Below are 288358 nucleotides of genomic sequence, written 5' to 3' on the forward strand. Positions count from 1 at the left end.
AGACTTTCAGATGCCCGCCCCCCCGCCCAATCCTGTGACCATTCCGCGTGGGTATTTCTTCTCAGGTGTGTGGTTGCCTCATACTCTTAGGAAGTTCACTCAAGATGACCTGAGAATGCCATCAAGACTGCAACCCATAATACTCACACGTGAATACCAATGGCCAGTAGAGACCTCTGTCCTGTTCTATTCTGAGTATGTTATCTGTAGTCTGCATATACTGTACCATGTTCATTGACAGCATCCAAACATTAACAGATTCATCATATCCGGAGATGTCCCCCAATAACCCCCGTGTTAGTACCAGGCAACCACGTCTTTGCTGAATGGGTGGATGTGATGATAGAACTTGGCTTGATTATGAAATAGGAAAAGCCTGTCTTTCATCCATTGTGGAACTATCTCTTTCAGCATGGAACCTCCCCCTCCCACCTTCCCAGGAAGTCCCCTGAGAAGCCACCCTCAAAGAGAGGGAGAGAGGAACATTACAAAACACAAGGAAGGAGTTGTCTTGCTCAGTGAACCAGGCCACTCCTTCATTTGCAAGATTTAAAGCAAAACCCTCAAGAAAGCACAATTGAAGATTCCGAGTTCAGTTTTGGGTTATTCAAGTGAGGAAGTCTAAGCTGAAACTGAAGATTTCCTAGACAAATAAGCTGTAAATTGGGTTTCCCGGGTGGCGCTGGTGGTAAAGAACCCACCTGTCAACGCAGGAGACGTGTGAGATCCCTGGGTTGGGAAGATCCCTTGATCGAGGGCACCACAACCCACTCCAGTATTGTTGCCTGGAGAATCTCATGGACAGAGGAGCCTGATAGTCTATGGTCCATAGAGTCTCAAAGAATCAAACATGACTGAAGCACCTCAGCAAGGAACCAAGCAGGCACGGAAGCTATAAACTAGCACCAGTGAAATGAAATTCACTTGTGTATCTGAATTCTGCATGGTGTTTTCACACATGGTGTTTTCACACATGACTTAGGCCCTCAGAAAGGGACAGATAATCAGGTTCAGATCTACAAGAAATAGAATCCAACCTACTAAACTGTGGAAAATTCTGAAAGAGATGGGAATACCAGGCTACATGACCTGCCTCTTGAGAAACTGGCATGCAAGTCAGGAAGCAACAGTTAGAACTGGACATGAAACAACAGACTGGTTCCAAATAGGAAAAGGAGTACGTCAAGGCTGTATATTGTCACCCTGCTTATTTAACTTACATGCAGAGTACATCATGAGAAATGCTGTGCTGGATGAAGCACAAGCTGGAATCAAGATTGCCAGGAGAAATATCAATAACCTCAGATATGTATATGACACCACCCTTATGGCAGAAAGTGAAGAGGAACTAAAAAGCCTCTTGATGAAAGTGAAAGAGGAGAGTGAACAAGTTGGCTTAAAGCTCAACATTCAGCAAACAAAGATCATGGTATCTGGTCCTATCACTTCATGGGAAATAGATGGGGAAACAGTGGAAACAGTGTCAGACTTTATTTTTCTGGGTTCCAAAATCACTGCAGATGGTGACTGCAGCCATGAAATTAAAAGACGCTTACTCCTTGGAAGGAAAGCTATGACCAACCTAGATAGCATATTGAAAAGCAGAGACATTACTTTGTCAACAAAGGTCCGTCTAGTCAAAGCTATGGTTTTACCAGTGGTCATGTTTGGATGTGAGAGTTCAACTATAAATAAAGCTGATCGCCGAAGAATTGATGCTTTTGAACTGTGGTGCTGGAGAAGACTCTTGACAGTCCCTTGGATTGCAAGGAGATCCAACCAGTCCATCCTAAAGGAGATCAGTCCTAGGTGTTCATTGGTAGGACTGATGTTGAAGCTGAAACTTCAGTACTTTGGCCACCTGATGTGAAGAGCTGACTCATTTGAAAATACACTGATGCTGGGAAAGATTGTAGGCAGGAGGAGAAGGCGACGACAGAGGATGAGATGGCTGGATGGCATCACCGACTCAGTGGACATGGGTTCGGGTGGACTCCAGGAGTTAGTGATGGACAGGGAGGCCTGGTGTGCTGCAGTTCATGGGGTCACAAAGAGTCGGACACGACTGGGCGACTGAAGTGATTGAGTACTAACTTAATCAGAGGTAAAAATTACTACAGGCTTTTGCAAATTCACACAATATCCACCAGGGATAAGAACTAGGATTGAAAGCCATGTCCATCAACAGGAAAAATATATCTGAAATCGTGCCTCCAAGCTAGGCTTCTGAGGATGCCCTTGCTACTTCCGCTGGCCACACCTGCTCTAGACCTTGGACCTCGTTGTTAGAACCGTGACCCTCACAGCTCTGGAAACTGCCTGTAGTAGTACTACCCAAGCCAGGTGGATTCCATCTAGTAGTTCCTAGGTCCGGAGAAGGCAATGGCAAGCCACTCCAGTACTCTTGCCTAGAAAATTGCATGGACAGGGGAGCCTGGTGGGCTGCAGTCCATGGGGTCGCTACTAGTCGGACACGACTGAGCGACTTCACTTTCACTTTTCACTTTCACACATTGGAGAAGGAAATGGCAACCCACTCCAGTGTTCTTGCCTGGAGAATCCCAGGGACGGGGAAGCCTGGTGGGCTTCCGTCTATGGGGTCGCACAGAGTCGGACACGACTGAAGTGACTTAGCAGCAGCAGCAGCAGCAGTTCCTAGGTCAAACTCTTGTGTGGGTAAGTTCAACTGACAGAGATCAGGTAGGTATCTGGCCAAGTGGGTAGGAGAGAGGGCATTGCTGGGCATGACCCCTTTCCCCTTCTAACCCAGACCAAATTTTGTTCTGATGTCTATACTCCATGCCGTCCTGTGATTCAGAAAAGATGAATTCAACCACCTCAGGAGTTGAATCTAGACCTTTTAGGAATTCCATTGCCTTGCCCGTGGACTTGCGATCCAATTTTAACCAGTAAGATGTGAGGATAAGTCTGTTACAGGTAATATAGATACCAAGACACTCAGTTCTAACTTTAGGTGAACAAGACAAAACAAGGCTAAATGTCCTCTATACCAAAGAGAACTTCATAATCTCATGTGTTTGTCAGTGCCCTTTACTCTCTGTGTGAGGTATCATGAGAGAGCTGGCCTCCTCTCACAAGGGGACATGAATAGGGGTGGGATCAGAATAGGGGTGGGATCTTTAGCACCATTTCCCCCCATTAAGTTCTTTAGTCATAGTACATGGAGTCTTGAGTGTTTCTGGGACACATGCCAATATCTGGGTCTAAAAAACAGTCATCAGCTTCAAAACATCAAAAGAAAACTATAATATTGAGACAGTTATTTAATGAAATATTCATACAACACAACTAATGACAACTCCTTTCATTGCCAATTTTAATGTTTATAAAAATGTTAGTGAAAGTGATTTGAAAGTCCTGATTTTCTCACCACCCAGGAATTTCTAAACATATACACTGTTTGTAAGGATAACTATGGATAGAGATATTAGAGTCAATCAAGGAAATGTTTTGCTTGTAGCCACAAAACTTCACTTCCCTGGTGGCTTAGATGGTAAAGAATCTGTCTGCAATGCGGGAGACCTGGATTCGATTCCTGGATTAGGAAGATCCCCTGGAGGGGGAAATGGCAATCCACTCCAGTATTCTTGTCTGAAGAATCCCAAGGACAGAGGAGCCTGGCGGGCTACAGTCCGTGGGGTCGCGAAGAATCAGGCATGACTGAGCAGCTTTCTCGTACATACAAAATTTCAAAGCAAAATCCTTTCCCAAGTGATTCCAACATTAAATACCTTCTGCAGGATGTGAGTGCATTTTGACATGGAAACGAATGTGGGGTGGGACTTAAAAATGTTCGGAGGCCAGGCCAGTTCGTGGCCATGCAACCAGGGCATTAGCACAGGGCCCCTATGTTTAGAAGGTGTTTCCCAGGTGGCACTAGTGGTAAAGAATCCACCTGTCAAAGTAGGAGACTCAAGAGACTTGGGTTCGATCCCTGGGTCAGGAAGATCCCTTGGAGTGGGAAATAGCAACCCACTCCAATATTCTTGCCTGGAAAATCCCATGGACAGAGGAGCCTGGTGGGCTACAATCCTTGGGACTGCAAAGAGTCAGACCTGACTGAGCACACCTATTTAGAAGGGCCCTGAGATTGGTTTAACCATTTGCGGTTGTTATCTTGAAAGTTTTGATAATTAAAAAAAAATTAACCTAGCATTTTCACTTGTCACTGGGCCCTATAAATTGTATAGCTGGTCCAGTCAACTTAATAAGATTTCAAAACAGAATGAGCTATGCATCATTCTAAAACAATAAGGCTATTGCTTCCTTTGCTTGCTGTTTTTAAATACTGTAATTCATTTGAAAAACGTATGAGATTTTATAGATTTTAAAGGTTGGGAAAATATTAAACTACATGAAAAGACAAAACTCCCATTAACCAGAGACATGGACCAACATCAGAAGGCATACAAACAGCGCCAAGAATTTACAAAAAAATAACAGGTGCCTCAAAATTAAATTCAGACTAAGCACTTCAAAAGGGATTGGCGGTCAAATTGCATCCAGGCTGGGAACCAAGGGTGAACAAACATTTACCTCCACAGATTAAATTTTAAGTTGGCTGCAGGACATTTTCAGCTAGTTCAGATAAAGTTGTGATATAGTTGTGTTCACAGTCCATCAAAGTGCTGTCTAGACAGAGGATGGCATTTTCTGTTTGGGGAAATCAGGGGAGGAAAAACCTCAGGGCCACATCCTGCTGATAGTCAAGGGGACTCAATGGCAGGATAAGGCCCTGAGCATTCACTTCACCCTCCCCTTTCCTCCCACGCCCTGAGGAGTCAAGGGCCAGGTGAGGACACTGCCATTTGTAGACATAAAAGGGAAACTCAATCCAGAGCCTGGTGAGTGGAGACACACACTCCCTAGGGGTCCCCAGGGCTCTGCAGACAGGATGAGGGGAGGAGAACTGGCGAGAATGGAGTGGTTCATCAGCTTCCTCGTCAGTCTTATTCATTAAATAAAATTTATATTAATTTGCTGGCCAATTTTTTTACCCTAAAAATAATATCTTCTCATCATGCAACATTTAAAAAACATAGAAAAAAATAGAAGAGACCAGCTATAATTTCACTTCTTTAAGACAAACTATTGTATCATTAATACTTAGATATCTTTCTTTCTGGTCTCCCAAAATAATGTATATTTTTACATTTACTGTTTAAAATTTATGTTCATATTGTACATATATAATTTTGTTTCCTTTTTCCTCTTAAATGGCACAACACAATCAGGATAAAATAAAAACTAAGATGATTCAAATTAAGTCCAAATATATCAGTTATTATAGTAACTAATAATAATTAATTTTACTAAATAAGAGAAAGAAAATATCATGTTGGAGGAATAACAAAAGCCAGACCTATACTGTTTACCAAAAATGAAACTAAACCAGAATATCTATCAAGTTAAAAGAAAAAAAAAAAGATCATTATCAGATACCAGGTAATACTAGCTAAAAGAAAGTGGTAGCCATAGTCATATTATACAAAATATCTTTTATCCATAGCATAAGATCTGACTAAAAATGAAAATATTGCCTATTAAATCTCACAGGATGCAGATAAACTGTACTTATCAAGAGTTATATGTTATCTGTATCTGGGGCACCTGTATTTGGTTATCTGTGTCTATTTTACGACATAGTTGTTCCAAGCTCCTTTGTTTTCTTGGCATATAGTTTGTTGGGTTTTTTTTACATTTTAAAATTTCAAACATTTTTATTGAAGTATAGTTGATGTACAGTGATATTATATGTTACAGGTGTGCAATATACTTTAAAGGTTATACTTTATTTACAGTTATCATAAAATATTAATAGGATATAAAATAAGGATAGGATACCCACTCCAGTGTTCTTGGGCTCCCCTGGTGGCTCAGACAGTAGGAGTCTGCCTGCAATATGGGAGACGTGGGTTCCATCCCTGGGTTGGGAAGATCCCCTGAAGGAGGGCATGGCAACCCACTCCAGTATTCCTGTCTGGAGAATCCCCATGGACAGAGGAGCCTGGTGGGCTACGGTCCATGGGGTCGCAAAGAGTTGGAAGCAACTGAGCAACTAAGCACAGCACAGCTTAGTTTTTACCTGGTAGTTTGTACCTCTTAACTTCTCATTCCTCTGCCCCTATGTTGCCCCCTTTCCCTCTCACCACCGGTAACCACCAGTTTGTTCTCCATGTCTGTCTGCTTTTGTTGTCGTTATTATTGTTGTATTCACTAGTTCGTTGCATTTTTTAGGTTCCACATATAGGTGATATCATGCAGTATTTGTCTTTGTCTAATTTCACTTAGCATAACTGGGCATATGTTCTTTTTTGGGGGGCGTGGAGGAGCATATGCTCTTACTGGATCCCATCTCACTGGCCCTAGCCCCCTCCACACACATATTTTTGATACAGACAGGCATGATCAAAAGACTTATATTTAGGTAGTTGCTACAAGATGGTTTCAGAAAAACATATCCCCATTTTTTTTCTAGATTAAAGAGATTATTCACTTTAGGCCCTTTGTGTGCATCAAAAGACATTATTGAAGGAAAGGTAAGTTTCCCATCATCCTAGACTCCTTGATAACCCTCTCCAGAGTGGAAACTATTAAGTATCTGCACACACGCAGGGATAATGTATGCTACTGTTTGAGGTTTTCCGCAAAGTGGACATATAACAGGACTCTTTTCTGTCCTGCACTTTTCATCTCAGGATATATTTTGGAGAATCTTTGATATTAGATCGAGCAGATAGAGCTCTACCTCATTCTTTTTGTTTCCCTGGTATTCCACTGTATTAATATAACCAGTCCTCCACTGATAAGCACACCTATTGTTGCAGCCCTTGCTTTTACAATCAATTTTGTGATAACATCTTTCTTCAGAGATGTCAACACACAGGCGTGATCGTATCTTTAGCATACGTCCCTGAAATACATGGCTGTGTTGAAACACCCATCTGTCAAAATTTTTACAGATTTCCTTTTTCATAAAATATTACCGAGATGTGTAAAGATGCCTGTTTTGACACTCTAGCCAACACATTTTTAAAAATCTTTTGCACTCTGTAAGGTGAAAAATTGCATCTTATTGTTATGAGTTTCCCTAATTCTGAGCAAAATATTGAGCATCTTATCTGTGGTTCATAAGAAATTTGCATTGTTCCCCTATGATCAGTCTTGATCTTTTGTTCAATATCCAGTTGGGCTGTGAGTATTCTTCTTACTGGTTTATCCGCTATCATTGTAAATGAAAGGAACAATCCCCTTTATCTCTAGCATAGTGATTGCAATTATCTTGTTTTTCTAGCTTGTCATTTTCATTTATGTGATTTTCGCCATATGACAAACTTCTATTTTTAATAAATCCATTTTAACAGTCTTGTTCTTCACGGTGTCTTGGTGTCTGTGCTTATGACTTTCTTTTTTTAAAAACTAATTATTTTTATTTATTTATTTGGCTGCTCTGGGTCTTAGCTGTGGCATGCAGATACTTTTATTTGTAGCTTGTGGGATCTAGTTGCCTGAGTAGGGATTGAACCAGGCCCCCTGAGTTGGGAGTATGGATTCTTAGCCACTGGATCACCAGGGAAGTCCCTGAGTTTTTGACTTTTAAAGAAAAGTTTTCTCTGAGTCAAGATTATTAGAAAGAGATCACCTATGTTTATTTGTATAACCTTTATAGATTCTGTTTTTAAAATATCTAAATCTTTGACTCATATATATTATATATATACGGTATAACGTATGACATATGTACCAAATTTTATCTTTTCCAAGTAGCTTATTACTTTTATACTACGTATTATTGCTTCTTTTTTTATTCTTTTTAAAAATTAAAAAAAATATATTTTTGGCCTTGCCTTGTGGAATCTTAGTTCCCTAACTAGGGATTGAACCCAGATCCTCAGCAGTGAAAGCACTGAGTCCTATCCACTGGACTGCCAGGGAATTCCAATTTAATGCTATTTATTCAGTCCAGTTTGTTGTATTTTATTACTGTGCTGGTGCTAAACTTTAATTATTTTGCATTTATTTTCTAAGTTGTCATTTCATGTTTTTTTTTTGTTTTGTTTTTTAACATTTATTTATTTATTTGGCTGTGCTGGGTCTTAGTTGTGGCATGTGGGATCTAGTTCCCTGACCAGGGATCGGACTCAGGCCCCCTTCATTGGGAGTGTGGAGTCTTAGCCACTGGACCACTAGGGAAGTCCTTCAACTTGTATTTAGTTCCTTTCTACCACATTTATCCTTATCCTTATGTACATTTATTCCTTAAGTCCTTAGATTTCTTCTTGGGGCTTTTGTTTCAGACAAGTCAGAGTTGTTTTAATGGATTAGTATTTCCCCAGTATTTCTTTTCGGATTCCTGACATGTGCTGTTAGAGATTTCTGATGGAAACTTGGCTCTGCAGGGCAAGCCTACTGCTTAGGTAAACAGGTAGGCTCCATTGTCCAGAGGGAAAGATTATTTACCTTGGAATTATCTCCACTGTTTGTGGGAGACTCACAATTATGTCAGTGTATGGTGAGTAGGCCTCCTGTAACATGAGTTGTCTTGCTGTAACCTTGACTGTTTCGTTTGGAGCCATATAAATTGCTATGTAATGTGACTAGTCCCATTTGAGGGAATAAGTTCTAACTGGACCTTCTCTTTTGAGTGGTTGCAGACCTCTGTTGTGAAGGAAATGGGGGAAGGTGGGTCTGGTCTAAGAGGCAAGAGACACGGACATATCAGACATGGTCCTTCAGAAGCTGGACAGTGTTATGGAAAGTGATGGGGGACTTTCCTGGTGGTACAGTGGATGGGAATCTGCCTGCCAATGCAGGGACACTGGTTTGATCCCTGGCTTAGGAAGACCCCTCTTGCTGTGGAGCAGCTAAATCAGCTAAGCCACAACTACTGAGTCTATGAGCTTCAATTACTGAGTCCCCGTGCCTTCAGTCTTTCCCAGCATCAGGGTCTTTTCCAACGAGTCAGTTCTTGGCATCAGGGGCCAAAGTATTGGAGCTTCAGCTTCAGCATCAGTCCTTCCAATGAATATTCAGGACTCATTTCCTTTAGAATTGACTAGTTTGATCTCCTTGCAGTCCAAGGGACTCTCAGGAGTCTTCTCCAACACCACAGTTCAAAAACATCAATTCTTCAGTGCTCAGCTTTCTTTATGGTCCAACTCTCACATCCATGACCATTGGAAAAATCATAGCTTTGACTAGACGGACCTTTGTCAGTAAAGTAATGTCTCTGCTTTTTAATACGCTGTCTGGGTTGATCATAGCTTTTCTTCCAAGGAGCAAGTGTCTTTTAAATTCATGGCTGCAGTCACCATCTGCAGTGATTTTGGAGCCCAAGAAAATAAAATCTGTCACTATTTCCATTGTTCCCCCATCTATTTGCCATGAAGTGATGGGACCGGATGCCATGATCTTTGTTTTTTGAATGCTGAGTTTTAAGCCAGCTTTTTCACTCTCCTCTTTCACTTTCATCAAGAGGCTCTTGAGTCTTCTTCGCCATAAGGGTGGTGTCATTTGCATATCTGAGGTTATTGATATTTCTCCTGGCAATCTTGATTCCAGCTTGTGCTTCATGCAGCCCAGCATTTCTCATGATGTATTCTGCATATAAGTTACATAAGCAGGGTGACAGTATACAGCCTTGTCATAATCCTTTCCCAATCTGGAACCAGTCTGTTGTTCCATGTCTAGTTCTAACTGTTGCTTCTTCACCTGCACACAGGTTTCTCAGGAGGTAGGTAAGGTGGTCTGGTATTCCCATCTCTTGAAGAATTTTCCACAGCTTGTTGTGATTCCCCACAGTTAAAAGCTTTAGTGCAGTCAATGAAGCAGAAATAGATGTTTTTCTGGAACTCTCTTGCTTTTCCTTTGATCCAGTGGATGTTGGCAACTTGATCTCTGGTTCCTTTGCCTTTTCTAAATCCATCTCCCAGTAATTTCTCCAATGTATTTAGCTCCCCACAGTTTGCATTTCTGGAAAAAAAAAAAAACCTAACCTCCTCTTCCTTTGTCTTATAACTTCTCCGTGAATCTACCTTTCTTTGTTAAGATGCTATACTTACCCTAAGTACTGAGGACCCATTTGAGTTAACACTGCATTTCTCTCACATGCATGCATGCTGCACATTTCATTAAAACTGTCTTTCTCCTGTTCATCTGTCTTCTATGAGTTGACCTTCCAGGGTCCCAGTATTCTGGAAAGGTAGAAGAAAAAGCAACTTTCCCCTCCTCTAATTGGTAAAATGTAAATAACATTGAAATTTACCTTACCAGTTTTTAAGTGTGCTGTTCTGTGGCATTGAATACATTCACATTGTTGTACAACTGTCATCAACATCCATCTCCAGAACTTTCTCATCTTCCCAGACTGAAACCCTGTACCGATTAAAACAGCTCCCCACCCATCCCCAACCCCCATCCTCTGGCAAATACCATTCTACTTCCTTTTTCAAATACTGGAGTGGGTTGCCATTCCCTTTTCCAGGGGATCTTCCCGACCCAGCGATAGAACCCAGGTCTCCCACATTGCAGGCAGATTCTTTACCATCTGAACCACCAGGGAAGCTCATTCATATACATGAAATTGTTGCCAAAGACAAATTCACATGCCCAACACACAGTGAGGCTAAACAAATGCAAATGTCAGAGTTTAGAGCAGAGAAAGATTTACTGCAGGGCCAAGAAACAAGAAGATGGTTTGTGCTGAAAAAACACAAAGTCCCTGATGCATTTCAGGGAGAAGTTTTTGTAGGCAAAATTTGAGATGAGGGCTGCAGGTGGTATGACTTTCTTCTGATTGGTTGGTGGTGAGGTAACAGGAAGGTGCTCCAGGGATCCTGGGTTCAGCCAGAAGCAGCCATCCTCCATTTGGATGGGGGCCCTAGTTCCCCTAGAAGAACTCAAAGATATTGTTATGTATATTCCTTGAGGAGGAACTGGGCTTCTGCTTTAATCCCTGCATTATAGTTTCTTGATTGTTCCTCCTGTGTTTTTGCAGTCCCTTACTTCCCTGAATAGTAACTTTTGGCACCTGCTCTTTGGTATTGAAGAAGGTCTAGGTGGCTGAAGTCTTCTTCCTGCAAACAAGAAATGAGGGACAGGGAAAGGGCCCCACAGCATCCTGCTCCATTTCAGAGTAGTTGTCACTTTTAATACTTCTGGCCACCAAATGGTGGATTTTTTCCCCATACTAACCAATTCTCCAGAAACCAACAGTGTCCTCCAATTTAACACAGTCTACCTGGAGTTAGTGTCAGAACTGGTAGTTAAGGGCTCGGTCCACAAGTCTGCTCCTTCTTTCCAAATTCTGAAGCCAATCCTAACTCCAGGTTGTTGCTTGTTTCTTATGGACTGGTTATAAATCGGGCTTCCCACAACCCCTCCACGGGTTTTGTAATTTCCTAGAGTGGCTTACATGTGGGCTTCCCTGGTGGCTCAGTGGTAAAGAGTCTGCCTGCCAAAGCAGGAGCTGCAAGAGATGTGGGTATAGTCCCTGGGTCAGGAAGATCCTCTGGAGAAGGAAGTGGCAACTCACTCCAGTATTCCATGGACAGAGGATCCCGGCAGGTTATTAGTCTATGGGGTTGTAAAGAGTCGGACACGACTGAGCACACACACACACACACACACACAGGACTTATAGTCTATGGGGTTGTAAAGAGTTGGACACGACTGAGCGCACACACACACACACACACACAGGACTTATAGTCTATGGGGTTGTAAAGAGTTGGACACGACTGAGCACACACACACACACACACACAGGACTTATAGTCTATGGGGTTGTAAAGAGTTGGACACGACTGAGCACACACACACACACACACACACACACAGGACTTATAGTCTATGGGGTTGTAAAGAGTTGGACACGACTGAGCACACACACACACACACACACACAGGACTTATGGGCAGTTGCTGACAACATCAACTCACTCATGTTATTAAAAGTTGGCTATAGAAGGAAATGGCGACCCACTCCAGTGTTCTTGCCTGGAGAATCCCAGGGACAGGGGAGCCTGGTGGGCTTCCGTCTGTGGGGTCACACAGAGTCGGACACGACTGAAGTGACTTAGCAGCAGTAGCATAGAACAGTCTATAGTGTGGATAAGTGCCTCTCCAAAGGTTGCACTTCCAAAGTTCCTTCTTTTTCTTTTTTTAAGTTTATTTTTTAATTGAAGGATAATTGCTTTACAAAAATGTTGTTGTTTTCTGTCAAACATTAACATGAATCAGCCATAGGTGTACATATGTCCCCTCCCTCTTGAATCTCCCTCCCCATCCCACCCCTCTAGGTTGATACAGAGCCCCTGTTTGAGTTCCCTGAGACATACAGCAAATTCCCATTAGTGATCTATTTTACATCAGTTCAGTCACTCAGTAGTGTCTGACTCTTTGCTACCCCATGGATTGCAGCACGCCAGGCTTCCCTATCAATCACCAACTCCCAGAACTTGCTCAAACTCATGTCCATTGAGTTGGTAATGCCAGTTCAATCATCTCATTCTCTGTCATCCCCTTCTCCTCCTGCTTCAATCTTTCCCAGAATCAGGGTCTCTTACAATAAGCTATTTCTTCAAATCAGGTGGCCAAAGTATTGGAGTTTCAGCTTCAGCATCAGTCCTTCCAATGACTATTCAGGACTGATCTCCTTTGGAACTGACTGGTTTGATCTCCTTGCAGTCCAAGCGATTCTCAAGAGTCTTCTCCAGCACTTTTACATATGGTAATGTAAATTTCCATGTTACTCTCTCCATACATCTCAGCCTCTCCTCCGTCTCCCCATGTCTGTAAGTCTGTAGTTACTTCTTTTTCTATTTTCTGTTCCTCCTTAGAGCAGAATTTCCCACAGGAGCTGTGCACAGCCATTGACTCCACACTTTCACACACCATTCTCTGCTCCACACATTTTGTAGGGTTTCTACCACTCTCTTTTCCAGTGAGTCAACTCGTCGCATGAGGTGGCCAAAGTATTGCAGTTTCAGCTTTAGCATCAGTCCTTCCAATGAACACCCAGGATTGATCTCCCTTAGAATGGACTGGTTGGATCTCCTTGCAGTCCAAGGGACTCTCAAGAGTCTTCTCCAACACCACAGTTCAAAAGCATCAATTCTTCAGCGATCAGCTTTCTTCACAGTCCAACTCTCACATCCATACATGACAAGACTCTGATGCTGGGAAAGGTTGGGGGCGGGAGGAGAAGGGAACGACCGAGAATGAGATGGCTGGATGGCATCACCAACTCTGTGGACATGAGTTTGAGTGAACTCCGGGAGTTGGTGATGGACAGGGAGGCCTGGCGTGCTGTGATTCATGGGGTCGCGGAGAGTCGGACACAACTGAGCGACTGAACTGAACTGAACTGAACTGAACCACTCTCTTTAAAATACTGCTTTTGCTAAGTCAACAAAGACCTCATCTTTGCCAGATGTAATTGTTACTCTTCTTTCTTCAAATTACTAACCTCTCAGAAGCCTCTCTCAAGCCAAAATAAAGATTTTAGAGAGACATATCAGCAATCTCAAATATGCAGATGATACACTCAAATGGCAGAAACTAAAGAGGAACTAAAGAGCCTCTTGATGAGGGTGAAAGAGGAAAGTGAAAAAGCTGGCTCAAAGCTCAATATTAAAAAAATTAAGATCATGTCATCCAGTTCCATCACTTTATGGAAAATAGAAGGGGAAAAGTGCAAGCAGTGACAGATTTTATTTTCTTGGGCTCCAAAATCACTGTGGACAGTGACTGCAGTCATGAAATTAAAAGATGCTTGCTCCTTGAAAGAAAATCTATGATAAACTTGGATAGTGAATTAAAAGGCAGGTATCACTTTGTCAACAACATTTTCTCGTTTTAATATTGGAACACAATGAACTTTATTTCCATTATTTACATTGTAATGAAAGTCTTCACTCAAAGTTTGGACTCTAAGGATGGAAATTGCTCAGTTGTAAGCTCTAATAGCGGAGAAGGCAATGGCAAGCCACTCCAGTACTCTTGCCTAGAAAATCCCATGGATGGAGAAGCCTGGTAGGCTGCAGTCCATGGGGTCGCTAGGGGTCGGACACGACTGAGCGACTTCACATTCACTTTTCACTTTCACACATTGGAGAAGGAAATGGCAACCCACTCTGGTGTTCTTGCCTGGAGAATCCCAGGGACGGGGGAGCCTGGTGGGCTTCTGTCTGTGGGGTCACACAGAGTCAGACACGACTGGAGTGACTTAGCAGCAAGCTCTAATAGAGATTTGGACTATAAAGAAAGCTGAGCACTGAGGAATTGATGCTTTTCAGCTGTGGTGTTGAAGAAGCCTCTTGAGAGTCCCTTGGACTGCAAGATTAAACCAGGCAATCCTAAAGGAAATCAGTCCTGAATATTCATTGGAAGAAATGATGTTGAAGCTGAAACTCCAATATTTTGGCCACCTGATGCGAAGAACTGACTCACTGGAAAAGACCCTGATGCTAGGAAAGGTTGAAGGCAGGAGAAGTGGGTGACAGAGGATGAGATGGTTGGATGGCATCATCAACTCGATGGACATGAGTTTCAGCAAGCTCTGCGAGTTGGTGACGGACAAGGAAGCCTGGCATGCTGCAATCCATGGGGCAGCAAGACTCAGACAAGACTGAACAATTGAACTGACTGACTGAAGCTGTTTGAGGGTATGAAATAGACAATTCTTTTTATTTATTTATTTGGCTGTGGTCAGTCTTCGTTGTGGCATGGGGGATAGTTGCCTGACCAGGGATCAACCTTGGTCCCCTGCACTGGGAGCTCAGAGTCCCAGCCACTGAACTACCAGGGCAGCACCAACATAAATTGCATTTAGATGCTATTTGCTACTTTTACACCTACAGATTCCCTGAGATCTCCTATCTAAAAGGAATGAAAGGAAGTCTGTTCAGAAAACAAACAAACAAAAATTGTTGAGTTTATTATGTTTTGGAAGAGTGCTTCTGCTTTTAAATCCCTGAATGTTATATACCTGTGCTGTGCTCAGTCTCTCAGTTGTGTCTGGTTCTTTGAGACCCCATGGACTGTAGCTGACCAGGTTACTCTGTCCATGGGATTCTCCAGGCAAGAATACTGGAGTGGGTTGCCATGCCCTCCTCCAGGGGATCTTCCCGACCCAGGGATGGAAACCAGGTCTTCTGCATTGCAGGCAGATTCTTTACTGTCTGAGCCTATCTATGACTATCGAAAACAAAGATTAAACATTAACACTATGCAATACCAATTAATTTTATAAATATCTTTCTTACCTCAAGTTGTATTTATTTTGGCTTAATATTTAATAAACCAAATAATTTTTAGTGAAGGAAAAATGGAACTGATGATGATAATTTTAAAGGGATGGAAAGCAGATTATGATGATAACTTTGGTAATGTTATATACTGTATTTTAAAAAGTTGACATGAGAAAAGCTAAGTCTGCCCTTCTAATTTTCTTGATTGGTTTCGGAAAAATATATAATGACACTTTCATCATTATTGAATGATCCAAGGTATTTTTATTGTCCCCAAATCCTCTGTGCGCCACCATTCTTCCCTCATTCCCATCTCCAACCTTTGGCAACCACTGATCTTTTCATTATCTCCGTGGTTTGCTTTTTTGTCATATAGCTAGCATCACACAGTATGTAGCCTTTTCAGACTGAATTTTCACTTAACAACTCGATTCAGTCATGTCTTACCCTTTGGGCCCAATGGACTATAACCCACCAGGTTCCTCTGTCCATGGCAAGAATTCTCCTGACAAGAATACTGTAGTGGGTTGCCTTGCTGTCCTCCAGGGGATCTTCCTGATCCAGGGATCGAACTCACATCTCTTATGTCTCCTGCATTGACAGCTGGGTTATTTGCCACTTGTGCTTCTTTCACTTAGTAGTAAGCATTGTTTCCTCCCTTGCATTCATGGTTTGGTGCATGCATTTCCTTCTTGTGCCAAATAATATTCCATTGTCTGGCTGGACCAATTTACTTATCCATTCATTTACTGAAGGGCTTCTTGGTTATTTCCAAATTTTGGGAGTTATGAATAAAGCTGTTATAGACAATTCACAGATTCAAAAAAATTCCTTTTTCGTTTAAAATTATATAATGAACCAGCTCACTTCCACTATGCATCCAAACCAGACTGAAGAGGCATCTCCTTTGTTCTACTTCATGCTATCTCCATGTTTGCATTAATTGCATTGTTAATGTTAGCATACTATTTTCTCCATTTTCCATTCATTTAGACAATGCAGGAAAATGCAATAAAAACTCCAAATGGATCAAGAAGTATCATTATGGTAGACAGATGGTTGTTTAATGAAAACCGAAAAATTGACTTATAGGCAGAGATGGATGGCTCGCACTCAAAACCCCCAAACTCCCAGATGGTTTTGGGGTTGACATTTCTATAGGCAAAATTTGGGGTGAGGGCTGCAGGGTGAGTGACTTTCTTCTGATTGGTTGCTGGTGACTTAACAGAGCAGTGCTCCAGGAATCCTTTGCTCAGCCTAAAGTAACCATCTTCAACGTGGGTGGGGGGGCCTTAGTTCTTGTGGAAGAACTCAAAGATATTGTTATGTTTATTCCTTGAGGAGGAACCAGGATCCGGCTTTAATCACTGCACTTTGGTTTCCTCCTTTGTTTCTATTAGCAACTATTTGAATTTGCTTTTCAGGGAGGTTTAGAAGTCTGAAGTTTGTATCCAACAAATTAGAAATGGGGGATAAAAAAAGAAAGGCTTTTGTGCTCAGGAGGCCCCTGCAGAGTTTTGCTTGGTTACAAACTTATTCATCCTGAATAACTGAATCTAAAAGCTGTGTTTTTTTTTTTTTTTTTATTGAAGTATGGGACCCAACTGAAGTGACTTAGCACACATGCACACATTGTTGATTTACAAAGTTGTGTTAAGTCATTATTAATAACAAACATGATTTTAGTCAAGGTACACGGGAAATTATCAAAGTGATCCTGTTATAAGCACCAAGAACTTTGATCTTTCTTCATTTAGGGTGGAAGGGACCAGAAACTGCTGAGCTGGAAAGAAGGCCATACAAATAACAACACTTAGTGGGAGTCAAAGTTTTTGTTCATTCAGTCCAAGTTATTCATTCAATGTACTCTAGACACCCGTCCACACACACTGTCCATCCACCAGACCAGGCTACACGCTGCATCCAAATCAGAATTCATCATTTATTGATTTTTAAGACCTTGGACAAGTTCTGTCCTTAAGCCTTATCTGTGAAATAGGGATGATAATACGTACTTAATTAGGGCATCGTTATAGTTCGAAGTTGACTTTCCAGGTGACTCAGTGGTAAAGAATTGGCCTGTCAACGCAGGAGACCTGGATCCTGACGATTCCCTGAAGGGAATGGCAACTCACTCCAGTAATCTTGCCTGGGTAAAGCCCATTGACAGAGGAGCCTGGAGGGCTGGCTGCAGTCTAGGAAGCACAGAGTCAGACCCCACTTTGCGACTAAACGACAACATAATTAAAAGTCAGGTCAGGTACCCAGAAATGCAAACCAACTTGATGTTTCATAACATGCTGCTAAATCACTTCAGTCGTGTCCGACCCTGTGCGACCCCAGAGACGGCAGCCCACCAGGCTCCCCCATCCCTGGGATTCTCCAGGCAAGAACACTGGAGTGGGTTGCCATTTCCTTCTCCAGTGCATGAAAGTGAAAAGTGAAAGTGAAGTCGGTCAGTCGTGTCCAACTCTTCGCGACCCCATGGTCTGCAGCCTACCAGGCCCCTCCATCCATGGGATTTTCCAGGCAAGAGAACTGGAGTGGGTTGCCATTGCCTTCTCCGTCTCATGACATATGTCGCTGTTAATCTACTAAGAAATCATAAGTGAGTCTCTCTCTCTCTGCAGATTCCCTTTTCCCAATCTAAGCTTGTCCTTCAGTCCTGTGCGACCATGTACGACGGTAAGGACTGTCCGTGGGGATTCTCCAGGCAAGAAAACTGGCGAATTGGGAGCAACTGGGCTGCTATGCCCTTCTCCAGAGGATCTCCCCCACCCATGGATCGGCAGGCGGGTTCTTTACCAACAGCGCCACCTGGGAATCCCTCCCAATCTAAAAGGGCAGCAAAACGCTCGCAGAGGTCCCTATACACTGCAGCAACACGATGCCAACAGCCTGTCCCCAGTGGCAACATTCACTCATCTTCCAAAATCATTTTGTGTTCTAATCCTGTTACTTTTCTTTGGCTCTTGACGCTCTGCAAACATAACCTGTGCTAAACCCCGCTGTTGCCCGACGTCAAAGGTTTGGCCGCAGGTTGGAGGACTTCTCAGAGGGCCGTACTTTGGTACCAACAGGACAGGGTGCCTGGAGCGCCAAATGTTCTCGCCTTCCGCCAGCTTTTTCGGGATTATTTGCAAAACCGCAGGCGAGGGGGCGTTTCCGAGCAGCCGGGGGCGGGCAGATTGGGCGCCCCGTCTCCACGTTCTGGCGGGGGGCGGTGCCGGGCCGGGAGCGATAACTAAGGCCGCGTTCGCAGCCGGCTGCGAGCACGTGGACGCCCGGGTGCTGAGCCCCGAGTGCCGGCCGGTCCGTTTACCCTCCGCCTCGCACCTTCGGCCGCCTCCGGGCAGCCTCAGCCCCGGCCGACCTTTAGCGCCGCCGCCGCCCCCGCTCGTGGCCTGCGGCTCTGGGCTCCCGGCGATCCGGCCGCGGAGCGTTGCCGGCGTCCTCCGGGCGGGCCCGGGAGGCGGCGCGGCCTTGGGAGGCGGGGACCCGGCGGGCCGCAGGCGCTCGGCTTCCGGAAGCCGGCGGCTCTCCGGCTCCCGCGGCGGCCTGAAGTCCAGCATCCCGGCCCGCACCTCGCAGCGCAGCGGGCGGCAGCGACGCCCCAGCGGCCGGATCCCAAACCGCGCTCGGCCCGGCCGGCGAGATGCAGCCGGTGTACGCGGAGGTGAAGCCCAACCCGCTGAGGACCGCGAACCTCTGCTCGCGCGTGTTCTTCTGGTGAGCGCCGCGCCCGGGCTGGGACACCCCTGCCGCCGTGGGGCGGGTGCCTGCTGTCGCCTTCGCCTTTCGGGGGTAGAGGCGCTTGCCGCTCTCCCCCGGGCCGCCCGGCTTCTTGCCGCCGCCGGGGCAGCCCCGCGCCGGCCGCGTGGTCCCCGCCGGCTTGCGGGGGTGGGGGCAGCAGGCCGAGGAGGGGGACGTGGTCGCGGGGTCGCCGGCTGTCCCAGGATATTTGCTCGCCGCTCCGGCAGCCTCCGGTTCCCGGAGCAGGGGCAGCAGCTGGAGCCGGAGGCGGGGAGGCGGAAAACGGAGGCTGCCCAGCGGGAGTCACCGCCCAGCCGCAGAATGGACCGGACCCCCCCGACCCCGCTGCCCACCCCACCCTACCCTTAGCCGGCTTCTCCAGTGCTGCTCGGGGAATTCGCTCTTCTGAGCTAGAGCTGCACTTTTTTTTCGTTTCCCCCCTCCTAAGCAAGCAGCTTCTGAGCAGCTTCCTTTATGTAATTAGCGTCCTGGACCAATTGCCGTCTTCCGATAATGTCCCCACCTTTAACCATATTGCTTATGTGACATCTGCAGGCCAGTTGCACACGGCTCTCTGTGTGCGTCTGGTACCTAATTAAGGAAAATTTCTAATGGGTAAAGGAACAGTTTTTATGTAATGAATGGGGACATTATTCTTGAACATGTTTTGCTTTTACCTGAGACACACAGCGACGACTGGAGTATGTAATTTGACCAACCGTTTTCCCTATTGTGAATATTTATTTTACCCATCCGCCTTTGAGGACCTTTCTGGCCTTGGGGTCCCTGAAGCCTGTAGGGTCTTGTCCAGATCGCTAGCCTTGAGAGAAGTGATTTGTGGTGGTTCCTATAACTTCAGGCAGGGCAAGGAACTCTCCAAGACCGTTTTTGTGGATTTTAAAAATGTATGCATGGAAATGGAAAGTGAGGACCTCATTGATTGTGGTAGGCACCCGTTTCCAGTTTTCCTGGGGGAGCAGATGGAGCTATTATCTTTTATAGCTGAAGGTACTGAAGCACAGAGGTTGAGGAAGTTGCCTACATCACATGCTGAGTAAGTGGTGGAGTGGGATTCTGAACTAGGCAGTCTGACTTCTCACCCTGTGATTCCTGTGTGTGTAACTGCAGTTCTGTTAACTGCTTAACCTGTAACTGTTGTAACCTGTGTGTAACTGTTTCTGTTGGTATGCTTACTTGTTCCTAAATGCACAAAGAAGGCGATTCTAAACCACACCTTTGTTCTTGTAGACAGTTCAGGTTCTTGCTGTGGGAGATGATATATGTGAAACATCTGCCATCAAGCTTTAGGGCGGCTGTTCTCAAAAGTACAGCTCTCAAACCTGCAGCATCCTCCTCGTCCCTGTCTCCTCCTGCTTTCAATCTCTCCCAGCATCAGGGTTTTTTCTGATGAGTCAGTTCTTCACATCAGGTGGCAGAGTATTGGAACTTCAGCTTCACCATCAGTCCTTCCGTTGAATATTCAGGATTGATCTCCTTTAGGATGGACTGGTTGGATCTCCTTGCAGTCCAAGGGACTCTCAAGAGTCTTCTTCAACACCACAGTTCAAAAGCATCAATTCTTCGGTGCTCACCCTCCCTCATGGTCCAACTCTTACATCCATACACGACTACTGGAAAAACCATAGCTTTGACTATATGGACCTGGGAGCCTGTTAGAAATGCAGTTTTCCTGCAGTCATTCTAGATCAGTTCTGTAAAATTAGAAGCTCTTGGGATGAGGTTTAAAGAAGTGTTCCAGGTGATTCTGGTGGCTGGTTGATGCTGGCAGCTGCTTTTTAAATTTTTTTTTCTGGTAACTGCTTTAAGCCACTCCTCCCACTGGCATTGTTAAAGTATAATCTTTTAAAAAGGGGTCCAGACTTCCCTGTCAGACCAGTGGTTAAGACTCTGCTCTTGTAGTGCTGGGTAGGGGGGGGCGGCCGAGGGGGCGGGTTCCCTCAGTGGTGGAGAATGACGATCCCCAGGAGAGTGGGTTCAGAGTTTGCAGACTTAGTTGTTGACCATAATAGCTGTCTTGTATTCAAAGCCTGAAGTTCCTTAGTGATTTCCTTCTGTACCCAACTTGACTATGAAGAGAATGATGAACTGAGCCCAGCCAGAAAGTTTTGCCCAGAGAGAAGGCTCACCTTGTAGAGAAAAACCAAGTTTTCATGTTCTCATGGGGTATATATTTTGAATCTCATCTGCGGTTTAGTGTTTCACAGCAGTTTGGAGGTAGGATATAAGGATATGGATATTGATGACTTTTACCAATATGGGTGTTGGTAATTGTTGTGGATTTTAGAGAAGAATATACATTTTTTCCTGTTTTTGTAAGAAGTTTAAAACTATAAAGCAAGAAAAGAATAAGGATTTGTTTTTATTAGCCAAGTACACTTACTGATATTTTGATTGTTTCTTAGTCTTTCCCCTAGAAATTTTTATGCACACCTGCTTACCCATATTCATCTTTTGTATAAAACAAAATAGTTTTGAATCTTGAAGGCTTCTTATTTTCTATGATTAACATTTAATACAAATCTTTAAAACATGGTGTTTAATTGTAATTAATGCACTCTTTCACTTTTGCTTAATACGGTTTATTGCTGATTATGATGTGATGAATATCCATGACCTTATATTGTGGTTCATCTTTACTTTTTCTGTAATCTCAGATGTAAAATGACCGGTGAAAGGCCAAATTGTTTTCCATAAGTTCTGGACCAATTTGCCCTCTTCACAGTTAAAGTGTCAACTTTGAATACCTAAATTAATTCTTCTAGATCTAAGATTAATATCAAACAGTCTGATTTTTGGCCCCACCATGAGGCATCTGGGATCTTAGTTCCCTGGCTGGGGATGGAACCTGTGCCCCTTGACAGTGGAAGAGTAGAGTCAACCACTGGATCCACAGGAAGTCCAGAAATATCAAACACTTTTAATTTCAATTTGTTTGATTTGTAAAAATAGAACTTTTTTTGGTGCTTATTGACCATTTATTTTTTTTGAATTGTGTATTAATATTATTATTTTTTTGGAAATAACTTGTAACATCACTTACAATTTTACAAATTTTCATTTCTCTGAATTTAGAGGTTTTAAATTATATGTTATTAAGTATATCAAGCTTTTCTTTTTGGGTTCTCCTGTTGCTTCTATAATATGTCTTTGTAAAATCCAAGCATCATTTAAATCTCTGTAAGAATTTTATTTTAATCTTATTTCATTTCTAACAATAAAGCCAGCTAGAATTTCATTTTTTCCTGGAACAGTCCATTGTCCTGTCATGGTTTATTGAATAATTCTTGCTGATCCCCATTATTGGAAATAAGGCGCACTGTTAATGAACCATGTCCAGCTGGGGACTGGATTGTCCAGTCTGCTGAGACTCTCGCTGGTGATGTCCCTGCTGTCCTGCACTTCAGCCCTCTGGGGTGTGCTCTGCCTTTATCTATCACCTTCGTCCCAGAGGCCAGCAGGTTGAGGGTTAGTACAGGACCTATCCACAGAGATGAGGGTCGAGTAGGATCTTGGACCAGATGCACTTGTCCCATCAGTCGGTCAGTTCAGTTGCTCAGTTGTGTCTGACTCTTTGCGACCCCATGGACTGTAGCACACCAGGCTTCCCTGTCCATCATCATCTCGTGGAGTTTGCTCAAACTCATGTCTGTCGAGTCGGTGATGCCATCCAACCACCTCATCTTCTTTCATCCCCTTCTCCACCTGCCTTCAGTCTTTCCCAGCATCAGGGTCTTTTCTAATGAGTCGGCTCTTCACATCAGTTGGCCAAAGTGTTAGAGCTTCAGCTTCACCATCAGTCCTTTCAATGAATATTCAGGATTGATTTCTTTCTGGATTGACTGTTTGATCTCCTTGCTGTCCGAGGGATTCTGAAGAGTCTTCTCTAATACCACAGTTCAAAAGCATCAGTTCTTTGGTGCTCGGCTTTCTTTATGTTCCAATTCTCACATCCAAACATGTGCTTTTTTGATGATCCAACAGATGTTGGCAACTTTATCTTTGGTTCCTCTGCATTTTCTAAATCCAGCTTGAACACCTGGAAGTTCTCAGTTCATATACTGTTCAAGCCTGGCTTGGAGAATTTTGAGCATTACTTTGCTAGTGGTAGAGATGAGTGCAGTTGTGCGGTAGTTTGAACATTCTTTGGCATTGCCATGAAAACTGACCTTTTCCAGTCCTGTATCCACTACTGAGTTTTCCAAATTTGCTGGCATATTGAGTGCAGCACTTTCATATCATCATCTTTCAGGATTTGAAATAGCTCAGCTGGAATTCCATCATCTCCATTAGCGTTGTTCGTAATGATGCTTCCTAAGGCCCACTTGACTTCACACTCCTGGTTGTGTGGCTTTAGGTGAGTGATCATACCATCATGGTTATCTGGGTCATTAAGATCTTTTTTGTATAGTTCTGCTGTATATTCTTGCCACTTTTTTTTTTTTTTAATATCTTCTATTTCTCTAAGGTCCATACTGTTTTTTTCCTTTATTGTGCCTATATTTGCATGAAATGTTCCCTTAATATCTCTAATTTTCTTGAAGAGATCTCTAGTCTTTCCCAGTCTATTGTTTTTCCTGTTTTTTTGCATTGATCACTTAGGAAGGTTTTCTTATCTCTCCATGATATTCTGTGGAACTCTGCGTTCAGATGGACGTATATCTTTCCTTTTCTCCTTTGCCTTTCGCGTCTCATCTTTTCTCAGCTATTTGTAAGGCATCCTCAGACAACCATTTTGCCTTAAATGTTAATTCCCTGGACACTGGCCACGTCTCAGCCAGTGAACTGTCCCCTTGCAAAGTGAGTGGGGTTGTGGAAACTGCCGTTGGTGTCAAGACAGACTCTCTAGAGACTCTTATCAGAGACGCTGATGTCATGAGGGGGATGTGAACTGGCTGAGTGCTGAGATGGTTTAGGGAGGTTGGTCCTATAAGGCCCTTAGTAACTATAGATTGTGAATACCTAGAAATGTTTAATTTGAAACTAGGATTCTTGGCACCATTTTCAGAATACCACTTGTATGAATTGTTCTTCATTAACAGAAATCCACATATTGTTGATGGAGGCTGGGTGAACTCTCCAGGGCTCTTTATCTGGCTTTGTTCTGTTCCCCTTTTTTAGACACATATCTGCTGCTGCTGCTGCTAGGTTGCTTTAGTCGTGTCCGACTCTGTGCGACCCCATAGACGGCAGCCCACCAGGCTCCGCCATCCCTGGGATTCTCCAGGCAAGAATACTGGAGTGGGTTGCCATTTCCTTCTCCAATGCATCAAAGTGAAAAGTGAAAGTGAAGTCGCTCAGTCATGTCCGACTCTAAGCGACCCCACAGACTGCAGCCCACGAGGCTGCTCCGTCTATGGGATTTTCCAGGCACGAGTACTGGAGTGGGGTCCCATTGCCTTCTCCGAAGACACATATCTATTTTTTAAAATTAATTAATTTGGCTAAGTTGGATCTTAGTTGGGGCATACGAACTCTTAGTTCCGTAGATGGGATCTAATTTCCTGACCAGGGCTTGAACCTGGGTCCCCTGCATTGGGAAGTGTGGAGTCTTAGCCACTGAATCCCATGGAAGACCTCTTAGGCATTTAGTTTGATTACTTTTGGTGATTTTATATGATAAGTCCAGCTCCAAGGAAGATGCAGAGGGATCACCCTAACGGTGTATTAAAGTTTACTACCAAGTCCTTGGGCTTCCCTCATAGCTCAGTCGGTAAAGAGTCTGCCTGCAATGCAGGAGACCCGGGTTCGATTCCTGGGTTGGGAAGATCCCCTGGAGAAGGAAATGGCAACCCATCCCAGTATTAATGCCTGGAGAATCCCATGGTCAGAGGAGCCTGGCAGGCTACAGTCCATGGTGTCGCAAGAGTCAGACACGACTTAGCGACTAAACTAGTAAGTCCTTACAGTGAAATAAACAGTGTAACAGGTTTAACAACTGTAGTTTATTCTTGATATTGGGGTTTTTATACTCCGTATCTGGTCAGCCTGAGAGATGTCGACTAGTGTCCGTTCAGATGTGTCAAGTGATTAATTTGCCTTTCTGAGTCATCCATGGGTCCCCCAATGTGTTGACTCCCTTCCTTTTGTTGACCTGAAACGGACTGTCAAGATATTTCTCCCACAAAGATGGGTTTATGTGGGAACAGCAGAGAATTGCAGTTCAGTGTCTGCAGCCATGGGAAGCCACATCCAAGTGTCCAAAGCGGGAGGAAGGAGAGCTCTTATAGAGGGAAAGGAGACTTGGGAGAGCTATTGTAGTAAACAGCGTCTATGGCTTTTCATTGGCTGAATCCTTGTCAGGAAAGGAAGATTGTTACTTCTTGCCACTGGGCTCTTATATTGTTGCAGGCATGAGAGCTCCCCCTCCTGGTCTCCCAACTATGTAATTGAGATTTCTGTGTGTTAATTTTTTACAGCTGTGTGTCTTTCTCCCAGACTACGTCTCCTCTGTGATGTGTGGAACATTTTCATCCTAAATACGGCCTGTAACATTTTGATGGAGCCAGAGAACACTGTCCTTCTTACCATGAGGCTATTATTGTGGGTTTGAGTAAGATAAACCTCCTTTCAGTTCAGTTCAGTTCAGTCGCTCAGTCGTGTCCGACTCTTTGCGACCCCATGAATCACAGCACACCAGGCCTCCCTGTCCATCACCAACTCCCGGAGTTCACTCAAACCCATGTCCATCGAGTAGGTGATGCCATCCAGCCATCTCATTCTCTGTCATCCCCTTCTCCTTCCCAGCATCAGAGTCTTTTCCAGTGAGTCAACTCGTTGCATGAGGTGGCCAAAATTTCAGTTTTAGCATCAGTCCTTCCAGTGAACACCCAGGATTGATCTCCTCTAGAATGGACTGGTTGGATCTCCTTGCAGTACAAATGACTCTCAAAAGTCTTCTCCAACACCACAGTTCAAAAGCATCAATTCTTCGGCGATCAGCTTTCTTCACAGTCCAACTCTCACGTCCATACATGACCACTGGAAAAACCATAGCCTTGACTATACGGACCTTTGTTGGCAAAGTAATGTCTCTGCTTTTTAATATGCTATCTAGGTTGGTCATAACTTTCCTTCCAAGGAGTAAGCATCTTTTAATTTCATGGCTGCAATCAGCATCCGCAGTGATTTTGTAGCCCCCAAAAATAAAGTCTGACACTGTTTGCACTGTTTCCCCATCTATTTCCCATGAAGTGATGGGACCAGATGCCGTGATCTTTGTTTTCTGAATGTTGAGCTTCAAGCCAACCTTTTCACTCTCCTCTTTCACTTTCATCAAGAGGCTTTTTAGTTCCTCTTCACTTTCTGCCATAAGGGTGGTATCATCTGCATATCTGAAGTTATTGATGTTTCTCCTGGCAATCTTGATTCCAGCTTGTGCTTCTTCCAGCCCAGTGTTCCTCATGATGTATTCTGCATGTAAGTTAAATAAGCAGGATGACAATATACAACCTTGATGTACTCCTTTTCCTATTTGGAACCAGTCTGTTGTTCCATGTCCAGTTCTAACTGTTGCTTCCTGAAGTGCATCCATGTTTCTGAAGAGGCAGGTCAGGTGGTCTGGTATTCCCATCTCTTTCAGAATTTTCCACAGTTTATTGTGATCCACACAGTCAAAAGCTTTGGCATAGTCAATGAAGCAGAAATAGATGTTTTTCTGGAACTCTCTTGCTTTTTCCTTTAGTGTTTTCTGTAATGAGTGTGATTCCCGAGTCAGGAAGATTCCCTGGAGAAGAGAATGTCTATCCACTCTAGTCACTCTTGCCTGGAGAATTTCATGGACAGGGGAGCCTGGCAGGCACCGTCCATGGGATCACCAAGAGTCGGACCCAGCTGAGTAAACTGAGTAAACTTGCCAGTGCTGTTCTTACTAGTAAGTATACAGCAGTTTCTCAGCACTCAATATGATTGACTCACCTTATTGGCCCTAAAATTGGAACACCTGGTCCTCTCACTTTATATTATTTATTTTTTAAATCGATAAAAATATCTTTTTGTTGGAGTTTTCAAAGTCAAACTCTTAAAAATTAATAGAATGAATAGACAGAAAAGTAGAAGGATATAGTAGACCTGAAAAGTTCTGTGAACTAGTTCAACATGGTTAAGATTTATACAGTTTTCACACAGCAGCAGGATGCAAATTCTGCTCAAGTTCCCATAGACGATGAATCTCTCCAGTGTCCAGGAGACACTGATACGTATCCAGGGTCATGAAACAAGGTGCAGAACTTTCATGGTCTAACGGTATTAAAATCATACAGAGTCTGTTCCCGTATTACTGTGGAATTATGTTAGAAACCGATATCAAAAGATCCTTGAAAATAACCTACGTGTTTTCAAAGTCTGCACCCTGTTTTTCAGTTCCTCTCAAAGCATGAGAACAGCTGGCTTGTTCACTGTTGTGACTCAACAAGGTATTGGGAAAGAAGGGGGCTTCCTGTGTGCGGAGATAAATATACTTGGTCCTTGAATCCTTGGATAGTAGATCCTTGTTGCACTTGGTTTTGTCCTCCTTTTACCAAAGTGTCGGACGTTGAGGAGCTCAGAGTTAAGTCAAGGTGACAAATTTTAGAGTATGGGCTGTGGCCTCTGTGTTGCTGTGTGTATTTCCTCACCCAGGGCACACAGAATGCCTGGATTGACTAAGCTTATAAGGGTGATTGAGTGGAAATCTCACATTTGTCAACAGAAAGCTCATGAACATAAAGTTGCTCACCCAATAAATTGCTTTTCTTTTTCAGACCCTTGTTGGTGTGTTTCGTTGGTGAGGATGTGACAGATTATGTGATAAACCCAACTGGCTACTACTGTAAACTTCTACTGAAGGGATTTCTCAACTTGGCAGTGTACATTCTTTTTCTGTTAAGAGAGAAGATTGTCCTGTGTTGTTTTTTTTTATCCTGTTCAGAGAGGAGGTTTAACAATTCCATTTCCAATTACAGTATTTCCCATCAGTTTTAAAAAGCTGATAACAAGAAGCGTTATTAACTACCTTTACTTTTAAATGCATTAAACATTTCTAAATATCTAGAAAGACTAGATATTTCATATAAGAACTTACTTGTCCACTATGTACACAGTACTTTTAAATAAAATTGCACACATGTAACAATGGTTATAATTTGAGGTATCATCTAAATATGACCATTTTGACCAGAACCATTCCCTGCCTCACTTCCTTCTTTCCCACCAACTGTCCTGTTTTTAAACAGATATTCAGTTCAGTTGCTCAGTCATGTCCAACTCTTTGTGACTCCATGGACTGCAGCACGCCACGCTTTCCTGTCTATTACCAACTCCCAGAGTTTGCTCAGAAACTCTGGGAGCTTGCTTAAATAGAAGGGAGATGGCTTAAAACTTCAGCCTGGGCCTGCAGGGGTTGGCGTATCAGTGCACAGATTACACAGGTGGCGTTTATATGAGTTCTGAGTGTTCATTGAGCAACACAGTTTGTTCACCTGTAAAACATAATGCATTTTTAATAGTAGAGGTAAGTGCCTGCTGCATGTCAAGCCCTCAATAAATGGGGACAGTGAGGATTATTGCAAAACCCTCCCACTCTCCCTCTCTCGAGTAGATTTGGTCTTCTCTGCTAGGAGCCACTCAGAAAGTAAGTTGAAGGATTTTGAAGGGAAATTCCTCAGAGCCGCCTTCTCATCAGCCCCATTCCTCAGGAGGGATTCCTTTCCTGTAAAGGGGGAGACCTTCTTAGAAACGCTTCCAGGAAGGATGAAGTGCAGCTGGAAGGAATCCTGCAGAGCCGCCAGCTCACAGACACAAAAAGTGCCTTGGATTTCTGGGAATTGGCCTCTCTCATGAGGGCAGAGCAAAGGGAGGAATAGTACCTGGTGCTGAACGTGTGTGGAAAGGGTGGGCTGGGGGGTGAGTGAGGCTCCTGTGGGTGAGAACTGAGCTCCACCTGCAGCATGCGGGTGGCCCCGAGGCCAGCCTCGCCATTCTGTGACTCCCAGTCATCTCCGGCTGATTCTTCTGGAAAGTCTTGGCTCTGAGAAGTTGGTGGCAGGCAAACAGGAGTTGGGGTGTCCACACACAGGTTGAATTCAGCTGGCCCAGAGCCACACAGACGGCCGGTCTGTGGTTTAAAGCCACAATGTGGTTTCCTCCTGCTGACGTGTTTAGGCTGAGTTCTGGCAAGGATGTCAAGGCAGGTGAACGTGAGCACTGCTGCAGCCCCTGGCTGTGGAAGAACCCACCGGCCTAAGCACAGCGGAGCGTGTGGGCCTGAGTGAGGTCAGGAGCCCCTCCAGGCTGGTGGTGGCCTCCAGGCAGGAAGCAGTCATCCTCCATCCTTCCTGCCGCCTCCGTGCTCACTTCCCCCGGCCTCTTTCTGCCTCCCGCCCCTGCCTTCTGTGTTCTATGCTTTATTTTGTAGCTTATTTTTAAACTTTTAAATTTATTGTGAAATGTTTTTATCTTTTGGCTGCACTGTGGGGAATCTGGAATTTTTAGTCCCCCGGCCAGGGATTGAACCCCTGCCCCCTGCACGGGAAGTGTGGCGTTTCAACCCCTGGACTTCCAGGGAAAGTCTTTCTGTTTTGTTTATGTCTGCTGTCCCTCCCTCCCTCCTCAGGAAGTCGGCCCCACTTAATGGTTGCCACATAAGTCCACGTGCAGTGAGGTTTGGTGATCTTTGAAGATGTGGGTTGAGGATTATCAGTGGAAGGCCTCCCTCCCTCCCCTCCATTTCCTCTCTTAACTCTCCTCCCTCTGAGAGGGTCTCCCCTCATTGTGGGCACAGCCACGCTGAGCACTCCTGGACCCGCTGAGATTTTCTTAAGCAGATTTCTGTACTAGCAGGTGGAATGCTACTGCAACCATGATTAACGTTTGTATCGAAAAAAGACTGGCCAAGTGCAGCCACTTTCTTTGCCTCTAGCTGAAGAAACTGAGGTGCAGAGAAGTTAAAAAAACTTCATGTCCAAAGCAACACAAATTTGTAAATGGGGAGGAGGCTGTTATTTCAGCTTCAGATGTTGAAAACCAAGTGCCAGAGACCCTTGGAAGGCAGAGGAGGATGAGTTACATATAGCTCAAAGAGTGGTGTGAGCCAAGAAGAGAACAGGTGGTGCTTGTTAAAAAAGCTATGTTGTATCTTCATTTGTGCAGAAATTCTCCTAAGAAGTCCATCTCCAAAAGCATATTGCACTACAAATGATGGCTTTATTCCTACATTTAGACAAATTTGGTGTTGATGTTCAGTCTTAAATTTCTGATGAGTCCCCTGGTTCCTAATGGATCTTAGCCTTTGACTTGATTGTAGAGCAAAGCAAAGGGTTTGTGTTCCTTATATCCTGGTCTTTTGACAGGCCAGGATCCTAAGTATTCTTGCACTTGCATCTTTTTATTTTTTTTTAAATTTTTGTTTATTTTGTTTATTTTTGTTTATTTTTGACTGGGCCATGCAGCTTGTAGGATCTTCGTTCCCTGACCAGAGATCAAACCCTGGCTCTCAACGGTGAGAGCATGGAGTTGTAACCGCTGGGTCGCTAGGGAATTCCTGCGTCTTTTTATTTTGGAAGGAAATGATATGGTATGGCACCTTCCCTTCTGCTCCTCTCCCCCTCCAAGAGGGGAAAAAAATACCTTGATTTGATATGAAATCAGACTAATAGTAAAATTTTTGATTGCCTGGGGTGGTAGAGCTGTTCTCACTCTCTGTTTTCTAAAAGTTGCTCCTTTTGGCCTGTTCCAGGTGCCTCAACTCCTGGTTTGCCCAGGACAGTCCCGATTTATACCCCTGAATCACACTGTAATTATTAATAGCACCCTGTTTACTCCTAGCAGTATGTTAGGTTGGATGATAAATAATATGGTCGCTCTAACAGAGCTAAGTTCATATTCCATAAAATATGCTCCTCCCTCTCCAGTGGGTTCAGTCCCTGGGTTGGGAAGATCCCCTGGAGAAGGAAATGGCAACCCACTCCAGTATTCTTGCCTGGAGATCCCATAGGTAGAGGAGCTTGGCAGGCTACAGTCCTTGGGATCCCAAAGAGCTGGACATGACTGAGCAACTAACAAACACACACACACTCCTTGTGGAGTATGGGCAAAAACTATGGACAGAGTTCAGCTAAACTTTGACGTGTTTCAGTAATGACAAGTGAAATCCTGTTATTGTCACCACTTGAGCAGGTATCCTTCTAAGATAATCCCTGTGATTTGTACGTGAGAGTGATGGCTGTGAAAGCTGCAAGGAGAGTGTGTGCTCCTGGAGGTGGCACGTGGGCATCTGGGTTGCTTGGTCCCTCCCAGCCGTGAATGCACAGAGTCGCTGGGGCTGGAGGCAAGTGCCTAAGGGGTCTCCTGAAGTGTATGCAAGTCCAGCCAGTGAAGGTGCTTATCTCCAGCTGAGCCAGCTGAACAGAAAGCCAAGACGAGGACACTTTGAGGAGCCAGGCACCAGGGAAGCCCTGGGTCAGGTGGAGAGGCTGGCAGTTCCCCAGATGACCCGCACCCTCACCGTCCTAGGTAGCTAAGATGATAAGCTGGTTACAGCGCTTTTGCGGTGGGTTGGAGGAAGAATAGGCTGAGGGCTCCAAAGGAGGTGGGGGCTCCCTGGGGCTCTGCCAAGGCTGATGACCCCTCTGCCCTGTTGGAAGGACCCTGTGTCTGAGATGAGGCTCACTCAGTAAGTGACTGAACTCTGTGCTGACTGTCCTGGCTCGTAGCCAGCTGTGTGATCTCGATCTTGGTCCAGATCCAATCTGAGCCAGTTTCTTTATTCGCCCAATTGAACATGTTAGCATGAGCCCCGTGGGTGGATGGAAGGAGATACTAGATGTCAGTCACCTTTGCTGCTTTCCTCGGGGACCTCAAGCCCAGCTAATATCCCTCCCAGGTTCCCTGGTTCACTCCCTTCTACAGGACATTCTTTTATGCTCTCTGTTGCTTAAGAGGCAAACACTTAGCATCTCAGGATTTTTCTGTAAGTGCTCTAGGCCTTTGGGCTTCTGCCCTGCTCTACCTTTGGCTTGGAACACGATGAACTGCTTGTCCTTCGGGTCTTGGTCCACACCTGGCCGCCTTGGTGAGCTGTGCTCTTCACCCCGTCTAAAGTGGCTGCCCCATCCTCAGTCGTGTCTCACTGTTTTATTTTCTGTCTGGTTATTATCATTGTTCTTGACCTATCTCTATAATTTGACTATCATCCCTCTTCCCAAGTGTGAACTGTGTTTTAAAAAAAAAAAAAAAAGACCCTATCTAAAGGTCTAGAACCTAGGAAACTGTCTTACTTAATGGGTGATAAAGATTAATTTGAATTAATGTTTTCATTCTGGTTTCCCTATAATCCTGTGGTTGAGATTCCTAGTGAAAAAAAGCTGTGGGTTGCATCCTTTTTTATTAATAAAGGGGTCATGCATATCCTATGGTTTGAGGGCTACTTCCCAGGGGATTGAGGGAGAAAGGTCTCATCTGGATATGCCTCTCTTGACGATGGCATTCAGCTCACAGGCTGGTTTAGGGCTGGGAGACAGGACGGCCTGGAGCCAAGGTGACACTTCAGTTCCGTCATGTCAACTTTTTGCAAAACTGTGGATTGCGGCACACCAGGCCTCCCCGTCCATCACCAACTCCCGCAGTCTACTCAAATTCATGTCTACTGAGTCACAGGCCATCCGTAAAGAATCTCCTACAGAGCATTCTCCCTGCTAACAAAACCTGTTTCTGTTGTTTTTGGTTGCTTTTTTCCCACCTCTGCAAGCTTTTGTACTTATAGGAAACATAATTATTATTTTTAAAGCAAATGGGAGAACGTACCAAAATTATTAAGGAAGCTGTTTTAGCCTGTCCTCAGATTCACTAGAGAGTTTTCTCTCTCTCTACTTACTTCCAATCAAATAAACCCTTTAATAATAGATCACATACAGAGAGGCTTTTCAAAAGATGTTTTTGTTCTTTCTGAATATGTAGTTAGCTATTCAAGCTGAAGGTTGTTATGTTCATAATTGACCTAATGCTTCAAAGAATGAACTGGTTTAGCTGGAATTTTCCTAAAGTCAGTCCTGTTGACTTTGTATTGCCCGGAGAGAAAGTGTATGATTTATAATTAGCCTTCCCCCTTTAACTCTGAGTAATAGGTAGAAAGGCTATTAAATTTTTAAATTGGCGTTAAATTTTGGACAGCTGTTCTCAATATTGTGTAAAGAATTCCACGTTGTCAGTCTGGAGTCTCGAGACCAGTTGAGAGAGATGAGTTGCCTAGAAGACAGATGGACAGGATAGTCATAAAGAAGGACTGACCTGGTACGGAAGAGTGGTTTTATATTCAAAGCCAGTGCGGGTGCTAGGGTTTTTTCCATCACACCCTCTGCCTCAGGGCTGTTGAGCCTTTTCTGTCTTATGGAGCTTAAGCAATCTTTCAGTTATTAGCTAGTGGTTAATTACCAGAAATATGAACTCAAGTCACTGCTTTTTTTTTTTTTTAACCGTTTGCATTTTCTGCTAATCATGTAGGTTGGTGACATAGAAATTCAGTGAAAAGGTAGGCTCAACTACTTTATTTGTTATTCTGTTTACTTGGAGGAAAACCATAGCTCTGTTATCTATCAGCTGCGCTTCTTTTCAAACCTCATACCATTTGCCACAAAATATTTTGGATTGTAGGACAGTGTTGGCCAGGGGCTGAAGTCCTTGTCACTGTTCCTGTCTTAAATATTAAAAATCAGTTGCAAAAAATATAAATAAATAAAAATTAGTTGCCATGGTGTATGGTTCAGTGGTAAAGGACCTGCCTTCCAATGTAGGAGACATAAGAGATTCAGGTTTGATCCCTGGGTCAGGAAGATCCCCTGGAGGAGGAAATGGCAGACCACTCCAGTATTCTTGCCTAGGAAATCCCATGAACAGAGGAGCCTGGTGGACTAGTCCACGGGGTCTCAGAGAGTCAGCCATGACTGAGTGAACTAGCAGGTCAGCTCATCTTCTAGAAGCATCTAATGGTCATGCCTGAGGAGAAAGAAGCTTGGGCAGAAACATGAAGAGCTGAAGTAGGTTATTAAGAAAAAACCCTGGAGCCAGTTGGAAGAGGCATTGGAGAGAACAAGAGGGTCCATGGTGCTGCACCGTGCACAGATGCTGCCTCGGTGAACCGGGTGCCTTTTACGTCAAACTCCTGTGTTTTCAGTGACTTCCCTCTGGGGAATTGAAGGCACAATGCGAGTCTGATAGGTGGACCTGAAGAGTCATGACCCCAGGGGAAGGGACTAGGAACAAAAAGAAGCAGTAACAGGGTGTTATTCAGGACTTCACGCCTGAGCCAAGCTGACAGCTGCAGAGAGTCTGCACAAGACAGAACTGCACCCTGAAATTCACTCCTGTGTTGAAGGGGGCCCATGTTTGTCCCTTGTGAACGAATCATCAGAGAATGAGAATGTCTAAAAATTAGAACTACGCTGTGTGGAGACTTTGGGGGGAAAAAGTTTGGAAATTTTGGGGAAGCTCCAAATAAGTGTTCTGAATAAATTGTTTTTGAAATAGAGATAATGAATTGGAATCGATGCATCTTCCTGATTTTATTTTTTAATGGCGAAATATCTATTTTTCTTCTCCTTTTTGGGGACATAAGATCAGTGGGGTCACATATGAGATATAGGTTTGTTTTTGTGTTAAGTATTTTGTGCAAGAATTTAGTTCTGCCCAGAATAGACTTTGCAATATGTATTAGGGGATTTGGGGAAATGAAAACAGTAAAGACAGCCTGTGGCCTCGTGGGGCTTGCACCCTCCACTGAAAGTAGAGGGGGTTGATTTAGATTTCTTTTTTGGCTGAAATTTGTGGCAGTTCCAACAGCGGTTGGCTGGAAGGTGCTTTCTTTCCTGGCTATGGACGGTTTTTCCCAAGTACATGAGCAGTGTGAGACGTTGTCTCAGGTCCCTGATATTAAGTAGTCTGCACCTCTTTGAGGTCATCCAGTAATTTAGATTTCTCATGCATCCCAGTTGGGGCTTCCCAGGTAGCTGAGTGAGTGGTAAAGCATCTCTGCCTGCAAATGCAGGAGATTCAGGTTCGATTCCTGGGTCGGGAAGATCCCCTGGAGGAGGACATGGAAACTGACTCCAGTATTCTTGCCCGGAGGATCCAATGGACAGAGGAGTCTGGTGGGCTGCATACATTCCATGGGGTCGCAGAGAGCTGGACCTGACTAAGTAAGTGAGTGTGCGTGTACATACACACCCATGAATGCCAGTTCAGATGGCTTTTTCTTAGACTTCGTGGGCAGAGGCTTGCGGTGAGAGTTGTTGGGGGAAGCTGAGGGGAAGGGTTGGAGCGTCCTGAACGTTATCCAGGCTTTGGTTTAATGGTGATTTTAGGTTGAGGGAATCCTGTTCCCTTCTTCTGGTTTCATGCAAAGCCGTGTCACGCTCTGTGCCTTGTTTCTCTTAGGCCTAATGTCTGTTGTGGTAAGTAGCAAAGGAACATGAAGTTACGTAAGCTTCACCTTAAACCTCAAAGAAGTTCCATTGCAAACTGGAACTATTGTGGGAGTTATTATTGCCAAGTTCTCCTCTGCTTCTTGCAAAGTTTTGGACAAACAGGGTGATATTTATATACAGGTTTTATAAACCCAGGACTGCTAGGATGTCCAGGGCTGAGGGGATGCAAATATTTGCCAAGGTTTTATACAGACAGACAGTCTGTTAATGATAGCTATGGTCTCAGAGAGTAAACAACTTCCACATGGACTTCTGTGCGAGACTGGCCTGGCTGGTGGGGCCTGTGTGTGAACCCAAGGCCCATGTTTGACCCTCTTGTCCTCCACTCCTTGGCCAGCTGTCGGTGTTCTGTGCTTTGGAGGTCTCACTGTTGACAGCCCTGTCCTCTGACTCAGGGTGGCAGATACTGTTTTTAGTAGAACCCAGCCAACTGGTATCACGTTGCACATACTAAAGGAATCTGTCTACAGCTGTCTCTGGATTCATTTGCTAGCTGCACTTTGAGACCAGAGTTAATCATAGGGCTGAGTTAAATTCTGTCATGGGTCAAGAGAGAAAGGCCAGCCGGCTATTTCTGGTTGGGTCTTTTTTGGCGTGTCTTCTACTGCTCATCATTGGACTGCCATCTCTGAGACATCAGAAAGGAGAACCTCTCCGGTGGCTGGCTCTGCAAACCAGCGGTATTGCCATCACTTGGAGCTTGGGCGAAATGTATTCTCAGGTCCTGCCACAGGCTTTGTGAGTCAAAATCTGTATTTGAGCAAGGTCTCCAGGTGATTCAAATCCACGGGGCTAGGCCAGGCTCCTCTTCTGCTTCACTGAAGCAGGTTCTGAGGGAGCAAGAGGAGAGCGTGGAGAAGGTGTGCTCATGGTTTTAAGATCTGGGTCCTGTGTGTGTCACATGACCGTTTATCTCCCACATCACATGGTCTCACCTAGCTGCGGGGGGTCTGGAAAATAGAGTCAAACCATGTGACAGGAGTAAGAAAATGATCAGACTCAGAAATGGGCAAAGCAGTGGATTAGGTGAGCTATGCTGTGGATGGAGTTCAGCTGTAAACCTTACACCCAGCTTTCTTTTTGTTACTCATTGTATCTTTTTCTTAACTCATTATACTAAAAGATTAAAAAAAAATGCTCATTGCTGATTAGAGGAAAAGATTAATTCTATTTCTAAGCTCATATAACACCAATATTATTGTTGGGTGACTCACTTTTATAGAGGAAATAACCCAACATCTACGATTGATGTAAGATGTGGATTTCCCCCTAGTCTTCCCTTCCCTGTCTTGATGGAAAAGGATAGGCATATATACAAAGCAGAGGGAGCACCCATCTGTGAGTGTCAGCAAGTGGACCGCCTCACGGCAAATCTTGATTCAGCTCACTTCTGATTCACTTCCTGTCCTAAATGTGACCTGTCCTTTTTTTTTTTTTTTTTTTGCAAGTCTGATGAGTGAAGAATGCTGTTATGGGTTGCGTTGTGTCCCCATAAAACTCATGTGTTGAAACCCAAGTGCCCAGGACCTCAGAAAGTGACTGTTACTTGGACATGGGGCCCTCAAAGAGGTGATTAAGTGAAAATTAAGATACTAGTGTGGGCGCTAATCCAGTATGACTGGTGTCCTTGTAAGAAGACAAATATTGGACACTAGTGATGAATACACACAGAGGAAAAGGGCCTGTAAAGACACCCAGGAGGTGGCCATCTGTAAACCAAGGGGAGAGACCTCTGAGGACACCAACTCTGCCAGCACCTGCATCGTGAACTTTTAGCCTCCAGAAATGTGAGCAGTTACCATAATTTTAAGTCACATAGTCTGTGGCATTTTGTTGTAGTAGCTCTAGAAAATTATAAACGGTATAGGAATTCAAATGGTACACCTACCGTTGCTGTGTTTCTTTTCCTTTTTAAAGGAAGGACACTGTAACCTACTTTTCGTAATAAGTCTCTGCACATTTGTTTTACAAATCTTTGTAGGAAAGGGTCAATGTGATTATGTACACTCATACAGGCCTGTTAAATTATCTGTTGGAATCACATTGTATATCGTCTCACTTCACTTTTATTTTTTACTGTGTCATACAACAGGGCACAGAATGTTATAAAAACAAAGGTATAGCTTTAGAGAATTATTATAAACTTAACACCTTGTAAGTTAACCAGGTCGTGAAAGAAGGTTCTGCCGGCTTTGCTTTCTACCCTCCTGTATTATGTTCCAGTCACAAGCCCTTCCCTTTCCTCAAAAAGAAAAATCAGCTTCAAACTCTTCAGGGTCTATATTTCTTTTAACTTTTCATCAGTGTACCTGTAATATATTTATTTATTTATTTTGAGTTTTAGTCTGCATACTCTGGGTTCACATTCTCCCTCTTTTTGGAATGCAGTATTATTTAATATAGGCAGCACCTTTTGGTAACTAACACAAATCCTATATTTTTAAAAATAGCTCTAAACTATTCGAGCATGTTAACATTTTAGCAATATATCTGTTTTGGGGCACTTGCAGTTTGGCTACTTTTTCTAAGGAAGTATTTCAAGTATAATCATCATATCGGGACTGACTCTTTAATTCCGAACCATAGAACCCATTCATCCTGAAACTACAGATGAAAATACCTATCTCTGACCCAGGTGCTGGTCTATGCACTGGAGGAGAAAGTGCTGGCCTTCTCTCCCAAGCTTCCGAGCTTAGCTCTGTGGAGTAATATCTAAAAGGTAAATTTATGAGGCAAAGGATACACTGGCTTTGCATTAATAGCTTTCATGAAACTTATCTGGGTGGTTTTACAGAAAAATTGGATCAATTTGAAATATGCCAATCTTGTAATTGGGTCTATGTTGACTTTGGAGGGAAAAATAAAATTGGGTCTGGCATGGTACCTTCGAATTATTCTGATTCCCAACAAGGCTGATGTTTTCCCCAACACCGATTACTGTTGGGTTTCCTAAACAGGTTGACTGTTTCTCTCTCTGTCATGGCCCCTTGGGCTTCCCTGTTGGCTCAGTGATAAAGGATCTGCCTGCCATTGCAGGAGATGATCCCTGGGGATTCAGTCTCTGGGTCAGGAAGATCCCCTGGAGAAGGAAATGACAACCCACTCCAGTATTCTTGCCTGGAGAATCCCATGGGCAGAGGAGCCTGGTGGGCTACAGTCCATGGGGTCACAGTCGGACACGACTGAGCGACTCAGTAACACTGGCTGCTTACCAGTGAGGCAGGTCCCAGTTTTCTCCTTAGAGGTGTCCCTGACTCAAGTCTTACTTTCTTCTTCCTAGTGTGGCCCCAGGTGCTTGCGGTTCGTCCGTCAAGAGCTTTTCTCCTACCTCCTGCTAGTTACTGATATCCGTTTCCACAGTTGTATGGAGGCTTAGACTAGACCTCTTCCACTCCTGAGCTAGCAGTCAGTGGTGGCCAGACTGGTAGGCATGAGGGGTCACCAGTGACAGAGCCCTGTGCATCCCCTTTCAGCAGCTGGTCTGCTAGGCAGTATTTTGAATCCTTTGCCCATCTTTCCCTCAGGTATCCACCACAAGTAGATTCTAAGGTGAGGGAGAGAGCTTTGATTTAACCCATTGTAAGTGAAGCAACAGTCAGAACTGTACATGGAACAACAGACTGGTTTCAAATAGGAAAAGGAGTGCGTCAAGGCTGTATATTGTCACCTTGCTTATTTAACTTATATGCAGAGTACATCATGAGGAACGTTGGGCTGGAAGAAGCACAAGCTGGAATCAAGATTGCTGGGAGAAATATCAATAATCTCAGATATGCAGATGATACCACCCTTATGGCAGAAAGTGAAGAGGAACTCAAAAGCCTCTTGATGAAAGTGAAAGAGGAGAGTGAAAAGGTTGGCTTGAAGCTCAACATTCAGAAAACAAAGATCATGGCATCCGGTCCCATCACTTCATGGGAAATAGATGGAAAAACAGTGGAAACAGTGTCAGACTTTATTTTTTTGGGCTCCAAAATCACTGCAGATGCTGATTGCAGCCATGAAATTAAAAGACTCTTAGTCCTTGGAAGGAAAGTTATGACCAACCTTGATAATATATTAAAAAGCAGAGACATTACTTTGCCAACCAAGGTCCGTCTAGTCAAGGCTATGGTTTTTCCCGTGGTCATGTATGAATGTGAGAGTTGGACTGTGAAGAAAGCTGATCGCCGAAGAATTGATGCTTTTTTGAACTGTGGTGTTGGAGAAGACTCTTGAGAGTCCCTTGTACCGCAAGGAGATCCAACCAGTCCATTCTAAGGGAGATCAATCCTGGGTGTTCACTGGAAGGACTGATGCTAAAGCTGAAACTGCAATACTTTGGCCACCTCATGCGACGAGTTGACTCACTGGAAAAGACTCTGATGCTGCGAAAGGTTGGGCGGGAGGAGAAGGGGACGACGGAGAATGAGATGGCTGGATGGCATCACCGACTCTGTGGACATGAGTTTGAGTGAACTCTGGGAGTTGGTGATGGACAGGGAGGCCTGGCGTGCTGTGATTCATGGGGTCGCGGAGAGTCGGACACGACTGAGCGACTGAACTGAACTGAAGTGTCCTCAGGCCTGGCAGTCAATCATTTAACTGACCTTAGCATCTTAGGCCTGTTTTCCTCCCTGGGGCTCTTGGACTGTACTAGGTTTTTCCAAAGAGAGTTCTAGCTCTCACCTCCTGAGGACACTTCAGTTCAGTTCAGTGATGGAAGTAGGCTAGGACCACAGTTGTGTATCAGCTGAGGGACGGACAGGGAGGTTGTGGAGAAAGAGGTGGTCACAGCAAGGTGAGCCAGTTGGTGAGTGGACCTCTAGGGCAGCAGAATGTTGTCTTAAGGTGTGAGCTGATAATGTGTGATCATTCGCTCTAGGGAAGAGTCTCCCTTACGCTGAAGTCTGGCCCCAACTCCCTGGAGCTGATCGAAGCCTCATAGGTGAAGGGCATGGTCCTCCACAAGACTGCCCTCTCTTCAGAAACCAACTCTCAGTCCCCAAATCCTCAGGCCACCCTCAGTTTTGAACAGCTGGCTACAAATTTAGGGGTTCCCACCACCCCCTCCTGTTCATTAATTCATCGAAACAACTGAACACTGTTTTGTTACGGCAGACAGATTCCAATTGGAAGGCTGAGGTTTGCGAGGGTCCCAGGCTCTAGGCTTCCTGGTCTTACCCCAGTGGAAACAGGTCGTGTCACCCTCCCGGCACGTCAGTGTGTCATGATTCTCAGAGTATGGCCAAGCAGGAGATCTCCCCCAAGATTTGGAATCCAGTGTTTCTATTGGGGATTCATTACGTATGCATCATGAAATGGACCACTGGCTATGGGATTGATCTTATCTTCAGACTCCCTCCATGAAGGTCAGACTGAAAGCATGTGACTCTCAGGCGCAGCCTTCTAATCCCATGGTTGGTCTTCCTGGTATGGCGAGCCCTCATCTTGAGTCATCTGTTAGCATAACCTTTAGGGGCCCAGGCATGAGTCACCTCATTAGCAAAAATCATCAGAGTTCACACAAATGTTACTTGGGAAATTCCATGGATTTAGAGGAATGAGGACAAGTAGCAGCCACAGTCTTTTTTTTTTTTTTTTAATTTATTGAGGTAAATTGACAAAATTGTAAAATAATTTGCTTTACACTTTGAGTTGATATATGTATGCATTGTGGAAAGATTCTATCAAGTTAACTAATATTGATAACATCCATCACACCATGGTCACCTTTTTTGGGTGAAAACATGTTATTTCTACTTTCTTAGTAAATTTCAGTTGTACAATACAGTGTTATCAACTGTATTCACCATGTTTTATGTTAGCCTCTCAGACCTTATTCATCTTAGAACTTGAAAGTATGTATATTTTTACCAGCTTTCCCTTTTTATTCGCAGCCTCCCTCCAAGCCCCTGGCAACCACTTTTCTTTTGTTTCTTTAAGTTTGACTTAAAAAAAAAAAAAGATTCTGCATGTAGTATTTGTCTTTCTCTGACTTATTTCACAAAGAAAACATCATGCCTTCCAGGTCCATCCATGTGGTCACAAATAACAGGATTCCTTTTAAAGGCTGAATCATATTCCATTGTTTTTATGTGTGATGGGGTGAGTGTATGTATGTGTGCATATGCATGCATGCCTGTTCATGTATATTAATATCACAATTTCCTTATCCATTCATTTGTCATTGGACATGTAGGTTGTTTCCTTGCCTTGAGTGTTGTGGGTAATGCTGCAGTGAGCATGGGAGTACAGGTATCTGTTTGAGATAAAGATTTCACTTCCTTAGGACTTTACCCCAAAGTAGAATTGCTGGTCTGTATGGTAGTTCTATTTTGCGGAACCTGCATACTGTTTTCCATAGTGGCTGCACCAGTTTACATTCCCACCAACAGTGTATGAGGGTTCCCTTTTCTTTATATACTCTCTAACATTTATTTCTCGTCTTTTTGGTGACAGCCATTCTAACTGGTGTGAGGTAACATCTCAAAGTAGTTTTGATTTGTATTTTCCTAATGATTGGTGATATTAAGCATCTTTTCATGGGTCTGTTGGCCATCTTTATACTTTCTTTGGACAAATGTCTATTCAGATCCTGTTGAGGTCCTTTAGTGGACCGGAACCTGGTGGTCCGGAGTCGACCGATGAGAATGTAAAGGAGAGAGAAAGAGGCTGATCTTCTTGGTTTACGCAGAAAGCCCATAAAGCCCCTGGCACGGGGCTTGCTCTATTCACGAAGGCCTCAGGCGCCCCCTCGATGGGGTGAAGACACAGAGCACCTTCTCTAGAGGGTCTTAGAAGCCCAGGCAGGAAAGTGAACACAGAGAGCCTCTACACTTCAGGAATTAGCCTAAAAAAGAGAGCAAGAGAAAGCAAGACACGGGGACCAAAGCTCTGATGGAGCAAAGGTGTTTTTTTTTAATCAACATGGTGTGGGCATACTTTAGTTATTCTCAGCAAAGATAAAGATTAAAATTCGAGACTTACAAAGTATAGGCGATCCATATTAAAGAGAGAGAGTTGTAAATAATCACTTTTACCTATGGTTCATAAAAAGGAAAACTAACAATGCCTGGATTCCTCAGCCCCCTGGAGAGGCTTGCCTTTCCTCTTAATTCCTGAATATTCAGGAATTAATAAGGAACAGAGAATTCCTGACAGATCCAAAACAGCACACAGGAAACCTCCTGTTAGATGTTTCCTGACAAGATCCCTTGCCTGTTTTTTAATGAAGTTTTTTGTTTGTTTGATATAAGTATAGCTATATCTGCTTTTTTTGGTTTCTGTTTGCATGAAATATTTTTTTCTTACACTTGTAGGTTGTGTAAGCTGAAGTGACTCTTACAGACAACATAAGGATGGGTCTTGTTTTTTATCCATTCAGCTACTCTGTGTCTTTTGATTGGAGAATTTAGTCTATTTACATTTATAGGAATTATTTATAGATGTGGGCTTACTGTTGCTATTTTGTTAATTGCTTTCTGGTTGTTTATGCTTTGTACCTTATTCTCTTGTCCTCTTGTGATTTGATGCTTTTCTGTAGTATGCCTCTGATTGCACACATAACCGGTTTACCCGTCATAGGCTGTTTTAGGCCCAGGTCCGTGTGTTGTATTTAGTTGTCATATCTCTTTAGTATACCTCAATATGGAATAACTCCAATCGCTCACGTGCTTGACAGTTTTGAAGAATATAGACCATTATGGTGTAGACTGTTCTTCAGTTTGGGTTTGTCTGATATTTCGTCATAGCGGGAATACTGAGAGAATACAGTACTCAGTAAATCTTATGCACCTGCTATCCATTTGCCTCATTTCTGGATGGTAACTTTTGTCACTTGATTAAGATGGTGTTTGCCAGGTTTCTCCTTGTATTAAATTTATTAGCTGAAGCCACTCCCTTCTGCAATATTATTAGAATATAGTAATGCAGTTGATTTTTTTTTTTTTGGTCTATCCTACAAATCTGATATAATAGTATTGTCTTCAGTCATTGAAAAAAAAGTAGAAAGTAAAAAATTGAAAAAGTAGAAAGTTGGACTTTTTACTTTTGTAAAACTGTGTATTTGCTACTTTCTCTGCCTGTGTTTTCCCCCTCTTTTGTTAGCTGTTTGCATCATTACTAATAGTTCAATGAGCCATCTATTTCTTATATTTTGTTTTAATGAGAATGAATGTAATGTGTCTTTTGCTGGTGAGCAGAGTTGCTCATGGATATAGTTTTTTATACATTTTTATATAGAACATATATTACAGAGTTTTTCATATATCACTGGCATGCTGATCTTAAGGAATTTAATTAAGAATTAATTTGAGGACTTCTGGTGGTCCAGCAGTTAAGAATCTGTCTGCCAGTGTCGGGGACACGGGTTCGATCCCTGGTCTGGGAAGATTCCATCTCCATGCCATGGAGCAACGAGGCTCATGTGCCACAACTCTTGAGCCAGCGTGGCAGCTGCTGAAACCCGTGTGCCTGGAACCTGTGCTCTGCCACCGGAGAAGCCCAGGAACACAATGAAAAGTAGCCCCCGCCGGCCACAACTAGGGAAAGCCTGTGGGTAGCAACGCAGACCCACTGCAACCAAATTAATGTTTAAAAAAAAAAATTAACTTGATACAGAGTTACTGTTTCAGTTTATATTCCGTAGGATAATAAATGATTTGAGTTGCAGTGTTTTTTAATTGATTTGACTTTCTAGGGTTAACTAGTAATAGGATGTTGAATTTTAAACTGATTGTTGATTGACCTGGATTGTCTCTACGGTAGTCTGGTAGAGCTCCCGAATTAGGTCCAAGCAGAGGACAACCAAGATTAGTGTTACGAGAGGAGAGTTAAGCTTTAACATCAAGTTGAATCTAATTTATTTCAGTGAAGCTGCATAAATTAATGAAGTAATTGTATTGGTCACATCTACTTAATATTTCAAATTCAATGCCTAAGTACCCTCCTTGCCTTCCACAGTCCATTGTCTACAAAATGGCTTAAAAGATTCCACAGTTTCCTGTTACTTTTCCTTGTGGCTCAGCTGGTAAAGAATCTGCCTGCAATTCAGGAGACCTGGGTTCGATCCCTGGGTTGCAAGATCCTGTGGAGAAGGGAAAGGCTACCCACTCCAGTATTCTGGCCTGGAGAATTCCATGGACTGTATAGTCCATGGAAACATGACGAGTCAGACACGACTGAGCGACTTTCACTTCACTTAAGATAAGTCAACATTTTTTTTCTTATTTAAATAATTCAGTATTTTAAGTTGTAGCTTGATCAGTAATGCAGACGACACCTCTTTAAGTACTGACAACAGAACACAGAATTAGTTAGTGAGGAATGCACAATAGCTCTCAGAAATTATAGGATATCACACTTAAGATTTCAGCTGTCCCTGCAATCAGAGCAATTTGAAATTTGGCTGAAACCGGTACAGAATCTGTCTGCAGTGCAGGAGACCTGGGTTCTATTCTTGGGTAGGGAAGATTTCCTGGAGAAGGGCATGGCAACCCAATCCAGTATTCTTGCCTGGGGAGTCCCATAGACAGAGGAGTCTGGCAGGCTAGAGTGCATAGGGTCACACAGAATCTTAAACAACTGAAGCGATTTAGCATGCATGCACAAAGAGGGGACTTCCCTGGCAGTCCAGGGGTAAGACTCTAAGCTTCAAATGCAGGAGGCAGGGTTTGGTCTCTGGTCAGGGAACTAAACTATCCCAAATGCCATGCAGTGTGGTTAAAAAAATACCCCAGACCCCACAGGACCTCAGGTTTGTTATCGGTTGAAGCCACTTGTCAAAAGAGCAGTAATGACTTCACCTCCCTTCATCCTGTTATACTCCATGCAAATACTTTTTGTTGGTTTTATTTTTCTGGAAAGCTTCTTTCTTTGTCCTCTCGTCTCTTTAGTGAAAGCCAAGTGATTCTTCTGGGCTCGACTCAAGCTTTGTTTTCCTGGAAAGACTCCCTAACCTCCCTCCAGCAAATGGTTCCCAGACCTGGCTGATGACTGGAACTGTCTAGTGGGGTCTTTAAGAAGACCACCCGTTGGGTTCCATCTTGGCTCACTCTGATTCATTCCTTTGAGATGGGGCTCTGAATATACCTGTTGGTCTTTATTGAAAAATAACCCAATCTGAGCTTGTGATTTTGACTTCACTGTTGTTGGAAGTGTTGGTATAAATACCAGAAGTGTGTCAAAGCACACTCTATGGCAGAGTCTCAAACTTGAGCTGGCATTAGCATCACCTGGAAGGGTGGGTATAGATAGTATAGATGGTTGAGCCTTACTCAGCATAGGTCAGAGTTGGGACTGAGAATTTGTTTTTCTAGGGAGGAGTTACAGGATGCTAATCTTGCTCCTCTGGGGACCACAGTTTGAGAACCTGTTCTGAACAGAAGATGTGTAGCCTGGGGGATTGATCCTTTAATCCCTACTGCGAAAGCCAAGAAGCAGATCCTGTGTGCAGAGCTCAAAACCTTACTTGCCACTTCATATCTTAATGATATGTTCACGTTGATCCCTTGTTCCCCAGCCTTAACAGCTGGAGGACAGTTGAAAGGGTTAGTTGCTCAGTCTCTTTGTGTTAGTATCCGTCTCTTTGCAACCCTATGGACTGTAGCCCACCAGGCTCCTCTGTGGAATTTTCCAGGCAAGAATACTGGAGTGGGTTGCCATTTCCTTCTCCAGGGGATTTTCCCTACCCAGGGGTCGAACTCCGGTCTGCTTCATTGCAGGCTGATTCTATCCCATCTGGTACTGCTAAGTTGCTTCAGTCGAGTCTGACTCTGCACGACCCCATCGACGGCAGCCCACCAGGCTCCCCCGTCCCTGGGATTCTCTAGGCAAGAGCACTGGAGTGGGTTGCCATTTCCTTCTCCAGTGTGTGAAAGTGAAAAGTGAAAGTGAAGTTGCTCAGTCGTGTCCAACTCTTTGCGACCCCATGGACTGCAGCCTACCAGGCTCCTCCATCCATGGGATTTTCCAGGCAAGAGTACTGGAGTGGGGTGCCATCCACTAAATAGTGATGTGTTTATATCGTAAACCTAGGTTTGTTGGCTAAGGGCCTCCTGCCAGTATCTTGTGGCTACTCTCTGGGGCCAACTATTGAAAAAAAGTTCTATACCCTTTCCAGAAAGACGAGTTAGGGCAGTCGTTCTGATCCAGGAGGTTTTGCTACCCAGGCATTGTCGCTGTAGGTTGCCCCAGTTTGGGGTGAGGAGATACTACTGGCATCTTGAGTTGAGGAAATAGTCCTGGGATAGGGCTCACCCTCCTACAAAGCACAGAAGCGCCTCCCACAGCAAAGAACCATGCAGCCTGAGGTGTCAGCATTCCTGAGCTGGAGAACTCCTGCCTTAGAGGTTCTAGTGAGGTGCCTTAGAGGAAACGGTTCTTCCACGTCACTAAGAAGCCAAGTAGTGTTTGACTCTTGTGACCCCATGGACTATTGTAGCCCACGAGGCTCCTGTGTCCATGGGATTCAGCAGGCAATAATACTGGGGATCCTCCTCCAGGGGATCTTCCTGACACAGGGATCGAACCAGGGTCTCTTGCATTGCTGATGGATTCTTTACCCCCTGAGCCACCAGGGTCTTACTGTGAGATCTTTGTGCGTGCCTCTCACCTGTCCCTCACTCCAGCCCCTGCTCTTGGACTCTGACTCAGGTCTGTCTATTTCTGTAGCCCCCGCCACACCAGTCCTGCCCAGGCTGGGCCACAAAAGCCTCCAGTAATCAGGCCTGGCAGAAGCTGCAGGAAACATTAACCAGTGGTTAATATTTTGCCACAGCTAAAAGTGATTTAAAATGCATAATTTGTTCAACAATAAATGACTTACTTGAGTGGGTTGAGGGCACTTGAATGATTAACTGGCCTCAGCAGACCTACACATTCCCCTCTCATCAAGAGATGTAGAGAACGTGTGTGAGTGCTCTTCGCCGCTGTTTCTCCACCAGAGGGTCATCCATTCATTTACTCTGCTGAGTTCTGAGACTCACCTGGTGCCCGGCCCAGTGAATTGCCAGGGATCAACTGGGTCCTGCCTTCGTGGAGCTCTTATTCCAGCTGTTGGTCCTTTAATGGACCGGAATCTGGTGGTCTGGAGTCGACCGATGAGAATGTAAAGGAGAGAGAAAGAGGCTGATCTTCCTTGGTTTACGCAGAAAGCCAGTAAAGCCCCTGCACGGGGCTTGCTCTGCTCACGAAGGCCTCAGGCGCCCCCTCGATGGGGTGAAGACACAGAGCGCCTTCTCTAGAGGGTCTTAGAAGCCTGGGCAGGAAAGTGAACACAGAGAGCCTCTACACTTGAGGAATTAGCCTAAAAAACAGAGAGAGAAAGCAAGACATGGGGACCAAAGCTCTGATGGAGCAAAGGTGTTTTTCTTCAACATTGTGTAGGTATTTATACTGTCTTACAAGATAGCTACTTTCAGCAGAGATAAAATCAAAACTTACACTTGTATCAAGGAAACATGAGGTCATCCATATGAAAGAGAGTTGTAAATAGTCACTTTTACCATATAGTTCATAAAATGGAAGAGGGTACTTATCACCATATAGAAAAACTACTGAAGGAAATGCCTGGATTCCTCAGCCCCCTGGAGAGGCTTGCCTGAATATTCAGGAATTAATAAGGAGCAGAATTCCTGACAGATCCAAAACAGCACACAGGAAGCCTCCTGTTATGCTTCCTGACATCCAGCGAGGAGAGAGACAAATAAGTGCATTATTTGTTTCCTCTCAACAAATAGATTGCAGTAAATGGGTTTTAAAAAGAAAGCTGGAAGAAGGAAATGGAAAATCTGGATCTGCTTTTGTAGACAAGGCAGTCCAGGCATTTCTGTGGAGGCAGCAATTGGCTTGAGACCTGGGAGAGAAAAGGTGTCAAGTAACCATGGGGAGAATGAGCAGTAAAAGTCTATTCCCAGGAAAGGGCACAGCAGTCAGGAGCCAGGCGGGCTCTTAGAAACACAACAGGTCAGCGTGGCTGGAACACTGCATGAAGCGGCTGGACACTGAGCAAAGTGGGGTGGTGAAAACCTGTAAAGGTCATAGCATGTCTTTGCTAATTTTTCCTTTCATTCAGTATTGATTTTCTGTTTTATTTTTTTAAAAAATTATTTTAAAATAATTTAAAATAATTCCTTCCCATGCCATCCCTCAGGGTCATCCCAGTGCACCAGCCCTGAGCACCCTGTCTGATTTTCTTTTTTTAAAAATGCTCCACAAGTTACTGTAATTTATGGCAAGATGTGCCAATGTTTCTGGGGCTTTGTGTACTCCTGGGGCATCCGCGAACCCTCCTGAGAGTGTGGGCCCGCCCAGAGGGGCTTTACCCTTTATAGCTTAAGTACTTGGCTTCTTTTACATGTCACTTCCTTCTCTGTGGGAAACAGCTGACCCGGAGTGGCTGCCTAGTGTGAGCTGGGGAGGGACGAAAGCGATTACCATGCGGCTCAGTGTTCACTGAGCTTCTCTGTGTCCCAGGGGCCGTTCTGGTTCTGCGAGGCCGTCCGCCCTCAAGGGAGCCCCAGTCTGTTGTGGAGATGGTGGCCCTGAGGGTGTGCGCAGCGGACAGCTGTCCACACCTGTGTTGTTCAGACAAAACACTGCAACCTGTTAGTGCAGCCGGAAATTAACTTAATTTCAACTGGTTTTTCTTTCTTTTTAAAAACAATTAAAAAAATTTGTGGTAAAATATACAGCATGATATGTACCATTGTAACCATTTTCAAGTGTACCCTTGAGTGGCAGCAATGATGCCTGTGCAACTGTTATCAAAGCCCACAGGATTCTTTTCTTTGGTAACGATGGAATGTACCTATTACTCCAACTACCCATTCCCCTCCCCTGATCCCCTGGTGGTCACCATCCTGCTGTCTCTCTCATTTTGACTTTTTTGGATATGGCATATAAGTTGAATCATATGGTGTTCTCAGTGTGATAACTTATTTCGCTTAGCATAATATCCTCAAGTTTCAATTATGTTGTAGCCTGTGTCAGAATTTCCTTTTTTCAAGGCTCAGGAATGTTACAGTGTGCGCTTCCCTGGTGGCTCAGTGGTAAAGAATCCACACCTGTGTTGCAGGCGACCCGGGTTCGACCCCTGGGTCAGGAAGCTCCCCTGGAGAAGGGAATGGCAACCCACTCCAGTATTCTTAATTGGGAAATCCCATGGACAGAGGAGCCTGGCAGGCTGCAGTCCAGGAGGTAGCAAAGGAGTCAGATACGACTTGGCTACTAAACAACAAAACAATACTCTAATATACGTGTGTGCCACGTACCACAAAATATGTACCACCTTTTGGTACACAAAATGTGTACCAAATGTACAACACATTTTGGTACATTCTTTCATCATTATCCTCTTGGGTCACTTTTACCTTTTGGATACTGTGAGTAATGCTTTTGTCATTATAGGTATACCACGTGGAATTTCTTTTGTAATGAAGTAGGGAAGAATAGAAGATATCAGGGGAAATGTGCCCATAGCATGGGCAGACCCAGAGCACTGCGGAAGCCCGAGGTGCAGCTTCGTGAGCTCAGTGAGCCTACATTAAGCTAAATGCACCAATGTTTGTTTCCCACAAACTGATACACTTTGAGCAATCTGTGAAAAGCATCAAGATGACTCAGTTCTGTAGCTTTGAGTTAGGCGGGTCCTTTTTTAACTAAGAAAATGTGACTTCATGTTCATATATATTTAATTCAGCTTCTGGAATGGTTCTTTGACCTAAGTAAGATAGTTGTGGTTTCTCAAATCCCAATGAAGAGCCATCAAAGGCTTCCTTGGGTAGGCAGTCATACTCCCTACTGTCAGTGGGGATACCTGGAACTTGGAACCAAAGCTCTGTCATTCCTCATGGAAGGAGAAGTTGAATAGTTTGGAAGGAAGCGCTTGATTGGAACAAGCCTGATATTCAGAGGCGAGTCAGCACCAGGCACTCGGGCTCAGGGGGACTTTGGTGATGATGAAGTCCTGTATCTAGTGGTGGCCTTTCATGCTGCGCTAAGTAGATAAGGTTGATCACCTGCTGGGTGTGAGGTCCCTTACTTGTTAGTTCCAACCAGCACTGTTTTAATCCCTTCAAAACCTTGGGAGGTGCCCAGCGTGAGTAATATTTTACTCGTGATTCCTTGTTTTATTCTCAGTGTTAATTGAATTGTGTCCAAATGTGTCAAAATAATTTTTTTTTTTCTTTGAGAAAGGGATTAGGGTAGTTACCCATGCACGATAGCTGTAGATTCTCCACGCTGTAGTGTGGGAAAAAGTGCTGGGAAGCTATGTGGTGATAAGACAAAGGACACCATGAAGATGCGAAAGGCATGGCGTAGCCAGTGGCAGGAAAAGGGAGACAAGAAGGCCAGGGATGAAACAGAAAAGGCCTGGAAGCTGTCAGGCAGGAACGTTTTGCTGGCCTCAGGGGCTGGGAGGACCCTGGTGGGCCCCAGGGCAGAGGGTGTGCAGGGAGCTGCAGAACCTTGGGGATGGAGGGGTATGCAGCCTGCACTACCGCTTAGCTCTGCGCAAGGATGGGAAAACGGATGCTGAGCAAGGTTTAGGAAATGAGGAGAGGTAAAGAGCCTCTTGATGGAAGTGAAAGAGGAGAGTGAAAAAGCTCAACATTCAGAAAACTAAGATCATGGCATCCGGTCCATCACTTCATGGCAAATAGATGGGGAAACAGTGGAAACAGTGACAGACTTTATTTTTTTGGGCTCCAAAATCACTGCAGATGGTGACTACAGCCATGAAATTAAAAGACAGTTACTCCTTGGAAGAAAAATTATAACCTAGACAGCTTATTAAAAAGCAGAGACATTACTTTGCCAACAAAGGTCTGTCTAGTCAAAGCTATGGTTTTTCCAGTAGCCAAGTCTGGATATGAGAGTTGGACTGTAAAGAAAGCTGAGCACCGAAGAATTGATGATTTTGAACTGTGATGTTGGAGAAGACTCTTGAGAGGCCCTTGAACAGCAAGGAGATCCAACCAGTCTATCCTAAAGGAAATCAGTCCTGAGTATTCATTGAAAGGACTGATGTTGAAGCTGAAACTCCAATACTTTGACCACCTGATGTGAAGAACTGACTCATTTGAAAAGACCCTGATTCTGGGAAAGATTGAAGGCGGGGGGAGAAGGGGACGACAGAGGTTGAGATGGTTGGATGGCATCGCTGACTCAACGGACATGAGTTTGGGTAAACTCCGGGAGTTGGTGATGGACAGGGAGGCCTGGCGTGCTGCAGTTGAAGGGCTCACAAAGAGTAGGACACGACTGGCCCACTGAACTGGAGTGAAAGAGGAAAGGAGAGAAGGTTCTAGCTTGAGCATTGCCACTTAAGTATGGCTAATTGGATTTGGCCGAGGGCCACTCGGGGAAAGCCAGGGTGGTGACCCCTTTTGAAGATAGCTCACCAGCAGCGTGGGCATTCTGACGTCGTTCTGGATGGGTTCCAGTGTTGTCTGTGCCAGGCGCCGTGGCACGCGAGGCTCATGGAGAGTCCATGCAGTGTGTGAGTAGTCATTGCCCTGAAGGACCTGTGCCCTCTGGGACAGTGAGGAGGAGATGGTGCTGCTGGATGGAGATGCTGGTGGGAGGGGAGGAATGGGTGTCCTGGTGGGGGAGGGCCACTCTTGCAGGAACTGGCTTGGACGGAGGGCTCACTTGGCAGGGACGGAATTGTTGAGCATCAACGCTGTCAGTGACGAATTAGAGTCAGGGTGTGAACTGACTCAGGTCTCCCTGTCTAACTCCTTTGTTCAGGTGGGGACACATACTTTAGCCTCCTGTCAGTCAGCATGCCATGTGATGGGAGTGAAACCTTCACCCCCTGATGGTACCCAAAGGGCTCGACTTGACTTTCTGAGATATGAGGCGGTGAAGGGCTTGGTGAGGGTCCTTAAATCAAGAACCGTGGGGAAAGAAATCTGCCTAGTTGAGCACCGTCATCTCTTTTGCTGGGGCTTACGCAAGAGTGTTGCCATGGCGACGGCTGTTCTTTGTCTGACCGGACTTGGTTGTGTTCAGAGCATCACTGACCATGTCAGTTGCTCCCTCAGCAGCCCAGGTGAGTGTTGTTATTTCCAGATGTTATCCCCATTTGCTGGAGGCCAGTGTCGAGAAGGTCTGAGGCTAGTTGAAGCTCCTGCAACCAGAACGTGGCACAGTATCATTACATTAAAAAAATTGTGATAAATGCATGCAACATAAAATTTTGCCACCTTGGCTGTTTTAAAACATACGGTTCAGTAGTATGAAATACATTCATATTGTTGTACAGTCAGTTTCCAGAACTCTCTTCATCCTACATTCGGGTGTAATTAAACAATAACTCCCCAGTCCCATCCTGCCCCTGGCAGCCATCGGGCCACTTGGTTTCTCCCTGAATTTAAGTACTTCTTGTAAGTGGAATCCTGCAGTACTTGTCCTTTGTGACCACACTACTTACACTCCCACCAGCAGTGTGCACGGGTTCCAGTTTCTCCACATCCTTCCCAACACTTATTATTTTATTCCACCCTCCTCCCCCCCTTCCCTCCTTTCCTTCTTCTAATAGCCATCCTAATATATGTGAGGTAGCATCTCATTGTAGTTTTCATTTGCATTTCCCTGATTAGTGATATTGACTCTGACCCCGGGCAGGCAGAGTTTTAGAGAGGGCCTCTCAGGGTTACGTCCCAGTGCTAATTCCCTGAGCATTTTCTGTAGGGAATGCTGCTGCTGCTGCTGCTAAGTCGCTTCAGTCGTGTCCGACTCTGTGCGACCCCATAGACGGCAGCCCACCAGACTCCCCCATCCCTGGGATTCTCCAGGTAAGAACACTGGAGTGGGTTGCCATCGCCTTCTCCGTGTAGGGAATGACTGTAGGATAAAGGGCCAAGCATATTTCAAACTTGTGTAGTGGTGATGCTCACAGATCTATACTTTTGCTTTGGAAGGAAATTGAGACCTGTAGATATGAAGGGTTATGGAGATGCTGAACTGGAGGGGATGAAGTGGAGCGAGGCCATAGTTGAGACCTGGGGTCTTCAGGACCACTGCTGGGACTGGAATCCTGGACCGGGGTTCATTAGAGATGCCAGGAGGCCAGGGTGAAGCTCAGTCTCTCTTATGGCTTCTTTGATAATTCAAAGACATTTCATTTATTCAACAAAGAATTCTTGAGCATCTTTTTACCTGTATTATGCTAGGAATAATGCAATAAATAAGAGAAATGTGGTCTCTGCTTTCATGGGTGATATCATCTGGCTTTGGAAATTTCCTTACCCTGTCAAAATCAGTAGATGATATTCATCTTTGGGCTGTCTTTGCATGTTAATCATTATCATTTAAAAATGCATAATTGGTTTGAATAAGGTTTTTTAGTCTTTTGTACAGTTACTGTTTTTTCCATCAATAATAAGTAATTTGTAGAGGGATAATTATTGGAGAAGGAAATGGCAACCCACTCCAGTATTCTTGCCTGGAGAATCCCAGGGATGAAGGAGCCTGTTGGGCTGCCGTCTATGGGGTCGCACAGAGTCGGACACAACTGACGCGACTTAGCAGCAGCAGCAGAGGGATAATTTGAGACTATGTAAATATCATGATTCACATTAAACTTTCACACTAGTTTTAACTTCCGTTGATCATTTTCTGACTATTGTTCCCTCTATATTTGATTCTCTTCTAGAATGCAGGCTTTCCCTTCTTCTATTTATGAAAAGAGTCATGGATTTTTTTCATTATTTCATGGGTATCACTCATTGACACTTATTTAATATCCCAGTACCCCAGATTTGGCTAGCAAGAGTACCTCAAGCTGGCTTCTTTGTCCTTTGGACACATCCTTATGATTCCTTGAGCTGTTTATTTTATGAGGCAAGATGTCCCAGGCTTATCTTACACTTTTGATGCCTGTTGGTCTCAGCCTATCAATAGTGATGCTGTTGCTGGGAATGCCTGGGGCTCTGCTCTCCTGGGCCCATTCTTGTTATAGCAGCCCCCACAGACATTTTCCCCACTGGAGCCCATGCTGTGGCTGGACTGGTCCTTGTGGTTCTTGATTATTGACTATCAGGGAACTTTGAAGTGGCAAAGTTTATTATACACATGTCCTGGAGGGTACACAGCCAGGTCCTAGAGAGAGAGCGAGATGGATCATGAGCAAACCTGGACCTGTGCTTCTGCTTTCTGGGGTCAATGGCTGGGTACCTGGGGTCTCCAGTCACTCTATCTGTTGGTAATTAAAGACATGACTGAGGATTAAAGTACAGGAAGGGAGAAATAAGCAGTCTGTTATCAGAAATAAGATGGTCTGTTAGCAGGTCAATCAGAGCTTTCTGAAAAAGGGAACTTCAGGAGTGGGGTGGCCTAGCTCCTTATCTAGTTATGTAGGTGGCCAGTTGAAGTCTCCAGAGTGCGTGTCTCCAAAGCATGTCAGACGCTTGCATTATGATAAAAAAAAGCTAATTGTCAGCTACTAATACATATTGTCAGCTGCTAATATTTTAGTACTTACCTGGTAGCAGAGTGGTAAAGAATCCGCCTGCCAATGCAAGAGACTCAGGTTTGATCCCTGGGTTGGGAAGATCTCCTGGAGAAGGGAATGACTACCCACTCCAGTATTCTTCCCTGGAGAATCCCATAGACAGAGGAGCCTGGTGGACTACAGTCTTCAGTTCAGTTCAGTTCAGTTGCTCAGTCGTGTCTGACGCTTTGCGACCCCATGAATTACAGCATGCTAGGCTTCCCTGTCCATCACCAACTCCCGGAGTTCAGTCACAAAGATTCAGACACGACTGAGGGACTAACAGTACATATTGCAGCAATATTGGAATCAGCCATTGCTTCAGGGAACCCTGGTTCCTCTTAGAAAGAATATTAAAAAACAAAGGTCTGGGTGAAGGGGGCCAAGAGGCACAAACTTCAGGTGTAAATAAGTCATGGAGACATTCAGCACGGTGACTATTGTTGCTAATAATGTGTCACATATTTGAAAGTTGCTGAGAATTGTCCTTATAAGTTCTTATCAGAAAAGAACAAATTGTAATAATGTATGTTAAAAACCAAAACACCAAGATCTTGGGGCTTGAATGATCTTTGGTACCAATGTGTCATTGCTTCCAGAGTCTCTCACCGTGTAGAGTTAGGGACTATGTGTATGTGTGTCTGTGTTTTTTCCCATATTTCTACATATTTAAAACTGAAAGTGTTAGTGTCTCAATTGTGTCCGACTTTTGTGACCCGCCATGAGCCCATCAGACTCCTCTGTCTGTGGAATTCTCCAGGCAAGAATACTGGAGTGGGTATTCTTTCAGGATTCCCTTCTCCAGGGAATCTTCCCGACCTAGGAATCAAACCTGAGTCTTCCGCATTGCAGGTGGATTCTGAGCCACCTGGGGACCTATTTCTGTAGACCTCTTTTTAAAAACAAACAACAAAGCCTGGCAGAGTGGGATTCTGATTAGACAAAGATGTGTAGTTTGGATATATGTCATTCTCCGTTTCTCTTAACTTTTCACAGGTGGCTAAACCCTTTATTTAAAATTGGTCACAAACGGAGATTAGAAGAAGATGACATGTACTCTGTGCTTCCAGAAGATCGCTCCCAGCACCTTGGAGAAGAGCTGCAAGGGTGAGCACAGGCAGCCGGGAGAAGGGGGGAGAGTTTCCATGGGGGCCTGAAGGTGTCGGTGGGGGGCTTTGCCTTCCTCCGGGTTCTCCTGAGCCTCCTCCCCCTGACACTGGGGGGCTGAAGGTGTCGGTGGGGGGGCTTTTCCTTCCTCTGCGTTCTCCTGAGCCTCCTCCCCCTGGCACTGGGGGGCTGAAGGTGTCGGGTGGGGGGCTTTGCCTTCCTCCGGGTTCTCCTGAGCCTCCTCCCCCAACACTGCATGCTCACCCCCCAGGCTGACCCTGAGCTTAGCCCACTTTGGAGGGCTGACCCCCTGTGTGTTTGTGGATGTGGAGGGAGCCCACAGCATGGCCCTGGAGGCCGATCTCTGTCCCTGGAGGTGGGGCCCCTGGAGGAGGGCGTCTGGTGCTGAGAATCCAGCAAAACTTGGCAGAACTTGTTTCCCGAGACTGGGGCGCTCCCCTCAAGGTGTGATTTTCTCGTGCTTCAGTCTGTACTGCTCATCTTTCAGAGCCCTGTGAGCAATGTGCCCGCATCTGCGGGGCAGCCACAGAGCGCCCTCTGGTAAAGGCTTATCTTCCACTCCGCCCCTCCCCTGCTTTCCCTATGGTGGACACCTGTTCTTTATTGTGTTTTGTTTCTCATCGCAGGTACTGGGATCAAGAGGTTTTGAGAGCTGAGAAAGATGCACGGAAGCCTTCTTTAACAAAAGCAATCATAAAGTGTTACTGGAAATCCTATGTAGTTTTGGGAATTTTCACATTAATTGAGGTAAAAGCTTTTACATAGAGTGCATTGCCTTTCAGTGTGTGTGGTTCAGTACTGAGATGGATGAGCCGTGTGGGGGCAGAGGTCAGAGGATACAGTGTGTCTATGAAAACTTGTCTGTGATGTAGCTCAGTGGTTGATGTATCTTTAGAATAGACAGATGCTTAAAGTACTGGACCTCCGGGGATTATTATTTTCCTTTTAACTGATTAAAACAGTGTTACGGAAGGATGACACTGAAAAGGAGAATTTTATGCCATGTTAGAGCGTTCTTGGTGTTCAATGTGAATGCTAAGAGTGGTCCTTGGTCAAAAGATCCTACAACCTCAAAGCATGTGTGCCCTGTGGTTTTGAGGAAGTAAAGTTGGATCCGAGCCCAGAATGCACGTGTGTGCACTCAGTTGCTGAGTCATGTCTGACTCTTTGGGAAACTTTGGCCTAGTAGCCCGCCAGGCTCCTGTGTCCTTGGAACTCTCCAGGCAAGAATACTAGAGTGAGTTGCCATTTCCCTCTTCAGGGGATCTTCCTGACCCAGGAGTTGAACCCACATCTCTTGCATTACAGGCAGATTCTTTACCACTGAACCACTTGGGAAGACATGAGCCTAGAAGACATTTTACAGGCACTCAGCAATTGATTGTTAACTTGCCCAGGTCACATCTGATAAATGGTTTCTTGAGGGATCGTTGCCTCTCCCCTTCCTATGGAACAGAACCCAGGGCCCTGCATCTGGGCAGGAGCTGCCAGAGCTTCCAAGAGCACACTCTTCCCCAGGAGGGTGCCCCTTCCCCATGGGCCTGGTCACCCAGGTCAGATCCCCGCTGTGGGGAGGAGCTCCAGCTTCACCATGAATTCTGTGCACCCTCCATGCTCTTTTCTGTCCCTGACTGTGGGGCTGGTCTGCTGGTTGAAGGGGGATCCTGGTAGCCTGGCATTGGCAGCGGTTGGAGGAGGGGATGTGCAGGGCAAACCAGAGTAGAAAGCCGTGAGGTCCCTGACCTCCATGACCCTGAAGATCCTGGGTCAAGATCCTCCAGTGAGCCAGTTCACCTGGGGACACAGTGCCGTCAGTCCCCTGTTCTGGCTGAGCTTCTGGGGGTCTGCTGCAGACCCCCCTGGGTGACTCGTGCTCTCCATGGTCCCTTAGCGCTGAGTTAGTGACAAGGGCGGCCTGTGAGTGTGGGAGGGCAGGAGGGATGGAAGATGCGGCTGCTGTGAAAGGGGTGTTTTAGGTGGAGAAGGTGATGAGTTGTCCTCAGTCCATTGTGTTGGGGGTGAGGTGGGTGAGCCAGGTGGCAGGTGGGCGGTGTGACTCTTGTTTAAAGGCTGTGTTGTACTGAAGGGCACTGCGGGCAGTGGGCAGCTGGGTAGGTGAAGTCCACCCCACACAAGTGGAGAGACAGAGAATCTTGTCAGCTCCCAGGTGACTGAGTGGTCCTGGGAGGTTTAATTCTTGATGACAAAGGTGGGTTGGCCTTTGCTACAAGTGAGTGAGGTTGTGACTATTCTGATGACTTGAGTTCTAAACATCTATCCACGCTGTTATGAAACCATTCCAGATTGGCTCCTTGGGACGGACCAGTATCATAGATAGTGGCTATGTTAGGACATTGATAATCTGCACAGAGGTGGAATCTTTTATGTTTTTAGTACATGTGCCAAGTTGCTTGCTGAAAGCTGACATCCCCCTGAATCTGGGAATGCGTCTGTTCAGTGAGAGTGAGAACCACAGGTCAGTTACCGAAGTGCGAAGCAGTTCTGTTCTGGTGTCTGAATACACTTTCCCACGTGCAGGGTGTGTCCCAGGCCTGAGGTCTTAGGGGTGGGAACCAGACGGTCCCTGGGAGGGCTGCAGATTAATCAGCTAGGAGGTGAAACTGGGCTTTCTCCCAGGAGGGAGGTTTCTTGATCTTGCTGTGTTGCGACCTTGGTGGTTTAAAGCATAAAACCAGACAGTGGCCTGTATTCCCTGGGTGACTCTTCCTATATTCCTAGGTGACCGGCATACAGTGCTCACTATAAATTTGTGTCCTTAGGACACTGGTAGAACTGGTAGAACTCTTAGTTCTGATGCATTGGAATTCAGGGACTTCAGGGCCATTAAAGCTCAAGGAGAAATAAGCCTTGAATTTTTTGTTCTTGTTGGCAGTCAAACAAAGTTTGAAATCCAACACAAACATTCCTCTTTTCCTTGACTTGCCTTTTGACACACTGCTGGTTTGGAGAGATTAGAAATCATTTCTTATGACGAAGCTAGTAAGGATCTGATTTTCAAACTCATTTTCAGGTACTCTTTTGGGTTTTCAGTGATTAAAACTACTGAGAAAAGTGTAGTGAACGTTAGTTAAATTATTGATTTTATGAAGCAGCTTTCCATTTTTTGATCTTCTGTCTATGCTGCTTGCTGATCTATGTTAGATACTGGAAGATCTAAACTCAGCCCAGGATTCTCTCAAATGCAAACAAGTTTTCCATGTGACCTACAACCCTCTTTTGGTTCGTCTGGTGCACAGAATGCTGCGTGGATCATGCATGATTCCCGCGCAGTGTGCTCTGATCACTCACAACACAGGCAGGGCCTTCCCTTGAACACCGGCAGCAGCCCCAGTGGGGAGAGGCAGGGTTATGCCAGTCCAGGGCCAGGCATTTAGGGTTAGGATTTCAAAACCATGAAAGTCTCTGTCCTGTGAGTATTAGGAGTGACTTTAAGGGTTCAAGGAGCTCTTGCAGGCTGATGCTAATTAGAATAGAACAGCCAGTGAGTTCCCAGCACTCCTGGCCTCTGTGGGTACCTTCATGGGGACTGCGGGTGGGGAGGACAGGTCTCTGCCTGCCCAGGGCCCTCAGGGTGGAGAGGAGGAGCCTGAAACCTCTGCCTTGGATCAGAGACACAGAGACCACCTCCCCGGGTCATCAGGGCTTCTCTCTGAGAGGTGAGATCTCCACTGCTGGTGTGTAATTGGGGTGACCTCAGAGAGCTAGAGTAGATTCACCCAGGCCCTTCCCCTGAGAGGGGAGGAGTGGCTGGGAGTTGTGTCCTCTTTCTAGAAACCTTAGAAATGGCCTGGCCTTGTCCTGTCGCTTGGTCTTTGTCCAAGGCCGTTTTTGCTGGTTGTCTCTGCTTTAGGTGGAAGCTGTAGGAATATGCACACGTTTGTGTAAATTTTCACTTTGGCGCTCAGCTGACGGGCAGGAAGTAAACAGAATCCTCTGCATCCGACAGTGGGCTTTGTGCCTTGACTCAGGGCTGGTTCCCCAAGAGCCGAGTGGTCTTTGCATTTATTTCCCAACCCTGCTTCCATGTGTCCCTCACTTCTGATCCACCCAGGAGGCTGAGGAGTGGCTGCTGGTGGCAAAGAAACTGTGGGTCTGGAGTAACGCCTGAGGACCACACAGCAAGGGAGAGGAAGAGGAAGTGGGAGAATAGAGCAAAGCAAGACAGGAACTGCAGAGCAGACCTGCTGTGTGCACCCTGCTGATTCTTAAGAGCATAGTGAAAGTTGCACAGTCGTGTCTGACTCTTTGCGACCCCATGGACTATACAGTCCATGGAATTCTCCAGGCCAGAATACTGGAGTGGGTAGCCTTTCCCTACTCCAGGGGATCTTCCCAACCCAGGGATCGAACCCAGGTCTCCCACATTGCAGGTGGATTCTTTCCCAGCTTAGCCTCAAGGGAAGCCCATTAATACTGGAGTGATTAGCCTGTCCCTTCTCCAGTGGATCTTCCTGACCCAGGAATTGAACCAGGGTCTCCTGCATTGCAGGCGGATTCTTTACCAACTGAGCTATGAGGGCAGCCCCTCTTAAGAGCATAGCACTAGCCATTAGGTGTTAGTAATATCCGCAGTGATGACCTTGAGGCCTAAATGAGGGGAATGCTTTTCAATTGTTTTCATTTTTAAAAACATGTTAATTTTTATCATAACAATTAAATTTTTTTTAATTTCAATATGGTAGACTTACAATATTATATTAGTTTCATGTGTCCAACATAGTGATTAGACGTTTCTGTATATTACAAAATGATCACCCTGTTAAGTCTAGTTACCTTCTATCAGCATACAGAGCTATTCCAATATTATTGACTATGTTTCCTATGCTGTACATTACATTTTCTTGCCTTTTTTATTTTACATCTGTAAGATTGTACCTTTTAATCTCCATCACCTATTCCACGCATCCCCTCAATCTGTTTTCTTTTTGAAGTCAGGAAGTAGGTAATTCATTTTTACAAGACTGCAGGTATAATGGATTAGATTTCAAAAATCTGGCTAGAACTGATAGTTCTCATTACTGTCCATAAGAGTTAGCTTTTATGAATGAGTTTTCTCAAGAGTTGTCAAGAGTTCTCGTTCTGTTATGATTGCCTGTGAGCAGTGACGAGTTGTCCAAGCTCTTTGTGAAACCAGCCTCTGCCATTAAGAATACATAGGTCTCTTCCTGGAAGTTCTGTACAGTAAAGTACACTTGTCTCGATGCTGGTTTCAGAGCAGTCTGAGCTGTGGTAGCTCATTTAGTTGTCCCAGGATTCCTCCAAGGGAGGCCAGGCAGGTATGTTTCCATCGATGAGGACTTGGAGGTGCAGGAGCGCACAGGAGGGGCCTGGGGTCATGTGATTTGCAGGCGGCCGACCTGGTTTCTGAAGAAGTGTTTTGATTCTTAGCTCAGGGTTCTCTTTGTTCTATCCTTAGATTTCCTCCCCTTCCACAGCCTCCACTGAAGAGTCACAGGTTTAGTTGCTAAATCGTATTATACTCTTGCAGCCACATGGACTGTAGCCCACTAGGCTCCTCTGTCCATGGAATTTCCCAGGCAAGACTGGAGGGGTTGCCATTTCCTTCTCCAGGGGTTTGAACCCAGGTCTCCTGCATGGCAGGCGGATTCTTTACCGATTGATCCACCGGATCTCAGAGCCAAGACTTTTCTTCTGACAGCAGCTTTGTACTCCTCTTTCTGCTGCTGCCTGCAGTGTGGGGTTTTCTTTTTCCCTAAGGATTTTAAGGAACTTTTCAAAAATAGAAGAATAGAACAAGGTAGCAGAATACATTACCCTAGAATCTGCCATTTTGGAGTAAAGACTATTTTGAGCTGACTGTTTTTTGAGAAGTAGACACAGGAAGGAAATTTCCATTTGTAAGGGCTTCTTCTGCTCTGTACCTGAAAGAATGTTGGCCCTGAAACACAAAAGCGTGGATTTGCATAATGAATCCAACTCTATCTTTCTTGCTTTGTTTACTCTGGGTTGCTTATTAACCTCTCATGAGCCCCCCTTCCTGAGCTCCACCCTTTAGCTGGAATGTCAGGACTTGGGTTCATATGGGTTTTTCTTGGAAGTATGATAGATCTCATGGAATTCTGATTAAAACCCTTTGTGGTCCTTGTAAATCATTCACAGCAGTTCTGTCGTCCCCCGGGGCTCAGATGCCTTGACAGTGTAGGACAGGAGGATAGCAGATGCTTATTTACATGGGGTTAGTTTCTGCATCCAGAATCTTCCAGGGAGAGAGGACTTCAGTCTCCATCCCTAATTTGTTGTGAGTTTTGTGGGGCTTCCCTGAAAGCTCAGTTGGTAAAGAATCAGCCTGCAATGTAGAAGACCCTGGTTCAATTCCTGGGTTGGGAAAATCTGCTGGAGAAAGGGATTCGCTACTCACTCCAGTATTCTTGGGCTTCCCTTGTGGCTCAGCTGGTAAAGAATATGCCTGTAATGAGGGAGACCTGGGTTTGATCCCTAGGTTGGGAAGATCCCCTGGAGAAGGGAACGGCTCTCCCATTCCAGTATCCTGGCCTGGACTCTATAGTCCATGGGGTCGAAAAGAGGCAGACACGACAGTTTGCTCACTCAGTTTCTGGGGGCTGGGCTACAGGCCTCAGTGCTCTCAGCTCCTCTCGAGTGATGCACTCAGGATGAAGTCCACTGTGTTACAGAGGAGTGAAAACTGATAGACTGGAATACTGATGGTTTAATTTCCCCAAATTCACTGCTTTCCCTCTTAGCTCTGGATCTTTCTCAAGTCTAACATTGTCATCTCTTCTCCAGTTTCTAAAGATTAACTGCCTGTTCATTTTCCCATAAGCTCACCTACTTATTTCCTTCTGTGTTAGATGGTTTCTAGTTCCTGTGTTTTCTGTTTTTTTCTTATGAATCAGAGATAACAGAGTTGGGCAAGAAATGTTCAAAGCAGCACATGTGGAGTCATAGATGAGGAACTGTGCCCACTGGGGAATTTCTAGCATCCAGCTGTGTAAGAAGTTCCCCTGAAAACAAGAGACAGGCTCACATGGGAGGTGCTTTCTGGAGGCTGAATACCAAGGACTCCACCAAGAAGTGTCTGCCTCTCGAATCATGGGGTCTTGTGGTATTATATTGGGATCTTGTAAAAATGCTTTTTGGCTTTGCGGTTGTGAAGAATTCTTGTGAAGGAATAGAAACTCTCTTCTCAGTTGGTTTGTGGAGTTGTAGTCTGGGTGTCAAATATGAAGGGATAATAGGAGTAACTTTGACCTTGTTCCTGTTTATCTAGAACGTTTTCTTTTGGCTGCTTTCAACTTCGATACTGAATGCTTTCTCAGTTGTTTATATTTCTCACCCAGTTGAGGGTTAGGGTCAAGAACAGACAGACGTCTGGACACTTTGGGCCATGGACCAGATATACTCCTTAAGGAGACTGTTTGATCAACTGGGTTATTCAAGTTGGCCTCAGTGAAAAAAATCAAGATGCTAAGGCAGTAGTGATCCTTATTTTATAAAACCTCATTTTTGCTGAATTTGTTACTTCTATTGGTATTCTCTTTGGGTTTTCAATTTAGGCTCAAGTGGAGAGCTGAGTCACAGATGACAGTGATTCCAGAGATGATCATGAGTTTTAGGAAAGTTTGGGATGGCGGCTGTTACCTCTGGGCTTCTGGTGGAGAGCCCCAGGTTTGTAGGCAGCAGCTCTGGACTGCTCTGGGTCATACCTGGGCTGGGACTGCCTTTGTGTACAGTTTGACATTCTTGCTTCTCTGTGTAAGCCTTCTTCAGACTTCTATCTCAGTAAACTATAAACAGTGTGTTTTGCAATATACGATGTGAGGGGCTTTTAAAATAAGCTCTTCATGCCCCTTGGGATGAATCATGGGGCTTGCTGGAAATGTAACAACGAGCCTTTGTGTTCTTGGGAAATCTTATTCTCATCTGATCATCTTACTCATAAATATTCAGCTAAACAGAGTTCCCCTTCTTTTCCCTACTAGATGAAACCTTCCATGACCTTGTGGGAGGCAAGACAGTTAGTGAATGTGTGGGTTTGTGTGTGCAGAGCAAGACATGAGTGTTGGGATGGCTTTAGGGATTGCTTAAAAGAAAAAACTGAATTCTGGAAAGATTTCCCAACTTTGGGCATTTTGTCCTTTGAGAATTCTGGAGGAAACGATGTTGAGGGTCGAGGTGTTTACTTTTGGTGACTTGGATTTCTTGAGTGTTTGGTTTTCCTTGGTAAGAGAGAAGGGGACCTTCAAGGGGTGGCGAGGGGGCAGAAGTAGGTTGTGGGGTAGAGTGTCCGTTTGGCAGAGTGGGCAAGTGTTGCAGTTTTTTTGACGTTAGTTTTGGGAAAGAAAATTGTTTTCCCTATGCCATACTTAAGATATAAGTCCCAATGCTTCCCAACTCATTGGTTTAGAATTGTAATTTTTACCTTGGGGAAAAGATGATTGGCAGTATGTATTCTAAACCAGTACATGTAGTGTTTGGCAGATGAATTATGGATGACATAATTTTTTTAGCTTGGCTTCTGCTGTATTTAATTTTTGGCTCCAAGGAATAGCCCAGCTTCTGGGGTGGAAAGACAGTGATACAGTGTACCCTGGGGCTGGGATTCTGGGAACCTCCCAAGCGTGCTTTCTTTGAGAAACTCCTCAGAAGCTGGGCTCCATTCTCTTGATCCCTGTATGTGTAGAGTTCAGGGTTGGAAAGAGGGGTTCTGTGTTTGTGCCAATGTCTCAGTTCATAAAGACTCTTGATGAGTTGTTGTTTTTTTTAATATTTATTTGGCTTCTGCTATAGGTCTCAGTTGTGGTATATAGGATCTTCAGTTGTTCAAACTCTTAGTTGTTACATGTGGAATCTTTGACCAGGGATCAAACCTGAGCCTCCTGCATTGGGAACACGGGGTCTTAGCTACTGGACCACCAGGGTAGTCCCTCTTGATGAGTTTTTGATGTATTTGTGGGGAGGCTGACGATCTCCCTGTCTTACTCCTGTGCCGTCTTCAGCTTCCCCTCCATAAAGGCTCTTAAAGCTGGCAGAGAAAGCAAGAGTGGTCTTCCCGTACGTGAACGACCTTGAATTTCTGTTGGGCTGGGACACTGAGAATACACGGGACCAGGAGCCGGCTGCCAAAAGGGCTTGTTCATATGGAAACAAATTTCTTATCTTTTTCTTCTGCTCATCTGAAGCCAAGACTAACTTGGTATTTTACCAAATGTGTTCTAAAGCACTGGTTGTAATATTTATTGAGCATCCACAATGTACTAACCACGGAGTACTAAGGCTTTATTGTCTTTATCACAATTTTGCTTAGGTTAAAACAGTTGTCTGCTTGTCTTATAGAAGATAGTGGATCTGTGGATTTTTTCTTTAGATTAACTAGGAATGTTGGATTTTGTCAAGATGCCTTTTTAACAAGTAATAATGAAAGTTAAGGTGTGTTAAGAAAACCTGCTTTGTCGCTTCCCAGGCGGTGCTAGTGGTGAAGAACCTGCCTGCCAATGCAGGAGACCTAAGAGACCTGGGTTTGATCCCTGGGTAGGGAAAATCCTCTGGAAAAGGGCATAGCAACCCTTAGCTTGGAGAACCCCATGCACAGAGGAGTCTGGTGGGCTACAGTACATGGGGTCGCAAAGAGTCGGACATGGCTGAAGCGACTTAGCACCCTCGAATCCAATTAGCTTCAATCTCCCAACTAGATTTTATGATTTAAGGTTTTAGGGCTGAATAAAGTCTTTACTCTGTCGACTGGAAAAAACAAAACAAAACACCACCAACAAACCAAAGCCTAAAAGAAAACCTGATTTGGCTTGTATGTCTAATGAAGATTTTTTAAAATTTGTTTTTAGGAAAGTACGAGAGTAGTTCAGCCCATAATTTTGGGGAAAATTATTGGTTATTTTGAAAACTACGATCCCTCTGATTCCGCTGCTTTGTACGAAGCCTATGGCTATGCCGGGGTGCTGAGTGCCGGCACACTTGTCTTGGCCATTCTACACCACTTGTACTTCTACCACGTCCAGTGTGCGGGGATGAGGCTGAGAGTAGCCATGTGCCACATGATTTACCGCAAGGTAAGTGTCACTCGGTAGCAAAGTGTGTACCTCTCATGAAGTACCAGAAGCATTTTGGGAAAGTTCTCTGTCAATTACAAATTTTATGACTAGTAAAAATCGTGAATCACCGTTGTACACGTGTAACATATAATATTGCTTCAGTAAAAAAGTAAGACACATTGTACCCAAGAAAAACATTTTCTTTTAATAATTATTTTCACCATGCTACGGAAGTTTGCTCTTTGCATCCAGCTGATTTTGTTGTTTAAGAAAACGTTACGAAAACATAATGAAGAGATTTGTATTGAGATCAGATCAGAACAGCTTTTGATAATGTTTATTCACAGGCTCTTGCATAATATTCAGTAAATTTATAAAGACGTCTATAAGCATCGGAGATATGACATTGGTTTTTAATGTTTTCATGCCGAAATCGCAGTGGTATTAGTGGAAATTTTGTTGTGGTTCATGAAAACCTTTATTTACACAAAGTTGTATTTATTAGAAAGCTTCTGTAATTGATCTATAATATTAAATCTAGGGGAAAAGAATGTATTTGAGAAAGGGAATGCTTATTTTTTTCGAACATTGCATCTAATCATGTTCATTATAATTATGTTTATTAAAAAATTGGAATCCATGCCACATATAGACTCACTCATTGTGTTATATAGTTGTGATTGTTCATAACAGTCATAAAGAAAATAGATGTTAGGATAAAACTTGAAAATTTTCATTATTTTTAGTAATTTTGGAGAGAATTTATTGGTTGCCAATTCATGTAGTTTTTTTCATAATAGATTTCCTTTTTTTCTGTGGTAAGCATTATAGCAGTTTTAGTGTGACCTGGTTTGATGTTTTTCGTGCTTTTTTGCTGAGAAATACCCATAAAATTATTCCAAAAGGTTACCGTGCCCTTAACTAGTGTGAAGGGAGTGAGGATTTCAGGTGGATTTACAGAGAAATCGCCAGTGTCAGCGGCTGAAGTGCCCTTTACAAACTTGATCCTGGGTATCTCTTCCCTGTTTACTTTTTTAAGAATTTTCATTTGATACTTTGGAATTTACTGAGATAGCAGACACACACAAAAAGGACAACAACATTGTCAATGTGTTAAGTGGCTTTACTATAGTAATTTTTGCCATTGTCTGTATCAGAGTGTCACGTTGTACACCTTAAATATATATAATTTTTATTACAAAACAATTAAAATTGTCATTGAAGTCTAAAGCCAAACAGTTTAAACTGAAATTCTCACTTCTAGTTGCTACTTCTTTAGACTTCTGCTTTCTGGGGGTACATTTGTTGGCAAAATGTGACTTGTCTCCTCATTTTCCTTGAGCGAAGTCTTGTTAATCTCAGGGCTTTGTCATCCCCGAGGGCCTGGCATCTCACTGTCTGTGTTTGGCTGCAGCATCTGAGCCAGTTTCCTCCTGGGTAATGTGGAAATGGCCGTGGTGCCCCTACACTCTGGTCAGGGGTCTTCCTTGTCATTCATCACGTTGTTTGATATTCTATGATACTGTCTACTATTTAGGAGATAGATACTCTGATTCCCAAAATTTAGCTAGATGTTTGTCTTTGCAGATCATGCTTCAGTTCAGTTTAGTCGCTCAGTCGTGTCCGACTCTCCGCGACCCCATGAATCACAGCACGCCAGGCCTCCCTGTCCATCACCAACTCCCGGAGTTCACTCAAACTCATGTCCACAGAGTCGGTGATGCCATCCAGCCATCTCATTCTCTTGTCGTCCCCGTCTCCTCCCACCCCCAGTCCCTCCCAGCATCAGAGTCTTTTCCAGTGAGTCAACTAGCTCCCCTAAATAAATAGGAAATTTCACAAAACCCACATTGTAAAAATCGTTTGTTAGATATGATGGTTCAGTGACATAAAGCTCTCTTTGCTTCACAGGTGAGTCAGGGTCCACCTGTTTTTCTTCCTCTTCGCACTAACACTTTAGAACATTGCCTTTGGGAAATCCAATCTGGCCCTGGCACATTTGCTTCGATGAATGTAAACATCTCCCAAAGCCATTAATTTGCTGGCTTGATTAGGCTAAGAGAATTGTCCCTTTACAAAGTCAGGTATTGTTGGGGTAAACCACAGACATAACCAAAAATTCCAGAAACGTGAGAGAGAACTGTTTCCTCCTGCACAGCCTTGCATCTAGGATCCCACTGGGGTGGAGAAATTCAACACTTCTTTGCAGGTTACCGGCAGACTGATTACTTAGGGCAAAAGCTGGTGCTGCTGAACAGTTCTGAAAGGCCCCTCGGAACGACTGTCAATCGTGCTCAGGCCCCACCTCCTGATCTCTGGTCCTGGAAAGAAATCGGCTTGGGTGTTATAAACGGCTGCTAAGTCACAGTTGTAACTTTGAATGATCCTTGGGATATATCATATATACAGGTGACTTATTTATTTACCTTTTGACTGCTTTGGTAAAATTACTTTTGGTCATTGCTTTTTAAAAAAGTTGTAGTAAAATATACACAACATCAAGTTTACCATTTTAACTTCTTTTTAAAAAATTAATATATTTATTTGGCTGCACCAGGTCTTAGCTGCGGCATGTGGGATCTAGTTTCCTAACCAGGGCTCAAATCCAGGGCCCCTGCATTGTGAGTGCATAGTCTTAGCTACTGCACCACCAGGGACGCCCCCATTTTAACTCTTTAACTGTACCATTTAGTGACATTAGGTCCGTTCACGTTGTTCAGCTGTCAATGTTATTCATCTTCAGGACTTTTTCACCATCCCAGGACATTCTGGTTGTTCCTACATTCTGGCTGTTGCGGATAATGCTGCTGTGAACGTGGGCGTACCAGTATTTGTTCAAGTCTGTGCTTTCAGTTCTTCTGAGTGCGTCTCCAGGAAGTTGAATTTCTATACTATATGCTAATTTTATCTTCAGTATTTTAAGGAACTTCCAGATTCTCTTTTATTGTGATGACATTATTTTACATTCACACTTGATCATTGATTTCTCTGTTTGACTTGAGGACTAAGTGAAAAGTTTTTATGAACATGACATTTTATTTGGATTAGTGACGCCAGTTGGTGGTCTGTTGAAGCAGCTCATGGTGTCTATTCAGATTGCTCAGATCTCTAGGGCATTTGCTTTTTTTGAACTTCTTACCAAATACCGGGATTATGCAACATGGGCTGTGTTTTTTGTGAAGTTGGCTAACTGGCATTAAGAACACGGATCCGTCAAAGGACTAGACTGCAGCACACCAGGCCTCCCTGTCCCTCCCCATCTCCTGAAGTTTGCCCAAGTTCATGTCCATTGCATCAGTGATGCCGTCCAGCCATGTCATCCTCTGACACGCTCTTCTCCTCCTGCCCTCAGTCTTCCCCAGCATCAGACTTTTCCAAGGAGTCAGTTCTTCACATCAGGTGGCCAAAGTATTATTCAGGGTTGATTTCCCTTAAGATTGACTGGTTGGATCTCCTTGCTGTCCAAGGGGCTTTCAGGAGTTTTCTCCAGCACCACAGTTCGATGGCATCAATTCTCTGGCGCTCAGTTTTCTTTATGGTCCAACTCTCACATCCATACATGACTACTGGAAAAACCATAGCCTTGACTATACAGACCTTTGTCGGCAGAGTAATGTCTCTGCTTTTCGACACACTGTCTAGGTTTGTCATCGCTTTCCTTCCAAGAAGCAATCGTCTTCTGATTTCATGGCTGCAGTCACCATCCGTAGTGATTTTAGAGCCCAAGAAGAGGAAACCTGTCACTACGTTGACCTTTTCCCCTTCTATTTGCCATGAAGTAATAGGAGGCAATGGCACCCCACTCCAGTACTCTTGCCTGGAAAATCCCATGGACAGAGGAGCCTGGTAGGCTGCAGTCCGTGGGGTCGCTAAGAGTGGGACACGACCAAGCGACTTCACTTTCATGTTTCACTTTCACACATTGGAGAAGGAAATGGCAACCCACTCCAGTGTTCTTGCCTGGAGAGTCCCAGGGACAGGGGAGCCTGGTGGGCTTCCGTCTATGGGGTTGCACAGAGTCGGACACGACTGAAGTGACTTGGCAGCAACAGCAATGGGGCCAAATGCCATGATCTTAGTTTTTTTTCAGTATTTAGTCTTAAGCTGGCACTCTCCCTCTCCTCCTTCACCCTCATGAAGAGGCTCTTTACTTCCTCTTCTCTTTCTGCCATTAGAGTGGTATCATCTGCATGTCTAAGGTTGTTGATGTTTCTCCCTACTATCTTGATTCCAGCTTGTAACTCATCCAGCCCAGTGTTTCTCATGATGTGCTCAGCATATAGGTTAAATGAACAGGGTTTAAACCTTATAATGTCTGGTTTTAGAAAACCGGGAGTCCCTGGTGATATTCCCAGCATGAGTCACCTATCACCTTTACAGTGAGACCAGTGTTTTAATTCTTTTTCTGTTTATGGTTGGGGCACATGAGAAGAAGTACTGCCCCAGCTTCAAATCTCAAAGGGTAATAACTCCCCAGGCTTAGGGCACGGGAGGTGGACCTGGGATGGGGAAAGATGAAACCTTAAAGCAAGCTGAGCCTGCACTGAGGACAGTTATCAATTTCCAGGTAAAGTCAGTCGTGAGAATGTACCTCCCGTTTGCCAGTCCTGTCCTTTCTCCGTGCCTGAATGCTGTGGATGTTCAGACCTGGGGCAGGCAGCGTGACAGTGTCAGTAATCAGGATGGTCTTGTCATATGGCACAGAGATTTTAAGAAGCATGTTTTCCCATGGTGAGTCTGATAATGGGTTGGTTTGCTCCCAATGCCAGGTAAAGCCAGAGCGGATAGTCAGGGAGGCCACAGAGTGTTCTCTGCTGCCTGTTACCCAGGGCAGATTGACCTGTAGATTCTAATCAGTGTGCCAGATTTCTTAATGTAACTGATGCCTCATCCTAATTCTCTTTAGTGTTTGTAGTTTGCAGGAGAGATTTCGTCATTTGTTGTTTCAGCTTCTAAGATGACTTGATTCCCTGCAAACATCCCAATTTCCCTTTTTCTTTTATTGTAGATCTATAGGGCTTTCCTCGGAGAAGGCAATGGCAAGCCACTCCAGGACTCTTGCCTAGAAAATCCCATGGATGGAGGAGCCTGGTAGGCTGCAGTCCGTGGGGTCGCTAAGGGTCGGACACGACTGAGCGACTTCACTTTCACTTTTCACTTTCACACATTGGAGAAGAAAATGGCAACCCACTCCAGTGTTCTTGCCTGGAGAATCCCAGGGACGGGGGAGCCTGGTGGGCTTCCGTCTATGGGATCACACAGAATCGGACACGACTAAAGTGACTTCGCAGCAGCATAGGGCTTCCCTGGTGGCTCCGTGGTAAAGAACCCACCTACCAGTGCAGGAGACACAGGTTCAGTTCCTGGGTAGGATAGATTCCCTGAAGAAGAAATGAAAGCCCACTCCAGTATTCTTGCCTGGGAAGTCCCCTTGACAGAGGAGCCTGGTGGGCTACAGTCCTTCGGGTACAGTCCATGGGGGTACTTGACGTAGTGTTTGAAAAACAACAGTATTCCTGAATATTCATAGATTCTGTATTTGGGAATTTGCCTACTTGCTAAAATTTATTTGTAATTCTAAAAATCACTACAAAATTTACTTATAATTCTAAAACTAGTTTTAAAAATTGGGATACTTTCCTGGTCTTCTGCCCATGTTCATACAGTCCCTTAAGTTTCTTGTCATCTGACATGCATATTCCCAGTGGGGTGGAACGTATTTCTGCTTTTATACTGTGGAACAGCTGGCTTTTTCATGGTCTACTTGGTGCCTTGCTTTTCGTATTTTTGTTCTTTTCGGGGGCAATTTGCAGCTTAAGCGTGCTGAAGTGTTGTCTCGTCTTCCGAAGCAGAAGACCGCGATGTGTCTTACGGGGAAGTATGTGTGTAGGTGAGCTTGGTTCAGGTAGCGTTCTAGAGCTGCTGGCTGTGTTTGTGTGAGGCCAGTGTTTGTGAATTAACCAATGGCGATTAAATAAGGTTAAATAGAAACACACATAAAAGAAGATCATCTAAGTGTTGTAGCTGATGAAGATGTTTTTACCAAAGACTGGCAGAACCCTAGCCCTGTAGTTCCCTTAGGAACAATTAGTATTCACTTAGGTTCGTGTTGTTGTTGAGTCGCTGAGCCCTGTCCGACTCTTTGTGATCCCGTGGACTGAAGCCTGCCAGGCTCCTCTGTCCATGTGATTGCCCAGGCAAGAATACTGCAGTGGGTTGCCGCTTGTTTCTCCAGGGGATCTTCCTGACCCACGGATCGAAATCTCCTGCGTTGACAGGTGGATTCTTGACTGCTGATTCACCAACGAAGCCCTAATTCACCTTTGTAATGACCATAGAGTATGAGTACTGATATCCATACAGTACCACTCAGGGAGGTTGTTGCTATACATTAGCATCCTCCTTAAAGAAATATTCTTACTTACCTTAGATCCGTTTTCAGTTTTCATCTAAGCAATGTAGTTCTAGTTTCAGAAGTTTGTAATTTGGGGGGACTTACATGCTCCTGTATCCATACCATTTCTATTTCATGGTTTCAGGTAGCCATCATCTGTCTGGGTGAAGGACACTGAGTTTAAACACTGAAGGAGAGGATATGCTTCATGGGGTATTTGGGAGCACTGGTTTTGCAGAACACCTGCTACAGAGTCATGTATTCAGTTTAGGAGGGTGGAGGGTCATACACACAACAAGACTCTGTAGTTTGAGCGCTTTTGTATGAATCACAGTTTTCCTTTGTAGACATTAGCCTTGGGCTAACTGCTCTCAGCCTACATTTCCTCATTTGTAATAGCACCCAGCACTTATGGCTGTAGAGAGGATTAATGAGCCAGTCTGTGTAAAGCATTTAACTTAGTGTCTGGCATTTAGCTAGTGTCCACACATTCCTGTCATCTTCATTACTGTCACTCAGTCCAGAAGGCTAGAATACCTGGGATTAGACCAAATAGAAATATGGATGTTAAAGTGGTACACAGGTGTACAGACTTAATGGTTTAGGAGAGGACCCCTCCGATGGGTGGAGTGATGTGTGCATGTCTGTGATTCTGTGTCAGTGTGTATGCCTGCAGGGGGCCGGTCCATGCATGAAGCAGTGTTGCGGTAGAAAGCCGAAATGATTTGTTCAGAGAATTGTAGAAGCACCGTTGGTATAGCGCGAGGCTCCAGCATACGTCTAGAGAGGAATATTGGGACCAGGGTCTTGATCATGAGCTTAATTAAGGCTGTTGGAGTTACTGAGCTGGTAAAGGGGAACCCTTGGATATTTTGACTAAGGTAGTAAATGATCAGAGTAGTGACTTAGGAAAATGCAATGAAGGCTGTTGTGTGTGGGTATATGTGAAGTTGTGAGTCAGCTGAAAAAATGATTGGAAAGGACATCACGTCTGGCTATTCATTCCTTCATTTCATTCTTACTATTTTGCCCATTTAGTGAAGAGTTTAGTGGGAGTGGTAGGTCATTGAAAGAAAAGAATAATCTCTTATTTCATCTCATATGTGAACTGATGTAGTGCAGTACATGTTAGACAAATAGCAAAATGAATTAGTTGTGGACCTTTTAATGCATTATAATATTCATGAGAGATGGAGAAAAGAAAGGATTCAGCTCGCAGGGGTTTATTATAGAAGGGGAGAAAAGTGTTGGTTAGGAAATCCTAGTTCTGATAGGAATCCACAAAGGCATTCTGCCTTGAAACTTGGGCTATTTCATAAGCATCGCTGGTTTGCTTACCATTATTCCAGAATTTGGAAGGAAATACCCCAAACACCACCATCCTATAATGGCAGGCATCATTTTTGTGGATTCTTTTCCAGTCTTTATCCAGTCACACATATTAGTATATATATGGCTTGTGTTCAGTTTCGTCACTGTATTGACTGACCTTTACTTCCTCAGTAGCTACATTCGTGGTTGAAGGGACTCACTGTTCGCTCGTATTCGGGTGAAAGATGTTTGTGGTCACGGCCTTACATGGAATGTCTTTTTGATCTGTGTTTTTTTTTTTTCCCCTTTGGCTGCATATGCCAAAATTGCTTTCAGATGGGATTTATTTTGTGGCAGTTGTTTGGGAGACCGAGTTTGGTAGCCCACTGTACCACTTGAGCTGTGCCAGTTCTGTAGGGACAATGTACGTACCCCTGGAGGCGGACTGTGCGTAAAGGGCAGTGATAGGTTTTTACCAGGCAACCAGTCTGGAAAGCTAATTGGTAATACCTGCTTTCTTTCAAAAATTCCTCTACAACAACAAAATTCCTATCCCCTCCCATCAAAAGTTAATGTAACTAAAGTCCTAAATTTTGGGTATGTGCTGTGCCGTGTGTAGTCAGCTGTGTCGACTGCAAACCCATGGACTGTAGCTCCCCGGGCTCCTCTGTCCATGGGATTCTCTGGACAAGAATACTGGAGTGGGTTGCCATTTCCTATTGCAGGTGGGGATCTTCCCTACCCAGGGATCAAACCCAGGTCTCCTGCATCTCCTTCATTGTAGTCAGATTCTTCACCACCTGAAAGTGAAAGAAAGTGAAAGTCGCTCAGTCATGTCCGACTCTTTGTGACCCCATGGACTGTATTAGTCCATGGAATTCTCCAGGCCAGAATACTGGAGTGGGTAGCCTTTCCTTTCTCCAGAGGATCTTCCCAACCCAGGGATTGAACCCAGGTCTCCTACATTGCAGGCAGATTCTTTACCACCTGAGCCACAAGGGAAGCCCAAGAATACTGGAGTGGGTAGCCTATCCCTTCTCCAGCAAATCTTCCCGACCCAGGAATTGAACTGGGGTTTCCTGCATTGCAGGTGGATTCTTTTCCAGGACAAGTTTAGAGTATCTCTGTTTTAGAGGCGGGTTTCTAAATCTCAGGCTTCCCTGGTGGCTCAGATGGTAAAGAGTCTGCCTGCAGTGCAGGAGACAGGAGACCTAGGTTCGATCCCTGGGTCGGGAAGATCCCCTGGAGAAGGAAATGGCAACCCACTCCAGTATCCTTGCCTGGAAAATTCCATGGAAGAAGGAGCCTGGCAGGCTACAGTCAGACACAAGTAAAGCGACTTAGCAATGCACCTCCCAGCTGAACATCCCTTCCACCTCCCTCCCTATCCCACCCCTCTGGGTTTGAATTCCCTGAGTCACAAAGCAGATTCCCATTGACTACTTTTTACATGTGGTAATGTAAGTTTCCATGCTGCTCTTTCCATATAGCCCACCTACTCCTCCCCCCAGCCTGCATCAGGTCTTGGTTGGGGCATATGGGATCTTCGTTCCCTGACCAGGGATTGAACCCAGGCCCCCTGCATTGGGAGCATGGAGTCTTAGCCACTGGACCAGGGAAGTCCCTCCCTTAGCATTTTTTAAGCAAGAGGCCTAGAAATCTGTATGGGTTAATCTGTGCCCCAGGGATTCTTAATCATGGAGAAAGTTCAGGAAACTCTGTACTGGAGAATGGTGAAGGGAACAGCAGACCAGGTCGGCCTGGTGGAGATGTGGTGTCTCCCTGGAAAGGGAATGAACAGCATGTATATTTTTTCTCCTTTCCCTGGGGTTTGTGCTACAATCATGACTCATACCTATTTTTAAACATTCTAATTTTTTTGTCTACCTGTGTTTTCACGTCTCCTTCATTCTTTAAAAATATTTCATTGCGTTTACAGTTTTTGATTGGTGGTTATTTTCATTTTGGTCTTCAAAGGTCATTGTTTTTTAAATTGTTTCACAGTCAAAGCATAAAATTGACTAGGTTTGCTGTTTTCAAGTCTACAGTTGAGTCAGTGGTGTTAAGTCCATCCACATTGTTGTGCAGGCATCACCACCATGCATCATCAGGTGTCTACCTTGTGAGTGTCAGCTTTCCATTTTGCTTTCTGTCTGAGTGTATTTGTCTGTTCGAGGAACCTCACATATGGAATCGTATAGGAGTCGTCCTTGGGTGGCTGGCTTATCACTTTGTCCTCAAAGCTAGGTTAGCTTTTTTTGAAAAGGTAGAGGTCATACATGTACTCAGTATTCATTGGAAACAATTTCCTGTGCACCCAGGCCCTCAGCTGTGGTGATGACTTTGAGTTAGTTATGGAGGAAAAGGAAGGCATTTCAGAGAGAACTGCATCCTCTCTAGGTGCCTTTGCGAGCAATCAGCTCTGCCTTGGTTCTGTTTTGAAGTTTTCATCTCCTGCTTCCTCCTCCCTCTGGGGCTTATTAGCTGAACTAACCATGCTGTTTTCTTCACTTGTGACCTCTGGGAATTTACAGCTCTGGATACCATCTGATATTTTATATGCTCCACTCCACTAAGTGGGAGAACGTGGGATTTAGGGACATGGAACTGGGTAAAGAATGTGTAAAGATGGCTTTCTGGGAGGAGCTTGTACTCTTGGCTCTGTGCATTTTTCTTCTAATTCTTTAATTTGCATCAGTAAGAGAAATTAAGGCATCGCTGCTCTCGATATGTTTGGTTGTAAAACTGGGAGCATCTCCTACTTTTGTCATTTTGTTTTTCTTTTCTGCTGCACAGATTTCATTTTCTGAAAGCTTCCAAGATGACGTCTAGGGAAGGGTAATGCAACTAGTTCTGTGACATTATAAGTCAGCACCATTGGTTAATTAGGTTTATTGCTTGTCCTTGTCAATCAGATTCAACACTTAGCTATGTAGAAAACATTAGGAAAAACCCTTACAAAATAGTATCATTTTGACAAATTCTCAGTGAAATTATTTACCCTCAGTGAGTTTAGAGTGGGTATGTTGTTTTCCCCTTGTATTCTTTTGATCTGAAAGGAGGCATACTAACAATAAAATAATTGGAAAAATGGTTCTCAGTTTAGTTGCTTTAAAAGACAGCATATGGCCTCACTTATAAATTCTTACCACTGAGCATTCCATTTGAGAAGATAGATTATTAATCTTTAGATGTAGGGAAACATTCATTAAAGAAAAATGTTGATAGAAGTCTCCCCTTCCTTCTTTTGGGGGCTCGGTTGATTTGTATTCTCATTGAGATTGTCTTCTCTCCCTGAGCCCTAAATGTACATTTATGCATGTTCTTGGATCTCCTTTCTCTCCATCATGGAGTTTTCCACCCTTTCTGTGGATTTCCTCCTTTCTGTTGCCCTAGCTCACTTGATCCTGACCAGGGTTCTTGGTCTTCCCCAAGTCAAGGGAAATTGCCTAGAGGCCCCATAAGAAATTCAGCCAAGGTTGTCCTGGGGCTCTTGCACTGGTTGTAGGAGGTAAAACAGGTTCTCTTGTTCTCTCCCCAAGTGAGGAGGGCAGGTTCATCCCTTGTATGGGGTGAGGGTTGTGGTGGGTCAGGGATGGGGCTGGAGGGGTAGTTTAGGTGGTTTGCCTATCCTTTTGTGGTATTGAGTGCGGGGGAGGGGGACACTCTGTTTTAGCCACACCTTTGGTTTAGGTCCCGGCTCTTCAGAAATGGCAGTTGGTTCTCTTTTGTATCTTTTGGTCCAGAATTTGTCCCAACTGCACATGAGCATGGTTATTTTTAGTCCCATATAGTTTCTTTGTATTTTGTAGCTCTTGGAGAGGTGTATCCAGTTGTGAGCTTTGCCCCATTGCCACAAAAGTTCCCCAGGCTGGGGGCAAGGGAGTTCCCAGGGTATCATCTCAGTGACTTAAAGTCCTTGGAGAGGATGAGGTCTGAGAATTTGCAGAAACTACTCCTGAGGGGTTCACGTGTTTAGCCTGACCTCATGGTGGCACCAGTAGTGCTTAAAGTAAAGTGTTAGTTGCCCAGTTGTGTCCGACTCTTTGCGACCGTGTAGACTGTAGCCCACCAGGCTCCTCTGTCCATGGGATTTTCCAGGCAGGAATACTGGAGTGGCTTGCCATTCCCTTCTACCAGGGGATCTTCCCAGCTCTGGGATGAACCCACGTCTCCTGCATTGCAGGCAGATTCTTTACTCTTTGAGCCACCAGGAGAGCCTGGGTTGCTTGGAGTCCACATTTTGACTCTCACGCTCAGAGGCTCACTTGTCAGCTCTGTATACATGGCGTTCTGGTACCTCCAGTAGGTGCTGTGGTTTTAGACGAAAGCTAATGGTAGTTGCAGGAGTTAACTGCCATATCCTTCAAAACCTGCAGAGAGCTGAGTAGTTGTGCTGCCTTGCGTGCCAGCCATGGAAAATCAGGCCAGAAACAAGAAAAAGGCAGTGGAGTTGTCAGATGAGAGAACAGCAGGTGGTTGATCTTGTGTTGACTTTGTTTTTGATTTCGCGCAGTGAGTTTTTCTCTCTACAGCACCGTAGAGGCAATGTGATTAGTTTTATGGCAATCTCATTAGTTTAATAGTCACCCATTCTGCTCATGCTGGTGGAAGATATTAGGCAGTTTCTGCGTCCGCCCCTCAAAAGCAGAGATGAATGGCTTTAGATTATGCAATCATGAAAGCAGGTATGACAGCATTACTAAGCAACTCTGGGAAAAATACAGCAGAGTTCTATCTCAGGTGAGCTAAACATACTCTCACCCTAGTTGCCTGTTGGAATAATTCCCATTATCTGACATGCTCAATTCTGGGGGGGGCAGGGCTATGAACCAGGAAATAAGCCAAATGCAAAATAAGTGACTAGTGCCTGAGTCTGTTTTCTGTTCTGAGTCCTTTAGGTTCTTACTCGGGGTCTGCTACTCTGATTCACTTATGATATTATGATGCCAGAACTAGTTTAGAAATAGCAGTAGGTAATGGTGAACTAGTCAGTTGAAGGGATTACCTGATGGCAGGGGAAAAGATAGAATTATAATGTATGAAAAACCCAAAAAGCATCTTCATGTGAAGCACTCTGGGACAGAAGCGCTTCTATGCACTGAGGGTCATCAGTGGATATAAGTCTTGCCGGTGATGAGGGGAGTGCAGCATTAAGATGGTGAACTGAGTTCTCGTCTTTGGTTTTAAAGGCTAACTGCAGCAGGGTTTGGGGGAAGATGCAGTTAAAATGAACATTGGATTCTTAAAGGGTTTTTCCTTCTCACTAGTCTGGAAAACTCAATTCATGTGCAAAGAACATTCTTTTCTCCTCTGCTCCTTTGATAGTGATATTTGTGTCTCCATAAGTTATGACCAACCTAGATAGTATATTAAGAAGCAGAGACATTACTTTGCCAAGAAAGGTCTGTCTAGTCAAGGCTATGGTTTTTCCCGTGGTCATGTATGGACGTGAGAGTTGGACTGTGAAGAAAGCTGATCGCCGAAGAATTGATGCTTTTGAACTGTGGTGCTGGAGAAGACTCTTGAGAGTCCCTTGGACTGCAAGGAGATCCAACCAGTCCATTCTAGAGGAGATCAATCCTGCGTGTTCATTGGAAGGACTGATGCTACAAAGCTGAAACTGCAATACTTTGGCCACCTCATGCGACGAGTTGACTCACTGGAAAAGACTCTGATGCTGGGAAAGGTTGGGGGCGGGAGGAGAAGGGGACAACAGAGAATGAGATGGCTGGATGGCATCACCGACTCGATGGACATGAGTTTGAGTGAACTCCGGGAGTTGGTGATGGACAGGGAGGCCTGGCATGCTGCGATTCATGGGGTCACAGAGAGTCGGACACGACTGAGCGACTGAACTGAACTGAACTGAATGTGGGTTATGGAGTTTCACATCTGATTCAAAACAGTTGAGAAAGGAGACATTGTTTACTTTTCAAATGGAATGACTAATATTTCTTGCACTATATTTTTTTAAAAGTTGAATAAAATTTGTTTTGTTCTAGATTCAGTTCAGTTCCGTCACTCAGTTGACAAAGTAATGTCTCTGCTTTTCAATATGCTGTCTAGGTTGGTCATAACTTTCCTTCCAAGGAGTAAGCGTCTTTTAATTTCATGGCTGCAGTCATCATCTGCAGTGATTTTTGAGCCCAGAAAAATAAAGTCTGCCACTGTTTCCACTGTTTCCCCATCTATTTCCCATGAAGTGATGGGACCAGATGCTATGATCTTAGTTTTCAGAATGTTTTCAGAAAGGCCAACTTTTTCACTCTCCTCTTTCACTTTCATCATAGAGTTCTCCTAATTGTCCCATATGTGATTTCTCTGCTCCCTACCTCCATCTCCTCATAAATGGATCCCTCCTTCGATAGAATGAATACTCCACAATTCATAGTATTGTTCTTAATGTCCTTGCGGATTCTAACATAATCAGTAATTAGATCTTTAGATTGTTTTCTAATTTTTAGTAATTTGACATTTAGGTCGTTTCCAGATTTATATATTAACAAATAGCAGTACAAATGAACCAATCAGTAATTAGATCTTTAGATTGTTTTCTAATTTTTAGTAATTTGACATTTAGGTCGTTTCCAGATTTATATATTAACAAATAGCAGTACAAATGAACCTGATTAAAGCCAAACCTTTCGAGATACCCTTAATTTCTCAGGGTGTGTGCATTGGAAAACTTTTGATATGCTACGTTTCCTTCAAGAGTTAACTGCCTATATTCTCTTTGGTGAAATGAGATGGTCCTACACCGCTGCCAAACTTGGATGTCATATTTTGAGTATATTTGATTATTAGCAAATTTTCATTAACATTCTGTGTTTCTTTTGTAGTGAATTTCCTGTACATGTTCATTGTCCCTTAAAAAAATTGGTAGGCTTTTATAATTGTTAATCAATATTTAGAAATTCTTGATTTATTAAAAGTTAATAACTTAGGGTCTGACTTATAGAGCAAATTTGATCTAGTTTGTTTGCCTTTTATTGTTCTCAAGGTAGAACTATTTTGCGTCCACAAGGAAAACAAATTTAACCAAATATTGATAATATCGCATTGTAACATGTTAAGTAAATATAGAACTAAAATAATAGCATTAATTTGTATGTTGTTTAAACTGAATGTGAACTGTTTTTACTATAACCTATAAATGCGGGTTCAACCCCTGGGTCGGAAAGACCCCTGGAGGAGGGAATGGCAACCCACTTCAGTATTCTTGCCTGGAGAATTCCTTGGAAAGAGGAGCCTGACAGGCTACAGTCCATAGGGTCGCAAAGAGTCAGACACAACAGAGTGACTAAAAATCAACAAGCCTTGGATTAGATGGTATTGAGTTTTGTTTTGATGTGGAATTCCTGTTAGATTGGTTCTGTTCGTCTGTCTGGGGCAGTTATTTCCATTTTGAACTTAGTCCAAGTACATGGTTCTTACTCTAGTGTATAAGTCATGTCCTTCCTGACAGCTGAATTGAATGTCTGAGGTGTTTATTAGGAAGATCTCTTTCTTGTTGTTGGGTAGAATCTGCAGTCTCCTGGCACTTAGTGACCTCACCGAGGCCCCATGGAGTCTGCCTCTGTTCACATATAGTGAAGTTCGGGCAAAGTCCCTTGGGAAATCCCCACAAGATGTTCTGGGCTCAACCTCTGCTCTTCCTGCTCACATTACAGCCATTTCTGCAACTTAGAGCCTCCATTTCTTCCTCTTCAGTTCAGTGACACTTTAACTCTGTTTGGGCACAATATACCCCCAGGGAGAAAACAGGCCAGTCACAGGGCACACGTCTTCCTGGGGGTCACAGTTCTGCATTGCTGGTCTTTCACTGCCTGAAAACAGGTACTTTGTATATTTTGTCCAACTTTATAGTTTTGAAATCGAGGGAAAGTCCAGTATCCATTATTCTTTCATGGTTGGAAGCTTAAATCTGGGCAGATTTACTTGTAAGTCATGTCTTCCTCATTAATAATACGACTGTCACATCATGTTCTGTTTTTTTTATTCTGTGTACCATCGTGACCGATTCTTGATTTCTATGTTGGCTGCAGTTTTATAATTGTGTCATGTTAACTTTTGTTCAAAAACCAGCGTTTTGGTCCATCAATTCCAATTAGGTGGATTTTTTTTTTTTTCCATTTGATGATCAGTTTAAAGTCAGAGTTGGTGTGCGTTTCTGCCTTATTTTAGTTGTTAAAATTAGGGATCAAGTATCTACTTCTTCAAAATATGTGTTTTCTGCATGAAAAATTACCATTTATTTGTGTGTAACATTGCCTTTAGAAAGTAAATAGGAACCTTTTAATATATCTGTTTATATTTTGCCCATGTCCAAATTAATCAAAAAAAAAAAACAAAACCAAAAACAAGACAGGGTTGGGGGCTTTGTTTCTGTCTGTTAGCTGTTCTTGTGGACATGGCTGTCACCACATTGAGGGGTTGAAGGACAAATGTGGGTCCCTAGAGTCCCACTGTCAGGGGTCACACTCCTCAACCTGACATAGCTCAGTTCAGTTCAGTTCAGTCTCTCAGTTGTGTCCGACTCTTTGCGACCCCATGAATCACAGCACGCCAGGCCTCCCTGTCCATCACCAACTCCCGGAGTTCACTCAAACTCATGTCCACAGAGTCGGTGATGCCATCTAGCCATCTCATTCTCTGTTGTCCCCGTTTCCTCCCACCTCCAATGCCTCCTAGCATCAGACTCTTTTCCAGTGAGTCAACTCGTCGCATGAGGTGGCCAAAGTATTGCAGTTTCAGCTTTAGCATCAGTCCTTCCAATGAACACCCAGGATTGATCTCCTTTAGTTTAGAATGGACTGGTTGGATCTCCTTGCAGTCCAAGGGACTCTCAAGAGTCTTCTCCAACACCACTGTTCAAAAGCATCAATTCTTCGGCGATCAGCTTTCTTCAGAGTCCGACTCTCATATCTGTACATGACCACGGGAAAAACAATAGCCTTGACTAGATGGACCTTTGTTGGCAAAGTAATGTCTCTGCTTTTTAATATGCTATCTAGGTTGGTCATAATCCCATCAAAACGTTCTCTGTTGAGTTATGCTCCAAGAGTGACTTGGTATCACCACAGGAATCCAATTCTGTCTCTCTTTCATTTCAGGCCCTTCGCTTGAGTAACTCGGCCATGGGGAAGACCACCACAGGCCAGATAGTCAACCTACTGTCCAACGATGTGAACAAGTTTGACCAGGTGAGCTGCCCAAGGGATCCTCTTCCATTTCCCATCCTTCACACTGCGTTCAGCTTATTGGGATGCCAGGTTCTAGGGTTTGGTGTCAGCCAGGGTTCTCATTTCTTCTTTAGTAACAGGCAGGCAGCAGAGTTCTTGCCCAGCTTGGTTAGTGTCCCCCTTGGTTAGGGGTCCTTCTGGCATGGCCCTTCTTGGAACATGATGTCAGTTTGCTGCCTTCACTGTCTTCCTCCTCTTCGAGGTGCTGAAGGCCTAGTGGGCAGGGCTGGTTCTTTCCCCTGTGCCCTGTTCAGTGCCTGCTCCATAGGGAACCTGTGAAGAATAATGCCAATTGGGTAGTCCCTAGCCAGAAGCAACCTGCTCTCCACTGTCCCATTACAATCTTTTTTTACACTTTATGAATAGATCACATTACCCCTGGCATTATAGCTTCTAGTCAAATCTATATTTCATTAGAACTTCTCTTTCAGATATTCATTCATCAAACATGAACAGAGGCCACTTCTCAGTTTCAGGGATGAATAAGATTTAGTTTTTGCCCTGGAGAAGCCACAACCTGTTAGGGAGGTAAATACACAAATAATTACTGGAAAGTGTGGGGGAATTAAGACTTTCCTGGGGTGCCGGGCAGCTGGAGGGGGACAAAAGGACTGAATTCTGAAGTAGACAGAGTTTGGGGAAACCCTGAGCTCACCTCTGGGGTAGACAAAATTGAAATCTTCCCCGGGGCTGCCAGTCAGCTTCTCCCTAGACATTGCTTCAGCTGACTTTGTGCTACCCTGGAACAGCATCATCTCAGGCAGATGCTTAGATTCCTGCTTTAGCAGGCTTAAAACCCACTGTGATCAATTCTGGAGAAGGCAATGGCAAGCCACTCCAGTACTCTTGCCTGGGAAGTCCCATGGACAGAGGAGCCTGGTAGGCTGCAGTCCATGGGTTCGCTAGGAGTCAGACACAACTGAGCGACTTCACTTTCACTTTTCACTTTCACTCATTGGAGAAGGAAATGGCAACCCACTCCAGTGTTCTTGCCTGGAGAATCCCAGGGACGGGGAATCCTGGTGGGCTGTCATCTATGGGGTCGCTCAATGTCGGACACGACGGACGTGACTTAGCAGCAGTAGCAGCAGCAATGATCATTTCTGTTTAGGTCCCCATCTGTTCTTTGACAGTAAATTGTTTTAAATTGTGTCCTTATAGGTTTTGTTTTTGTATAGTCCTAAGAAGGCTTTTCCAGTGAGTCAACTCGTCGCATGAGGTGGCCAAATTATTGCAGTTTCAGCAATACTGAAACTAGCAACTGAAATTAGCAACTGATGCTAAATCAGTCCTTCCAATGAACACCCAGGATTGATCTCCTTTAGAATGGACTGGTTGGATCTCCTTGCAGTACAAGGGACTCTAAAGAGTCTTCTCCAGCACGACAGTTCAAAAGGTTGGGGGCAGGAGGAGAAGGGGATGACAGAGAATGAGATGGCTGGATGGCATCACCGACTCTGTGGACATGAGTTTGAGTGAACTCCGGGAGTTGGTGATGGACAGGGAGGCCTGGCGTGCTGTGATTCATGGGGTCGCAGAGAGTCGGACACGACTGAGCGACTGAACTGAACTGAACTGAACTGAAGAAGGCTTTGTCTTTTTCTTTTAAGGTAACGATATTCTTGCACTTTCTGTGGGCAGGGCCACTGCAGGCTATCGTAGTGACCGCCCTGCTCTGGATGGAAATAGGAATATCATGTCTTGCTGGGATGACGGTTCTCATTATTCTTCTGCCTTTACAAAGCTGCGTCGGGAAGTTGTTTTCATCACTCCGGTAAGACACACACTGGTTTAAAAAATTGCTAATATGTAATTGATTAACATCTACCATCTGGTTGAAGTCATTTGCTGACTCCTCCAGGCACCATACCTGAATAAGTAGAGTGCCCTTAAGCAGCATGTACCTTAAATGATGTTATTCAAGCTTTATTAAATTGTAATAACCTTAGAGGCCCAGTTCCAGATGCATATATTTTTGTTATGCTTGTGTTAGAGCCATTTTCAGGTGTGTGTATGTCTGTTATCTTCTTTTTAATACAACGTTATAAGCACCCAGAGAGCAAGATCAATCTTAAATATGACTTTGTAAAGTGCCCCAGCCCCAGCAGCGTTTGTGATAGAAAAGAGACTGGTGATGAAGGACCTAATGGTGATAAATTAGAGCTGAAACAGGTCCCAGAGGGTTGGAGGTGGGTCACTGTCCAAGTTGTCAGGTGATGGAGATATTGTGCTGTTTTTTTTTGTGTGTATACATTTTCATGTTGTGTTTTTCTCTACTTGGAATTTCTTTTCCTATCTTTGCTGTGGAAATCTGTTCCTTATTCTTTGAGGGTCTGTTCTCGTGCTTCCAGGTTTCTGAAGCTTTTTTTGCTCTCCTTTCCCAGTGCCATTAACAACCCCACCTTTTCTGCTCCCCAGCACTTTACTCCTATTTTATTACATCACTGACACTGCCTTCCTGTTAGATTTGGGTGTCTTTCTGACTTCTCTACCCAACCACAATCTCCTTGTTTGTATCTGTCTCATTTCAGGTCTTCCTTAGCCAATCGTGTAAGTTCTCCAGGTTACTTCTTGAAGTGGGCTGAATGGGTGACTCCCTAATTGAAGTCTTCGTTTGTACTTTGAGTAGGATCTGCCTATGTTGTCAGCTAAGGAGAGCTGTAGGGAATCATTTGATTCTTGGTGCTTGGCTGTGCCCTTGCTGCTGTAAGGAAATTCTTGCTGTGGTCACCAAGGCTCGTCTCTCACATCTGTCCCCTTAGGAGTAAGACCGCAGGCTTCACAGACACCAGGATCAGGACCATGAATGAAGTTATAACCGGCATCAGAATAATAAAAATGTATGCTTGGGAGAAGTCTTTTGCAGACCTTATCACCAATTTGAGGAGGTAAGTTTTTGTACACACACGTATTTTCTGGTTTATTTCATATTTACTGAATAGTTTAGAAGTCTTACCAAGTTTTCAGATTAGGGTAAGCTCAAATACTCTTTAGTTCACCCTTTATACATGTAGCAGGACGGTTAAGTAGAATAGGAGAGACGTCATTTGAGTAAAGGAATAGATATATATGCTTCCTACTTATATAGAAATTAAATAACAAGTATTTCTTGAATACCGTACATCCCAAATGAGCAATGATTTAAGATGTTAGCATTTAAAATGATATTTAAACTGAAACGATAACTTATATAGCACAAATGGGGAGGTTATAGAGGTTGAGTGTACATGTATTAGGCCAGATTTTATGAATCCGTATTTTTCCAAACAGTCATAAAAATAATTTTTATGCTTTGCTCTATGTTTATAGAATTTTTTTTTCTATCTTTCATTTAAGTATCTGATGAGTGTTTGTACTCCAGCACAAGGTGCTGGGAATTCTCTGGCTGCTCCCTGTCCCCTCTCACTTTGCACTTTGTGAGCGCCCCTCCCCCTGCTGTGTCTTCCTTCTTCTCTGGCTGCCTCCAGCCCGTCTTCTCGAGTTCCTCGTCCCTGTGGCCGGCCCTGAAGCCACTGCTCCGAGTTAAGGCGCCTCTGCGCTTTTCTGCTCACTGCCTCCGTCTGTTGTCTTGGTATCCCTCCGTTCTGGGGTTGCTTCCTCTCTTTTCCCCAGTTTCATGAGCTCCTGGAGGGGACGGGCTCTGTCTCTTTGTCATCGGTGAAGAACTCAGCCCAGGACTTGCTATGAATGCTGGTTGAACGAAAGTCCAAACCTTGACCCAAAATGTTTAAGAGTGTGACATCAAGACTCCTATTTAGTTGGAAGAGTGAAGTGGTGATGAAGCGTGTGGTTCTTGTCTCAGGGCAGAGCCCCGGGTATGCAGTGTCTTCAGGACGTGAGGGATGGGTTATCTTAATCTGTGTCCACTCCCTAGAAAGGGGCTCACACAGGGCACTGAATTCATGTCTTGGATGTGGATGCTTCTTTTAAAACCTATTTCCTACGCTCTTTTTTCTAGGAAGGAAATTTCCAAGATTCTGAGAAGTTCCTACCTTAGAGGAATGAATTTGGCATCATTTTTTGTTGCGAGCAAAATCATCGTTTTCGTCACCTTCACCACCTACGTGCTCCTTGGCAACGTGATCACAGCCAGCCGTGTATTTGTGGCAGTGTCGCTGTACGGGGCTGTGCGGTTGACAGTCACCCTCTTCTTCCCTTCGGCTGTTGAGAAGGTGTCAGAGGCAATCGTCAGCATCCGAAGAATCAAGGTTTGCTGACACATAACTTTATTATGTTGTAGGTGGATTTTGTGTCTTTTTAAAATTTTTTTGCCTCTTTTTATTTGGTGTCAATATGTTCCAGTTAGCTGAGGTTTGGTTTTCTTAGTGCCATGGCTGGTAGTCATTCCAAAATGTCTCAGTACTCCCCTACCTTCTGATACAGCTGCTGCTGCTAAGTCACTTCAGTCGTGTCCGACTCTGTGCGACCCCATGGACAGCAGCCCACCAGGAATTCTGTCCACGGAATTCTCCAGGCAAGAGCACTGGAGTGTGTTGCCATTTAGAGCACATTGTAAATATCGTTCAGGTGGTAGTATGAGTCGCAGGGGTACAGGCTCTTGATGACTGCAGGATGATTGCGTTGTTTGAAAGTAGGAGGAGCAAACAGATTGCATCTCCTGTGCTGCCTTGAATGACTGGGTAGTGACTGCTCAGTCCTGGCGTGAATAGGATTCCTCTCTGGGCTGGGAGGGGAGAAACTTGCTGAGAGGTCCCTGCTCCTTGGGCAGGAAGAGTGGCCTCAGATTCAGTTAGTTTTTTCTATCTAAAATAGATTCTTTCCTCCATAGATGTTCCACTTGATTTCTGAGCTTCCCCTTTTGATTGGCCTCTTTGTCTCTGCCCTTTTTCTGTTACTGCTTAATCCTCTCTAGCTGCCCTTTTCCTTTCAAACTTGTGATTCCAGCGTACCTGTGATCTGTCTTGCTCTCTTTTTAAAAAGTGTCTTTAAATTGCTAGAGGTGAATAATTTCCATCACCAAGATAAGACCCTGTAGATATTTAAGGATTTGTGTTTTTTTGAATCAGTCAAAAATGAAGAGGAATTAGCTCTGTGAAGCGGCCTGGGCATGAACTGAAGTGTTTGGGTGTAATAAAACATCTAATTTGTTTTGTTCCATGTCTCCACAGTGACGGTTGGCCAATAATAGATCTGTAGTGAAATTAGCTTTGCTGTGGTTTTGATTTTATTTTTTGGTCTTGCCATAAAAGCTGAGATATTTTATGAAGTTTCCGTAGTATAAAAAAACCTTTGCACCTAAAACAAATCAGTCATATGAGGTCAGTTCTGGTCCCCTGAGTTTATCTTTCTTTCTGATGGGGCTTCTAGCAACACTGTTAAGGAATGGTCTTGCAGTTCAGTAACATTTCTTTCTGCTTCCACATCTTGAAGCAGAACATTTAGGAATGAATTTGGACCATAGTAACGTTCTCAGTGGAAGGAAAGTTATGACCAACCTAGATAGCACATTAAAAAGCAGAGACATTACTTTGCCAACCAAGGTCCGCCTAGTCAAGGCTGTGGTTTTTCCTGTGATCATGTATGGATGTGAGAGTTGGACTGTGAAGAAAGCTGATCGCCAAAGAATTGATGGCTTTTGAACTGTGGTGCTGGAGAAGATTCTTGAGAGTCCCTTGGACTGCAAGGAGATCCAACCAGTCCATTCTAGAGGAGATCAATCCTGGGTGTTCATTGGAAGGACTGATGCTAAAGCTGAAACTGCAATACTTTGGCCACCTCATGCGACGAGTTGACTCACTGGAAAAGAGTCTGATGCTGGGAAAGGTTGGGGGTGGGAGGAGAAGGGGACGACAGAGAATGAGATGGCTGGATGGCATCACCGACTCTATGGACATGAGTTTGAGTGAACTGCGGGAGTTGGTGATGGACAGGGAGGCCTGGCGTGCTGTGATTCATGGGGTCGCAGAGAGTCGGACACGACTGAGCGACTGAACTGAAATGACTGAACTGAACTGCACGTTCTCAGTGACACAGTGACCTGTCCAGATGGAAGCTTCACATGTGTGTTGTGTTGCTGTGGTTTTGTTATCGCTGCTGCCAGGGCTCCCTGTGTGGTTCAGGATCTCCTAAACTCTGTACACATCATGTAATTTTATCTCGACAGCAATTGAATGAGATAAACATTAGTGTTCCTACTTTACAGATAAGGAAGCAAGTGCGTGTGTAACAGGTGAAATAGCTCACCCATCCTCACACAGCTTTCAAATGACAGAACTAGGATTCTGCCCAAAGCCTGATTTCTCTTTTTAAAACCACTGTTACAGTACCTTGTTGGTACCTTCTGGCATGTGGAATGGTGGAATCTCTTGGCTCACTCTGTTGGGCCCCTTGGGTCACCTTCGCCTCTGTGCTTGATTTAAGTAAATGCTGCTGATCCTCCAGCAGCCCCGTGACCCTCTCCCAGCACTTTGATTCACCCTTTGCATGGCCAACCCCGCAGTGCCCAGCATCATGTCAGGCAGAGTGATGCTGACTGCCTGGGAGTGTTCAAAGCCCCGGGCTGCTTTGAGTCTCAGGGCTGGTAAGTCACCTGGAAGGGGAAGAACAGAAACTTGGTCCCTTCTCTTCCTTGTGTCTCACTTGGATGTTTTCATGCTCAATGAGAAGGTGAAAAGGGCAGCAGGAGTGGAAGAAAAGGTCGGCTGAGTTTGCTGACCCAAGTGGTCGGAACTGGGCGAGGTTTGATCACAGGTGGGCTGGAGGCATGGCTATGTAGAGTTTAGAACAAGGTGTGGTATTGAGTCCTGCTGCCCCAGTGCCTCCTGCAGGCTGGGGCTCCGGAGATTGGGTGGTCATCTCCCAGGATTTCCACTCAGGTCATGTTTGGGAGCCCTGGGAAGGAAACCCATCACCCCTGCCCACCTTGGAGCGGGTGCAGTGGTCCCTTTATTTTTCTCTCAATAAAAGGGGACTGAAGGCCTTGGCACTGTGTTACTGCAATAGGATTATAAATACCTTGTCGTAATTTAAAAGTACCAAAAGTCTTCAGTGTCTTTTACATCCAATGAAATGTGTCTCTGAGGTTAATATTATTCAGAAAGCTGTGTAGGTTTTTCCTCTCCAGCCACTGGGAAGTCAGTCTTTTTGGCTGCAGTTCTGACGTTGATACTTTCCTGCATGACCTGTTCTGGGTCTGCACTTCATGGCTCTAATGGCCATTTAATTCCAGCTTTTTCATCAGCCTGAGCCCTGGGGGAAGAAATGCAGCCAGCACTTTTGGCTCCTTTACAAGCTGGTCATGTGTTGGAATCTCATTTAACCTGTGGAAGATTATACTGTCTTTCCCCACTCAGATCTATTATTTGTGGACAAATGCGCAATAAATTTAATTCTTCCTTTAAGGCATAATTTTTCCTTTTTTTAAGTCAGTTTTTTTTTTTTGAAAGTCAGGAATTTCTAGTTGACTGTGCACACACTGAATATTGAGTTTTTTTGGTAACACTCTTGAAGCTAAAATTTTAATTTCTGTCTAGACAAGTTGGATAATATTCACATACAACATTTTGCTTGTTGCTATGTGAACTCAGACTGTGTGAGGCTGTAGCCATGCAGTCAGTGAACAGTCAAATCCATGCAACCACTACATGGTACACAGGCTCTTTCTTTAGCTAATGCCCATGATGGGCTGACTTTGTGCAGGGCTCAGTCTTAGTTGAAGTTGGACAGTGTAATTGCATGAATGACATAGTCTTCTCTCTCTATGATTTACTATCCCTCCGGGTATTCAAAGGTGGGGAGGATGGTGGCAGCCTCAAGGGTTCTGAGCTGGTTCCCAGGAGGATTAGCATTTGAGGTGGGCTGGAAGGGTGGATGAGATTAGTACTCAGGGTGTCTAGGCAGAGGCCACTTAGGGACTGTGGACTTAGGTGCTGGTGGGACACTGTGGGTATTTCAATGTGGTGGACACATTCAGTCATGCTGTAAAGAGATCAAGAGGGAATGGTGTTGAAGTAGGGTCAATGTTGGTGGGGAGGACTGGGGAAAGAACCAGCAAAACAAAAAGATAAATCAGTATTTGAAATAATTAATAGTGAGTGAGATGCTGAAATTGTGTTGTTTCAAGAGGAATGGAGAATTGGCAGAGAGATAAACTGTGTCAGAACAGGCAAGAACTGGTAGATGTCTGATGATGGGAGAGAACTCAGGCTGCGGTGGTTGGGAGTCTGCAGAGGAGTGCCTGGTGAGCCTGGATGAGAGGAGGAGGGAACAAGTGGATTGTGACTCCCTCCAACTGGTCTCAGGAGAGATGCAGGGATCTATCTCTTCTTCCTTTTCCTACACAGAAGCAGGTTTTTATGTTGTTTCTACCAGTTGTTCTTTTGAAGTTGAAGGTGCAAACACATTTGAAGCTTTGTGGCATGACAGATGAGGGTGTCAAGGACTTGAAGGCTGTTGATGATGTTTAGCGGTGAAGATCCTGCTCACGTGTTGATCTGTTTCTCAAACGTCCTCACATGTTGTGTCACTTGCCACCTGTGTTGTGGGGATTCAGTTTGCCTCTCAGTCCTAGAATTACCTGTCCTGCTTACAAGTTGCTTAAAATTACCAAAGTTGCTTACAAGGATATTTTGTTTTTCTCTCATGCAGAAGTCCCTTTAAGTCTCTGTATGGATTTCCTGGGGCTGCCATAAAAAGTGCCCCAAACTTGGTGGCTTAAAGCGATAGAAGTATATTGTTTCACAGCCTTGGAGCCTAAAAGTCTGAAATCAAGGTGTCAGCAGAGTCAGGATCCCCCTGAATCCTACAAGGGTAACTCATTTCCTCTCCTCTGTTAGCTTCGGAGTTTGCAGTCAAACCTTGGAGCTCCTTGACTTGTAACTGCCACCTCTCCAGCCTCCGTCTCCATAATCACATGGTTATTTTGTGTCTCTGTCTCTTCTTAGAAGGACACCAATCTTATTGGGTCCAGTGCCCAACCTATCCACAGTGAGCTCACCTTAATTAATTACATCTGCAACAATTCTTGGAGAAGGAAATGGCAACCCACTCCAGTGTTCTTGCCTGGAGAATCCCAGGGACGGGGAAGCCTGGTGGGCTTCCGTCTATGGGGTCACACAGAGTCAGACACGACTGAAGTGACTTAGCAGCAGCAGCAGCAGCAGCAACAATTCTATTTCCAAATAAAGTCGTGTTTTGAAGTATATGGAGTTAGGACCTTACGATATTTTTTGAGTGGGGTTTTACAATCCTCCCCAGAACAAGTTCCATGTATATATAGAATACACTTTATTGTATGTTATTATAATAATGTATATATATAATATACTTTATTATATGTTATTATAATAATGTGTATATGTACATATACTTCATTGTATGTTATTATAATAGTATAAAATATTGTATATATTATCTAGTTTGTTCTAATGTAAACTACAAATTACATACAATTGGCGTAACTGTATGTAGGCTGCATAAAGTTTTTTTTATTGCAGATTCCAAGGAAGCAATTCTTTCTATTTGTTGTTCCTCCAGTTTAAATAATCTGATCTGTGTGTTTCCTTCTATAGAACTTCCTGTTACTTGATGAGATAACACAGCTCCACTCTCAACTGCCATCAGATGGTAAAATGATCGTGAATGTGCAAGATTTCACTGCTTTTTGGGATAAGGTAACAAACCTTATGTTATAAGATCTTGACTGCTGAAAGGTTTATTGGAGAATGTTGAGGTTTTATATATGGCATAAATGTGATTGATTCATTTACAGAAAGTATGCTATAAAAATTCTCAATGAGGAATAAGGTTTGCATGTGATGGAGATTCAGTGTAAAGTCAGCCTAAGACATTTGACACTTTGTTCTCAAGAGAACTATTAACCCATTTGGAACTTAAAGTACATGTGTTTGTAATGGTAGAATTTGCAGCATTGGAGAGAAAATGCCTCAGTGTGATGTGGGTTCACCAACAAATACATTTAATAACCAGTCATTGAAGACAGCAGGGTTTTGGAAATCAGTGTATAGTTTCTGCCTGATGTTGTCAGCCCATCACTGCAGCCTAGTAAGACCACGCTTGCCTGCTCTGCCCTGTCTGACTCTTTGCAACCACATGGACTGTAGCCCTCCAGGCTCTTTTGTCCATGGGATTTCCTAGACAAGAATACCGGAGTGGGTTGTCATTTCCTACTCCAGGAGATCTTCGTGATTCAGGGTTTGAACCCTTGTCTCTCCTGCATTGCAGGCAGATTCTTTACTGCTGAGTTAGGTTTTTTGCTGTGAGTTAGGGTGGGGGCTCCCCCATCCGAAGTTTCTGCATGGTTCTGGCTAGTTTGTTGGCAGCCAGGGGCCAGGAGGAGACAGGAGGTGGGCATAGTGAGCAGCAGTGATTGCCAGTTGAAGGGCTGCAGTGTGTGGAAGCTGACAGGGAGAACTGGAGATTTTCCAGCACTTGGTTTATTTATGAAATAAAGGGCTTCCCTTGTGGCTCAGCTGGTAAAGAGTCCGCCTGCAGTGAGGGAGACCTGGGTTCAGTCCTTGGGTTGAGAAGATCCCCTGGAGAAGGGAGGGGCTACCCATTCCAATATTCTGGCCTGGAGAATTCCATGGACTGTATAGTCCATGGGGTCGCAAAGAGTCGGACACGACGGAGCGACTTTCACTTTCACTTAAAAATAACAAAACAATAGGGACCACTCTCGAACTTGTACATGCAATGCCTCCCCCTTCACCAGTGACAAAGTTTCCCACCTCCACGGCTCCATGGTTCTCTGTGCATATCCTCGTGCACTGGTTTGGCAGATTCTTTACCAACTGAGCTACCCGGGAATTAATAGTAGGGTAAATAGAACCCATGGTCCTGGAGAGGGCGTTCCATGCAGGGAATTACTTACGCAGACAGGGGAAGAGCCTCCCTGCTGGTGGCATTGGGGACCACAGTGCAAGTGTCTCAACCCTGTAGCCTCATGTGTTTTCCTGCCTGTGACACTACATATTGTGCCACTGGTGTGTGTGACACTGTGTCTGGTGCCACTACTTCAGATTCGGTGCCTGCCTCTGTACCTACAAAACAGTAGTATATTTCCAAATAAATAATAATACACCCCTACAGCTTTTGCACGTGGAAATTCAAACAAGGTGACTTTTCCAACCTGATTGTTGCTCCTAGCTTAATGTTATAGATTTTCCCTCCTGTTTTTGTATTTCTCATCGTAATACAGTTGAAGCATATATGGAAAGCAGCATTAAAATTCCATTATAAGGGCCACTGTGTAAATGCTAACATTACCAAGTTTATCTTTTTGCAAACCATGCAGCGATTTAAAGTGAACTCTTTTACTTAGTTCAAAGAAGTTAATAGCATATTCTGATACTTCTGTGCAATTTGCATTACAGTACATCACAGCCTTCTGGCCTTGCCTAGGGAAGGAATGTGTCCCTTGCTGGGGTCATTAGTAGTTAGGGGCTGTCAGGTTAGGTCATAGGTGAGAGAGCCCTAGGGAGGGGGGAGGGACACAGACATTGGAGTTTTAAAGAGAAGCTGGGTCTCAATGAAGCCCCTGCTGGGCTGGGAGGCTGGAGGAAGACATGAGGTCCCCTCCATAACCAGCTGGGCAGGTGGGGGAATATCTCAGGATCCAGGTCTCATTCATCAAACCTGAGTGGGGCTCAGCTGATGATGCTTATTGAGCCAGCATCTCCTGAGCCTGGATAACCAAGAGGGGAGGGGACCCAGCAGCAGTGAGCAGTCCAGTGCTCTGGGCATAACAGAGCAGTGCCCGATCCTGAAGGCTGAGCAGGGAGGGAATTCAGTGTCTGGCCCTGACAAACTGTGAGGGTTGATGACAGGGAGCTGATGTTTGTAGGTGGCTCACTATTTTTAGTCTTCAGTTCAGTTCAGGCGCTCAGTCATGTCCGACTCTTTGCGACCCCATGAATCACAGCACGCCAGGCCTCCCTGTCCATCACCAACTCCCGGAGTTCACTCAAACTCATATCCATTGAGGCGGTGATGCCATCCAGCCATCTCATTCTCTGTCGTCCCGTTCTCCTCCTGCCCCCAATCCCTCCCAGCAGCTGAGTGAAAAGTAGTAAAATGGAAGCCCTAAATGTTAGAGAAGAATAAAGAATTGGAGGGTGCTTTAAAAATGTTTCTTATGTATTAAAATCTAGCTTTGATAGCTTTGTAATTCCTATGAAACCTGGGGATAGTATTTTAATAATGAAAAGCCTCAAGCCCGAACAGCAAGGGAAGTCCATGATTTTTGCCCTGACCAACTGAAGGGCTTCAGCAGGAAACTATGCTTATGTATTTTGTCCATAGAATCATGAACCGTTGTGAGCGGAAAATAATGAAGTATTTCTGAGTGAAAAATAATTACAGAATCCAGGGGTCAATTAAGAATAAAGGAGTGAAAAGATATCTCTTTTAAAATCTAGGGCTAGTTGTTTTGATGATTATAAGTAATTATTATTATTTTTTTAAGTAAGTGACTATATCTATAATCGATTCAGTTTTTTCCAGAGAAATTTTTCATTTAGAACAATATCTTTTGTTAGTCTTTTGGGCATTTTATGTAATGACATTTAACTACTTTAAAAAAAATTAGCAATTTAGAATACAGTATATGTAATGACACACATGTACACCCTTATGTTTGTTCATGAACATGACCTGTGATTGGCATGATGAATACTTTGTTCTTATCCTCTGTGCTGGATTGTTTACCATCACACGTAACTCCCTGGTTTGTTTTTGTTTTTACAGGAGAAGTACTTTATTCTCTCTGTTTAGCATGTAAGAGGTATTAAATTGAGGCGGTATCACTGACCCACGATGTTATACTTGATCCTCTCCCCTTTTTTTGGTTTTGTTTTGTTTTTGGTGTGAAGCTGCAGCTCTGGTTAAATTGGAGCCTTGACTACCATTTATGCGACTTTATTTACCAAGAGCAACTATATCACATAAAATGCTCTGCTGCTTGCTGAGCATTAGTGAAAATATCCAATTATTAGTAGAGGAGCAGGCATTATATGTGCGTATTCTGCCACCTTGTGGACAGTACTGGAGTTGACATAATCAAGGGTTGTAATGGAAATTCACAATTGATTTAAAAACCTCCCATACTGGATATTCAGTTAAGTGTCTTATTGTCGTAAGTTAGTGTGCAACATGCAGGTACATATTGAACACGTGACTTGCCATTTCAGTCCTTAAATCCTGTGAGTGTCTGGACCAGTGTCCTATGGAAATCTGGTAAAAAGAAGGAGCCTTCCTAAAGGCAAACTAAAGCTGTTTCAAAGATATTTGGGATAAAAGGCCCCCAGGGCTCAGTATCTTAAGAGGAAGGAGGAAAATATGGGTTATATTAGCATATCAATGATATATTACTTTCTCCACTTTTCAGAGTTCCTTGTGTTATTTTAATGAGATGAACAAAGTTTTCTAAACTTATATTTGCAGGCATCAGACACTCCAACCCTACAGGGCCTTTCCTTTACTGTCAGACCTGGTGAGCTGTTAGCTGTGGTTGGACCTGTGGGAGCAGGAAAGGTAAGTTGTGATGCCTTTTGTCAGCCTGATGTAACACCACAGCCCCTGTTATATTCTCAGAGTGGAGCCCAGAGCTGTGTATAATTCACTTTGAATCAAGGATGTCTAGAGCAGGGTTTTCTCTAGGTGTGTTCCATGGAACATTAGTTTTTCAAGAAGGCTTCGTGGCCAGATAAATGTGGATAGACACACACTGTGCCTTCCTTCTAGGTGCTTCACAGTGCACATTTGGAAACTGCTTGTCAGGCTTTTGACGTGTCAGTGAAGGAAATTTTATCGTTCTGACAGCAGTTTAGGACAGAAGGAGGTAGAGGGGTCTTCTTTTTGTGATGATTGTCTCTCCAGGAAGTCTGGAGGTTGGAAAGGCTCTTCTGGGAATTTTGAGCCTTTCCTCCCATGACGTGACTTGGTTCTGTCCGTGCCCAGGGTAGTGAATGCGTAACCATGTGCTGGAGCTAAAGGTACAGATGAGAGCAAGATTCCAACATTTCTGCCCTCCAGAGGCAACCAGGTTCTGGGGCAGACAGATCATTTCAGCTCAGTGTGGTAGTGTTGTAATGTGTGGAAAAGATTTGAAAGACATGTGCACATGAACCTCGTCTGGAAAAACCAAATACAGAGTTCTAAATGAGGGATATGTACATGAGAGGGTGATGAGCTCCTACACAATGGACGTTCCTCTCTGAAACTTGACTCCAGAGGTGTTTTTTTTTTAATAATCATCTTTGGATATGTTAGTCACAGAAAGCTTGTTAAGAACAAAAGTTTGATAAGGATGCCTGGGATGCAGGGACAGCTGAATTAAACATGAACCATGCATCCTGCATCCTGCTGGCCTGTTTTGTTGGTTAAGGATGTTAAACATTCTTAATTAGTCTTTGCTGAGTTTAGCATTTCATTCGGGAGAAACTTGGGCAGTTTAGGTTGTTATTCTGTGCTTAGTCACTCAGTTGTGTCCGACTCTTTGCTACCCCATGGACAGTAGCCCGCCAGATTCCTCTGTCCATGGGGATTCTCTAGGCAAGACCATGCCCTCCTCCAGGGGATCTTCCCCACCCAGGCATGGAACCCAGATCTCATTTCAGGTGGACTCTCTACCATCTGAACCACCAGGGAAGCACATTTAGGTTGTTTTAGTATTATATGAGTAATAATGCTACTTATCAACCGAATATATTCATTCATTAGTTTATGTTGATCAATAGTGTTATCTTTTTTTTTTTTCCCTGCAACTGCCAGAACTGTACTTTACCCTGTTCTAAATGAAAGGGTTCTGTCATTCATCAAGTGCAAGCGCCAGGGTGGGGTCGGCCGTGCTGGGGAGCGGGTTCCGTGCTGAGTGCACCCCGTTCACCTGTGTGTGTTGCCGTCTGTTGCAGTCGTCACTGTTAAGCGCTCTGCTGGGGGAGCTGCCCCCGAGCCAGGGGCAGGTCAGCGTGCACGGGAGGATCGCATATGTGTCTCAGCAGCCCTGGGTGTTCTCAGGAACTGTGAGGAGTAACATCTTATTTGGGAAGAAATATGAAAAGGAACGATATGAAAAAGTAATAAAGGCTTGCGCTTTGAAAAAGGTGAGTAATGACTTTGGAGCTGCATTTGCTCCGATTTCAGATGACGATCGTGTTGATTTAAGCTGCAAGGTCTGCTGGAAGATCTTTTAGTGTCTCTTCTTACTTGAAGCTGGTTTTCTCATGAACATTCACACACATGTGCTACTGTTTGAATTCTGGTGTCGTAACGACACAGAATGCCTTTTTCGGGGTGGGGATGGTTTCGTCCTTTTGCAGTTTCATTCACTCTTACTTCTCTTTTAGTGCACAGTTACAAAACTTGACAAGAATAGCGCCGTGTAATGAACCCTCATGTACTCACCCCCAGGTTCAGCCCGGATCTGACGGTGGCCAGGCTTGCTGCGTCTCCACTCCTGCCCTCTGCCTGCCCCAACCCCACCCCAGCTATTCTGGAGCAGATTCTAGACCTCACATTAGTTCATCAGTAAATATTTCATTTGTTTTTCTCTCAGAGACTGAAAAGAGACCACGTTATTTCACCTGAAAAAAATAACTCAAATTCCTGACTGTCATCAGCTTTCTCATTACTGCTTGCGTGTTGTTGATCATCTTGCTGAGAAACCTCCTTCACTGTTGTTGGAATCCACATGAGATCTGCCTCCCGCACTTGGTTGATGCCTCCTTGGTCTCCACTTCGCTTTTCCTTAGTAATTAAAGAAAAAGGACCCCTTTAACATTTCCTCTTGATACAACCTATTTTCACTGGAGGAGAGATTGTTTTCAGAAACGGTATTTGTTTCACAGAAAATGGAAATTGAAACACTTTACTGTACATGGAGATTTAGTAAATTAGGGAATCAGTTATGCAAACTGGGCTTACCTAGTAGGAGAATATATTGATAATTTGATGGAAGGAAAGGATTAGATGCTATGTTGTTTTCTTTGGTTATAAAAATCAGGGAATAATAGCATTACAGGGCTCCTGGGTCAGTTCAGTGCAGTCTGGACATCCCACTGTTCTTTTGTACTGTGAGGAAAAAGGCTGGACAGCCTTTCAAAGGTGTGGGGGTTTAGACCTGTGAGGAAATAGTTATTCTGCTTGAACAGTGGCTTGAACATCATAGAGTAGCATTTGATGATTTTGTGGACATGAGAGGATTGTTTGTTCTTTTTTTTCTATTTCTTTCTCCTGAGTTGTTTTAAATAGATTTTTCGTTTGCAGAAATGATGTAGGGTTGGCAGGATTGAGGTAGCTCTTTTTAAAAATAAGGAAAGGGGAAATGTAGATATAAAGTAGTAAGAACGCCTGTGTGCATGCTAAGTCTCCTCAGTCATCTCTGACTGTTTGTGACCCAATGAACTGTACCCACCAGGCTCCTCTGTCCATGGGATTCTCTAGGCAAGAGTACTGGAGCAGGTTTTCATTTCCTCCTCCAGGAGATCTTCCCGACCTAGGGGTCAAACCCACGTATCTTGAGTCTCCTGCAGTGGCAGGTGGATTCTTCACCACTGAGACACCTGGAAAGTCCCAGTAAGAACAATAGCTCCCATTTATTCAGAGTTGATGTCCAAATTGTCTCGGGCATTCCCACGGAAGCATACATAAAAAGGCGTGTGAGTTATTAATGTTTTACCAGTGTTTTCTGTGTTGTTGATAAAACTGAAGCTTGGAGAGGTGAAACACCCCATCTGTACGTTTGCAGTTCAGGTTCAGATCCACGGTGGTCAATGCTTTGCTGCAGCCTCTTGGGGTGATTGAACCAGTAATGTTGGGGAGTGTCCTGGGGCTTCACACACCCTCGGGGCTGCATGTATTACAGACTCTGGTGGGAAGGAGCCCTGCAGAACTGGGCTGCCCCGTGAAGTATGTGATGTGACGTTTATAAACATCAGCTGCCCTCCTGCTCTCTGCGTGGTCAGAGCATAGAGGCAGGGCCTTCATGCCCATTCACTCCTTGGCAGGAAGGAAGCCGAGTTCCTCCCCCGATCTTGTCACTTGGCTGCTGTCACTTTGGACGTGTCCTGTTACCTGTCTGGGCATCTCACGTTTCTGCAGCAAAACGAGGGCATTGGGTCAGAGTGTTTCCAAAAGGTTTTCCTGCTGCTCTGAAATGTCAGCTATGACTCTGATTACCAAGGAGTCAACCAGGTCTGCATGAGACCTGGGAACCACTTAATGCATTTTTGCAGCTTCTGCTTATCTCCTTTTGGAATCCATGTTTCAGTGGATGGACCTAAGAAAGTCACAGACAATAGAGGTGCCCTGGGGGTATTTTTACTCATAGAGAAAGACTGCATGTGTAGTAGGAAAAAAAAAAGTGTGTCCTCTGGAGAGCATCATCTTGGATTGTAATTTGAGGTGTCTGTTTCCCTTGTAAAATGAGGGAGGTACGGGTTTATTGCAATAAGCATGGCAACTTCTGTAAAATGGAAACCTACAAGGTTTTCAGTAAATACATGCATACAAACTAAATACATGCATACAAACAAATATATTTCTAACAGGTGACCCTTCTCCTCCACACCTGGAAGATAAAACAGGAAAAGGAAGCATTTCGTGTATCACATGCATTAATAACAACTAGACACGTGGTAACTAGATCTAATTGAAGCAAGCATTTTAAGTTCACTGAGCTGAAAACATTTCTGTAATAAAACATGAAGTAATCACATTTGGCAACATGGAATTAAGCTGATGCCATATTCAAAGTGACAGTATAGTGAGTTATACAACACAGTTCAGGGGACCAACTAATAACGTTTGGTCACCTGGAGGGATAGAGCTTAAACGACAAGGCTTGGGAGTCTTTAGGCTTGGGGATCGAGGTTGTTTCTCTGTTCAGGAGGGGAAAAAAATCACATGATTTTGGCTTCTTTTCTGAAACTCACAGGCCTCAGTTTCATCTTTAAAGGAAATCGTAGTGCTCTGCCATCGGCGAAATGCAGTTAGAGGTGTGATGAAAGTCAGGGCCCTCCTGCTTTGGCTCTGGCATCCAGCCTTCCTCTGACAGAAGCTCAACAGTCTGCTCCGTGTGGTTTCCACAGGATGGAGCCAGCATCCCTGAAGGGCCCTCCACGTGCTCCTGGTTCATGGCATCAAGCCGGCGAGCCATTTCCTAGTTTCCCTGTAGTTTGTGTGTCTGCTCTTCATTGGGAATTGGTTTTAAAAAAATAAGTAAAAATGTCTTGTCTGTGGAAGGCATTGTATTCTATGCTGAACTCGGACTTTTTCCCCTTTTACTTAATCAGAAAATGGTGGCTGGGAAATTAGGCTGACTTGGATTTTCACTTCAAGTGAAATGCTTTTCCCATTTGGGGCTGGCCCATAAATAGTTTGCAGAGTCAACAGCATACTCACAGTCCTTTTGCCGGACTCAGAGAGAGCATGTTTCTTGGGGTCCAGCTGTGCTAAATGGAAGAGTGGATTTAAGTGCCTTTTCCAGAGCATGGCTGAGATTGCCTTGCTGCAGCGTGGTGCAGTTTTGTGAAGGAAAACCAAAGCAACATAAAATCTAGGCATTAAAAACTGAAACAGTTTGCAGGGACTGTCACCAGTGAAACAGACCAAGTAAACTGTGCGTGTGTGTGTGTTTAGGGTTGGGAATGTGTCTTAAACTAGCTTACTGTATCTCCAGAAAATCAAAAGAAAGAATTAAAGTGGAATAATGATGAATTTTCACAACAGAGCAATTGCTGCCTTTCACTGGATGCACCCCCGTTAAGCTTCAAGTGAGCAGAGGACCTGTGTGTGCCTGTGGCCGTCAGGGAGGGTGATGCTGGAGACAGTCCCTTCCGTCTCCCTGTGGTCATGTGCCTTACATGCTGCGCTCCACACAGTAAATGGGGCCCCAGTGTTGGTTTGATGGGAAAGTAAACCTCGTTTACCAGTAGCAAGTTATAATCAGTCTATGTCCTTTTTCCATTATGGAGGGTGTTCATACACTTTAGGTTCTCACAGCATCCTTGAGTTTAGTGACTCTTGTTTCTGCAGCACATTTTGTAGAAGATGAGACTTAGAACGTCAGAAAGCTGCTTCTCCTGGGGTTTTCACTGTGCCATTTCTATTCTTCCCAAATTTGCTAAAGTACAGAGAAGCTCCGGCTTCATTTGCAAAAAAGTACTGCTGTGTGTCCTGGGATGGTGCCTGTGGGGTTTAGTGGATAATAAACCCTGTGAACTCTGCTGGCTATGGCAGCATCACTTGAATTTTAGGCAGTGTATGTAAGCCCCCTCCCCACCCCCCACGGATCTGCTCACACCCACTCAGTGAGCCGTGCCCTCTTGACCCCAGTGTGGACTCGCTTCCCTCCTTTACTCTCTGTTGCCCTGAGCTGGCTTCCTTTTCTTTCTCATCCTCAGTACTTGCACGCAGCTTAATTTTCCATATCGTCTGTCTCCTACCATGGAAAGAAACTCTAGGGACTTTGTTTCCTCATCCCTGAATTCACTGTGCTGAGAACAATGCCTGGAGTATAATCGATCCTCAATACATTCCTGCTTGTTATCATGGTCAAAGTCACAAATGCAGTGAAAAGCTATGGAATCAGAACAAATGAGGTGTTTTTTTTTAATATTCAAGATGACAATTCAGTCATTATGAAATATACTTTTTAAATCTTTTTCTTTTTTCCCTTTCCTGTCTCCCTGTAGGATTTACAGCTTCTGGAGGATGGAGATCTAACTGTGATAGGAGACCGGGGAACCACACTGAGTGGAGGACAGAAAGCCCGGGTCAACCTCGCCAGGTAAATGGGCTTTCAGGTGCCACCCTGCCCGTCCTCCCCCGCGGCTCCTAGTGGGGTGAGCACGCAGGCCCCGCTCACCAGGTGGGCCTGTGTGAAGCAGGGTCTTGGTCCCTTCCCTGGGCCATGGAAGTTGTTGGACACCATTGTGATTCAGAGATGAGACCCAGGGGGTATGAAGTGTCTTCTCCTGACGTCTCTCTACATTTTCTAGAGCCGTGTATCAGGATGCAGACATCTACCTCCTAGACGATCCGCTCAGCGCAGTGGACGCAGAAGTCAGCAGGCACTTGTTTGAACTGTGAGTTTGCTCCTGTTTACTATTATTTCTGCTTTCCAGGAACCGATTAAAGATCAGGAAAAAGAGCTCAGGAAAGCCTTTGTGCTTCAAGAGACACAGCTGGCTGTGCCCTGGTGTCCCTCTCTCCCTTCCCTTCATTCCACAGAATATCCATCGTAGAGAAATTTTGATCATGATGAGGTCAAGATAGGAAAATACAGAAGGTGCTTCCAGGGTGTGGAGGACAGTGGAGTCTGTCCTTAGGGAGTGAAGAATAGAGGGCTGATTTCCTCCTGCTACTTGCAGTTGATAACCAGACATTGTGGATGGATCCAGACTCCAGAAATAAGAAGGAAGATGTACGGTACTCAGTAATCTGGTACTTGGCTGCCAATCCTTTTCCTTCATCTTTTTTTTTTTTTTTAATTATTTTTATTTGGCTGCGACGGGCCCTGGTTGCAGCACCTTCGATCTTCGTCGCAGAATCTTTAGTTGCTGCACATGGGTTCTAGTTCCCCAACCAGGGGTCGAACCTGGGCCCCCTGCATTGGGAGCTCAGAGTCTTAGCCACTGGAAGTCCCCCATCTTTTTTTTTTTTTTAAGACACGTTAGAAGTGATGTTTTCAGTACTGACATAGGGCTTCTGTGGAAAGATCTTGTTGATGCTTATTATTCTGCAGGTTCAGAAATTCTGAATAAGGTATAGAACCTGAGAATGATTTTTTGCACCTCAGAATGTCTTCAGTCCTTCCTCATTGCTTCATGGATTCTTACTAGAGTTGATACTTAAATCCACAATGTATCGTAAACTTGATTGTGAAACCAGGTATCTAGAATCTGACCGAACTCCTAACTCTCGTGTTGTGTTTCTGGAATTTGTTGTTCTTGTTTATTGTTGAATTTGCTGCTTTTGTTTGGCCACTGAACTTCTGAAGTAGAACAACTCTGCTGTTTTTCTGTGTATAATGTGTCCAAGTCACGCTAATTGAGGCCTCTAGTGGAGTTTAGACTGACCTCTTTGAAAGCCTATGAACTTGCTTTTTCTGAAACAGTATCCACATCTGCCCCATGGTTAGTTAGTTCCCTTGCGGCTGTTCACCTTGTTAAAGCCAATGAGCCTTCCAGCCGCGCTTATTAATGCCCTGCTGTATGCAGAGTTAAATGCCCTTACAGATATTTCTGCAGAAATTCTCTTAGTTTACAAGGAGGACAGTGAGCCAGGAGAGGAAAAGAAGCCACACTGGACAGAAAAAGGAGACTTGGATGCTCAGCTCTCATTCCTGCCTCTAAGGAAGCTGTCTCCTTGGTCTCAGAAAGCATCCACCTTCCTCTGTCCTCCCGTGGTCTTTCCTCTGTTCACGTGCCCTGCCCTTCTGTGTTCGGCTCCTTTTCTTCTGGAGATACAAGTCAGATTGGCTTAGACCTGGTGTCGTTAAGGGTAACAATTATGTCTTTAAAGGCCTTATCACCAAATTCTCAGGTGTCCGCATTTTAATTGGAGGGGAAATGATTGATTTACAGCAGAGCCACAACTGCACACTACAGAGGCTTCAGCCGAGTCTACAGATGTGAGAGAGCTCTGAGCTCTGGATACGAGGACCTGGGATTTCACATCCACTAAGCAGCATCATGGGGCAGGTTCTACCAAAGTCTGTGTGTAACTTGTGCTTAGTTTGGGGTGATGAAAGCACTCTGGAGACGGATGGTGGTGATGGTTACACAGCAGTGTGAATGGACTTAATACCACTAAGCTGTATGCTTAAACATAGGCGAAGTGGTAAATTTCATGTTACGTACTGATATGTTTTATTTACCACAATAAAAAGGGACTTCCCTTGTAGCTCAGTCAGTAGAGAATCCTCTTGCAATGCAGGAAGCCTGGATTCGATCCCTGGCTTGGGAAGATCCCTTGGAGAAGGAAACGGCAACCCACTCCAGTATTCTTGCCTGGAGAATCCTCTGGACAGAGGAGCCTGGCAGGCTACAGTCCATGGGGTCACAAGAGTCAGACACGACTTAGCGACTAAACCGCTCCCACCACCATCACGATAAAAAGTGCAAAGAAGCATTAAATTGTTCAGAACAGGAGAGCAGGGCATGTGGCACTGCTTCCAGCGGTCTGGTCTCATCCGGCTTTCCCACCCTCTCCTGATCATGACCTGGTGAATTTTCCCGTAGAGAAGTGCTTTGTCATGGGTTTGGTAACAGGGTGTGAGTGCTGTAAGCTTCATTTCCTATTCCTCACTCCTGGAATCATCGGCAGTTCAGCCTGTCCGTTCTTCTTGTACTTAGCACAGAAGTTCTCAAAAGTTCTCCTTCAAACAGTAGTGTTTTTTATAGCTCTTGGATTTAATGACCTTGGATGTACACTTGATAGAAGCAAGCTTGTTTGGATTGTTGTTTGCTAATCAGAACCACATTCTCTGGGGAAACGTAGGGCAGGGAGCACGAATGCAATTTAGGAAATCACTCAGCAGCAACTGAGGATGTTCTCAACGAGTTAGAAAATTGGATGGAACAATATGCTATGAGAGATGGTGGTCGTGTCAAAGCTTAGTAATGCGGAGTGTTTTCTATTAAAAGCGAGTGAATCACACTTCTACTTGCCATTAACAGTTTCCTCTAGTCTTGAATCTATATCCAAGGTGATTAAGGTTCATGAGTTTTACAGCTTTATGCTGTGAGCATAGTGGTTCTATCAGCTACAGAAGGTGAGGGGCCTTACGTGAACTGATGCAGTCCTTGCTGTGTCCCGCTGTGGATCCTGATGTGTTTCAACCCCACATTGCCAGGCCCTGCCCCCTGTGTCATCAGGTCTTCATGTCTGTCCTGATCGGATTCTCGTGCTGCAGTCTACACAGCTCACCCTCCTGCTGCAGCCCTTCCCAGACAACCCCACCCCCACCCCAACCTGTTCAGGAAGCAGCTCCAGGCCCTCAAACAGAGAACAGGCTTCTTTGCCGTCTGCCCCCCTCAGCCTTTCCAGCTCTTCTCCACACCCACTCGGTGTCCAGCTGTGCTGGCTCTGTGGGAGTCCTTTCTCACCCTGTCTGTCTGTGCACACTGGTCCCTCTGTCCCAGAGCCAGGGAGCAGTGTGCCAGGACACAGAAGGAAGGTGGGCCCTGCCATTCCCTCCTGCTCCTCCAGGGGGTGCCCGTGCCCTCTCTCTCCCCACAGCCCTCAGTGGGTGCCCTTGACCATTTATGAGTCCCCCTACCCTCCATAAGCTGTGAATGCAGGAAGGCACCTCAGCCCAGCGTGTTCAGTCCCAGGACCCCTGAACCTGCTGTGTCTTCTTCCAGGATGTTTCCCCAGATAGTCTCAGGGCTCTCTTGTTTCCCCATCTAAGACAGCAGCCCTTCTTGCTTTCCCTCAGAGCCCCATGGTGCATTTCCTATGTTCATTCCGTGTCCCCCTGTACACAGTGCGGAGAATTATTTGCTGTCTTGCCCTGTGGGTGTATCCATGGCATTTGGGATAGTGCCTGGTACCTCACCAAAGTTTGTTGATTGAATGAATGAAGATAGGGACTCTTTTTTTTTTGGTTCATATTTGATCTACTCTGCCACAGGATTTCGGAGAAGGCAATGGCACCCCACTCCAGTACTCTTGCCTGGAAAATCGCATGGACAGAGCAGCCTGGTGGGCTGCAGTCCATGGGGTCGCTACGAGTCGGACACGACTGAGTGACTTCACTTTCACTTTTCACTTTCAAACATTGGAGAAGGAAATGGCAACCCACTCCAGGGTTCTTGCCTGGAGAATCCCAGGGATGGCAGAGCCTGGTCGGCTGACATCTATGGGGTTGCACAGAGTCGGACACAACTGAAGCGACTTAGCAGCAGCAGCAGCCACAGGATTTGTCCCTTCTTAACACAGCCCTCTGGAGAAGGAAATGGCAACCCACTCCAGTGTTCTTGCCTGGAGAATCCCAGGGACGGGGGACCCTGGTGGGCTTCTGCCTATGGGGTCACACAGAGTTGGACACGACTGAAGTGACGCAGCAGCAGCAGCAGCAACACAGCCCTCATAGGAATAATTTGAAAGAATTCATTGCTGAGTCAATTTTTATGGTGTCTGAGAAATCTTTACTTTAAAAACTTGGAAAATTATTTTTCTAGAGATTCAGAATAAAAGTCTTATTTAGGAATACATTCCTAGCCATCAAAGCTGATCACTTTATTGTGCTTATTTATATTACTTCATCTGTGATGAAATGTTAGGAAGGAAACCTTTTAAAACTTTTGGTTAGCGCCATCTTGGACCTACCAGCCCATCTAACTTCAATGATTAATAGCAGGTAATTTTTGAATTTAGCAAAAAATTCTATTGACTACTGAAAAGGTATGCTTGGTCAAGAAATTTAGCACGAAAGCTGAACTAATACTTGTCAGAAGATAAAAATGAGTCTTTCTGAACTTTTAATGATGTGATGGTGTGTGTGTCTACATCCCCGGTCTTCTGATCTCAGACCCAGTGTCCAGCGTGTCCCCTTAGGACTTTTCCATCCTGAGACTAAAGCACATGACCGCTCATGGTTAGGGAGGAGTAGGGAAGGGAGCTCGGAGAAGGCAATGGCAAGCCACTCCAGTACTCTTGCCTGGAAAATCCCATGGATGGAGGAGCCTGGTAGGCTGCAGTCCATGGGGTCGCTAAGGGTCAGACACGACTGAGCGACTTTACTTTCACTTTTCACTTTCACACATTGGAGAAGGAAATGGCAACCCACTCCAGTTTTCTTGCCTGGAGAATCCCAGGGAAGGGGGAGCCTGGTGGGCTTCCGTCTATGGGGTCACACAGAGTCGGACACGACTGAAGTGACTTAGCAGCAGCAGGGAAGGGAGCTGACATTTACTGAGTGGATTGGTGGTTTGATTTCTTAGAACATGTGGATGTGTTGTCATTGGCATTATTTTGAAATGAAGAAACTGAGGTTTAGGCTCGTCAGGCTTGTGAGAGGTACTGAACTGCAGCATGCTGCCTCCAGACTCTCCATCTGACTCACTCACAGGCTGGGCTCTGGCCCAGGTTCCTGAGATTTGCTCTGCAGCGGCCTTGGGCTCCCAGAGTACCTGCCTGGAGCCCTGCCTGTGGTCACCAGGGCCCTGTAATTTTTCGTTTGCACATTGAGAGAGTTTTCAGTGCAAATGAAGTAAGATTTACTTCCTGGACAGGACTGGGAATGTTGTAGAGACTAATAAAGGCCACACTTGCATTCGTTTTCCGTCTAATGTTACTTAGGAAGAAATGTCTATGGAAGGGAGTATGGCTAAGGTTATTGAGAAGGTATGACTTTTAGGGTGGTTAATACGTACATCATAAAGCAACATTAAGAAACTAAGTTAAATGTTATGCGACATCGATCACTGGTCTCTCATTCTCAACATAACGATAAAATAATCAGTATTTTAATTCAGTCAACTTTTGAAATGTCAGTATTGCTCCATTGTTTTTCGTGATGAAATATGTAAATAATTATTAAGATCAGTTTTAGGAAAAACAACTTAGCAGCTGATGCATGTTTCGCTAGACTGGTTTTTAGAATTTTTTTTAGTGGAGCTTGATTCAGACTTGTTGCTGATTAATTTGCAGTCCTAGTTGAATTCGTTAGTTTATATTTGTGTTTAATTTGTATTTTTATTCATATACAGATCTTTGCTGTCTTGTTTTTGTCTCATTATGTTTTCAAAATGTATGCTTGCAGTTTGGCTGACTTCCCCTAATGTGCATACTGTCCCTTTTCCATTTGTAGGTGTATTTGTCAAGCCTTGCATGAGAAGATCAGAATCTTAGTGACTCATCAGTTGCAATATCTAAAAGCTGCAAGTCAGATTCTGATATTAAAAGATGTAAGTAATTTCTAGAAGTCTCTGGAATTGCTAGCACTGCGGTGTGCTGAAGGTCAGGCTGCCCTGCAGGTCGGTCTGCTTGGATTTGTGGTGAAGCCCTCTTAGCCCTCAGTTTTTTTGCCTCCTTCTTCTCACTGCCCAGATCTTTTTCTGCGTCTGATACATGAAGGAGAACAAGGCCCTGCCTCCTTGGGGAGGCAACCTCAGGTTTAGTATTGAGTTGGCCAAAAAGTTTGACCATTTTTAAGCAACAATAGAAGATTTATTTTTCATTGTCACCAATAACTTTATTGAAGAGTATATTCACTTACCAAATGAACGTTTTGGCCAACTCAATACTGTCAGAACGACCAGTTGTCTACTGGTGAGCACTCCTGGATGAGTTGGGGACTGTCCTTACAGTCGTTCTGATCCCTCCCTCACAGCAGAGAGGGGATGGCTGCCCCCCGGAATTGTTAATACTTGGTTGTCGAGTAAAATTGCTGTCTTTGTGCCTCTAGTGAGTGATTTCTGAATGCATCTTACTGATACTAAGTAGAAAGTTGTATGCGACTTCCCTTAAATAGGGTAAATGCACTTTGTCTCCCAGGTGAGGACAAGATATACAGTATATCCTGAATCATTTCCTTGTTCTGCAGGATCAAATGGTACCCAAAGGCTTCATTGGGTTTCTCCCAGAGAGGGGGGTCCTAGCCAGGATGCTGGGCCACCTGACTGACTTTAACCAGAGCTGCCCTCCTTTGTTTCGTTTTGCATCCTGGGATTTTTCCTAATATGTTGTTCACCACTGAGTGAATCAGCTGAGTCTTGTTTCACATGGTGAAAGAATAGAAATCTTCTGTGCCGTATTTTTTGTAACTTTGTAAATGAGGGACACTGCAATGATGTGTCACACGTGTTCCAAGATGAGGAGCCTGGCTGTGGCTTAAGCAGTTGCCTAATTTGGGGAAGACGGGCCGCTTGTGATGGGTTGTGCCTATGTTATCCTCAGATTTAAGTGCTTTGGTTCCGGCTTACCAAGGCATTAGAGCATCTTGGTCTTACGACCTTCTTGCTTAGGTAGTTTTTCCGGGAGAATACTGAATTTTCAATCGAGAACTTCCTGAGTTTGTGGGGAGGTGTTAAAGACTGTGAAGACACATCTCTTGGGCTCTCTGTGCAGGGTTGGTTTCTTCACTCCCTGTTCTAGTCAGACATGTGGTACTGTGGCAGTGGTCAGCAAAGACTTGTCTAGTGACCCTTATCCGCACAGGTGTGCCTGTGCCACCTCTGTGTCGACATATTTCTTTCCCAGAATATCCTCCCCAGTGGACTTTTTCAAATTTCTGCTTGTCTCCTAAGGCTTCTCTAACTTTCCATGTTGTCTTAAGAGATTGTGCTGATCCTCCCACCAAACTCTGTATTTCTTGCTTTCCTAAGTGCCCAGTGGACTCCATCTCTAACACATGAGCACACATTTCTTTCACGTCCCCAAACCTCACACAGGGTTTGGCAGAGAGCACAGTGCTCACTTCTGTTCTAGCTGAACTGAACTAGGTTTGTCCACCAGAAATTCAGACCTCGGGATCATTTGCTTACAAACATCATAATTTAGTATCAGTTTACTTCTCTTGATTAGTGTTTACCATTAGCTTCCTAGGTGGCGCTAGTCGTAAAGAACCTGCCTGCAATCAATGCAGGAGACATAAGAGGTGCAGGTTTGATTGCTGGGTGGGAAAGATCCCCTGGAGGAGGAAACAGCAACCCACTCCAGTATTCTTGCTTGGAGAATCCCATGGACAGAGGAGCCTGGAGGGCTCTACAGTTCATAGGGTAGCAAAGAGTCGGGCGTGATTAAAGTGCTTTAGCACGCGTAACATGCATGTATGCACGCTTGGTTAGTATTATCAAACGAAAATCCATTCCTCTCAAATGTTTTTAAATTATTTGTTTGAAACGAAACAAAGATAAATATTTTTAATGATAGAAGGTACAATTCACAAAGAAGATCGACATCATAAATGAGTAGATAACAACAAACTCTCAAATTCTTTATTGCTGTTTTAGGGCAAAATGGTGCAAAAGGGGACTTACACTGAGTTCCTGAAATCCGGGATAGATTTTGGTTCCCTTTTAAAGAAGGAGAATGAGGAGGCTGAACCATCTCCGGTTCCAGGAACTCCCACCCTGAGGAATCGCACCTTTTCCGAGTCTTCGGTTTGGTCTCAACAGTCTTCCAGACCCTCCTTGAAAGAGGCCACTCCAGAGGGCCAAGACGTGAGTTTCTCATCCTGCAGCACGCCTGGGTCTGTCACTCTTGGTGGCCTCATGGGCCTTCAATCTGCTCTGTTTATGACATCTCTTTGTTCTAAAGAAGACACCAAATTTCCACGGCCTTGTTCCATGGAATTGGTAGACTTAAAACAGTATTCAGGGAACAAGCCTGATTCGGCTTCTCCTTTCGTGTAGGATGGAGAATGTTATGGAGACAAGTCCTGGCTGCACTGCTGTGACTTGCATGATATATGTAGTATTGACAGTGGAACTTTGATGTTACCAGAGTTAATTGTATGTGCTCTGATGGACCCCGGCTTTCCTTATTCACCCAGATGGTTAATTTGAAGAATCGCTCATACCTTGCCTGCTGTGACTTCCATTAAATCAGCTGCTTTTGCTTTATGTTGGGATAGTCTGATGTTGCAGGTGACTGATGGTATCAGTCATTCGTTCATCATCAGATGGTCTGTGACAGGACACCTCTGTCGCAAAGGTGCAAAGCACCTGACACACAGCAGACACTTTGGAATTTGTTCCCATCTTCCTTTCTCATTTTTCAAGATGTAGAAACATATGTTGTTGTCTCGCAAACCCTTGGCCCGTGTGACTGTGTAATATATTCTGAATCCTACAGACAGAAATGGACAAATGCACTAGGTCTCCTTTAAAATCATCTAGCAGTTTTCTTAGTATCCAGACTCTCATTGTCCATACCCGGGATTCTGGATGATTCTGATGAGTATTCAGATTAGTCCCTCAACTTCCACACTCAGGGTCCACTCTGTCGTCATTGAGGGGCACAAAGAAATTACGTGGATACTTTGGTTACATGTCATTTTGTGTATTATTTTGGAGAAAGCATCTGCATTTATGCTTTTAATCAGGTATTTTGTACATGTGCGGTTAATCATGCTGTTTATTTAAGCAAAGGCACCTGAAAATGAGTGACATTTTGCAGATGACATTTACTCACTTCTGATAGATTTCTGGAATTGGCGTGGCTGGGTAAATGCAGGCGTGGTTTAGCTCAGTGTTTCCACACTGTTCTCTCTCTGTAGGGTCTTGCCCTCCTACCAGCATATGAGGTGTATCTGTTTCACCGCAGCTTTGCAGTGGAGGTTATTGTTGATTTAGGGTTCATTATTTAAATTTTTGTCTCTCTCTGCCTTTCCTTCCAAGACGGAGAATATACAGGTTACCCTAACTGAGGAGACCCGTTCGGAAGGAAAAGTTGGTTTTAAGGCTTATAAGAATTACTTCACAGCCGGTGCTCACTGGTTTATCATCGTTTTCCTCATTCTAGTAAACCTTGCAACTCAGGTAAGTAAGGATTTTTATTTTTATTTTTTGCCATGGGAAAAAACCCTCTTGTTTATTTGATTAAGGAAAAATAAAATAAGCTGCAAAGGAACAATTTTTATTTTGATTTGCACCCTAAGATTGATATTTTTAATACTATTTATACTGTGTTTACCTTATTGTATTATTATTATTTTTTAATATGTGAATTAAGAGATTTATTTCAAATAATTGGCTCATGAGGTTGTTGGATCTGTCTGAGTGAATCTGAAATCAGAAAGACAGGCCTGCAGGCTGGAACCTCAGGCAGGAGCTGAACCTGCTGTCCTGAGGCACAACTTCTTCCTCCTCTAAGAAGCCCCAGGTTTTACTCTTAAGATCTTCGTCCAAGTGGACGAGGCCACCGCAGTGTTGAGGGTGATCTCCTGTAAGTTCTGGTGATGGATGTGCACCACACCCACAAAATACCTTCACAGCAACATCTGGACTCGTGTTTTGTTGAATCAGTGGAGACTGGTATGGCCAAACTGACACAGAAAACTGGCCATCACAGTACCTATGGAGCTTTTATCCTTTGAAAAATCCTGACATTTCTATAAATACTGGGATTTGCAGTCCACTGGGATTTGCATTGAGAAGTGTTATATGTGCATAGAAAATAAGTGAAGCTTGGTGGTGTGTGTACATGACAGAGAGATTCTAGAAATAAACAATGTCTTTCAGAGATATTAAAATGCAGCATGCCCTCCCCTGACCTGTGGTCACCTGGGGTGTGGGGCTTGGCACAGACCTGAGCTGAAAGGACTGTCTCTGTGTTCTGGAGCCTTTCTGTCCTCCATCCTAGTGAGCAGGGTGTGAGGGCTCAGTAATGTCAGTGTGTGAGTGACTGTTGTTTCCTGCTCCAGGTTGCCTACGTCCTGCAGGATTGGTGGCTTTCATACTGGTAAGTGATTCCTGGTCTGACCCAAAGTGCTGTGAAATCTGCACGAACCCTGCTTTTCCACAGAGTCGGCAGGGGAGAGGGGGCTTTGTTCAGCCTCCTCTTCTGGCCCTCATGTAGTTTCCCTGAAGAAAATGTAAAGATCCTGCTGGTGGCCTGTGACCTTCCCATGATCCTTAGCAGCTTCCTCACAGACAGTTCAGAGACCTGAAAGTAGTGATTCAAATCGAAATTTTTTTAAGGTAGAGAAACACAGGGCCCTGTGAGCTTGGAAACACTTTGCAGCATAAATCATGTCTCCTAAATCAAGGATAATTTTTTTTTGTATTTACCTAATTGTATCTATCGTGTAATCTTTTCTTCTCCCCTGTTCCCTAGGGCCAATCAACAGAGTGCCCTGAATGTCACTGTTAATGGACAAGGAAATGTAACCGAGAAGCTCGATCTGAAATGGTACTTAGGAATTTACTCAGGTAAAGTTGAGTCATCTGGTCTATTATCCGAGAGTCTGAGTCGTTTACAATGAGGCCATGTGAGCAACTAGGGCTTCCAGGAGTAATTCAGTAATGTCTTAACAGATTAAGTTTCTGAGCCAGCTGCGTTTATTCTGTGAATTAATTAGAATAATTATTTTAAAAATCTGCTAGAAGAAAAGAGGTTGAATGAAGACTCTTAATTTGCGCTGTACTGGATTTTGGAAGTTAAACCAGCATTGCATATTGAGAAAATCAGCCACTGGAAATATGTGACTATTGTCTATTCTAATAGGTTGCTTTAGCTAAACCTTATATCATTTTATGGATGTGTGAGGGGATTAGAAACGGATCCCCACCTTATGGTTCAGATTGTTCCAGTTCTTTCTGAATGAGACTTGGCTTTTATTGACCTTGGTTGAAATCCTCTGGCAGCCAGGGTCCCAAATAAAAGCATTACTGCCTCACAGGTATGCAAACGCTCCTGCTTCACACTTGGGCTTTACTGATTACTTAAGGCAGAAGCTAAGGAGGGAGAAATCCAGTGTTTGGGCGTTAGGGTTCCTTCTTCTTTCCTGAGATCACAGTGTTATTATGTCCATAACTGTGATTAATTTAACAGTTGGCTTGCCTACTAACATCAACACAGCTCTTTGTTTTCACACCAGTGCCTAGAATATACGTGGCGTTGCATACTTTTAAAAGGAAATCCTCATCTAAAATTTTAAATATTCACACAGGAAATACACAAGCTTTCTGCAAAGATAGAGTGAGTTATCTTTGTAAGACCCCACTCGTTGAAATTTTCTATATATTTTGTTGATCTCTTGCTAAGAACTCTAAATCCATTTACCTTCTGAATTGGTGGACTATGGGGGCTTAAAGGAAATGGTAACCCACTCCAGTATTCTTGCCTGGAGAATCCCATGGACGGAGAAGCCTGGTAGGCTACAGTCCACGGGGTCGCATAGAGTCGGACACGACTAAGCGACAGAATGGAATGAATGGGGGCTTAAAGGAGGAAGGAGGGGTTTATGTTACATATTCATATAGGGTGATGGGCTACAGCAAATGCCTGTTGATGGAACCCAGGAATTTGAATAGCTTTCAGAATTCAAGTGTCTCATCAGAAGGGAATAAAGTACTGAATGGAATATTTATTGCAGAAGTTATCCCCCCTCTGTTTAGCATTGTGAGTTCAAAAGATGTTGGGAGGGTATTCTGATTTTTATATGCATAGTGGTACTCATTTCTATCATTAACAAAATATAACTTTTTTTAACAAAATATAATTTAAATGCTGATGTTCATTTATGTTTACAATTTGTATTTTTCTACAGTTCAGTTAGATTTTTTGCTTGCAAATTTATGTGGTATTTTTATATTCTTTAAAGCTACTTGGGTTTGTCTGTAAGGACATAATAGTCATTTCTTGTGTTTTCTATTCATTAACATGCCAATACCAAAGCCTTTCACCATTTTAGATTATGAGACGTAGTTATTAAGAATTGAAATGTGAAGAAGAGAAGACCAACAAGTTTTAAAAATTCTTCTGCGTTTTATTGAAACTTATAATTGATTTTAGGAAATACTGGAATGAAATTTTATTTTACACTTCATTTCTTTCCTCCTCATGAAGTTTATATTTAATGAGAGGAAAATAGTGTTTTTTGTTTTCTTCTTTTTAAAATGTATGTCGTGAATCAGTTAAACTCTTCTAGAATCCAGATACTTGATGGGGTAAGGATATAATATCTTTATAAGCTGCTTGGTATGGCTTAGCATTCTTGAATCAAGGGCAGAGATCTTGGGCTTAATGATGTTTCTTTATTTCAGGGTTAACTGCATCTACTGTCCTGTTTGGCATCGCCAGATCTCTGTTGGTATTCTTTGTTCTTGTTAGTTCTTCACAAACTTTGCACAACCAAATGTTCGAGTCCATTTTGAGAGCTCCGGTGTTGTTCTTCGATAGAAATCCAATAGGTAGGTCAGACGCCAGATTTTTCAGTAAATATGTCTTGTTATCATACTTAATAAATGCCTGATTACTTTTTTTAAATTTTATTGTTTTGAAACCAAAAACATTTTGTACTGGGATATAGCCAATTAGCAATGTTGTGATAATTTCAGGTGAACAGTGAAGGAACTGGTAAATGTCTTGTTATACTTAATGCCTGATTACTTTTTTTAATTTTATTTTTTTAACATCAAAAACATTTTGTATTGGGATATAGCCGATTAACAGTGTTGTGATAATTTCAGGTGAACAGTGAAAGAATTCAGCCACACATATACATGTATCCATTCCCTGCCAATGCCTGATTGCTTTTGATATTTGAATTGCTTGGAAGAAAATCTCTGTGCATATCGATCCATTTTGTACAAAAAACTTTACTGATATTTTTCTTCCACCAGGGTATATCTGAATGTAAGGGCATATAAACTTTTATTCCAATTTTGTATGAGAGTGGAAATATAAGTGTATGCTTACTTTGCAGAATGATCTAAGAGCTGACTTGTATGGCAAATGAAATTCTCTACATTTAATGCAAACATATTTACATATTTTGTGATTGTTGCTAAAACATAGGCTGTGTTACATACTTCAGGTAGGTGTCTGCTTGAACCTTGTTACACTGAATCTCCTCTCAAGACAAGCTATGTGGCTTTTTCTTTCATTGTCCATGCATATCTAGGATCATAGAGCTCTGGCTTGTGCCCTGAGTGTGAGATTTATGTAAAATGGTAATGAATAATTAATTAACATCCAAGATTAATTTAATGTAGATATCCTCTGCAATTGAAATAACTGTATAGCTTATAGTGGAGTGTTGGTAACATGTAAGAGGCTTTGTGGCACATACATAGCAGGTGGATGCTCAGTAGTAAGTTTCTCAGTGTAAGTGTCCTGGGAGTTTTCCCAGTATTTGGTTACTCCGCCTTGAGGCCTTCGACCTGTCTTGCTTCAGAATGTAGCTTCCTGAGCTATGTTTCCATGAAGAGGTAGTTCATCAGTGGATGTGTCCACTCTGTCTAGTTGACTAGACTTTGCTGAGGCCTGGGGTGACTTTGTTTTTGCAGGTGATGATTGACAGGACCTGTTGAGGCAGGGAGGTGGGCTGCAGAGAGGACAGAAGTAGCCTTGGCCTGGCCATCAACCAGCTGTGTGACCAAGGCCAAAGCAAGGTAGATCTACTGAGCAGGCCGATCTCAAGGCAGAATGTTGTCTGTCTTGGTTTCCACGTGTGGTCTCTGGTGCCAGCTGCCCGGGTTCAATCCTGGTGCTAGTTAGTAATGGTCAAATTTCAATTTATACTTATGTGTTGGTTACTCTGCGTCTCAGTTTTATCTCAAAAATGGGGATACTATTCCCACACTTGCCAGAATGTCAATACTGTTAGAATTAAGCAGGTGAGTTACATTCACAGCATTTAGATCTAAGTCAGGGCCTTATGATTATTCTTAGAGTCAATGACCACATGCTATGTGGGCACTTCGTCCCCTGTGAAATGGGAATAACTGCTGCCCTTCCAATATCACTGTTGTGATTAAATGAGGCTGTTCCATGCAGCCTCTTGTGTAGATTTATCCAGCATGTGTTTCATCCAGGCACTGGGTGGAGCACAGGATGGTAAGCTGCAGAGAGGCCCACACAGATCTCATCTTATTATAAAGTAATTGGAGGAGGAGTCCGTGCTGTTATGCTTGTGGTGTTGCTCTGCTTTTCAGTTAATGTGAAAATTACAGTCATAACGTTGGAAGCATCAACAACCCCTGTAGGCTTCTCAAGATGCTGGTTAATTAATTATTCAAGAATTTGGACCCAGGCGTAAATCTTCAAAGTCACTCATCTTACTGCAACCGGCACACTAGGGTGTATCTTGTCTCCCTGTCCTGTGATTATTAACAGGACCTGATTCCTTCAAGAAAATAGAAGCCCAAATAGTACTGCAAAGACAGGCCTGCCTTGCCCAGAAGATTTATTTATTTACTCTTTTGTTAGTAGAGTAGAACTTTTTTTTAATGAAAAATTTTAAGTGATGAATTTTAAATTTCTGTTTGAATAAAAATTTTTTGTGCTTTTTATACTTGTTTTATCTTGTTCTTCTTTGGAAAAACAATAATGTATAAGAATTATGCCTCATAGATAGATTATTGATTATGTGTACCCTAATAGTCCTTTATACTGCAAGGAGATGCAACCAGTCCATTCTGAAGGAGATCAATCCTGGATGTTCATTGGAGGGACTGATGCTAAAGCTGAAACTGCAATACTTTGGCCACCTCATGCGACGAGTTGACTCACTGGAAAAGACTCTGATGCTGGGAAAGGTTGGGGGCGGGAGGAGAAGGGGACGACGGAGAATGAGATGGCTGGATGGCATCACCGACTCTGTGGACATGAGTTTGAGTGTACTCCGGGAGTTGGTGATGGACAGGGAGGCCTGGCGTGCTGTGATTCATGGGGTCGCGGAGAGTCGGACACGACTGAGCGACTGAACTGAACTGACTGAACTGAATAGTTATAATATTAAAAAAGAAAATCCCCTTCTACAGCAGAGAGACCCAACTTGTTCAACTTTTTGCTTCTGTTTTGATTTTTTTTTTTCTTGGCGTGTAGGATCTTGGCTCCCTGATCAGGAATGAAACCCACAACCCTTGTGTTGGAAGATGAAGTTTCAACCCCTAGTCTGCCAGGAAGTCCCTCAACTTCTAAGTTACCTTAAATATCTGGGTTTAATTCAACAAAGTTCCCAGCATAAAATTGTGGGTGGTTTGATTTCCAGAATCTGTTTCCCATGTAGTGGGATGTGTAGCATGGAGTGAGCATGAGGTGTGTCTCTCTGCAGGATATCCTCGGGGGTCAGTACATTTCCTAGGATTTCAGGATCCTGACAGCCTCCCAGAGTTAGAAAAGTGATGAAAGGAAGGACTCTGGGCTTGGAATGGAAAAGCTGGACACTCAGACAGAGGCGCATCGGGTCTGTGCCTTCCCCAGTCTGACTGGATGTACACTCACCTCACCAGAGTTCCCTTGTTTCTTCTTCTCTCCAAGCCACTTGTGCCAGGAGGTTCTCAGTGACGCTCAACTGGATGGGCACAAGGCCTTGTACATTCATTCAGTGGTGGGCCCACTCTAAATGTTCTGTTTCCATTCTGATGCTTCATCCCAGATCTTCATGAATTTTGTTAGACACTGGGGGACTCTGCACTGGAACCAGGGTTCCATGGGAAGTTGCTGAAAACACCAGTTGCTCTACCAAAGTCGCAAGTTCACTTACTTTAATTGTATTTATCGTATTCTGTGAAGGAAGGAAGCGTCAGCCTGGGAAGTGCATGGTTTCTCTGCCTACAGTTTAACATTCCAGCAGTGCTCCTGTGGCTACCCTTTATTTTGAACCTATATTTTGATGCACGTGCTTTACTTCGTTCAAATAATGTGATGCTTCATTGCCTACTGGTGTTTTATAATCTGTGTGTGGCCTTAGAATGGCAACGCTAGGTTTCATTTTTTCTTTTTCTCTTCCTTTTACCTCCTGTTATCTCACCCATCCCTCTGTTTCACTTTCTTCCTTTGCTGTATTTTGGTAATGGTGTGTGAGTGCTAAGTCGCTTCAGTCCTGTCCGACTCTATGCAACTCTATGAACTGTAACCCGCCAGGCTCCTCTGTCCATGGGATTCTCCAGGCAGGAATACTGGAGTTGGTTGTCATGCTCTTCTCCAGGGGATCCCCCTGATCCAGGGATCGAACCCACTTCTCCTAAGTCTTCTGGTACCACCTGGGACGCCCCTTGGTAATAGTATTATGTGTTGACTTATTTACTTCTTAATTTTTTTAAGAAACTAATTTTATCTATTTAGTTATTTTTGGCTGTGCTGAATCTTTGTTACTGCTTGTGGACTTCCTCTACTTATGGCTTGTGGGGGCTCCTCTTCCTTCTTTTGCACAGGCTTCTTTTTGAAGTGGCTTCTCTTGTTGTGGAGAACAGGCTATTTAGCCTGGTCTCAGGAGGTGCAGCCCACAGCTTGGTTGCTCTGAGGTATGTGGGATCTTCCCGCACCAGCGATCGAACCAGTGTCCCCTGCGTTGCAAGGCGGACTCTTAACCTCTGGAGCACCAGGGAAGCCTCATTAAGGGTTTTTTTGAGGTTGTATTTTTAAAGAATGGATTATATTTATTTATTTTTAATGTGTACTTATTTATATATTTTTTTTGCTGTACCACGTGGCATGTGGGATCTTAGTTCCCTGATCAGGCATTAAAGCCACACCCCGCTTCATTGGAAGGTGGATTCTTAACCACTTGACCACCAGGGAAATCCCACTTGCTGTGTGTGTTTACTAAAGAGCTCCAAGTTTTCAGGAGCCAGAGCAGATGTTTCTTGCATGTTTTGATGGCAGCTGGGTTTGAATAGTACCTTTTGGCCACATGGGCCACGTTCCTGTGCTATTTATCATGTCCACATCTTCCTAGCCAACCTTTGTCTTCTGTCTCTGAAGTCAACTTTCACTTGCATCAGATCTTCACTTGCATCAGATCTTCATTTGGGAACACAAATCGCAAGTCAGCAGTAAGTCATTTAGAAGTTCAGAGATGATTTCTGTTAAAAACCCAGATTTTGTTTCCCTTGTGCGGACGAAGTTTGTTTTATTTTCTACATCTGGCACAAGAGGGCAGCATGATCTACATTATTTCAGGGATATAATGTAAGGGGCACCTTACTGCAAAATCTGGTTGTTTTTATACTAAAGCTTTCTTGGAAATTCTATTTTTACGGCCTGAGGCTCTATATTCTGTATTGTTACAGTTTTTAAAAGCATTGTTGAGGTTCATTATGTCTGGAACATTAAACTCTTTTGCTGTCCTGAAATAACTAGCAATTCAAAGATGGTATTTGGATTTCTTAATTTATATGATTTACCCTAGTAACTGAAATAGGCCATTGCTGACATGTTTACTGGATTTTATTTTCATTCCTAAAGAGTAGAATATGGTCAGTTGTAGGACCCGAGTCAAACATGAGCTTTGGAAGATATTATGACCAAGCACTTTTCATCCACGGAGTCAGAGTTAGCAGAAACATTTTCTCTTTATCAAGTGTCTAAAATTTCACCCTTTGATTTGGAGACAAGATGAGAAGATAGTTGTCGTGTTTGTTCCTGCTTAATTATTATGGCAAAACACTTGGCCAAGAGCTTTGAGTGTAATGGATTCCAGATAAATATTTGTTGATTGCCTTTCAGTTGGCTAATTTGGCTTTAAGACACTGAGCCACGTGTGTCTTTGAGGAAAATGCAGTCGGTTGGGTTGTGGCTGGTATGTTGGTTTCACACGACTGAATTTTGTGCTGTGTGTGTGTGTTAGTTCACTTATGTATTCAGTGTTTAAAAAGTACAAATTTATATCCTTTTTTTTTTAATAGATCAAGGTAAGTTAAAGCTAATGCACTGTAAGAAATTTACTAAATTCTTTTGTTATTTTTATTCTTCTGGTAGTACTTAGAGTTTAAGAGAAGACATATTCTTCCATAATGAAAAACCTGGAATTGCCCTAAGAATGAACATCTCCTACTTGACCGTGTGGGAGATAAGGCTCTGTAAATTTCACCCATGTGAAATACCAAGAAGGAGGAACTGAGCTTGGGGCGAGGAGGAGGAGGGTGGTGGTCGGGGTTTGAACGATTGCTGTTTCTCAGATCTGGAAAGGGACTCATTAGCCTCCGCTTCAAGTTGCTGATGAGCTCGTGAAGTAGTGGAAAGTAAATTGAAAGCAACGTGCTGAGCTTTTTGTACTATTGAGAATAACCGTCTTGCTATAGTATTTATAAACTCAGTTGTCAACGGACTGCTGCCTTGCTAGGAAAAAGAGTCAGTGGTAGAAAAGAAGAATAATTGTAGGGATCCGTGTCTGTTTATTCAGTGCAAATGACCACTGAGGTTTGTGCTAAATGCATATTCTTAACAAGGGTAATATTTCAGCGCTGTCAAAATTACCTTGACGATAATAGGCCTGTTAAATTATAGCTCTATAAGTTAGGCGGTAAGATGGCTCTGCTTAGCGCACATTAATCTATGCCTGTTCGCACAAGTGATTCTGCTGAGCAGGTAGCGTGTTAGAACAAGAAATACTGGTCCTAAAACCTCTGATTTATGGTAGGTGTTGTTTTGACACAACATCATTCAGACGATTTACAAGTCAAGGTTTCGTGTTAAAATATTTCACCAGTGTCATCATTCGTCACGACATAAATATTCAGTAGTGATGCTGGAAAATTGGTAATACACCCATTCATGCCAAATCACTCGCTATGTTTCCTTTCAAGTGAGATCTGTTGTGGATATGGTTTAAAGAAACTACGCGTTTTCTTCCTTGAGAGCAGATGAGCTGTAAGAAATTGAGGATAAGAATAACAACTTTCCTGACAGCTTTCATGGACTCAGTCTTGCCTAGGTGCTTTGAATTCTGGCTTCAGTCCTTCAGCTCCCCTCTCCCGCTCTTTTTCTTTCCTTTCTTTGCTTAATGCACATTGTAAAGAACATATTTCTATGTACATTAGTTACAGAGGCTTTTGTCTTCAAAGGAAGAGGTTAGTCATCATCTGAAAAGCTTTGTTGCAAAACAAAAACACACATTTCCCCTTTCATTTTTCCTTGTTATTTTTTAACAAATGTGAGTGACTATAAAGGGAATAACACAAAAGATCGCATCAATCATAGTGAATCTCAATGGCCACATAAATATTATTTTTTCAGGTTTGAATGAAATAGCTAATAGTCTGAAGTAGGTGTGGTAATTAAATCCTGTTGGCTTGTGACATATTAAAAATACGTTTTTCACATAACAATGGCTATATATACTTAAACTCTTATCAGGGCGATATTAAGTCATATTTTATGGGAGTTGCTGTGTTACTGCTAATAGTATCATAGAAGCCTTTGTTAGGAGTTTAAATAGTTACATAGTTACATATATTTGATTGCTATTGTTATTTTGTCAGTAATCTTTATAAAGGTGATTGCTACAGTGCTTGTCTGCTCCTGGTAAATATTGCACCATTTTGGTGTATACTTTTAATCTGTTAGCGTTCTGGTTACTCATTCATTTTTTTGTCTGTAACAATCATACATGGAAATATTGATAACTTAGTAACAGAGAAAGCACTGTAGTTCTCCAATAAAAAGTTAAAATAAGATTTGAGAATCTTGTACTGTGTTCAGAGTGCTGGTCCTAATTGTTGTTGATTCTTCACTAAGTGCTGGCTGACTCTTTGCGACCCCATGGATTGTAGCCCTCTGTCCCTGAAATTCTCCAGCAAGAAGATTGGAGTGTGAAGCCATTTCCTCCTCTAGGGGATCTTCCTGACCTAGGGATTGAACCCTCGTCTCCTACACTGCAGGCCGGTTTTTTTTAACCACTGCACCACCTCAGGGGATCGTAAGGATGACATTTTATTTGATTGCACTGCTGCTGCTAAGTCGCGTCAGTCGTGTCCAACTCTGTACGACCCTAGAGACGGCAGCCCACCAGACTCCCCCCATCCCTGGGATCCTCCAGGCAAGAACACTGGAGTGGTTCGCCACCCCCTTCTTCAGTGCTTGAAAGTGAAAACTGAAAGTGAAGTCGCTCAGTTGTGTCCGACTCTTAAGCGACCCCATGGACTGCAGCCTACCAGGCTCCTCCATCCACGGGATTTTCCAGGCAAGAGTACTGGAGTGGGGTGCCATTGCCTAGTACTTCCTAATATTATAGTATACATAGACTGTATGTTTACATACTTCCTTCATTTTAATATCTGTATTGTCTCAGCCTTCAGCTAAATCAGAGCCAGGCAATGTATGGCCCCAGGACTTCACTGTTAAATTCCAGTGTTTGGCATAAGTGTTCTCAGTTGTTTGCCATTACCTTATGGGCTGTGTGAATTAATAATAGTTATCCCTTGGCATCCCACGACCCCTGTGGATACCAAAGTCTGAAGTAGTGCTATGTGTTGCCACCCTCCAAAACACACACACACAGTTACTTCAACCTTTAGCAGTTTGTAACAGAAAATACCTCAAAGTAGCCTTATGAAATAGTTCATCTTTTTAGGACATCATTTCAAGAGAAATTGGCATCGTTTTTTGAGGTCAGAGTCAACATCAATAAACATTGAGAAGCATATCAATTTGTTGGATTGAAAATTCTGAGTGGTTCTGCTTTATGACCCAAGTCCTTCCCCTCAAAGATTTAATATAAGATTGATACGTGGCAGCCTAAGGCAAAGTTTGATTTTCACTTAACTGTTTTTAAAAATATTTTATTTACTTATCAGTTTATTTTTGGCCATGCTGGGTCTTCATTGCTGCACAGGCTTTTCTCTAGTTGAGGTTCACGGGCTTCTCATCGTGGTAGCTTCTCTTGTTGCAGGCACGGACTAAAGTTGTCTGGGCTCAATAGTTGTGGCTCCAGGGCTGGAGAGCCTCAAGCTCAGTGGTTGGGCCACACCCATCAGGTTGCTTGCTCTGACTTAGTTCCTCTGAGCCATGTGGGATCTTCCCAGATCAGGGATCGAACCTGTGTTTCCTGCATTGGCAAGTGGCTTCTTTACCATTCAGCCACCAGGGAATCCCTGATTTTCATTTTCTAATTGAAGACTTCATGTTCTGTTACCATTTCTTTCCTGCTCCCCACCTCGCCTTTAGATTAAACATTATTATTATTTGCCATCAAGAAAATGGAAAAAATCCAAATATTAATAATATTGAGCCAGCAATGCTTATTTCACAGTTGTGTTTTCAATCTCATTTTTATAATGCTTGTCACAATTACAAGTAAAGTGTTATTTAGGTAATTATGTATTGACTGTCTCTTACCTTAGCCTTGTGCTTTGTGCCCTCCTAGAGTACACGGTGTTTCTGTGAAAGCCTCCACTTCTAGGATTCGGCAACTTTAGCTGCTTAGTAAGTGTTTGTTGAGTGGATAGAAGCAAGGGGGTTCCGGAATGTATTTGAATGTCTCCATGCTGTGATCTCAAACAACAGTGGAACTTCACAGTCTTACAAGTGAATTAGAGCTGTTTTTTCCTTCATACTTGTTGTTTATATTAAATTGAATTTTTATAGTTTATTTTCAAAGGTTGAGTTTGTAATATATTTTTATATGGTGGACTTTGTTATTTGGTGGCATAAAGAATAAACCTTGTTTCTTTGGAAAGTGCAGTTCATGAAACAAGACTATGCAAGTTTCCAAGTTCTCCTAATGCCAGTCAGTCATGGAAATGAAGCTAGCTGTCCAACACTTAATATGTTTGGTGGTGCTTTAAAGATGAATCTTGGCACTTATATGGGTTAAATATTTGATGCCTGGTAGTTTTTACTTTATAAATTACAGTCCCTGAAGAAGTAAAGAGGAAGAATTCATCCATTATAAAAAAAAATTCAGTATACATTATTAAACTGTTACTAGACAGGAAGCTGAGACATTGTGATGTCCCAGTTCTGCTGGAAACATAGCTTTGCAAGAGCTGGGCCAGTGACTTAACTTTTCACTGGGGCTTTTTCACTCATCAAGTATTTATTGCTCATTTACTGGTTATTAGTTGTGGTCCCAAACATTGGGAGAAAAAAGTCCTGTCTTCTAGGCCTTTGTCTCATTTAAATAATTGTTGACAGTGAATTGTTATTGTTGTTTTTTGTTTTAGATCTAGTACCAATATTCTATTATTCCATATAGAAAAGATTCAGATTCAGAATTTAATACAACTGTAGATTGGAGCTCAATCCACGCATAAACAAAACATTGATGCTTCCATGCATAGCTGCATATGATATGGTAATCACATAAGTGATTGCCCTTGTTTTCATAAAACTTCCAAAAAACTGTTTTCCTGGAACTTTAAACAAGCATTGTTTTCAAAATGAAATCTCACCATTTGGAATGTGAGGGAATTAGGAAATAAAAGTAAGTGATTCTTTATTTAAGGTTACTAACTCACAGCAGACTCAACCTGGCTTCTAAGGAGACTCTTTGACAATATGGAAATGATTCTTCAGGGACTGCTTGGGTGGTACGCACATCTCTGAAAGTTTTAGGGAAAAAAGAGGGAAGCCAGCACTTCCAATGTTGCCCTTTACAAATATGTGCACACAAATCTCTTTGGGTTTTATACAAGTGTGTTACAAATGCTTTGACAGTAGGCAGAATGTAAGCAATGATGTTTTCTCCATAAGTAATGTTATTATGAAATCAACTATGATCTGTTGAGTGTTCTTTTCATTCTCAGTAGACAGGATGATTCTGTTAAAAATTTCCCCCTTGTTTAGATAGAAAGTCTCTCTGACAAGCTTCAAAGTACACATTGAGTGGAAGTTTATTAAAATACTGTGGTTAAATGGAAAGCTATCATAAAATTAAGTTCTCTGTTCTGGAAATATTTCCCTTTCATTTTTGCAAGTGCATTTTAATAGATTGTATCACACAGGGAGATGTTTCAACCTCTTGAACACCTGGAAAGTCTATTTTAGACTTGTTATATGTTTAAGAGCCTTTATCCCTGATGTTATTCCAAATACAGTCATGCTTCTGCTGATGGGAAAGTCCTGCCTCCAGGTCTAGTGTTGGGAGAGAACAGGGCTACAGAGTGGCATGTTGATAACACATCAGTGAAAACCAGAGTGTCTGCCCTGGGTGATTTCCAGCCTCAGTTCCTGGTTTGGGGATGTTTAAGTCAATAATTAGTTAAGGATTGCTCTCTGAACTTCAAGTGGATATTTCACTGAAGTGTTCTTTTGACTCAGTCCCTGATCTTATTCTTTACTCTGTGTGAGGCACAACACAGAGGTTTTCAAGGGTGTGGTAAGAAAAACAGAGCACCCATGTCTTTTGGTTCTACACACAGATATTTGAACAGTGTGTGTGGATTTGTCCTTAAATATATTTTTGTACATGAATAATTCCATCTGTCTAGGTCAGCAATGCTGCGTGGAGATGTAGTCAAGATCATGGATTTTTTTTTTTCATTAGCTTCAAGTATTTAAAAATAGAATAAGAAGAAATGGTTGCTTTCCTCTATATAGTCATTATTTTTAGAATTTTTTTCACTTTTTAGTTTGTCAGACTGATCTGGGCTCATAAAATTTATTTCCTATGGTAGAACTATAAATCTCTTATTCTTCCTTTTTGGAGAATAAAGTGGCAATAGCATCTTAAAATTATATCTCATGCGAATATAAATCTTCGCTCTATTTTCCTTTTTCCTTAGCATAAAAATGAAAAAATTGTCAAATATGGCTTAATGAGTTTCACCAATGGGTTGTACTGTAGACAGACGTATTTCTTATTGGAGCCAACTTCTCAGTGTTAGTCTTGACATAATCCTGTAAATAGAAGGAAAACAAAGACATAATTCAAGATGATGAGTAATCAGTATTGCTAGAAAATTGTTCTTCGTTGACTTCAGGATTAAATAAATAGTTGTTGACACAAATGGCTATGGTAATAAAATGCAGCACCTATGTAATCCAGACAGTCAGTGGTTTATCAGATAAGCTCCTGTTTTTTTTTTTTTCCTTTAATAAATTGTCAAGTCTTTAGGTGAGTAGATTTCACTCATACATTAGGAAATTCTAAAATTTGAATGATGGCGGTTTAACACCCCTTGATATCTAATTTTCTAACCATTCCAATCTTCTTTAGTAGATAATCTCCTATACTAGCCTTCAGGTGTATCTTTTGCTTGTTATAACCAAGTTGCGAACTAATCTAAGGTTAGGGTTTGAAATTTTGTGTGACTCAGTGAGTACCTTATAGGTTTTAGATAAACATTGAGTATTCTTTTTAAAAAAAATATAGGTCATCTTTTCTCTCCCCCCTAACTCTTATGTCCATTTTAAAAAATTTTTTTTTATTTTACAATATTATATTGGTTGGTTTTGCCATACATTGACATGAATTCGCCCCAGGTGTACATGAGTTCCCCCTCAGATGAGAGAACTGTGTCATCAGTAGAAAATTTAAAGCTATTAATGGACAGGGAGTTGGGATGTAGGTGGAGATGTTAGAACAGAGCTTTCAGAGAGCTGTGCCAGGCATTTCAGTGGCACAGTCAAGTTCCTCTGGATTGGACCATAATTGTCTTATTAAGCAGCATTGACTCTGCGTGTGTGTGAGAGAGAGAGAGAGAGAAGGACTTCTTTGAGTTAGATTGTTACACCAGCATAAGATCCATATTATTAGATTCTATTAAAAAGAGATGTGAAATTTAAGATTTGAAAATTAATCCAGTGAATAAAGTGATCTTGGACATTATGAACACCACACTGAGTCGTTTTCTTTTATTTTCCAATAGTGGTTTTGACCACTATAATTTGGGACCCAAGGTGCCCAGTGGTAAAGAGAACAGACTTTGGAATCAACTGATCTGAATGATTGTGAATCCAGCCTGACCATAGACAGACCTTTGTCCAGTGATTTAATCGTTTTTGTTATACACTGGGGATGATTCTATAATAGTCACAAGGTTTTTTTATATGTGTGAGAATTAAGAGACTTAGTATATGTAGAGCATTCATTTCATAGGGATGAACCATAGGACTCAGTCATGCAAGTTTGTGATTTTACTTTTTGTCTTTTTTTTCCTCCTACAAAATCCAAGGGAATATGTTAATTGCGTTAAAATGGTGGGAAAGGATGTGTGTATCTTGCCAGATACGAGGAAAAATATATAAATGATCAAACTAATAACCTGCACAATAGAATCATAACTTTTTTGTTTGTTTGTTTTCATAGGGCCTAAGTTTCATTCCTGCGTTCATTTTAATTTGGTTTCACAGCAGGAGCTGAGTTTACATATAAATGCCAAACATCTGGATTTTTGTGTTTGTTTGAAAATGATATGGCTGAAGTTTATTACAGAAGTCTATTTTGTAATTAGAAATACAGTTTGAAATTTTATAAAGTAAGTTCTGTTTAAATGGAACATTGTAATTCTTCCAGGGAATAGCTATACTTCTTAGGAGCAGCAGGAACTTACTTTTTTTTTTTTTTTTTAAGAAAATGCAGTAACTGGTCAAAATGTATTCACCTTTTTCAAAAAGCATGAAAAATGACAAATTTCACATGTGAAAGTTAAAGTTGACCTAAGGCAGTTTTAGATTGTCAGACCTTCAAATTTTATTCATGGGATGTTTTTAGAGACATTTCGTGGTTTGTTCACTCCAGTTAATTCCAGGCAGTCTTCCTGCATTTCTATCAGATGGACATTCTGATACTTCACAACTTCTTCTTGCACAAAATAATGATGAAAGTAGCTTGGGATGCAAATGAGAATTGCCTGTTAGATCTTTAAAAATGTAGATTATATTTTTAATGCTGATAAAGGTATAACAAATTCAGTAGAACAAACACAACTTTCTTATAAATGGGCTTCCCTGTGACTCAGCTGGTAAAAAAATCAGCCTGCAATGCAGGAGACCTGGGTTCGATCCCTGGGTTGGGAAGATCCTCTGGAGGAGGGAAAGGCTACCCACTCCAGTTCTGGCCTTCTGGAGAATTCCATGGACTGTATAGTTCATGATGTCACAAAGAGTCGGACACAGCTGAGTGACTTTCACTTTCAGTTCTTATAAATACTTCCCAATTATTGTTAATAAACTAACCATGTCAATACCATAGATTACTGGCTGGGTATGGTGGCATTGAAGTAGTTGAAGAAATAGCATAGTTTTGAGTGGAGAGACCTTAGTGAAGACAGTGCACTTACTTGATTAACACCTGGATGCCAGGTAGCTGTGTTAGGCACAGAGCACTTACCTTTCCTGAGTCTTGGCATTCAGCCTCATTAACGTCTGAGAGGCTTTGCATCTCTGAAATGCAACTGTTCTTTCATCCTGCAGAATTTGCTAAGAAAAAATTCGATGAAAAAGAGAATAAAAAATAGGTTGGAAGAAGTTCAGAGTCTTTGTGATACACCGTCTAATGTTTCAGAGATCTGTTGCATGACAAAGTTTTCATCTGTTGGCGGGTATAATCTTGTTCCCTGTCGTATTGAACATCATCCTGGAGTATGATAAATTTGAACTATCACTCTTTGTCTTGTCAATTGAGGGCAATGTTGTAAATTTATATGACAATTTAAACTTGTTAAAATACTGTACTTCCGTTGTTTCATTTTTAATAGCAACCAAACACAAGAAATCTTTTGCAGTCTCTTCTGCTTCTAGAGCCATGGTTTTCTTTACCTTCTTGCCGAATCCTCTAGTTACTGTTCCCATTGGTTTTTTTTTGTGGAAACCATAGAGCTCTGGTACCTAGAATTGGAAATGAAGAACCAATTTGACCCAGATCATTAATCATCATACAGTTATATAACTCAACATTTTAAAAGCATCTTCATATGCCAGCCTGCTAGAAATTTCACATGAAGTAAACAGATAATGTATTCTGAAACCTCCATGGGCATTTTCGAAAGATCCAACACCCATACCTACATATTTTACACAATAATGGCAGCTCTCTGGCAGAGGTGAAATTATGTTTAGCACAGTATTTCCCATGAAATGAATATGGACATTATCAGAAACTTTAAAAATTTTGTACGATCTGGACAATCCACACAAAACAGGTATTTCAGTGTGTGTGAAAAATGGATATGTGTGTCTGAATGTGTGTGTGTATGTAATTCTTTGACCTTCATCTTCCTCATTTTATCTAGCTTTTACATGAGCTTCTTGTTTTGGTCAATTTTCTAAAGGATTTAACATTTGAAGATGAATTAGACCCAGCGTGGAGATGGGAGGTGGATGTTTTATCTTCAAGATTACTATTTCTGAAAACTAGATGATCATTTTTTTTGCCTGTTCTCTTGGCCCTAATTTTTAAGACTTCTAAAACTGTTATATTTGTGGTACAACATGGTATAAGTTTGAAGTATTGATTTGATTGATGCATTGATTTGATACCTTCATATTGCTGTATGATTGCTCTGATTGTATTAGGCAGCTAATACCTATGGCATCGCATAATTATTCTCATGGTGGGAGTGAGTAAGATCTAGTCTCAGCAGATTTGATGTTTATAGTACAGTTTTATTGTCTCTCATCACTCTGCTGTATATAGGTCTCCAGGGCCTATTTATTGACCAATTGCAAATATAGACCTTTAGACATCTAATTTTACGGTGTGGTTTTTAAGAATTATAGATTCCACATATAAGAGCTATCACACAGTGTTTGTTTTTCGATGTCTGACTTATCTCACTTAGCATAATTTCCTCAAAGTCCATCCATGTTCTTACAAATGGATCAATTTTCTTTTTTCCCACGGCTGAATAATATTCCACTGTGTGTGTGTGTGTGTGTGTGTGTGTATTTATCTATACACACATTCATCTGTTGATGGACTCTTCAGTTGTTACTATATCTTAATTATTGTGAATAATGCTGCAGTAGAAACAGAAGTGCACATATCTCTTCTGTATCCTGTTCCATTTCTGTCTTATTAAAGTTGTAATTTTATAACTGCTTATAAGTTAAGAGAATGTCAGCTCTGAAATTCATATTATTTGCTATTATAAGAGAATATGTGGGATCTTGATATCATAGTAAGCTCTTCTTTGGCATTTAACCCCCTCCTAGGAGTGAAAACAGCTTCATGTAAGGTTTTTTTTTTTTTTTTTAATATAACTTAAATAGGGAATAAAAGAGTTCTCTAATCCTGTCATATTAGAAATGTTGTTAAACATCCCATGCTGTCTTTAATAATTTACGTAAAGATAAAACTACTTTTACAGAGGATATTTTGGAAATGTAGTATAATGTTTAATTGGGCTCATGCTGATTTTAAATGGGAGAATAATATGGTTAGAGGACTTCGTAAGTGAAGTAGAAAGAATGGAGATCTGAGAAGCTTCCTATAGGGAGAGCCTCAGAACACGACTCCCTGTGTTACAGAAGCTCTTCTGTAGATGTAAAGACATCAGGGCTAGAGATGACTGGGTAACTTCTTGAATTGGTTTATTTAGTTAAACCGTCTTTCTAACATGCCTGAGTACCAGGAGCTTAGAGTTTATGATAATAGCAACCGGGAGCCATAGCTGTATCAAATGAGACTAAGTCCCACTTAAAAATACCATTTCTCTTTCTTTTTTTCTGGCTTTGGCACCTGGCTCGATTTTTACGCCCCATCCTCATGCCCCTACCTCCCAAATTATGGTGACTGGAAAGACAGGGATTCCGCCATTGTCTGTTTTACTGTCTGTCTCATCATATTTTTGCAGTGATGTTAGTGTTTTGCTTTCTTACTTGTTTAATGACTGCCTGATACAGAAATGGAAAAATATTTGAAAAGTTGCAGGAAAATAGTGTCTAGAAATTTCTGGTTTTTTTTTTTGTCTCTATAAGACTCAGTATTTTACAGTGAGAGTTTTATTTTTGCTAATTCAACTTTTGCTTATTCTCCTTGTCTCAAGTAGTAAAACGATAGGACCTAATCCTAATTTTAGTCATCTTTTTGTTTTTTGCTATAAGCTTAGGTGTATAACCTAGAAGTATCACTGTTCCCTCTGTTCGTAGGAAGCCTGTTTCTAGTATCATTTGTGTTTTGCCGAAATAGGATTTTTGAACTTTTGGGGGCTTGGGAGGCTCCCTGGGTGTTAGTTGGACCAGTGTCCTCTTTGTTAAAGGTCTAAAGACTCAGTATCCTGGGCCCAGTCCCTGGTCGTTGGTTCCCCTGGTTTCTGGCCCAGACTCAGAAACATACCAAGATTTATTGAGCAAAAAATGTCATTAATTCAGCGCACCCCTCCCCCCCCATAATATGCAGTTTAGTGAAAGGTTGAGTCAGGGGCTTTCAGTGTTCTCTGTCTTCACATGTTCACGTTGCACTTCAGGGAAGTCTTGCACTTTCAAAACTTTTTCTTCCCTGAGGACACAGACAGGTTAGGGAAAAACAATTGACTGGTGAAGACTGCTTCTAGAAAAAAGACCTGGGTAAAAAGTGAATTTTTTTAAAAAATTATCCTAGAAAATCCAAGGATAAGGAATCATGTATTTTGATCTGAGAAAAGTGAAGCATTCTGTTGGTCTCTTCTCCAAGCACATGCTCTTTCTCAGTATCTGAAGGCAAGATCCGTTTGGCCTTGGGCCTCCTGGCAGCCTCCATGTTGTAACGTCGTGGTGAATTAAAGCTCTCTTAGTCCTTTCTGATGAAAATATTAGCAGTTTTGGAATTGAGACTAGTGGGTCTATTCAGCTCTGAGGAAACCTGTCAGCAGTGGGCGATGGGACTTTGCACCTGAGACCTGTGACCCCAAGAGATGAGGATCCTGCAGTGATTTCTCTTCATTATGAACACACGCCAGCGTTATTTAATGCAGCCACGTTTCGAATGCTGGTTAAGGAACACGGTTAAGGTCTTAGTCTCAAAGGACTTTGATGTCCTGTGGAAGCCTGATTTTCCCCTAATATGCATGAACAGCTTGTGCAGTATAGCTCTTGGGAGATGAATATTTGTTCGCGTAGGTTACAATGGCAGACATATCCTGAGAGTTATGGGGATGTCAGGCAGAATTCGTATTTTGATGGAAAAGAAGGACTAGTATGGGAAAATTAGCCGTGGAAATCTATAAATACCAAGCCAAGAATATTCTAGCTGATGTGTCAGTTGGGTTTTACTAGAAATGACAAGACAGATACTTTTACAGATTTTCCTAATAGAGAATTTTTTTAAAGTTCAGCAGAATGATGCCTTTATAGAGTTTAAACCTTTTCCCCCTTACATAGAAATTTGTCCTTTCCTTAGTTTCTAGAGTTTTCTGTTGAAAAAATGCATGAGAGACCTTTGTTCTATGGACTGTCCCTTAAGAAATGTATGGTCTTCCCATGTGGCTCAGTGGTAATAAAAGGATCTGTTTGACCCAAGAGATGCGGCTTCCATCCCTGGGTTAGGAAGATCCCCAGGGAAGAGGAAATGGCAACCCATACAATTATTCTTGCCTGGGAAATCCTATGGGCAGAGGAGCCTGGCGGGCTGCAGTCCATGGGGTCATAGAATCGGACACCACTCAGTGACTGAACACTAGCATGCATAAGTGTATACCGACTTTAGTGGGGTACTCTGTGGCAGTCTTTGGTAGGCCCGATTATTGAGAGGGTTTGCTGTTCATATTGTTCACTTGTGCAGCGAGAAAAGGTTCAGTTTCTCATCAGGCTTTACTGTACCTGCAAATTCTTTGGCCATCTGTAGCCTGTCCTTAGACTAGCTTTGTTGCCTCTCCTTTGAGGCTGTAGAGGATCTGTAGTCACCCAGTCCCCACCCTTGAGGAAAGGCAGAGCCTGAGGCTGTCTCCATCCTGAGGGCTGGGCAGAGCGCCCCGGGCACTGGGCTGGTTTTGATGTATCAGTTTTTTCGTGGCTGATTTCACCATGAGGAGAGACTTTGAGAAGAGAGCCCGAGGCAGGCTGAGTTAGCAGAACCATTCTGAGTGGCATCAGGAAAGAGAGGGAGCGGGGATAATTGAGGCAACAGAGAATGCAGCTTTGCTTGTGGATTGTAGAACAGATCAGAATGAGCGCTAGAGGCGAGGATGTCAGCATGGAGTTGACAGAGTTTTCCGTCTGGGTTGTTGCCAGCTTCACGCCAGGGGATGCTGTGCGAATTGTGGAAGCACATGTTTGTATAGAGGTGATTAACCACTCAGAGGCTTGGCACCAAAATCTCCCTTTTAGAACAGCTACTGAGAGGAGAACTTGGCTACGATCTAAGTGGGGAATCACAGTTGAACACAACCTTGGGACTTTAAATATCTTGAAGCTGCTAGGAAGGAACTTAGAATGACAAGCATGATGAAGTCTTCTTTTCTTTGTTGAGTTTACACAATTTCCATAGATCCTGCCTTCCTTGAAATGGAGGCAGACAGGCACCATATACATGTGCCTGTTGTTTCTGGGAGCACATGGTCTCATTTAGTGTGAGCAACTCAGGTGCCCAGGCAGTCCTTTGACTAGCTTTGTTGTCCAGGCAGTGGTTGGGGGAGGGGCACTTAGGAAGGCAGGGGGCGGGATTCCTGGAGCTAGAGGTATCTCTCTCTGCCTAGCCGTAATGTTTTTGTCACAGGGACTAGTTTCTGTCTGTTTTGCAGCTGCAACATAAAGAAGGTGCAGCATTCCTCTTGTTTTGAATTTGACCAATGACTTGTCCCTGTGTCCCCAAACCCACCTTTCACATGCTCTATCATCAGTCCTTTGGTGGTCAGTGTCAACCTGGATCAACATTGCCCTCAGTTCTCATAATAAGATTCACACAATATCTCTGCTCTAGTGCCAATCTATAAGCACTGTGCATCTTTTTTTAAATCCATCTGTTGTGATAAGGCTCCATACGTATTTCTCAAATCATGCATGGTGTCATCCAAACTCATATGTTTTCTGCTGGATGCATTAGTAATTGTGGAAGAAGATGTGATTGGCTGTGTAGGGCCAAAGATGCTCAGCGTGTGCCAGGAGACCTGAGCAGATTTCAGGAGGGGCTGCTGTTGGACCACAGGTGGGACAGTCCAGAGAATGAGTCGGAGTTACCCAGGACATGGGACCTGGAAACCAGGGAGGGAAGGCTGCCTGTCTGGAATGGTGTCACTGTGGGCAGGGTGGAGGGAGCAGAACCCGGCCCTGATGGGAAGGCTTTCAATTCTGTCCTGAGATCGGTAGGATCTGCTTGGTGAGAGGACTGATCACACACCTTTCTGTGCTTTCCAAAGGTCTGTCACGTTGCGGAACCTCGTAGTGGGGTATATTGGGTATTTGGGGGCATTTTCTTTTTTTAAATGGAGCTTCCCTGGGGGCTCAGTGGCAAAGAATCCACCTGCCAGTGCAGGAGACCTGGGTTCGATCCCTGGGTTGGAAAGATCTGGAGGAGGAAATGGCAACCCACTCTAGTATTCTTGCCTGAAAATTCAACGGACAGAGGAGCCTGGTGGGCTACAGTCCATGGGTCACAAAGAGTTGAACATGACTGAGCATGCACGCTTGTACATACACAGTTCTTTTTTAAAAACTTTCCCAGCTCTCTGACTCCTAATTCACGCTTAACCACGTGGTTTGTGGTCATTTGATTCTTTGTTTTTAATTTAATTTTATCAGGCATAACCATGGCAAAGTCTATATTCTCACTGTTTATTATTGTTCAGAGGGCCTCATAAAGAGGAAAAAAAATGTATTTTAGTATCCTTTTAACACATAAAATTATTGTATAATGAGTAATTTGTAAAATCTGTGTAAACTTTGTTTCAAACTCAAGCGAGATTACCGTATTGCGTGGATTTATTTTCGTAATTCTAAGTAATGACTGTTATTTTATACCTATCCATGACGAGTTATTAAAAAACTGAATTTTGGTCCCATCTTTTTTCTGGGCTAGTACTGAAGTTCCTTCTTTTGTAGCTATAGAACATCAGAGACTCTCCCCATGACATACAGACTTCAGCTTTGTGAAACTTTTGTTCATGTCAGAGGGGGGTTTATCGTACAGAAAGAATAAGACATTTTTCCATAAAATAAAAACGCTGTTCAGTGGGGGTTTCTTCTCTGCTACCCACACCCGTCTTCCCTGAAAAGAAAAAAAAGAAAGAAACTCTGGTGCTTAATCAGGGTTCCAGATGTTTGTATGTATTTATTTATTTCGATATTTATAGTGTTTGCTGTCAAGCCATTGCCTCCCTGGGTGCATTCCAGAAATTTTAAAAACATACATGGCAAAGCCACAAAGATCAAAGACCTGTGTCTTGGGAACTTTTTGCAGCACTTTGGGCCTTTCCCTAAGAAGATTTCTGTGAAAGGAGACGCAGAAAAACTCTTACTGTCCAGGTCACATCTTGAGGAATGTTCTGGATGGGGACCAAGCACCTGGTGAAGAATCCATCCAGGTTGGGTTTCTTCCTCTCTGCTCAGTGAGGGGCCTTTGCTTGAAACCTTGCTGCAATGCACAGTCTTCGATCCGCTCATTAGGACACCTCCCGCCTCTTCTATTTTCACATTTTATCATTGGTCTTTCTGTTATTTCTTCCTTTAAAACATAGGGAATAACTGTTTCTCCACCCTCCTGTAAAAGTATGGGTTTCATTTTCTGTATTAGTTTTAAAACACATAATATCTACCATCTCAGTGGGAAACAACAGGAGTTTTGTTAGTTAGTAACCATTACTGCCTTCCTGACTAATACCTCTGAGAGAGAAGGTGCCTTTGGGAGTTGAGACCGGAAAGAGAATCAGCAGAGCTTCCCAGGTGGTGCTAGTGGTAAAGAACCCACCTGCCAATGCAGGAGACGTGAGGCATGGATTCACTCCCTGGGTCGGGAAGATCCCCTGCAGGAGGGTATGGCAACCCACTCCGAAGTTCTTGCCTGGAAAATCCCATGGACAGAGGAACCTGGTGGGCTACAGTCCGTGGGGTCGCAAAGAGTTGGACATGACTGAAGTGACTGAACACAGGACAGGGAACCTGCAGAGGTGGGGGTCGTAGAACCTTTCTTCTGCTCTGAGTAACAGAGTCTCAGACACTGAAGGCCTCCGTTGAAGTTATTTTCTGAATGTTTTAAAAATTTATGGGGTTATCGATCAATAGATATTTTCCTGCTTAGGCCTCCTTACTGCTGATCTCTTCTCGGGGTAGTTGAGGTGGAAAGAGAAATGGGAGGATGAGGCAGGCAGTCCTGTGACGCGACAGCCTTGAAAAGAAACCTCTCATACCTTCATACCTACTCTGAAGATGCAGCAAACCAGGCAAGGTATAATAACCTTGACCTTAAAACCAGACTCTGGGTGTTACCCATCTAGAAGTCTGTGGTGCTTTCCTCACTAACCTGGGAAGCTTCTGGCAAGAGCAGCACATGACTTGCCAAGCAGATAAGGTGCTGGCAGGTTGGGCCTCACTCACGCCTCTTGCTCTTGGGCTCATGTGCCTCCTTACCTTTTCATGTGTTTGACTCTGCCTTCCACTTTCTCTCCAGTGTGTCCACCTCCCTTAGGTGAGAGAGTTGAAAGGAATTGCCTTCAAGCGTAGTAAGCTTAGCACAAATTGCGTGGAATTCTACATCTTCTCCAGGTTGGCCTGTTTGGAGCGGAACCTTTTGCCTTCATTTAGAGGCTGGCTCTCCTCTTAGAAATCCAGCCTTGTGAGCAGTGACTTCAAGAATATAACTTGGCTTAGGTTCCCCACACTGCCAGTTCATGCTGAGTATGCCCTCAGTAACTGGCTGGCTGCTCAATCAGGTTACCCAGCCCTTTTGGTCTGTTTTCAATTTGAGACCTTTCCTGATAATAAAAGACTTGTTGTTTAGTCACTTCAGCCATGTTTGAGACCTCAAGAACCATAGCCCACCAGGCTCCTCTGGTTCTCCAAGCAAGAATACTGGACCGGGTTGCCATTTCCTTCTCCAGGGAATCTTCCGACTCAGGGATTGAACCTGCATCAGCAGGTGGATTCTTCACCACCAAAGAAGCCTTAATAATAATAAACGCCTTGCTGTCCCTTAAATATTTATAAAATCATTAGTTCAGTTTTTCTATTTAATAAGTTTCACATTAAATTGTGTCTGAAAAGTCACAATTTACCAACATTTTATAAAATCCTTTGTTTCAGTTTTGCTAAATATATTTTAAAGCCCAGGTTGAAATTTAGCTACAGATGCTTCGTTTTTCAACAGAATTTTTATATTTTATGTATGTGAGACCAGTAATGGCTTCAGATTGCTGTTTACTATTAGATCTCCACAGTTGCACACTGTGGGTATGGGTAGTTTTTATACCTAAATTGTAAATAACTGTCAAAATATTTTCTCTTTCTAATTGAATGCTAGCAACATCTTGATTTTTCCAACAAGAGTTATGGGTATCGTTAGAAGTTTATCTTATCCTGAGTTCAGGGGAGAAACTTTTGTGTTGAGTTTGTGAAATTCTAATCCATGCTCCTCATTTAATTTTTTTTTTGGTTCTGGCATCATTGTTCCCTTTTACTTTGTCTAAGGGTCTAAATTAAATGTCATGTGAGCAAAATAGAAACCTTTTAAAATGGCATCATGTTTAGAATGGTGTCTGCTAAGTCATCAGTCCTAAGTTCTACTGAGGCTTATTCAGAGGTTTTCAGTTTATGCATAAGGGGAAAGACATTAACAGTTCTGTATATGTGTGGTATCCAGAGTTTAGACACAAGCAAACCTGTATTCTCAAAGAGAGGCCCCACATCTTGGGAGTCTTCCCTGCATGGCGTTCTCTTCTGCATTTGTAGCTTCCTTTTTGGTCCCTTCCTTCAACTCCCCTGAAACGTTTTGTTTTGAGGGTCTTTTATTCCTGCCCACCAGGCTTCAAGGCTCCTTTCCGTCATTTAAATGAATCCCAGGTCATCCTTCCTTTAATACAAGTTCTTAGATGCTTGCTTCTAGCATATTTTGTGGGATTTCTTCTTCTTTAAACTCCAGGCTCACCCATCCTTGCCTCTCTTGAGCTAATGATATGTCTTCTGTTGTCTTGTTATTCAGTTTATAAGCCGCCTCTGACTCTTTGCTACACGACGGACTGTAGCACGCCAGGCTCCTGCGTCCTCTACGATCGCTCAGAGTTTGCTCAGATTCATGTTCATTTGGTCAGTGACGCTATTATTAACCACCTCATCCTCTGCTGCCCCTTCTCCTTTTGCCCTCAGTCTTTCCCAGCATCAGGGTCTTTTCCAGTGAGTTGGCTCTTCACTTCAGGTGGCCAGAGTATTGGAGCTACAGTGATAGTCCTTTCAGTGAATATTCAGGATTGATTTGCTTTAGGATTGGCTGGGTTGACCTCCTTGCAGTCCAAGGATATATCTACCTTTGCTTTTAATTTCCAGGAGAAACAAGCCCTGGAAGGACAGGGAATGTAAACACTCACTGTCATCTTCCATTTAGATCCACTTTGGATTTATTTTGGTGTCTTCCCCCTTAGCCTTCTGTTCTCAGGCTTTATAACCTCCTTTACCTTCTTTATTTTGTTTCGACTGAGGGCTGAAGAATTGATGCTTTTGAACTGTGGTGTTAAAGACTCTAGAGAGTCCCTTGGACTGCAAGGAGATCCAGCCAGTCCATCCTGAAGGAACTCAGTCCTGAATGAATATTCATTGGAAGGACTGATGTTGGAGCTGAAACTCCAATACTTTGGCCACCTGATGCAAAGAACTGACTCATTTGAAGACACTGATGCTGGGAAAGTTTGAAGGTGGGACGAGAAGGGGACTACAGAGGATGAGATGTTTGGATGGCAACACCAACTCAACGGACATGAGTTTGAGTAAACTCAGAGAGTTGGTGATGGACAGGGAGGCCTGGCGTGCTGCAGTCCATGGGGCTGCAAAGAGTCGGACACGACTGAGCGACTGAACTGACTGACTGACTTTGTTGAGTAAATTGTAGGAGGTTGATTGGGATATCATTCCTCTGTGGCAGCAAGCCTGCATCCCACCCCCCAAAACAGTTGGACAACAGGTCCCTGAAAAGAGGGTGCCCCTCAAAACAGGTCCCTGAAAAGATGGTTTCTTTGTCACTAGTCTGCTCCTTTTTAGCCAACACCTGAAAATTGGATAAAATGCAAACCATGTTTAGATTTATTTACAGTTTTGTTGGGGCTTCCCTTGTGGCTCAGAAGGTAAAGAACCTACCTGCAGTGCAGTGTTCAATCCCTCGGTTGGAAAGATCCTTTGGAGAAGGGAATGGCTGTGCACTCCAGTATTCTTATCTGGAGAATCCCATAAACAGAAGAGCCTGGTGGGCTATAGTCCATAGGGTCGCAAAAGAGTCTAATATGATTGAGCGACTAACACTTTCAGTTTTAACAGTTTGGTTAAAAACCCCTTTTGACAGACTTGGTATAAGAAGTCGCTTTAAGTAGTAAATTAATTTAGGTGGCAAGCACCCTACCTGAATGTTGTTACATGCTGACAGTTTAGATGAATGGATATTATAATCTCAGCACATTTCTGCCCTATGATAATGTGTCTGTTTGCAAGAGTCTACAAACATGGTAATATTTCATCAGTTTGGGGCATAGAATAATAAGAGAGAAAATGGCATAGTTTCTTATTTGTATTTATAGGATGCCGTATGAAGCTGAAAATGCTGCCTGGGAGGTTACATGGCTAAATACACATGAAGAAAGATAAGAAGCCTGCAGACTCTAGGCTCAGAGGGGAAGACAGGGTCCAGATCAGTAGCTGTGAGCTGTATTGGAGGGACATTCTCCATGGTGACCAAATATTTTTTAACCTTCAACTCACCATTTCCTTGAGGAAAGTAGCATATTTTTAATGACTTTATTGATTTGATGATTGGGTTACAATATACTTTATTTAGTGCTGGAACGTTTCTCTCCTGTCAGCACTTTAATACGAATAAATCTACTTTTTTGGCACCACTTTGATAGGCTGTAAAATTGCTTATATTTGCAGGAAAATATGTTTTCCTACGGTATGGTATGGTATGTTTATATGCGACACCTCACAGCCCTATTACAAAGTCATTATCTTCGTAGTTTACATGAGAAATAAGCATGTGCAGGGCTGTTACTGTTGTGTCCTGTTAAAGCAACATAAATAAAAATGTGGGTTTTATGTCTGAGGGATCACAAAAATAGATTTAATAATAAGTCAGATTTTTAATGCTTTAATCACTTATTTTTTGCTAATGTGTTACAACTTTGCAGTTGTGGACTCAGTTATGTATTTTTTGAAATAATAAGCATGCAATATATCCTTCATTCACTGTAATTGTATCCAAGTGAATTTGATATTTTTTATGCAATGAGACCCAGTAAAAGTGCATCTTTATTTTTGTTTGTATCGCTCAATTTATGAGCAGAATTAGAATATATTCTGCTAATAAATTTTACATGAAATTTCTAAAGTTTCTGATGAAAAACAATGTCACGTATATTTATCTTTGGTCTCTTATTATAAATTCAGTCTGGGGGTTTAGATTTTATATATATATATGTGTGTGTGTGTACATATATATATATAAAATCTTTCAAAATAGTGTTTATGAGACTTTACTTCCCCTTCTAAGAATACTATCTAGTACATATTTTGCTATTAAATAAAAATATAATTAATTTTATTCATTCAGTTTCAAAAACTTTTAAAAATTATTTATCGTTTAGTTTTGTTTGCACTGGGCCTTTGTCGCTGCACATGGGCCTTTGTCGCTGCACATGGGCTTCTCTGGTTGCGACACGTGGGCTTGTCATTGAGGGGTCTTGTCTTGTGGAGCACGAACTCTAGGGTATGTGGCCTCAGTAATTGTGCGTGGGCTTCGTTGTTACATAGCATGTGGGATCTTCTCGGACCTGGGATTGAACCCATGTCCCCTGCGTTGACAGGCAGATGCTTAACCATTGGACCACCAGGGAAGTCCCACTTAATTTTTAAAAGCATGATAAAACATTTAATAAAGCCGGCCTAAGAACCCGTCTGTAAAGTGGCAAGTAGAATTTTACAGCACTATAAAATCCCTTTTCACCCCCCTGTCAATTAATTATGAAGGGCAGAAATTATGCCTTTAATAAGTAGCAGCGTTCCTGAAACTATGGAGTGCTTATAGTGCTAGCGCAGGCAAAACCCCTGGCAAACATGGAGCAATATCCGTTTCTTTGATATTTTCTCCATGGGAAGAAAGGGACTTGCAGAAAGGTAGTAGAGTCCACCTAAGAAACCCAGGGAAAGTGAAACTTAAAATGGCTCTCTGACCTTAATGAGTGGTTGTGTTCTGAAGGGACAAGTAATTTAAAGGAAGCAAATTGATAATTTAAAGGAAATGGCATATTTTTCCTGGACAGACAGTTATGTGTAGCCAGGGTTTTTTGTTGTTGCTTTTTGTTTTTTTTTTTATGGTGGGCAGTATGATGCCAAGGGAGAAAAAAAATCATAGTGTGCTTTTGCTTGCTGGAAGGTAGGGTCTCTTAGTCCTTTCCTTGCTTAGAGTGAACAGACATTTTCAGAAAGTGTACAGCTGTCCAGCTTTTTTCCATTGTGAAGAAGGGAGTTGCCTTGCCTTGGTACTGAGCATAGAACCCAAGGAGAACTCACAGATGCCCTGCTGCCCAGGAGCAGCCCAGCACATCCGGAATCATGCAAATTGAGCTGCTTGCTAAGTGAGGAAGGAAAGAATATCATATACAGGCATTTGATGACTTTTTATGGGAGAACAAAAGAGTTTCGATTCTTTCACTTGGAGTTCAGCCTGGCCATTGTGTGGCAGAGGAGGCTTAATGAATCATTGTTTAACTAAGATCCTGCCAACTATTTGACCATTAAATAGCCTGCATGTGTATAGAGTTCTTCTCTGACAGACTCTTATTTGACTGTGATTAATTGGCATTGAATTGGTATTTAATTACCTCCCCAGAAATCTAAGAGCAGTTTGTGTTCTGATTAAGTTATTTGATGTATAAACCTGCCTGGCGCTGGGGAAGTCGGCTCTATCCTTTCTGTGTACCTGTTTCAGTGCTGACGGGCCAACCTTTGGTTGCTCAAAGCCGAGGGACTGTCTCAAAGTATCAAAACGCAATATGGATTGGGATTTCAGTTTTTCTTTTAATGTGGAAAAGTTTTAGTCATAAAATACAGCCTGTAAAGGTTTTCTTTTATGTTGAAGTTCTTTTTAAGATATTCATCGGCTGTGGTAAACATTTTATGCAAATGTATCTGCTTCCTCACTGCATGATGTGTTACTGTGTATGCCCGTGAAATGTCCAGGGGGAGAGATCCCACCCGCTGGACACACCAACAATGAAAGGACTCTGTGACCCCATGGACTGCGGCCTTCCAGGCTCCTTTGTCCATGGGGATTCTCCAGGCTAGAATACTGGAGTGGGATGCTGTGCTTTCCTCCAGGGATCGAACCCAGGTCTCCCTCGTTGCAAGCAGATTCTTTACCATCTGAGCTACCAGGGAAGCCTGATGAAAAGACACTAGGAGCCGATTCTGGTTCAGGTGTCACTGTCCTTAGACAACAGATGATAGCAGAATTAGTGGGAAATGACCATTCTGGGGAATAGAGTTCCAAATATAAGGGGGGCAGGGGTCACAGGAATGAAGAGAGGTATTATAAAATAGTAATATCCCAGAAACCAGCACGTAGGATGATTTTTTTTTTTTTTTTTTGTAAAGTCACTACAGGGATTAGCTGCCCAGAAGAAGTCAAGATGAATGAGGATGGAGGGAAAGATACTGGTTTTAGAAACCAGATGATGTGTGTGAAGAGGGTGGCAGCTGGACTGGAAGAAGGGTTTGTGGGATATTTGAATAGCTCACAATTTAATGTGAGGGATGTTTGACCAAGAGGGAATGTGTCTCCTGTGCTCCCTCCCACCTCCTTTTCTTTATTGGCCTCTACACAACTTGCAGGATCTTAGTTCCCTGAGTAAGGATTGAACCTGTGAACTCTAGGCTGTGAAAGCCGAGAGTTCTATCCAGTAGACTGCCAGAGAATTCCCATCCAAAAACTTTTTATAACTCATAGTACACTCTGTAAAATTATAACTCTTTGAGCAGTGTTTCCACTTCTTACAGCTTTTATCTAATTTTTAAAGGAAGGAATACAGTAATGAAAATGATTTTTCCCTTCCCTTTCTTTTTTAAAAAGAAAATTGAAGTGCAGTCGATGTACTAGTTGTATTAGTTTTAGATGGACAGCAAAGCGATTCAGTTATTCATATATACATATATCCATAGTTTTCCAGATTCTTTTCCATTACAGATTATTACTGGATATCAAATGTACCTCCCTCTGCTATACGGTAGTTGTTTATTTTCTATATAGTATGTATCTGTTAATCCCAAACTCCTAGTCTATCCCTTTTCCCCCTTCCCCCATGGTAACCATAAGGTTATCTTCTATGTCTGTTGGTCTACTTCTTTTTTATAAATAAGTTTACTTGTATAATTCTTTAATCCCCTTGTTTTTGACGGTGTTCTCCGTTTGTATGTTTCATTTTCCTCCCCAACAAAGGCCCATGCTCTCACACTTAATACAACCCAACCACATTTGTGTAACAACCGTTGGGGGTTCCCAGAAATTAAAATGATGCGCTGGAGAGACACTGAGATCAGATTTGGGTGTTGGTTGATCCCAGTCCAGCTCACCTTCAGTCACTTTACCTGTGGTGGATTGTGGGAGGAACCATTGTCTTCAAGTTTAGTCACGTTCGCACACCAAATGTTTTGCTGTCCCATTTCTGAGCACTACAAGTTCTTGTATGCGTATTGGAGAGGGAAGGGTTGATTTTGCATTCCGAATGGCAGCTTCCTGATACTTGCCTTTGCAGAAGTGGGTGCAGAAGTGGGATGTCCCTGCTTAGATGACTTTATGAACAGATCTTTTGACCTTTGTTTCTGCGGGTATACGTTTCCCAGGCAAGACTGCTCCGTGTTTTAACTCCCCAGTTCTCATTCTTGAGGAAGTATGAGATGAAAACTGCATTTTATCCTGAAACATGGTCAAGGTGCAGTGTGCTGGGAAAAAGACGTTGGAGGCAAAGTGGTGTGTTTCTGTGACTGGAGGAGTCCTGTGATGCGTGGTGTCCTGTCCCTTCAGAATTGACATTTCTTAATTGCCTGCACCACCCTGTGGCCACCCCACTTCCTGTGGTTCATGGTTTATATATGTATATATGTATGTATGTAAAAGTTGCTCAGTTGTGTCCGACTCTGCTACCACATGGACTATAGCTTACCAAGCTCCTCTATCCATTGGTTTTTCCAGGCAAGAATACTAGAGTGGGTTGTCATTTCCTCCCAAGGATATCTTCCCGACCCAGGGATCAAACCCTGGTCTCCTGCATTGCAGGCAAACTCTTTACCGTCTAAGCCACCAGGGAAGCCGGGTTCACGGTTTAAGAATCCCCAGAAATCATGAACGCTGTAGGCATTTTCCAGTGGGTATGCTCCATTGTTTTTATCAGACTCAGTGTTTCAGAGCCATGTCGTTTTACTGCCTGTTGCTGTGCATTAGTCTAGTCCTGACCTTCTGTGAGCCACGAGCCAGACTCCTCACATGACATGCATGAGATCCAGGGGTAAAGGAACTAGCCTGATGGAGCTTCCTGACCTCTTTTCTCCCCACCGTGCTTAGGCGATGTAAAAAACATTCTACACTGTAGAAAAACACTTACGGTGACTGCAACAGGTGGTTTCCTGGGGCAATATGTGAGGTGTATCCACTCCTTCAAGGTCAGTGCCCCGCCATAGTTAACATTAGGCGATGGGACTTGCCCTGTGTCACAGAATAGCATGAGGCTTGGAGAGGGTTCTCAAGCCCTGAATTTACTTAATCAATTATGCTTTTCTTAGACTGGTTCATTCATTCTTTCACGCGTTTATTCACTTCTTAATCCAGTCATTGAATCTTCAGTAACTTGTGCAATTTAATTTAGAGGTGGAGATATTAACCATTAATTATGGTTAGCCAGGAGAGAATTCCGAGGAACTCATCTGCATTCAGCAGCCAGTGGAGCATGTATTAGCCAGTCAGAAGAGGCCAGTCTGTCAGGAGACCAGTTTGGCTTTCACCATTCATGCTAGCTTAACACCAGCCCTGCCTGTAATTTTATTGACTCATTCTTTTTTTTTTCAATTTATTTATTTTTAACTGGAGGATAATTGCTTTACAATGTTGTATTCGTTTCCATTATACATCAACATGAATCAGCCATAGGTTCATTCTTACTAGTAGATACTTAATAGAGTTTTTAGATGTGTCTGCTGAAATGGCTCTATGTCGTGGATGTGATGACATGAATTTTCTCAGTCTCTGTAACCCTGGATGCTGTCAGGACTTAATTTCCTCCTGCCTCTAAGCCTAAACTGCCCCTTCTATAAAATGGGGAGAACATCCCTCTCAAGAGTTTTGATGAGATGATTCTTCCGTGGTTTCTGGTACTTTTCGGGGCTCATGTGGTGGTGGTGGTGGTGTTTTAGAAACCAAGCAGGGGTGACCACAAGGCACGACCTCGCGGAAAAATGCCGCCCAAGCTCTGGTGTGTACCGTAGGCCTGCTGATGAGTCTGCGCAGGGTCGGTCTCTGAGGACAGTGGCCGAGACAGAATAGGTCCTCAGCCACCTTCTAGGAGCGCTCAGCCTGTCACTCGCCTGGCTCACTTGTGTAAGTTGGTTCTTCATCCTCTTTGCACCCAGCCTTCTCCGCAGGACATCCTTCTCACAACCATGAGAGCCTTGCTTCCTGCAAAAGAGAAGTTGGGCCTCTTTCTGCCTGAAGGGAATTTTTCAGCGGAGTCCCCAACATTGGACTCCACGCCTGTTCCCACTCAGCACTCTCCTGTCTTAGCACTCCCTAAGGGCATGCCCTTTCCACCCAGGAGGCAAATATTTGCCCCGCTTTTGCCCTTTCTCACCCCTCAGTCCGCACACATGTCATTCCTCCCACCTGGACAAACTGCGCTGTCCATCAGCCCATCGCCTGCCCTCCTCGCCAGCGCTCAGGCTGTGCTTCCGCCGTGAAAAGCTGTTCACCGTCACCTGCTCTGGTGTCACCCGCTGCGGCTTGACTCCGTCGCCGCTGCCTGTCCTCTGCTTGTTCCCAACGTCCCTCTACCTGCTGTGGCGCTTCCTGTGTGTCCCCTCAGCCTGCACAGCAGAAGATGGCAAAGTGCCCCCACAGACACCAAAAAGCTGGCTCAAGTTTTTAAATCCAGATAGCAAACTCTCTTGTTTCCAGATTCTGCCTATGTTAAAAAGTTGTGTTTTTCCAATGAAGAAGTCATAAAATTTAAACTATGTCTTTAACTTTTTTTTTTGATGTGTATATTCCTGAGCTTGGCATTGCTGCTTTGAGACTTTAAATATGACTAGGTGGACCACAAAACGGGTAAATGTGTGGGAAAATTGCCCATCTGATGCTGCTGCTGCTAAGTCACTTCAGTCGTGTCCGACTCTGTGTGACCCCATAGACGGAAGCCCACCAGGCTCCCCTGTCCCTGGGATTCTCCAGGCAAGAACACTGGAGTGGGTTGCCATTTCCTTCTCCAGTGTGTGAAAGTGAAAAGTGAAAGTGAAGTCGCTCAGTCGTGTCCGACCCTTAGCGACCCCACGGACTGCAGCCTACCAGGCTCCTCCATCCATGGGATTTTCTAGGCAAGAGTACTGGAGTGGCTTGCCACTGCCTTCTCCGCATCTGATGCTACTGGTCCTAAAGCAGAACTGACGAGAGCCCATCGAAGTGTGGCCTGGGAAAGAGCAGGAAGGGCCGCTTGAAGGAAGTGCAGACCCTTTAGCTCCCCCAGCACTCCTGAATCAGAGTCTGCATTTTACCAAGTGGGCCCTCCTGCAGCACCCGGTGGACTTTGCCAGGTGACATGCTGTCTCACCATGGTGGTTGGGCACCTGTTAACTCACCCGGCGTTGTGACTTAATTCTTTCACCAGCACGAGCCCATTTAATCCTGAGACTCAGGTTCTAAAGCAGGCATTCATAGACGCTCAGAAAAGTTGTTACTGGGGCCTTACAAAGGTATCACGAAACGACAGTTTCTGGGTCTGGATTTCCTAAGGGGGAAATAGGAAAGTTGAGGCCCAGCCTATGAAGGTCTGACCTGGCCAAGCGCAAAAGCCTACAGCTCCTGGTGTGGGCACACCTGCGCTTCCAGTGAGCCAGGCTCCTTGAGGAGGACAGCGGAGCAGGCTCATCCCGGTAGTGGAAACCCAGCCCCGGCTCATTCACCGTCCAGCTGTGGCTGGTGTGAAGGGCCTTGGGAGAAAGTCACCTGGAACTGAGGTCAGGAAGTGTAGGTAGAGGTCTCTCATCTTACCTACAGGCTGGCTTCCTGGAGTCTTTATTACAAAAGAAATTCAGGGGCATAAAGAAACACACTTCTCTAGAGCTACTATCCCAGAATAGGCTCTGCGTGTGTGTGTGCATGCATACCTCTGTGTGTTTGTCACATCTGGTATACCTCTGAAAGCAACAGCTTATCACCCCAATAGTAAATGCTCAGCTTGAAATTGGAAGAACCCCAAATTTCTGTAAGGTGTTTTTGCACCATCCTGCAGGCTAAAAAATTGAGGACAGGTTGTAATTACTTTTTTTAAAAAAAACAACAGTATCACTTAGCAAAATTAATTCTGGTAGCATAGTTAGTGTAACAATTAGGATTATTAGTTTATGTATTTTGTAATTTACCAAGCTAGCACTTGAATCCTTAAATAGTATGAACAGAAAATGAGGGGAATATTCTGCAATCCTCCAACTCTTCCTGATATTCTCTTTTGGTAATATCGTATTTTTTTCTTCATCACTGACACTGCACTGTCTTATTTCATGTGAATCCCTCATATATTAAATACATATGCATTTAAAATGCTATTTTGTCCATGAATTGTTTCTCTTAAAGGGCTTGCCTGGGGAAATAAGTAATTTCTTTTTGTCCTGTTCTTGCAGGAAGAATTTTAAATCGTTTCTCCAAAGACATTGGGCATATGGATGACTTGCTGCCGCTGACATTTCTTGATTTCATCCAGGTAATGTTTAACAGTCCTGGTAGAGTTCTCCCAGGGAAGAGCAGCGTACCTTTTTCTCAAGGTGTTTTCTCAGGGGCTGAGGGGTGGGTATTTTAGCCTGGTGGTGTGTCCTGTTATCTTAAATGCCGTGTTTGTGAGAGAAAGGTGCGGCTGTGACTGGGAGACTAAGTAAGTTAACCTGAGTAGCTCCTGGGGCAGGAGTGGCCACACAGTCACGTCAAGGTTGGTCTGAAGCAGCGGCATGCAGGGTAGGTGGTTCTCCCTCTGCCTTCCAGGTGTCTGGCGTGGATTCCCTTTACTGTGTGTGCATTTCATAATATAAAAATAATCATCTCTCACGGAAAGATAGCCTAGATTAACTAAATTATGCATTGTATTACCACAAAGGACAAATATTTACTGCACCTTTTTTTTGTATAAAGCCAGGTGTGGTTACTTACAAAGAAAAGATTAGTAATAATAAGGTGAAAATAATACTTTAACAAGGACAATAGAGACCAGTTATGGAAGATACAAAGCCTTTAAAAGCAAGTACCTTTAAGCCAATAATTTGAGTATGGGATCAAAGTCATCTCAGAAAATGTCTTTTTTTTTGTTTGTGTAGGCAGCTTTTCTTTTAACATGTTGATTGCTGTATCTTAAGGTGTCTTTTAAAAAAAAAAAATCCTGTAATCCCACAGAAATACCTTCTCTCCAGCCTTTGTTTTGTCTGTCAACTTGGACGTTCTAAAGAATGGTGTTAGGTCATCTCAGTTCTCATCTGCTTATTCAGTATGGTTGCTCACTGGGATTTTTTTTTCCCTGTTGTTTTTTCCCTGTCTGCTTTTCACTTATTTAGGCTACAGGGACCTTGTCAAGTGTTTATTTTGGATTTATCAAATATATAACATTTATCAAAATCTGTATATTTTCTAAAATCCCACCTGCTGCTGCTTATAATTCCTTTTCACTTTGTCTAAGCGCCAGTTAACATGATCCCATTTTAAGGCCAGGAAGGAGAGAAATGTTGTGGTGAGGATGTGCAATTATGGCTTGATGCTGATGCTCCCAATTCCCCAGTTTTATTTCAGTGTTCAAATGCTCTCTAAGTCAAAACTTAGGCTCTCTTCAGGAGCCATTGCTATAAAAGGAGTCCAAAATACTAAATTAAGTTAGCTGTCAGAAAAGTCAGTACTTAGTCTGAAATTATTCTAGGCATTCCTGTAAGTCACAAACAATGTGTCAGTGAATATCTGGCTGTAAAGGTGTAGCCTATGGAAGAAAGCTTCTACTGTCAACCAATGTGAAGTAGGCTGTGATTTAGAGGCAAAGTAGTTTTTGCTGCAAAGATGTCTGATTCTGCTCCCCACCCTGACCCCCACCACTGCTTTTGCAAACTTATATGTTTGAGTCCTACCAGGCTACAGAATTTATTCTCAGAAGCACTTTTTCACCAAAAGAGTCCCGTGTTGTGAGGGTGATTCTTAATTACTTTGAGAAGATTTTGTGGAAGGTTCTGTGTCTTTGCTCCTGCTAGCCGGGCCAAGGTTGGGTTTCCAGAGCCAATTGGCCCACTGTGTGCTTTGCACATGGTTAATTAGTCCTCCTGATGATAATCCACCACATATATTTGTATGACTTAGAGGGCAACAGGGATAGATGCTGCCTGCTCTCAGTGTATAACACTGTCCGTAGTGTGAGGAGAAAGTTCTAGTCTTCCCATTCTTCTTTGTAATCTGAGAGACAAGGGTCTCACTTAATCTTGATGGAACACACCATTGTTAAATACCAGTAGTCCCAATTAGCTGCTTTCTCGAATCTAACAGCAATGGTAAATCTCTGTATTATTGTCTCCAAGAAAGGAGTTTTTGTATAAAAGATGACTCAGTTATCAATTATGATAAAGATCTGTTGTCACTTGTTTTGTTTGCAGGTGTCTTTAATAAGGCTGCAATAATCCCTTCAGGAAGAAATATTTTCTCCTTTTAAAAATAGTATTAGCTAAATATAAAAGCCCTGATCCCTGCCATTGTTGTTGATTCTGTGAGGGACATTTCCCAACATTCATTGTTTAAATGGTTGTCAGGAGGAATCAGGTGAAACTTAATAAACAATGCGGTAACTGGTTCATCGTACTTTGTGTGCCGAAGCCTTTCTCCAGAGGATTTGCATTCGATGAGTGGGCTTTTGACGAGGTATCACTGGGATCATTTTGAAGTATTTGGGCCTGTTGCTGTATTAGCAAGAGGAGATTTTTATTAAAGCCAGAAAAATGGAGTTAACCTGACCTCAATGAAAGTTCAACAAAAATAAAAATGTAAATTGATTTTTTTTTTTTTTTAAGTTGAGTTGGACTCTGTAATGATGAAAAGAACTCTGTGGTGTGATCTGGGACTCTTAATGGAATCATGTAAACTTAAAATAAACACTATTATGGTAAGCACATAGAATGAAAACTAATTTTCCAAATCAAATACATTATATTCAATTCATTTTCCCCAATCAACCAAATGTTTAAAACCTGTTAGTTATAACAGCAATCTTCTGGAAATTAATTAGAAGCCTATTAGCTCTGCTAGCTGAGCCGAATGAAGAGGGTTGCTCGTTACATTTCTAAATAGGCTCCTGAATTAAAGGAAGGTCAAAATGACAGTCAGCTTGACTCACCTTATGACTTAAGAAGTTGATCTAGTTTTTTTTTCTCCCCCCTAAGGAATTGTTTGATATTTTTGAATGGACATTTTATCCACTTTGACTTATCCTCAGTATTATCTCAGTGTCCAGTAACATCCTCTCAAGTGCATGGGAATCTGAAATGCAAGGTCTCTTGTCTGGCCCATCAGCTTGTCTAAAGAGTTTTGTCATCCCCTTTCTTAACTGAGATTGAAAATTTCCTGTCAGCCTTTGATTTTTATGTCCTTAGCAAAACCTGCTGCCGACCTCAGGAGAAGCTGGGTTTTAATACCTCTCATCGGATTTTTAGGGTAAGGATCTTAGTGACTAGCAGCTGCTCCAGTGCTCAGGGAAGCTCACACAACGCCAGTCCTCTTAAACCCATCAGCTGAGTTTAGAAAAGGTTGGGAATTTCCATATCAAGAAGTTAACCTTGGTTTTATCTTGTGGTCCTTCCTGATCTACATGTCATCTGTGATCCTTGAGCCAGAAAGAACTTGGCAGGATGTATAGCAAGAAATAGAATGCAAATCAAAATTCAAAGCTAAGATAGCTTCCCACTTTTGAAATATTCAAACCAACACTGACATGTTTAACATTTGTTTCTTACTGATAAGCATGTGATAATACCTTACAGGAGAATTAAAATCAAATAGATACAGAAATAATGTAATTACATTTATCCATGGGAACTTTTTAATCCAGAGTGTGTGTGCTTCATCACTTTCTCTGTAAGACAGTGACAAGTTTTGCTGGTCTTGTAAGTAAGAGTTCAGAAAATGGAACTATTGGGTTGGAGCATAATTGAGTCTGCTGCTGGGGGAGCCTGGTGGGCTTCGGTTTATGGGGTCACACAGAGTCGGACACGACTGAAGTGACTTAGCAGCAGCAGCAGCAGCTGGTGAATTGGGGAAAGGAAACAGAGTAGCATCCTCATCATGGTAATTCTCCAGCGAGGAAGTCAGAAGTCAGATTTTATCGTTCATTTCACTAACAAAGTGACTAAGATGAGAACATGCTATTTAAAGTGTGAACCAGTTTGCTGGGCAGATAGAAACTATTTCCTTAACTTTGTCCCTTGGACCCTTCAACACATGATTTGAATTTGTGTGAATTTATGGGTTTTGGTTTATTTTTTGTTTCATTTGTAGTTTTAGTGAGTGATCCGTATCCATGCTGATGAGTGACACAGCTCATTTTGAAATGAGTGTGCTTCACAACTGTATGGCATTCCCACGAGAATTCCAGAGGAACCGTGGGGTAATGTGTGTGATTCGGGGACCTGAGTTGACATAGGCATGGAACAAGAGTGAATGAGCAGAAACCAATTTTTGGCTGCCAAGGCCTTCTGGAAGGGAAGGCCAGAAGTGAGGGAAGCTTTGGATGTATCATAGGAAATAAATAATTTATACAAAATGACAACAGTCTGCAGGTTACCTCAGGGTTGCCGTGGGTTTATCAGATAAGTTAGCCAGTGGCTGGCAGCACAAATCTGGTTTATCAAGGTGTTGTTGAAACTCGTTTGTTTGTTTGCTTTTTCAAAAATCATAACAACTTTGAATGCTAACAGTATTTTTAAAAACCAAGTCATTTATCAAGCCAGAACTTGGTGTTCTTCCCTCATTAAAACTAAATATCTCACATGTGAGAGAATTCAACATGGGAGGAATTCTTTGAAGAAGGGTTTGACTTTCAAAATATACTGAATTTGAATAAATACAAACAAACAAAATACTGGTTCATTAAAATTCACATTCACATATGACTGGTTCATTAAAATTCACATTCACATATGACTGATATTTTTGATGGCACAACATAAATACAAGCAACATAAATATAGCCACTCATTTTCTTAACAGTGATTAATTAATAATGGTATATATATACATAATATTTACAATGTTTCTGTAGTATTTAATTTTAGATTTTAATTTTATTTAGGATTAAATAATTCTTAGTGGTTAATCATTCCAATAATGGTTAATCATTCCAATAATACAATGTTATAATGTTATAATATAATGTTATATTTATAACATTTGATGGGCAGTTATATTCTTCAGTTTGCACTGAACAGTGTTGGTATTGTTCTGTTTGCAACTAGATATATAATAATGGAAAACATTGAAGTTTCTTTCATAAAATGAGTTCTTCCTATTACATATCTGATGTGAAAAATTGCAATTCTTTCAACATATTTCTTTCCTACAGCATATCTTCCACTTTGGTTCATTTTCAGCAATCTTTCATTGGACTTCTATGTGCTAGGGATGTGGGATGGAAAAGGAAAGCCTCTGTCTTCACTCACGGAGTGTGTTCCATGTGGTAGGTGCAGGCAGGGCTTGGAATGTGGAGGAAGTGAGGTGAAAGTCACTCAGTCGTTTCTGACCGTTTGCGACCCCATGGACTATACAGTCTATGGAACTCTCCAGGCCAGAATACTGGAATGGGTAGCCTTTCCCTTCTCCAGGGAATCTTCGCAACCTTGGGATCAAACCCATTTCTCCCGCATTGCAGGCGGATTCTTTGCCAGCTGAGCGATGGAGGTAAATGAAACTAATTTCTGTCTTCCTTCCATGGTGAGACAGTCATCAAGTACAGTACTGTTTGATGCATTACTGTGAGAGTGTACTGTTTAGGAGAATGGATAAGGCTTTATTAACGTGTGAGACATATGTGATTTCCACACTCAGATCTTCCTTGATGTTTTTGGAGCTCCAGGTGGAGGTATCACCTGTGCTTAATTGGAAGTAACACAGAAACCTGGAATGAGCGTGACGCCTGTGTATCTGTCACTGAGCAGATAGTCGCTGAGTCTATGAAGGACAAGTTTTCCCAGAGAGAGTGAATGATTTTCAGGGCTGAACCTCAGAAGCTTATGGAAGTATTGATGGGGTGGGGATTGGGGTTGTGCTGGGTGATATATTCCTCTTTCCCTTCAACAAACAAGGATTAGAGTTGAGGCTTTGAGGTACAAAGCCCTCCCCTCATGAGTCTTCTCCAGCCCCTCAAGGGGAGGGCGCCCTCCAGGAATTATCACTTGCAGAAGGAAGTCCTGGAAGGCAAACCAGATGTGGGGGCTGGAGGCAGTACCTTGTCCTGGGTCAGGAGGTGGCTGGAGCTTCAAGGAGGTGACCTTTAATCCCAGATGAGACCCCTGTGGATGGTGGGGTTGGAGGTGTGGCTAGAAGCCAACTGCCCAATGGGAAGAGTCTTTTTTCTTTTAGTCACCAGCTCAGAGTAGTATGCCAAGGGGTGTGAAGTGGGTTATTCAGTTTTCTTTTTAAAGGATGTAGTTAGTGCCAAGTCTCTTCAAGCTCATTTTTGATGATTCTGCTCATCCTTGGGTATATTTGGTAAACCTTGAAAGATACTTGATAATTTTCATTTTTATTAGTTCTAAAGTATTTATTCTATATACTTTTTCTTGTCTTATTCCATCTCACTCCGTAAAGAGAATTTAGTTACTATTTTTGTAATTATATGAAAGACCTGCTTTGTTTTATTTCTTTGTTTCTTGTGTCTTTGCCTCTTGAACACTGTGTTGAATAGATTAACCTGCCCACAATTCTCTAAGACTCACAGACACCTTTGTTTTTTCCCTTCATATGCCCGAATGTTTGCTTATTTAGGAATCAAGTTTACTTTCTTCAGTGAAATACAGACTAATATAGAAGGGTGTTAGAATTTCATAGATGATAGTACTTATCTGAACTGTTAAATTGTGAATTCCAAGTGCAAGAGTTGTATGTCTGGCAAGTTCGATACTCTGAGTGGTCTTAATAAAGGCTTTGCTTGAATAGAAAATATTTTAATGAGATAGCAGATGCGTGGGAGTGAGGGATGAATTGGAGAAGTAAAGGAGAATTCTGTGCTGAGAGTTTCACAATTGTCGTAGACTTTCTCAATGACGCATTACAGATGGGACTTATACAGAGAAACCTGTCATCCATACATGTTGATAAATTACACCAAAACATTAAGATTCTGGATTACTTTCCTGTTCGCCAGCTATTTAGATTGCTGCAGTTAAGGGAGCATCTTAGGAAACCCTGCCTGGGGAGTTGGGAATGGCTTCCAGAACCTCATTTAGGGATGCAGGAGGCACAAACGGCAGGGAACCTAGGAAAGTGTAGGATATTGGTGGGGCCGGCATAGCGTAAAGAGTTGGATTGTGAAGTTGGAGATGAGTCGTTGGAGGAGATGAAGATGGAGGAGCCCAGCGGGGGTCAGAACATAGGATGACTTGTGTCGTCAGCACAGGAATTTGGTTTGGAATGTTGGTAGAATGTTGGAGTTTTGACAAGGCAGGGAAGACAGGAAGAGACACTTGGTTTGTCCAGGTTCATCTTTGGAACAGCCAGATCGTGATATCAGGTGTGGCTAAAGAAAACCCTCCATTCTTAATCAGGATTCTACGCTGCAATACAGTCCCTCAGGTGATGGCAGTGTTATCCTCATATCCTAACAGAGGGCAGTCCCAGGTTTGTGCCCTGCTCGTTCGATTCTTCAGTTACCTGTCCTGTGAAATTGCAGTTACTGTCTGTTCATTACAAAGGAAGAGGGAGTCAGCATGAAAAAACTCAGTTGCCGAAGTCTGTTTAGTGTGATTCTGATGATGTGCGAACCCAGAAAATGTTGTTTTGCAGAGTTCTTCAATCTCTAGGAAAAACTTGATGTTTTCATGGTCTGAGGGTATATTGAATCATATACAGATTTTATGCTAACTGGTAATCATTCAAGATGCCAAGTGCTGGAGTGGGGAACCCCACAGCCTGCCTTTCCAGTCTTGAATCCTAGGTCTCTCCCTTTGTCCCAAAAAGCTGTACTTTTCCTTTTCCATAAAATAGAGATAATATGACCAATTTCAGAAAATTTGTTTGGTAGACATAATGGAGTAACATTGGTGTAACATCTAATTACATGTTAAATGGTAAATAATGGCTAGTTTGTTTTCTAAAATGCCACATATATTTTTAATTAGGAAAAATAATCCAATAATGCATTATGTTGCTCTGAAGTAATTGTCACAGTTTCCAGGCCCATGTGTATCACCATGTGAATGTGTATCACAGTGTTTCTAGCTTTGTAATCCCTGAAGACTTTAATGGATTTTTAAACATTTTGGTTGCACTCTGAAGCCTGTGGGATCTTAATGCCCTGATCAGGAATCAAACCCATACCTCCTGCTTTGGAATCGAGGAATCTTAACCACTAGACCAGCAAAGTGAAAGGTAGTGTTAATTGCTCAGTCGTGTCCAATTCTTTGTGATCCCTTAGATTGTGTCCCCTCTCAGGTTCCTCTGTCCATGGAATTCTCCAGGCAAGAATACAGGAGTGGATAGCCATTCCCTTCTGCAGGTCATCTTCCTGACCCAGGGAATGAACCCAGGTCTCTTGCATGGCAGGCAGGTTCTTTACTGTCTGAGCCACTAGGAAAGCCCCACTGGACTACCAGAAAATTCCCTAATGGACACTTTCTAATGTAAGCTCATTGGGTTGGACAGTGGGGAATAGAGCTAAATATTTCCATAGAATTTCTGAAGCTTCAAGATCTCAGGTAACATGTAGTAAGGAATCTCAGTTATTCCTGAACTCTTTCCATTAAAGACCTGGGTTCGATCCCTGGGTTGGGAAGATCCCCTGGAGAAGGGAAAGGCTTCCTACTCCAGTATTCTGGCCTGGAGAATTCCATGGACTATATAGTCTATGGGGTCGCAAAGAGTCAGGAATGACTGAGCGACTTTCATACACACTCACTTCCATTAAAAGGATGGAACACACACACACTTTCAAGAAGTCCTCCAATAGCAAAATATGTGGAAATGACCAGTAAGAATTTATGCATATTAATAAAGCTTAAATTTATGCAGACTAAGAAATTGGGGGACTGCTCTGAGTATGCAAACTTGCATGTAGCAAAATGCTGTAATTTATTGAGGAAAGCTGGATTGCCAAACCTGTCGTCCTCACACTCCTGATTCTCTCCCTGCTGCTCCCGCGCACCCCCCCGCCCCCCGCAAGAAAACCCCACAACAACAGCTTGGCTGGGCTCAAATAACTGACTCTTCACGTCCTTTCATGGACACAAAGGGCTTATCCTGAGGCCTCTTGAGCCACCAATGCCGGCCATGGTGAGACCACCAGGGACCTTGTCATTCCCTCCTCAGCACACACACAACGCACTGACTGCAGTTTTATGAAGTGAAAATGCCCGAGAAAAAGAAAAAGTGAAGGAGGTGTCCTCAGTCATTTCTTTCCAGAGAGGGAAGCGCAGAACAGGCTACTGCATCTGGATATTGAGAACAAAGCCTGAGACTCAGCATAATAGGCTGGGTCACTTGCTTTTATAAAAGCAAAGAGTGGAACTGCCTTTACTTGTCTCGGTACCACTGACCCTTGCATTTCATTGTGTAGAGATGTCAGGGAAAGTGTGTAGAAAGCATTCCAGCCTCTTTCACTGAACAATGACTTTGTCATTTTGAGCTTTTCTGTGGTGTGTTGACCCCTTCCCCCAACCCCTCCCTCAAATCCCGGTTGGACAAAAGAGATTGTTAGTTAGGCAGCCTTGCCCTGTTTGAAAGATCTCTGTTTTACGGACTCTTTAAAAGTAAACTCATTCATTTGAACTGAGTCACAGCATTTTCACGCTTTTAAAATCAACAAAAGCGTTTTAGTTAGGAATTTGCAGGGATCGAATATTCCCTGAAAATGCTAGTCCCAGAGATTTATGCACACTGCCGAGTTAAAGTGGGTTTCCTTGTTAATAGAAAGGAGAATCAATGATATCGGTTACTGGAAATATTTACAAACACTTGACCCTGGGGTTTCTGATATCAAGGTAATATACTTCACATAAGCCCACTCCTATGCTCTGTTTGCCTTTCTTTTTAATGAGAGATGAGATGGTTGGGTTTTTTTCCCCAGCATAATAGCACACTTCGGAATCAGCACCGTCAGCGTCAGCCTGGTGGCAGTTAATCAGCGGGGACCTTCTCAGGCTGGCAACCAAGTGTTGCATTTGGTATGTCCCAGCACATGTGTTCCAGTGATAATGTTTATAGTTTAACAAGAAACTAATTAAGACCTAAAGGAAAAAATAAGGACCCCATTTTTATCAAACCTCCTAGTGGTGTTCAGAGCATAAAATTTTACATTATAGCATCACTGGATGATGTCCATTCGAAAACTCCAGCTGTCATTCACAATACTTTCTCTCCTTTCAATCTTGTATATTTAGAAATGATCAGACGACAAATACTTACTCATGTTGAGGACCATATGCTGTTTGTGTGTCTTTTTAATTATTTTTGTTTGGACTGGTTCTTCATTGCTACGCACGGGCTTTCTTTAGTCGCGTTGAGCAGGGGCTGCTTTTTAGTTGGGGTTCGCAGGTTTATCATGCTGTAGAGCCCAAGGGCTTCAGAGTTGTGGCACTACTCCTTAGCATGTGGGATCTTCCCCGACCAAGGATTGAACCCCTGCATTGGCAGGCTGATTCTTATCCACTGCACCAGGGAAGTCCTCCATATTCTATTCTTGGGTACACTTCTTCAATTGTGTCTACCAATGAGTTTTCTTAACAAAATGAAGAGCGGGTGTGCCGAAGAACTCCCTTGATTTTTATTAAAACCCTGTACTTAGCATTTTATGTGTGGATATATTGCTTCAATCTGTTGTGGAACATGATTTATTGTAATCTGTGTTTATCTTGTGGTTGTTCTCTACTTGTGAGTTCCAGGATGCATTTGTTTCTTGCAACTCTTCCTTTGGGTCTGTTGATTTAGTCTTCCTTTGATTAGCACACAAAACCAGATTTATAGCATTCTCATCACCTCAGAAAATCTCTCCTGCCCCTCTGGAGTCAATTTCTACAGCCCTACAGTTGCACTGGATTGCTGTCACCTTCTGTCAGCCTTCCTGTTTTTGTGCTCCTAAAATAAATGAAATCAACACAGTACAGGTTTTTCTGCACTGCCTTCTTTTGCTTAACATGTTTTCAAGATTTTCAAGACCTACCTGTGTTGTGGCATGTTTCAGTGGTTCTTTTCTTTCTTACGCCTTTCTGAGTCATTCTATTGTATGAAGATGCCACAATTTATGTATCCATTCTCTAGCTGATGGACCTTTGTGGTGTTTGTAGCTTTTAGCAGGGAACCTTCTCTAAGAAGTGTTAATAGGGTCATAGGTTATCATTCTTCTCAATCGAATGCCTATGTACGGGTGGAATTGCTCAGTCATAAGGAAAGCATTTGTTAACTTAAAATTGCCATAAAACTTTTTAAGATTGCTGTACCATTTTACACACCCACCAGCAATATATGGGAGTTCTGGTTTTTCCACACCTTTGCATATTTTGCGACACATAATATTATCAGGCTTTGTGTCTAATCTTTCTGTGCACGATTACTATCACTGTGGTGTCAATTTGCATTTTCCTGATGATTAATGGTAGAGTTCTTTTTCATGCATGCTTACTGGTCATTTTTTTTTTTTCCAGTTATGCTAGCCACATTTATTTACAACACCTTTTTGGATTGAATTGATACCTGATTCAAAATCATTTGACTCTATGTAGTAAGTCTGTTTGTATACTTTATTTATTTGGCATATTTTATTTTGTTCCACTGATTTGTTTATCCTTCTACCAATACCACAGTCTTAGTTATTGTATGTGTTAGTAAGAGTTGACATCCTCTGGTTTAATTCCTCTAACTCAGTACTTCAAGATTGTTTTGATCATTCTAGATCACTTACTTTTCTGTATAAATTTTAGAAGCCTTTTAATTTGTTTTCAAAGAAAGCCTTCTGGAATTTTGATTAATATTTGCTTTTATATATAGGTCAAGTTGAGGAGTGTCTGAGGTCAGTTATATATTTGACTTACTGAGGTCATCTTTAATTTTAGAAGTGTTTTTTATAGAAGTCTTATAATGATTTGATTGACTTCATTCCTGAATATTTGCTGTGTTTCAATTGTATTTATGGAATTGTTTTTAAGATCACTTTCCACTCGCTTGTTGCTAATATATAGAAATATAATGATTTGTTTGTGAATCTACTTTGTATTTCTTGGACTTGGTTTTTCTTTTTTAATTATATAGAATTTTCTGTATCCACAATTATGTCAGTTTTACTTTTTCACTTACAGTATTTATTAGTTTTATTTCCTTGCTGTGGCTAGAGGTTTGAGTAAAATGTTGAAAAGAGTGATAAGAAATTCTTCTACTGTTAAGGCAAAACTATTTCAATATTTTTCCATCAAGAATGCTCTTAACTACAGTTTTTTAAGTAAATTGAATATTTCTCTTAATTCCTAAATTCCTGAGAATTTTACTGTTTTAAAAAATCAAGACTAGGTCTTGAAATTTGACTAGTATTTTTTCTACATTTATTGAGATAATCATACGATTATTCACCATTAATCTTTAAATTTGATAAATTATACCAAGTGATGTTTGCAGGTTGCTGCTGCTGCTAAGTCACTTCAGTCGTGTTCGACTCTGTGTGACCCCATAGACGGAAGCCCACCAGGCTCCCCCGTCCCTGGGATTCTCCAGGCAAGAACACTAAATAAACAGCTAGTCATAATGTGTAACGTATTTTTTTCTTTATATATCACTGTATGGAATTTGTTAATATTTTGTCAAGAATATTTTCATTTCTTCATGAGTTATATTGGTTTATACTTTTCTTGGAATGTTTTTCCAGTTTTTCTCATCACAGGTATGCAGACCTCATAAAAATACATGAGAAACGTATCTTTTTGTTAATGTATTTTCTTTTTTTCATTTTTTGCCTTACCTCAAGCTTGTGGGAATCTCAGTTCCCTGACCCAGGATTGAACCCCAGGCCACGGCAGTGAAAGCCTGGAATCCTAACCACTGAGCTACCAGGGTCAGTTTATGTGTCAGTTTGGCCAGGCGGGATTCCACAGTTACTCAGTCAAAAAGTAGTCAAGCTGTTACTGTGTAGATATTTTGTAAAAATGATTAAAGTGCATAATCAGTTGATTTAAGTAAGGAATCCTATCTTAGATAGTCTTGGTGGGCCTAATTTAGTCTGTTGAAAGGGCTTAAGAGCTAAGGCTTCTGTGAATAGAAGGAAATTCTGCCTATGTGAACAGTATTGGCTCCTGCCCAAAAGTTCCGGCCTATCGCTTGTAACAGCCAGCCCTGTGGATTTCTGACTTAACCTAGCCAAGTATGATTGTGAAATATTACTTTTTTGTGTTGTTAGATTCAGTTTATTGGTGTGTCCTTTAGTGTTCTTAAGACAGTTTGGATTATAATTTTTGTTTCTTTTAATGTCTTTGTCTGCTTTTTATATTATGATAATGCTGGACTCAAATTCCCTGGATGAATTTGGTGAAACTTTCTTCACAGTCTACTCGTGAAGCTCCCTGGGCCTAACATCTTTTTGTGTGTGAAGGGGGGGAAATACACAGCATCTAAGCACAGCCTTAATTGCAGCCTTCAAATTTTTATATCTGTAGATTTTTATGTCAGAATACTTTTACTGCAGTTCTGAATTAGATCATATTTCCAGTGTGTTACTGAACTTCCAAATATTTAATGATATAGTAGTTACCTTTTTGTTACTGATCTCTTGTTAAATCCACTTAGGTCAGAATATATTCTGTACTCTTTCTGTCCATTAAAGTTTGTTGATACTTGCTTTATAGTATAGGATATATAATTGAAAAGAACATCTAATGACTACCTTATTGTATATTTCTTGATTAGGTCATGTTTGTTAGTGATGTTTTAAAAATGTTTTATATCTCCATTGATGTTTGTTTGTTTGTTTATCCTATTAGTTCAGTTTTTTGAGGTAGGTAAGTTTAAATATCCTACTATGGGTATGGCATTGTGTATTTCTACATGCTTTGTCAGATTTTGCCTTATACATTATTGAGCTATATTATTAGGTGCATATAAATGGATTTAAAAAAAATCTATTGGATAAAATTGACCCTTTATAATTTTTTAAAAATTTATTTATCTTTTAATTGAAGGAGAATTGCTTTACAACATTTTGTTGTTTTGACCCTTTATTCTTATGAAATGTTTTCCTTTATTTCTAGCAGTCCATCCTAACTTCATGTTAGATAGATACTCCAGCTTTCTTTTATTTAGTTTTTTTATGAGGTACCTTGTTCAACATTTTGTTTCCCCTTTTATGTGGGTTATTTTTAAGGTGTGCCTTTTAATTTTTTAATTATTTTATTTATTTTTTATAAATTTATTTTTTAATTGAAGGATAATTGCTTTACAGAATTTTGTTGTTTTCTGTCAAACCTCACATGAATCAGCCATAGGTGTACATATATCCCCTCCCCTTTGAACCTCCCTTCCATCTCCCTCCCCATCCCACCCCTCTAGTTGATACAGAGCCCCTGTTTGAGTTTCCTGAGACACACAGCAAATTCCCGTTGGCTATCTGTTTGACATATGGTAATGTAAGTTTCCATGTTACTTTCTCCATACATCTCACCCTCTCCTCTCCCCATGTCCATAAATCTATTTTCCATGTCTGTTTCTCCATTGCTGCCCTGTAAAAGATTCTTCAGTACCATTTTTCTAGATTCCGAATATATGTGTTAGTATATATTTATGTTTCTCTTTCTGACTTACTTCACTCTGTATAATAGGCTCTAGGTTTATCCACCTCATTAGAACTGACTCAGATTTTTAAATTATTTTATTTTTAGCTGTGCTGAGTCTTCGTTGCTGTGCTGGCTTTTCTCTGGTTGCGATGAGCAGGGGCTACTCTCTAATTGCAGTGCGCAGGCTTCCCGTTGCGGTTTTTCTTTTTTGTGGAGCTCGGGCTTCAGGGCATGTGGGCTTCAGTAGTTGTGTTAAGGTGGCCCTTTTTAAAATGGCAAATAGTTGGACTCTGTCTTGAATTTCATTATAAGCTCAGACCCTGAGAAAGGTTAGACAGGAAGCTATTGATCATTGAGATTTGCTGAACACAAAGGAAGGGAAAAGTGCAGTATGTTTTCCTAATGGTTTCTGTTGTGTTGGTTCAGGAACTGTAAACCAAATCTCACCGTTTACTCTTCAGCGGAGCTAGCTGTGACTAAGGATTAAGGGCTAACTGAAGAATTACACAGGTTTCGCAGCCAGGGTGGGTGCCTTAGAAAAGATCTGAGGCAGTCAGATTTAGGGATGAAAGGGATGGTTAATGAATCCTAAGGACAGCACACGCTTAGAAAACTTAATTAATACTAGAGTGTGTATGGATCTCATCATACAGATAAGACACACCAACTTCTCATCATTTTCTGATTTAACAGAATTAATTGGGTTGGGTGAAGTCAAGAGAAGCAGGTGTTAAATGAAGGGTCTCGAACCAAACCAGAGCTGGTCTCTAAACTCCCATGAACATTCAAGATACCATATCCACTTAACACCTGCAGACTCAGTATTAACTCTAGGTCAGTATTAGATTTAGGACCTTACACTGAAGAGTTTTTCTCGTTTTTCCCTTTACTAATATTATCTTATGTTTGAAGGGTACTGAATATTGATTCATAGAAACTACATTTTATTTCTTAACAGTTGGAGAGTTTTGTGTAGCCTGTTCAAGATTTTAAAACAAGTATCTTGTGTTATCCTAGCAGCACAATTGATGAAATAGTCATTTCACTGAAAGGTAATTTTTTTATCTCATATGTTTCCAGAATAAATAAAATCACTCCTACACCCACGTCAACAGATACCTTACTGATCAAAACTCGGTAGCATTTGTTTCTTTCCCTAAATCAGAAGAAACTTGTGCCAAGAGATGAATCTTGTTTATGGCATTTGAGTCATATCTCCCATATAAATCAGTAGAAGTTTAAGGCAGTCAGGACGAGTTGTACTTATCACAACTTGGAACAAAATTCTTAAGAATCTGACAGGAAAATTCAAAGGTTTGAGACTCTTCTGAGGTGTTAGCAGTCTTAATGATCCTGATTTTGTTTTTTAATACTGTACACAGAGAATAAAAGTAATGTCTACTTATTAAGTGACTTTATGATTAAATACATATTTCACGTTGTGCCTGATATTTAGGAGCATGAGCAAGAAAGAGTTCAAATAAGCATGGAGTGAGCCAAAAGTATGGATGACATATTTATTTGCATAAAATAAGAAGAATACATTTTTACTGCTGTTTATAGAAAACATGTTCTTTGGCACAAGCTTCACAAAGACTAGCAGGAATAGAATCCTGTGGAATTAAGTTGAAAGTAAAATGTGGGTAGATACCTAGGAATTCCTTCAGGACTGTAAGCAATTTGGAATTTAAATGCTAAACAGGCAAACAGGCCCTCATATTTAAAACTGCTTGTTAAGGGAATATGTTAAATCTGCAATATTAGAATATAGTGTTAATTGTACACACAGAGAATTCCTGGGGAAACTTTAATCCAAATGTATATATTGAACTTATAAAACTTAGTCTCATTTTGTGTTCCTGGGGTTTATGGATTTATGACAATTAAGTCGGGTTGTTTTTTTATGCTTATGAAACTCTTCTTAGTTAAATAGTATTTATTAAAATATGTAAGTGTCTATTAAACAGTATTTATTAAAATGTGTAGCATTCATTTTTTAAGACCTTTTCCTTATCTGTCTGCTGTTTGAGGTGAGCAGGCTCTGATGCCCTAATTAGCTAGGAAACATGGGCTGTTCTCTACATGGAAGAGACCCGTGTAACCCTAAGAAATTCAACAGAAATAGAAAATGCAGATAAATGAGGGAAAATATAAAAGGGGAAGACATTTAGATCTTAACTTTTTTATTATGAATTTTATCTGTATATGGGATACCTAGCAGGCAGAAATTAAAAGGACAGGCTTGGAGTCAAAATGAATGAATTCTCTGACTTTGAGCAAATTACTAAACCTCGCTGAGCTTTTTAAACAGGAATCTCATATTCAGATTTGATATGAGAATGAAATTATATAATGCCTGTAAAATACTGGGGAGGTGGCACCCTTGCCAAGCCTTATGAATTGTCTATTATTATTGGTAATTTGGAGGGTGAGTTAATCACCACCCCTTAACTTGGTTGTCAACTGGATCTAGGAAATGGTGGAATTTCTTCAGTGATATGAGAACATTTGCCATTTGTGCTAAGAATAAAGCAGTTATCTTAGTTTTCACATTTTTTGAAGGTTTTTTTTTTACACAAAGCCATTAACATTTTTCAGAAAGCATTACTTTTTTTTCCTTTCTCTGCTGTGTTTGTATACTTAGTTCACAGCTGCTGGCCAGAGACAGCATCCGTTCAGAGGTGCTCATCAGATTTCCCTTCCACTGGTGGTGGTGACAGGGTCCTCACCAGCCTGCTTCTCTAAGAAGGCTGACCTGGGGGTGGACACAGTTGAATTTCCAGGGCTTCACAAGTTTGCAAATTCTATCTTTTTTCCTTAATACCAACTACCAATTCATACTGCATGGAATAGAAAATGTCATTCATTTTGATTCATAAGCGATCCACTTTTTCCCTTGGTCTTCCATAAATGCTTAGCAGTTTTATAACAGTTAAGTCGTCACACAAAAGCTTGAAAGAGAGAAGATATGGAATAAGAGGCATTACATCTCAAGAAGAATGTTGTCTTACCTCCATTTCCCTAAGGTTATCAGTCTTGGAAGGCCTATACTTGGAAATACAGAGAGGACAGAAATTATAGTAAGCGTGAAGCTTAGTCGTCATATTATTGGAAATGTGCCTCTTTAAACAAAATAGACTTCACATTCAATATTCTCTGTGGCCAGAGGAAAGCCACAGTCATCGTTGCATTTAGGAAATGCTCTGCAAGTGCTCTGGCAGGTCCTTGGGTGGTATGAAGTGGTTCCTCTCTTTACAGTGCGTTTTCTCACAGGGTCCGGCTTCATGAGATTCTTAAGATTCTTTGGGCCCATTAATCTATTAACACACCATCCCCCCCTTTCCTGGTTCCTTGCATCTAGAACACAATGAAGGAAATTAGAATTTATATTTGTTATATATGAAATGGTAAGCACTTTATAAACATTATTTCGTTTAATTCCCATCACCATGTTTTTATGTTGTTGGTATATACAGTTTTTGCTCAGATTAAGAGTGTTGGAATGTCTTACCCTTCCTGGTAGTATTTGAGAAGGTTAGCCCAAACTCTGTCTGAGATGGCATGATACCCGGGTAACGGATTTTGCTTTCCGGGTGTAGGTTGTCATTGGCTCCAAAGAAAAGAATCACTCCTCATTGTCCACAGTGACCATATTCTCTCAGGTGAAAAGCTGGATCGACTAATTGCTTGAAATGGACACTTTGAATCTTTAGCATAATGATAGGAAGTTGGCTGTAGGTTTGGGGGAAGATTAAATTTTATCACAGTGACTCAAGCCCAGACTCCCACTGGCTCTGTGACTTATGCTTTGCATTCAACATCAAGCTCATTTTGCTCTGCATCTCTAAAATGAGATAATGCTGTACTCACTACTCAGTAGAGTCACTTTGATGAATAATGAGTTAATACATGTGACGCTTTGAATATACAGACCTACGTACAGTCAGCACTCATAAACAGTCACTGCAGACTGAAAACCAAGAAGAATTCCAACTTTCAAAGGTCAATATTTGAATGTTTCTTCCTTTCCTGAACTCAGAATCTGTAACCAACCACTTCTTTATCCCTCCATGTATTGCTGAGGCTTCTGGTTTCCTCATCTGTGATAGGATGACAGCTGGCTGGCCCATGATAGTTCCTGTTTTCTGAGCTTCAGATATTCTCTCTCTTGGTACTGCCTGCACTTTAGGGCTACTTAGTCGACCAAAAGAGCTTGTACCTAGAAACTCTGTACTTAGCCCAGTGTTTTGCACACAGTAAGTGTACAGTAAACCCCATGAGGCCCACCTTTCCCAACATAACCTTTGAGGAAAAGGAGTTTAATCCTAACGAAACAACCCATTAAATTTTATTGTGTAGGAGAATGCTGGATAAACAGGCCCCTGTATCTGTGTTTTCTCTTTCAGACATTTCTACAAGTGATCGGTGTGGTGGGCGTGGCAGTGGCAGTGATTCCTTGGATCGCCATACCCCTGGTTCCCCTTGGCATCATTTTCTTTGTTCTCCGGCGGTATTTCTTAGAAACGTCGCGAGATGTCAAACGCCTAGAATCTACAAGTGAGTACCGGGGCTCTCAGCTTGGGGTGTCCGTGCAGACTGACTTTCATTTATGGTAATTAACCAGAACCCTGAAATCCTGCAGATTCTGTCTTGGGATTTCTCACCAAGTCTACATCTGGTAATTGCATATTAGGGGCCTTATGAGTCAGTGTGGCCCTTAAGGCACATGGAGCTGGTAGTGTGTCAGTTGCCGCTTTGCGTTATAGCACAAGGAGAACGAATGTGAGCACCCTGAGGATAGGGACCTATTTCGTCTTGCTCATCACATACTTCCTAACGTAGACCAGCCACTCAGTAAAAGGAAAATATTGTATCATTTTTCTAAAGATGAAAATAGTGCATCATGTTAGAAGTAATAATCTCTTTCAGGAGATGCACAGGTAACAAAGTGATGTCCTGCTGATATTAATACAACACAGGTTATCACTCATCCCTGACAGAGGTCACAGGTTACAGTCTACCTGTGAAAAAAAAACAGTTTACAGCCTTGTTCACAATGGAAATGAGAACCATAAGGGGTCCTCCCTGCCCAGCAGCCTGCAGCCCACCTGTTCCCTGATGGGCAGGAGCCTGACCCCGGGGCTCGTGGTCAGTGTACTTTTAGAGAAGATGGCAGGAAATGAATGACCAGTCATGTGCCACCAAGACCAAAACCCACATGAAATCACTCAAAAGAGAGTGGCCACTGAGGCCATATCAGATTCTACAAGGGTCATGTGAGTGTCACATGCCACAGTGACTTCCAGATTCCTCGGGTGTACAGCAGGGCAGTTATAAGAACATCTATCAGTTGCCCAGAGCGGAAGATGCCTTAATTGCATGGGTCCTGCAGGCACAAGGGCGGTATAGTACCAGGTTCTCTGTGACCCGCTCAGAGACTCTTGGTGCAGGTGCAGGGATGATGCTGAGAGACGGCAGACTGTCCGCATACCTCACTTACCCTGTCCTGTGCCAGCCCTTAAGTTTCTAATCTTACGGTGGTGACAACACAAAGCTCATCAAAATTCAGTGCGGTGAGGACTCTTATGGAGAATTAAGTTTAAAAATGATAATAAAAAATTAGTGAATTGTAACTTCTTACCTGGAGGGATGTCAAGGAAGAATAGTGAGGGAGGCAAGATTGAGGGGGACCTTGATGAATGAGTTAGTACAGAGATGCGTTATTTAAATACATGTCTGAATTGAAGTTGGTCAAAGATGACTTTGAAGGGAATCTGTTACATGCGGGTCATGAAAATGAAGCTTGGGAGGAGGAGTTATTTGAGGGTCACAATAGCTATTTTGCCAGGCAGTTGCCAAGAAGCCCTGGGTGTGCCCCTTGGGAAGATGAGGGACTGGCCAAGCACAGGAAACAGTTGATTTCCTCGCATCCAGCCTCCCTGACTTTCTGTGCCATGTGTCTGTCTCTGCTTCCCCAGCGCGGAGCCCAGTGTTTTCCCACTTATCGTCTTCTCTACAAGGCCTCTGGACCATCCGGGCGTACAAAGCCGAACAGAGGTTTCAGGAACTGTTCGACTCACACCAGGACTTGCACTCAGGTCTGTAGGATTCTGGAAACGATTTCAAAGATGGGATGTGCTGCCTTCTGAGGCCTCACCTCCGTCTCAGGTGGCCTTGCTGGCCCGTACCTCTCTCTGTGCCGCCACTCGTCCCCCTCTGCACACCTGCCTCCCCCACCCTTCCTCTCGGCACCCGGTGTGTACTCCCCTCTTCCCCTGGCACACCCCTGCTTTTCTTCCTCTTACTGCCTTGCATTGTCCAACTGTCACCACATCCTATGGCTTTGGCCCTTTAAGAAGGTCATTCATGTCCGACTCTTTGAGACCCTATGGACTGCAGCACTCCAGGCTTCCCTGTCCTCCAGTGTCTCCCAGCGTTTGCTCAAACTCATGTCCTTTATGAGTTGGTGATGCTATCTAAGCATCTCATCCTTTCAGAGAATTGAGGAAAATAATTTCTCCATTATCAGATACGGCACCCAGAATTTCCTCTACGTTAATGAAATCCTGGTCCAACTGATAAAATGACATTTGGAAAGCCACATGCAGATACTGTTATCTGATGGTCCTTCAAATACTGGCTCCGAAGAATTAACAGTATGTGGGGCCCTGTAGTAAGTGCAGACGGTGCTGGAAACAGTGCAGGGTATGCTCTGTGCCAGCATAGACTTGGGAACAGCTGTGATTCATGGGGTCGCAGAGAGTCGGACACGACTGAGCGACTGAACTGAACTGAACTGAAGCCTCACTTTGAGCCCAGTACCATGAGACACACAACGGTGAGACCATTTTTGTATGTTAATTATTAGGATCATATTTCTCTTTACAACCTGTGGCTTGAAGTTTCCAGTGCCTGCTTCCCACAAGGCTCCTGGAGTGATTCCTATGTTCCCATACATTGTCATGTGAGAACCTAGCTTGTTACAATCCTTAAGGTGCTTAAGCCTGTAACTTTGCTGTCCTAACTTGTGTAGAAATCTGTAGTTCACCTGCGCAAAGACCCGGTCCCAATTCAAAGCAGCCAACATATCTCCGCTTATTCATTCTGCTTTTTTCTGTCCTCAAATCCAGAGGCTTGGTTCTTGTTTCTGACGACATCCCGATGGTTCGCTGTGCGTCTGGATGCCATCTGTGCTCTGTTTGTCATTGTTGTTGCCTTTGGGTCCCTGATTCTGGCAAAAAGTAAGTGCATCACTGTTTGTAGTATGATTACAGTTACAGCTTCATTTGCAGTTATTAATTTACCTTTTTGCCCCATTGTCTAATACACCGTGTTGTTCTAATGAATTGAGTTAAAGTGTTTGCACCATGTGATTCTGCAGAGTGGCCCCTGTAGAGGAGTCATTTGTGTCTTGATGAGGCTTTTGGTGAGACTTCTTGTTGTGTTCTTTGGTCCCTTTAATCTGTCTTCAGTGGGATGAAGTCAGCCTAGCAACTGACCTTCTGAACATTACTGATAGCATTTTAGGTTGGGAAGGGAGAAACAAGTTTGCTGTTAAGCTTTTTGTCTAGCTTGTGGCTTTAGGACTGCTCAGTCTGTTGGTTATAGATGCCTGGTATACTATGGTGAGAAACATTCTCTGTAGGAAAGAACGCCATCCTCACTGCTGTGTGGGCACCAGATGAGTGGGTGGTGTTGGTGTGAGTGGCATGCATTCACCATCCCTATTGTGAATTACTATTCCATAGTAACAACACTGAATCATTGGGTTTAATAATGGAACAACAAGAGCAGTATCTTAGATTTAAAAGCACTGGCTCTTAGAACCAATTGACTTGTTTTTCGTGGTTTCCAGCTGTGGCTGCGTTGCACGTAAAAAGTGAAATTACATGATGATCCTTGAAACCATAGTGACGAAAGTCTGCATGATGACGTATTTCCTTCCCTACATCAGAACTGTCAAGAGTATGTCAGCCCTGGCAGGATTAATAAGCTCTTTTGTTTTCTGTGTTCATAGTGGTGGTTTTTTATCTTCTTCTTTTTTTTTTTTTTTTACTTTTCTTTCATGGTCTCTATCAGCAGTTAGTAAAAGTATAAGTAACACTATGTGCCAGTGATTTAAATATTATAGAGAAGTCTAGGCACAGTGACAGAAGGAGCCCAGCTCAGGGTTAACAGTGGGACTGAAGTGTTTCCTTTCTTCTTCCTCATTTAGCTTTGGACGCCGGGCAGGTTGGCCTGGCGCTGTCCTATGCCCTCACGCTCATGGGGATGTTCCAGTGGTGTGTCAGGCAAAGTGCCGAAGCTGAAAATATGGTGATGTTACCTTTTAGCCTTTTCCTTAACATTAAATGACATAAAGGCAATTATTATGTAAAAAAACAAATCTTAAAACTTTTTTTTACATCATAGCTAACAGGGTTGTTAGATCCTTCCAGCATCTGTTTAACATTTATTTAAAGTAAAATATATACATCTTTTCTCAGTCTTATGTATGCCACGTCAGCTGGTTTTATATTCATCACAAGCTGTCTTCAAATTTAATACATGCCTCTGTAGGAGGGAGTTTCTGACATCTTGCAGAAAATACAGCTTATTTCTTAGAGGCTTGTTTACATTTGTTACTTAATAGTTTAAGAATTTAGTATTTTGAGGTTTATTTATTTGTTCAATTAATTTAATTATTCCCCACCATGCTCATTTTAGAATGTCTCCTTGTATGTGTTAAATGCCTGAACTTACTGATGGCCCTTCTTTTGGAAAGTACTATCAAAGGTGTCAAGTTATGTTTGTTTAAGAGGCCTTAGTCAATATGTAAATTGCCTCCTTTTTTGAATATTTTCCTTTTCTCCTAAAGAGAGACAAATGATGAAACTGGAATTTGTCTGTTTCACTCTGTAATAGAGTAGAAAGTAGCTAATTACTAAAATGTGATGTAGTGACCATCCAGTTCTATTCATCTATAACAGATGATCCTTCTGTAGCAAAATACTAATAATGATTTCTGTCCATACATACTGTTTTCATTGACAAGGTTTTCTATTTTTAAATCCTTGGATCACTTAGAGTATTCAATTTCTCTAGGTCATTTAGTCTTGATATAATGTTGAACATTGTAGCCATAATAAAGGTGCTACAAGACAATGAAAAGCTACACATCATCAGTATGCTGTTTAAACTAGTACTTCTGTCTTTTGTAGATGCAAAGACCTGAGGTATTCTTAACTATAGAAATGCAGATATATAGATACAAAAGCAGAAGTTTCATTCATAATCTGACGTTCATTAAGAAGACCCTCTGTTCCTGACTCATGTGATGTCCTGCGTTTCAGATGATTTCAGTAGAAAGGGTGATCGAGTATACAGATCTGGAAAAAGAAGCGCCCTGGGAATACCAGAAACGCCCGCTGCTGTCCTGGCCCCACGAAGGCGTGATCATCTTTGACAACGTGAACTTCTCATACAGCCTAGATGGGCCTCTGGTATTGAAGCACCTGACAGCACTCATTAAATCAAGAGAAAAGGTTTGTGTCAGCCACTTCCTTCTTTAATAGCTTACCTGTGAACATTTAGCCCCACATCTGCTATTGGCTTCCTGAGCGGTGTGTCAGGGGGAACTCTTTTCATCCTGTGTGCGTGAAGATATAGATCGGTCTGTCAGTCGGAACCAGAGTAGGCTCTTGGAACAGAGACTTAAGTGAGAGTGGACATGGTGGTAGGAACCTCTTCCCTGCCTACCTTGTGCCCCACCTGCCCCTCTAGCTTCAAGTTCTGATGTTCACATACTCCCTGCACCCGGGTCCTGTGGAGGCTCTCCCGAAGCTTGGTGTCCTCCCAGCTCCCACTGCGCGTGCTGCTGTCTACCTTAGAGACCCTTCCCCTCGGCACCGGGCCGGTGAACGGCTCCTCATTTTCTCAGCTGACTCTAGCGCATCTGCTTCTGCAAGACACTGTTCTTCCATCTAAAGAAAGTGACAGGTGAATGGATAAACACAGGTGGTATATCCTCACACTGAAGCATTATTCAGCCTGAAAAAGGAAGAAAGTTCCAATCTAAGGACATCAGGTTAAATGATAAATAAGGCAGACCCAAAAGCCACCAGTACTGTAGGATTCCACTTACCTGGGATTTCCTAGAGTACTCAGATCCATAAAGAAAATCGGATGATGATCGCCATGACCTGAGCAAGGGGAATTGGTTGTTGTTGTATAATGCATACAGAGTTTCAGTTTTACAACGGGGAAAATACTCGCAAGGGACAACAAAGTGAATGTGCTTAACACTAAACTGTCCCCGTGAAAATGGCTCAGTTAGTAAGTGTTACATTATCTGTACTTTACCACAGTTAATGGATGGCATCTTTGACACGGTTTGTAATTTGGGGTCTGTATCTCACAGATCGCCAGTGCTTCTTAAAGATCAGAGAGCATCTTATTTTCATCTCTGTTCCCCAGCAAAATCGTATTTTTCAGGGCGCACAGTGTGCTGAGAGACTCCCCGCTGGGAAAGTGAATGAGTAACACATAGTTGTGAACAAGCAGTAACCAAAACACACACACACACAGCACAACTGCGTAAATAACCTATTACTACTGTGTTAAATGCTTGGTATTTAACTGCTGTTTAAAACTCTTCCCACCACAGACCCATCTAATGGACTGGAGCTGTAATTTAATGAATGATACCCTTGTGATGCAAAAGAGTATTCAACTTAACGCCCAAATGATATGCAGGGAGAAGCTTCAGTTAATCACACAGCAAAAACTGGCTAGTAGGTTGGGAAGGAAATGAGGTTTGCTTGCTCGCAGACATTTTGTCCACCATACTTCCTGTTGTATATACATAATTCTGTTAATTTACCCATCTTAAGTTCTCCCAAAAGCCATAAAATATGAATTATCTAAGAAACTGCAATACAACTTAGTAACATAAGCTACGTGCATTCTTCCATCTTAAAATCCCTGAATCATAGGTCTTGCTGAGCTTCTAAAATGTATGTAGGAAAATTGAGTCTGGAGAGTGAATTAAAAACTGCAATAATGTGTCTTTTGATCTGTGTCTCAGTCCACTGTCAGTATCACCATTAGCTTCATTTCTGTGTTTGGAGGTGACACTTGGGCAGTGTGTTCATGAAGTCGTTTCACTCCACCTGTGAACATCCCAGGTTCCCTCTCCTGCTCACCTGTCCCAGCCCCCGTCACTCCAGGACACCCCTTTGGTGTTGGGTTTGATTGAGAGCTGGGAGTGGGAGGGATGTGGGAGCGAGCAAGCCCAGCACAACTGGGGCTTTAATTCTCATTTTCTCTGCTGTCCTGATTCCCAGAAGTAAATGGGAAAAATTAATAGGTATTATGCTGGTTTCTAATTCATAAAAGAAATAGCAAGTAAAAATAAAGAACCAAAATGAGGTAAATAGCACTGTAGACTTCCTGAGTAGATTCTGAACATGGGCTGCATTTTTCATTTAGATGATTTTGTGGTTGATTTGATCATTTTAGAAAGTACTGGGCCATTTTAAAGCATTTTCCAGCTCTAGAGGTAGATTGATTTTGGTTTGTTATATTTTTCTCACTCAGAGCTATTACTTGGATAATACATTTTTACAGATGCTTACTAGACCTTGCTATAATGTGCAAAAATATTAGTTTCCTACCTTTTCTCCTTTGTACATAATATATCCTTAGCAAACCCTCCCCTCACTCCCAGATTGTCCCAGCTTCCTAATTCCTTGCAACTCAGACTGTGTTACCAGGGCCAGCAGCATTTATAACATCTGGGAGCCTCTCAGAAATTCAGAGTCTCAGGCCCAAAGAGACCTCTTTTCTCAGCATTGCATTTGAGCAAGACCTCTGTATAGGTTTTCTCTGCATGTCTTTGGTTTCAGGAATGTAAACTTCAGTGACACTGGTGGCACTCTCCATGGACAATTCATAAAGCCCGTTGGTGTCCTGGGAGACTTTCAAATGATAGTTTTGATAAGTGAACGGTAGAGATAGCCTGGTCTGGGTTTTATTTGAGTTGCTCTGTTCTTAACCTCTCCTCACTAGAGTGTTGAAGTTGCATTCCTATGGCCCTGAGCAGCCCTCAGTGTCCCTGCCATATCTTGGCCATTTACCCAAAGTCTACAAATATCCCAGTTTACACAGATGCATTAGTTTCAGTATGCTGCTAAGTCACTTCAGTCGTGTCCGACTCTGTGTGACCCCATAGACGGAAGCCCAACCAGGCTCCCCCATCCCTGGGATTCTCCAGGCAAGAACACTGGAGTGGGTTGCCATTTCCTTCTCCAATGTGTCAAAGTGGAAAGTGAAAAGTGAAAGTGAAGTCGCTCAGTCGTGTCCGACCCTTAGCGACCCCATGGACTGCAGCCTACCAGGCTCCTCCATCCATGGGATTTTCTAGGCAATAGTACTGGAGTGGCTTGCCATTGCCATTTCAGTATAGCTGATATTAATAGCATGGGCTTCCCTGGTGACTCAGTAAAGAACCTGCCTGCAGTGCAGGAGACCCAGGTTCGATTGCTGGGTTGGGAACATCCCCTGGAGAAAGAAATGGCAATCCACTCCAGTATTCTTGCCTGGAGAATCCCATGGTCAGAGGAGTCTGGCAGGCTGCAGCCCATGAGGTCACAACAGGCGAACACAACTTAGTGACTAAACCACCACCAATATGAGTAGCATAGAAGTGTACAAACATTTTTACAGACACATTTCTCACCTGTATTGTGTTGTGTGTTGATCTGCATATTATAACACCCAGAAATGGAAGCATACCTGGTTTTATTGTGTTTCAAAGTGCTGTTTCTTTGGGGGTTTCTGTTTTTTCACAAATGGAATGTTTGTGGCAACTCTGCCTTAGGCATGAGCAGCAACACCATTTTCCCTGTAGCATTTACTCACTTCATATCTCTGTCACATTTTGGTAATTGCTGCAGTACTTCAAAACTTTTCAGAATATTTGTCATGGTGACCTGTATTCAGTGTTCTTGAAGTTACTCCAGCCCGAAGAGGGGTCAGGTGATGGTTAACATTTTTTAGAGGAAGAAAAATATCCATATGAATTGAGTTATTTTTCGATATTCCCATTATTGGTGGTGGTCTGGAACGAAATCCACAATATGTTCAAAATCTACATGTACACAGAACACAGGAGCCATATATATATATATACACACACACACATATATATACATACATACACACACACACACACATATATATACATACACACACACTCTAGGACCTGTCTAGTTGCAGAAAGTGTCCCATCTTTATTAAATCAGGATTTATCCTATCATACAAAATAGGTACAAAGAGAAGCCACTTTTCTTTCTGTTACTGTGTCTAAAGTTAAATTTTTGAAATTGAATTATTTTCTTTACAGACTGCAGTTTTAAACTTTGGAAGTATTTAATGAGAAAATAAATCAAGTTTCCATAGTATAATCAGTGCTCCGAGTGGTTTGGTTCGTCTCTGTTTTTAAAATTGATTTCCAAGTGACTGAAAAGCGTGTCCCCCTCTGTGTGAGTGTGAGCTTGGTGGTGAGGGAGATGATGAAGACAAAGCACAAACGTCAATAAAGCCAACTTAGAAGCCGGCAGAGGGGAGCACTGCCGGTCACAAGGTGCAGGTGCTGGCTATGCCCTCGGGACTTGGCTAGTATCATGGACTTCCCAGGTGGCACTAGTGGTAAAGAATCCACCTGTCAGTGGTAGAAGTGAAGAGATGCTGGTTCATCCCTGGGTTGGGGAGATCCCCTGGAGAAGGAAGTGGCAACCCACTCCAGTATTCTTGCCTGGAGAATCCCATGGCCAGAGGAGCCTGGCGGGCTACAGAGTGTCAGACACGACTGCAGTGACTTAGCATACATGACAGCATATCATATGCCCCACCAGGGAATTTGTAGTTGGCCACCTAGTTAGTAAAAAAGACCAATTTCTCCATACATGTTTGAATTCAGAAAACTAACCAGTTTTTACAATAAAGTTTTACTCCTGATCCTCAGTTTATGTGCATTATATTGAATCTTTGATCTTATTGTTAATGCACTTAATTTCTCTCTGCTTAGATTTTAATAACCTGGCTGATACTTGACACGTATCTTTCCAGGGTTTAATTATAAGTATTAATTGGTTTGTAAACTGTCTTTTGAAGTGCTGAGATGAAAGGTCCCATATAAATAGAAAGTGTTGTTTGTGTTGTTGTTTTTGTTGACCCCATTATCTGTGTTTTGTCTACCTGGCTACTGCCTTTTAAGACACTGAGACTTGCATTTTAAAATTTTAAGATGTTTCCTTTCAAGACAAATCATTAGTAAGGTGTTTATTATCTGGAAGTGATTTAGTTTGTCTACCAAAGATTACTTCCTCTTAACTGTAAGAGATCTGGAAATCTGAATATTTGTTTGTATGTAAGACTTCTGCCTTGACTTGTTGACGTATCTGCATAATTAGTCACATAATTCTCAATGTTCAAAATATCTAGACACTAGGAGTACAACTAATGTAAAAGTTGAATTCTAATGGAACACTTGGAAAGCTTCTGACTTTTTACTGATGGTGGACTGATTCTGTTCTTCAAACCAGGGGTCTTAACCATAGCACATTTGTCAGTGTCTGTGATTTTTGGTTTCCACCATCTGGTGCGTGCTTCTGTCATCAAGTGGGTAGACTCCATGGCTACTGATGTCCATCCTACAATTCTCAGGACAGCCTCCCTTCCCCAGCAAAGAATTACCTGACCCAAAATTTCAACAGTGCCACAGTTGAGAAACTTGAGAGAGTACGCTCAGTAGAACTTTTAAAAGTCACCTTCAGCAACTAGGGTTTTTCCTAGGTTTGTTGTATATTGTTAGTTCTTAATTCCTCCTGAATCTCTTTACAGGTTGGCATTGTGGGAAGAACAGGAGCTGGAAAAAGTTCCCTCATCGCTGCCCTTTTTAGATTGTCGGAGCCTGAAGGTAAAATCTGGATTGATAAGATCTTGACAACCGAAATTGGTCTCCATGATTTAAGGAAGAAAATGTCAATTATACCTCAGGTATGCACATCAGAGCATTTTCACATGTTCTTTTTATACACCATCTAAGTTTAATTTCTTTTGATTTCTTGTTTTTTAGTTGGATGAAAGTGTTGATTCTTTTTCCCCCAGTCGAGCATATTTTTAAGTACAGGTATTTTCACAGATACTTTCTCAGGTATCAGGTTTTTTGTGTTGATAGTTTGTTTCTTTTGTGTGTGTGTGATTTAATAACTTCTCCAGATAAGATTTCTGGATTTAAGCTTCTTCAAGTACTACTATTTTGCCCACTGATAACCACATAATTCTGAGGACACAATTATAAATGGTTCGTTTAACATATGAAAGGCTTCTGTGGGGGAAAAAAGGGCATCTTAACTGTCTTAATGATGGAATTTTGCTATAGGAAATAAGCTGCGTCTTTAGAGTTGAAGGCTTTCTGTGAAAGTGTAGGACTTTGAGAGTTACAGTGTATATAGATGGACAGGGCAAAGTTTTAGAAATTCAGTTCAGTTCAGTCGCTCAGTCGTGTCCAACTCTTTGCGACCCCATGAATCACAGCACGCCAGGCCTCCCTGTCCATCACCAACTCCCGGAGTTCACTCAAACTCATGTCCATCGAGTCGGTGATGCCATCCAGCCATCTCATTCTCTGTCTTCCCCGTCTCCTCCCACCCCCAATCCTTCCCAGCATAAGGGTAGTGTCATCTGCATATCTGAGGTGATTGATATTTCTCCAAGCAATCTTGATTCCAGCTTGTGCTTCTTCCAGCCCAGCGTTCCTCATGATGTACTCTGCATATAAGTTAAATAAGCAAGGTGACAATATACAACTTTGACGTAGACCTTTTCCTATTTGGAACCAGTCTGTTGTTCCATGTCTAATTCTAACTGTTGCTTCCTGACCTGCATACAGGTTTCTCAAGAGGCAGGTCAAGTGGTCTGGGATTCCCATCTCTTTCAGAATGTTCCACAGTTTATTGTGATCCACACAGTCAAAGGCTTTGGCAAAATTAGCCGTTAGTAAATGGTTTTAACCAGGCATGCAGTACGGAATAGTGAGGAAAAGCACAGGATGTGGAATTCCATCTCCTCTCCCTTAAAAGGCAACTAACAGTACCACCTCCTCAAGCTGCTGTGAGGACTAGATAGGTCACTGCGTGTGGATCAATTCACATAGACCCAATACATGGCTTCTGTGCTGGTGGAACATTGAATTGACCATCTCTTCCTGGTTTCTGACTCTTCCTTTTTTTTTAAACTTCTTAAATATGTATGCTTTTTAAGGAGTGCTTGATTATTTTCATAGTAGAAGCTCCTGTCATTCCTTATGTTTCACCCACTTGAAATAATGCAGATGATGTTTATTGATCAGTTACTGTCCTCCATGTATATAGCCAAGAACAACACAGACCCTGTGCCTTCATCTTTAATCCTGCCCTCTGCTCTGATATACTTTCTGGTTTTATTTTTTTATCTTTGGTATTTAAAAAAAATTCTCTGCAATCATCTGACCATCAAGGAATGCTGAGAAAAATAGATACCTTTAAGAGAACCATAGAAAAGAGAGATTAAGAGCCAGGCAAATGTGCTTCCTGGAATGTGGGTATAATGAGCTCTGAAATGTTATTAGCAAGCCTACAGAACGTGGCACCCAAAGGAAGGAGAGCATGGATTTGTGTCTTATGACTTACAACTGTTGCTCCCTACCCCTGTCCTCTAAAATACCTGGAATTAGTATAAGTACTTTTGGAATCAAGATATTCTTTTTAGACCACAGTGAAATGCCACCTCATACCTCTAAAGATGTCAACTATTTTTAAGAAAAAAAAAGAAGCAAGTGTTCACAAGGATGTGCAGAAATTAGAATCCTTGTGCATTGCTGGTGTGTGTGCGTGCTGTGTCACCTTAGTCGTGTACAGTTCTTTGCGATGCTATAGATTGTAGCCTGCCAGGCTTCTCTGTCCATGGGATTCTGGACAGGAATACTGGAATGGGTTACCATGCCCTCCTCCAACGGATCTTCCCAACCCAGGGATCGAACATGCATCTCTTAAGTCTCCTGTGTTGGCAGGTGGATTCTTACCTGAAGTACTTAGAGCAGTTGGTTCTTGGTGGCTGACTTGGTGATTAATGCAGAAAATAAATGTTTCTAGATTCCCACTTTTAAGTTTTGATTTTACCCATCTCTGAAATGGGCCAAATGAGATTAGTTCTAAGACATAATGGGTGTGTCTATAAAGTACTTTTATGTCCGTGGATAAAAGGATTGAGAAACGTGCCCTGTATTACTTTTAATGCTTCTTAATAAGAAAAGGTTGTATGCTTGTGTACATAAAAGAACTCTATAAATAAAGAAATAACGTTAAATGATCCTTGGCTCTGCCAGTAATGTTTTGGAAGCACATCTGAGCAAAGACTAAACATCCCTTGACATCACCACGTTTTGGTTCTGTTCCATCAGTTTCCACCCTACGTTTGAGCATGCTCTGTGTACACACTCCAGGGAGCGTGCTTACAAAACAGTGCTAAGCTTTGTATCCATGTAGATAATGATCACTAACCATTGTAAACACAGAACTTTATTTTTTCACGTTCTATGTCTTTGTTTCTGAGGCGCAGTGCTATTTGATAAAAGAGAATGTTTGTGTAAAGTGTCCCAGGAGATTATTCGGGAGGCAGCCAGGGATAGAGCATAGACTGAGTGTCACCATGAGCCACCTTGTAATTCATGCTCTGTCTCATATGACCTTTGGCCCTTGAGGAAGTCACTTGTCTGGAGGTCCAGCATCCTGGTCCTTGAACCAGGTCTAGAAACTAATATGATGACACAGATTTGTTGTGAGATATGACTAAGCATTTTCCTGGTGGTTCAGTGGCTAAGACTCTGCTTGCAGTGCAGGGGCTCAGGTTCAATCCGTGTTCAGGAAACTAGGTTCCACACGCCATAACAAAGACCTGTTGCAGCCAAAGAAATAAATTAAACAAATACTTTTTAAAAATATGTGGGGTTCCCTGGTGGCTCAGGTAGACAAGAATCTTCCTGCCATGCGGGAGACCCGGGTTCAATCCCTGGGTTGGAAAGATCCCCTGGAGAAGGAAATGGCTACCCACCCCAGTATCCTTGCCTGGGGAATCATGTGGACAGAGGAGCCAGATGGGCTACAATCCATGGGGTCGCAGAGAGTTGGACATGACTGAGTGACTAACACTAAAAATGTGACTTAGATTAGAAAATGTTTGCGGCCCATGGCTGATTCTTGGGACCAGTCAGTCAATAGTAATTATAAGTATTCTTAAGAATGAAGGCTCTGACCTTTCAGGTGTTATTTCTAGAAGGCTAACACATTTTGGAAAGACTTTGTTCTTTCTTTTCATGTTTTTGTAGTCTTTGGTGATTTTCATTACTTTTATGGCTTATAACGTAAACCACATTGTTTATAGAAATTTAAAGAGTGAAGCAAAGTTAAACAATGCAGTAGTGTTTTAGCGAAAAGCATAACTGAAAAATTCTCCAAGGAGCAAGAGGAAAGAATATCACTTTTTTTCTTGGTTGTTGACTCCCCTCCCACCAGGTTCTTTCCTGACCATCACCCTGTACCCCAGTCATACTTTTCAGTCCCCCACGAAGCCCTTTGGCATTTTTCTCAACACTTTCCACATTCTTGACAGCTGTCTTGCTCTGCTTGAAGACATGACTTCTGTCTCTCATTTCTCTAGTTTTTATTGCAGCCCCTGATAAGTTACACAATATTAATAATAATTCCTAACACTTGTGGAATTCTTAACACATGTTGGCCTCTTTCCCTACCCTCTCCTCCTTAATCCTCATAATTCTCTTGTTAACCTTATCTCACAGATTTGATAACTGAGGTACCACGAGCTTATCCCACTTAGCAAGTAAGCAGCAGAGCCTGAATTTCGTATGTATTTTAAGGTGATTCTCAACTTCAGAGCCTGAGCAGCTGATCACTCTGTGAGGACTTCAACACCCTATTGACTGTCATCCACAGTAGAACTGCTTCGTATCATGTTCACACACACACGCACAAAATTTAAAGAAACATTATACGCTGCTTTTTACTCTCCATTCTTCTAATTGGCTTTTCTCTTCTTTTAAATGGACTTTAAAACCATCTAGGATTCTGTTCCAGCTAATATATTCTGTTCTAGGATTCTGTTCCAGCTAATATAAAAGATAAAATGACAGTCACAAGGAACAAAATTGACTTTCTGATCCATTGACTGAGCTTGCAATTGGATAGATCCTGCCCCTCCCTGTCCCCTGTTGAACTGGGCTCCTGGTCAGTGTTAGCATCACCGTTGTTGCAGCTTCTCACATCAGCCTTGCACCGTTAGCCCCATTTGGCAGTAAGGAAACTTGAGTCTTGGGAAGGTTAATCAGTTACCCCGAGTATAATCACTAATACGAGCCTCTTTGGATGATTCTCTGTACCTAGAGAAAATAGCACTAGGAAATTTGTGGCACAAGGAAAATGTTTTCTGTTGAAGAGGGATTCGGTGTTTGTGATTGTAGCCCAGAGACCGGTGCAGATCAGCAGCCATCATCTTAATTATGATTAGATTCATTTCTTATATTTAATAGTTTTTCTTTCTACCAAAGCAAAACCTTGGTATTTTTTAAACAGCCCCCTCTGCTCTTCTGGTATTTCTGTTCTTGTGTTTTCTTCAGTAAGTTAAAGAAGGTGAACCAGAGCTCTCTCTCTGACTACTCCTTGATTACCTGGATTTCTTTTCCTTTTTATCTTATTGAGAATAAAACTGAAAGAGAGAAGAGTTGAATATGCTGTTACTAGTAAAGAAATACAACTGGATTCTAGCCTAAAGTAGTCAGCCCTTTGGAAGGCAGCTATACTCACCACTATACCACCAACGCCTGCCTAGTACTTTGTTTCTGACACTGAAATGTTCTTGGAACTGCTCCTTGGAGCCCCTGAAAGAGGACTTTACATGACTTAAATTCTTCTTTATTTGTTGGCAAACAATGTCCTTTTCTCCTGAATATGGATGATGATTAGTTCATTCAGAGGCTACAGGATCTTAAAAAAAAAAAAAAAATGAGGGTACCAAAATTTAAAGTGACTTCAGGTGCTTCTCTTATTCTTGAAATAGGCAAATGAGTTTCCACTTACGAAAAGTCCTCAGATTAGAAAGGAGAACAGAGCTTTAGGACACCAGGAAACAGGAGCAGTAGATAATTTTTTTTAAAATTGAAGTATAGTTGATTTATGGAACTTCCCTGGTGCCTCAGTGGTAAAGAATCCGCCTGTGAATGTAGGAGATGGGGGTTCAATCCCTAGGTTGCAAAGATCCCCTGGAGGGGGAGATGGCAACCCACTCCAGTATTCTTACCTAGAGAGTTCCATGGACAGGGTATTCTGTGAGGTCGTGAAAGAGTCAGACACGATTTAGTGACTAAACCACAACAATTGTTAATTTACAGTGTTGTGTTAATTTCTTAGTAGTAGCTACTCATGATAGTCCTAGTTTGGGACTGAAATGATTGTGCTTTATCTGCCTTGTTTGTAACCATTTGTACATTTTTTGTCTTGGTCCCAGATCATTTTAAGCATTAGAAGGTTAGTAGGTAGGGTTTCATTGTAGGATTGTTATCCTACAAAGATAACAATCTTTTCTTCCAGCAGGCTATACTAAGGGTCCCTTAAGACTGCCTTTTTTTAGTCTTTCGGTTGTGTCAAGGGATTATCAATTTACTAAACTAAATACTGTGATTCAGCATGGCCATTTTTGGGTCACATACCTAATATGAACTCGTGTCATATTCATAACGAAGGAAAAAGTTACTATTGAATATGGCACAAAGGATTACATCCGACTTTAAACCTTAATGAAAAACAGATTGGAAACCGATGTTTCATTTAAAATACTACGTTGTACAAGAGTGTTTGTTCATCACCTGTACTGTGCCAGCTACTTTGTATTAAGTGAGGTTTAATTCTGTGCTTTCAGAAAAAGATTCTTAGCCTAATAAATTTAGTGTATATTTACATGAAGCTTGTAGGTCCTACCATAAATCTCTACACTGAAGTGTTCTGCCTGCAGAACAGTTGTACAGCACTTATTTATTTATATGATTATTAACTTTGGTAGTTATAAATGGGTACTTTAATAATAATATCTGTGAGAAATGATTGTTAATCTGACCCTTGTCTGCCCTTGGAATATGTGTCTACTGTGAGCACTGGTACCTTTTGAAGATAATATAATGGTTTCGAATTTGGATGAAAGTGGATGAAAGTAGAGTGAGTAGAAACCAAAATGAACACCACACGTAAAATGCATTGACATTAAAACAGACACTGTTCACTAATTGCCTGTTGTCTTTATAGCTTCAATCAGTTAATGTTTTGGTACATCATCCTTTTCATTCCACAGTTTTGATTGAAATTTTACTGATTTTGAAATATGTTTTTGACTTGTCATAGCAAAGAGAAATATTCTTACTTAAGAAACGATTGTCTTTCATCCATTGCTGCTAAATAAACAATAGATGCTGCCTAGTATATCCTCTGTGGAGAAGGCAATGGCAAGCCACTCCAGTACTATTGCCTAGAAAATCCCATGGATGGAGGAGCCTGGTAGGCTGCAGTCCGTGGGGTCGCTAAGGGTCGGACATGACTGAGCGACTTCACTTTTCACTTTCACACATTGGAGAAGGAAATGGCAACCCACTCCAGTGTTCTTGCCTGGAGAATCCCAGGGACGGGGGAGCCTGGTGGGCTTCCGTCTATGGGGTCGCACAGAGTCGGACACGACTGAAGTGACTTAGCAGCAGCAGCAGTATATCCTCTGAGAGTGACAGTATAGACTTAGGTGAGCACCCTTATAGCATTGTGAGATGGTTAATTTCTTTTCTTTTTGTGACAATCAACAGTGGATTGGTGATAATTAGCAGAATCCCCCTAAGGCCTATAGAGTGTCTGAGTGCTCCATTGAACACTTAGCATAAATCAACTACAGGCCTTGGTCAAGGATTCAGAAGTGAAGGATCCTTTCTGCAAAGAATCTTGTTTTTGTTCCATAGTCTTTGGAGAGACTCATTTACAAAATTTCCAAAGATAAGTTGTTGAAGGAAGTGATAATGGAGTAAGGCCTTTATTATGAAATCTGTGATTGAACTTTAAATGGGGTCCCCGTTCCTGTTCTCCTGAACCACCCAAACCACCATTCCCAAACATGTTGATGCTGTGGGACCTTATATTGTTCAAGGAAGGGAGGAAGGTCTGTCTTTTTGTAAAAAACAGTATTTACTTATTCTATTTGGCTGTTCTGTGGCTTTGTTGCAGCACATAGGATGCTCAGTTGCAGCATGTGAGTCTCTAGTTCCCTGACCAGGGATTGAACCCTGGCCCACTGCATTAGGAGCTTTGAGTCTTGGCCACTGGACCACCAGGCACATCCAAAAAGTCTTGTCTTTCAAAACCAATTTATTCCATAGATTAGCTTAAGTAATAACTCTAGAGTATAATATGAAAAGCAGGTAACACTTCATCAAAACAAACACCTCTTGGGACTGCCCTGGTGGGCCTGGAGTTATAATGCAGGGGTCGTGGTTTCAATGTGCAGTTTAGTAACTAGGATCCCATATGGCACGGAGCAGCTAAACCCTCATGCCACGTGACACAGAGAAGGTCCCGTAACCTTGTTATTAATGATTATAATGAATGTTGGGTTTTTTTTTAATTTAAATTATTTTCTGTGAGCATATTGTATAAGATAAAAATAGTTTACAGAAATAACATTTCCTATTTTGGGGTATATAGGAACCTGTTTTATTCACTGGAACAATGAGGAAGAATCTGGATCCCTTCAACGAGCATTCAGATGAGGAACTCTGGAATGCCTTAGAAGAGGTAATTTATGTAATGTAATTAACATGTTAACATCAGTTCCTATGTGTGTACATTTATAGCATTGCAGGTAATTACTGGGAGTCTATCAGTGTAACAGACTTTGTTTACCTCCTAGGAGAACGTTGATGACATAGGTGCACTTAACATGTGTGTATTGATGATAATGAAAACCAGCAGTGTAATGCCTCACACTTTCTGGCTTTTCCCCTAGAACCCAAAGCAACTAGATAACGTGGTTTTTTCCTTAGCAGAGCACTGAACTGGAAGTTAGCATTAGGGGGTCAAATTCTACTAGTGACCTAGTGAATTAACATCCTAACTACCCTGCAATATGCTACTGGAGATCAGTGGAGAAATAACTCCAGAAAGAATGAAGAGATGGAGCCAAAGCAAAAACAACACCCAGTTGTGGATGTGACTAGTGATAGAAGCAAGGTCTGATGCTGTAAAGAGCAATATTGTATAGGAACCTGGAATGTTAGGTCCATGAATCAAGCAAATTGGAAGTGGTCAAACAGAAGATGGCAAGAGTGAACATCAACATTTTAGGAATCAGCAAACTAAAATGGACTGGAATGGGTGGATTTAACTCAGATGACCATTATATCTACTGCTGTGGGCAAGAATCCCTTAGAAGAAATGGAGTAGCCTTCATAGTCAACACGAGTCCAAAATGCAGTACTTGGAAGCAATCTTAAAAACGACAGAGTGATCTCTGTTCGTTTCCAAGGCAAACCATTTAATATCATAGTAATACAAGTCTATGCTCCGACCAGCAATGTTGAAGAAGCTGAAGTTGAACAGTTCTATGAAGACCTGCAAGACCTTCTAGAACTAACACCCAAAAAAGATGGCCTCTTCATTAAAGGGGATTGGAATGCAAAAGTAGGAAGTAAAGAAACACCTGGAGTAACAGGCAAATTTGGCCTTAAAGGACAAAATGAAACAGGGCAAATGCTAATGGAGTTTTGCCAAGAGAACGCACTCATACCAAATACCCTCTTCCAACAACACAAGAGAAGACTCTACACATGGACATCACAGATGGCCAACACCGAAATCACATCAGTTAAATTCTTTGAAGCCAGAAATGGAGAAGCTGTATACAGTCAGCAAAAACAAGACCGGAAGCTGACTGTGGCTCAGGTCATGAATTCCTTATTGCCAAATTCAGACTTAAATTGAAGAAAGTAGGGAAAACCACTAGACCATTCAGATATGACCTGAATCAAATCCCTTATGATTATACAGTGGAAGTGAGAAATAGATTTAAGGGACTAGATCTGATAGAGTGCCTGATGAACTATGGACTGAGGTTCGTGACATTATACGGGAGACAGGGATAAAGACCATCCCCAAGAAAAAGAAGTGTTAAAAAAGCGAAATGGCTGTCTAAGGAGGCCTTACAATAGCTGTGAGAGGAGAAGCGAAAAGCCAAGAAGAAAAAGATATACCCATTTGAATGCAGAGTTCCAAAGAATAGCAAGGAAAGATAAGAAAGCCTTCCTCAGTGATCAGTGCAAAGAAATAGAGGAAAGCAATAGAATGGGAAAGATTAGAGATCTCTTCAAGAAAATTAGGGATCCCAAGGGAATATTTCATGCAAAGATGGGCTCGATAAAGGACAGAAATGGTATGGACCTAACAGAAGCAGAAGATAATCAGAAGAGGTGGTAAGAATACACAGAACTGTACAAGAAAGATCTTCATAACCCAGATAATCATGATGGTGTGATCACTCACCTAGAGCCAGACATCCTGGAATGTGAAGTCGAGTTGGCCTTAGAAAGCATCACTATGAACAAAGCCAGTGGAGGTGATGGAATTCCAGGTGAGCTATTTCAAATCCTAAAAGATGATGCTTTGAAAGTGTTGCACTCAATATGTCAGCAAATTTGGAAAACTCAGCAGTGGCCACAGGACTGGAAAAGGTCAGTTTTCATTCCAATCCCAAAGAAAGGCAATGCCAAAGAATGCTCAAACTACCGCACAATTGCACTCATCTCACACACTAGTAAAGTAATGCTCAAAATTCTCCAAGCCAGCCTTCAGCCATACGTGAACCGTCTACTTCCAAATGTTGAAGCTGGATTTAGAAAAGGCAGATGAACCAGAGATCAAATTGCCAACATCCTCTGGATCATGGAAAAAGCAAGAGAGTTCCAGAAGAACATCTATTTCTGCTTTATTGACTATGCCAAAGCCTTTGACTATGTGGATCACTACAAACTGTGGAAAATTCTTTAAGAGATGGGAACACCAGACCACCTGACCTGCCTCTTGAGAAATCTGTATGCAGATCAGAAAGCAACAGTTAGAACTGAACATGGAACAACAGACTGGTTCCAAATAGGAAAAGGAGTATGTCAAGGCTATATATTGTCATCCTGCTTATTTAACTTATATTTAGAGTACATCATGAGAAACGCTGGGCTGGAAGAAGCACAAGCTGGAATCAAGATTGCTGGGAGAAATATCAATAACTTCAGATATGCAGAGGACACCACCTTATGGCAGAAAGTGATGAAGAACTAAAGAGCCTCTTGATGAAAGTTCAATTCAGTTCAGTTCATTTCAGTCGTTCAGTTGTATCCGACTCTTTGTGACCCCATGAATCACGGCACGCCAGGCCTCCCTGTCCATCACCAACTCCTGGAATCCACCCAAACTCACGTCCATAGAATCTGTGATGCCATCCAACCATCTCATTCTCTGTCGTCCCCTTCCCCTCCTGCCCTAAATCTTTCCCAGCATCAGGGTCTTTTCCAATGAGTCAGCTCTCTGCATCAGGTGGCCAAAGTATTGGAGTTTCAGCTTCAACATCAGTCCATTCAGTGAACACCTAGGACTGATGTCCTTTAGGATGGACTGGTTGGGTCTCCTTCCAGTCCAAGGGACTCTCAAGAATCTTCTCCAACACCAACAACAACACAACATCAATTCTTCGGTGCTCAACTTTCTTTATAGTCCAGCTCTCACATCCATACATGACTACTGGAAAACCATAGCCTTGACTAGATGGACCTTTGTTGGCAAAATAATGTCTCTGCTCCTTAATATGCTGTCTGGGTTAGTCATAGCTTTCCTTCCAAGGAGTAAGCATCTTTTAATTTCATGTCTGCAGTCACCATCCGCAGTGATTTTGGAGCCCAGAAACATAAAGTCAGCCACTGTTTCCCCATCTGTTTGCCATGAGTGATGGGACCAGATGCCATGATCTTAGTTTTCTGAATGTTGAGCTTTAAGCCAACTTTTTCACTCTCCTCTTTCACTTTCATCAAGAGGCTTTTGAGTTCCTCTTTACTTTCTGCCATAAGGGTGGTGTAATTTGCATATCTGAGGTTATTGATATTTCTCCCAGGAATCTTGATTCTAGCTTGTGCTTCCTCCAGCCCAGTGAAAGAGGAGTGTAAATCACACATTTGGATTGTGATAATAATTATTTATTGGGAGTCATGTCATTTTAATGCTGCAACATGAATGTAGGTAACAGAAGAAGTCTGGTGCTTTTGCTCAGTTTTTATATGGATAGGTTCATTTCTAGAGGATTTTCTGTTATTTGTGTTTGACTTTCCACCACTTCCTTGAATTTCCTTGCTGCTAAGTCACTTCAGTCATGTTCGACTCTGTGTGACCCCATAGACGGAAGCCCACCAGGCTACCCCGTCCCTGGTATTCTCCAGGCAAGAACACTGGAGTGGGTTGCCTTTTCCTTTTCCAATGTGTGAAAGTGAAGCCGCTCAGTCATGTCCGACCCTTAGCGACCCCAATTTCCTTCCCCTTGCATGAAAAAGATTTTGACTGTTATGGTGCTAATAGTTTGTATATGTTAATGCTAATTATTTTGTATATTTGCCCCAGTTCTAAAATTGATTCTAAGCTACTTACGGCAGAAATTCTTTCTAGGTTTCTAAATCACATAGAGGTTCTTAATTCCTCATATGCCCTATCCTCAGTCTTTTGCTTTTAAAAAGTAAGCACTTAATAGTTACTAAATAATTGCTTGATCTCTTCATTTCAGAAAAGTGTGACTTATTTCCTTAAAAAAAATCGTATTTTTGTCATTGTTGTACAAATCCCAGTGACCAACTGCTCACATTGTTTTTATGGATTTGTACCTTTTGTCATTTAGTGTCATTCTTCCAAGCTCTGAAATCTGTCCTTTATACAGATGGGTTTGAACTCTGAGCATTTTGATTCTGAGGTGTCACAATTTCCTGCCAGTAATTCTCGTTTCTGAAAGCAGATTATCTTTAGCAGTCAAAATTTTTTTTCTCTTTTTTATTTTGTAATACTGGTTAATCTTATAACAATAGTTTAAACACTATCCACTCCCATAGGCTGGGGAAATAAAATGTTATGTTGTGTCTTGTATTTCACAAGATTTTCATTCACTATGAAGCTTTCACTATTGGAGAAGGAAATGGCAACCCACTCCAGTGTTCTTGTCTGGAGAATCCCAGGGACGGGGGAGCCTGGTGGGCTGCCGTCTATGGGGTTGCACAGAGTCGGACACGACTGAAGCGACTTAGCAGCAGTAGCAGCAGCATGAAGCTTTCACTAGATTGAAGTTAAACAGACTTGAGTGGCCTAGTAATATAGTGTTAAACTTGGGAAAGAAGTCCCCTGAATAGGCTTAAGGGATGTAGCTGTACAGTTAGTCATTGTTTGAATTTTTTTTTTAATTTTCAGACATTCCAAAATGAATTCTTCATAGGATTATGTCTTTAGAGAACCATACTTCCTGCAGGAATTAAAAAAATTTTTTTTTCTCTGTAGAGTACTGACTCCACTGAAGAATGTAGTTTGGGAAACTTGAGTCAGCCATAAGATTCCATTTAGATCACACTGGGAGAAATAGCTTCATTTTTTTGAGAGACTTTCTGAACTAATTCCTAGGTGAGGTTCGCAGTAGGTGTCCTGTGGCAGGGATGGGTCACTGAGACCTTTCTGTCCTTCACAGACTCCACTGTCTTCCTTGCTGATATGAAGGAGCTCTCCCCATCACCTGGCTGTACATGTAAGACATGTCTAAGCACTAATGTCTAAGAGGCTTGTCCCCTTTAGTAGTAGTTCCTTTAGGAAAATGTCCTTCTTCTTTCTGTATCCACAGGTGCAGCTGAAGGAAGCCATCGAAGATCTTCCTGGTAAAATGGATACTGAATTAGCAGAATCCGGGTCAAACTTTAGTGTTGGACAGAGACAACTGGTATGCCTTGCCAGGGCTATCCTCAGGAAAAACCGGATATTGATTATTGACGAAGCCACGGCCAATGTGGATCCAAGGTACAGAGCTTTGGCTCATGAAATTGGAATGTGAAATTTAAATATGGTAAAAGGAAAAAAAAAATAACATTTCTGAGAAATGTTCTACGTGCTCTCTTTTGTCCACGTTTATCTCTTAATAACATTAATTTCAGAAAACAGAGAAAGAAACCAAAACATGTGTTAATGTTGTTATGAGGCATCCTAAGAGAGCTTGATTTCTAGTCCAGCTCCTGATAGTTTCACGAAATTTCTAAGGAAGACTATTTTATATTGTTTTATAAAAAGTCTTTTAAAGAGACTTTTATTCTACTCAGTTTTTGACGAGCAAGATGTCTTAAAGTACTGATTTTTAAAAGTCTGATGAAAATATTATGTGGTAATTTTTTCATTTTTTTCTTATTTTTTTAAAAATTTTTATTTAATAAGTGGTACAAAGCACAATGCCAAAAACAGTTAAAATTTCACCAAACGAAAAAATACTATAGAATACACAGTTTTAAAAAGCTACATTAAGTTATTTTACAGCTGCCTCTGGCTGCAAAAAGAAAAAAAAAAACCCTGCTCTTTCTGTCTTTACTGAACTAATAAATTCAACTTCTTTGTTTCTAGAACTGATGAGTTAATACAAAAAAAAATCCGTGAGAAATTTGCCCACTGCACGGTGCTCACCATAGCACACAGATTGAATACTATTATTGATAGCGACAGGATAATGGTAAGATGTTCTCCCGTGTAATTTCCATTTATGTTCCATTTTTCAATGTATCTTTCCATGTAAAACATGGTAATGTCCACTTAGTTAGTTTTCCCTCTTATTCTTGACAGTAACTCCAGTATGGACCCACACTTTTAGAATGTGCTATTAAATAATATATGTAGTAATTTCATATTTTCATATTAAAAGTTTGTTTGAATTGTTATTTTTCATTAAGATGAAAAACTAGAAAAATAAATGCTAGGCAAGTCTTCAAATTTCAGCGTTCAAGAACATAGTCATTTCCCCTATGTCACAGATTTTTTTTCTGGATTTTTAGGTTCCCTTAATCATAAAATTAGCCTTTCATTTAGACTGCCTAGAGGTTGTCAGGTTAGGTTGCAGAATTTCTCAGCTTTTGGAATATTCACAAGATTTCCTGAGCGGAGTCTTTGAGAAAAGGCCTCGTGAGAAAAACGAAGCATTTCAACAAATAGCATTTAATTTAGGAAATCTTATTACATAGGAATTGGAGGCATGGAAAAATAAAAGATACACTGTGCTAATTGTGTTAGTTAGCAACTATCTAGGTTAGATCTCCAGACATCGCTCTCATAATTTTGCCCTCTCTTTCTAGAATTGGTGGCTTAGGCTAAGGTGGTAGCAGTGGAAATGGTGAGATAGTTGGATTTGGGATCAAGAAGGACATATAGCCAAGTGGACTGTGTGATGGATTGAACGTGGGATCTGAGGAAAGAGAGAGGAGTCGTTGCTGGTGTCCGGGTGTGGAGACTGAGCCTGTGGGTGAATGGGGAAGTCGGAGAGAGAAGGGAAACGCAAGGATTCTCTTAGAAGCCTCTCACCTTTGCAATGACCGGGCTTGTTTTCCGTGGTTGACTTTGCCCTTCACTGTGGAGCTCCCCTTCCCACTCCTGTGTTGGGTGACCTTCCGTTTAGGGCTCCCTGGTTGGGTCATCAGTGATGTGACGGGGAGGTCCCATGGGGAAATGTAAACTTGGCCACTTGGTCTGAGCTGGGGGCAGTTGCTGACTCCTGGCAGGATTAGACCTCATGGGACCTAAGAGATGGGCATACCGCAGCTTCAGAGGTGGGGTATTGTCCGCTGTGCTCCTCCCACCCCAGGTCTGAACCTTGTGTTTTGTTCTAGAACTTCGGATTATCAGTCAACTTTTCAATTTGGCAAAAAAGAAACATGATAAATAGTGTTTTTTCTCAAAGCTTTCATTTTTGAGACTGTTTTTTTTTCTTGTGTGCTTTAGAAATATAGGCATACTTTGTTTAACTGTGCTTTGCAGATGTTGTAGTTTTTACAAATTGATGGTCTGTGGCAACCCTAAGCCAAGAAAGTCTGTCGAGTCCATTTTCCAATTGCATGTGCTTATTGCTTCATGTCTCTGTCACCTTTGGGTAGCTCTGTGCACTCTTTCACATTGACTGCTTTCACTATCATATTTGTTATGGCGATCTGTGATGTTATTAGTCTCTCTTGGTGAAGGCCCCGACGATGGTTAGCAGACTTTTGGCAACGAAGTGTTTTTAAATTAAGGCAGACTTAATGCTGTTGCGGACTTGCTAGGCTACCGCGTAGTGTGAACATAACTTCTATACACCCTGGGCAACCAGAGTATTTGAGTGCCTCACTTTATCGTGATACTCACATCTTCATGGTGTTCTAGAAATGAACCCCGTAATTCTCTGAGGGATGCCCCCACTTGTATCCTTTGCAGAAAGCATTCCTTTCCAGAAATATTCTTAAATACTTCCTGGAAATTTTTCTAGGAAGTGTGGACATAAAGACAAGTCAATTTGCTACAAAGCCCAGTGCTCCGGAGAGCGGGTGGCCAGCCTTGGTCGGGGAGGGGCTGGGGAAGTGACAGATGCTGATGAAGGGCAGAGCCAACAGTGTTGTCACCATAAAGTCATGTAATTACAAGCGCTTACGGTGTAATAATCACATTTTGTTGCACTGGTGAATACTTCTTCACAAAGACGGATGGATATGGTTTTGTTTACTGTAAGTACATCAAGCAGAAGGCTTGTTGGGAAACAACTGTGACCCAATTAATAGCTTTGTTTATGTTGTCGACTCTCCAAAGGGATTTACCCAGTTTTGGTTCATTAAGCACCGTTAATGTGTTAGGCTAAGAATTCTATTTTACAAAGATGTTCTCTCAGTTTTAAGTTTATTAAACATGATGGAGTCATAATGACAGCTAATGTAATCTTCCTTACTTTCTCTGCTGTCAAAAAACAGTGGAGCAAGACAGACAAATGAGAAATCCTCTTTCTTCTAAGACTCAGCACTATCTCTACATTAAAGGCTCCTTCCTGTACTGTTTAGGATTAGCTGGTTGCTTGTGACCTGTTTTGTCTTCAGCCAGTAGCACAGCTTTTCCCTCCAATCCTTGCACACTCCAGTCTTCAGATCACCCCAGATTCTCCCTGGTAACATGAGCGAAGTTGGCATATGAAAATCTACTATTGGCCTAACAGTATTGTTGCCCATGTTCAATATTTTCAGTGTCTGCAGTTAGAGAATTTTTTGGAAATCTACAATGTAGGACCAAAAACAAGAGCCGAGAAACTCAGATCCCACCTCTTCTGTTTGTAAACAGTGTTATGGTTTTTATATTCTTTGCTTTTCTTCATCAATTCAAACCTTGTTTTAGTAAGGTTTTCCTGGTAACTGAAAACCAGGAACTGTTGTTGCATGTCTGCTTGGATTTGTCACCACCCACACGCAAAAATAAACAAAAACCTGCCCTTATGCACAATCATTACATTGCTAATACTTTTAAGGGTCAAATAGATCTTTCTGCGTTTTATTTTGTTAATCCTATTACTTTTTGAGAGCATTATGTTTTTTCTGCCTTTCCCTGTTTTAGATACTGAGCAGTGCTGAGAACTACTACTATCTCAGTGGCATCATGTGTTTTAGACAATATGAAAGAAAATGGAAAGATTTAGCATTCATTCAAATTTGAAGAAAGTAGAAAGTTGGAAAAATATTAATATTACTGATTTCCATGGAAAAATATAGCTTTTATAGTCAGAGAACTCATTTCTACCAACTCAGAGGCAGTGATTTTTAAAAGTTGTGGCTTTTGAAGAATGTGAAGCTCTTCATTGTATGAAGTAATGTGATATGTATACTTAGTCTCTGGAATGAGAGAGACCTATGTTTTAAAATTGCATTTTTTTCCTTCAACATCAGGAAGAATGGTTATGCTCTATAATGCTATACTTAAGTAAAATTACACATTCAGGGCATATAAATTGGCATGTCAAATTATAGGACATTTTAATAATTATGTAGACATAACAGATTCATTTATTTTTGAACTCTTTTGTGAGGCCTGCTCTTAGCAGGGATTCCCAGTAGTAAAGAAAAGTTTAACAGGAAAATGGCCTTTATGAGACTTAATAAAATGTTTGTGATTAAATACCCTGGGACAGAGTTAACTGCAATACCTAGATGTGGAAAAACAACCTGTGTCCTGCTTAGCATCTCAGCGTATTCTCCAAAGATGTATTTACTCTAAATATGACCTAAATGAAGAACTAAGTACCACTTAACATCAGAACTGTTTTCCTAGATACGTCATTTAGGCCAATGGCTTCAGACCCTTCCTTTCCTCTGAAACCATTAAGCAAAGCCACTAATAAGCAGAAAGGCAGAGTTAAGAGTCCCTTCCTCTACCTTTCAGTGTCTGATTAGTGGGCATATTAATAAGCAATAAAATGCCCGAAAGGCAGGCAGCTGAAGAAAGAACAAGAAGCAAGGAAAGATAATTTGCGACAACAAATTCAGATGCTCGGGAATTCAGATTGGGTTGTCCTCGTACGCTGTGCATGCAGTGATCGCTGGAATTTGGAGCTCAGTTTCTTAATTGCTTCTTTAGTCTCATCCAAAGAGAAAATTGGATTTCTTGAGATTTGTTTCTGTGCTGAGCAACTCAGCTAAATCTGTTGAGGTAGCAGGTCTTTTTGCCAGCCTTTCACTCAGAGCAATAAGCTACAGCCAAAGTCAGCACCTGAAATATTCCAGGAACCCAAAAAAATTCCAGAAGCATTTACTTTTTGTCCCCAAATGTTGCTCGGATTCTGTGAAACCAACCTGGAGTTAATTAATTAGCTGTCAGGTCACTGCCATCAGTTTATATGACATCAACCTACTTTGTAGCTAGAATGAGTTTGATTTTCTTGAATCAAGAAATTTCCCAACTCTGTGTATCTGTATAAACAGCCTTCAAAGCTCAGAGTCTGAGAGGTAAAAGCACTTACTAATGATGATAACCTCATGGGGTAAAATATAATATGCCGAGTGCAAGTAATCATAGTCTGAAACTTTAATTTTCTTCCTTTAACATTATAATAATAAAAGGTCGGGTTAGGCCTTTGTCTGCCTAGTAAAACAGGGTAATCAAACCGTTTAAACACCAGCCAGTCCTACCACCCAAAGAGATTCTCTGTTCTCCCTGTCCTACCCCTTTCCGAAATATTGTCTGCATTATAATACGTTACTGCAAAACATTGTGTGCTAATGCTTTCTTTCTGCTGATCTACAGGTTTTGGATTCAGGGAGACTGAAAGAATATGATGAGCCATATGTTTTGCTGCAAAATAGAGACAGCCTATTTTATAAGATGGTGCAACAACTGGGCAAGGCCGAGGCCGCTGCCCTCACTGAAACAGCAAAACAGGTGAGCCCACTGCGGGGAGTTGTAATTAAAGTTTGTCTCCATGGTTCACTCCTCAAATGCTCTGGCACCAGGGGTCTGGTAACAAGCACTCTGTGCCCTTTTCAATTACAAGCCTCCAGAGACAAAGCTTCATGACTAGGTCTTGAGAACACTTTTGAGGTGGAAGACAAGGCTGCTGAGAATCTACAGCAGAGGTGGGGGAGGAGTCGGGATGTGCGCACACAAGTGAGATTTCGGATTGAACTGGCCACACGTTGGGACTCTGGGTTCAGATTCTCAGGGAACACAGAACAGTTTCATTTTGCAGACCCTTTCCATTCATTCTGATTAGGGCTCAGCACATTTGTGATGCAAGTGCTATTGAGGAATATCCTGGAAATTTGAGCGTTGGAGGAGAAAAAGAATGGAATGTTGTTTATCAGTCTAGAAAGATTTACCAGGGAAATGTGTGGATCGCTTCTGTTTTCTGATCTATAAGGGAAAGTCCTCCATGGTATGTCACTTTCTTCCTGATTCTTAAGTGTTTAGAATTAGGTCCATTTGTCCCCCCACCCCCCACCGCCTACCTCCCCACCCCATGCTTCCTTTTCCTTCTAGAAGATGAAATTGTCGTCAGGATAAGTCATGATTCACAATGCCTTCACACTGTGGACTAAATTCTCTGTCATTGTTTTATTTTGTTCATCCTCTTGGAAATGAAGACCAGTACCTGGGCAGGGTCACCAAGCTGGCTAAAGAGTTTGGGGACAACAGACACTGTGTTCTGAACTCTTCCTAATTACTTACATTGTATGCAAATATAGAGAAGCTGTATTCGGAGCGCTATATTTTCTTATCCGTGAAATTTCACGTCACGAAACACTTTCATCAACTAGAGTGTCTCCAAGTTCGAACTTCCTGCCTAAGATTCCATCATCCTTCTGGGATTCCCTGTGTAATCTCGTCACAAAAAAGCCAGCAATCTCACTTTCTTTCACATTCTACAGAAAGACATGAATACATATCCTGATTCCCATCCCAGTTGAGTCTTTTCTTGACATCGTTTCTGAATATATACCTGGTCCTCGTAAGAGAATAGGCTGTCAGATTGTCAACTTTTAATATATAAAAGCAACAGAAATCAATGCACACTTCAGAGCTGTAACACCAGGAGGATTAGCCTGAGTCAACAAGCTTTTCACTCTAAGAGAATTCATTCATTTGAAATAAAAACTCAGTATCTGCGAAAGGGTTCTTCCAAGTCACGTTTTCTTGAATTGGTTGTTGATTACCTGAAAATGTTGGTACAGGCGAGCTGAATCTGTCTGATTCACCCTTTTAGATGATCCATGAAATAGTCAAGAAAGTACCTGTTAGCTGCATAAACTTGAGTGGTGCATTAGTTTGCTAAGATTGCCACAGAGAGAACCACAGAGTAGGCAACTTAACAGAAACTCATTTCTTAGAGCCCTGGGGGCTGGAAGTCTGAGGTCAAGGTGTCGGCAGGGGTGGCTTCCTCTGAGGTCTCTCTCCTTGGTTTGGAGACGCCGTCTTCTCTGTCCTCACATGGCCTCCCTCTGTGGGCCTCTGTCCTGCTCTCCTCTTCTTAGAAGGACTACAGTCTGTTAGATTAGGACCCACCTGTATGACTTCATTATACCTGAATCACCCCTTTTAAAGACCCTGTCTCCAAATAAAGTGACATTTTGGGGGACTGGTGGATTTAGGACTTCAATATGTAAAATTGGAGGGGCCCCAGTTCATCACATAACAAAGGATTATTGCCTGTCATTCATTTTCTTCTGTGATGAAGCAGACCTGATTGAGGGTTTTTGTTCTTGTTTTTTTCGTTTTGTTTTTTGAAGTTTCTGTGTTTCCAGTATGTAACAGAAATTTCGTTTTATCTATTCGTGTTATCACCAGATACAACCCAAAAGTTATGAAACCGTCACATCCTAGATTTTGGAACCTGGACCAGTCTGAGCAGATGGAGTTGGCACTTAGCAGCCACGTGGCCTTGTGCACTCCAAGGTCTCTGAGCCCTCAGGTCCTCACCTGTGTGTAGAGCAGGGTTTACAGCCCTGCCGGCTTCTCCCCTTATTACAGGGATCAGATGAGAGAGCAGATGCTTAAGCGCTTTGAAAATATAGAGTGTTTTGTAATACAAAAGTGGGATCACTTTTTAAAAAGGTGTATATTGAACCCTTGCTGCTGCTGCTGCTAAGTCGCTTCAGTCGTGTCCAACTCTGTGCGACCTCATAGAGGGCAGCCGACCAGGCTCCACCGTCCCTGGGATTCTCCAGGCAAGAACACTGGAGTGGGTTGCCATTTCCTTCTCCAGTGTGTGAAAGTGAAGTCGCTCAGTCGTGTCCGACTAGTAGGGACCCCATGGACTGCAGCCCACCAGGCTCCTCTGTCCATGCGATTTTCTAGGCAAGAGTACTGGAGTGGCTTGCCATTGCCTTCTCCATTACCTCCCAATAATAAGAAAATGTGCCCACAGTTCTTCTGAGTAGCATCAGAAAATAATTAAATTTTATTTTTAATAATCAGTTTTTAAAGAAATGATATATCTAATGCTATAAAATTTAAAAACTTTACATTGTATAATAGGTTTTAAAATCTTATTTATGAAATCGCTTCATAAATTAAAAAGTCACTCTACCTTTCCTGTCATTACAGGGCTCCTCCCCCAGGGTGGAGCCCCAGTACCATTTTTGACTATTCTGTTGACTTGTTCTGTGTATCAGTAAGAACTTGTGCATACGTGGCCTTCCTGTTTTTAAGCACAATAATAGCTGTTCCTTTTTTCATTATTACTATCTATGTGTATATTCATCTCATTCTTTTAATGGCTAAAAAGTATTTATGGTTTTTCTTTTTGTTTTTTTTGCTTTCTCTTTTCTAAACTTATTTTTAATTGAGGGATAGTTGCTTTACAGTATTGTGTTGGTTTTTCCAAAACATCAACATGAATGAGCCACAGGTGTACGGAGGTCTCCTCCCTCTTGAGCCTCCCCCCCCTCCTCATCCCACCCCTCTAGGTTGTTACAGAGCCCCTATTTTCCATTCCCTACTTTATCTTCTCTTTCACATGGTCATGTTTCATCTTTTGTTACTATTGCATGTTTTCTTGTACTCAGATCTCTGTTGTTTACAGGTTAATTATCCTACTGCATTTTCTTTCAGTATATTATTTTTTTCATAGTATTTGTCTGTTCAGTGAGCATTTCTTTCATCCACCGTGTGCTTATCCTGTTCCTTTTCCTTTTTTCTTCTGTTTCACAAACTGTATTACCTTTTTATTATTATTCCTTTAATTGTTATTTTAAAACCATAGATATGCTGGATAGTTGTGGCTAGTACATCATTTCAGACTTAAGGGAATTCCCTCTGCTTTTAACATAGAAGCACTCCCCATGACCCAGATTAAGACAGGGAGCATGTGTGTGCTAGAGAGAAACTGAGAGTACATACCCATTAAGCCTGAATTTTTCTCTAACCTGTAGGGTTGGGCAGGTATAATTCTGCTTGCATTTCAGAATCTCTCTTGTCCTAGGACCTCACCTCACATGCTTTAGGCAAGGATAGCGATTCTCTATGATTCCTCATTGGCACCTTAGAATTCACCAGGTAGTTGGAGACCTGCTCTCCCATCATTTCTCAGATCTGCTCTCTTTAGGTACCTTCTGTCTGGCTGGCTGCAGCCCATTGGATCCAGTTGCATAAGGCAGTTCATTTAGATATTTGTGATTTCAGATAATTCCTTATTTCATCATATATTGGGCTTACTTTTTAATCTCCAGTGTCCTTGCTTCTGAGAGTGATTTCTGAGAGGATAAGAGAGGAAATCCAAAATTCTGTTAAATGAAAAGAAGAAATCCTCTCTAATTCTCCAGATAACTTTGATAATACACCTTCCAGGACGTGTGCTATTGTTAGATCTGACTTAAAGATGAGGTTAAACTAGGGCCATGTGGTTCAGTGAGAATGAATGGACAGAGTCTTGACTCATAACTCTACATTTATGAGCCATCCATTGCTACCTTTAGTCATGCATTTGAGAGTTTTTAGCTTTGTTTACAAGTTAGAGTTGAAATACGTTTCAACCTACATTGGAGGATCTCTAATGAACCAAACCCGAGTAGGACATGAAAAGTCTGAAGAAACCCAACACTCACTGGTTTTACGTTTTGCTTGCCCTGAATTTGAACTTTTTTGGCATTGTGTCTTTTTAATCTTCATTAAAACCATTTTGAGCTGGTAGTATTTTTCCTCAGATCAAGAAATTGAGGCAGAAGGGCCTAAGTAACTTCTCAAAGTCACAGGTTAGAAAGTGTTAAGTCTTTTAATTACCTTTCTGCCTCCTGAAAGTGAAAGTCCTTCATTCATGTCCAACTCTTTGTGACCCCATGGACTATACAGTCCATGGAATTCTCCAGATCAGAATACTGGAGTGGGTAGCCTTTCCCTTCTCCAGGGGATCTTCAAAACCCAGGAATCGAACCCAGGTCTCCTGCAGTGCAGGCAGCTTCTTTACTGTCTGAGCCACCAGGGAAGCCCAAGAATATTGGAGTGGGTAGCCTTTCCCTTCTCCAGGGGATCTTCAAAACCCAGGAATTGAACCAGGATCTCCTGCATTGCAGGAGGATCTTTACCAGATGAGCTATGAGGGAAGCCCTGGATTACTGCCTCTTGGGTTACTATATTTATTGATTCAACTGTGCATTAACTGCAAGCCTACCCTACTGTAACGATAAAATCAAAAGATTCCCCAAGGGACTCCTAGATGTTTTGTTTTCATTGTTCAAACCAGATGATGCTGCTACTTTCCGTGGTCTAAGGGGCCATGTCTCTCAGGGCCATTGTAATCACACCCAACGTTTAGCTCACCGTGTTTTCATCCGGCAGTTTGTAGCCATCAATTAGTTCATATGAGGTAGGTCGTTGTGTCATTTCACAAATCAGGCAGCCGATGCGGAGAGAGCTTAAGTGATTTTTCCAGGGTCAGCAGTGGTCCCAGGAGAGAGAGGTGAGACTGAGCTTTTCCATCCTAGGCTCAGCCCATCCACACGGACTCTGCTAACAAGCATTTAGTCATCTCAACTCCCTTCATAAACCAACCTTGTGAAAAAGATGCCTTCTCTCACTTCTCCTGTCAGAGTGTGGGCTCCACCAGGGTAACAGATGAGAGAACGATCAAATCAAGGAGGTTATGCACACAGGAAGCTTGTTTTCACTGAGTTTCAAGTATTTTAGACCATGAAATGACCATTTCAGTTAAAAATTGCTAATAATAAAAATTTTTAATAAAAAATGACATTGACAAGTGGTATGGAGAAAAGAACCAGTTGATGGGGTGGTGTATCACGTATTAGAAATTGAAACTAATTTCCTTTGAGGGAGTGCTGTTTTTAGTTTCACTAACAGTATCGTACATAAATATATAACAACTCAAGTATGGAAATTTTTTAAAAAATTGAGGAGGAAGATGAAATGCAGTTTGCCCCCCAAGACCCTTACTTTTAGATGCTTACATTATAATGGAGATACTTGCAGATTTTACCCAGTGGGGTCCAAGCATTCTTGGAGAATTTCTTATTTTTCTCCTCAGGTGACATTTTAATATACAGCATTTCATATGCAGGGTGGTTTTGAGATTAGCAAGTATGCAGGCAATAAGAGAAAAAGAAAGTACACCTAATAAGAAAGTAGGTGTCTCAGAGCTTTTCTGTTTCAAATATGAAACCCACTATCTCTTGTGATAACTTTGTTGACAGCATCCACAAATGGACTTAGAGTGAGGTTTTGTAAGAGTCCTGTGTCTAGGCGACCCAGCACGTGACACAAGTCAGCCCCAGAGAGATGGTGCATTTTCTGTTTTAAAGACTTAAACAAAACTTTTCACATTCTTCCTTGGAGGAAAAAAATTACTTCTGAAGCCCTTTTTCACCTAAACACATTTGAAGATAAGAGCTCACAAGTCTTGACATTATTTCATTTTGTTATGTGTATCCGTCAAGGAACCAAGATACGATACAGCTTCTAAAAAGTGATGATTGTGGAACAGAGAAACTTGACAGCATTTCATTTCCTTTGTGTTCTGATTATACATTTATCAGAAAACCTGTATCTCTTCCAGTTCAGCTAGAAATTGGTAGAATTCAAGAACTCAAAGGCCTGGCAAAGAACTGTCGTATTATTTGGTATCATCTTACGTTTTAGAGAAGTTGCTTGGTTGAGTCATTGTTAAAGCTTTTGATTCTCTTTTCATTCTTGGGACCCACTATCCACAGATCACATTTCTATAGGCCCTATAACTGCTTTGCAGCAGAAATTAAACGCCAGGATATTTCATACATATACGCCAGCGTTTCAATGCTTGTCAATCAGAGTTTATAAAATATAGGGATTACAACCTGATATTAACATCCAAATCGATTGTGCTCATTTTATGTGTGAAAATGAGAAAGCCTCGTGCAGACGCTAGATTTCCCAGCCTCTTTGTCACCCTGTTTTTAATTTTTCTCCAGGCTTTGAGTCAGTAAGATGATTTTGCTTATCAATTTAATGTACTGATAAAGCATATCTGTGGATCAGAATGATCAGAACTGTAGTGGATCTACAGGTTGTTTGGCATTAAGCCCAGCCCCACTGAGTGTTTTAGTGGCGGCTACTTCCTCCATAGAATAAATACAACCCTGGTTTTTAATATTGTGTCTTCACTAGTGATAAAATTTCTTCATATGAAAAGTGGACAGAGAAATGCACTACCTTAGGGAGGAGGACTTGAAAACTTTTAAACATGTTTTTATACTGTCCTTTTTTTTTTAGGTGTACTTCAAGAGGAATTATCCAGATATTACTCACAATGGCCGTGTGGTTATGAATGCTTCCAGTGGACAGCCCTCAGCCTTAACGATTTTTGAGACAGCACTGTGATTCTACCATGATGTCAAGTCTGTTCCAGAGGCATTTTTCCAATAGTTTTTGCACTGTGTAAACTACATTTTACTTATTTTTATACCAGCAGCAGATATTTACACATAGAATATGTTAGTCTACTTGGATTTTTTTCCTGCAACTTCACCCAGTGGTTTCAGGCTCTTAACAAAATTATTGTTATTTATATGTTAATAGTATTTTTGTCTTATCTAAATCAGAGGTACAGGCCACCAATAAAAGCTGTCTACCAGGTTTCGTGCCTTAAAGAGACTCCAGAGCCAAAGCACATTTTCTAAGGTGTAAGACAAAGTTGTCATAGATGTTTTTTACTGTCCCCAAATTACGTATTCCTTTCCAGTTATATCAGGGATTCTGTTTACTTGAAGACTCTGTGGAAGTTGCCATTTTGCCTTACCACTTTCTTTAACATAAGTACAATCCACTAACCCCGCCAAAGACCTCTGGTTAAACTAGTACGAAATAGGGAAAACAAAAAATACACTTTAGTTGAAATTACAATAGGAGGCATTATGTAGGAGAGCCCCTCCTCCCGACCCCCCAAGCTAAATGGTTAAAATACATGAAGGTCAGTATTTCATTATATCTTCTAAAAGAGATGGAAGAGAAAGGAATGCTTTCAGAAAACTACCTTTCTATGGGGATTTGATAATGATAGACACGTGAGTGATCATTGATCAGCTTCTAGAGTCCATGGCTCTGACTTGATATTCCTGTTGCAGTTTTAGATTCAGCTTGGTGATATTTTCAGAGAGGCCATGCTGCTAACTGAAATTCCTGAGTATGTAGTGGTGATTTCATCTGGATTTCTCATGGCGATTGACCCTCTGCTGACATAAGCCTTTTGGTTTAGCCGTCATTGAAATCCTATCTAAATAGGATAGAGAAAAATAGAAAACCATTGCCTCCATTGACTGTGTTTATGCCCTGTGTTCTCAGGATGCATCAGGAAGGTTCACTTTCATGAGCCTGCCCAGGTTAGTTTACTTCTGACCACTAATTGCACTTTGTCTAGATCTTTCCGATTAGTAGATCAACAAGCCACAGTACTTCTAGGGCCTGCAGTACTTGATTTGAGCTATAGGTCCTTAGCTGTTTTTCATGGTGGTGTCTATGGTGTATTGAGTTCAAGTTACTAAAGTTACTGCCCTGATTTTAAGTGTACTCTCATGACCTCTCAATAAGGCATAACCACCCTCAAATTGCATATGTATATGTGTATGTATATATATATACATGCCTTCTGATAGCTGGTATTTGGACTCTTTACCAGATATATATATATATATATATATATATATATACTCTACCAGAGAGAAACAGATATTTCATAGAATCAAGCCTTAAAAACCACATACTCAGCAAACTACCCAAATACATTGAGTGTAGTTTGTATTTAGAAATAATACAGTTAATGTTTAGTCCAATAATTATGTAGTAGTCATGGTTCTTATTTCAGGACACTGAAATGACAACAGGGATAATATTGAGGTTTGTTAAAACAGTGGAAATATTTGAAATGTATATGTATGTGTTTATTTGGCCTTTAGAGGTTGGTTGGTTGGTTGGGTTTTTTTTTTTTTTTTGATCTTTAAAGGCAGTTAAATGTTTCTGTTTCTTTTTTAATGGCATTATAGAATTTTTTAATGAAACAAAATTTAGTTGAAATAAATGTTTTCATCTCCAAAGATCTGTGTTTTTGTTTTCAGAGGTCTGACTCGTGTCCTTGCTATTGAAAGGTAGTGTGTTTCCTTGAGATCCATTTCCAGGTCTTCTTGGTTAAAGGTACACCAGATGCTCTATGTAGAGAGGTGGGTGTCACTGATTTAAACAGTTACTACTGAAATAAGACCGGCTGTACCCCTTCCCATTAAGGGAAAGTCGTAGCTTATGTCCCAGGATTGAATCAAGTATTAAGTTGTTGGAGTTTGGGGGTTTTGATTTTTGCCCCAGACTAACAAGAAACCTCTACTTCTTCTACATTTAAAGGGCCTACAGGACATATATTCTCAAAGCGTGGTCATTAGGCCAGCAGCAGCAGCATCACCTGGAAACTTGTTAGAAATGCTAATTCTTGTGTCCCATATCTACTGAATTAGAAACACTGATGGTGGGGACCAGTGGTCCCCAGTTGCCTTTAACAAGGCCTAAAGGTGATTGTGATGCAGTCCGACATCTGAGAACCAAGAACTCCTAAAACTCATTAAGAAAAACACAGAAAGCCCAATTAGAGAAATGGACAAGAGACTCAAATAGGCCCTTCACAAAAGAGAATATCCAAATGGCCGATAACTGCAAAAGGGCTCTGTCTCATTAGTTACCAAGGAAATGCAAATTAAAACCTCAACAAGATACCACTAAACACCTAGTAGAGTAACTAAAATTAAAAAGGTTGAGAATAAGAATTGAGTGCCGATGAGGCAGTGGGAACTCTTGTGCACTGCTGCGTGTGCAAAAAAGTATATGTTGACAAAAAAACTTTTGAAAACAGTTTGACAGCTTTTAATCATACTGTGCATCCTCAGACCCATTAATTCTGCTCCAAACATATACACTTGTTCAAGGATGTTCTTAGAAACCTAATTCCTAGTAGCCACAAACTAGACATTATCCACATGCTCAGCAGCAGCAGAAGGGAAATGGGCTGTGATGTAATAGAATATCCCCAGCAATGATGGCAGTTGAACATCAACCACACAGGTGCAACACAAACTTAAGCCTGACCCCAAAGAAAATTTATGATTCCCATTACACAAAGTTCAGACATGGTTACAATCAAATCATAGTGTTCAAAGTCAGCTTCTGAGTTACTTAAAATATTCTCTTGTTGGGGCTGCGGGGTTAGGTGGATATTGGTTGGGTTCTTCATTTATTTTGCTCACTTATCTGTTGCATGCCATAATACACAATTGAGTTAACTAAACAAAGTTCTCGGCCTCATTTTTCTTGTAGAATCTCATTCAAATGCGGTGGTTCAGTCATCTAAAGGTGAATAATCTATACCTGAGGAGTTATTTTTGCTGAGTTGTTAAAATATGAACTCTGCACAAGGGTTGTCTTCTAGCCCATAGCAAATGGCTTCATGTGAAGCTCTTGGAATAATAGAGTTCAAGGTCTGTATCTTGTCTAAACAACCAAAATAAATCCTACTTCGTCTCTCCAATTCTGTCCAAATGGTTCCAGATTTTATTTTTTTTAACCACTTTATTGAGATATGATTGACATACCAAAAGTTGTACATATTTAGTGGAAACAACTTGAAGAGTTTGAAGATAGTACACTCTCAATGAAATTAACCTCACCATCTCTGCCATAAACATTGATCACCTCCAAAAGTTTCCTCCCACCCTCCTTTTTAATCTCCACTAATAGGAAAGATACAAGCACGCCAGTCTAATGCTAACTGCTTTCAATAACAGCATAAATGTGTTTTCTGAAGAAACAATTGCAGTCAATTCCACAAGGCAGTGATTTAGACTTAAGTATTATGATGATTCGGTGAGTTAAATGTTAAATATGTACCTTTACATAAGGTACATATGACCTTATATAAATTGATGAAAATCTGGGTTTTTCTTTCGGATAGTTTGTCTAGAGATATTAGAAGCCTCTTCTCTCAAATTTGAGTATTTGTTTCCTATGGAATTCTGAGAGGTTTAATGATCAGAATCTTAGGACTTGAGTGTGTTAGATTTAGCACCTGGGTTTGTAAGTCAAGCTTTCACAATGACTATTTTGTAGTGTTTTCTCAATATGTCTTTACCTAGAAATGTGTATGACATTCTGGATACCACATCTCAAGAGAAAATTTCTTTGTAATTTTACTAATGTATTTTAGGGAACGGATGGACTGTTATTAAAAGCAAGGAAATCTTTCACTTGGAATGAGGAAAACCGAGAAAGTTCAAAATCAAAATTCCAAAATCCATGTTTGTATAATCAACCAGTTTAGCCTCCAAATGACCTAATTCTCCAAAGTTCATTTATTGAAACTGAAAAGTACAATATGTGTCACTAAGGGAAATCAGTTCAGTTCAGTTGCTCAGTTGTGTCTTACTCTTTGCAACCCCATGTACTGCAGCACACAAGGCTTCTCTGTCCATCACCAACTCTTGGAGTTTACTCAAACTCCTGTCCATCAAGTCAGTGATGCCATCCAACCATCTTATCCTCTGTTGTCCCCTTCTCCTGCCTTCAATCTTTCCCAGCATCAGGGTCCTTTTCAATGAGTCAGTTCTTCGCGTCAGGTGGCCAAAGTATTGGAGTTTAAGCATCAGTCCTTCTGATGAATATTTAGGACCTATTTCCTTGAGGACTGACTGGTTTGATCTTGCTATCCAAGGGACTCTCAATAGTCTTCACCAAAACCGCAGTTCAAAAGCATCAATTCTTTGGTGCTCAGCTTTCTCTATAGTCCAACTCTCACACCCAAACATGACTACTGGAAAAACCAGAGCTTTGACTAGACAGATCGTTGTTGCAAACTAATGTCTGCTTTTTAATATGCTGCATAGATAGGTTGGTCATAGCTTTTCTTCCAAGGAGCAAGTGTCTTTAATTTCATGGCTTCAGTCACCATCTGCAGTGATTTTGGAGCCCCCTAAAATAAAACTTTCCATTGTTTCCCCTTCTATTTACCATGAAATGATGGGACCAGATGCCATGATCTTAGTTTTCTGAATGTTGAGTTTTAACTCAACTTTTTCACTCTCCTCTTTCACTTTAGTCAAGAGGCTCTTTAGTTCTTCTTCGCTTTCTGCCATAAGGGTGGAATCATCTGCATATCTGAGATTATTGATATTTCTCCCAGCAATCTTGATTCCAGCTGTGCTTCTTCCAGCTCAGCATTTAGTTTGATATATTTTGCATATAAGTTAAACAAGCAGGGTCACAATATACAGCCTTGACATACTCCTTTCCCGATTTGGAACCAGTCTGTTGTCCCATGTCCAGTTCTAACTTGCTTCTTGACCTGCATACAGATTTCTCAGGAGGCAGGTCAGATGGTCTGGTATTCCATCTCTTTAAGAATTTGCCACAATTTGTTGTGATCCACACAGTCAAAGTCTTTGGCATAATCAATAAAGCAGAAGTAGATGTTTTTCTGGAACTGTTGCTTTTTTGATGATCCAATGGATGTTTATAATTTGATCTCTGGTTCCTCTGACTTTTCTAAATCCAGCTTGAACATCTGCAAGTTCATGGTTCACATACTGTTGAAGCCTGGCTTACAGAAGCCTGGCTAGCATTACTTCGCTAGCGAGTGAGATGAGTGCAATTGTGCGGCAGAGCATTCTTTGGCGTTGCCTTTCTTTGGGATTGGAATGAAAACTGACCTTTTCCAGTCCTGTGGCCACTGCTGAGTTTTCCAAATTTGCTGGCATATTGAGTGCAGCACTTTTACAGCATCATCTTTTAGGATTTGAAATAGCTCAACTGGAATTCCATCCCCTCCACTAGCTATGTTCATAGTGATGCTTCCTAAGGCTCACTTGACTTCTTATTCCAGGATGTCTGGCTCTAGGTGAGTGACCACACCATTGTGGTTATCTGGATCATGAAGATCTTTTTTATAGTTATGTGTATTCTTGCCACCTCTTCTTAATATCTTCTGCTTCTGTTAGGTCCATACTGTTTCTGTCCTTTATTGTGCCCATTTTTGCATAAAATGTTCCCTCGGTATCTCTTATTTTCTTGAAGAAATCTCTAGTCTATCCCATTTTATATTCTCCATTAAAAAGTTACAGACTTCGTCATCCCTCAAAAACAAATTTTTTTTAAAAAAAGGTTAGCATGTTGCCTCAAATTTCAGTAAATTCATAGATTAATATTCACAAACTTTGTAGCATATGTACTTTCATCCTTATCAAATTAAGAGTTTGCACCAAAGAGGAACCACACGACACACAAAGTCCTTGTTTCCACCACTCTGTATTCTATTTTGGAATTTTAAAATGTTACAAGTATATAAATATATAATAACTGTCAAATAAAAGTCCTCCCCAAATACTGGGATTTTTTTTTTTTTTTTGATACTAGTTGCAGATTGGTTCTCTGGGATGCACTCAGATGGAGTTTAGTGCTGGGATGTTTATTAGGGGCACCCCTAATATCACCACTGGTGGAATCAGAAGGGATAGAGCGGAGGAAAAAGTTAAGCTGGAACACTGGCCAGGTGACCTTAGATGACCCCACGGGGGCTCTTCAGGTTTGTCCTGACATGTCCAATGACTAGGGCTTTATACCTCCACCTGGATGGGTCATTGCACAGAGGCTGCCCCCAGAGGGGCTGGTGGTTTAAGGGTGCCCACTGACAGCACTCCCAGCAGCTGGGCAACAAGTCCTTGAAGGGAGGTCAGGACAGCGTGTCTCTGTGACCCCCCACAGCATGTGTCACAGCTCCAGTGGTTGGTGATGAGGATGTACAGTCACAGAAAACTGCTGGTGACTTAACATTTCAGTCAAAATGATGACTTAGTCATTCTCCTCAATACGATATGGTCTAAAAAAAAAGAGAAGCTCCATCTAGGGGAGATATTCTCTAGGGTCAGCCCAGTTGTCACCTCTTATAGGAAGTCACCTTCAGATCAGTCATCGTCCTGGGTAACTCGGATTTGTATATTTCCCTGGGCACCTCTCATTTGTAAAACTGAACCACACTTGGTTAGTGTCCTGTTGTCGCCATCTTGAGATTCTTGTTTTTTAAACCAGGGACTCTGATCTTTCGTTTTGCTCTGAGTCCTGTAAATTATGTAGCCTTCGCTGACTATGAGTATTCAGTACGTGGTCTGTCTTCTCACTAAACCACATGAGAAAAAGACTTGGAACTGTGCCCTATTCATTTTTTTAAATTACATCTTTCAGCACCATGTCTGTCACATAGCGGGTGTGGTGCCTAGTAAATGTTTGCTGGATGGATAGATTACTGAGAATAAATCTGAACTTCAAATTTTGAAGTTCTAAGGTAGCCTGGGATAACAGAAACCCCTGGCTTTGAAATCAGTCACACTGATCTGTCAGTTCTTTCTCTACTACCCACTCGCAGCATGGGTGTCCAGAGAATGTACTGTCCAAAGTAGAACACTTGAGAGTTAAAGGACAGCAGTAACCAGCAAAGGTGCCAGGACAATAAACTGGCATCATCCTTGACACAATGGGCTCTGGTCACCTTATATCCATATCGCCATAGTCACATGCTTGGCTAAGTGTTTCAACCTCTTTGAATCTCACTTCCTTCATCTGGGAAATGAATACAGTTCCTGCCCTTGGTTGGGATGGTGGAGGGACCAAGAGCATTCAAAGGCACAGGGTGGACTCACTGACCTTGGTGATTCCTAATCACCAAGAGGAGAGAAAGCTGGGTGTGGATGAAGGAGGTTTGTAGACTGTAGAAGGTGTATTTGAGGAGGTCCTCATCTAGTGACCTAAACCAAACTCTTCCTCCTTCAGGTGTAGTTAAAACGACACAGGCACATGGGGAGGAGCACAAGCTCTGGAGTCAGCCTGCCAGGGACAAATCCTGGCTCCTCTGGACCCGGACTGGGTTTGGATTCAAATTCTGCTAGCTGATATTCGTTGGTTCCTAAGGTCTGTGGTGCTGGAGAAGACGCTTTAGAGTCCCTTGGACTGCAAGGAGATCCAACCAGTCCATTCTAAAGGAGATCAGTCCTGGGTGTTCATTGGAAGGACTGATGCTAAAGCTGAAACTCCCAATACTTTGGCCACCTCATGCAACGAGTTGACTCACTGGAAAAGACCCTGATGCTGGGAAGGATTGGGGGTGGGAGGAGAAGGGGACGACAGAGAATGAGATGGCTGGATGGCATCACCGACTCAATGGACGTGGGTTTGAGTGAACTCTGGGAGTTGGTGATGGACAGGGAGGCCTGGCGTGCTGTGATTCATGGGGTCGCAAAGAGTTGGACATGACTGAGCGACTGAACTGAACTGAAGTTTCAGAACCCCAGTGTGCCTCAGTTTCTTTGTAACATTGAGATGGGAGCAGTATGTTTCTCAGAGGGTTATTGCCAAGATTAAATATGACAGTGACACTCACAGTGTGGTCTGTGGGCTAATGTTAGTCCATAACCTGTTTGTAACCAGATTAGAAGTAATACAGGAATTTTAAGAAAGCCAGAAACTCACAACCATCTTCTATTGCTGTGACATCCACACTTGGGATGGGTGGGATCTTGAACAGCCAGAGAACAGCGTGTTACACTTGCAGGGGAGGTGTACGTGGCTGAGCCGCACTCCAGCCGTGCACAGTGGTTAGTTTGCAATGTAATGAAAATATAAATAAAACTGATTTTTAACCCCAGACAGCTGAGAAACTCTCTATCAACACGACTGTCTTTATCCATTGTTATCATGATATTTATGTTTAAAATTAGACCATATAAACTTTCAAAAGGTCCTACTATACAGTAACAATTTTTTAATTTAAGTTTTTGTTTTGTGTTGGCACATAGCCTGTTAACAATGTTGTGATAGTTTCACAGTAAAGGGACTCAGCAGTACATAGACATGTATCCATTCATCCATTCTCCCCCAAACCCCCCTCCCATCCAGCCTGCCACATAACATCCAGCAGTTCCATGCGCTATACAATAGGTCCTTGTTGGTTATCCATTTTAAATATACCAAAGTGTACATATCTAGCCCAGTGATCCCTTAATGATTCCTTCCCCCTATCCTTCCCTGACCCTGGCAATCAGTTCATTTTCTAAGTCTGTTTTGTAAGTTCATTTGTATCATTTCTTTTTGGATTCCACATATAAGGGTCTTACGATATTTCTCCTTCTCTGTCTGACTTAACTTCACTCAATTGACAATCTCTAGGTCATCCATGTGGCACATTAGCAATATTTTTAATAGCATTAAAAAGTTAAATTCCTGCTCAACATTAGGAGGATTTTTTCTTAAGTGTGTTTGTTGGGTGTGTTTGTACCCACTCTGTTCGTGAGTGAGTAGCATGCTCCTGATGAAGACAGTACTTGGAAACACAGCAGGCCTTTTTAGAAGCCTTTCAGGGAACACAGGGCTTTATGTGTTAACTGTTGATTTTTCTTTAAAAACAGAAAGAATATGGATTAAAAAGCTTCTGCTTTTTAAATCTAATGTTCTAAGGAAATTCACCTCACTTTTCTTTCAAAAAACTGAAACAGCAGTCTATGTGTTGAAAATCTGAGAGAAGTATATATTTATTTGAATTCAGAACTGAAAGTAGAACATTAACAGAAGAAATAACATGCCCCAGCCCTGTAAGACTTCCATCTATACTCCAGGCCCATCTAACTCGCCTTAGGGGTCAACACTGGAATTTGTATGGTTTTTCAAGAAGCAAGATCAAGACTTAGATACACCAAGAATGCTTTATGGAAAGCTTACTTTGGACGGTTCTGACTAAATTTACTCTTTCACTCAGCAACCATGCTCCTAAAACTAGCCAACTTACAATTATCCATCCCAATAGGTAGAAGCTTTGAGTATTCCAAAACAGTGTTTGATCCAAAAGCTATTTAATTTTGGAGTTCACTATGTGAAAAACATTTTTTAAATTAAATTTTGCAGACTACCTAAACAAAAATTAATATGTCTCTGAGACAAAGTTTATATCATGTTAGAAGTGTTGTAAGAAAGAAACAGTCAATAGAGAATTGAGAATTTTAAAACTTTATATTTTATGACAATGAGTTTTATTTTTTTTTGCATGCAGAATCCTAGTTCCCCAACTAGGAATAGAACCCATGCCCCCTGTGGTAGAAGTTCAGAGTCTTAACAATTGGACCACCAAGGAATTCCCTAACACAATGATTAAAAAAAAAAATCCAAGAGTTTATAATAATTTTACTAAAATATAAGATAGGTAGAGAGAAAAATGTGAATGGAAAGGTCTTTTTTTCAGTAGAATGCCAACTAACAAATGTAGAAAAGTATTTGACAGATAAAGTACCATATAGCAGTTAGTGCTGTCATAAGTAATTCTGATAAAATTCAGCAGTTGGCTGATAAATGAATACAGAGTGATGTCTGAGGGATGGAAGAGACAGGAAATTTTATAGACTGCTTTCCCAGAGTAATTAGTAATAAAAGAATAATTGTATCGTTAAAGTGGAAAAATCAGGCAGACGGCACCCTAACCAAGTAACCAGAGTTAATTTCATCAGTAAGGGACCAACAGACACCCTTGACTCTTGTTACCTAAAGTAATGACAACAGAATCATTGCTATGATATTCCTACACCCACCTCCAATACAAAAAACAAAGCCTAAATTAAATAAGGGTTCAGTTCAATTCAGTTCAGTTCAGTCGCTCAGTCGTGTCTGACTCTTTGCGACCCCACGAATCGCAGTACGCCAGGCCTCCCTGTCCATCACCAACTTCCGGAGTTCACCCAAACCCATGTCCATCAAGTCGGTGATGCCATCCAACCATCTCATCCTCTGTCAGTCCAAGAGCCTCTCAAGAGTCTTCTCCAACACCACAGTTCAAAAGCATCAATTCTTCAGCACTCAGCTTTCTTTGTAGTCCAACTCTCACATCCACACATGACCACTGGAAAAACCAGTCTTGACAAGATGGACCTTTGTTGACAAAGTAATGTCTTTGCTTTTTAATATACTATCTAGGTTGGTCATAACTTTCCTTCCAAGGAGTAAGCGTCTTTTAATTTCAAGGCTGAAATCACCATCTCAGTGATTTTGGAGCCCAAAATAAAGTCAGCCACTGTTTCCACTGTTTCCCCATCTATTTGCCATGAAGTGATGGGACCAGATGCCATGATCTTTGTTTTCTGAGTGTTGAGCTTCAAGCCAACTTTTTCACTCTCCTCTTTCACATTCATCAAGAGGCTCTTTAGTTCCTCTTCACTTTCTGCCATAAGGGTGGTGTCATCTGCATATCTGAGGTTATTGATATTTCTTCCAGCAATCTTGATTCCAGCTTGTGCTTCCTCCATCCCAGCATTTCTCATGATGTACTCTGCATATAAGTTAAAATAGCAGGGTGACAATATATAGCCTTGATGTACTTTTCCTATTCGGAACCAGTCTGTTGTTCCATGTCCAGTTCTAACTGTTGCTTCCTGACCTGCATACAGGTTTCTCAAGAGGCAGATCAGGTGGTCTCTTTCAGAATTTTTCAGGGTTTCTTGTGATCCACATAGTCAAAGACTTTGGCATAGTCAATAAAGCAGAAATAGATGTTTCTCTGGAACTCTGTTGCTTTTTCGATGATCTAGCGGATGTTTGCAATTTGATCTCTGGTTCCTCTGCCTTTTCTAAAATTAGCTTAACATCTGGAAGTTCACAGTTCACGTATTGCTTTTTGAGCATTACTTTACTGGCGTGTGAGATGAGTGCAATTGTGAGGTAGTTTGAGCATTCTTTTGCATTGCCTTTTTTTGGGATTGGAATGAAAACTCACCTTTTCCAGTCCTGTGGCCACTGCTGAGTTTTCCAAATTTGCTGACATATTGAGTGCAGCACTTTCACAGCATCTTTTAGGATTTGAAATAGCTCAACTGGAATTCCATAACCTCTAGTAGCTTTGTTCATAGTGATGCTTCCTAAGGCCCACTTGACTTCACATTCCAGGATGTCTGGCTCTAGGTGAGTGATCACACCGTCGTGATTATCTGGGTCGTGAAGATCTTTTTTGTACAGTTCTATGTTTTATGTATGAACGATATCTTATCCACCTCACAGAAACTCCTAGCTTCAATATCCCCACACCATGAGGACACGCTTAGGACAGATAATCATTCATTTCTAAAAGTTTGAAAACTTATTTAATAAATATATACATATCACTGTGAAAGAGTTAAGAAAACCCAGTGATAAACACAGACTACTTTGTCATTGCAGTTCCGGAACAGCCACATAATGGTCCTATATGATCTAGTTTTCACTAATAATTATGGCTTCTAAATAACACAATGGGTCTAGATATGCTGCCACATGTCTTGGGGCGGCACCTAAGATCAGTCATCAGGCAACAAGAAAAGTTAGGCAAATTTCCCTGAAAAAGTTGGTGGTTTTCCATATTGTATGAATGTTCCAGCTTCTGATTTACATGTGTAGGGGTAAAAATGCAGATGACAATTGGGAACCTGAGACAATTGCTTCTTTGGGTGGAATTGGACTTTCAGGTGTTTCAACAGCAGCTGGGTGCCAAGGTGAGGACTGGCAGGTAAACTGTATCAACAAGCCAGCCCAGCCGTAATGTCTACGGCTGGACTTCAATATAGCCAGTCCACAAAGGGTGACTAGCTACTTGTAGATGGCTGTTTGTCCTCTAACTTGCTTTCTCACCTTGGTTTCCTCTCCTTCTAATTGGAACAGGACTCCTGACTATTAGTCTTTTGGATGGAGGCAGTAGAGTCTTTTTAAGAACAAGTTCTATGTTGGAGTCAGCAGTAGTGAACCCTACCTGATAAAGATATCACTATGTTGATTTCATCAGAGCCAGGAGCCTCTCTTCAAGGCTAGTTTTAGAGGAAGTAGACTAGGTAGCTGCCCAAGCATTGCAATATAAGGAGCCCTGGGGAAGACCTTTTATACAGACTATGTTTTCCACTGATGCTTAAAGGGCTATCATTGTTGATTCATTCAGGTGGATACCTTTCCTTGAGGTTCTTTTAGAACTGAGATTCCGTAGTCTCATGAAAGTATAAAACATTAAGTCTTTGACACTTTAACTCAAGTGAGTTTGCCATATCGCCTTCTCTCTAATAAAAGAAGAAGTGGATACCACCCATAGTTTGTAAGGGTGGGTGTTTGTGATCTACCTGGAAGGGAAGAACTCATCCTCATTAAGTATGACAGGAAACTTAACCAGTAAAGATATTTCAACAACCAGGTTGCCCAATAATATCAAATCACAATAAGGAAATTGTCAGTACCCTGGATAACACATAGGCAATTGAATTCAGCTTCATTTTGGGCATCCAGATAGAAAAATTTGAGCACCACCCCTTTGTGCATGCATGCGTGTGTGCTAAGTCACTTCAGTCGTGTCGAACTCTTTGCCACCCTACGGACTGTATACCTTCCAGGCTCCTCTGTTCGTGGGATTCTCCAGGCAAGAATACTGGAGTGGATTTCCATGCCCTTCTCCAGGTAATCTTCCTGACGTAGGGATCAAACCTGAGTCTCTTACGTCTCCTGCATTGGGAGGTGGGTTCTTTACCACCACTGCCACAGGAGAAGCCTTCAGCCTTGCCTATTTAATCAAATTATCACTCAAATTTGCCCTGGGGCAGAATTGGTTGAAGGATCTTGTAGGCTTTGGCTTGGAGTTCATCATTCTGGGAAGAAGGAAGTTGAAGAACCAGACCTGCTTAGTATGGAGAGGGCTAGCTGGCTTAGGTACCAAAGGAGTTACTGAGGGCAGTCGGGTCTCACTCATCGGAACCTGGCTAAATATGACATCTGGGCCATAGAAGAATAACCAGTGTTGGTGGGGAAAATGAATGGCTTTCATACTGTTAGTTGAACAAGCTGATGCTTGTTTCAGGCAAACAATGTCACCTACATCTCAATAACAAAACATTCAGATGTAGTTTAAACGTTTAGAAAACTGAACGGAGACAATGTATTTATGGGCCACTTGTGCTATGTTATACCAACACTTTTTCTGTTTGTTTGGTTGTTTTTTTCCCTCTACTTTACTGTAGGAGGTTTCTATTGCTGGCAGGGCTTGCTCCTGATATTTTCTGGCCCAGAACAGGCGCACAAATGGAGGCCCACATATTATATGTCTAAATAGGTAGAACTATAAATCAACCTAACAGAGTGTTTAATAATGTGTTATCCTCCCACCTTGATAATCCTTCCCAACTACCTGGAAGGCTAGATTCAAATTGTCTCAGTTCGAATTTCAAATTCTTGGATTCTCAGAGTTCTTGATGAAATGTGGAGGTATGGGGCAAGCAGGCCCATGCCCACAGCCCACACCTAAAAGAGCCTCACTTACAGTAGTAGAGACACCCCAGATGGTACAGGCAAGTTCTGTCCACCCCTCCCTACCCTGAAAAATGGGCCCTTCCAGGCCCAGGACTACTGGCACCTGCGGTGTTGCATAGTGCTATCAACCTTGGGAGGATGGACTTGGGCAACAGGCCCATGCATGTTCTCGATGTGGGCTGGAGCCATTTGGGCTGGCATTCTGGGATCCTGGGTACCCTGAGTGTCTACATTAGTCCCTGTGGATCTTTAAGGTGCCAGTAATCCCCCTGGGAATCTTGTTAGCATGCAGACTCTTGTTAACATGCTATGGTCAGAGGGCAGGCCAGGGAGCCTGCATATCTCACCAGCGTCCAGGTGATGCTGATGCTGCTGGTCTGTGGACCACACTCTGTCAAGCGAGCATCTGGAGGAGAGGCTCTGGACACGTGTGTCCCCCTGGTTCTCAGAGGTTTCACCCCACACATACTGAGGGGCTAAAGGGCTAGACTGGGGTCCTCTAAAGTGTGAGGCTCAGGGCAGAGGCCTCTTGCCCTGCTCTAAGGGCGGTCTGGTCCCTTCTTTGCCCACGTCCTGATGCATCCGTGGGCTCTGTTCCCACACTGCAGGCCCTGGTCCTCCCCTACCAGCTCTGCTACCACAGCCCTTTGATCTCCCACCCACTCTTCCCAAGTCAAGTTTCTTTTGGCTCCTTTTTCTGCGGTGTTCCCACTCCCTCCCCTGCTTTTCTCTTACGCCAGGAAACAAATGTAAAAATAACATTTCAAAAATATTGAAAATTAATGCTGATGAAATTGTGGTTTTGTTTTCTTGGGATGTAAGCAGGCAGTAACAATAACCAGAGATACAACCTCTCCCATACCTGGCTGTTTTCCTGAACAGAATCCTACTGCTCAGCCCTTACCTGAAATTGGGATTTCCAAACACAAATGTTTGCTGGATCAGAGCAGACTGGATTTTTCACCGGTATTTTTATTTTGACAAAGCTAAGAAAGCTGCTATCTCCGCCATCTGATGGAATCAAATAGGCTGCTAAAAATAACCCCTGCAAGTTTCTATTACAAACAGGGAAACACCTCTCCCGCTCCCTTGCCTGTTACCCTGTTGATGAAGCTTAATCCTTCGACTTGTGTTCAAGTATTTGCACTGGTTTTGGGTTCTTTTCTTCTTTCCAAGGCTGTTTTTCACTATTGATCTGAGTTATTTGAACAGGTGGCTTTGCACCACCTACGCTAATGGCAGGCTTTTGTCTGCTTTGAGTCTGCACAGGGAGGCGTTTAAGGCAGAAAGGTTTCTTTCTTGCTAAACTATTCACACATGTCCTGAAAACCACCTGTGGGGAGCTAAGACACCATTCCAGAGAAGTCTTCCCCGAAGTGGACACACGCTCAGCCAGGCAGAGGTCCCGAGGACGGCGAGCAGGCAGGAGTCCACCTTCTCTCTCCTCCAGCTCATGTGAAAGCAGCTCGGGCGCTGTGTCCTGTGTCCGGGGCCTGGATGCACCGCCCCCCCCCCCGGCTCTGTGCGGAAGCGAGTGGACATTAGGGACCCCTGCGGGGCAAGTTTGGGGGTCCTCGCTGGCTCTGGTCAGTGGCCCGGTGCAGATGGGCGCACGAAGCCTCTGGGGGCCACAGCAGAACACGGCCGCCGGCCTGAGCCCGGTTCCCCGATTTCTTGGTCCGGGGAGCTTCGGGCGGGAGCCTGGGGCGCGGGCCGGAGCTGCGCGGGTGCGCTTGGCGGGCGATCACAGGCCGGCGCCCGGGACGCTGCGCGCGCTCCCTGGCCGCACATCACAGGCGCCCCCGCCGGGCGGCCGGGAGCCCGCCTGCTGCCTGGAACGCGATCAGAGGCCGGGCCTCCGGGCCCCGCGGGCGGGGCGGGCGCGCACGGGCCGCAGGCGACGGCGATCGCGGGCGGCTTCCCACGGGGACGTCCGGGGCTGAGCGAGGGCTTCTCCCGGCTTCCCGCAGGGTGTCCTCCTGGCGGGAAGGCGGCGCCGGGAAGGGAGGTGAGTTCTTTCCGGCTCTCCCTCCGGCGAAAGGGAGGCCGGGCCTACTGGCCCCAGGAGGGGCCGTGTGGCCGCTGCATAGGTAGTCACCGAGTGATAGGCTTTTCTAGAACACTGTTTTTGGCAGGGGAGTTGGGGGCGAGGGGGGGACGTCTACAGTATTAGTTACCTGGTCAAAAGAAAGAATGAAATGCACATGGAATAGACAAGGCCGGCTTGGATGTAGTTTAAAGGGAGTTGGTCCTGCCCACAAAGGTGCCTGTGATGGTGCCCAGTGGTTCTCACCTAAAGCCACTCCTCACCTGCGCGGTGTACGTGGGCTCCCGAGCTGCCTCCCCTTGTGTTACCCGCAGGCACTCAGGGCAGCGGGGTGTGTGTGTGTGTGTGTGTGGTGTGTGTGCGCTCGCACGTGTGCACGTGAGTGTACCTGTGTAGACACACTCACACACACGCACGCACACACAATTACAGGTAATCTGAGTGGCAAGGAAGCGGGAGTGCCTAGCACTCTTCACCTCTATAGACGGCCCTGTACCTCCCATGACAATCCAGTGCCTTATCATCTCTAGGGGAGGCGGAAGTCAGCTGGAAGCTTCCGTGTGAATATAAGGGTTCCCATCCAGTGGATCACCCGTAAGAGGACCGTCATCCTCTGACCATAGTGACTGTTTCAGAGACTAGCAGTGGCCTGAGGCCTGAACCAATCAGCATATGATGAGCTAAGTGGCAGGGAGGGCATATAGGAAACCAGGAAGAATGAAAGCAAAACCACGCCTATGAGATGCACTGTCTGTAAGAAACATGAGACATTCTGAACCCAGAAACACAGTGTACTCTGTTGAAGGTGCTAGTGATGAGGCTGGAAGACAGGTTTAAGAGTGTATTATTAAGAGTCCTAACTGGCACTGCACATGAATTTCGCTGATGGGGAAAATTTGGGGTGTCACTATGGAGAAGGGACTGACATAGAGAGGAACATTGGAAGCTGATTAGGAGGTGGATACAGGGGCTAGGGAAGAAACTCTATAGGTCTGGGGAGTTCCAAGACATTCTAGAAACTGAGAGGCCTTCCATGTCACTTGGACAAATGTAGTCTTGGAATAGAATTCATCTTGTCTTCTTCACAGTGGCTGAAAACGTATTCCAGAGCAGAGAGACAGGAAGGAAGGAGGTTTCTAAACTTTTCTTAAACCACAGGATAATGAAAATTTATACCATACGGAGGGGTTTCCCTGGTGGCTCAAATGGTAAAGAATCTGCCTCTTATGCAGGAGACCCTGGTTCAATCCCTGGGTGGAGGACATCCCCTGGAGGGAGGGCATGGCAACCCACTCCAGTATTCTTGCCTGGAGAATCCCCATGGACAGAGGAGCCTGGCAGACTACAGTCCATGGGGTTGCAAAGATTCGGACATGACTGAGCGACTAAGCACATACCATATGGAAAGAATATTATCAGGAACTCAAAGGTGTCTCAGATTAAACACATGAAATTATTAAAATTTGATTGATATGCTAGTTTAAAAGTGGGTTTATTGAGGTATGCTGTGCTGTGCTAAGTCGCTTTGTTGTGTCTGACTCTGTGCAACCCTATGGACTGCAGCCTTCCAGACTCCTCTCTCTGTGGAACTCTTCAGGCCAGAATACTGGAGTGGGTTCCCACACCTTCCTCAGGGGATCTTCCCAACCCAGAGATTGAACCTGCAATTCTTGTGCCTCCTGCACTGCAGGCAGATTCTTTACTGCTGAGCCACCAGGGAAGCCCTTATGGAGGTATACTTGATGAAAAAGGGCTTCCCTGGTGGCTCAGCTGGTAAAGAATCTGCCTGCAATGCAGGAGACCTGGGTTTGATCCCTGGGTTGGGAAGATCCCCTGGTGAAGGGAAGGGCTACCCACTCCAGTATTCTGGCCTGGAGAATTCCACGGACTGTATGGTAAAGCAAGGAGTTGGACACAACTGAGTGACTTTCACTTTCTTTTATGAGAAAGAAAATTTATCAATTTTAAGTGTGCAGTTTGATGAGTTTTAAAGTGTATATAGTCACATGTGCTGTGCTGTGCTTAATCACTTAGTCGTGTCCAACTGTTTGTGACCCCATGGACTGTAGCCCGCCAGGCTCCTCTGTCCATGGAGATGCTCCAGGTAAGAATACTTCTGTGGGTTGCCATGTCCTTCTTCAGGGGATCTTCCTAACCCAGGGATTGAACCCAGGTCTCCCACATTGCAGGCAGATTCTTTACCATCTGAGCCACGAGGGAAGCCCAAGAATACTTGAATGGGTAGTCTATCTCTTCTCCAGGGGATCTTCCTGACCCAGGAATTGAACCAGGGTCTCCTGCATGGCAGGTGGATTCTTTACCAGCTAAGCTACTAGGGAAACCCATACAGTCACATAACCAATATATGTAGCATTTCTATCACCCCCACAATTCCCTTATGTCCCTTTAAAGTCAGCCTCCTTCTTGCACCTCCAGCCCTTGGCCACCACTGATAAGGTTTCTGTCTCTATGGTGTTTCCTTTCTGGTATATCATACACATGAAATCATACAGTTTGCAGTTTTTTGAATCTGGCTTCTTTCACTTAGCAAAGTGCTGTTGAAGTGCATCTATGCTGTGACAGTTATCAGTAGCTGGTTCTTTGTTATGGCCATGTGATATTGCACTGTGTGGATGTATCACAATTTGTTTTTCCATTCACCCATTGATAGACATTTGGATTATATAAGGAGCTAAGAATACATCTGTATTCTAATCCTTTGATACAGTGAAAATTAATGTGGCAAAAGATGTGATTAAGTAAGGATCTCCAGAAGAGTAATTCATCTGGGATTATCCAGGTGGATCCTAAGTGCCTTCACATGTATCCTTGTAAGAGAGACTCAGAGACTTTAGAGATAGACAGAGGAGAGGTGACATGATGGTGGAGCAGAAAGAGATGCAGCCAGGGGCCAAGGAAAGCCAACAGCCACTGGAAGATGGAAGAGGAAGGATTCTTTGCTAGAGCCTGCAGAAGGGATGTGATTCTGCCTGCACCCTGAATCTGGACTTCAGGGCTCCAGAACTGTAAGAGAATAAATTTCTTCTGTGCTAAGAAATGAATGAGAATTCTATATTCCTCACATCCTCACCAACACTTGGTATTGTTGGTCTTTTTAGTTTTAGCCATTCTAGTGGGTGTGTCATGATATCTCATTTGGTTTTAATTTCATATCCTTAATGACTCGTAATGTTCAACATCTTTGCATCTTTGCATTTTTTCATTTGCCATGTAGATTTTCTTTCAATGAGACACTTTTTCAAATATTTTGCTCAATTTTTAATGAATTGTCTTTCATTACAGATAACTTAGATACTTTTAACATATACTATGGCTTTCCTGGTGGCTCAGAAGGTAAAGAATCTGCCTGCAATGTGGGAAACCTGGGTTTGATCCCTGGGTTGGGAAAATCCCCTGGAGAAAGGACTGGCTGCCCACTCCAATACTCTGGCCTGGAGAATTCCATGGACAGAGAAGCCTGGCAGGCTACAGTTCATGGGTCGCAAAGAATCGGACATGACTGAGCGACTTTCACTTCACATATACTATAACTTATACAAATATGACTTTATTTTATTGAAAACAAGATCCCCAGGGATCAAACCCATGTCTCTTACATCTCCTGCACTGGCAGACAGGTTCTTTACCACTAGTGCCACCTGGAAAGCCCGTATAAAGAACAAAACATCTTTCAGTTTATACGTTGCATTGCAACTCAACATCGTGAATGCATCTCTAACCAACTCTATTTTATATCTTTCCCTTTATCAGGTATTAACATTTGGAACAATAGGGCTGAGTCAGACTTCATATCGGGTGCAACATCAAGTCTCTTCATCTATTCTGTTTTTGTTGGAGCACAGAGGGTGTTGTGGCAAAGGGGTGAAGAACACAAACGGCTTGTTTTGCAATATTTGGGCATCTTTGCAATGAGCTGCTCCAAAAATCATTAATGATTTCATCTTGGATAGCTCTCCTTCCAGTTTTTCAGGATCTGAAGGCTGAAATTATTCATCTTCATTCTGAATTGTTCACCTTTTTGTTTGTTCAGAGCTACAAGAGTGACTTTTTGTTTAAAACTGCCATCTTTCTTGCCAGTCCAGGTCCAATGCATGAGACAGGGTGCTCAGGGCTGGCTCACTGGGATGACTCTGAGGGATGGGATAGGGAGGGAGGTGAGAGGGGGGTTCAGGATGGGAAACACATGTACACCCATGGCTGATTCATGTCAATGTATGGCAAAAACCACTACAATATTGTAAAGTAATTAGCCTCCAATTAAATAATTAAAAAAATAAAACTGTCATCTTTCAGATTCATCCATGAGAGCAGTAGAACAGAATGTTGTAGAATAGATGTAGAACAGAATTATTCAAGTAGAATAAATGTTGTAGTATACAAGGAACATTGATACTCTCAGAAGTGTGTGCTGCGGTTATAGGACTCCTGACAGGCTGGTGACTGTGAGTAGACATCATGCTGCTTACCTGTCCACGGGCATTGTACATGAGTGCTTCAGGCGCCCTTCTTCCTGGTCTCCCTGGTCTTCAGTTTCACTTTAACTTTCCCCTTTCTCTAGTAAGTAGCATTTAGCAGAAAATTTATCGACATCTAGAATGATCTTATTTGGCTATTTGGTTGTACACTGTGTATTATTTCAACTACTGTGAAAAAGAATAAGTGGCCATGAAATATGCTGAAGTGTTTCCAGTGGTGAGCAAACTATGGGGAGGAATTTACAAGCCACTTTAAAGAAAAAAATTTTAAATGAGAAGCAACATGGCAGAGAGTTTAGAATGAGCTGTGATCTTGATTAAACTGTCTTCAACAAGGACATACCTGGGTTTTGTTTTCTTTGGTAGCCCTGTGGGGCATGTGGGATCTTAGTTCCCTGGGTAGTGAAAGTACTGGAGTCTAACTTCTGAACCACCAGGGAATTCCCTGGACAACCTGTTTTGTACTGCAGTTGTTTGAAAACTGGTCATGGTAATGGAACCAGGCTCCTTGGAGACATGGCTAATTCTTGGGTCAGGACAGAGTATATACAGGATGAGCCTGGAGTATCTTGAAGTGATTGAAAGAAAGGCAGTACACAGAAACAAAACAAGGGGGCCACAGAAATGGACACATGAACCAACCTGAAAGATCTCTCAGTGGCCAAACCTGCAACAGTTTGAATGACAAAATCAATGTTGGGTTATATCTAAAGTATAAAGTATAAAATAAAAACCCATGGGTCCATAGAGAATGAAATGAATGGTTGAAGAAAAAGTAAGGGAGGAAGAGATAAATATACTACAGAAGAATTCAGAATTGTTTATGTAGATATCCCCCCTAAAGGAGATGGAGCTTAACTCCCACTCCTTGAGTATGGGCTGTGCCTAGTGACCTCCTTCCAAGGAGATTACGGAAAGGAGAGTAGAGAAAAACTGGGAAACACCACTTCTGCCACGTGATCAAGATGAGCATTATCAGTGGTAAGTCGTGTTTCTGGCATATACTCTTCACCTGATGTGATGACAATGGCCCTTCGCTTCTGTGGCCTTCCTCCCCAACACATACAATCCCAGTATAACCAAAACATCAGACAAACTAACATTGAAGAACATCATATAAACTACCTGACCAGTACATCTCAAAGTGGTCAAAGTCATCAAAAACAAGTGAAGCTTGAGAAACTGTTGGAGGCCAAAGAAACCTAGGGAAACGTGACTTCTAAATGTAACGTAGTATCCTGGATGGATCCTGGAACAGAAAAGGGGAGTTGGGGGGAAAAAAGCAGTGAAATTCAAATGAAGTATGGAGTTTATTTAATTGTAACGTACACATGTCGGTTCCTTAGTTGTAACTAGTATATACCATAGTAAGGTAAGAGGTTAACAACTGGGAAACTAAAATCTGTGAAAATTTTCCTATAGATCTAAAACTATTCAACAATAAGTGCTTTATTTAAAAAGCAAAAAATATAAAACAACTGGTCATGAAAATGGGTATGTTTATTATAGAGCCTGAGGTTATAAAAAACTATAGCTACCATGAATAAAATGAAGTGCTTGGTGGTCAGTGAAATTTTAGCATAGATTAGATCTAAAATAAAGATTATTATCTTGTTATTAAAAGCTCTGTTATTTAAAAAACACAGTGAGATTGTTTATTTTTCTTTCACAGAAATTAGTTAAATTTATCGATAAATATTTGAGAATTTTCACCAATATACATTACCCAATTTCTAGGCCTATCATTATTACCAGTCTCACTCCATTACCCAGACTTTATTTTCCTTCTTGTAAAGAACTTCACTTCCATTCTTTTATTGAGGTTAGAGGGATAGAGTTATGAACTGAATGTTTGTGTCCCCCTCAAAATTCATATCTTGATGCCCCAACCCCAATTTTGGGGGGGATCCTTTGCGAAGTGATTAGAGCATGAGGGTGGGGTCCTCAAGCTGAGATAAGCACCCTTATAAGAAGAGATACCAGAGATTGCCTATCACCCTCCCCCCCTTCCCCTTCTTCCCTCCCCGTATTCCTTCTCTTTCCCTGGCTCTCCTAACACCTGCCTTCTGAGGACACAGCAAGAAGACAGTCTTCTGACTTACTGTGTTTAGTGTGATAATCTCTAAGTCCACCCATGTTTCTGCAAATGGCATTATTTCACCTTTTGTTCTTTATTCATGCTCCATCAATGCACTAACAGTGTGCTGTTTATAGAGACAGTAAAATCCCTTTAAGAAAAGGCCACATTTTATGAATATTCATTGCTCCCTGGAAGCAATGTGTTTCCCCAGATTAAGTGCTCAGTAGACACTGGCTAGCACTTTTTGACAAAGTGGAAAGATACGCATAGTTTGTGATCAATTATGAATGTAACTGAGCTTCCCTGGTGGCTCAGACAGTAAACAGTCTGCCTACAATGCAGGAGATCCTGGTTCTATCCCTGGGTCGGGAAGATCCCCTGGAGAAGGAAATGCCTCCCACTCCAGTATTCTTTCCTCGAGAATTCCGTGGACTGTAGCCTGCCAGGTTCCTCAGTTACACTCCTCTTGAGTTATACTCATGAGTGTAACTATGCTAATTTGCCCAGTTGATCAGTGATGCTCAACATTATGAAGTCTGATGCCCTGAGAGTCACTTAAACCCTCCCCAGAAATTGATTGAGTCATCAACTTGACCCCCAAATCACTGATCTCTGAAATGGTAGTTTCCCTTGCTTTCGGCCTTCATACCAAAATCAGATCAAGTATGTGGCATTTCCATCGGTTCAGCAATGGCCCAAACAATCCAAATCAGCTGACTGTGGGAACTGTACTTATGATGATGACAGCAGGGAAACTTGGTACGTGTCAACTTTTTTTCAAGGCCACGCCCTCCACCCACTGGGCATTTGAGGACAGAGTTATAGTGCAGACTCTCTTGGCAAGCCTTTGTTCAAACCTTCTAGAACTCATTTTCGTAACCATTCAGGCAGATGAGGACTCAGTACATTCAGAGGGGAAATTTTAAGAAATTTTCCTTCTGAGTCCTTTCTGGAAAATATGAAGTTATGCAATTCTTTCAGAAAATAGCTCCCTAGGGAGCCCTTGATTTTGAGAACCTGCTCAAATCCCCTGGAACTGCCTGGAGGATAAGTTTGTATGAAATCATGCAGGACCCCTCAGCCCAGTTTTCTGTGCATCTTGCCAGAGAACGGATCCATGACATGTTCTTAACTTGGGGGCTTTTTTATTCCACAGAAGGGCCCTCTCGGGGACCCTTTCTTCCACTTGATGTTGTTGCTGTTGTTGTTCAGTTGCTAAGTTATGTATGACTCTTTGTGACCCCATGGACTACCAGGGAGACTACATTCCAGGTTTCCCTGTCCTTCACTATCTCCTGGAGTTTGCTCAGATTCATGTCCATTGCGTCAGGGATGCTATCTAACCATCTCATCCTCTGCTGCCCCCTTCTCTTTTTGCCTTCAATCTTTCCCAGCATCAGGGTCTTTTCCAATGAGTCGAGTCTTCGCATCAGGTGGCCAAAGTATTGGAGCTTCAGCTTCAGCATCAGTCTTTCTAACGAATATTCAGGACTGATCTCCTTTAGGATGGACTGGTTGGATCTCCTTGCAGTCCAAGGGACTCTCAAGAGTCTTCTCCAGCACCACAGTTCAAAAGCATCAATTCTTCAGTTCTCTGCTTCTTTATGGTCCAACTGCCACATCCATACGTGACTACTGGAAAAACCACAGCTTTGACTACATGGACATTTGTCAGTAAAGTGATGTCTCTGTTTTTTAACACACTGTCTAGGTTTGTCATATGTTTGTCAAATGTTTCTTCCATTTGGCAAGACCTAAACTCAGGCATTTGATTATGACTTATTATCAGCAAAAGAAATGTCAATGTGGAAGAAACTCAGAGATTACTTGGCAACCACACCAAATTTCTCTTTCTGTGTCTTCCTTAAGTGTATAGATTACACAGGAAAAAAAAGTAAATCCAAGAACAGGCTTGAGTAGGCTCTAGTTCCCTATGGAAAATATGCAAACAGACTCTAGTATAATACAAAAGAGCAAAACAATTAACATTGTACACAGTAAGTTTTTCACAGACAAACCTGAAAACTGGAAATTTCTGAGCCAAATTGTGGCAGGAGGGAGAAATTTCAGTGAAACATCAAGCACGACAAAGCCCAAAAGACTCATATTCAAAAGCACATGGTTTGTGGGAAAGGCAAATACAGAGTGGTAAATAAGATATTCTGAGTGAACACTTGAAGTATATCAGCATGTGTATCTAAATTCCTTAATTACTGTGTTCAAAGGAGCAAATATTAAGGTGCCATAACTGTCTCCCAAATATTTACTTTAGGGATAAACCTTTCCATGCTTGCTTTTAATCCTTAGGCAGTTTTCAGAGAAAAAAAAAATCAGATGAAATCCATCCAGCCATATCTAATTATGCAAAAGAAGGAAATAATACACTTTTCTTAATACAAAGAAAAAAAATTACAATTGACTCCTCATTCCTTTGATGAATATGATGTCTTTCATTTTGCCTCTGTGTGTGAAGTTTTTGGTGATGTATTTCTGATATGCAACTTTCTACAGATAAAGGTCCAGAAGATCTCTTTCTTCAGCAAGCTCCTGGGGGGTGATTGACCAAAGAAGGCAGACAGAGCTGTAGAATAAGCTCATTCATTCATTCATCCCTATATATAACACTTTCAATGGATGAGCACTTTAAGTGGTGACACTGTAAGTCACCTCTCCTGCAGTGTCCAGAGACTTGGTGGGTAAGTGTAAAATAGGACTTAGACTTTGACAAGGGATGATCTTGAGGGTCATTTCTGATCATTAAATTAACCTACTATAGAGGACTTCCCAGGAAAATAGAATACAGCAGGTAAGCCACAGGTTCAGTTGAGAATCCCAGGATTCCTCAATTCTAGCTGTACAAAAGGATTACCTGAGAAGCTTTTTCAAAAGCTGGACACTCCCCCCACTGACCCCCTCCCCACACCCCCTGCCAAATCTGGCTCAAAATTGCAGGGGTGAACTGGGCATGAGTCGCTTTTAAAAGCTGTCAGTGATTCATGCTGATATATGGCAGAAATGAAGCCAATGTTGTAAAGCAATTATCCTTCAGTTAAAAATAAATAATTAAAAGCTCTCGGTGAATCTGTTGTGTTGCCAGGGTTAAGAATCGCCAACCCAAAGACCAATTAGAACATTCAATAATGAAGTAAAATTGGTAGATTTAAGTTTAAGAAATTGCTTAGTAAACATGTTTCTGGTGATACTGTCAGTCTTCTGGAGGTTTCAGAATCTCTGGGACAGAGAAGCAAAGGGTGACCAAGGAGACAGGAAATGCTGTAGGATTCTGCCTGATTCTACCTCTCACTGGCACCTGCCTTTGACAAGATATTTTTTTTGTTCTTTGTTTGTTTAATGTTTTTTCACATTGTTTTGCAACTCTCAGCACCATCCATCTCCTGAATTTTTCACCTCCCTAAGCTGAGACTCTGCTCCCATTAAACACTAACTCCCCATCTCCCCTCCGCACCCCTCTAGTCCCCTGCCCCCAGTAGCGACCCATGTACTTTCTGACTCTGTGGATTTGACTATTCTAGGCACCTTGTATAAGGGGAATCAAACAGTGTTTGTCTGCACCTCACCAGTCCATTCTAAAGGAGATCAGTCCTGGGTGTTCATTGAAAGGACTGATGCTAAAGCTGAAACTCCAGTACTTTGGCCACCTCATGTGAAGAATTGACTCATTGGAAAAGACTCTGATGCTGGGAGGGATTAGGGGCAGGAGGAGAAGGGGACGACAGAGAATGGATGGCTGGATGGCATCACCGACTCGATGGACATGAGTTTGAATGAACTCCGGGAGTTGGTGATGGACAGGGAGTCCTGGCATGCTGTGATTCATGGGGTCGCAAAGAGTCGGACACGACTAAGCGACTGAACTGAACTGAACTGAACCTGATACATGTCCTACAAACAGACTGTGCCTTGTTTTTTTACCCCCCATACTATAGAGTGGGTTCCCATAGTTACCTGTTTTATACATGGTGGTGTATATATGTCAGTCCCAATCTCCCCACTTATCCCACCCCTCTTCCTGCCTTGGTGTACATACATTTGTTCTCCAGGTCTTTGCCTCCATTTTTGCTTTGCAAATAGGTTCATCTATCCAAGGTACTTCTTTACGCCCGTATTACCCCCAAACAGGAAGAATACCTCACAAGGCTTTATGAGGAAATCATATGGTCAACACAATGTTTAGCATTGTGCCTCCTTCTTACCAAGTGTGGGACATTGAAGAATGACCCCCCCCCAAATGTACTCAAGGCACATTCCTGGAGTCTGTGAACGTTATCTTGTCTACAAAAAGGGTCTTTGCCATTGTGATTCAGGATCTTGAGATGGACAGATCATCGTGGGTTATCCAGGTAAGCCCTAGATTGTATGACAAGTGTCCTTATAAGAGAGACAACGGGGTGGGGGGCACTGAGAGAGGACTCACAGAGAAGAAGGTGCACGCAGAGGGGAACGCGCGTGAAGACAGAGGCCTGACTGGAGTGCTAGGGCTCCAAGCCCAGGAACCCCCCTCGGACAGCGGACTCCCCCAGAGCCCACAGAACCCACCCTGCCAGCTCCTTTGTTTTGGACTCTGACCTCCTGAACTGCAAGAGAATACATTTCTGTCCTTTTAAGCCCCCAAGTTGGCGGTAATTTTTTCCAGCAGCCCTAGCAAACGAACACAGCAAGAATACAGTGAATGATGCCTTGTTTCACGGCCAGGACAGGATAGAAAGCTCTGGAAAGGAAGTGGTGAGGATCATTTTCAAGCAGAAGCAAAGCCTGTGGATGGTGGGTCTAAAGATGTTTCTGGAGCAGAACGAAGACTCAAACACAGAGAACAAACCATGCAGAGAGGAAGAAGCTGGAAGTTCTTCTCCTGGCTTTCTGTCACAAGGAGACGGGGAAGCGATGCAGAGGCGTGATCCACAGTGCACCATGTGTGTGTGACATATTCACCAGAGGCTAAACTCTGAACGTGCCAAGTGACAGTGAGGATCCTGGGCTACTGAAACAGTTGTGGGTACTAAAACTGGAAACCGTATTCTCTTATAAAGGTACACATGCATCCAACACGTAAGCTAGCCATTCCACTCCTAGATATTTACCCAAAAGAAATGAAAATACATGTTCACACAAAGACTTCTACTGAATTTACACAGCAACTTAATTGTAATACCTCCCACATGAAAACAACCTCAATGTCCATCAGCAGATGAAGAGATGCCCATTCATACAATAAAATACTGATTATCAATAGTATTTTTTATACTGACTGGGCTTCTCTTGTGGTTCAGCTGGTAAATAATCTACCTGCAATGTAGGAGACCTGGGTTTGGGGTCTCTGGGTTGGGAAGATCCCCTGGAGAAGGGAAAGGCAACCCACTCCAGTATTCTGGCCTGGAGAATTCCAAGGACTGTATAGTCCATGGGGTTGCAAAGAGTCAGACATAACTGAGTAACTTTCACTTCACTTCACTTCATCAATAAAAAAGGAGACTGCTATTACCCTTAATAACCTGAATGAATATCAAAGCCTTTGCCTGCGAGCTAAACCACTTCATTCATGTCCAACATTTTGCGACCCTATGTACTGTAGCCCACCAGACTCCTCTGTCCATAGGATTGCCCAGGCAAAGAATACTGGAGTGGGTTGCCACGCCCTCCTGGGGATCTTCCCGACCCAGGGATCGAATTCGCATCTCTTATATCTCCTGCATTGGCAAGCGGCTTCTTTACCACTAGTGCCACCTGGGAAGCCCATCAAACCCATTATGCTGAGTTAAACAGACAAGATACAAAAGAGTGTATATACACTGTATTATTCCATTTATATCAATGTTCAGAAAATGAAAACATTTTTTATGAAGGAAAAATCTATAATGACAGAAAGCAGATGGATGGTTGCCTGAGGATATGATGAAGGATTTAGAGGGAACTGGGAGGGATCACATGCAAAGGGGCACAAAGAAACTTTGAGAGTGATATTTACCTGTAAAATCTAAAATATGGCACAAATAAACTTGTCTACAAAACAGAAGCAGATTCACAGACATAGATAACAGCCTTGTAGTTGCCAAGGTAGGGGGAGGGAAAGGGATTGACTGGGAGTTTGGGGTTAGTTGATGCAAATGATTACATTTAGAATGAATAAACAACAAAGTCCTATTGTATAGCACAGGGAAATATATCCAGTCTGCTGGGATAAACCATGATGGAAAAGAATATAAAAAAAGAATGTATATATGTATATAACTGAGTCGCTTGCTATATAGCAGATTTGCCCAACATTGTAAATCAACTGTACTTCAATTTAAAAAATAAAAATAAAAAACTCTGGGAGAGATGGAAATGTTGATGTCTTAGAAGTGGTTGTGATTTCCTGGTTGTATAAATCTGTCAAAACTGTTCCAAATGCATATTTTTAAAATGTGCACTTCATTTCTTATTAACTCAGGCTCAGTAACAAAAGAAATTTCAACACCCACCTCTAGGAGAGCAAGTAGACCAACGGGAAAGCCACTGGGAATCCCAAACTTGAGAGAATTTAGAATTGACTGACAGGAGTGATGGAAGGAAAGGAGTACTGGGTCAGCGTCATCAGAACATTAACGAAAGTTGATGTTTCACAGTCATGATCTGCATGAGTGTCTGAGCAGTGCAGTGATACACAGGATTCCCCCGTTTCAATCAGACTCTCATTTCCCAGGTCGGGAGCCTTCCTGGGTATTGTTCAAGTCTGCTCTCTGGTGCTTGCAGAGGATCCTTGTTGTTGGTTTGTCTGATCTGGGAGATGCTCGCTGATGTTCCTGTTAATTGCTCCTCTCTTCCAGGGCTCAAGCTGCACGCAGGTAGGGAGAGTTCTCCCGACTCCTTGACCTGGGTTCCCCAGGAAAGCAAGCCCAGTGGAGAGCGAACTGCATCTCACTCCAATTTCTTCAGGGGATGGCTTGCTCTTCTCTGTATCTGAGGTGTCTTCTGCTCCAAAAGGTGTCTTCGGACCCACTGCAGAAAACCTTACCTATCTTTGAACACGGCAGAGCAGTGGTCACATTTCCACTTTAAAATGGGGTATGCTGAAAAAGAAAGGTGAGAAGTACTGGAAAGTGGGAAGAAAGGAAAACATTTCTTGCCCTTGTTGTTCAGTTGCTCAGCCGTGTCCTACTTTTTGCGACCCCATGAACTGCAGCACGCCAGGCTTCCCTGGCCTTCACCATCTCCCAGAGTTTGCTCAGACTCATGTTCACTGAGTCAGTGATGCCATCCAACCACTTCATCCTCTGTCACCCCTTTCTCCTGCCCTCAATCTTTCCCATCATCAGGGTCTTTTCCAATGAATTGGTTCCTCACATCAGGTGGCCAAAGTATTGGAGCTTCAGCTTCAGCATCAGCCCTTCCAATGAATATTCACGGTTGATTTCCTCTTGGATTGACTGGTTTGATCTTCTTGCAGTCCAAGGGACCCTCAAGAGTCTTCTTCAGCACCACAGATGGAAAGCATCAATTCTTTGGCGCCCAGCCTTCCTTATGGTCCAACTCTCACATCTGTACTTGCTACTACCACCACTCAAATATACACTCCAAATAACTTTAATTATTTCTAACTTTTTTTCTGTTTAAAGACTTTTTAAAAAAGCAATTGTCATTTTACTACATACACAGCCTTACTTTCTGCTTCTTCCTCTATCATTACTTTTTGGTCACTTTTCTTACTCATTAACATCTGCAATTAAAACTTCAGGCTTGGAAAGTCTCCTCTGAATTACATGGAGATCACTGGATTTGTTCCATACTTAACAACTTTAAATTTGCAAGATTGTACGCCTCCAAAAATAATAGGAGAGACTCCTGCCTGGCTGTCTGGAGCCCGATAAACAACTCCATTAATTAAAAGGTGCAAGTCATTAGCATATGTTACTGCTATTACTCTGTACTTTAATGTAATTTACATTTGCTTCGTTATGCCAGGTTAAACTTTCTGCTGCCTCTGAGCCTTCTTTCTTTTTTTAACCAGCAGCTTCTCTTTTATGTTCACTGAATAGTGTTATGAGTGGGATTAATCTCTTTATTTCTATACAAGAGCAAATCCAACCTTAATAATTTAATCACTACTTAAAGAAATTTAAGATGCAGGGTAAATAATACTTCAAAAGAAAAGTATTAGTATCTAGAAATATAAAATCAATACAGGCAGATAACTACTTCACTAATACTCCCAAATGATGTTGCTACATAGTGGTCAAAAATTTCATCTAAAATATCACATCATGCTAGAACAATAACAACAAAAAAGAATATAAGAAAATATAAAAATATAACTTACAAAACGATGGTGTTTGTGGTGTTCCTCAACAGAAAAAAAAAAAATAGGAAGAAGGGGGAAACAAAATAAAAATAAATTTTACCAAAATGTTTTATAATTTTTAATTATCACTTGCTAAATTAATTCTAGTTTGCTAAAAATGTAAACTATTTTTCTAAAATGGAATTAAAACTAGAAGAAAAATATGATCATTTCATTTCCCTTTAGTCTTCAGTTTGCTTTTTATGAAAGGTAGGAGCTTTGGAAAACTGAACTCATTAAATTACTATGAAAGTCTATACACTTCTTTCAATCTTGGAAAAATTTTGTTAGTTAGCAGAATCTTAAGATTACCAATTTATATTTTATATAAGTTCAGTAAACTTTAAATAAAAATCCTCTAAACTTTGCCAACTAAGTTCTAATCTGTAAAGAAAACTATATTTGAGATGATTTAAATGACCAGAAACTATAGAAGTCTGTTGATTTTTCAAGATGTTAAGAAAAAATGAAATATTCCTTCATTCTGCGGGTTTGCTAATGTCTTTATTTGCTGCAAAAATGCATGCTATGTCTCATTCAATTAGTGACAGTACCTTAGGGCAGGAATTCATTCAATCAAGAGAGCCACGGATCAATAGAAAGTGGGAACCCCATTCATTTAGCTTATCCATTCAACATCCTACTGAGTGCTCCCAATGTGCCAGCACACAGGAAGAAAACGCTTAATTATGAAATCTTAGATCACAATCGGATGCTCCTGAAAATCACCACAAAGCCTTCCGAGACACACTTGCTCCTAGTCCCTACATCTCAGAAACAATTCTGGCAATTGCTTTCACAAACATAACATATCCCTCCATGTAAGTCATCAGTAATTATTTATGAAGGTGAAAGTTAGTCATACAGTCGTGTCCGACTCTCTGTCATCCCATGGACTGAAGCCTGCCCGCTCCTCTGTCCATGGAATTCTCCAGGGAAGAGTACTGGAGTGGGTTGCCATTTCCTTCTCCAGGGGATCTTCCCGACCTGGGGATTAAACCCAGGTCTCCTGCATTGCAGGCAGATTCTTTACCAACTGAGAAGGAAATGGTAACCCACTCCAGTATCCTTGCCTGGAAAATCCCAAGGATGGAGGAACCTAGTAGGTTACAGACCATGGGGTCGCAAAGACTCAGACATGACTGAGTGACTTCACTTTCACTTTCTTTGCCAACTGAGCCACTAGGGAAGCCCCAAGGACTGCCTTTCTCCAGGAGATCTTCCTGACCCAGGGATCAAGGCCAGGTCTCCCGTATTGCAGGTGGATTGTTTATCGTCTGAGTCACCAGGGAAGTTTTTTCATTATTTATGTAGAGCCTCTTGAGTGAATGAAAGTTGCTCAGTTGTGTCTATGGAATTCTCAAGGCCAGAATGCTGGAGTGGGTAGCCTTTCCCTTCTCCAGGTGATCTTCCCAACCCAGGGATGCAACCCAGGTCTCCTGCATTGTAGGCTGATTCTTTACCAGCTGAGCCACAAGGGAAGCCCATGAGAGCTTTTTATGTACAGACAATGCAAAGATAAATATGGTAAATTCTCCACCATCAGACAGCTTACACCTACTGGGAAAAGAGGCAGTGTTCCAAAGCATTAGTTTTATATCTTACTACGTGTTTCTGGAAAACGAAATGGCAACCCCCTCCAGTATTTTTGCCTGAAGAATCCCAAGGACAGAGGAGCCTGACGGGCTACAGTCCATAGAGCCACAGAGACTCAGACACGACTGAGTGACAAACAGTTTCACTTTCACACTACCAATTACAGCAGTCCTGGGAATGGAAGGGCTTCCCTTGTGGTTCAGCTGGTAAAGAATCCGCCTGCAATACAGGAGACCTGGGTTCGATCCTGGGTTGGAAAGATCCTCTGGAGAAGGGAAAGGCTACCCACTCTAGTATTCTAGCCTGGAGAATTCCATGGGCTGTATAGTCCTTTGGGTTGCAAAGAGTTGGACACGACTGAGAGACTTTCACTTTCACTTTGGGAGTGGAAGACCTAAGTGTGTACAGACCCCACTGGAGCTCAGAAGGGGAAGAAGTTACTTCTGTTTGGGGGCTGGCTCAGAGTTGTTAGATTTTCTTTCTTTTCTGCTGCAATGTAAGGGCAGGTGTGTGTGTCTTAGTTGAATTCTTAAGAATGATGGCATACCCAACAGACATGAGGTGCTCAAGAATATTTATCTAATGAATGGATGACTCAACATTTGACTTAAAGATTAGGATTTGGTCCCATTGCTGATGAAGCAGGTGACTGGAGAGGAAGTCCAGGTGCAACTCAATTTCAGGTTTCCAGGTTGAATTCAAAGGGGTATGTAACGCAAGGTGCTGCAATTGAAAAGTCCCTAAATACCAAAGGCTTAGTACAATAGCGTTTGATTTCTCTCTCGGGTGAGCACTTATGTGGGTTGGGCAGTCCTCCTTCCTGGTTTTGTAGCTTCATTGTTTGGAATATGGGCTTCCCAGGTGACTCAGTGGTAAAAGAATTGTCTTGCTGATGCAGGAGACACGAGTTAGATCCCTGGGCTGGGAAGATGCCCTGGAGAAGGAAATGACAACCGGCTCCAGTATTCTTGCCTGGAGCATCCCGTGGACAGAGAAGCCTGATGGTCTACAGTCCTTGGGGTCACAAAGAGTCAGACACAACTGAGCATACAGGTTTGGAATGTACTCCAAGGTGGCCAGAGAAGAGAAAGAGAGGAATGGGGGAACCACCTGAGTCTTACCTGCCTTGGTCTTCATGCTCAGTTAATCATGTGTCTGGAAGAGAGGCTGGGAAAGTGGAGAAAGACCCAGAGTATTCGGGAGGACGACCTCCTTGCCACTCAAGTCGACATTTATTTGAATATCGTGTCTTGTGCATGTGTGTGTACATGTGTGTATGTCTGTGTGAGTGTCTGTGTGTGGGTAATTTTCATTTGCTCCCAATTCCTCTGCATTTGTCCTAAGTCACTTCACTCGGGTCCAACTCTGCGATCCTGTGAACTATAGCCCGCAAGGCTCCTCTGTTTATGCGGATTCTCCAGGCAAGAATACTGAAGTGGGTTGCCATGCCTTCCTCCAGGGGATCAACCCGATCCAGGGATTGGACCCTCAACTCTTACATCTCCTGCATTGGCAGGTGGGTTCTTTTCCACTAGTGCAATCTGGGAAGCCCCATTTCCTCTAGCCGTTTCCAAATCGTACGTCAAAACCCTTACCTCGTTTGTCACTCCCACAAAGTAAAATGCTTTATCCTATCCAGCCGCTTATGAAATGCAGGTGTTAACGAGGATTATGTTCAGATTGAGTTTTATTCATAAATAGAAGAGAGATTTTCTATTATAATTTATTTGATTAAAATATCTTTGAGTTGGAAATCCGACTTAAAGGGATTTGCATTTGGAGCTGATCAGCAGAGAATTCTGGCTAATAGTTATATCCAATCAACCTTTTTATGCCTCAGTTAACTCATCTGAGAAATGGGGTTGTGATATTCGTTTCTGAGATTCTTGGTTTCTTCAAATAATCCTAATGTTTTCTTCCAGGTTGAACCATGTAATGACTAAATATTTGATTTTTAAGATGCTGAAATAAAAAACAGAGACTTGTCTTGAAAATTCCTTGGGAAGACAAAACCAGTTTAGTCAAGTAAATAAAGCTTCATTTAACTTATTTAACTTGAACAGGATCATTTTTTCACGTATGCCTCTGGAAATTATAAGCAAAACTTGAACCATTTCCCAAGTTGATATGAGGTAACCATTGAAAATTCTAACATTCGAACCAATCATATAGAAGAATAAACAGTCCCTGTTTTCGCACTCTATAAGCTACTTGATAACGACATGTTTTTATCACACTGAGCCTCATTTCATGTTTTGATTTGAGAGCTTTGGCTTGCAAACTGTCTTTTTCGTGTATACACGTAAACTTTTACTAATTACTACTCTGGCAATTCATTAGCTTTACTTCAGCTTTTTCGGAACTTTTGATAACCATGTAAAACAACTGTCAGGATGATAAGGAATTCATGGAAGAGCATAAATAGATGTGGCAGATACTTAGACTGAGCGGTGTGTGGGATGTACACGGTCTTTGACAGTTTCCTCTGTTTTTTAAACATTGATTTTGTTTTCTTATTTCCTCTGAATTATGTTAGTAAGAGGAGTAATGGGTGAATTGTTAATTGTTTGAAAAGAAAAAAAAGGATTAGGTAACAATTTATCTGGAATTTAAACTCAAAACACAGGAATTGGCCAAGTTGAATTCCCTCCAGATTTGAATTAGGAATGATTAGCTGAGTATCCGGTGAAGGCAATGGCAACCCACTCCAGTACTCTTGCCTGGAAAATCCCATGGACGGAGGAGCCTAGTAGGCTGCAGTCCATGGGGTTGCAACGAGTCGGACATGACTGAAGCAACTTAGTAGCAGCAGCTGAGTATCAGAAAAAGGATGTACAAATGAACAAAATCTCATTTAAGGTTTTTGAAAATCCTAGAATCTCAATTTTTGGACACAGGGTTAGTATGCAGTTAACAAGAAATTTTGGTGGCAAAACGCCCCCTTATCAAGAGAAGCTATCAGAAAAAGCCCAGACAACTGAGACTTGCTTCCAGTCACTATACACGTACATTTGTCTCAACCAGTAGTTTTCTGTATGCTAGTAGTTTGGGCTTCCCTGGTGGCTCAATGGTAAAAGAATCCACCTGGAATGCAGGAGGAGACTCAGGTTCGATCCCTGGGTCAGGAAGATCCCCTGGAGGAGGAAATGGTAACCCACTGCAGTATTTTTGCCTGAAGAGTCCCATGGACAGAGGAGCCTGGTGGGCTATAGGCCATGGGGTCGCAAAGAGTCAGACATGACCGAGTGACTGAGCACATCTAAGTAGTTTTCCAACTTCAGGGTGAATCTGAATCACACAGGTGCTGGTGGGGGGACCCCAACTCCCGGAATTCTGATTCTGCAAATCTGGGGTGAGACCTGAGGATCTGCATTTCTAACACATGATGCCAGTGCTGCTGGTCTGAGGACTTAACCTTGAGAACCAGAGTTTTAGATCTTTTCTGGCAAAGAGAATTTAATGAGGGTAACAATAAGAAACTGTGCAAGAGATAAATGTTTCTGGATGTCATATCCAGGGTGGCCCTGGTCACTCGCCTGGCCATAGTAGAGCCCACTCAATCAGATCAGATCAGATCAGTCGCTCAGTCGTGTCTGACTCTCCGCGACCCCATGAATCACAGCACGCCAGGCCTCCCTGCCCACTCAGTATTTCTTGCTAATTTAATATCTGCAATGAAAACGGGCAAAAGGGAAGGGTGGCAATTTGGATTGCTTGTGGATAGAGTCAAATGAGGAGGTGGCTTCACTTTCTAGTTATTTCATGGAATTTGGAGTCTGAGAGGGATGTTAAAAATTCTTTGAAGGAACACAAGGCTTTGGGAAGGCTGCACCATGAGGGAGACAACCCAGGCTCAGCTTGATCCATTTGGTTTATTAATGCGGAGAGAGAGAGCTACTGACATGGTTCCAGAGTCAACACATTTGTACGGACCAGTCAGCCTTCTGTAGGATGATTTTCAAACACATCTGGATGCAAACTTGTGAGACTTGTATAGAGACTCTTTCATGTGTCCAAGTCAAAAATACCTGATGGTACCGTGGATAAGAATCCATCTGCCAATGCAGGGGACACAGGTTCGATTTCTGGTCCAGGAAGATTCCACATGCCACGGACAGCTAAGACTGTGCACCTAGAGCCCATGCTCCACTGCACTGAGAAGCCACTGCACTGAGAATCCTGTGCACCACAATGAAGGGTAGCCCACGCTCACTGCAACTAGAGAAGAGCAAGTTCGTGCATAGCAACAGACCCAGAGAAGCCAAAAATAAATATAAATAAAAAACAGAAGCAATATTGTAACAAATTCAGTAAAGATTTAAATATACACCTGGTCTGGGAGTGAAAGATGAATAATTGACATAAGCTGGTCCAAGGAATTTTGTAGCAATAAGTCACTTAGATAGTGAAACAAGAGAGACTATCTTGCAGGTTGCTAATTAAGTCTTTATGCCTAGAGGAATCTTCGATCTGGTTTATAAGCGAGTCTCCTTTTACTGTAAACAAATAGAGCTACTTAGTAATTTTTAATAATAGAGTTTCTATATATACAATACCACTTTTAAGTTTGATATCGCATTACACAAGTGCCTTGTAAAGTGTGTCATAAATGCCAAATTATAAGGAATGTGGAAATCCTAATGCAGCCTTGCAAATAAGGATGAAATTAAATCAGGCCATAGAAAGTTTTAATCACCCTGCCACCCACTAGGAGGTGCACATATAATAAAATGATGAAAACTTTATTGTTTTCTATCTGCTGGACCTAAGTTGTTACTCTCCAAAGGCTCAGTGGGCACACACTAAGAAGCTAGGCAAGAGTATACCCACAAATTACTTTTTTAAGGGAAGAACTAAAGAGATGAGAAGGGGACGACAGAGGACGAGATGTTTGGACGGCATCACTGGCTCAGTGGACATGAGTTTGAGCAAACTCTAGGAGACGGTGAAGGACAGGGAAGCCTGGTGTGCTGCAGTCCATGGGATCGCAAAGAGTCGAGCACAATTGAGTCACTGAACAAAAGAGATGAGCACGTGCCATTTTCCACCCAGAGTCATTCTAGATATCAACTGGCCTAAAAACTGTACCTCTGAATTCCTTCTCAGGGCTTGTAAGAGGAACCTCACTGACAAGGAGGATATTTCAATAGAGTCCTGAGAAATATTCAGGGCAAGATTCCAAACTCCACACATAGTTGGGCTTCTAAAAGTACTACTTATTGGTGAAGAATCTTAAGTCCAATGCCTCTGACCTTCTATCTTTGTTCTGTCTTCTGCATGTAATTAGAGGAATCACACACACACACACATTCATTCACTCAATCTAGGCATATATTTGAATTAGGCAAAGACTTCTTACTCTTAGTATAAGGGAATCGTAGTTTGTAATTCATCTGTGCGTGCCAAGCTGCTCAGTCGTGTCCAGCTCTTTCCAGGAGCAAGGACTGTAGCCCATCAGGCTCCTCCGTCCATGGGATTCTCCGGGCAAGAATACTGAAGTATTGCCATTCTCTTCTCTAGGGGATCTTCCCGGCTCAGGGATCGAACCTGTGTCTCTTATGTCTCCTGCACTGGCAGGTGGGTTCTTTTGCACTAGCGCCATCTGGGAAGCCCCATAATTCATTCAAGAGGTTTTTTTACAGAAATTCTATGAGATTCTTGGCATTTAGCTCCTTAACTATACTTTCCACTACTGAATTCATTCCCAGATCTGCCACTAATCCCCTTTAACAGTCTTACAGATTTGATCGAACTGCCGAATCCTGCCATACCTTGCTTTCGGCCCCATAACCCTATAATTCCTATTAAAAAGTTTGGCAACCATGCCCCACTTCTCAGCAAGACTTAATAACAGTGATCTTCAGTAAGGTCTCATAATACCAGGCCATCATTATTTGGATAATATATGCTATTAAGAATTATCAAAAATAATTGAAACGAAACCACACTTGTAAAAATAAAGGAACAAAGTATATACTGTGGTATGGCCATACAAGTTGATCCTAGCAGATGTGGGTGAATTAGGAAAGGGTTACATGGTCTTCTCAGGTGGCACAGTGGTAAAGAATCCACCTGTCAATGCAGGAGACGCAGAAGATGCAAGTTCAGTCCTTGAGTCAGGAAGACCCCCTGGAGGAGGGTAAGGCAACTCACTCCAATATTCTTGCCTGGATAATTCCCTGGACAGAAGAGCCTAGCGGGCTACAGTCCATGGGGTTGCAAACAGTCAAACGACTGAGAGACTGTGCACATGCATACACATGCATAAATAAAGGGGATAAGAGACAGCTCCTCTTTAATAGCAGAATGCTGACTAATAAGTGCAAAAGGAATGATGGAAACAGAAAATTACCGTTTGGCAAACACCACAGTAATAATTGTTACAGGCAAGAACCATGGGTTGATGATAAAATTAGTGGGGAAAGCATAATAAGAAACAGGATGTTACGTGGTCTCAAAGTATCTTCCCATGAGAAATTAATTGCAAAAGGAAAACAGTAACGTTCTGGTAGAGGAACCTGTCAGATGCCACCACGACCAAATGGTCACAACGAACACCACCCATGGGCTTCCTGGTAGCTCAGATGGTAAAGAATCTGCCTGCAATGCAGGAAACCCAGGTTCGAGTCCTGGATCGGGAAGATCCCCTGGAGAAGGGAATGGCTACCCACTTGAGTATTCTTCCCTGGAGAATTCCATGGACAGAGGAGCCTGGTGGGCTACAGACCATAGAGTTGAAAGGAGTTGGACAAGACTGAGAAACTTTCACTTCAATACCACTTACAATGAGACATGGTGTTACTGTGTGCCTAATAAGGGCACAACGGTGATTCATGAAATTCTTGCTAAAAAGACACAATTTAAATTTAATCAAGGTGATACATCAGGCAAATTCACATGGAGGGACATTCTGCAAAATAACTGGCCAGTGTTCTTCCAAAGTGTCAAGGTCATGAAAGACAAAGAAAGTCTGAGGAAGGAATTGATTCGGATTAGAAGTAAGGAAATGGGAGAGATGAATACAAGGCCTGATCCTTGATTAAATCCTGGATCCTAGACCAGATAATGACCTTTAATAGAACAGTGGGTTTTAATTTGATGATCATTCCGCGTTTATGTAAGATGTTAACATTTGAAGAAGACAAGAGTGAGGGGTATACAGGAATTTTCTTATATTTGCAATTTTAAGTCAGAAGTTATTTGAAAATTAAAAATTTTGTTAAAGCTTACTTCAAATACCAACTTAAATCTTACCTCCTTAAAATCTGCTATATAAATTTTAGCCCGTCAAATCATACGCACCACCACCTTGGCAGAGGGTGAGTCCAGGCTGAGTAGTGAGTGACTAACTATTACAACAAACTTACTGAGCATCTACTCTGGCTCAGCAACTACACTTGGTTCTAGAACATCAGGGTCTGGTGCTCTGCATGCGTTTAGTCATTATTATATGCATACAAGCCATGTGCTCATGTGGAAGGCACCTAGGAGACCAATTTAATATTTCTTTGTACTTTCCCACAAAATGCCCAGAACAATGCCATTTACACAGCAGCCCCTTGGTAAAAATATATTCAATAATAAGATGTATGTTTTTGTTATTCCCTTTCTGCAAGTAAACATGAGTCGTTGGTTCCTGGTCAATTCCTTAGTCTCCCTGAAGCAGACTTGGCCTGGCCCCCATTCTTCTGGTCCCAGGCTGCCCTGTTTCTCTGTATCAGAAGGCACGCCTTTTCCTTTGGTCTTGCCTGCTCAGTGGGAATCCATCCTTGTCCCCCAGGCAATGCCGGGCGCCATGGAAACACTGGGAGAAAGAAATGCTTCCTCCAGGACCTTCAATGGATCCCTTGACCTCTCGGGCCTTCAGTGCTCTGCCTCTAATGTGGGAATCTTGATAATGATTTATCAAGGATTTGTCATCCTTCTTTGTGTGTGCGCTGAGTCGCTTCAGTTGTGTCGACTCTTTGTGGCCCTAAGAACCACAGCCTACCAGGCTCCTCTGGCCATAGGATTTTCCAGGCAAGAATACTGGATTGGGTTGCCATGCCCTCCTCCAGGTGACTTTCCTGACCCTGGGACCAAATCTGCATCTTTCATGTCTCCTGCACCAGCAGGAAGGTTCTTACTTCTAGCGCCACCTGGGAAGCCTGTCATCCTTCTTCACCAGGTATAAGTGCAAATTCTCACTAATGAAGAGTGAGGATAAAGCAGGGCCACTTGAGTGAGTCTGCTCCCGCGGAAAGGCGAGCCTGCTTCCTCTGTTCAGTCAGAGGAAGCTTCTTGTACTTAAGATGTTTTTAGTCACACTTTCTCCTGGGTATACCAGAGCCAGCAAAAGGCTCATTCGTTTCTAAAAATTTGCTCTAGAGAGGAAACAAAATCATATCTCAGAATCATACCTCATCAACTACTCTCTTTCAAGGATCAAAATCATCAGGATGAATCATTGCCTTTAGCAATTTTATAGCAGCTTGAAAAGCATAAGTAGGAATAAAGAATAGTCCTTTTAAAATGATATTTTTGATACAGTTGTGTGTGTGTGCATTTTCGTTTTGGTTTATGGACTCACTGCAGTTTGTGAGATCGCCCATAAATTAAAAAAAAAAATAAAAATTTTTTTGACCAGGCCATAAAGCAGGTGAGATCTTAGTTCCCCAACTAGGGATCGAACCTTTGTCCCCTGCAGTGGAGGTACAGAGTCTTAACCACTGGAATATTAGGGAAGCCCCAGTTTGTGTAATCCTTAACCAGGGGTCAAACCTGGGTCCTTGGTAGTGAGAGCGCATAGTCTTAATCACCAGACTACCAGAGAATTCCCAAGAATAGTTGTTTTTGTTTAAAAAAAAAAAAACAGAAAAACACTGGAGTAAATGTATCCTCTTACAGATTCAATTGTAAAGAAATCATATGCCATCTAGGGGCATTTTGGGTAGATACTCCCCACTCCAGCCCTTCTTTCCAAGTCCCAAGTTTTGTCTCTGCAATGAAGTGTGCTGTTTACAGGGAAACCAGCCTAGTTGCTGTGTTCCTACTACACTCAAGCCATCACCCTCAATGGCATTTTAGCACCTCTGTTAACTGTCTCTACTAAGGCGCTCAGCGTGCAAATACAAATCTGCTACCTTGCATAGGCTGGTTTACAGAACTGTCCTGATATCGACAGTTAAGGAATCAGCTTGTGCCCTGACCAGGAGCCTGGCACGGAAATGCACGTCCAGAGCAAACAAGGCAAGGATGTGAAATAAAGAAGGACACACATTTTCGAACAGCTTGTAAGCTGCTGTGCTTACTGCAGCAGGGGGATATGCGCTGGGACCGAAACCAGCCCAGAAGACACAAGGCAGGCATGCATAAAATAGTCGCCTTGCCATTGTGTGCCAGAATTCAAAGCAGGCAGGGACACGTACCTCTTGTGGGACAGCTTTCTGTAACCATTCCGAATACATGTATGACGATGAGCATTTCAGGAGATGTAACAGAAAAGGGAAAAATCCAAAGATTTTGTTATTTGGGGAAGGGTACATGGAGAGGATTCCCTCAGGACTAGAAACTAAATAAACATGCATGCTGTGGCTGCCGATAATAGAGACTCAGGCTGTGAGAGTGGGCTGGCCAGTTTAGAGATACAGTATTCAGCATATTCAGTGTGGGCGAGAGTGATAGAAAAATAATCTGGTTAACACCCTGGGTGGAGGCTGAGATGCTGCAGATGTGGCTGCATACAGGATCAGCAGTGTCCATCATCTTAAAGCAGGGCTGTGGAACACCCTTCAAAAGTGTTAAATTGATGAAGACAGACCAACTCAAGATGCATATTTAAGGGGAGGAGGAAAGAAAGAGAATCTCTTTAAGTAACTAAAAAAAAAAAAAAACCCACAAAAAAACCAAAACAAACCAGCACCTAGCTGTCAGATACACACACCCAGTAGAATGCAAGCTTCAAACATTTTGTTCCTGTGAATAACTCCTTAAAATTCAGCTAAGCTGGCACTATTTTAGCATAATTCACTCACCCCCACTGACCAAGAGACCAATAGCTAGGCAGCTAAGCAGCTTTTGAACATGAACCTGAAATATCCTACAGAGTAGAAGCAGGAGTTTAAGCTGACTGCAAATAAGCATGTTTCCATCAAGCCCAGATTGTATATTATGCCATCTGGTCAGAAGTGAAAAATGAGTTGAAGAATTAAAGGTCGTTTTTGAAGGCCTCATGGGAAGTGGAGAGTTGAACTTTCTCTCTTTCTGTTAATAAAGCTTGATCATGCTATCATTTATATGTCCCTGTAGATCTTCGAACTTTTAAACAGGAAATCTGACAGCTCAATGGGGAGCCCAAATTGGTTTCCATGTAGAGGCATGGAAGGGTTACTGGCCTTGGAAGGAGGGGCATTGGCCCTGGCACTCCCTGGCTGTCTTGCAATGGAAGAGTTCAGGCATCTCTCTGCATCTGAGTTGCCTCCTGTCTCTGTTTGCAAAACTGATGAAAACCTCCTACCCTGCAGTGGTGTTAAGAAGACTGAAAGGAGACATTTGTGGAAGCCCTTTGTAAACTGCAAGCATCTTTCATGAAAAGATGCTATTAGGTTAACAGAAAACTCACATTCAGATGGATGTTGCAAAAGGAATATAGAGGTTTTGGAAGCCTCTACAGAGACTCAACCGGAGAAGGCAATGGCAAGCCACTCCAGTACTATTGCCTAGAAAATCCCATGGATGGAGGAGCCTGGTAGGCTGCAATCCGTGGGGTCGCTAAGGGTCGGACACGACTGAGCGACTTCACTTTCACTTTTCACTTTCCACTTTCACACATTGGAGAAGGCAATGGCAACCCACTCCAGTGTTCTTGCCTGGAGAATCCCAGGGACGGGGGAGCCTGGTGGGCTTCCGTCTATGGGGTCACACAGAGTCGGACACGACTGAAGTGACTTAGCAGCATAAGCAACAGAGACTCAACAGCTCAACAACAGTGATTAAGAACTAACCTACAAAGTACCTTTCACCACGGACACAACTGCATGAGGCTGGGAGCTGGCAAGAAGACTTTAGAGAAGGAAATCAACATTTTAACCTTTATTTTTACGTCTTTAATGCCTTATAACTTCGGTGAATCATTCAATATTGCACCTGCCTTTCTTTTTCAGATTATCTATGAGATCTTGTGAAGTGAAAGTCGCCCAGTTGTGTCTGACTCTTTGTGACCTCGTGGACTTAGTCCATGGAATTCTCCAGGCCAGAATAATGGAGTGGGAATTTCCCTTTCCCTTCTCCAGGGGATCTTCCCAACCCAGGAATCAAACCCAGGTCTCCCACACTGCAGGCGGATTCTTTACCAACTGAGCTATGGAAGCTTGGGTTCTCCTTAATACCATTCATTCCATAAAATGGAAATCTCTACAGTTGATTCTACCAGCTTGGTTGATTCCAACCTCCTCAGAAAAAGGAAATAATGGAATAAGACTTACGGAGCTCCTCATTTGAGTGACGCTGTCGTCACTGCCTGCTCCACCGGTCAACGTACTGAGAAACTTCCCGCATCCACAGTATTTGCCCAGGTTCCAAAGATTTATTTGTATTTTTCTACAGTTGATAAGTAAATTGCAAAGATCCCTTCTGTCCCAAGAATGCTATTTGGCATTCATATGACGTTTAACTATTCTGAGAATTACAGAAGGTGATGATAAAGAAAATTTACTTAGTGGGGTTGCAATTGGTAAGCAGTTGGAAATGAATCTGAGGTTTTCATTCTATTTGAATTCTTTTTGGAGGAGTGCCTTAACTAGAAGGAACCCCGTCTTTAACATAGTAGAATAACACACAAAGAGCCTACATCAGACGTATTAGCTTGAGAACACAAATTTTTCAAAACAAGCCATCTTGGGGTATGAATGATAGATATCTATGGATAGAAAAATAAGTTATTTTTTATCCATCTCTATATCAAAAATTCAAGTGAAAAAAATCACATGAGAGAAAGATGCCTAGGAATCATTTCACTAATGATAATGAAGTGATAGTCACGTCTTTTATTTCATCACTAGAAGAACTGGTATTTAAAATAAACTCAGAGCTAATGGCCAACAGAGATTCCTCACTTACATTTACATAATACCTTGCAGTTTATAAGGTGATTTCACATAGTTCCACGATGGATTCTAATGCTGGAGGAGAGTTAGGCTTTGGGAGGATCAATTTAGATTCAAAACATACTTCTCTCACTAAACAGCTGTACGGCTTGAGTAAGAAATGTAGCATCTCTGAGCATCATTTTCCTCACCTGTGAGAAGGTGATAAAAACAGTCTTGAGGTGTCATTTGTAGATTAAATGAGCTAATATTTCTAATACCCCCATTGCAGATGTAGGGGCTTGAAATGTAAATTTTCCTCTATGTGAAAATTGATGAGTTTGGACAGCCTTTAGGGACTGAAATTTGAATGATTCAGTGGGCAAAACTCCATTTGGAATTTCTTTGGTTCTCTTGACCAGAGGGACAATCTGGTCCTAAAGCAAAACACAGAGTCAGTACCTAGTAATAAATGATGAATTGCTTTTTTCTTGGAGCAACACAACCAATGGGAGGTGTTGATTTTAATGAATGCAAGGTTAGCTCCATTCAGGAAGGGGCCATATCCCCAAAGCTTGACCAGTGCCTGGAGCTAGTAGATGCTCAGTAAACGTTTACTGAACAAATGAATTAACAAACAAGGCACCCAAGTCCTGATATCTTTTCTCTTCTCTACCTTTTCATCCAGTTTTGGGCATTCCTATAATTTACACCCACACCTTTAAAATACTTTTTTTTTTTTTCATGGATTTTCCTACCTCCTTGCAAAAGATTGCCAGAACTCCCTCATCTAGGCTAATCATGAACATGTGTGTCATTTATTTTCTGTACATGTTCCCAGGGCAGAATTTCTACTCTCTATGAATGATTATTTGCCAGGCAGCTGGTCCCCCGTCCTTGGGAACTCGGATGCGTGGGATCCCCTCTGCAGAGTTTCTGGCTGATTCTCATCTTCCCCAGATGGACACCTGCTTCCTTTCTGGTCAGTGGCACTGATACAGTCCTGCCTTGATGGAGACCCCAAGTGCTTCCTGGTCCTGGTGCTGATGGTCAGACTAGCTTTTTTTTTTTTTTTTCCAGGCCAGCTTTTGATTTAGAAATGTTTCACCGAGAGAACCATCGGGGCCTGATTTCCAAAGTAACTCTCACAGTTACCTGGGAAGTGACAGCTCCATTAATGCTGCTTCTTATTTCCCAGTGTTTGATTTTTAAAAGCAAAGGAATGTGATATTTGTGTGTTAAATGTACTCATGTACATGGCTGTTTTTAAAACATGTGAAGGACAGAGGTGGAAGAAAAACTCCACTAGAAAAGGAAGTAAGCCTTACACTGAGAGTAGTGACCTGTTTTTTGATCATTTCAGTTATCGGCATACCTTGAAGATATTGGGGATTTAGTTCCAGACCACTGAAATGAAGCAAAAGTGAAAGTTGTTCAGTTGTGTCTGACTCTTTGCAACCCCATGAACTATATCGTCCATGGAGTTCTCCAGGCCAGAATACTGGAGTGGATAACCTTTCTCTTCTCCAGTGGATCTTCCCAATCCAGGGATCGAACCCAGGTCTCCTGCACTGCAGGCAGATTCTTTACCAGCTGAACCACAAGGGAAGCCCAAAATGAAGCAAATGCAACAATAAACCAGGGGATACATGTTTTGACTTCTCAGAGCTTATAAAAGTTATGTTTATATTGTAGTCTGTTGAGTGTGCAATAGCATTATGTCTTAAAAAAATTGTTCTTGTTGTTTAGTCTCCAAGTCATGTCCAACTCTTTTGTGACCTTGAACTGTAGCCCACCAGGCTTCCCTGTCCAAGGGATTTCCCAGGCAAGAATACTGGAGTGGGCTGCCATTTCCTCCTCCAGGGGATCTTCTTGACTCATGGATTGAAACTGTGTCTCCTGCATTACAGGCAGAGTATCTACCACTAAGTCAAAAAAATCATATATCTTAATTAAAAATACTTTATAGTTAAAAGTACTAACCATCTTCTAAGGCTTCAATGAGCATAGTAGTAACATTAAAAAAATCACTGATCACAGATAGCTATAACAAATGTAAAGACAAGGCAAAAGTTTGAAATACTGTGAGAATTACCAAAATGGGATACAGGGACATGAAGTGAACAAATGCTGTTAGAAAAAAATGGCACAGAAGGATGATCGACACAGGGTTGCTTCAAATCTTCAATTTGTAAAAAACACAATATCCATGAAATGCAATAAAGTGAAGTACAGTAAAACGAGACTTGCCTGTATTCCTAGCAACTGTTCTCTGAATCCTATCACCCAATACGCAGACCAGAAGAAATGACCATTTACACAACAGAACATAACTTTCAGAAACAGATCAAGAAAATATAGGCTGATGATAGAAAATCTTCAGTTTTTCAGTACCGATAGTATATCTTCAGTATTATAAGAAACTTCAATACAATTCACTTGACATCAGAGAAAACAGCCTGAAGAACATAAATCTGCATTTTTGTCATATTATGTGACACATCAGACTATTAACATTTAACGAGGTTTTGCAGTTAAGTATTCAATTTACATACACCATCATCATACCGAATTTACAAATGTTGCTGCTTTACATGCCTTTCAGATTGAGAAAATGCAAACCTAATGGGCCCAGCTCCTAGACATGCCACCTCTGGGTGGAAGTGTTTCTTTAAAAATCAACAACTAAAAAATAAATTGGCTCAGGCATTTTTAGAGCAAAGATCAGAACAAATGTTGCTTTCCTTTTCCTTTTGAGGTTTACATTTAACTCAATATTTCAAAATTGAAAAATGTGCTGCCTCATGGACATGCTGGCCTTCGGAAATTTTTGGAAAAAGCAAATAAAACTCTTTTCTTAAAACGTACCGTTTCAAACATAGGGATGGCTGGATAGTCAAAATATGTTCTACATCAAAACTCATTAGAATTCCCCGGCTTCTGATCTATTAAGGGTTACAGTTACAGTTTTAAATACATTTGAAAAGTTATAGCTCCAAGTAGGGAGCTGAGATCGTTTTCAGGGCAGAACCTAGTAGTTGATAATTTCTAGGATCCACAGTCTTTAAACCATCAGTGACAGTCTAGTTCAGATGACTTCTAAGGAAACCATCACAGCCAGTTAGAGTGCACGTATTTAAAATACATTGCCTGTTGTTATGCGGCCAGTCATTGCTTTCTACAAAATAAAACGCTTTTAAAAACTCCTTGAACCGTGACAGGGTTCTGCCTGGCACAGTGTCTGATACTCAATAATTATCTAATAAATGAAATAAGTCTTTGCTAATGTTGATTTAGAAAAAAATAAAAGAAAACCAAACCTACAGAGTTGTTATCCCCCACCCTCCTTCCTACCCCGAGCAAGTGGAAATCCCTAGAGCACACGACAGGGTTTTGATCTGGAGCATTGACTGTCCTGGAGGCTCAGATGGTTTGTACTTTAAAGCAGAAGGGGGAGAAACTGGCCCTCCTGCCTTCTCAGAACCGTGGCTGACCTGAAATAACACCCACCAGCTCAGGTTCAGAATTTCAGAGCCAGGGCTGGGTGCAGGATAGAATTCCTTTCTCCGTTTCTGGCCGGCACAGCTGACTTTTTGTATATTCCACCCCAGGACTCCTCCCCGGCCCCGAACTTCGTGCAGGCGCTTCTTAAATTACGCGGAGTCACAGCCAAAGGGCAAGCTCAGATGGAGCTGAGATGACTTCCTGGCTCAGGCGCTCGCGCTGGGCTTTGCTCCCTCTCTCGGGTCCTCCCCACCCCCGGGAAGGGATGTGCTTGCTGCGAGAGCAGAGCCCGGGTGAGAATGTGGGCTCCAGAGCGCAGAGCCGCAGAGCCTGGGCTGAACCACGCCTGCCCGCGGGCTGCGGAGGGCAGGCGTGGGAACCTCCGAGGAAACCTCGGAAGCCTGGAGACAAACCACGGGCCGCCCTGGGGCGCCCGGCCGCCGCAGCCCGAGCTCGAGGCGGAGGCCCAGTGGCCGCGGAAAGCGGAGGCGCGGCGAATACCTGTGGCCCCTGCCGGCTCGCCCAGCAGTTGCGGTTTCCGCGTCCCCGCGTTCGCTCGGGGTCCCCCTTTCGCCCGGGGAGGGCACAACCTCGCTCCTCCAGGGCCTGCAGGATGCAATCGCTGCCTGCGCTTTGCTTCCCTCTGCTCTCCGACAGCGGTCCCCGCTCCAGGCACCCCGCCCCTGCTCTGCTAGGTACACGCTCCCCAAGCGCCCAGGATCCCCCAGCCCCGGAGGGAGGTGCTGGGACGAAGGCAGAAGTGGGGAGCCAGGGACCGTGCCCAACACCTAAGGAGGAGCAGCAAGCGGAGGTGACGGTGGGGAAGCAGGGCCTCAAGTCCCCCCGCCCCGGTGGAGCGTGGACGAGCCAGAAGGAGAAGCGAGATGACACGCCTGTGTTCGTCCCCAGACTGCGGCAGTGGCCTCGGGGGCAGCCGCGGTCGCCCGCAAGGAGCCAGGGAGTGAGGGGCGCCCAGGTCGCGACCTCGCGGAGGCAGGGGGATGGGGGCAGTGGGCTGCGGAGACCCCCGGTCCGCGATCGGCCCCCGCGCGCCACCCTCCGCGGCCGCGCGGTGCCCCTTAGGCCGGGTAATCAGGACCCCGCCACGTTGTCCCCCGCGGCCCCGCACTTGGTGCGGCTCGCCATAGGGAAGCGCAGTGTCATTGGTCTGCGGGGAGCGGCCGGCCTCCACGGCACCCCAGTCTCCGCAGAAGTGCCCCCAGGCGCGGGCGAGCGCCGGGCTCCGGCTCCGGCTCCTCCCGCGCGGATGGAAGAGGGAGGCCGGACTGGCTCAACCCCCTACCCTCGCGCCGAGGGAGCCCTCGGGGTCTGGGACCAGCCGCGAAAAAGACCTGTTGCAAACTCTCAACGCCAGCTTGAAAGACAATCAAATCGCTGGAGCAAAACCGTCTCTCCAGTTTTATATTTTGAAATGTCATAAATGCTGCATTGCAGTCAGATTGCTGCGCCCTTAAATGGGCCAATGATTTCCAGCTCTTTCCCACAAATTCCTTCAACCTGGGATTTCAATGTAAAGCCATTCAAATAAGTAAAAACCACTTTACTCCTGTTCGAAAATTCGCCTGCATTTATTCTACTTAAAATTTGATATAGGACATTTTTTTTGTATTCCCATTTATCGCTTGCCAAGAAATAATTAAGAATAGGAGCTCGAAGATTAATTTTAAATAAAAAATCTTCCCCAATGAAAATGTCAGGTCATAAAAATTCCTTTTAAATCATAACAGCATATAAATCTTTGAAATTAACCATGTAATTACAATGTCTATCAACTTTTACCTTGAGCTTTGAGTCTCTCTTTTTAATCTTCCATTCTTTTTTAATGAATAGCTATTTTGAAATTAAAAAGTACTGTTCATTACACATGCCCCTCTATAATAGGGTTTTTATCATATTTGCTCTATGTAAAAATACTTGCTACTTTGTAATTATTCACACGCCGATCCTTTCCTATATTGAGTAGAAAATAAAAAATGAAATAGAAGTCAAAGGTGCTTTAGAGCTGAATGATTTACACAATTCATTAAGGACGGTGATTTTTCAGTTAGCATCAGATTAAATGGTTACTTACTCTCAAATAGCCCTTGGGGAGTTGAATTGCTGGGTAGCAAACAGATTAAAGTTTGCATTGAAAGAAAAATTGAATTCAGAGGTAATCAATAGCATAATAGGGGCAGTGAGTGGTGCCTGCTGCCTGAAATGAAATTACCATATTTTTAATCTTAATTTTCCACTCTGTTTATCTGACAGTGTGGATGTGCAATCCAAACAGATAATGAGAGAGTGGGATATTGACACTGCTGTCCTCTGGAGTGCTTGTTTTCAGTGATTAAATGCTGTGATCTGTGATTACTTTGTGCAAAGATGTCGGGGCTGCTGGCCAGAACCATGGGAGGGGCACTCACTCCGCAGCTGCAGCTCCCGGCTCTTCCAGGTCCTAATGTCTGAAACTCATCTTCCACCCGCAATATAGAAAAACACAGGTTGCCTATTTATGTGTATATTTCAACTGCACAAATTACAATAATTAATCCCGTTATTATTCTCATCCTGCTCAAAAACGTCCAATTAGATTAATATGGAGTGAACCCTCTAAGTTTTCTATAAATGAGCCCACAAACTTGCTTCTTACAGGAAGATGTGAGTCGCAGGAAATGATAGGCTAGGAGACTTTGAAGGGGAGGTGTATTACCATTGGAGAAGCAGGAGACAGAAGAAAACTTGGGGCATTGTTGAAGGCATCCAGCCCCAGCGGCTGCAATTATATAACAAGCTGTGATAATTTTCTGAAATGCAAATCTTCTTCTCTGGGTATTGGGAGAAAGTCCTCTTGTACATCTAATTAAATTAATACCTCTAGCCAAATAACAGAATTACCCAATCACAAAACTTTAAAAGTTGTATAAGTCCCATATTCTCTAAATTCATTATCTTTCAATACCTAAATGCACCTGGTGGTTAGTATAATTTTGGCAAATATCCTGTATTTAAAGCATTATCCCGTTTTCCCAATGAGGAATTTTTACAAAGCTTCACATTGGACAGCATACTGTGGCTACATAATTTGAATTTGAATTCAGTTAATCCCGCTATGGGAATAGATTTACAATAGATGATGCCTATCTACCATCTACACTGACAACTAGCGATGTACAGCCTGCTTTTGCTTCCAATGGGTAAAGTCTGTGAGTGTTTGGAAAATTCGGTAATTATCCTTAGTTAATTAATTTATCCTCCCTTTAATCCATATGTGGACCCAAAGAGAAAGAGTGATGTGCAGCGTTGGCTATGTGATAACAGATTATTACACACATTTATATCTCCAAATTGGAGAGTCGTTACAACAAAAAAATGATAGTGCCACGGCTCATTTAGTCATCCCTTAGTCTTGGCTAGATGTGTTGTCTTTAGTTCCTAATGCACAGGATAATGTTATATTTTTCTCAGTCATTTCTTAAAAAATTTTTCTTGGCTTTGGTGTGTGGCATGTGAGAGATTAGTTCCCCGGGCCAGGGATTGAACCTGTGCGCCTTGCATTGAAGTATGAAATCTCAACCACTGGATCAGAAGCCAGGGAAGTCCCTTCCCAGTCATTTCTGATATGCACAACTGTCTGGGAAAGGGCGGGCTAGGCTAAGTGCTTAGAAGTGAATAGTGCTAAGTGACTGTGAGAAAAGTCAATTCACTTGCTGTGAACTCAAGGCTGTGAACTTCCTGATTCTTGTCTCTCACAAAAATCCCCCACTTCTCTGAAAGTCAAGTGGTTGAGACTGGAAAATTTTAATAAATTAATATTTTAACCCTAGAGTAGCCATGGCAACTCTGCTCTTGTAACAAATATTAAGTGGTAAAGAAACTGGGGAAGCATATATGCTGATAAATATTGACCAATGGCCGCTGCTTAGTTTCATATTTTAAGTGTAGACTAAAGAAATTCCCTCTTATTATATAAACCTGTGATGAAAATTGCACATCTTGGTTTTACCCCTTGCTTTAGATATGTTATACACTGTTATTTTGTAAATTGCTCTAAAGAAAAGTAACAGCAGATCTACACCATACGTGAATATTGCCAAGTCCCAATGAATCTATACAGTTGTGCTGGAAAGAGCTTAAATTTTTTGCTTAGAGTCTTTAAAAAAAAAAAAAAACTGCAAAAAGATGTATCAGGCAGATTAACAGTTTGGACTGATCCTTTCACATAGAGCTTCAGTACAGTTTTGACAATTTATTCAGTATTCAGAAAAAATCATAAACTTGAATATAAACTACATACAATCCTGTCTTCATTACAACAAACTCATCCAATTTTTTGATAACTGGTATTGTGCTCTTTAAAAATTTTTTTTATCAATACTTAAACATACTGATTCTTATGGCAGTGGAATATGGCTGATACAGATCCATTGACATGGAAAGTAGTCAAAGTGCTATTTGAACTTTTTTCCCTATCTCTTGACTACCTCTATAATCCAACTGAAACCTACATTTTCTAAGGATACAAAAGCTCTTCTCTACCCCTATACCTGCAGTCACCATTCGAAGTTTATTGAGCTTTAGAGCACACAAAGAGAGTGAGAAAATCCAAACCAATCTCTTTCCTTTCACGTTCTAAATCCTGACATGGTCCATCACCTTTTAAAAATAGTGAACTGGCCTTCCCCAAAAAGGAGAAAAGAAACAAAATCTAATGGAAAACAATGGGAGAAGGATAATCTAATCTTTAAATAAGAAGACAGGTTTCTGAAAGCTTAAGAGGGGTGAGTTTCACACTGATGTCACCTTCTCCTGAAAAATACCAGCCCTCCAGGAGGTGAAGAGACAAATATTAATGCCATTAATCTATTGTCCCTGAATTCCCCCCTAAATAGATGGGATTTGAGTGAAGGCTCTAGGTCACAGAAGTGGACGTATTCATGGGAAACAAAGTGGTTTGCTCCTGATTGGCATTTAGTTCGTTCAGCCATTAACAAGCCAGTCCTGGGAAAACCTAAACGTTCTGATGAACCACACACACAAGCAAATAGCTATGACTTCCCATCAATGACTCAAGCTTTCCTTCCAGTTCCAGTTTCTCGTGATCAGCGAGGAGGGAAAACATACTTATCACACACTCTGGAAATAAAAGTCCATTCTGGGACATCACCAGGTTGACTAATATCTCCTGTACTTTATGTGTTAAGGAAACACACCCTAAAGGATTTCTTCAAAGAAGGGTGACTAGCAGACCCAGCATGGCAGCACCAAATACTTTCATGTATTTTCTTTCACCTCCAGAAGACTGAGGGGTTTTTGCTTAACTTTTCAAGTCTGTACTTCCTTGTGGTGTTTAGGTATAATCTTGGCAGCAAGCAGCTCAGTGCCTGGCATGTGGTAGATATTAATCAGTTGCTTAATGAGGGAATATACAGATACAACAAAAGTTTGAGAATAGTTAGTTTTGATTTAAGTATCATTTGAAAGTGAAAGGATTAGTTGCTCAATCGTTTCCTACTTTTTGCGACCCCATGTACTGTAGCCTACCAGGCTCCTCTGTCCATGGTATCATTTATAATCCGGGTCTCAAATTTTTAAGTTATAGTGAAAGGCCAATATTCCCAGGGCTCAAAGCAATCCCTAACTTTACTCTATCTAAAAATTCATTACTCTAGCAAATAACTTGGAAGACAGAAGCATTAGCCTAATAAATGAAATAGCCTTGCAGACACTCAGTTTAAGAGGCCCATACTTACTCAGATGGTCAATAAAGCACGACCTATCACCTTACAGTCGTTGTTAGTTTCAACTGCTACCTGCCACGTGCGATCACTCCCCAGACTGTCTTGACATTACACTTCATGCTTGTTCCTCCCTCCCCCCTTTGAGAAGATGGGCTCCTTGAAGATAGGAACCAAGTCCTATCATTATTTCTCTTTTCCTTGGCACAGAGAGGCCTCCCTAAGTATCTGTTGAATGAATTCAAATAAGCCTGTGCGATGTACTAACAAAGTCTTAGTCTGAGCTGTTCCTTGTTAAGAAAATAACTGGAAATGTCATTTGGATGAGAATTCCATTCCAACTTCTTCCTCTGACTCAGTGTCCCCTTGGGAAGGCAGTTACTAATCAGGATCCTCCTTTCATCACCCATAAAATGAAGACATGGCTCCAGGTAGCTTCCAGCTGCAAAATTCTATGAATCAAAGTTATTTTTCTTGAAAGTTTAGCTCCTAACTAGATTTGTTCACAAACTAAAACATGTTTTGGAGACTGTAGTATCTATAGGTGAGTTTTCTGAATCATCTTTTCTTTCCATGTAGAAAAGCTGTAGGGAAAAAAGTGTTTTCACTATAGAAATGTAATAACTACAATATATATCTTCTTGAATGACTTCACATTCAAGAGCCTGTGAGTAAATCTTTTCCTTTGATTTACTCTAGTGAAGAGCTTTCCCACAACCATGAGGCTGTCTGTTTTCTTTCAGCCAGAGAAAGTCCACAGCCTTAAAGCAGAGAAAAGCCCATTCTGCTGTTTCCTGATAGGAGGACTGTGGTAGCCAGCCCCTGGGACGGCATGCAATAATCCCCACCTCCTGGTCTTTGCATCTCTGTGTCATCCCTTCCCACACTGCACCAGAATTGTCTGTGTGATCGACACAATACAGAGAAGTGGTGACATACCACTTCCTGGATTAAGTTATAAAAGATTATGGTTTCAGGGCTTCCCTGGTGGCTCAGACAATAAAGATTCTGCCTGCCAATGCAGGAGACATAAGAGATGCAAGTTTGATCCCTGATTTGGGAAGATCCCCTGTGGAAGGAAATGGCAACCCATTCCAGTATTCTTGCCTGGAGAATTCCATGGACACAGGAGCCTGGCAGACTACAGTCCATGGGGTCGCAAAGAGTTGCGCGGCTGACCACTGAGCGGCTAACACTTTCACTTTTTTAGAACTGGGTTCCTTCTCAATCTTTCTCTCTTTCCACTTAGCTCTAGGGGAAGCCAGTTGCTCTATTGTACACTATTGGTTGGAGAGGCTCACAAGGCAAGAAATAGCAGCCATCAGTCTGATAGCTGACAAGGAACTGGAGACGCCAGGTGCCCTGTCATGAAGACACTCAGGCAGCCAATGGAGTGGCCCATGAAGTGGAAAGCTAAAATCCCTGCTAACAACCAGTTCCATGAGGGAGCCTGGAAGCTGATCATCTCCCAGTCAAGCCTTCAGATGAGACAGCAGCCCTGTTTGACGGCTTATACCAAGGGGGCTGTAGCTTCTCAGTAGCTGCAGTCTTGTCTAACTCTTTGTGACCCCATGGACTGCCAGGGTCCTCTGTCCCTGGGATTTTCCCTGCAAGAATACTGGGATGGGTTGCCATGCCCTCCTCCAGAGGACCTTCCCAATCCGGGGGTAGAAGCCACATCCTCTGCATCTCCTGCGTTGCAGGCAGATTCTTTACTGGCTGAGTCATGAGGGAAGTACTGTCATTAAGAGAGGTGGCTCTTAAGCTGGAATCCATCCCCCAGTTACACTGCTCCCAGATTTCTACTCACAGAAACTGTGAGATCAAGTTTTTGTTGTTTTAAGCTGCCAAGTTTGGGTGCAATGTGATACACAAGACCAGGCATCAAAATACAGCTAACAGGAGTTTCACTTCAGCATCATGTGATATCACTTGCACATCTTCAGGAACCGTTTTTGTGTTTAATGAACATTTTCTGCCTGGCTTAGTAGATAATGAATTTAAGTATTCTAAGCTGTAGAATCTAGATGAGTAGTGTCCTAGGATGTAGAGGCTGAATGATCAAAATATTTGTGTTTAAAGTTGGTGGCAAAATATCTTTTGTAAAAAATAATTACATTTATTTATTTATTTTTAGCTGTGCTGGGTCTTCTTCCCCACTGTGTAGCAACTAGAGTTGCTCCAAGTGGGGGCCGCTTTCCAGTTACGCTCAAGGACTCCTCATTGGAGTGGCCTCTCCTGTTGCAGAGCACAGTCTCAAGAGCACGCGGGCTTCAGTAGTTGCCGTGCAGGCCCAGTGGCTGTGGCCCCTGAGCTGTAGAACGCAGGCTCAGTAGCTGTGACGCCCGGGGTTAGTTGCTCTGCAGTTTGCAGTTTCCTCCCAGACCAGGGATCGATCCCGTGTCTCTGGCACTGGCAGGTCGAGCCACCAGGCAAGCCCCAAAATGTCTTCTTGAATATCACGCCTCTAGTATTTAAGTTTAAGGCCTGCTTTGCTGGGACCTATATTTATAAAATGTCATAGAGATTTGACCCAGATCAGTAAGCATTTCTCTGGTCAATCAAAAAAATCAGAACTCAAAGTCAGGCCTTTCTGAGTCCAAGGTTCATGTTCTCAGTACTATGCTGTCTTGCCGTCCTATATTATTATTTATATTAATTTTAGTAATGACAGTATATTAGCAACTGTTGAATTCTTTAGGATAGATTTATAGCAAATCCATAACCATCACTAACAACTAAAAAACCCCCTCATGTTCAAAAAGATTTTTTATTAAGTTCAAGGTGAGAAAAGGAACTTCCACTTACTGAGAAGATGCTCAGAAGGGGACGGTGGAAGGATGATGGTTTTTAGCTTCTGGACTCTTCCTACATGTCTGATGAGAAGGATGGTGTCAGCATTTTACGGGTACCCTTTCATCCCGTGCCTGTATTTTGTGACTGTCATCGTCTCTCGAATTTTAAAGTTGGCCTTTTGTCTCAGAATACCATTTCCCCTTTCAGTTTTCCTATTGAGGGTAAATATGATTTTAATATATTTCTGAGTATCCAGTGTCAACCTTTAAAAAAATCTATACACATATAATTAGATTTTTTTTCCAGGGGAGAAGGCCATTTATGTTATTCATCTTCCCCTGGAGTCTGAGCTGGAATCCTTTGGTTTTTCTAGTTAGGATTCAAATCAGGCAGCTTCATCAGAGAATTTCCGGGCGGAAGGCATATTGGCGCTGGGCTCTACTTGTTGGTCAGACTTTGAGGGGAATGGGTAAGAAGGAGGGTGGCAAGAAGGAGGGTGGCAAGGCTCGCTAGTCCTCTGGAGCATGTTAGCATCTTCAGGGTTCTGCTTTGTCTGTGGGTCCTGCCACTCAGCTTCCATCACCACTGCTGAAGTATCACAGGAGAACGGAGAGAGAAACAATACAGCTAGTGTCATCACATACAAAAAGGAAGGTGCCGACATTTATTAAAATACATGCTAAATATGAGCAATTATCACCTCTGACTCCTCAGTTCTGATAACAATAGCTGTCTTTTAAAAATCAGAGGAAAACAGAATTAGACTCACAGATGCAGAAAACAAACTTATGTTTTCCCAAAGGGGAAAGAGGGAGGAGGAATAAATTAGGAGTTTGGGATTAATAGATACTACTATATATAAAATATATAATAGATAAATAGCAAGGACCTACTATTTAGCACAGGGAACTATAGTGGAAAAGAATTTGAAAAAGAATATATATAGATATAACTGAGTCACTTTGCTGTACACACGAAACTAACACAACATTGTAAATCAACTATCCTTGAAAAAAAATCAGAGGAAAATTAACACGTAATTGTTCAGTGTGTTTGTGTTATTCATTAAGAAAGAAGTGCTGCAGATTCACTGAACAGTTAACATGACTCTGAAGTATTTCTTTTGCCTTCATATTACAGTGAACTGCTCCACTCTGAGGATGATTTGCTGTTATTACTGACACTGCCATATGTAAATATCGCTTGTGAATTGAGAGTATAAACACTTTTCAAACAATTGTGCCGGGTTCACCTCTCCATAAGGCCTTACCCCTCACTTCTCACTGTCTCATTTCTTAAGTTTATTTCCCTTAATTCCTAACTATGGTTGCTTTCTTCTTTTAAGTCAGATGTTTCCTTGTATCTTAATGCCACTGACCTCATTTTAAAGATGGAGAAAAATATAAAACATTAGCACTTTATTCATGAAGGTAAAAAAATCCCATAGCTTGTATTTGTAATACAACATCCTGACTTACCAGCTATGTCCCTGGACGAAACATAGTCTGTGCCTGCTTTGTGCAGCAGCATTAGAAAAGATAAGAACAGTCATTATCAACACTCTCTAAGAAACAATATTCTCTCAACTCAGGTAACTTTTACTCTTGTCATGTTAAAATAAAAAAGGTCAATCGATGATTTGTAATTTGATTAAACTGGTATGAGAATATACCTTTTCGATTAAGGCTTCCCAGGTGGCACTAGTGGTAAAGACTTCACCTGCCCATCTCAATCCTGGGATCTAGACACAGATTCGATCCCTGGGTCAGGAAGATCTGAAGGAGGCAATGGCAACCCACTCCAGTATTCTTGTTGGAGAATCCCATGACAGAGGAGCCTGCCAGGCTGCAGTCAGTATATAGGGTCACAAAGAGTTGGACATAACTGAAGCGACTTAGAACCCACACGCATTATTGTAAGGCGATTAGCTAACTATTGTTTCCATCCATGCTATTTTGGAGAGGTTTAGACAAACTATGTCTATTTGACCCAGCTATTGAAACAACTATTGAAAACACATTAAAATGTATTCCTGATGTGTTTTTTGTTGATATGATCTTAGATTACCTTGTGAAATGTCTCTGCTATGCGGTAGGACACTAATGTTCTGCTTTCCTTACAGAAATTTCCAACTTAGATTAGTGAATTAATAGGTGATGAGCAGGGTTTTAAACCGAGGTCTCCAGACATACTTGATAGTGTGTCTCCATAATTAAGGGAATCCGAGCATGTACCCCTCACCTATGCATGCTTATTTATAAAGTAGATACACAAATATTCAGTTCAGTCACTCAGCCAGTCCAACTCTTTGTGACCTCATGGACTGCAGCACTCCAGGCCTCCCTGTCCATCACCAACTCCCTGAGTTTACTCAAACTCATGTCCATTGAGTTGGTGATGCCATCCAAACATCTCATTCTCTGTTGTCCCCTTCTCCTCCTGCCTTCAGGAGCATCAGGGTCTTTTCCAGTGAGTCAGTTCTTCTCATCAGGTGGCCAAAGTATTGGAACTTCAGCTTCAGCATCAGTCCTTCCAATGAATATTCAAGACTGATTTCCATTAGGATGGACTGGTTGGATCTCCTTGCCGTCCAAGGGACTCTCAAGAGTCTTCTCCAACACCACAGTTCAAAAGCATCAATTCTTCAGCTCTCAGCTTTCTTCACAGTTCAACTCTCACATCCATACATGACCACTGGAAAAACCACAGCCTTGACTAGATGGACCTTTGTTGGCAAAGTAATGTGTCTGCTTTTTAATATACTATCAATGTTGGTCATAACTTTCCTTCCAAGTAGTAAGCGTCTTTTAATTTCATGGCTGCAATCAGCATCTGCAGTGATTTTGGAGCCCCCCAAAATAGTCTGACACTGTTTCCACTGTTTTTCCATCTATTTCCCATGAAGTGATGGGACCAGATGCCATGATCTTTGTTTTCTGAATGTTGAGCTTCAAGCCAACCTTTTCACTCTCCTCTTTCACTTTGATCAAAAGGCTCTTTAGTTCTTCTTTGCTTTCTGCCATAAGGATGGTGTCATCTGCAAATCTTAGATTATTGATATTTCTCCTGGCAATCCTGATTTCAGCTTGTGGTTCATCCAGCCCAATATTTCATGTGATGTACTCTGCATGTAAGTTAAATAAACAGGGTGACAATATACAGCCTTGACATTCTCCTTTCCTGATTTGGAACCAGTCTGTTCCATTTCCAGTTCTAACTGTTGCTTCTTGCCCTGCATACAGACTTCTCAGGAGGCAGGTGAGGTGGTCTGGTATTCCCATCTCTTTAAGAAGTTTCCACAGTTTGTTGTGATGTGGAAGCTTCTTAAAGAGATTACAAGTATCGCTTTGTATAATAAATATTAGTAGGGCTTAGTTCCTGTCTTTCACTTTAGACTAAGACATATCAGTAGAAGTTATATTTTTCTTCCTGCATCCCAAAGATTATTTTGGGTATACCTCATTTTGGAGATGACGGATGTAAACAGCTGTAGAGCTTCCACTTTTCAAGTGAAGATTACTTTTCTTTACTAGCATATTTATACTTAGCTCTTCATGTCCTTAAATTACAGATATAGCTTTTAAACTGTGATTTACGGTATTTCTATAGCTTTATTGCAACATAAATGCAAATGAGGACCATAGCCTGAAAGACTAGGGTATAATCCAGTCCCCTGATCTGTAAGGGAAGGTGATGCTGTGTGTGTTATTGGAGTGTCTATATGAGGGTAGTGTTAAGTGGGGGAAGAGGACAAACATACGGTCAACTATCTGAAGGGCTCTTATGAGAAAGAGGCTGTGTATCTTTCTAGAAAGGCCATTTGGAACCCAGTGGAAGTTCCTGGGAGGCAAACTGTTCTCATTAGGAACACTTGTTTTTAATTGGAGGATAATTGCTTTACAGCTGTTGGTTTGTGCCATACAACAGTGTGAATCAGCCATAAGTGTATACCTGGCCCCTTCCTCTCTGACCTCCCTCCCACATAATATCCCAACCCACTCCTCTAGGCTGTCACAGAGCACAAGATTGAGCTCCCTGTGTTACACAGCAACTTCCCATTAGCTGTCTATTTTATGCATGGTAATATATATGTTTCAGCGCGACTCTCTCAATTCGACCCATCCTCTCCTTCCCCCGTTGTGTTGACAAGTCTCTTCTTAGTGTCTCTGTCTCTGTTCCTGTGCTGCAAATAGGTTCATCAGTACCATCTTTCTAGATTCCCTCAGTTCAGTTCAGTTCAGTTCAGTTGCTCAGTTGTGTCCGACTCTTTGCGACCCCATGAATCACAGCACGCCAGGCCTCCCTGTCCATCACCAACTCCCGGAGTTCACTCAAACTCACGTCCATCAAGTCGGTGATACCATCCAGCCATCTCATTCTCTGTCATCCCCTTCTCCTCCCGCCCCCAATCCCTCCCAGCATCAGTCTTTTCCAGTGAGTCAACTCGTCGCATGAGATGGCCAAAGTAATGGAGTTTCAGCTTTAGCTAGATTCCCTGCTGCTGCTGCTGCTAAGTCACTTCAGTCGTGTCCGACTGTGTGACCCCATAGACGGAAGCCCACCAGGCTCCCCCGTCCCTGGGATTCTCCAGGCAAGAACACTGGAGTGGGTTGCCATTTCCTTCTCCAATCCCTACATACGTGTTAATATATGATATTTGTTTTTCTCTTTTTGACTTTCTTCATTCTGTATAACAGCCTCTAGGTTCATCCTCCTCACTAGAACTGACTCAAATTCAAATAAGAACATTTTGAGTTAGAGATTTATTGACAATATAGGTTGTGCTACAGCAGACCATTGTTCTGTGGTGTAAGGAAGCCCCCATCACTGGGACTGTTTAAGTAGGGTTTGGAGCTATTGGAAATATGTAGATGGGTTTCTGCATAGCAGGAAGTCACAGCAGAACATCTCTAACATGCCTTTCATTTCTTATGTTCTGTGATTTTATAATAATCAAAGAATAGGTATCCAGAATCCCTTTGCCAAAAGAGATGCATTGGCTGCCCACCAAAGTTTGCCCTGCAAAGGTTACATAAGAGCCAGAGGTTGAAGAGAGGTCAGAACTACATGAAAAAACCATCCAGAACTGCATGAAAAAAAATCCAAATTCAACTGGGCACAGAAAGAATTGGGAGCATCGGTTATGAACCACTGTATGAAATGAGTTTGGGAAGTTTCTTCCCTTAGAGATTTTTGCAAAAGAAATAAAAATTATTCCTCTGGAAAGGTCTGAATTTAACTAAGTCAAGTGTAAACTGATGTTATAAGATCTCTTCCATTACTCAGGTTCAGTGTTTTATGACCATCTTCTATGGTCAGTTTACTAGAACTACCTCCTTTTCCCCAAAAAAAGAAAAAGAAAAAATTTGGTAAAGAATAGAAGAGAAAGTGTCATTTTAATGCTTTCCTTCAATTCGCTTCTTTTGGTTGTGAGAAATTTGCTATGAGTCAGTGGGCAGGATCAGACTGATAATGCATGTTTAAAAAAAATCATGAAATATTAGGTTGGATATTTCTCATAGATCCAGAATTAAGGGCTGTGGGTGGGTTTCTGGTCTCTGCCGTATCTGACAAAAATAAATATCTTGGAAAATAAGGATCAAAGTTCCATCGTTGATAGGTATGAGAGGGAGAGGGCTTGTATCCTTCTTCCTGCGTCATGGGCAGGGCCACATTCCCAGTGAATGGGTCCACTTATTGAGGGTTTCTGGGAGCAGAAATCAACGCTGCTGCCCACAGGGCAGGTGCAGGGCAAATAAAGCCCCTCAGTGCTGTCCCGTCTCAGGAAGGCGTGAGATCATGCAGTTCACACCAGCCGCAAGGAAGCTGCCAGCTCTGCCCATCTGGAGGCTGCTGTCATGATAAACTCCCTAAAGGAGCGAGTGCCCAGTTCTTCTGCCTCTTTCACTCACGACGGGCAGGGAGAAAGCAAAGATCCTCTTTTTCAGGGTTGCTGGCTGTTATAAGGCTCAGATAAAGGGGTTAAGTGCCAGTTTTACTGACTGGGCAATCAATGTTAATTATATGATGCTTTGATAATTTGATCAACAAAATGAAAACCTGTATGTCTCATGTATGTTACTCAGGAGGGTAAACTCATCCCAGACTCTGCACTCAATAATTATTTAAATACCAAGAACAAGCCAAGTAATGATTTAAATCTTCGCTTCTGTAAAGCCCTGCCTATAATATCTTATTAATGTTTAATTTGCTATAAACCATGAATATTGTCTGAATTTGTGCATATATTTGGTTTCCAGTTGTATTTAAAAATAAATTCTTTATGTTATGTGAATCTGATTATTCCAAGTGTATTGAATTGATTTCAAAGTTTAAGAGACCAGAGTTGCTTTCGATTTGGTGTTTTAGTGGCCTCTCACAGAACAAACATATAGACAATAATAGTCAATTCTATTGTCCATTATTATGTGTGATTTTAGCAATCATTAAAATTCTGAGTATGTGTTTTTAAAGTCTGAATTTTATGCCAATAATTGAGATATTGTAATGACTTAAGCAAGAACTGAGCTAAAGGGTCCCTCAACAAAGCCTATTAAAAATATTTTTGACAAACCAAATGAATCTTGCTAGGTGGCCTGGTGGCTTAGATGGTAATTAGCCTGCAATGCAGGAGACCCGGATTCCATCCCTGGATCGGGAAAAACCCCTGGAGAAGGGAATGGCTACCCACTTCAATATTCTCTCTTGCCTAGAGAATTCTGTGGGCAGAGGAGCCTTGTGTGCTACTGTCCGTGGAGTCGCGAAGAGTCGGACACAACTGAGCAACTAACATGGGGCTCAGAGGTGGTCAGTTATAGCAGGGTTTAGTCATGAAAACCAAACTCATGAAAGACTGATGTATAAAACACAATTGATGTGATCACAGCTTCAGATGTAGGGGTTCAGGCATGCCTCTGAGTCAGACTTTCTTGTCTCTCAAACTTCTTGGACAGACCCATTATCTCTCGATTCTTACACGCTCATTCTCAAAGAGCAGCCTGTGTCTTATTTCTGGGGCTATCTTACCTTCTTTCAGATAATAATCACTAAGGAACAGTGAAGCATCAAGTATGAGCATTATTAAGAAGATAAAACTATCAATAAATACTATTTTAAATAATGTAAAATTCACCTACATATAAACAATATGTATGCTGTGTGCTCCGTTGCTCAGTCATGTCTGACTCTTTGAGCAGTTTTCATTTTCTCCTCCAGGGGATCTGCCTGACCCAGGGATATAAACAATGATGTTTTGGTAAATCAGAATTATGCAACATCACTACAATCCAGTTATAGGATATTTCTATTACTCTTAAAAGACCTGTTGGGCGTTTGTAGCCCTTCTCTGCTCCCATCCTCAAACCTCAGGCAACCACTTTGTCTTTGTCAGACAACCATTTTGTCTGATGGATTTTCCTCTTTGGGACATTTCTTAACAAATAGAACAGTACAATATGTATGTAATCTTTTTTTTCAGTTTTATTTATTTTTTTACTTTACAATATTGTATTGATTTTGCCATACATTGAGGTGAATTTGCCATGGGTGTACATGTGTTCCCCATCCTGTATGTAATCTTTTGAATTTAGTTCCTGTCACTTAGTATAAAGTTTCTGAGCCTTATCAATATTGTAGCATGTTCTTTGCTCAGTTTTTATTGCTGAATGATATTTCACTGCATGGATATACCACAAATTTTATATCCATTCTCTACTTTATGAACCTTTATATTGTTCCCACTTTTGGATGACTATGGATAACGCTGCTAAAGGCATACAAATCTTTGTAGGGATGTATGTTTCCATTTCTCTTGGGAAGATACTTAAGAGTGAAATTGCTGGGTCAGATGATAAAATTTTACCTTTTCATGAAATTGTTTTCCAAAGTGGCTGTTCTATCTTACACTTCCACAAACAATGCAGTAACACTTGCATTTCTCCTCATCCTCACCAAAATTTGATATTGACTGCCTTTTTGGTTACAGCTATTCTATCTTTAATAGTCATTTAATGCCCATGGTCTCATTTAACATGTGGGATAATTGAGGCTCAGGGGCAATGAGCTTCATGCCCAGGGTCCCACAGATGGCAAATGCCCCTGCCCTGTGCTCCAGAGGAGACAGGGAACTGGACCTTGGATGGAAAAGACAGGCCAAGAACTGTGCCTTATATCTGGGTGTGTTTAAGAGAGATAAGAGAATCAAGAGGTTTCCCAAGGGAAAGAGTGACGGAAAAGATGAGAAGAGGGCGCTCTTGGAGAATTCCATTCTGGGAGCCCTAGCGGAGTTCAAGAATGGTGGTGAGGGACTTCCCTGGTGGGGAAACTGCCTGCCAATGCAGGGGACATGGGTTCACTCCTGGTTGGGGAAGCAAGGTCCCATGTAATGGGGTGCAACTAAGCCCATGCACCCCATGCCAGGTAGAACCTGTGCTCCACAGTGAAAATCCATCACAAACAAAAAAATGGTGGTGAGAGAAGCATGAGAGCTGGTGCCATGGAAACGATGGTTTCCTAGGAAAAGGACAAGGTTGATGGGGTCAAACATTGCAAACCAGTCACAGGAGAAGAAGCTTAAAGAAGGCCGTTGGATTTCAGTGCTAGGACCAGTGAGGATCTTACAAAGTTCTGTCTCACTAAAGTGCCATGGAGAAAACAAATTGCCAGTGTCTACTGGCATTGGAAACAAGGCTTACAAACTACTCTTTGAAGAAACCTGTAAAGAAGGGAAAATAAGAGAACAGTAGAGGAGTTAGCAGCCTCGAGGAAAGGCTAGCTCCCCTTTCCCATGAGCTTCTGTAGCCTAAAGAAAGAGGGAGAGTTGACTTTATTTGGGGATGAATTTATGGATTTAATTTCCGGATCTATGAAAATAGGGCCTGCGGTATCATATTGGTCATCACCTATTGTTGGTGAGAAGAAGCGATAGAGGCCGACGGGACATCATCCTGATTTACCAGCCGACCTACTCCCATAGCTTCTTCTCTCTCGTTTTCACACCTCCTGCTCCCTCATTGTAACCTGGGCTTCCTCTTCTTCCTGCCAGGAAGTGGTTGATCAAAGTGAGTTGATTTGTTTGTAATGTCTTATGCATCTTTTCTCCGCTTGTATAGACAGATCCTGCCCTCAGGAGGGCATGCTGGTTCATTCTCCCTGCTGGCCCCTCTCCCACTACCTTTCTGGGCTCCTGGTCCCCTCCTCGCCCACACGTTCTCTGCTCCTAACAAAACGTCTCCAAACATTAACAAATGTCCCCAGTGGGTAAGGATCACACAGTCACTTCGGGTTGAGAACCACTGTTTCATGATCATTATTTATGATAATGCACTGCCATTATAGAACTTAGTACAGCAAATTTACTTTATCTCTGTCTAGCACTGTACCTGGCATGTAGCAGATGAACAGAAAATATGAATTCAAATTTGCAGAGAAGTGAAGACTGGGAACTTAAAAACCGGACTGGGCTCCATTCTTGTCTCTAACACTTATCAGTGTTAGAGTGATTCTGGAAAATTTTTTTACCTCCCCCAGTCTCAGTGCCTTCATTATAAATGGGTAATAATGGCATGAAGCCTATGCTACAGATTAAATGATGCCATTTTTCTAAAGGTCTTATGCACAGTTTGGGGTGGAGAGAAAATATGTGTGTGTTCAGTTGCGCAGTCATGTCCAACTCTTTGTGACACTTTGGACTGTAGCCTGCCAGTTCCCTCTGTCCATGGGATTTTTCAGGCAAGAGAACTGGATCAGGTTGCCATTTCCTTCTCCAAGGGATCTTCCTGACTCAGGGATTGAACCCATGTCTCTTGAGTCTCTGGCATTGCAGGCAGATTCTTTACCACTGAGCCATCGGGGAAGCCCATGGGGAGAAAATATTAACAAAAAAAAAAGAAAGAAAATATTAACAAATCATGCTATTAAGAGAGTTCTCTGCCTGCCTGGTTGCAGAAGGCCCCATTTCATTCCCTTGCCATTATCAGGGCTGTGCACAGGGCCCGGCACAGAACGCTGGCTCAGCACGCCTTTTGAGATGCTGTGAAAATGGCAGAGCAAGGGCGTCTGTACTCAGAGTAGTCAGGAGGGACAGAGGAGACAAGCAGACCCAAGCAGGGAAGGAGAAGTTGACAGGGAGAAAACTACCAGCAGATGGCCTCTTCCTGCTGTATCTTTTCTGCTCTGGCTTTTCTCCCACCATCTGATCCCTGTGTTACATGAAGCAACTTCAGGAGAAAGAGAACAAACCAACAGCAAAACTAGATGCAGAGCAAGCTAAATGAGATAAAGTGCCTTTTATTCCAAGATAAGTGTGTATTTATTTCACTTTCCTTACTAGATCACAGCCTGCCTGAGGGTTGAAGTATGGTGGCTTGTTTAGTTTAAATCTCCCTTTTCCAGAATCACAGTTCTTGACAAGGATGATCAATAGATGAATCAGTGAATGTCTGATGCTGATAAACCTGCCATTCAGTGGAGCGTGTGTTTCTTGGAGCTCTTCCTATTGCGGAGGTGTTGGCCACCATCTTTACACTCCCCTATCATAAGTCCAAGTCCACTCTGCTTGAATTGGAAGGTGCTTGGCTAGAGTTAGATGTGAGGGCTTTGAGATGGCTCAAGAGGTTCAGCTCAAGCATAACTAGCTTTGCTGGTTAACCTTAACTGGTACAGCAGAAGCTTTCTCTTCATTAGCCTTCCTGCGAGCAAACCAAGTTAACTGGCAGCAGATGACCCAGGGTACAAATGAAAATTAAATGGTGACACTAGAAGGAGGAGGTGGGGAAGAAGGAAGGAATTTATGCTCTCAAGCAAACTTTCTCAAAGTGTTATCTTTGGATTGCGTTTCTGAGAAATCATCTGTGAGGGAAGAAGTGTGTGTGTTTTTTTTAAGTTTCCTGGGTTCTACAGGAGACCTATGGAATTGCAAAGTGGTGGTAAAAGACCTACCCACTCTTCTTCTTTTTAAAAAATTTTTATTTAAAGCATTTTTGAAAAATTACTTATGTTACAATTATTTCTTCCCAATTTGTTTCCTATAAATATATTTTGTTGTTGTTGCTGTTGTTTTTTATCTTTTGGCTGTGCCAAGTGGCATGTGGGATCTTAGTTCCCTGACCAGGGCTTGAACCTGCACCCTCTATTTTGGCAGCTGGAGTCTTAACTACTAGATTGCCAGGAAAGTCCCTTTTTACTTTTAAATTTTAATTTTTTTTAAGTTCCTACTAAAATTTGATAACCACTGCTCTAAAAGAAAGTTTAATGTACATGGCCATATTCTACAAAGAGCCTTATTTTACATGGTCTGTGACACTGGGTGGTTTCACTGAGCTTACAGAGTATTTTTTAAGGTCTTAAGAGACATCATAGTAGTGTTGGAAAAAGAACTTTGGTTTGCAGTTAAAAGACCTGAGAACTGGTCCTTTCAGGTCTTCAAAACCCTCTCTGCTGTTCTATAAGTAAGCAGTAATAACAGCAAACATGTATATGATACAAGGCACTATTCTAAATACATAGATTAACTCATTCAATCCTTCTCAACAATTCTATGAGGTAGGCTGACCGCATTGTATGAATAGTAAAACAGACACAGAGCAGTTAATCAATTGCTTAAGGATAAACAGCTATATAGCAACCAAAAAGTTCACTTGACACTAAGAAGCATTTCTATATTCAAAAAATATTTCCATATTTGGAATAGTAGGACAAGGAGGCAGGAAACCTGAGATCAATCAAACTTGAGCTGCTATTACTGGTTATGCAACTATGGCTGGTCACTCAGCTCCCTGGCTCTCGAGGTTCCTTAGAAAAAGGACATTCTAGAATATTTTAGGGTTCATTCTAAAATCGTCTTGGGCTTCCATCACTAACCTTCCTCAATGTATTTGGTACATCTATTATGCTTTATTTTTTTTAGAACTCAGGATGCATTAAAAAATGATTCCCATTATAGATTTGTTTCAGAATTAAAGTACATTTGTTAAATTCTTACTTTAAATGTCTAGAGGCACTTCCCTGATGGTGCAGTGGCTAAGATTCCTGGCTCCCAATGCAGGGTACTGGGGTTCGATCCCTAGTGGGGGAACTAGATCCCATAAACCACCACTAAGATTCAGCGTGGCCAAATAAGTAAACATTTTTTTTAAAGTATACGTAAATTGGTTTCTGTTAGTCACAGGTTTAATCATTTTAAACATAGGTATTATATTTCCGTGGGTTTACTGAATTTTTCCTTTTCTTTATGAACCTGGTGAAAAATGACAGTTGTCCTGCCCTGGACACCCTGTGTCCCTGAAAGAGGCTGTCACAAATGGAGAGCAGCCTGACTAATCCAGCCGCAGTGAGCTCTTCCTGTTTTAAAACGAGGCAAAAGCTTATGTAACTATTCATTTTGCTGTGAAAATTTCATCTGTTTTTATAGATGCGTTTTCCCAATGGGTGATACAGAATCCTACGAGTAAGCACACCCCAAATGTTTCCTTTTCATCATTATCTAAAGCACAGCCGAGTGTTGAAAAGACAATTGTATGGCTTCTTGTGTTGCTTCAGGGGCTTAAGTGCCCACAAAGAGGATTCCTTATGCTTTAATTTCTCTTTATTTTCCTGACTGTAAAGACCCTTGGGGTAAATGCCAGCCCCACAATCCCGCCGTTATATGGTTACTGTCAGCCCGCTGCAGTGATGCTTCCTGTTCACTAGGCCTCCTTTCATGGGACCACAATGTCCTGGCTTTGCTGCAATTCTTTGTCAACGCCCATCTCTTCAATAGCCTGTGAATAGTATTAAATGGTGTTTATGCTAGCTATTGTTGCCTTTTGTGTGGTTTGTCTAATTCACAGAGAAAAGTCTGCTTTTGTGGTCGGAGACCAGCTACGTCATGGCACACCATGTGCTTTCTGATGGGCCCAGTCCCGCTGAGTGATAACATTGCAGGCCCGAGCTCCTTTGCAACACAATCCCACACTCTCACAGGCAGACTGGTTTACTCTTTTTTTTATGAAGAGGTAGGGGAAAATAAAGCACAAACAAATACCAGATCCTGAAACAAAACAGAAAAGCAGGGTAAGTTCAACTAATCTGCAGCTTATTCAGCCAAGCAAGAAGGCAGAAGGCATGTGAAAAGAAAAATCACAGATTTATTCTATTAGCAACCGGACGTGCCAGGTGTACCCACCGTGGCAGCAAATACTGCACATTTCAGGAGTAAGATTGCATTATGGTTTCAAGGCATTGTTTCAAAATGATACTTAATACCAGAGTCACTACTCCGCCGGGCTTTTTTTTAAAGTGCTCACAAAAGAGAAAGGCTAGAGTATTGATGATTACACTCTCCTCTGGTTCAAGAGTCTTTGCAGGGCAGGTCTGTTGCTATGTCTTGAAAGGGCTTTTGATGTAAAAAGATCATTACAGGCTCAGTGGTAACTGATCCTGGGCAGCCCTGGCTTTTGGTGCTGAGGGTTATTTTATTCTGTTGCTCTGCATAATCCGTTTTCCAGCTATCTACAATCTTTTTTATACCCCGAATGGTGGCTTATATTTTAGTTTATTTTTTCCCTTTGAGGAAAGAGTTTCCTGTTAGCTAGGGGCTTCTCTGGTGGCTCTGACAGTAAGGAATTTGCCTGCAATGCAGGAGACCCAGGTTCGATCCCTGGGTTTGGAAGATCCTCTGGAGGAGGGAATGGCTACCCACTCCAGTATTCTGGCCTGTTAGCTGGTAGCACGTGTCTTTTGCCTTAGAAGACTGTTTCTGAAATCTGGATCCAGCTTGCTTTCCTCATGTCTTTCTACTTGCTGACATAAAAACCAACCCAAATGGGACCGAGGCACAAAGAAGGAAAAAAAAGAAATCAGGAACCATACTTTAAAAGTGTCACACAGTCCAAGTTTTCTGGAAGGGAAGGAGTACAGACAATATTATTACATTGAAAAATATTGACAAAGTGAGATGATTTTCAGAAATTTTTATTTTATATCGGAATATAGTTGATTAATGATGTTTTATCATTTTCAGGTGTACAGCAAAGTGATCCAGTTATACATATACATGTATCTATTCTTTTTCAATTGCTTTTCCCATTTAGGTTATTACAGCATAGTAAGCAGAGTTCCCTGCACTATACAGGAGGTCCTTGTTGGCTATCTATTTTCAAATATAGCAGTGTGTATTACTGCTGCTGCTGCTGCTAAGTCACTTCAGTCGTGTCTGACTCTGTGAGACCTCATAGACGGCAGCCCACCAGGCTCCCCCGTCCCTGGGATTCTCCAGGCAAGAATAGTGGAGTGGGTTGCCATTTCCTCCTCCAAAGTGTGTATTGCTATACAGTTAATGTTAATCCCACACTCCCAATCTGGCCTCCTTCCCACCAGGACCCCTTGGTAACCATAAGTTTGTTCTCTATAAGTTTGTGAGTCTGTTTTGTAAACAAGTTCATTTGTATCATCTTTTTTATTCCACATAAAAGCAATATCATATGATATTTGTCTTTTTCTGACTTACTTCACACAGTATGATAATCTCCAGGTCATCTGTGTGCTGTAAATGGCATTATTTCATTCTTTTTAACGGTTGAGTAGTATTCCATTGTGTATATGTACCACATCTTCTTTATCTATTTCCCTGCCAATGGACATGGAGATTGTCTTCATGTCTTGGCTATCATAAATATTGCAATGAACACTGGGGTGCATGTATCCTTTGGAACTATGTTTTTCTCTGGAAGTATGTCCAGGAGTGGGATTGCACGATTATATTGTAGCTCTATTTTTATTTTCTCAGGGAACTTCTATACTGTACTCCATAGTTACTGTAGCAATTTACATTCCCACCTACAGTGCAAGAGGGTTCCATTTTACCCACGCCCTCTCTGGCATTCATTGTTTGTGGGTTTTTTTGATGATGGCCATTCTGACTGGTAAAATGAGATGGTTTGAATTCCTGTTCAAAATTCTGAAAATATAGTACTTTTTTTTTTCCTCCATTGAGAAAGTCAAAGTAGAAAGAATCCCATCCCATCTCCAATCCAAGAAAATCATGAGATTTGAAGGTCTTTTTGTCTGAGTTGAGTCATGTCCAGCCATGAAAATCTGCCCCTTCCAACTTTGGTGATAAGTATTTATTGGCCTGCTGTGGGTCACACATGGAGTTGGTTGCTGTGGTAGGTTTCTAAGAAAGTGAATTTGCAGTCTCTTGAGGGGAAAGTAACACTGTAAGGAAATTGAGGATAATTAAATTTTAGTGAGTCAGGGGGATGATGAGCCCATGTTCCAGTATGCACTGGAATAACAGGAGCCAGAGTTTATCTCATTTGTCCTGGTGTCTTTAGTACTGAACACAGTGGGTGGCATAGGACAGTGCTAGGTACTTGTTGGCTCCATGCAGATAGGTCTCTGGCTGGAAGGACTTGAAGAAAAAATTAAATAGGGAAGGGAAAGAAGGGTTGTTACAAATAAGGAAAAAGCAAAAGCAGTGCCTGGGGCAGGAATGAACTTCTGGGGATGGGACCTGCTGAGCCTTGAGCAGGGCACTCCTCAAGGCTGGACCTTGCCCTAAGTGGCAGTTCTTCTGTGGTTGGAAAGTCGACAGTGGAGTGGCTAGTGGGTCAGTGAGCGAGAAGGGTCACCAGCATCATGGAAGGGTCAAGTCAGAACTGGTGATGGGGGTGGGATGGGGAGACAGTCATTCCACCGGAATCACTCCGTGTCTGATCACACAGACCAGGGGAGAGAGGAAGTCCCAGAAGTAAGGCTTGGCAGCAGAGAGGGGACCAGGTAATTGTAGGCATCCCAACTCAAGAAAGACAGCCTGCCCTCAAGGAGATGGGCTTTCATTCATTTACTCATTTTTGTATTTATTTGAACAAATACATCAACATAGAGTACAAATCTTCATATTTAAAAGACGGAATACTGGGCCAGGGACTCCAGAAGATTTCAGGAAAACATGAGAGCCCTTATAACGGCACGCCTGGCTCCCTACTCCAGAAATCTTTCCATCCCCATAGCTGGGGCTACTTGGCTGTTCTTTGAAAGTTCATTCCTCTTGCTGGAGACTTAAAGGAACAGAACATCTGCATTCCTAGCCCGGGCTAGGCTGTGCTGCTGTTCATTCACTCATCCATCCATTCATTCAGCAAATGTCTGTTGAGGAACAAATATACACCAGGTACAATCCGACACTGGTGACAGAGAAGTCAATAGAACATGGCGCCTAGCTTTTTAGGGAGGGACTCACGGTCTAGTGGGAGAGTCAGCCGTCTCATGAATAATCATATTAATGAAATCCCTAGATGCAGGATATTAGATTCTCAGGAACTGGAGAAATTTTAAGATCAGACCAGTGGTTTTTTTTTAAATATTTTTTTCTGTCTTAACAGATATGATTGATGATTTTCTCCTTCAAAACAGACTTCCAAGGGTCCACTCTTATCGTTGGCTGGATCACAAATTATAGAGCCTGAAACTCTGTTCCTCTTTCCAATTCAGCTTATTGGAATGCTTATATTGATAATTGCAAGTGACACTGTTATAGGACTAACATTGAAGCTATAGACATTGGCCCAGTTTAAAGCACATGTGATAAATCCCCTGTGGCTGATCTTGTATATCTGATCTCAACCAAAGCTTGACTCCTCTTACAACACCCCTGCATCTCAGCTTGAATATTCCTGATGACAGAAATCTCCTTCTCTCATAAGGCGATCATTCAATTAGTGGACAGATCCAAATATTAGACAATTTCTTCTTAAATAGAAGTCTCCCTATGACTTCATTTATCCCAGTCCATAGGATAAATAAAATCATGTCTCCGTATAAGAGTCCTTTAAATATCTAAAGATGATTATTCTAGCCCTAGTGACAGTTTTCTTTTACTAGTTTAAATATTCCAGTGGCACAGTTTTCATTCTTGGGGGAACTCAGTTTTGTCAATGTATCTCTTAAAATATGATACTCAGAACTAAAATTGTTCTTTCCATGTAAGCATACTGGTGTAGCATACACCTGGGACTATTCTGGATGAAATATTTCTATTAATGTAATTTAAGATCTCATTAGCTCTTCTGGCAATTCTGTCTGTGGGCCAGTATTGCAATTTTCATTAAATAAAACCCCCCAAACAATTTTATTTGAATTGCCAATGGCTCAGGTGTCTCTCATCTTCTAATTGGCCAGGCGTTTTTTTAACCTCATTGCAGAACTTTTCATTCACCACTATTAAATTTCATCTTATTAGTTTTACTGATTGTGCCAAGCTGTCAAAATCAATTTGAGTGTATCTGACAACTATTAAAGAGTATGTTAACCATCCCTCCAAACTTGTACCACTACTATATCTAATAAATATGCTTATTTTATTCAAATTCAAATATTTAATAAAATATCAAATAGAATGGAAGTAAATATACAGACTAGTGGTATGCCACTAGAGATCATCTTCTCCTTATAGGTTGTATGCTTCTTAATTATTATTGACAGCACAAAACATTTTAACTTACTGTGAATTCAAGAAAATGGCATTCTCACTTTCCACTTGGCCATCGATATATCATGAATGAAATACCATTTTTTGAAATGCCAGTTTTTGAAATAATGTTTGGAAGTCAAAATATGCAACTCTATTTGGAATAGAATTGGTTTGGAAACGCAAATTAAGATTGCCATTTTAGTTCAACTCACCCTTAGCCAGAGAAAAGAAGGTCTTTGAAGATCTCATTAAGAGAATCAATAAGATCAAGAACTATGAAAGAAAAATGAATTATTTGGTAAATGGTCAGTCACATGGGAAAAAAACTTTAAACACTAAAAGACAAGTAAGAGCAAGGAAACTGGAACATATATGACAAATGACTAATTTTATTAATATACAAAGAACTCATATGAGTTAATAAAAAATGAAAAACCCAAAGGAAAGTGGACAAGGGATATGAATAGACAACACACACGAGCATGCACGCGCACACACACACACACACAAATGTCCAATTAACACAGGAAGACATTTCAACCTCACTCACAATTAAAGAGATGGAAATTAAAACAGCGATTAAAGAGCACAGATGAAATGCCATTCCATATCCATCAGATTTGGTAAGGATTATAATTATTATAAATTGTAAATTAGCACCACCTCTGTGGAAGCCACCTTGAAATTATCAATCAAGATTTAAAATACATATACTCTTTGATTCAACAATTTTACTTCTAGGATTTTATTTTACATAGTTCCACAAAGTAAAGAGAAAAAGAGAAGGTGTAGGGGATTGGGAGGGATTGGGGGTGGGAGGAGACGGGGACGACAGAGAATGAGATGGCTGGATGGCATCACCGACTCAATGGACATGAGTTTGAGCGAACTTCGGGAGTTGGTGACGGACAGGGAGGCCTGGCGTGCTGTGATTCATGGGGTCGCAAAGAGTCGGACACAACTGAGCGACTGAACTGAACTGAAGGGGATTGACTGGATCCATCACTTGTGATGTGTGATCCATCACTTGTCAGCTGTGTGATCTTTGGCAAGTTGCTTGGCTCCTCTGTCCCTTCCTGCCTTTATCCAAAAACTTGGGATAATAATAGTATCTGCTTATTGGAATGGTGTGAGATATAAATGAGTTCTTTAAAACAGTGCTGAGACTCCTGGGCATACACACCGGGGAAACCAGAATGGAAAGAGACACATGTACTCCAATGTTCATTGCAGCACTGTTTATAATAGCCAGGACATGGAAGCAACCTAGATGTCCATCTGCAGATGAATGGATAAGAAAGCTTTGGTACATATACACAATGGAGTATTTTTCAGCCATCAAAAAGAATGCATTTGAATCAGTTTTAATGAGGTAGATGAAACTGGAGCCTATTATACAGAGTGAAGTAAGCCAGAAAGAAAAACATCAATACAGTATACTAACGCATATATATGGAATTTAGAAAGATGGTAACCTTAACCCTGTTTATGAGACAGCAAAAGAGACATAGGTATACAGAACAGTCTTTGGGGTGTGGGAGAGGGTGAAGGTGGGATGATTGGGGAGAATGGCATTGTAGCATGTATATTATCATATGTGAAATGAATCACCAGTCCAGGTTCGACGCATGATACAGGATGCTTGGAGCTGGTTCACAGGGATGAACTGGAGGGAGGATATGGGGAAGAGGGAGCGGGGGGTTCAAGAAAGGGAACACATGTACACCCAGGGTGGATTTGTGCCAATGTATGGCAAAACCAACCAATATATTAATGTAAGGTAATTTGCCTCCAATAAAATAAATTTAAAAAATTAATAAAAAATAAAACAGTGCTAAGCATACAGTAAGTATTTGCTGTTTTTAACTACTGTTGTTTATAAACTTGTCTATTTCAGCTTCCCAGGTGGCACAGTGGTAAAGAACCCACCTGCCAGTGAAGGAGATGAAAGAGCTGTGGACTGGATTCCTAGGTGGAGAAGATCCCCTGGAGCAGAAATGGTGACCCGATTCAGTATTCTTGCCTGGAAAATTCCGTGGACAGAGGAGCCTAGCACGCTGTAGTCCAGGGGGTGGCAAAGAGTCAGACAAAATAGAGCACACACATACACACATTTAGAAATCTGTCTACTTCAACCTTAAAATATCCATCAATAAGGGACTGATTAAAGCATTACGTATGCATACAATGTGCCGTTACAAAGGAATCATAGAGTTTCAAAGATTTGAAACATTGTTCACATTATTATAAAAACACTGAAGTAGGAGAAAAAGCAAGGCAGGACAGCATGTACAATATAGTCACATTTGTGTAAAAAATAAGATATAACATATATATGATGTATATACATTACGTTCACTTGTAAGAATAGACATCAACAGTGATTATAGCTGAACTATGACACTGGGGAGGGAAACAAAGGCCTTTCATTTTCATTTTCTATCCTTCTGTACATTATTTTAAAAATCATGTACATACAGTACTTTCATACTAAAAAAATTACATGCTGCAGTCTAATTCTCACAATCAAACCAAGATAATTTTTTCATGACAGAGGGCCAAGCATTGAAATATAACATGCAAGAAAGGGAAAACCAATGAGGAAGGATTTTTCTGTGTCTCCAACATTCTTCAAGAGGTAGTGGGGTCTTCTGGCCCTTGGGAGGTATGGAGCACCACAGGTCCACTCCATCTGTGAGTGTTCTTGGCTCTCCTTTCAAACTGTACTCAGAGTCCAACTACTTCTCCACACCCACTGCCAGCACCGTGAAATTAGTATGTCATTGCCCGCTGGGATTACTGGCCTAACGACTGTAAGAACTTCTCTCTACCCCTCCTCCCAAAATCTATTCTCAATTGGGCAGCCGGAGGAACCCTTCAGATGTAAGATCACATCACTCTTCTTTCAGAAATTTCTGATCTTAACATTTCACTCGGAGCAAAAGCTCCAGTCTTCATCATAGCCCGGAAGGACCCTGCTCCATCACTGTCCATCTAACCTCAGCCCCTAACAATCTCCCCCTCTTTATGCTCCAGCCACAGGGGACTCCTTGCTTGGTCTCCAGCTCATCTGGCTGGCTCCTTCCTGGGGCTTATACACTTGCTGGTCTTCAGCCAGAACACTCTTGCCCAAATATCTGCATGGTGCCAATTCCCTCACCTCCATCAAGTCTTTGCTCAAATCTCACCTCCATGAAGCTTACGTGGATCACTCTTCCTACCACCACAACCCACTCTCCTCCCTGCAGAATGACACCACAATCTCCATCATCCCCTGCCCTTTCCCGCCAGCACAGACCACTCTCTAAAATAGGATGGGAGTTTCCTAGGCATGATGGAACAAAGTACCACAAGCTGGGTGGCTTAAAACAATAGAAATTTATTCTGTCAAAGTTCTGAAAGTCACAAGTCCCAAGTCAAGGTGCCCAAATCAGATTCTAGGGGGTGGTCCATCCTTGGCATCCCTCGACTTGCAACCACATCACGGCAATCTCTGCGTCCATCCTCACAGGGCATCCTTCAGGTGCTATGTTGTTGTTTAGTCGTTCAGTCACGTCCAGCTCTTCTGCAACCCCCAAGGACTGTAGCCCCACCTGGTTCCTCTGTCCATGGGATTTCCCAGGCAAGAGTACTGGAATAGGTTGCCATTTCCTACTCCAGGGGATCTTCCCGACCCAGGGATTGAATACACCTCTCTTGCACTGGCAGGTGGATTCTTTACTGCTGAGCCACCAGGGAAGCCATAAGAAGGACAACTGTGTCTTTAATGGGTTGATGTGGGTTGTTAGCCTGGTATTCCAGCTGCTGCTGCTTCTTCACGCCTCTTTCCCCTCCTCCTAGCCAACAGTGTTGCAACATTTATGCTTAGGCTGAATCTAAAAGGAGCAAGCCAAGAGAAATTGTGGTTGTGTTTCATGTTCTTCATGGGTGCTTCATGTTCAAAGAAACCCTCCATAGCACTGCAGATCGATTCAAACCAGAGACAATGCTTCATGCCTACAAATTAACATCACAGCTTCACTGCACTCCCCATCCGGCTCTGGCAGGGTGTCTTCAATCTGTCCAAGAACCCAACTGACATACCATAAAGTTAAGGAAGGGGCTGCAGTGAGGCCTCAGACTCTCTGAGTTCCCTATTGTAAATGACATGGTTTAAAACATCTGAATTTTACCCAAAGAAGTTCATCTTGATTTGCAGAGTATTTGGATAATCACGTTAGGCAATAATTATCCGTTCTGCTGCGATTTTACAATATAAAAGTCAGACATTGGTGTCTACTGCATATAGCCCCCTCTCTCTGTGTACAACAACTGATTTCCAATGCTTGAAATTTACACAATAAAGGAAACCTTTGTTTTCAATTCTACCGATAAGAGAGACAATACAGGCAACTCCCTCATTGATTGACTATTCTGTTTTCTTAGATTCACTTCTTGACAGAACCATTTAACAGAAGGGAAAATGATTTGTTTCCATTGATTGGATGCTGTGCCCATCTGACAGCCATAGTTTTTGTATTAAAGTTATTAATTATGTCAATAGTGTAATTTACAGAATTAAAGAAATCACTCAGGGTCTGGCTATATTGCTGGTTATGTTTTTTTCTTGAAAGCATTTGTAGAGGAAATGAATCTTGTGACAATATTAATAGATGAAAAGGTCACCGGCTCACTTTGTAAATCATCACAAACTAAAGGAAACTTCCCCTGATGACTTAAGTGGTGAGAGCAGGAAAGCTGGGTTTCTCAGTTTCATATTATGAAATTCTTAGGATCATTGCTAATTGCAGATACTTGGGAAAGATAACTTCCCTTTGTTCATTTAAATCGCCCTCTCATCCTCATAACCATTTCATTGCTTAAGGTTAATAGGTTATATAGAGCGTGATAAAGCCGGGCTTGATCTGGGTCTCCCTGAACTATGCGTTCATATTGACTGGGGATATTGTGAGCTTGTCTAATTCTGAGAAACTTTTCTCTCCCCTGGCAATGATTGCCAGGAAATTAATTATGACAAGGAGGGAAGTAACTCTGTTCTGTAGGCTGGATCTGGCTAACTGCAAAACTCTAGCCTCAAAATGAATGTCTGGGTTGGTGTTGAAATGAAGTGGGCCTTTGGAATTTTCTAGAATAAAGCTTGATATCAAGTTTATATACTTGATAAACTTGATATAGGTGCAGTTTGTGAACCCTTTTCCCCCATTAGATTTTTAAGGAATTTTTCTACCACTCCTACTGTTACTTTGAGAGCACTGAGCTGGTTATGCATAATTTTCTGATATATGACAAACTCCCAGAAGATTCTTTTCTCTTTTACCTTGAGGTCAGGGCTGGCTTGATGGGCGTGTGACTACTCTCCACTTAAGAAGATCCTAGAACTTGGTCTAATGCTCTGTACCTGCTGTCTTGAAATTTTAATATATTTTGAACAACAGCCATGCATTTTCATTTTGCACTGGGCCCCAAAGTTATGTAGCCTGTCCAGAATGGAGGGTTGGTGCGTAGCGTAATTTACATGTCAAAGCAATCCTGTTGATTCAATAAACATAACCCATTTGGCACTAATCAAAGTCTGACTATGGAATGACCACTTCCCTCATCATGTGAATTTCTTTCATTTCCATTCCTTTCCTTTTTTAGCAATGATGGAAAAATGCTTGGGATAGCACTATTCATATCTTTGAGGAGTGATGAGATGTTAAATACTGAAGATCAATTTTGCTGAGAGTGGATACAGAATTTGTGAAGTAAAGGCAGACTCTCTATTCTAGGAGAATGAATAGGAAGTTTTGAAATTTTTTGTTAAACAATCTATGCAATTTCGTTGTGCTAAGTATTTTATCATTACTAAAATGTGAAACAAGTATTAAAAAGTGAAATGGCCTTATGTATTTGGGAATCCTATGAAAATATACCAAAAGAACTTACTATTTTTTCAATCATGCAAAATAACCATTAAAACAATAGAAATTTATTTATAGCCATTATATGGATAAGAAAGCATAGTCTGTGAGTATGTCTAGTATATCAAGAAAGCATAGTCTATGAAAACATGCTGAAAGTCAGCAATCATCAGGGAAACCCAAATCAAACCCACAATGAGATATGACCTCATACCTTTAGGATCACCATTATAAAAACAAAAACAAAAAAAGAAAGCAGCAAATGTTGCAAGGATGTGGAAAAAGAACTCTAGTACATTGTTGGTGGGAATGTAAAATGGTACAACCACTATGGAAAACAGCAAGAAATTAAAAAGAGACTGCCATATAGCCCAGTAATCTCCCTTCTGAGTATGTATCTAAAAGAAGTGAAATCGGGAGCTCAAAGAATGATTTACACATCCATGTTCATGGCAGCATTATTCACAAGAGCCGACAGGCAGGAACTGCCCAACTGTCCAGCGATGGATGAATGGATTAAAAAAATGTGGAATATATACACAGTGGAACACTATTCAGCCATAAAAAGGAAGGAGATTCTGCCATATGCTACAACATGGATAAACCTTGAAAACTTTACGGTAAGTGAAGACAGTCAGTCACAGAAGGACAAATTTTACATGATTCCACTTTCGTGGCATGTCTGAAACAAATCCACAAAACCAGAAAGTAGAATGGTGGCCGCTGGGGGAGGGGAAATGAGGGAAATGGGGAGTTGCTGTTTAATGGGTATAAAGTTTCAGTCACAAAAGATGGAAAACTTCCAGAGATTTACTGTGCATTGAGCTTATAGCTAACAATAGTATTCTATTAAAATTTTGTTAAGAAGGTGGATCCCATGTTATGTGTCTTTAACCACAATTTAAAAGTGAAAAAATGAGGACTTCCTTGGCCGTCCAGTGGTTTAAGAATCCATGCTTCCAATGCAAGGGGTATAGATTCGATTCCTGGTTGAGGAACTAAGATCCCTTACGCCATGTGGTGCAATCCAAAAAATAAAAATAAAGTAAAACTTAAAAGAAAGCATAATTATTGTCATCAAGGACCACATAAATTGTGCCCATTTGCCTTTTCACTGGTTTTTTGTGGTACATCCTGATGCTTCTGTTTCCCCATCACCATCAACATTCACACAGTCCCTTTAGTCTTGTTTTAGTTGGTCTTGTTTATTTTATCCAGAGGATAGAATTTTATGCCACCATGTCCCCAAACAGGTGGGACTGAGAGGGCACTGATTCCCATTACTGGCCATGCTCCAGGTGTTGGGAGGGGAAATACAATATTTTGCTGCAGGTGGATATGATGTGAGCTTTGTTTTTTCTTAATTGGTGATTGGAGGTGTTTGCATTTAACCTTTGACCTACTTCCAACAAGCAAGTGAGAAGTGACAGATTTCCTGCCATTCTCTGTGTCAAGTCCTGTGATAACCATCCTCCTGGTGCCCACACTGGCTCTCTAGTTGCCCTGTCTTTGAGTCTGCAAGCATCTCCTGAACAGTGAGCCCTCCCGTGAAAGGGGTAAGCAGGACTAACCTCAGCGTATGGAATTTGTTCCTTTGTTAAGATCCTCTAAAATATAGTGTGACGTTTAGAAATTGTTGCACAATATCATTCTTCCTCATTGATTTATGTGTGTGTATTTCCACCTACATATTTTATAATGAAAATAATTTACCTCTGGGATGTTAGTTTTGCTCTCATGCATGGTGGATTGCATGGTCCCAGTGTTTCACTAACAACCACATTGATGCCACTTGCCATGTCACTTTGCGTGACCCTTCCCTTCTGACACAGGGCTTGGCCATGACACTTATTTTGGCCAACGGGACGTGAGCTGATATGATGCAGGTAGAAACTTGAAGAGCACCTAGCATTACTGGGCTTGCTCACTCTTGCCCTCTGTCATCTCCATGAGATGGGGCATGTCTGGGTGAGCCTGAAGGTTGCTGAGCTGGGCCAACCTGGATCAGCCAATAGGCAGCCAACCCCAGAGATGTAAGCAAGCCCAGCCCCCAAATGCAAGTCTAGGTACCCACCTGCAGGCAGGCCTCAGCTGGGTGCAGTCAGATCAGCTTAACTTCACAGACTCAGGAGCTAAATCAATGGGTATTGTGATAATTTATTGAAATGTTATGATTGTTCATTATGTAGGATTACTGTGGCAATAGATAACTGATCCGGACATTATTATGTCAGTAGGATGCAGGCTTCTATTCAGGAGGCCAGGAAGGATGCGTGGAATGATGCCCTAAAGATTCTTCTGTGAGTGTAAGACTGTCAGCGGGAGCGACCGACATGATCAGGTAGGACGGAATAGTCAGAGAAGGAGAACCACTCCCCTCCAAGTGGAAAAACAGAAAAAGTGCAAGAATTGTAGTTGAGAATACAAGGAAAGGGAATAACTGTGTCCTGTCATCTTTGTGGCTCCAGGATCTAACAGAGAACAAGGCCCTAAGAGGGAAGGAATGGATGGATGTTGGCGGTGCAGAGTGGAACGTTTGCAACTCATCTCTGGTCTATTAAATCCAGCGCTGTCTGAAGCATTTCCTGAAGCATCTCATTTCCTTTTAGGTGATGGGGGAACAACTGGTCACTGAAACTAATTTAAACATCACTAATTAGGATTTGGTATAACTTAGCTTTAAACTTCTCTCTGCTGAACAAATCCATTTCAAAGACATTGTGCAAAATAATGGTGTCACCATTATTCCAGAGCAAGTGTTTTAAATATCTTAAAGAACAAATGATTTTATTCATCCTTGTTTCCAAAACAGGCACAAATATCTATGTCTAATATTTGGTGCCTTTGAGGTGATATTTAGTTAATTCTAAATACAGTTTGCCTTCTGTATCTGTGGGTTCCACATTTGTGGATTCAACCTATTGTGGATCAAAAATAGTTGAAAAAAATTTTTTCTTGAAAGTTCCAAAAAGCAAAACTCAAAAAACTCTAATGGTGACTCATTAGAAAAGATCCTGATTCTGAGAAAGATTGAAGGCAGGTGGAGAAGGGGACAACAGAGGACAAGATGGTTGGATGGTATCACCAAGTCAATGGACCTGAGTTTGAGCAAGCTCCGGGAGATGGTGAAGGACAGGAAGCCTGGCGTGCTGCTGTCTGTGGGGTTGGAAAGAGTCAGACACAACTGAGCGACTGAACAAAAACAATAACAGGTCATCATGGGCTTCGCCAGTGACTCAGTGGTAAAGAATCTGCCTGCAGTGCAGAAGACAAGGAGAGCTGAGTTCGATCCCTGGGTCGGGAAGATCCTCTGGAGGAGGAAATGGCAACCCACCCCAGTATTCTCGCCTGGAGAATCCCATGGACAGAGGAGCCTGGTGGGCCACAGTCCATGGGGTTGCAAAGAGCCGGAACATCTGACTGATTGAACACACACAACAACTATTTATATAGAATTTGCAGTCGGTGCCCTGAGTAATCTAGAGATGATTTAAAGTATACAGGAGGATGTGTGTAGGTTATATGCAAATATAAACATTTTATAGAGGGGACTTGAGCACCCACGAGTCCTGGAACCAGTCATCCTCAGATACTTAGGGATGGCTGCCTTAAAATATAGTTTCAGTTCAGTTCAGTCATTCAGTCATGTCTGACTCTTTGCATCCCCATGGACTGCAGCAGGCCAGGCTTCCCTGTTCATCACCCCGGAGCCTGCTCAAACTCATGACCATCCAGTCGGTGATGCCATCCAACCATCTCATCATCTGTTGTCCTCTTCTTCTGCCTTCAATCTTTCCCAGCATCAGGGTCTTTTCCAATAAGTCAGTTCATTGAATCAGGTGGCCAAAATATTGGAGCTTCAGCATCAGTCCTTCCAATGAATATTTAGGACTGATTTCCTTGAGGATTGACTGGTTTGATCTCCTTACAGTCCAAGTGACTCTCAAGAGTCTTCCTCAACATCACAGTTCAAAATACAGTTTATACCTGAAAATAGTTAACTTCACTCAAAAAAACTATTCAATGTTAAAGAAAATAACAAGATCTGGGTCTGGTTTTATTTTCAGCAAGTATGATTTGTTGTTGCTGTTGTTTA

At 42.4% G+C, this 288358-nt stretch overlaps 1 protein-coding gene across 4 annotated transcripts; it reads left to right on the forward strand.

The window, feature by feature from the left end:
* The first annotated feature begins 18791 nt into the window (after positions 1 to 18791).
* Positions 18792 to 205976, forward strand: LOC129556455 (ATP binding cassette subfamily C member 4 (PEL blood group)). 4 transcript variants are annotated; one of them, XM_055426562.2, is made up of 31 exons: positions 18792 to 19001; positions 55974 to 56084; positions 56732 to 56852; positions 65948 to 66172; positions 82976 to 83065; positions 84715 to 84878; positions 85867 to 85992; positions 87063 to 87312; positions 92635 to 92736; positions 96527 to 96616; positions 97996 to 98187; positions 102778 to 102872; positions 103084 to 103170; positions 108903 to 108999; positions 111046 to 111255; positions 112435 to 112575; positions 113460 to 113497; positions 113873 to 113967; positions 115804 to 115950; positions 149405 to 149484; positions 168154 to 168304; positions 169726 to 169845; positions 170878 to 170988; positions 171963 to 172063; positions 173080 to 173271; positions 178631 to 178786; positions 186571 to 186660; positions 191774 to 191946; positions 192538 to 192643; positions 197212 to 197346; positions 204160 to 205976. In XM_055426562.2, the coding sequence occupies exons 1-31, from the start codon at positions 18928 to 18930 to the stop codon at positions 204265 to 204267; spliced, it is 3978 nt and encodes a 1325-aa protein (XP_055282537.2). In that variant the 5' UTR covers positions 18792 to 18927; the 3' UTR covers positions 204268 to 205976. The 4 variants fall into 4 exon arrangements, with proteins under 4 accessions (XP_055282537.2, XP_055282538.2, XP_055282539.2 ...); XM_055426563.2 differs by lacking the exon at positions 170878 to 170988; XM_055426564.2 differs by lacking the exon at positions 65948 to 66172.
* The last annotated feature ends 82382 nt before the right edge of the window (positions 205977 to 288358 follow it).

The sequence above is a fragment of the Moschus berezovskii genome, chromosome 13 (assembly GCF_049115385.1).
Source record: "Moschus berezovskii isolate FMDL1 chromosome 13, NW_MosBer_1.0, whole genome shotgun sequence".
NCBI classification, from domain to species: Eukaryota; Metazoa; Chordata; class Mammalia; order Artiodactyla; family Moschidae; genus Moschus; species Moschus berezovskii.

Bases quoted from the DNA above. Each gene is read 5' to 3' on its own strand.
- LOC129556455 (XM_055426562.2), top strand. From the start codon at position 18,928: ATGCAGCCGGTGTACGCGGAGGTGAAGCCCAACCCGCTGAGGACCGCG. The intron at 170,989-171,962 runs GTAAGTGCATCA...TTCCTCATTTAG, and splicing joins GTCCCTGATTCTGGCAAAAA to CTTTGGACGCCGGGCAGGTT. The intron at 173,272-178,630 runs GTTTGTGTCAGC...ATCTCTTTACAG, and splicing joins TCATTAAATCAAGAGAAAAG to GTTGGCATTGTGGGAAGAAC.